Source organism: Hermetia illucens, chromosome 1, assembly GCF_905115235.1.
Source record: "Hermetia illucens chromosome 1, iHerIll2.2.curated.20191125, whole genome shotgun sequence".
NCBI lineage: Eukaryota > Metazoa > Arthropoda > Insecta > Diptera > Stratiomyidae > Hermetia > Hermetia illucens.
Window position 1 is genome coordinate 137,489,365 of NC_051849.1, and position 216,210 is coordinate 137,705,574.

At 40.6% G+C, this 216,210-nt stretch overlaps 4 protein-coding genes across 14 annotated transcripts; 2 read left to right on the plus strand and 2 right to left on the minus strand.

The window, feature by feature from the left end:
• Window positions 1-8,274: 8,274 nt before the first annotated feature.
• LOC119647086 (SUN domain-containing ossification factor) lies at window positions 8,275-167,721 on the minus strand. 9 transcript variants are annotated; one of them, XM_038047851.1, is made up of 5 exons: window positions 167,497-167,721; window positions 166,812-167,288; window positions 24,555-26,880; window positions 9,944-11,192; window positions 8,275-8,812 (listed from the first exon to the last, which is right to left on the minus strand). In XM_038047851.1, exons 1-5 carry the CDS (start codon window positions 167,589-167,591, stop codon window positions 8,796-8,798), a joined length of 4,164 nt encoding a protein of 1,387 aa, XP_037903779.1. In that variant the 5' UTR covers window positions 167,592-167,721; the 3' UTR covers window positions 8,275-8,795. The 9 variants fall into 9 exon arrangements, with proteins under 9 accessions (XP_037903779.1, XP_037903778.1, XP_037903784.1 ...); XM_038047850.1 differs by having other exon boundaries at window positions 8,275-11,192; XM_038047856.1 differs by lacking the exons at window positions 166,812-167,288; window positions 167,497-167,721 and adding exons at window positions 46,193-46,516; window positions 100,690-101,028 and having other exon boundaries at window positions 8,275-11,192.
• A 233-nt stretch (window positions 167,722-167,954) lies between these two features.
• On the plus strand, window positions 167,955-168,682 carry LOC119647088 (putative oligosaccharyltransferase complex subunit CG9662). Its single transcript, XM_038047859.1, has 2 exons — window positions 167,955-168,212; window positions 168,269-168,682. Exons 1-2 carry the CDS (start codon window positions 167,957-167,959, stop codon window positions 168,577-168,579), a joined length of 567 nt encoding a protein of 188 aa, XP_037903787.1. The 5' UTR covers window positions 167,955-167,956; the 3' UTR covers window positions 168,580-168,682.
• Window positions 168,683-179,727: 11,045 nt separating this feature from the next.
• Window positions 179,728-180,625, minus strand: LOC119656342 (mitochondrial import inner membrane translocase subunit TIM14). Of its 3 annotated transcripts, none has more exons than XM_038062793.1 (4): window positions 180,497-180,625; window positions 180,297-180,334; window positions 180,004-180,243; window positions 179,728-179,933 (listed from the first exon to the last, which is right to left on the minus strand). In XM_038062793.1, exons 2-4 carry the CDS (start codon window positions 180,297-180,299, stop codon window positions 179,820-179,822), a joined length of 357 nt encoding a protein of 118 aa, XP_037918721.1. In that variant the 5' UTR covers window positions 180,300-180,334; window positions 180,497-180,625; the 3' UTR covers window positions 179,728-179,819. The 3 variants fall into 3 exon arrangements, with proteins under 3 accessions (XP_037918721.1, XP_037918720.1, XP_037918722.1); XM_038062792.1 differs by having other exon boundaries at window positions 180,390-180,603; XM_038062794.1 differs by having other exon boundaries at window positions 180,297-180,442; window positions 180,497-180,586.
• Window positions 180,626-185,423: 4,798 nt separating this feature from the next.
• On the plus strand, window positions 185,424-195,806 carry LOC119646835 (calcium and integrin-binding protein 1-like). The gene is made up of 5 exons (XM_038047452.1): window positions 185,424-185,606; window positions 185,699-185,733; window positions 185,792-186,039; window positions 194,627-194,828; window positions 195,645-195,806. Exons 1-5 carry the CDS (start codon window positions 185,556-185,558, stop codon window positions 195,664-195,666), a joined length of 558 nt encoding a protein of 185 aa, XP_037903380.1. The 5' UTR covers window positions 185,424-185,555; the 3' UTR covers window positions 195,667-195,806.
• The last annotated feature ends 20,404 nt before the right edge of the window (window positions 195,807-216,210 follow it).

The following is a 216,210-nucleotide window of genomic DNA, read 5'->3' on the forward strand; positions in this document are numbered from 1 at the left end:
GGCTCAGTGAATTCTTTAACCGGGTTATTCAAGAAGGAAGAACACCATCTGACTGGCAAGAAAATACCACTGTTCCAATATGGAAAAAGAAAGGTAACCCAGCAGAATGTTCAAATTACCGTCCGATCCGGTTGCTTTCCCATACCATAAAGATTTTTGAACGCATTCTTGACAACCGTATTCGCGAAATCGTTGAAATAACCGTGAATCAAGCCGGATTTGTCAAGAACTGCGGAACTACTGACACAATACACGCTGCGCGGTTACTCATGGAGAAACACCGTGAGAAGCATCGCCCTCTTTACATTGCCTTTCTTAATCTAGAGAAAGCGTTTGACCGTGTACCACACGAACTCATCTGGTATGCTTTACGGCAACACTTTGTGCCAGAAGAACTCGTGCGCCGGGTTCAATTGCTCTACCACGATCCGAAAAGTAAAGTTCGAAGTATGGCGAGTGTATCAAAACCGCTTCGTGTCTCTGTTTGAGTTCATCAAGGAAGTGCCCTCTCACCACTCCTCTTTGTCCTTGTTATGGACACCGTCACACGGGATATCCAACGTCCAGCGCCCTACACACTGCTTTATGCAGATGATGTTTTCCTAGCATCTGATAGCAAAAATGATCTCGAGCAACTTGTTCAAAAATGGAATGATCGCCTCATGCAACACGGTAGCAGATTGAACCTAAAAAACTGAATTTTTGACGACCGATCCCCATGAAACAGGCACAATCACTGTCAGCGGCAGTGATCTGCCCAGAACTGAGCGATTTAAATACCTCGGGTCAACGCTATCAGCGAATGGAGAGCTGCGTTATGAAATTGCTTCACGCATTAACGCAACCTGGATGAAGTGGCGTTCCACAACTGGTGTCCTTTGTGATCGACGTATCTAAAATTTACCGCAATGTCGTCCGTCCAGTCGCTCTCTATGGTTCTGAGTGTTGGCCGACCATAAAAGACAATGAACGGCGTCTTGCGGTAATGGAGACGAAAATGCTACGTTGGACTAGTGGCGTCACACGTTTAGATCACATCCGAAATGAGGATATCCGCGATCGTTATGGGGTTGCACCGATCGTGGAAAAGTTGCGAGAGAGGCGTCTTCGATGGTATGGTCACGCAATTCGTGCAAACGAGAATTCACTTACAAAGATTGGTCTGAACATCGAAGTCGATGGTAAACGACCAAAAGGCAGACCTAAGCAACGGTGGCTTGATACGCTGGATGGGGATTTGAAAGCCTCGAGATTGCACCCGCATCAGGCATTCGATAGAGCCAAATGGCGAAGCCGATCACGACGAGCCGACCCCGCTTGTGAACGGGACAAAGGCTGAAGAAAAAGAAAAAAGAAGAAGAAAATAATGTCAGTTTAATGGAAATTTATCATGTACCCTCTATTTTCATTGACTCTTCTGCCTTTACCTAGGGTTCGATTCTAGGTTCGGGAATTGATTTTTGTCTAAATCTGAGTTCTTCTCCGCCACTTTGCACAACCCGTGATTTGCGCGATATTATAGCGAAAGGGCATCGTATTCTCCTCCACTCATCGTGGCAACCAGGGTTTCTTACACTTTTTCGGTTCGCAACCATGTTCACATTCAGCCAAATGTTGTAGCCGTCCACGCGGACACGCTGCAGAATATTTGACGGCGGTCCGGCGCCCATTAATATTTTTCAACGAGCTGTTCAAAATGTCTGAGGTGTGTTAAGAACCATAATTTTCATACTCTCACAGCCGGATCACGAAACCAGACCGTGTTGAACATGGGGGATCGAGGCATTTCGCCGCTGTAAGTAGATGCGAACACAATATGTAACAGAAAGCAACCAATCAACAAGTGATGATCTTCCCTGAAACCGATATCAGCTCCTCCCTTGCTATGCTCATCCAGCAAATGGCGTCCAAATCTGCTGCTGACCGAGATCTGAGATGAAATACGTTGCCGGTCAATTCACCGTAAGGCAGATCCTGTGTCCGAACGATGTACCACAAATAACGGGTCAGTATAAGCTGTAAAATGCCACAAACCTGTCAAAATTGTTACTAGGGTAAATCATCAATTACAATTATAACGTCAGTTTTAGGAAGCCTCTCCTAGACCGCATGGAGTTGTCCATAGAAAGCCTTTTCCTCTGTATCGGAAGTCTCCATTGGTGCATAACGCTGTGTTATTGGATATCCGTCATTCTGGATCGAAACCTCGCAGCCAATATTTTGTCTGATACCGGTTCCCAGGACATGAGCGCGCCTTATCGGTGCGATAAGCATTGATCCAACACCAGACTCACCTTTAGTTTTGAAAGACCAGAGTGTAATAATGCAGTACCGCAGTCGGGGAAGAGTGCACCTAGACTAACAACATTTTACCTCGCCTAACTACAGAATATCCTGCCATCATTGAAAAAAGCTTGATGAACAAAAAGTTGTAGCCAAACAATTAGTGCGTTTCTAAGACATGGACTGCTCTTTGGAAATATAATACGCTGTGGATAGGGGATTTGAGCAATTTCTGGGTGTTGTTGCACCCTCTCGTCGCTGAAGAGTTACTCCATGACTGCATTCGAACTCACTTAAAATCATGCTTCTCTAAATCTCCGCGCTGGAAAAACTGAAAGTGCTAGATTTTCTTATGTTTTATCAGCTTTTGTTCTTTGACTCACATTACTATATTTCAGGCAGGGTCGACTTTCACCTCGGGCTAGACCTCACGGAGCCGCAACGCTACCACTACCTACCTAATAGCTTAAATTGGTCGTTTTAATTCTGAAGGCTGCAGACTGCGAAGCAGTTCAACCTTTTCTTCCATTTCTCTAGTCTTTGTCCGGTTCATAAGCGGGGTGAGCTCGTTGTGGTCGGTGCGCCATTATGTTCTATTAAAGACCTGATCTGAATGCAGTCGTCAGGCCTTAAAATCCCCATTCAGGGTATCAAGCCGCCATTGTTTCGGCCGACCTTTTGCTCGCTTACTATTGACTTCAATGTTCAGGCCAGTCTTGGCAACTGAATTGTCGTTAGTGTGAATTACATGACCATACCATCGAAGACACGTCTCTCGCAATTTTTCCACGATCGCTGCAACTCCACATCGGTCGCAGACATCCCCATTTCGGATGTGATTAAGATGTGTCACGTCACTAGTCCAACGCAACATCGTCTGCATTACCACAAGACTTTTCATGAGGATCGGTCATACAATTTTTTTTCAGATTCAATCTGAGACCGTGTTGCATGAGGCAATCATTTCATTTTTGGACAAGTTATTCGAGACAGTACGAATCAAGACTGAAGCCCACTAGGCCAGACTGTTACTCGACAGGGCTCTTCGGAGTATAGTACAGATTGCAAGGACAGCCTCTTTTTGCATCTTTATGTATAGCCCGGCTCTTAGATCGAGCGTTTCGAGCGCTTTATGTAAATTTTCCGGGACTAATTCTGACGCTTAAATTACCACTGGAACTATTTCGATGTTTTGTAGTCTCCAAGTCTTCTTCATATCGTCCGCCCATGAGCTGATACCGGATTTTTTCTAACTGTTTTTCAACAGTATTCCGGTCTAACGGCACTGCTTCATCGCTCGTCCTTCCTTGAGAAGTAGAACTAGATGAAGATGAACACTGTGGTCAGTGGCAATAGTGTGATCCCACACTAGTTTGGCCTGAACATTTCCCAAGATTCTCTGCGGAGTATACTAATAGTAAGGTTGGTTGGTTGACACTAAGCTATACTTCAATGCAAGGTCTTGCAGAAGGAGTTATGACGACTGATGCTGCTCAATATTTTGCACCCAGGTGTTATGTGCTGGATGGTCTCCTCTTCACAGTTGCATAACCTACAACTGGAGTTGGTGGTTGAGGAGTCATGAAGAATGTATCATTTATAATTTTTTATTTGGAGCGGAGCATCCTCAATTGAAGTTAGGAAAGCTTCGGTCTAAAGTTGGTCAACCATTTGTTGGAGGCTTCGATGTCGATACCTAGCAACAACAATTTTTTATATGACCTTCATGAATGGGTTTCTCTTTCCCCATGTGGATCCTCTGTTGAACGGAAGTAACATTCGACATGGGATCCCTTTCTCTGCTTCTCAAGTTCAAAGGAGATAATTTATTATTATTATTATGACGGTAGCCTGATGTATTTGGCTACAGGATTGTTTCTTTATTGTGCATGTTGTTTGCAAGAACTACCCGTACCCGTCTATTGCCTGATTATAAATCCACATTACACAGAAAGTATATGGAAGGATGGGAATGGCGAATGTATTGCTACAATTTTATTTTTCCCGAACAGCTCGGTTTTCAGGACAAGATCCAGACACCGTTTGAATTCTCCCAGAAAATTAGATTTCATTATTGGCACAGCAGGTGTTGTTGCTTGCAATATGCCGAGGTATTTGTAGACGTCGTCTACCCTGCCCTCAATTTGGATGTTATTATTGGCTGTATCCTTCATTGTCGGTGTATTTTCCCCGGACAATTGTTTTTATGCGACATTTTTCCAAACCCAACTGCATGCCAATATCTCTGCTGAACTGGATGGTGACGCCTAGCAAGGAGCGAAGTTGGTCCTCATCTTTGGCATGCAAATTAATGTCATCAATGTACAATAAATGATTTAATGCACATTTCGACAATATGCCATGTTTGACTTGTATTTGCTTTCATGCAAAAGATGGTATAGCGGATTCAGAACCACAGTGGGTTTAGAGAGTCGCCTTGGAAGATGCCACACCTGATTGGGATCCCTCCTGATGTTTGTGAGGATACCGATAGTTTCGTGCTCCAATTCTCCATCACTGTTCTCAGGAGAAGGGCCACATTCGGGTTGATGGGTTGATTTTGTACAAGCGTAATACTTGTAGTAATCTCGAATGTAATATCGAGTCAAAGGCTGATGTATAATCGATGCGAGCTATTGAGATATTTCGTTTTTGATAGACAGCCTGCTTCAAAGCTACCTTATTCATTATAAGATGTTCTTTACAGCCTCAGGAGCATTTTGCGCATCCTTTTTGGTCCTCAGCTATCAATGTATGAACATCAAGATGTACAAGTAATTGGTGGACATCTCGAAGGGCAAGAAGCACCCTGTTCCTTGGGGATGAGAAAAGTTATCCCCTTGATGAAAAATTGTGGAACTAATTTCTGATCGACAATCATCTGATTAAAATGATTTGCCAATACCCTGTGCTTTGAACTGTTTCAGCCAGAAGTTGTGCTTGGAGTGGAAGGCTGCTTCTATGTCGACTTCAGTTACGCCACACATGGTCATTTCGGGGAGGACCTCACATGAACGCATAAGATGTGCGAATCACGCTGCTTCTAAATTCTAACGGCCAGGTTGGTTGCAAACACTTCTAAAAAAGTCTTCTACCTGATCCAGATCGAGGTTACTTTTACGACCTAAATTAGTGAGGTTTTTATAAATTCCCCGTGGTGTTTTAAGAACAAGGTGTTATCTGTCCTTCGCTGAACAATTTTTTGATACCTACAGATGCGATTGGAGCATACCGCAAGCTTCTATTTTAGCACCTCGAGGATCTCTTCGATTGGTATATCATTGGATAGATGATCGTTTCCAATGATGTTAGCAACGCATTTGTGCACTCTTGGTGATGGATTTCCAAGAACTATTTGGGTGACACGGCCAATCTCTTTTTCTCAACTTTTAGACTCTTTTGTTGAGCCGAAATATCCAGAACAGCAAGGTTCTCCTGCGCATTCCTCTGTTATTCACTCCAAGATATTGATTGTGGAGACGAATAACCGTGGCAGCTGCAACGTAGACCAGGCTATGAATCTCTGTCGGCCAAAATTCTGTCAACGGCAGCAATGATGCTCGTAGTTGCCGAAGTAAACTTTAGTTTTGGGATCTTTGGCCTAGCGTCTAGGAGAATTTCAGCATATTCTGTGAATGAAACCTGGAATACGGTAAAAGCCTCATCAAAAATTGGGGCGACATCCCCAGTTACTAAGCTTCTCCTGACTACTGGGCTCATGGAATAAATTACAGATGAAGTTGCTCCTTTGACTAGTCCAGTAAGTTGATGACTGATTGATTGTTGCCTAGTTGGTAGGGCAACTCGGTAGTTATTCACTATTACCCGGTACTGGTTGACAACATTCTCTTCTGGAACATGACTTAGTTCGGGAAAGCGGGTTATGAACGCGTCATGTAGTCGGTGTCTGTACCCTGATGGATTCGATTCCAAATCCGTGACACGGCAATAGCTGCGGACGATAAATTCATTGAGTTGGAGTACTGTCTTCGTGTCCCTGGGGTCCCATTAAGAACATTTAAAATATCCCTAATTTTCTTCCCACTAGTATTGGGGAAGCTGTTAACCCTGCAACAGAGCCCCAATGTTGCAATGCCCCATGGTTACCTCCAAAGGTAGGGGGAGCCACTGAAATATAGTGAAACGTCACTGCAATTCATTCGATTGGCGCGTCGATTCCTTCACCCCGGATTATGGATTTTTTAACGACGCTTACTCCCCCACAAGGAGGGAAAGGGTCTAGGAGAACGTACACAAATGGAAATATTCTCCCTGTCCGTGACTATTTATTTACAAGATTAACTTGCGATATTCATACCTGACCCGGTGGGCTATGTCATTATTCGCATGCAGCTCTGCGTTTGCCACTCAGGTGTGTATTAACCTGGTACGCCAGGTATATGTATATATATCATCAACGGCGTAACAACTGGTATCAGGTATAGGCCTGCCTTAGTAAGGAACTCCAGACACCCCGGTTTCGCGCCGAGGTCCACCAACTCGATATCCCTAAAAGTTGTCATACGTCCTGACCTACACCATCATTCCATCTCATCGTCTTCTTTTTCTACCATAGATGTTGCCCTTATAGACTTTCCGGGCTGGATCATCCTCATCCATACGTATTAGGTGATCAGCCCACCGCAAACTGTTGAGCCGGATTTTATCCACAATCAGACGGTCGTGATATCGTTCATAGATTTCTTCATTCATGCTACGGAATCATCCATCCTCACGTAGGGGATCAACAATTCTTCTAAGGATTTTTCTCTCGAACGGGGCAAAGAGTTCGCAATTTTCCTTCTGTGGCTTCGTAACTTATATAACATATATATATATGTATATGGTTGACATAAATCCTTCGAATGACGCAGGAATAAGGTAGTGAAAACTTGAGTGAGAACTGTTGGCATCCTTGTAAATTTCCGAACGACCATCGTTTTATCGTCGAAAACCTGGCTTAATGACCCACGATTCTCCCACATTCGTAATGGTTGGTAATCGCGTAAATGCGATCATTTCTTCTTTCTTGTCATGAAATCGCCACGCTGTAATGCCCGGCGGGCCAGTGCATTCCTCACACTGTTTTATCTGTGGCTTGATGACAAGATAGCAATCAACGGCCGATGCAATGGTCTCATAAATAATGGCCTTGCAGTCAATGGCATCGGTAAAATGTCGGCGTCTTATGAGAATATGGTCGATACGCGTTTTACTATTCCCACTATTAAATGTAGGAAAATGAGATGATCGTTTTATGAACCATGTGTTCACAAGTACAAGGTCATGAGTGTCTACAAAATCGACTGTACGCTCACCTCCCTCATTGCGTGCTCCAAACCCCTTTTCCCCATGGCACGTGTTACCCTCTGCCTTTTCACCCACATAACCATTAAGGACGCCGGCAGTGATGATATAGTAATCGGCAGGCACGTTACAGGTCTTTGCAAGAGAAGTTGCCAGAAGCATCTTTCTCGGCTTCTGTTCGACCTGTCGGTGGTGCGTGCGATCAGCTGATACAATGGTGAGTTCCATCAGCGCGTCATCAAATCGGTTCACTGGCAGTTCCAACACCATATTGAGTGTATGGGCTACCAAAATAGAGGTGTTTATAAACATGGGCCTTTTCCGAACGTCTCTTACGATTTCCACGGTCAGCGAGGATGGCTAGACGCGTATTGTATTGCGCGGAGGGATTTACTTACGTCCTGACGCCGTCCATGCATTAAGAACACTTGCCCCTTTCTCCACAGGGCGTTCATTTTGTTTTTAACGACATTAGATGCATTTTCTTGGTCGAGCTGTCCCGGGATTTATCACCAAGAGAGATCAGATAAAATTTAGCATTGTGGAGTACCCACGACTATATTTATCTCTTTCTCTGATTTCAGCATTTTATTTTACATTTACTTACTCTTCCAACAGTAAAATCCACTTTCGCTGCACCAAAACCATAATCTGTATCATCACATAAGTAGTAATATACACATTTGAATTTCAATATCAATTTTTGGCTCTCTTTATTTCGAGTGTTTTCTATAAACTCATTTCGAAACTTGCTAGCTTATATATATTTTTACAAAATCTCTAGCAACTAAACTATTGTTAAAGAATAAAATGTATTTTATATACACAAAGTCGGCGTATCGTAAACATTTGCTTTTATTTTTAAATGAATATATTTTATGCTACTTCGAATATTGTTTGCGATTTATAACGATTTCTTAAGATTAAACGCACATATCTATGCGGTTCAAAGACCTAGCTCGGGGCTTGTATTTAATTAATATTCTCATAAGCAAGAGTTTCATGTGACCTCAACACTTGATTTTATTTCTATTGTTTCTAAGATTGCTGCTGAGGTCGTTCGAATAATAAATTGGGTACATAGTAATTTACAAATTCGCTCGAATACGCCCTATATATGTACATCTAAAAAAATATGCTATCTTTCCGTAAGCTCTGTCTTATGATTCTTGCTGCGAAAAATTCATAACTTTCCATGATAAATATCATGTTCGTGAACTATCTATAATTAGAATCGAAATGAGAATGATTAAAATACAAAGGAGAATATGATAAATAATAGTTTCATAATAAATAATGCATAATAAAACGAACAGAATATTCTAATAGGTACGTCTAATAATATTGATGGGCAAACGTATTTCTAAGCACTGGTATGTCATCGTGTAATACCACAACAAACAGTCTCGCACTTGAAAACTTTCAAATTTAGGTCGACTCAACGAATGCGGGAGACGTTGCGATCGACAGAAGGGAATTTGACCAAACAACGGCAACAAAACGTATACTAAATACATACAGAACATGCATTCTTTGATTCTTAGCTACTCTTAAAACTGAACAAAATTCACATTCAACCAAATATTTTAATCCTATCGACAAAGTTAATCAGCCTTGTACGTTCCTTCCAATTTTGTCCATTTAAAATGGTTATGTTTGGTTTGTTTCTTTTTCTCTCCTAAATTAAAGTAAAGGAATCTTTTTAGCGTTTTGCATACATCAAAATAAAACTTCCGCTGTCATCATTTATCGGCCAAAACCTTACAAATACGATATTTAAAAGGCGACATTATTAGCGGGAGAGCAAAGAGTAGAAAGCAAAGGAAATATTGTTGCATTTGGGGAATGCGTATCTAAAGATATTTTATACTAAATTACATATTCCGACCGCATGTGATGATTTGGTAATCAGAAAGAAGTATTTTGAATTGCTGAGAAATCTGACAAATGAAACCGATAGATGTGTCTAAATGCTTTTCAAAATTATTATTAAGAGACGCAAGAACGAGTGTGATGCCACGCGAAAAACCTTCACTTTCTTTCTTCTCTCAACTTTCCAATGTTTCTCACAGTAGTAGCCATCCATTGATGGTAAAATAACTTTAGATTTGTCTAATAAAAGTTGCAATTTATTGCGAAATCATGATCACAGAATTTCAACTATTCCAGTTAAAGGCATCGGCGATTGTGAGACGGAATTCACAATCTGTTTGCGGTTCAACAAGCATTCCTACCATTTTGATGTATGTTGCCTAGTTCTAACACATAATCGACTGAATATCCTTCTAAAAGACTTTTTTCAATATTCGCCTAAAACTACCGTGTTTTTTCGTACTGGAACTATGACGATTACCATTGCTTAATATTGACCCTGCCGTTGTTAATGACGTTTCCGATGTCCGTATCGAATCATCGCTACCATTATGGTTACTGCTAGCAGCCATCACATCTGTTGATATCGATGAATTCGGTGTCGATGAACCGTTTCCGAATCCATTCAGTTTTATTGAAAGCTCGGGACTTTCGGATCTCGATTTCTTCGATGGTTTGCCATTAACATCGTTAGCCTGTTGACTAGAAGGCGACGCATTGGTCCTATTTGTATCGCCCGCAGCAGATGGAGCCGTGGATTTCGGTTCAGACTTTCGCAATCGATACCATTCCCATCCAGTTGGACTATGAGCTGATTTCTTCGCACTTCCACTTCGACTGAATGTTGACTTCAAGAAGCTGGGTGAGGAAAGTCTTCGAACTTTGCTTGTTTTCTTGCTGGACGTCTTAGTACCATTCTGCACTTTTCCATTCATTTGGCTTCCCGAGGGACCTTCTGGCATAAACTCATTATAGGCTAAATCCGTTCCTGGAACATACGTTTCATAGTCATCCTCTAAAATCATTCCGTCATCTTCTTGACTCCCTACCGAGGGAGATACATTGGGACGGACAAAGTCTCCAGGAGCGGATTCCTGACGGCCGAAAAGTAAAGCCTTTGGCTCTAAGGAACCATTTCTCCGCGCCGAAGATATTTTTCTATTCCGCGGTTTTGCCGTTTTTACGCCCATTTCGCCGAAGGTGTCTTTCGCCTCGTCCATTCCACCAATATTTTGAACTTCGTCATCTATAAGTAAATTTTTATAACTGCCCGAAATACGATCTGCCTCCTCGCTAGGCCGACGCGACTTATGTGTTGGACTTGGATGTCCAGATACACCCTCAACTGATTTTTGCCTTAACAACTTCTTCCTCGGAGTAGATCGTCTCCTTTGCGATAAGGAGCTCTCCTCGAAATGCTTAAGTATTCGCCTGTTTTCTCGATGACTGCGTAGCCACAAGACGAATGTTTGAAACATAAGAAATACAAAAAAACAAATGCCGAAAACTATCCAATTGTTTAGACGAGTAGATATTTCATTTAACTGCTCGTTGAGATTCCTGTTTTGCGTGATGAGGATCTGCTCCTTCTCTAAGGCACGGCGATTTTGCTCGTCGATTGTTGCCAATGTTTTCGCGAACGAATGCTGGAGCTCTTCAACTTGTTTCTTGTACCGTCGACTTAGTTCCTCTAAGTACTGGCCAGATAACGACATGTTGCGTTCAAGCGCCTGAAATTACAAAAGAAGATAATGTAAATACAAAACAAAAAAATGGAAATTTTTCTATTACCTTGACAATTAGTATTAATTAGTTTTCTTAAGTTAAAAATTAATAAAACGCAAACTTGGAATAGATCTGGGCATGAGGTGATGATGGGGTAGGTACCAGTGGCCGCTCCGAGGAGCCCAATTAGCGTTTTGGTGCGCCGTTTTGATGCCACAAACTCTTTAAGACCGTGGCTGTTGTTATGGGAGCAGGGAGGCAGAGTCCAGCGTGCGCGGACCTTCAGAGCCAGCCCGTAGCATTCACGAAAGAAAGCGGCTCTCCCACTCTGCAGCCAGAAATCTCTCTGAGGTCCCCAAAGAATGGTTTACCCAGTGTCCCCAGCCTGACTCTAGCCAGACCTGGGCAATCGCAGAGAAAGTACATGAGGGTTTCCCTTCTCTGCAGCTTCGACAATGCGAATTGTAGAGTATGCCGAGCTTGGCGGCATGGTCCCCTATGGGCCAGTGCCCCGTGCAGACCACCGTAATCTTGGAATGCATTTGCACGCGTCTGACACAGGAGCTCTCGTGATCGGGCTATGTTATTAGCGGGCCAAATTCTCCTTGACTTAGCACAGCTCGTAAGCCTTCGCCATCTTAGGTCCGCGGCTGCTAGATAGCGCGAGTAGACTCGGCCCCCGACAGCCACCAGCGGAACACCGACTGTATTCACCGAAGGACTGCCAGGACCAGAGCCTCGCCTGGCCAATCCATCAGCCCGTTCATTCCCTTCTATCATATCTTCCTATGCCCGGGAACCCAGAGGAGAGTAACCTTGAGCGTGCCGCCCAGACGTGCCCCACCCGCCTGGAAGATGTCGTCTCTGAGCACAAAGCCTTGATGGCCGCTTGACTGTCGGTTAAAGTGGCTGTGTTACGCTTAGGGCTCGAATCTCGCTCCAGCCATCGACAGACTTCCAATATCGCTAGTACTTCCGAGAAAACCCCCGCGCCGACTCCACAGGCCATCTTTGATCCGTCCGTAAAGAATACTGTATCATAACCTTGCAACAGGCCGCCGGTCTTCCATTTTGCCCTGGTTGGAAAATCCACAGCAAAGTTTCTCGTGAAGTTCAGCTTGCGTGTGGCATAGTCCATGGGGAATGCCCAGACTTCCCGAGGTACTTCGTCTAGGATGTTGCTGTGGCCGTAGGACTTCGCTGCCCAGCATTCAGACTCACGGAGTCTGACGGCACTGCATGCTGGAACGTGTTTAATGTGGAAGTCTAGGGGGAGGAAATGCAGGAGAACATTGAGAGCATCTGCCGGGCAGGACTGCAGAGTCCCAGTAGCACCTGCACACGCGGTTCTTTGAATCCATGATGAGGTGATGATAGAAAATGTTCTAGAGCCACTTCACACCATTGAGAGTTGCTGAACAACATCATATTGGCTTTTCACTACTGGACGTTTTGCCTGTGATGGGATCAACTACAAGGAACATAAGATCTAGGCACAGTTAGGTTTGTACAAATTACAAAAGTCAGATTTAGTGCGGAATCCCGAAGATTGGGAGCACGCTGAGTCATTGACCGACCCGCGACCCTTGAGTTTTGGTTGGGTTGGTGTCTCGGTGCATCGATAGCGCCTAGATGGTTTTCTTGCGTGGGTTTCCTCATCCAATATGACAAGCCATAAACACATGTGAAATGCCACATCACATACACAGCATTAACACCAGACCTAATGCGCACAATTTTTCTCGCGCATTTACCGTAGATGGCCAAACATATGCAATGATTTTTCGCCATCATATAATTTTGAACAATGCGCTAGGAGATGAACCTCCTGTCTTTAATTTTCTTGCCCGGAGAGTACAGACATCGACATCATTTATAATCCATATCCTGGAATTAAGTCATGTTGTGGAACAGAATGTCGTCAACCAGTACAGAGTGATAGAGAAAAATAACAGAGCCGCCCTGACAACTAGGCAAAAGATTTTCTATGAACTTTCAGATTAACTAAAGAAGAAACTCGAATTCTCCATCTGTAAATCACACAGAGATTACTGTGGCAATTTTTTCCTTGATATTTCGAATTGAAAAAGTCGGGAAGGAAATTTATCGCATCACACAAGTGCATCTTAAAAATCTATACTGTGTGATGTGCCGCTGTGACCATTGGGAACTACCATTAATGCAGTACTATGCCAATCACCAAAATCCACGGCATGCCAGAACAGAAATTTAAGGTATGTTTTGACGGTATCTGTTGTTATGAAAGCTGCCAGTGAAGGGCAGACAACAACTTGTTCTTTCAAAATAAAAGAGGATTTTATAAGAATCTCACTAATTCAGAGGAAAAAGCAACCTCGATCTGGGTCAGGCAGCGGACATCTGGAGAAATGTTTCGAACCAACCGTCGTTGTATTATAATTTAAAAGCAACATGGCTTCCATGACTGTTTATGAGTTCATGCCCCCTACTTCCTTAATATAATTGAAGCTAACATTGTAATAGCTCTTGAAAAGAAGGTAATTGGAAGGCGGTAGAGATTGATAATATTCACAACTTCCGCTCGAATACACTCGCATATTAGCAAATCATTGTAATCAGATGATTGCTAATCCAAATTTAGTTACACTATTCTTCATCAAGGAGGTAACTTATCTCATCCGCGAGGAACTGGGTGCCTCCTGTCGTCCCACCATCTGCCTCAGTTCTTTGCGAGAACTTTTCAAAAATCTTGATGTTCTTAAATTATTGGCTGAGGAATAAAACGATTGCGTAAAATACTCCAGAGGCTGTAAAAGAACAAGCTATAATCGATGCAGTAGCTGTAGACCTGGCTGTCCACCAAAAACGAAATATATGAACATGTAAAGTACATTTGTATAAAATCAACCCGAATGTAGCACTTCTCCTGAGAACAGTGGTGGAGAGAGCACAAAGCTATCGATATCCTCACAAACAACCGAATAGACCCCAATCAGAGGTGGAACCTGCCAAGTCCATTCTCTAAACTCGCTGGGGTTTTTTTGACCTTGAATGTATTCACAACATGTACTTAATAATAGTAACATTTCTACCATACTTTCCAATACAGTAACTTTCAAAACATGGCAATGCGCTACTTATTATCAACTCCATTAAACAGGTTTCGGAATGGGATTTTAGATTTAGATATCCCATAAGGACATCATCATGATTTTCAGTTGGATTATTTCTGAAAAAGATTTTGGTTTGGTTTAAGTGTAGAATTCTCTGTCTTCCCTGGAATTACATATTTGAATAAAAAAGATTGTATACCTCTTCTTTGTACTTAACGGGAGAAAAACCTCTCCTCCGTTAAACCAAACGGAAAATGAACATATTCACTGCAGGTATATGGTGGTGAAACAGTTTTGAAATAAATTATGTGTGACAAAGACAGACAAGTGTGGCCAGATCACCAGTTACGAGGCCAGGTGATGGATAGGAGTATATCTACTGACGTGTAAATATCTGATCATGTATTTTTATCAGATTTTTCATGGTGTATCAACAAAAATAGCTATGGAAAGGATACGCAGAATACAATACTAAAACAAGAGTTTAGAAAAGGAGAAAAATTTATGATGGAGAAGCTCAGAACCCCAGTACTGGCGACTTTTGAGATTGAGTAAGTGGGGTTTCCATAGCTAATACCTCTTGGCCGCAGTGCCTCGGTAATGAATATTTGGCCGCAGGTGGCATCTACTGCTGCAAGTTAGTTAGGGAAAAAGATATCCAAACGAAGTACAGCCTTACTAAGAATATCCGCAGATTGCTGGACAACGAAAGTGACTACGATATCAAGTGCATTAGTTTAAGAAGGGCGACAGCAAGTGTACCTATTCAGCAGAGGCAATTTTCAGATCTTCTAGGATGTCACAGGCGTTAAAAGAAAGATTAGTATAAGTTTGAATTTTTCGAGTTTATCAAGGACATGTAGAGCGTGCAACAAACATTTAAAAAAACATGGTGAGTAATTTGCCGAAAGCAAAGATACTGGGGAAGGTAAAGGCTGATCCCGACTTAATCTACCTAGCCGGAAAGTTCAATAGAATCCATAACAAGTCGGGAAACCGGAAGCTGGACGCTTCAGGTACGATAGGTTTTGTGTATTTCTTAGTACGTAGCACGTAATATATCCATATATTATGTGAGAGTATCCACTTTCGGGTGATATTGACATTCATAGTCTTCAATTTTCAAAGAAGAAACAAATTTAAGGTATTATAACTTTGTTAGTAATAGTGCGATTTCCACCAAACTTGGTAAGATCATGCTCTATATTATAGCCTATATCACTGCAAAATTGCATGGTACTAGGATAAACTTAAGGGGGGTTTCTAACCAATTACACAAAAATGGAGTAATATACTATTATTAACTTTATTTAAACAGATATCGGCATGGAAGGTATTTCGGAGCCCAGGCACCATATAGTGGCCGCCTCCTGATTTTTTTGAGATTTTTCGGTTTGGTAGTTTCTGAGAATGGCCCGCTTAAAGAAGTGATCACTTTCAATCCCCCGTGTTCCCCACCCTTCCAACGAATGTCAAAACTAAGACCGGCTTTGAAAAGTACTAATCGAGACCTTTAATTTGATACCCCACATGATTATATTTGGTGAAAAAAATTGTACACCCCCCTTTTGCATGTATGGGGACCCCCCCCCTTAAATTCGACGTAAAAGGATGTAATTCACTGTATGCGTGAACGTTCACAGTTCCCACCTTTTTACCAAATTTGGTGTCAATCGCTATAACCGTCTCCGAGAAAAATGCGTGTGACGGACAGACAGACAGTAAACCGAGTTTACACAAAACCTTAAAAAGTATTTTATGTTAGAGCTGAAAATATCCAGCGTGGATAATGCTGATGAACTTCCCAATAAGATTAAAAACTCATTTTTGGAGAATGTCGCAATACGTGATGAAAAACATGAGATCTGTATTCAGTGCGATGATCTCAGAGATTTCATATTTTTCATAGTTGTATCATGTATGATATTAAAATTACCGGAATGTAGCTACCAGTGAGGCATTGAATTGGCTGCTGTCTGTCGTCTAAGAAGGTACACCTCACCAAAGAGATGCTACAAATCCCTAAGTATGGACCTTTCGCGAAGTATTAATGCAGCCAATTCTAAATATGAGAGGCATTTTGTTACAAGAACCCGAAAAACATACATTATGAAGGAAAAATGGATGGGGTAATACGTATATTGCCGAAAGTGGTGAATGCTAGGAAGATATTCGTGCGCCATCCCAAATAAATGAACATTCCCATACAAAACAAATCAGAATACCGAAAGCTGGACGATTCGCGTATAAAAGTTCTATGTTCATCTTGTGTGAGAAATTTCCTATGCACGTATTCCCATTCGTACATACATACCTAAAAATTCAAAACATTCTTCCTTGATATATATTTCCAAACTATAATTCCACCGTTCATAGGAGTTCACTCTATATGACGATGTCGTCATACATATCTTAAAGTGTGATAAATTCACATGAAATATGACATTTTGACCCTCTGTAACTCGAATGGGATGTACTTTGAGGCCTAGATTTCGTGTAAATTTTTTCAAATTTTTCGGCTCATTCCCCTAGATTTCACCCAATATCAAAAATAGAAATGTCGAAAAGTACTAATCGAGCCTTTCCATTTGATACCCCACAACACTACATTCTTTGAAAAAAAAAGAGCACTCCCTTTCGCATGTATGGGGAGCCTCCACCCCTTAAACCCAGTGCAATATTTTGCCACCCGTTGTATGTAAAGGGATTCATAAACCAGACGCTCTCACCAAATTTTGTGACAATTAGTTGAGCCGCTTTCGAATGAATCGGGTATGGTGGACAGATCAAGCAATTGAATCGATTCTAATAAGGTTGTTTCAAACAAAACCTTAAAAGCAACTACCAGTGAGATAGTAAAGAGATTACCCTTCGATCGACTTGTCTCTAAATTGGACCAGCGGCTCAGAAGACGGATCTCAAGCTCCAGCGAAGCGGTCAAGAATGCTTGAATGAAATCTGATCAGAGACGAATTTACCAACTACCACAAAATTTCAAAGAATTCAAACATGACAATGTTATTTAAAAACGAAACGAAAAAACAAGACCGCCTCCAACAGGAAAATAGCTTAATTAAAAGCACTGCGGAACAGCAAATTTACAGCATCATCTCTAAAATAAGCAACACACTAGGACTGGAAGGCCTTGCTCAACTGTTTTGTCAGAAGCATCGCGAGGCCATAAATGTCAACTTCAGTGGAGAAGCATGCGCCTTCCCGTGATGGATTGTTTACCCGTTTGGAGATTAAGTAAGAAATTGTTGCGATTCAAATCCCAGGGTTGAACGAGTTGCTGACAACGACAGGAAAATAATATTACCCTACATCTAAGAACACAATCTCAAAATGGACGTAACAAACGAAAACGGATTTTCAACATCGAAAAATGAACTATTCTTTCGGACCGTGAATATACGAAGGTTACATTGCGCAGATGGCATGTGGCAATAACCACTGCTTTAGAAAACCCTATATCAAGCCAGTTACGATTCGCGTCGGAAATGAAAAGCAGTGCCAAATAATAAAAGTTGGTCACATAAAACGAAACAAAACCCTGAAGCTGTATAAACTCCATGCCAACAGCTAGAAGGTTGCGTGTATTACGCATAATGATGAATACCCTCTGGCTAAGCCAGGATCGGGAATCGGGTATACCTAGAAAGATACTGACACCAGCCGCTGATGTGCTAGGACACCAACTTTTTGATATGGCACTGACTGAGGATAATATTCTGGTAGTGACGGAAATAGTTCGATGTAGTATAGATCTCGGTGTGAAAAGACTTTTGAAGTGGTAGTCCTCCCCCAGACCCAAATCAATCTGGATGCCACTGATGATGATGAGCGATGGCCAGTTAAAATTGAACCGTTTCACCATGCATCAAATTTTAACTGGTTTATTTCAAAATGCTCAGGACAATCATAAAAACGAGAGCGTTGACCTTCTTGACAGAATTACTAATAGCAACAATTTCTTAAGTTGTTTGATCACAAGTGATGAATCTTGGATTTTTAATATGCCAAATTCAGGAATGACACTTTAGTAATAAAAATTTTAAATGTCCACATATTTATGACTAGATATAATATCAAATCAATGAAATAACACTTCCAATTCAGTCTCTGTACATTCAGTCTTAATATCAAAAAACGGTATAAGAAAATAACGAACAACTTTAGTAATAGTCTTTTTCCGCACTTGTAGGAGATTGACCGATGGAGCCTTTTTTGATTATAATATTTTTTTAATGAGCGCGCTGAAGTGTTCCGTGTCGCGGTTGGGAACAGAAGAGACCGACTTATTTCCATGCGGTCCTTACTGTCCCAACCAACGGCACTTTTTTACCGCTGGCTCTCCACTTCCCCGGTGCGTTCTGAAAACGCGTGAGTGGAGGGTTTCCACGTTCAGCGCCATCTACTCGTCCGCATCCGCAACATCCGAAATAAATTTCGAATGCTGCAGATCCTGCCGCGCCACATCACTCCGCCCCCAGACGAAACCTAGGGGGTTTCGGCGACGGATCCCCGAACTTCGTTCGCCGTTAATCCACAAAGCGGACACGACGTTGCTTCGGGGCGCACACGGGTTTCAGCCTGGCCAAAGAGACCGCCTTTTTGTGACCACCGATCTCGAGCTGGAAGAAATGTTCTCCCCTCTCGAGAACGCGGTACGGGCCCTCATATGGAGGCTGCAGCGGCTTCCGGACGGCATCCGTCCTGATCAGCACGTGCGTGCATGTGTCCAGTTCCTTGGGCGAACAAGCAGGTATGGACGAGTGTCGAGTGGGCGGTGGCGCTTTGATGCGTCGGAGATTGTCCCTCAGCAGACGCACCAACCCCGACTCCGTGAGACCCGATCTCTTGTCGAAGACCGGATCGCTTGGGAGTCTTGGGTTCTCCCCGTAAACCAGCTCCGCGGGGCTGGCAGCAAATTCCTCTCGGCAGGTTGTTCGAAGGCCGAGTAGGACGAGAGGCAAGACTTGAGTCCAGGACGGGTCGTCGCGTGCCATAATGGCGGCTTTCAGCGTCCGGTGCCAACGTTCTAGCATCCCATTGGACTGCGGGTGGTATGCAGTAGTCCGCTGGCGTTTAAAACCCAGGAGTTTGCCTAACTCGGAGAAAAGGGTGGACTCAAATTGCATTCCCTGGTCAGTGATGATCACTGCAGGGACGCCAAAGCGAGGTATCCACTCTCGGCAGAGGGCTTCGGCACAAGATTGTGCCGTAATGTCTTTCAGAGGTATTGCCTCAGGCCACCGCGTGAACCTGTCGATGATTGTGAGGCAATACTTGTAACCGTGCGAGTCTCGCAAAGGCCCTATTATGTCGAGGTGTATTGTGTGGAAACGCTTGGTAGTGCGGGGGAATGAGCCCACTTCTTTCCTTACATGCCTGGAGACTTTACACTTCTGGCATGCGATGCACTCTCTGGCCCAGGAATTGATATCCTTGTTCATGGAGGGCCAGAAGTATTTTCCGGTGACTAACCGGTTTGTTGTCCTGATGCCGGGATGCGCCAAGTCGTGAACTGCGTGGAACACTTCCTTGCGAAATGTGGCCGGAATGTATGGCCGAGGTCCCTTTTCCGAGTCTTCGCAGCAGAGCGAGAGGTTTGAGCCGAAGATGGGCAACTCCCGAAATTTGTATTTGGGGTTGGACTTGAGGCTCTGAAGTGCTGCGTCATCCTCTTGCGCCTTGGCAATAGCCGAGAAATCGAGTGAGGCGGGGATGTTGACTTCGGAGACACGAGACAAAGCGTCAGCAACAATGTTGTCCTTCCCGGACACGTGCTGGATGTCTGACGTGAACTGGCTTATGAAGCTCAGGTGTCGAAGCTGACGAGGGGACGCTTTGTCGGGCTTCTGTTTCAAAGTGAACGTGAGAGGCTTATGGTCCGTGAACACTGTGAACGGCCTGCCTTCTAGGGAGAAACGGAAGTATTTAATGGACAGGTATGCGGCGAGCAGTTCGCGATCGTAGGTGCTGTAGTTCCGTTGAGCGGAATTCAACTGCTTCGAGAAGAAGCTCAACGGCTGCCAAACTTGGTCCACCTTTTGGTGAAGGGCAGCACCTACTGCGATGTCAGAGGCATCAACAAAAACGGCTAGGGGTGCATCTTGATGAGGAAATGCCAAAAGTGTAGCATCAGCCAGTTGCTGTCTGGATTTATTGAACGCGCAGACAGCCTCTTCAGACCACACAATCTCTCGTGTGTCTTTTGTTTTGGGGCCAGACAAGTACGCGTTCAAAACGGACTGGTGATGGGCGGCCTTGGGCAGGAAACGACGATAAAAGTTTAGCATGCCCAAGAACCTCCTCAACTCCCTCACTGTTTTTGGACGCGGGAAGCTTGTAATTGCTTGCACCTTGTCTGGGTCGGGCTGTATTCCTTCAGAGGAAATGGAGTGGCCGAGGAATCTCACCTGTTTTTGAAGGAATTTGCACTTCTCAACGTTTAAGACTAAACCGGCCTCAAGGAGACGTTGAAAAATGCACTCGAGATGGGCTAAGTGCTCAGACTCAGTAGAAGAAGCGACCAAAACATCATCCAAATAGACGAAACAGAAATCGAGGTTTCGCAGGACTGAGTGAATGAACCTTTGAAAGGTTTGCGCCGCATTGCACAATCCGAAAGTCATTCGGGTGAACTCGAAGAGTCCAAAGGGTGTGCATATTGCCGTCTTTGGAATGTCTTCAGGAGCTACTGGGATTTGGTGGTATGCCTTGGCTAAGTCCAAGGTCGAAAAGATGCGGCAATTCGCGAGGTGATGCGCAAAGTCGTGGATGAGTGGAATCGGATATCGGTCAGGAACAGTCTGTGCGTTTAGCCTTCTGTAATCCCCACAGGGACGCCATTCGCCATTTGGCTTAGGGACCATATGTAAAGGGGAAGACCAACAGCTGTTTGAGGGCCTGCAGATACCCTGTTGAACAAGTTGTTCAAATTCTTTCCGCGCGATAGCCAGTTTCTGGGGTGGTAGAGGACGCACCTTTGAGAAAATCGGGGAACCAGTAGTATTTATGTGGTGCTGCACATTGTGCTTTACTGGTTTCGAGAGACTACATTCGGTAGTTATCTGGCTGAACTTTTGGAGGAGTGTCCGAACACGAGAGTCGGAGATGTCTTCCAAAAGAACGGAAAGGTTATTGTCAGCGTGAGATACCATTTGGCCCGACGAATTTAGTTTGGTTGTGGGGTCTATAAGGGACTTATGTTGCAAGTCCACCAGCAACCCATAGTGACACAAGAAGTCTGCGCCTAATATGGGGAAGCTGACATCCGCCAGGATGAAACGCCACGGAAACGTCCTACGCAAGCCAAGACTCACGTCCACTTGCCTGTACCCGTATGTATTGATGCGGGATGAATTTGCTGCCGCCAGTTTGAGGGGTTGTGGATATAGTCGATGATGCTGGGGTACGGGAAGAACCGAAACCTCCGCACCCGTGTCGACGAGGTAGTTGCGCCTGCTGAGGGGGTCGAAAATAGTTAGGCGACGTGGCGCTGCGCTCTGGGTGGCCGTCGCCAAGACCCCCCGCGGACCTAGTTTTTTGTGGTAGGCGCGAATTTGCAAGGTAGCGTACATCTTGTCGCTTTATCTCCGAAGTTACGATGATACCAGCAAATACCCTGGTCCGCAGGCTGTCTTGACGACCTGCTACCCGAACGCCCTTTTCGTGTGGCAGACCGTGAGCGAGCTCGCGGCCTGGCACTCGAACGCTGAGCGTCCAACGTCGCCCGCATCTCGGCCACGCTGGCAGTTAAGGCCGCGATCTCGCGCCGTAAGTCGCCGACCTCATCCGACGGTGGTTGAACGGCCGCTATGGTTGGGCGAACGTACACCTCCTGTACTTGATCGGCCGTTGCTGCCAGTTCCTCCAAGGAACCGGAGACGCAGGCTAGGATCGCCTGGGTGCCCTCCGGGAGCCGACGCAGCCAGAGCGACTTGATCAGGTCGTCGCCGATCTTGCTCCCACCCAATTGCCTCATTTCACGAAGCAATTGGCTGGGAGTTCGATCGCCCAACGTTAAACCCGCCAGCAAGTGGTCTAATTTTGCCGACTCGCTTGCCGACAGGCGCCTGATCAACTCGCTCTTGAGCTGAGCATACGATGCCGACTTCACTACGTCGGACACCAGAAGTATGGACTCTTCGTCCAGACCGACCACCGCGTAGTTGAAACGGGTCGCGTCCGATGTGATACCGGACATTTGGAACTGTGCTTCCAAATGCACGAACCACAGCTCGGGGTTCCGACGCCAAAACGGAGGAACGCGTACGGCGAGGGCGGTCACTTGTGGGCCCGATGGGCCTGCCGCGTCTTTATTGTCAAACGACATTTTCCTACCGAGAAGTACGAGATTGTGATGCAGACGCGGTGAGTTTATACTAAAACGCGGTGAAATTTACACCGACACGGCAGGCCGTACCCACAAATGCACGCACGAAACGAGAAAAAAAAGAAAACGACGACCGAAGCGGACGCTCTCCAGCGCAGACCAAAAACACCGGGAAAACAGAGAACTTGCGACTTGAAACACCTCAACGCCGTCTCTTGCAGCGGCTTTAATTTTATTGATTTCCGTTTTTTTTTATTATTTACAATATTTAACTTAATTTGTTGTAATAATTTATGCACGAAATCACTTAATTTTGCAAATAGTAGTAAATGTAGTATAGTAGTAAATTGTAATTTAGTAAATGACCTAATTGTCCGCTGTGGTAGCGGTGGCTACGGCGTCTGCAGCGGCTACGACGTCTGCGGTGGCAACGATGGTGGCTATGTCTGAAGAGACGAGGACGACGAGGACGACGATGATGATGATGATGAAAGTGTTGGCGGTCAGGTTGTTAGAGATGTCGATGCTGATGATGTCGCAGTCTGCTGCTCTAGATACTTCGGCGGCTTCCAACAGTGTAGTTCCTTGGGACGTCCGTTTGCTGCACAATGACGACGGCAATGACGCGGCCACTGACGGCGAGGAGACCGGGCGGTTGTTCAACTTATCCTTTCCGAACGCTGCAGCGCCCAATTGCTCTGAACCTGATCGCGGGCTGGGCACGGACTCGGAACAGCTGCGAGCGACACAGCCACAATTCAAAGCGATAAGCAAAAATGTCTGGCGTTTACAGGAATTCAATGTGGAGATCTCGTCGACACTTTCTTTTTGTTGACGAACGTCGTCAGATTTTTACGCCCTTAATCCGCACACACACATTGGGAACACTTCTGAAGCGCGGATAGTATTTCCTGCAAAGATTGTCGGAATCTCGTGGCAATGATGGCTGGTCCGGTGTGTGAAAGGCGTTTGAAAGTTCTATTTCTGCCGTGTTGCTCGGACGAATTTTGTCGTCAATAGAACTTCACCAATGGCGGCGATGGCGGATAATTCGTTACTTGTTCTTTGTTGGGGTCACCACTTTTGTAATGTAAATTTTAAATGTCCACATATTTATGACTAGATATAATATCAAATCAATGAAATAACACTTCCAATTCAGTCTCTGTACATTCAGTCTTAATATCAAAAAACGGTATAAGAAAATAACGAACAACTTTAGTAATAGTCTTTTTCCGCACTTGTAGGAGATTGACCGATGGAGCCTTTTTTGATTATAATATTTTTTTAATGAGCGCGCTGAAGTGTTCCGTGTCGCGGTTGGGAACAGAAGAGACCGACTTATTTCCATGCGGTCCTTACTGTCCCAACCAACGGCACTTTTTTACCGCTGGCTCTCCACTTCCCCGGTGCGTTCTGAAAACGCGTGAGTGGAGGGTTTCCACGTTCAGCGCCATCTACCCGTCCGCATCCGCAACATCCGAAATAAATTTCGAATGCTGCAGATCCTGCCGCGCCACAACACAATGAGATATTTCCTCGTCTTTAAAAGGAATTTTCATCGATAAAGTGTAAACCAATTTTCTTATGGGCCGGTGCCTCCTTTGAATGAGATAATATTGTTTTTCGAAATATCTCAAATGATTGGTTAGTGCCAAATTTGTTTCATTATTTTTCTATTACATTAGGTTAGGTATTCGCTTGCAGTTCAGTGTTTTCAGGGTAATAATACAACTTTTAACCCAATTAAACTTATGAATAAACCACCACTAACGGCGAACAGTAAAATAAGTAATAACGAAAATGAACCGACTATAAATCTAAAACAAAAATAGGCATATTATTGTGCCTCATATTTGCAAATGAGTTACAAATGAAAATGAAAATTGTAGAAGAGAAAAAAATGTATCCTTTTTTAATCAATTTTGACTTACCTTAATTCTATTTGAGAGCCTTAAAAACACACTTTCTGAGTGAACACGCTGCGGTGCTTGCTGTGTGAACGATGAGCCTCCCTCCGAAGTTTCCGCTGTGTCACTGGTCCCCTGCTCGTTAAGCATATGATCAATATTATCCCACGTAGTAGGTTCGATATCCAGTGCCGATCCACCTGCACCCGTGGAATCTTGAATATTATTTACTTCTTCACTTTTATTCTGCGACGAAGCTAGTTCGTTGCTGTCTCCAACATTTTCATCAGCCGCAGATTTACCCTCTGTGGACTCATCCACAGATTCCCCTCCCGTTTCTGGAACATCGTCAACCAGATTAAAAATGTTGACATCTGGTACCAAAATTGGTTTGGACTCTTCACTGTGGCTAATATCTATGTCTTTTTGAATCGTAACTGAGTCAGTGCCACTATTTGCAGTAGTGGAACTTCGTTCAGAATCCCTAGTCTTGGGATCTTTTTCATTTTCAGTCTTCGTATTACCTTCCGACTGCGATGGTGTATGTTCATCATCACGACCCTTACTTAGATCAATTTTTTTACTAGGGTTCACCACAACTGTACCACCCGTGCTGTCTTTTGTGGGCAATTTGGGCAACTTGCTTTTGGGGACTGGCTTAGCATGACGACTACGATTTTCGATATTAACAAACTGCCCAGTTCCAGGTTTCTGATCAATTGTAAGATTCATGGCTGAATCACTCCCAGGCCCAGTAGATCCGTATCGAGAATGACGTTTAGAATTTATATCTGTAACAAGAATATGACAGATCGCAGCTAGATACTCGAGCGGAAAAGCATTCAATATGAAGCTATTTTGTTCATCCAAATACGGACTTGAATGACTGGTGCATGCTAGGCTATCATATGCTAGTGTGTCTAAATTAAATCGTTTGGCACAAATCTGTGATGTCAGCAAATGAGCGCGTAATATTTCTATACCTAAAAGACTAATTAATTGATTATATCGACAAGAAAGTAAGTCGTTGGTCCGATTCACGATCGATTCCTCGCACTTTTCGCAGATGAAGGCATGCCGCAGAGTGGAGCACTGTTGTTCGAACTGTAATTTCGAACTCGTTTTATTCGACGCCAATGCATCGGCTTCGGTTTTATTTGAATTTGTTTTGACTAGAACTTCGGCCGCTTTCTTCACAATCGATAAAACTGCGTCACTGGCTGACTTAAACAAATTATTTTCATTTTTATTAAGATTATTTCCACTAACTTCAGCGGCATCTTCGTCGTCAAAGTCATCTAAGTCGTCGGCCGGTAGACGATTTTCCGTTTCAAAGGCTTCGAATTCCGATGTTCCATAGACTCGAAACAACGAAATCGGACAAAAATGCTCCGAGTTGTAATGCGAATGAATATCAACACGGACGAACTTGCCAAATAAATGTGGATGCAATGCAAAGCTTTGAATGTTACGTTGATCGTCAGCTACAAACCGCCCCACATTTGACCATTCTCTGGTGGGAAATCTGTTGCTTACAGCCACAGAAAAGTTTTTAGGTGACGAAGAAAATAATTCGAAGTTTGCCAAATCAACCTTCTCGGCTTGAATCGCTTCGCATAGCTCAACAACGAACCATATTCGATTGGTACATGGACTTAACATATATTCATCTTTCGTCGAAGTCAGTAGTGCCCCCGTGTTTTGAGCATCCGCATTGGAAGCGATAATTTTCGCACCGCAATCTGGTGATGCATAGTTCTTCGTGCGTAACTTTAATGGCTGCTGTTTATTACCGGTAACTGTGTTCTTCTTCATTGCTGACGAATTAACGACCTCCTTTTCAAGTTTCTTTTCTGCTTCCTCCATCCGCTTCTGAGCCCATTCGGAGAACACTGGCATGGGATTTTCCTCAACCGTGAGATTCACTTCAGGTGGTGGAGATGGGGAGGAGCTAGTGTCTTCACCTGATGATACTGGAATGTCTAAAATAGCCGCAGCGTCCTGTGGCGCAGAGATGTGACTATCTTTAACATCTTGAATGTTTTTGCTCGCATCTTGATGACGACTCACTGTTCTGCCACCAGAATCATCTACTTGAGGAGGGGGTTCATCTGGCGGCACTTCTTGTGGCAAGACGACTTCTTTCTTTGAAGACTTTGGCTCCGACATAATTACAATACCATCTTGAGTGAAGGATTTTGATGTAGGTTGTTCTTGATTATCTTCGGTGTTGTTCGTTGATGCATCGATTGTTTCAGCGTCGTCACCATTTAGAGGATCATCTAAAATGAGCTCGGGTGCTTTGTCTCCTAAAGTTATCACAGCAGGATTTGCTGGTATATCCGGTAACCTAAAATAGGTAGAAAGGAAACATCAATAGGATGGATTTGAAATTGACAAAATCTGAAGTATGGGGGAATTAAGCCTTATGCAAATGCAAGTTTTAATTCATTTCTATGACTTCTCATATACATACAGTCAACCAATTAAAAAGTTAAACAGTTCCTGCAGTACAATTTGAAGTCAAATATCTCGAAAACCATATGATATTTTTAAATGAGTTATGAAGGAAAAAACAATAACTCTTTATGGGTATTTTCTACCGTTATTATTATTTTATTAGTTCTGTGCTAGACAGAAATATTACAGAAAAATAAAAAGGTGAGCGAGGACTTGGACACTTTCATCTAACGCATGTAACACAATTGCTGCTCAAAAGGAGTTGCCGTTATATTTCATGTCGTATTTAGAACTTCTAGGCTCCCTGGCGATGTCCATTAAATCGTTGCAAGTGTCGTACATTAAAGGACCGAAAATGAACAATGAGCAGCTGTCTTGCAACTCTGAGCTTATAATGAAATATTATAAAAGCAATCAGAAAAGAGCTCAAAAACAAGAAAGTCAAAGATTACTGTTCATTACGCAATAAAATACTGACGAAAGTGACTATTTCTCGCATAACAGGTGGTAGTTGAACCGTGAAAATCTAGTCGGAGCAAGCAAAATGACAGATTTTACGAAATATAAGGAACAACTCCAAACCAACTGCAGTATCCACTGCAAAGAATGGTGGCAGAAAGGTATAGTAACAAATTGTCCTAAAACGCAATTTTCTTTACAGAGCGGGATTAAGGGCGTATACTCCAAAGAACAAGCCGTTAATTTTCCAAAGAAATATTGAAACCACAAGTTAAATACGCTCTAGAGTTTGGTAATAAAACAGAAGAGCTTTGGGCAACCGTTATTTTTTGCGGCAAGTCTAAATTCAACATTTTTGGTTCTGAGGCATGCAATTGGTGCGGGGAAGAGTGACCACTGCCTTAGAAGATCGTAATATCGAACCAACAGTTAAACACGGCGCTGTGGCAGCAGCATGATTAAGGGTGTTATGGCGTCCAAGACCAGAATTACTGCATATAATCTAAGCAAACGTCACTTAAATAGGTTAACTTGACATACCAAACCAACACATACCAGCTACGGCTGCCATATTAGGCTTGCCATCTGATATAATGTTAGATTATTACAATAATCCAAAACACACAGTAAAGGTAGTTAAGGAATGGGTCCCCTTTACTGTCAAAAGGACTCTTGCTCAGCCAACTCGGTACCCTAATTTAAATCTGATGCGAGCATACGTCGAATAGGAGCTATGCAAAAGAGAGGTAAAAGGCAAAAAGGACTTAAAGAAGCACATAAAGGATATCTGGAGGTTTATTCCTGCATAAATTACCGAAAAACTCATAGGATTATTGAAAAAAAAACCTCTCGCAATTTGAAAACCTAATGGTCACCACACTAAATAATAATTTAATCAATTGTAATCATAAATTTGTTCTCTTTGTACTAAATTTGAAGTGTTCAAGTTTTGTGTTGGTTTCGTGAAACGCTCATTTATGTAGGCTACGGAATCATTCACCCTCATGTAAGGGGCCAAAAATTCTTCGGAGGATTCTCCTCTCGAACGCGGCCAAGAGTTCGCAATTCTTCTTGCTAAGAACCCAAGTCTCCGAGGAATACATGAGGACTGGTAAGATCATTGTCTTGTACAGTACGAGTTTTGACTCTATGGTGAGACGTTTCGAGCGGAACAGTTTTTGTAAGCTGAAATAGGCTCTGTTGGCTGCCAACAGCCGTGCGCGAATTTCATCAAACACAAAAATAAAATGCTGAGATCAAGCAAAGGAAGAAATAAATTATAGTAGAGTTACCCCACGCATTCATTCAAGCCGAACCGACCCCGCCTCTGAACGGGTCAAACGCTAAACAAGAAGAACAAACTCTACTGGAGTCTACGCTAAGCATGCTTTATTATTTAGAACATATCACCATATGAAAACAGTGTTAGGCATAATTGTATTCATAAATAGGAATACGAATAAATTCGTACGACGATTTTCTCTGAATACGAATACGAATGCATTCGTATTCGAAAAAGTGAATATTTTGGTATTTACACAAGTGAATACGATCACAGTTGTATTCTCTCGTCCGAAAGAGAATAGAAACGTATCCGTATTTACGAGTGCGAATACGAATTCTGTTGGATTAATATTTCTAAGCGCAAATATGATTTTTTTCTATTGAAGCGTTAGCATTTGCCTGGATAACGATCATAAATGTCTGTTTCTGATAAATGTCTGGTTCAGGTAATGTCTGCTTCTGTATCAGACATATAAATAATTGCGACTTACGAAATACGCATATATAAATATTTAAGTTTCTAAATGGAGAATAGTCCAGCTTACAGTAGGCCCTTATATTTGTACGCATCGACGAACTAAGGCTTGCAACCGACTTACGAATTTATTCGTTTTCTGTTTTACGAATACAAATATGACCAACATTGTTTGAAAAGTGGCCTAGACACCTCAAGAGTGATAACATATTAGAAAAGATTCAAAAACAAGGAAAATAGATATAATGTCATTCAACCAAAAAGACAAATTAAAAGCCGAAAAACCACTCTATGAAATAACTGAGAATTCCGGAAGCTGGACGTTTCGGGTAAAAAAGTTTTGTGTTCATCTTGGGCAACTTTCCTTGCGCGTTTTTCAATTCGTACATAGCAAAAGGCCGCCATTCACATTCAGTTCGGGCCGTCAGTTACTTAGGAAGAGCCCGCAGCGTACCCTGTCACCAATCAAATTGAAAGCACTATCCACGAACCGGCAAGCCAACCGGCATCATTATGAGTAGTTCAACTCTGAATGTGGAAGGCGTTGAGACGATGTGTGAACATTTATCAATAACGAGTCAGAAACCGGAAGCTCGGTATTTCAGGTATAAAAGGTTTTATTTGTTTGTTCACTAAATATATTTAAGTGCAGAACTATCCCATTTGTACGTAGCCCGTAATGTCAAACTACTCATTTTAGTGTGATATTTGATCACTGGCCGCCTGAACAGTCCAAACTGATAAGTCAGCCGCACCCCAACCACATTCCGGCCGCTGATCAATTGACAAACCGAACTGATCGTGGATGGCGCTCTTTAAGGTGTTATATGTATTACCTATGCCGTACACCTATACAATTGATCAAAAGCATCTCAGTACTTCCTCTTTAAGATCACCATCCACGATCACAGACAGACAGACGTTGAATTGATTTTAACAAGGTTTTGTCTCACACAAAACCTTAAAAATTCTGGCACAAATCGTTACACAAAAAAAACATGGATTGATCCAAGTAAACCATCCATATGTACATCAATTTTAATACCAAATTTTTTCGGGACGAAAACCATGATCTATTTGGTGGTATGAGAGGGTTATAGTATATATCATGAATGGTTAAAACTGGTGAACCTGTTACTGCTATTCATGATGGACAATTCTAATCATGCATTGATTGGAAAACGACCGGAATAGGCCAGTAGCAATAGAAAGAAAAAATGTCGTGCTAAACATGTAATTTTATGACGACAAAATGATGAAGATAAAAAGGCAGAGGAATCAAACTATTTTTCACCATTTCGAAAACAACTAAACAATTGATGGTTTTTCTGGAATGAAAAAATACTTTCAATGAAAGACAATTTTACCGAACAATTTGTCTAATAACCAGTAAAATACTTAAAAGCCAACCAACGTGGAAAAATCGTCCAAAGAAAAGTTTTCACGAAGTAAGTGATGACCTGGATTGAGATCAGCAGACGAAAGGACTGCGCTTTCATTGAAACTGGACGGAGGGCCATCGCAAAGAGCCAGAAAGTCCCGAACACAATTTGTGACAATTTATTGTATTTGATCACAATCAACATCAGTAACAGGCTCATTGACTTCCAAACCCCGCAGACCTCTACTCTCAACTAACTTTATTAGAGAATTATCAGAATATTGAACCAACAAAAGGGATAAAATTTAAAGAAAGATGAGAAGCCATGCCTGCATAGCACAAATTGCCACGGTGCAAGAATGTTACAAGGAATTCTAATGACTATGATAGTCCAGATTGGGAAAATCGTCCGCGAAGATCCACTAGCAATTAAGTGCAACCTCACTGAGGTGTTCTACCGGCACGCTATTCCTTCCCCCGGAAAAGCGAGTAGCGTGATCCGAGAGGGAAAATCCATCACGGGGTAGGCGACCCAGAAGTAACAACTTCGCGGTGATACAAATTACTTGCTGGGAAATCTATAGCACTTGGTAGACGTAAAATACAACACCAGACGGCCCGCTTTGTACAGTTAAAACAGTTCACCGAAAGCGGAAGAAGAACTTCATACTCAAAAGTAAAGTCGACAAAGCCATCAAATAATTTACACGCTTTCCCGAAGAATGACAAAACGAGTCGGGAAACCGGAAGCTCGGCGCACTCGGTATGGAAGGTTTCGTTGGTTTCTTCTGTGAGTATATTTAAGTGTAGAACTATCCCGTCACATTACTCACTTTAATGTGATATTGATATTTAATACTTTGCGTTACAGTAAATTTGCACGGTAAAGTCAACTTTGAGCTACTGTAACTTTGTTAGTAATAGTATGCTGCTGACCAAACTTGGAGAAAATATGCTTCATACTAGAGTTTATGTTGCTACACATTTATTTTATAGCTCTAGGATAAACTTAAGGGGTGTTTTTACTCAATTTCCATAAAAATATAGTAATATACTATTATTAAATTAATTTGAGCAGAGAGGCTAAGACTAGCATCGAAAAGTACTAATCAAGATTTGATATCCAACATTACTATATTCGGTGAAAACAAATTTACACCCCCCTTTTGCATGTATGAGGACCCCCTCTTAATCTCACTCACTGCATGTCTAGGCGTTCACAGTTCCCACCTTCTCACCAAATTTCGTATCAATCGGTGTAGCCGTTCCTGAGAAAAGTGCGTGTGGCAGACAGCCAGATGGAGAGGCAGACAGACAGACTGACACACGGACAGACAGACATTGAACCGATTTTCATAAGATTTTATTTTGTAACCAAAACCTTAAAAAAGTCCACACACATGCCTCATAGCTCACTATTTTTATTGGGTTGAACTGACAAGGCTGGTAATCAATATCGATTTCACAAGATGTAATCAACAGTTGGTACCAAAACCACATTAATTATGTTACCACTGCGCATTACAAGTGACAAAGGCATATAGTATAAGTTAACCCGAACGGAAATGCTGCACGCGCAAACACACCTGTGTCAGCACCACATCCAAAAGCGACGTCTGCAACTATTGGGGTCATCGGTGCAATCAATGAAATCGCATGATTGCACATTAGGCAAAATCATATTTCTTTTATATTTCAAAAATTGTAGTTAGTTGTAATTAGAATGCCAAACAGGCATGAAGCAATAAATTGTTTTCTTTTTTAATTAAACCCGATATTTTTATTAACTGGCGCCCGAGCAGGGACCGCTTCGCACGTGTGATTTTTTGATAAGTCTTATCCTTAGAATCTCTAGTAACTTCGTTACATTATCGCAAAGTTTCCGCGAATTTTAAAACGATACGCGATAACCAAGTAATCGTTTTCGTGTAAACGCGAATGAAAAGTTTTCGGAGTGGAAAAGATAAAACCGGAATTAACCAAAATTTCGAAGCACGCGTGTTTTTCCTGATTTAGCCCCAAGTAGCCTTTGAATAACCAAAGGAGGCAAAAAGGACAATCGCTGATTAAGGATCCGAAGCAGTTCACCATAAAATTCGAACAAAACAAAATTTCATCCGATATGAAAGCAAGAGCGTTCTTAATGTAAGTAATTACAAATTATTATTGTAAAATTACGCCAAATTGATTTCTCTAAAAAAGCTAACCAGATTCAATTAGAATAAATTCAAAGTTTTAAAGGTTCAATTAAGAATTGTATGTTTTGTTTTACCTTATATTCATTTATTAAAGCTATTGCATTATTGTCACTAAATTGTCTTTTATATACAAAAATATTTAATTCATTTTAATTCAAAAGAAAAATACTCGAAAAGCGAATCGTTTGAATTGACATAATCAAAAGTGAAATAATTAAAAGTGATTGAATTCAGGAAGTGAATAGTGAATATCTGCAATCTTTTTGAATTTATCGGGAAAGGTGATCTTTTAGTTATTCAAAAATGTCGAATCCTCATAATTTGATTCAACCACCGCGATTAAATCTCGATGGCCTTGCTGATGCTTTGCCCACTTTAGAACCACCGGTTAATGGCAATCATAATGAGTCTAATAATGCTCCGAACTACGAACTGCTCCAAACTATTTCCCGAGTAGTTGAGGAAACTCTCCGTACTCAAGGGAGACAAATGTTTAGTGCATTATTGAATCCCGCATCTGACATTGGAGATGAAGTAGACGTACCAGTTAATATCAGTAATAATGAGAATCTGTCCGAAATGGATAGAATCCCTGACGTCGTTAAGAGCTTGAGGACATTTTCTGGGGAACCAGGTGAATTCAGCTCATGGCGAAAGAGCGTTGATAGAATCCTTCATATTTATGACCATCTAAGAGGCACGCCGAAATATTACGGTATACTATCGGTTATAAGAAACAAAATTGTAGGTAACGCAGATATAGCATTAGAATCGTACAATACCCCTCTGAATTGGACTAAAATCTCCAAATGTTTAAATCTGCATTACGCGGATAAAAGAGATCTTGGTACCTTAGAATACCAGATGACAACCTTAGTCCAAGGCGCGAATATCGTTTCCCAATTCTATCAAGAAGTGTATAATCACCTATCTCTTATACTTAACAAATTAGGGTCGATTGAAATGAGTCAGGACGCGATGAATATCATGACTCAATCGTACCGCGAAAAAGCACTTGATACGTTTATCAGAGGACTAAAAGGTGATTTGCCACGGTTGCTTAGCATTCGCGAACCGGCAGACCTACCGCAGGCCTTACATTTGTGTTTCAAACTTCAAAACATGGATTATCGTGCCCAATACGCGAATAATTCCAGCACCAATCCACGGAAGGTTCTCCATAATACTCCACCTCTTGTTCCACCACGTAGAATGATGTCTATTCCTTCTAGACAGGCACCAATACCAGCCCCTAGGCGCGATTTTCATCCACAATTGGTCCATAATCCTCAAGTGTCACAGAGACCACGATTCTACTCACAAGGTTACCAACAACCCCAACATGAGGCTCCCCAAAATAAGTTACCTCCTCCTCGACCACCACGAGGACCAGTACCTATGGATGTTGATCAATCCATCAGGTCTCACGCCATAAATTATGCCAATAGACCCCAAAACCAATGTTGGCTACCAAAACGTCCCCAACAAGCCTCCCAGAGGCATCACCCTCCACCTAAGATACAAAGAGTGTACTACACAGAACCTGATGAAACCAATGATGTTACAGAGGAACAATACGAACAAGACATGAACCAAGAGGACCTTAATTATGACCAGACCCTAACTGACTATGTGGACACTAGTGACGAACCAAGTATCGACCAATCCGAACAGCTGGACGATATCTATTTTTTAGATTAACACGCTCTTCACTCCCATATTTCGAGCATGTACTACGAAGTGGAGAGCGTCTCAGATTTCTTGTGGACACAGGGTCTAACAAAAATTATATACAGCCTAGACACATCCGAAACCATATACCAAACAACAGAGCTTTCTACGCTAACTCCGTAGGAGGTAGCATCGAAATTACGCATCATGCATTTGTAAACTTATTTGGCCCTGATGCAACGAAAATTCAATTTTTTATCCTTCCAAGTTTGATTTCATTCGATGGTATAATTGGTAACGACACCCTTAAACAAATGAAAGCTATCATTCACACAGACGAAAACTATATGACACTTCACCCTAACTTACACATTCCTTTGAAACAGCATATCTCAGAGACTGTTAACAGCATTAACATCAGAACAACACATCTAAGCCAGGAGCAATCGAGTAGGTTAAAGTTAATCCTTAAGAATTGCTCGAAACTACTCACAGAACCCGACGAAAAGTTAACGTATACTAGCACAGTAAAGGGAGAGATACGTACGAAGACCGACGACCCTGTATACTCCAGGTCATATCCCTACCCAATGGCCTTGAAAGGAGAAGTTGAGAAAGAAGTAAACAAGCTTCTCAAAGATGGAATAATAAGACCCTCCAAATCCGCTTATAATTCACCAGTTTGGATCGTTCCTAAAAAGCAAGACGCATCCGGTGAGAAAAAGTATCGAATGGTAATAGATTATCGCAAGCTCAACACGGTTACTATCCCAGAGAGATACCCCATTCCCGAAATAAGTGAAATTTTAGCGAATTTGGGCAAAAACAAATTTTTCTCTATAATCGACCTGAAGAGTGGATTCCACCAAATCCCACTCAAGGAGCGCGACATACCAAAAACGGCTTTTTCCATTAACAACGGTAAATTCGAGTTTACCCGTCTTCCGTTTGGGTTGAAGAATGCTCCGTCCATTTTTCAGAGAACCCTCGATGATATTCTCCGGGAGCACATAGGGGTGTGCTGTTACGTTTACATTGATGATATTATCATCTTTGGAAGAAACGAGGAAGAACACTTTAGTAATCTTGAAAAAGTGTTGAAAACCTTAGAAGCCTCCAACATGAAAATCCAGTTGGATAAATGCGAATTTATGAAAACGGACATAGAATTCTTAGGATTCGTAGTAAGTAAGGATGGTATCAAAACTAACCCTCAAAAGGTCCAGGCAATTGCGAATATGGCAGTACCTAAAACATTGAAAGATTTTCGATCATTTTTAGGAATGTCAGGATATTATCGACGTTTTATTCAGGATTATGCAAAAATTGCAAAACCCCTAACGTCTCTTTTAAGAGGGGTAGACGGACGAGTGTCCAAAAATCAATCCAAAAACAAAATCGTTCACCTCGACTCGAAAGCCTTAAATGCTTTTAATAATCTAAAAAATTGTCTTGTGTCTAAAGAAGTAGTACTGACTCATCCGAATTTTGAAAAGGAATTTCATTTAACAACAGACGCTTCTGACTACGCCATTGGTGCAGTACTCTCTCAGGATAAAAAACCCATCGTCTTCCTTTCCAGAACATTAACAAACACCGAAGAAAACTATGCTACCAATGAGAAAGAGATGCTTGCCATTATATGGGCACTGACCTCATTGCGAAGCTACCTTTATGGTTCTCGAAAGATTAAAATATACACTGACCATCAACCACTTACCTATGCTCTTAGCAATAAGAACACTAACAGTAAGATGAAAAGATGGAAAGCCATCCTAGAGGAATACAACTACGAGCTAGAGTACAAGCCGGGTAGAGCTAACGTTGTCGCAGACTCGCTTTCGCGGCCTCCTAAATCAACCCTAATCAATTCCCTTACCCCTACAGAACATAGTGATGAGAGCTCGTCACACAACCTCATCCCTACTGTCGAGTCACCCATTAATGCATTCAGGAATCAAATTATTTTAAAATTCGGCAATGAAGACAGCTACCAGCTACAAAACCCTTTTCCAAATTATTCGAGACACATATTTATCAAGGCGCAATATTCAAATAATGAATTAATAAGTATCTTCAAGCGTTACCTCAATCCTAACACCATAAATGGTCTTCTAACTGCCGAAGAGAATATGGGCCGCATCCAAGAAATTTACCCTGAACATTTCAGTAGCTACCGAATACGCTATACGCAGAAATTTGTCGAGGACGTCTCTAACGAGGCCGAGCAAGAAGAGAGAATACTACAGGTACATAAACGAGCGCACCGCAATGCCGAGGAAAATCGGTTACAGCTATTAGAGCATTTCTATTTTCCGAGAATGTCGGCAAAAATAAAAAGCATAGTAAAACGATGTTGTACTTGTAAAGTAAATAAATACGACCGACACCCTAATAAACCCTTACTAAACGCTACTCCTATCCCCGCATACGCAGGTCATACAATTCATATCGATCTCTTTAGCACTGAGGGACATAGAGTTCTAACTGCCGTCGATAAATTTTCTAAATTTGCCCAGGCTAAAATAATTGCTTCAAAATCCATCGAGGATATTAAACAACCCCTTACAGACTTACTTTTCTTTTACTGTGTGCCAGAAATCGTTGTCATCGACAATGAAGGAGCGCTTAGGTCCGCCTCCATAACCTCCTTATTAGAAGATGACCTTAAAATCCGAATCTATAAGACTCCCCCTTATAAAAGTGAAATAAATGGCCAAGTTGAACGCTGGCACAGTACGCTTACTGAGATTATGCGATGCCTAAAGGAAGAAGGACCACCTAGATCCTTCGAAAATCTCTTGCAGCGTGCTGTTTACGAATACAACCTTACTATTCACTCCACTACGGGAAAAAAACCAGTTGAGCTACATTTCGGCCGAACTCCAAGAATAGACCCAGACGAATTAGAACGAATTCGGCTTTCAAATATTGAGAAATTAAGACAGAAACAACAGACGGACATAAAAAACCACAATAAGACGAGACAGCCCACTAAGCAATACGAAACTGGAGAAACTATCTACGTAAAACAAAACAAAAGAAAAGGATCAAAATTGACAGCACGATACAAACAAGAAATTGTTAAAGAAAACAATAATACAACCGTTTTAACTGAATCTGGAAAAATCATACATAAAAGCCACATACGTAACTAGTCTTCCCTTTTCAGGATCTTACCCTACTTGGTAAACGCCAAAATTGAGATTTTGGACTTCTCGAACTCCCAAATCGTCTTGTTTCACACAGGAAGAGCAAAAATACAAGACGGAAATTTTAAATTGATCCACACTATCAACATCGATCAATACGAGCGCTTCGTAACAGATATTGAACCTGTTCTTAATCTCCCAGAAGTCAGGCACTATTCTTTCTCATCTCATTTATCTTACGAGCTCAAGCAAATTCAGGAATTTATTCGAAATTTAAAACCACGAAAAATTAAAAGGTCACTTGATTTTATCGGCAGTACTTGGAAATGGATTGCAGGTAATCCAGATCACGAGGACTTTGTCACTATAAAAGCAAAAATTAACAATATGTTAGAAAATAATAATAGACAGGTTCTAATCAATCAAATGTACACTGAAAGAATCAATAATATTACACAAATTGCAAACGAAATTCAGAAATTATTTAAGGAAAGCAACAAAAGAAATTATGATATGATATTAGATGTTAAATTCAGATTGTCAATAATTAAAGAAGAATTGAAAAATATAAACCTAGCAATTCATTGGGCAAAATTAGGCGTCGTTAACTCAATTATTTTATCAAAAATAGAAATGAAATTAGCTACTGACATTTTAGATAAAGAATTTGTACCGTACTCCACAATAGAAGAAGCTTTAGATTTCGCGGAAGTAAAAATAATAACAAATTTGTCATGTTTACTGTACATTATAAATATTCCTCTGACGACTAAGCCTATCTATGAAACATTATTAATTAAAGCTGTAAAGAAAAAACATATTATCAATTTCATCGAATTTAGTAAAATTTTGAAAAATGATGAACAAGTATTTGGCGTAATTGAAAACTGTAAAAATGTAAATTCCCTAACCATTTGTAAATCGGATGAAATTTTGGATATCTCAAACACCTCTTGCATACCAAACCTGATGAAAAGCCTTACAGCCACATGCAAGACAACCAGCAATGCGCACATACCAACCATTGAAGAGATTGCATCCGGTACCATTTTGCTGAACCAATTTACTGGTACAATCGAAGCTGAGCAGATAGCCCATAAACTAAACGGTACCTATTTAGTCAAAATCCATAACACGAGCTTAATGGTAAATGGAAGGACCTTTGTCAATCGCGATATAACAACGATGAATGTGCTACCTGCCATATTACAACCATCTCCAGAAGTTAACACTTACCAGGAAGTACTCTCACTACAAATGATGAAGAATCTCCACATAAACAACACCAGCGAGATTCAACTTATGCGTACCGAAACTAGCATCCATCGAATAACAACATACTCAACACTTACCATAATTGGCGTTTTTATCGCTTTCATCATTTCCTTCCAGTTATGCTTAAAATTCAAAACTAAGAATATCGTTTCAGAAATAAAGGTTAAGCAATCGACGGAACTACCATCACCGGTTCCGACATCATCGTCGTCTTCGAAATCCGATCCAGAACCGCCAACATCAATTCCAACATCAGATCCACGATCAGCAACTACCAAGGTCAGGTTCAACGACATACGATTCTTTTAGCGATTGGGGACTATCGCATTTAAAGCCGGGCGAGTTAACCCGAACGGAAATGCTGCACGCGCAAACACACCTGTGTCAGCACCACATCCAAAAGCGACGTCTGCAACTATTGGGGTCATCGGTGCAATCAATGAAATCGCATGATTGCACATTAGGCAAAATCATATTTCTTTTATATTTCAAAAATTGTAGTTAGTTGTAATTAGAATGCCAAACAGGCATGAAGCAATAAATTGTTTTCTTTTTTAATTAAACCCGATATTTTTATTAACTTATATGCCTCAAATATTTCGCCTTGCAAACAATAAGTTGCTTGTTTAGAGATCAGAGAAAAACATTGGCTAACTTATGGGTGAAGTGTCGAAAGACGTGCTGAAATTCTTCACACTGGTAATGGAAAAGAGTTCCTTACGACGCGATGCACATCAACTTGATTATATAAATAATAGCAAAAAAAAGGTTATCTTTCTGTATTTTGCCTTTTATTTAATTTGACAACAGGGGACAGGGTTTCCGGGAGTGTTACCGTGGAATAGATGAATGAATAAATAAATGCGTTTTCATCCCAACAACGGATTGTCAAGGAAACTTTCAAAAAAATTTAAAACGGGATTGTTTTTAGTAAGTTAAATATATAAATTATTAAACATCAGTTGAAGATGTACATACCTAGGTAAGTGAATTTGAAAAATTAGGCGTTAATTATCAAAAGGTCCTTTTATAAAGAATACAACCAACCAGTTAATAACCGTAGAAGTTGAAAAGAAATTCGAGTACTCGAAAAACTACATTCTCGATAGTGTACATATCTTTCACGGAAAACGTCGTGCCGCTTATATAAACAATAGAAATCTCATTGATTTAAATAAACTATCTTTCATCATTTAAAGACAGAAGGGTCAGTGGTGTCAGACAACATGAAATACTATATCCACTAATGCGAATATGAATCTTTCATATCCACACAGTACGAAAGTCGTCCAGCGACGTATTGTGTATCTGTTACATTATATAGTATTGATTTTTATCCATTACACAATGCGGCTATGTAATGTTCGAGTATTTGCAGTATGAACATTTTCGCGTATGAAGGTTTTTCATAGACTGGAGATTAAGACAAACGTAATGGAGGATAAAAAATTTGTCCCAGATGTCTACCTGCCGCTAACATGCAGCTGACTTTGCATATTATGAAAGACAAGAATCTGAAAGGTGAGTTGAGGCCGTTGACCTTAATATGTTCAGGAAGAAAGGAGATTGAATTGATTCGTACTTATTATCTAAGATTTGAACATATGGTACATCTGGCCTTGATTATGCCTCTCTCAAGAGGTCTTTTCGCAAATCTGTTAGCGAAAGTTTCAGAGCTAAACATGATGACTTCTAAAAAGTACGTGTCTACTGTACGGTGTGTACCGCTCATAATATAAAATATTTAATTGCCTTGCTCCTTTAAAAATCATCGTTATGATGAGTCCAACAGAGCCCCAGAAATTTTCCAATTTTTATAATTATCGCCACTGCCCCGAAGCAAAAAAAAATTACACCCCTCTTTTAGATATATGGGGTTCACCCTTCAAATCTTTCTACCAAATTTCGTGTAAATAGGTATAACTATTTCTGAGAAAAGTGCGTGTGATAGACAAACAGATAGTGAATCGATTTCAATAAGGCTTTATTTTCAACGAAACCTACAAATTTCGAACCTAGGGACTAACTTACCGGCTACAATGAAAGCCTGGTGATTACACCTAGAAAGACTGCAACTAACAAAAAGCAAGGACAAGCGGAAGCACATCTGAGATCAGTATATCAGACGCCAGGAAGAAGACAGGCCTCAGTGCACAGGGACTACATGCTACCTGCGTTATCTGAAAGAAGTTCTGGAACCAGAAGAGGTTCTTAAGAAAGCACAGGATAGAGCTAAGCCATCAATATCGGAGCCTAGAAAGCGGGGAGCAGCTGAGATTAGCGCACAAGACGAACATGCTCCCAAAAAACCCAAATCCCAAATCCGATCAAGGGAATTCGACTGGCTATACTGCCGAAATCATTTCCGGAGTAAATACTCGCTCGTGAGGGGCAGGAAACTATCGAATACCTTGTCGTCAGGCAGATGTGCAAGAGATGAAGTGTTCATCGGCATATGCTTCCGAACTGCAGTGATTACAAGAGCAAGTTTTAAGAACAAAATTGGAATACTGCCGGCACAAGAACCCTGGGTGTACCGGGGCAGTTATGTGGTCTGCAAGGATGAAGTATGAAGGTAATTTGAGATTCTTGAGAAAAACCAAAAGCTTGCATCATTCTTCAACGTAATTTAAAATATGTGTCTTTCGGAGATCCATGGCTGTCCAAGTCTCTCCGGAAGCCAGGGGGAAAACTCAAAAGGCAGTCATGGCAAAGGGCTACTTCCCAGCCGACGGCATCCGGATTCGACCGTAGCTAGACTCGAGACTGGTAAAGTTCTACGCTTCCACTTCTCTAGGGATGGGATGCCAACTCCCATCACGAAGTCTGGCCAAACAGCGACAGTAATCGAAGAAAGGAATACCTTCTTGAATTTATTTTTACTAATAATTTATAAATACTCGTCTATAATATAGGGAACACCTCAATATTCGTGACCAGCACCAGACAAGAGATACTAAACATAAATCTAGTTAATATTCTGATGAACGGACTGGTCTAGCATTGGAGGGTAACAGATAAGCCGTCTATTTCAGATCACAGAATAATCCGATTTGACATTTAAGGCAACTCCGAAATAAGAAAATAATGAGGAATCCTACGAGAACGGATTGGGACTCCTATACAACGCATCTGAACAACAACATTTTGGCGGTGATACCAGGAGCAAACTGGAGCTGCAGACAGTGGTCGAAGGCCTCAACAAAGTCGTCATTGACGCATATGAGGCCAACTGCCCGACTAAGGCAGTTAAGCCATCAAGGGATGTACCCTTGTAGAAAAAAAATCTAACCAAAATGAGAACAGAGGTTTCAAACATTTCAATCGAGCAAAACAAACTGGAGACTGACCGAGGTGCAAAAAATCACTGAATGTGTATATCAATGCGATCAGGGAAGCAAGATGGAATTCTGTGAAGCGATAGAACACAGCCAAAGACAGGGCAATATCTTATGTCTGACGAAGGAAAATGGGACATTTACCGAGAATGAAGAGGACAGAATACATCTGCTTCTCAGAACTTATTTCCCGAGGTCCTACCCCACGATAAAAAGTGCCAACACCCTGCTTGATACTCCAATAAGAAACGAAATGGGAACAAGTCGGGAAACCGAAAGCTAGATGCTTTTATAAAGACATTTGAGCGTGCATTTGTGTCATTAATACGTAGCACGTATTATATGCATATATTATGTGATAATATCCACTAAGGGGGCTCTGCAGTCAATTACTGAAAATTGTAGTTATATACTATTATTAAATTTATTTGAAGAGATATCGGTATGGAGGGAATTTCGGAGCCTAGGCACCATAGGGTCGCAGCCTACTTGAAGAGCAAGTAGATCCAAAGAAAGGTACAAAACTTCCTGAGATTGCAATAATCTTACATGACTTATATATTCAACGCAATCCTGTGTCTTTGAAGATTTTAGAGATTACAATAATTCCTAAATATGGGATCAATTGCCTAGCAAGTCTTCGAAAAGCTTCTGATTTAGAAAAGCACTCTAACCTAATGAAAAACAAAATAACTCAAACTCGAGCGTCGACATTTGCTAGTGATACTGCCATTTTAAATACATAAAAAATCTATAAATTTAATCTGGACGAATCTGCTTACAAAGTAGACAGTTCACGTGTATAAAACTAAGTGTTGCCAAACAACTTTCATCCTGAAGTTATAAAATTGCATCAAGCTCCGAGTAAAGAGTGATCTGCTAATAGAATGGGGTATCTTGGTATGTACCTGACATGGAGAAGCAGACAAAAGCAAGGTACATATCCAATATCGAGTTGTGGTAGAGAGTCCAATCCAGAATACCATGAATAATCACCGATGCCTCTTGGTATATGAAAATTTTTAACATAAAATAAGTCGGGAAACCGGAAGCTGGACGCTTCGGGTATGAAAGGTTTTATGTATTGTTTTCATAAAGACATTTTATTGTGAATTTGTCTCATTACTACGTAACAAGTAATATACGCATATATTATGTGAGAATATTATAATAACTTTTTTTATTATAACTTTGTTGGTGATAGTGCGATTTCCACCAAACTTGGTAGGATCAATTTCTATAGTATAGCCTACATTTCGTGGTACTGGGATGGATTTAAGGGGGGGTTCTGTAGCCAATTACTGACAATTATAGTAATATACTATTATCAACTTTATTTCAAAGGATATAGTGGCAGTCTCTTGATTTTTTTCAGATTTTTCAGTGGGGCAGTTTCTAAGAATGGCTCCGTTAAATTCTCCTTTCATTTGATACCCCACTTGACTGTTCAAAAAAATTTACATTTAAGTTTTTAAAAAGTGCTAATGAATCCCTTTCATTTTCTACCCCATGAGATCATATGCTGATCAAAAAGACTGAGTAAATTGGGTATGACGATTTTGTTTTATACACACGTTTCGTCTGGATGGAGCCGAGAGATTCTTAAATCACGATCTAGCTTATCGAGCATAATGCAAATATTTCACTGAGAATAAATACGTCTTCTTTTCACTTCTTTGTGGAATATGGGGCACTCACCTAGTTATATAAATCGAATCAAGTTGTTCATAACATCAAAAAGAACAATTAATACATTGATAGACAATGGCTAGCTTCCTCCAAACTACATTTTTAAGCTATAAATGTAAATATACATTTCGGGAGCGGCCTACCTAAGTAGCTTTGTACTGATGAAGGGGGTAAGTCGCTCCCTATATTTACATTTATAACTAAAAATTGTAGTTTGGAGGAAGCTACCCCTTCTCTATCAATTTTAGACTAGACTACAAGCAGCAGACAAAAATCTAATCTCTTAATTAATACATGGAAAGAGCTTTTCATACTTTTCTCAAATTTCTGATCAAAAGTTTACATATTTTATTTATTTTTAAAACCCAATCAGAGTCTACAACTGACTGAAACAAAACCACCTTTTATCTAAATAGAAAGCACAATTGACCTCTTACTCAGCGGCAAAACCAATGTAGGAGGTATTTCAGTCTTATGTGCACTTAATTCACCTCATCTTCCTGTTCTCATTTCAATTGGAGCAAGTGCAACCAATCCCATTACTCCCATCTCTGAAGCTTTTGTTTTAAAAACACAAACTGGAGTGTACCCAGGAACTACCTAAACGAAAACACTGAATTCAATTGCTTAAAATCCGATAGAGTCAATTAACCTCACGTAATCGATACTATGTTATCAACGCTTGCTACTAACATTTTGAATACAATAAAATTCAGTACCCCACTAGGGACTAAAACATCGGATTATTCATTACTAACCCTGGATAATGAAACGCGAAAAATTATTCGACAAAGAACTTCGATAAGACGAAAATGGCAGCGTTGCGCTGTTCTTGCGTTCGTCTGAAACTGAACCATCACAGTGCACTGATCCAGCGTAAACTATTCTTATTGCGGAATTCGAGATGGAAAAAAATCTTTCCAAGAAAAGCAATTGGCCTTCTGTCCTTCATTTTTAAATCCTGTCTAAAGCTTTCATACTTTCCAACAGCTTTGAAAACGGCAATCATCACTCCGATAGTCAAAGGGGCGAAGAACGAAACTGATCCGATAAACTATCGTCCAATAAGTCTGCTTCCCATAATGAGTCAACTATTCGAAAAAATTCGCGCCTCGAAACTACAGCAACACCCAGAAATCAACAAAATTATCCCGTATTTTCAGTTCGAGTTCCGACCTAGATTTTCTACCACCCGCCAGCTTTTCAGAGTATCTAGTGATATCCCACAAGCTCTTCAAGAAGAAAAATCAATAGAGATTGTCACTTTCGATATTGAGGAAGCACTCGATTCAGTGTGGCATGAGCGGCTCATATGCAAAATGATTAGGTTTAAGTTATCAATATATCGTACTTTAATCATCAAATTCTTCCTTGCGAATCGTACGTTTAACGTGAAGGTGTGCTACAAGGCTCCTGCTTAAGTCCGATTCTGTTCAACATATTTACAACAGACATCCCCGATATTAGAAAGTTGGGAAACATTTTTGCATAAACTTTATCAATATTTCTTCCGATGACATATTAAGATCAATGCTTCTAGAACCAGATCAATTTTTGTCACTAGAAAAATCAAAAAATAACCTTACCAGGAAAGAGTCTGAATTTCATTGATGCAAGCATTTCCTGGAGTTCCTCCATCGACTATTTAGGCTTAACCCTTGAGAAGAAGGTTACACACAAAAATCATTTAGAAAATATATGACTGAAAGTCTCAAAGCTTACATTTGTTATATCCACTTATCCGCAGGAAATCTCATTTTCCGCAATCGAACAAATTGTTATTATATAGAACTACTATCCTACCAATTGTCACTTACGCTGCCCCAGCATGGCATCAATGTGCAAAGAGTCATATTGCAAAGCTTCGAATCGCTCAAAACAAATTGTCCAGATTAATTTTGAACACACCTTGGGATTATTCCACCAACCATCTTCATCTTATTGCTAACATTGCCAAAATTCAAGATACTTTAGCGAAATTAACACCAGCTTTCATCTATTCAAAACTCTTCTTCAAAACGACTTCTCTGTAGTTTAGATCTAAGTTAGTGACAAGATTGACAAACACAGTTTTTGCTCGGACTTTTCCTTGTAGCATGTACAATATAGAATAAAGCCTTTAGTCAGCAATAAGCTAAAATATAGGCTCGAAATCCTGATCTTTGAAATTATTATCTACCATTGTATACCTGGATTGTATTGAATAAATATATTGAATAATAATAATAATAAATAGAAAGTACAATACAATCATCATTTAAATATCATTCACACACTTACCCACCAAACATTGTTGAAATGGCAAATATCTGCGAGAACCAAAGTATCCAACAAAACGATAGGAACAGCGTGACATTTTTCATTTTCTTCGAATTACAAACTTGTTTCACTAGACATCGCATTTATATTTCGTTTAATGATCACGTTATTTACACAGAAATATCAGAACTCTTGCGATTACAGTTCGACTCTATTATCTTTGTAGTCACTCGTTACAGGAAGTTTGATAAAAATTTGCATGCTATGTTTAAGCCACACGATTCTAAGGGTTACAGGCTAGTGTACACTTTTCATATGTTATAGGTATGTGATAAGTTCACTTCACTAGGGACAAGAAATATAATATTCAACTTTACATTGGCCCCCGGCTGTACACCACATACTTGGGCTTCATTGACGTGTACTCCAGTTTTTAGCAAATATTTAAATTTGTAAGTGATCCATGTATATGTCATATATGGAGCAATAAACCACTAATAGCTGAAAGGAATAACGATTGTTGCGCTATAACCATTTATATGATTATCAATGGAAGTTCACAACTAGGACGTTTAATACAGTTATGTGTGTTGAAAACGAGGTTAAGAGTGTTCAGGAGGACATAAACCCTGTAATTCAGACTTAAACGGATTATAGGCTGCGGGTTTACGACTATCTGTACTAGAACATGCCGACTCGATAGCAAACCATAAATGCGCTTCGTCTCCCACACTCAACATCGTATGTAAGATTCTTGTATACGTCCACACGTTGCAGGCTCCGCACAAAATGCAAAAGATACATTGCTGCAAATAGGACCAATTCACATTTAACTAGATATCATCGATGTCTTCGTAATTAAAACAACACAAATTCTTCTATACACGATTAGGAAATTAATGGACCGAACTAAGTATTGCCAAAATATCTTCATACACTTGAAAACTGCGAAAAACAATGAATGGAAGGTTGCAGAATATATTTCGTGGCAGATAACAATTAGAGCAAAACGTTCGCACACGTAAGCGCATGAAAACTGATAAACTAAAATCTAGGCACTCGTGGTAGAAATTTATTGGCCACTGAGTGAGAAAAGCTTGTATTGCTTCACATATTGCAAACGCTATAAAATGAACGAATGAACGAATATCCGTCCCTCAAATTAAATTATATGGTAATAATTTTCTCTATAGTAGAAGTAGCTTACATTGTTGAGCCATAAACCATCTTATCGCATGAAATTTAAAATTTCGTTCACCTTACACTCGAAATTTTTAGATACGAGCGTTTCCAAGTTTATGCGATTTTTCAACCGGAAGTTGACAAGCAATGGTACTATAAAAGTAATTTTATCTGATTGCTACCGTAAAGGCTGCGTAAAATCTGTTCCGATTTGAATTTCATTATGCATTTCTAACATCTTTTAGGCCAAAAGAATTGGATGTTTTCCCATTAATCCATACTGCCTAGTAATTCAGCAAGGAATTTTCGAGTAAACATAATTAATCACTGATCTTTTTTATGAGATAAATCGTAAAGTAACAGATGTATAAATAAATTATAAGGAAACTTTTTAATTATATTTTTTTGTCGAATTTAGCAGATTCATCATCATATTCTTTGTTCGTAACAAGCATTTTCAAGTGAATCAGCATATTAAGAGAGTAAAGCTCGATAAATACCAAAGCATGCTACGGACGAAATCATCTTCACATGATGAGATATGAGGTCACCCTATCAAGGAGTGTTCCAAGCCCAATTAGAAAAGGATCGCGAAGAGCTACTATAATGTCTATGATCATCAGACCGACAGCTAAAATATATGGATACATATAGATGGTATTTCACTTAGTCCAGCTTAAAAATTTATGCTATTTTTCAGTATCAGATATGCCTGTTGTCAAATGTAATTAGAAAATTAGAAATTATACTCGCATGTGAAATCTTCTTGACGAGAACCTTGGATTATTAGGATTGGGGAAAAAGTAATGTCGTATTTTGTCAATAGATGGCGACACCTAAACATATCTTGTGTTGTACTTATCGCATCGGGTCATACGGCGATTTGAAGACGACAATGGGATACAGGTGTCTGTCAGTTTTATGATCGTACGTTTCAGTCTCAAGTTATAGCGCGTCAAAGATGGAGTCCACCAAGCAAGAAATTCGTCATATTTTACATTTTCACTACCTGAGAGGTAAAAATGCAACGAAGGCGGCCGAAAAAATTTGTGAAGTTTATGGGCCCGATGCTGTAACGATTCGCATAGCACAGCGTTGGATCGATCGATTTCGTTCTGGTGTAGTGGATGTTGAAGATACACCAGGTACTGGTAGGCCAATCGTCGTAGGAACCGATAAAATCGTCGAAATCATCCAAGTAGACCGGCATAAAACCGTTTGGAACCATTTGTAGAAGATTGGATTCCAAAAAAAAGCTGGATGTTTGGGTGCCACACGAGTTGACGGAAAAAAAATCCCCTGGACCCAATCAACGCCTGCGATGCACTGCTGAAACGGAACGAATTCGACCCATTTTTGAAGCGGATGGTGACTGGTGATGAAAAGTGGTTTTATAAGGAGGAGATAATGGAGTTGCCTTCTAAATGGTAACAAGTTTGCGAACAAAACGGCGCATATTTGACTTAAATCGAATAATTCTAAGTATGTTAAATAAAGCGTTAAAATTTGATCACAAATACATTACTTTTCTCCAACCCAATAAGAGATAAGGTTGGCTAAAATCCTCAGAATGCTTCGCTTCGTAGTAACGGTAGTGATTGTCTATCCCCCGGAAGTGACGGCAGGTACAATATTAAATAATGTTGGCAACGTCTGCAAGATCGTTACATATGTCTTGGAAAGCGGCTTTTGTCGAAATTAGAAAGCATTCCAATAAAATAATATGCCTCAATAAGACGTATATAGTTAGTATTTCAAAAGAGACATCAGAGGTGTTTTGTTAACAATAAAGAGAGAAAGAGAGAGGCATCAAACAACGTTACCTTGACCCAAGGCAAGTATAGGAAAACAAAATCTAAGGGAACGAGCTATAACAATTGTGACTTAGCTTTGGAACCGGAAAATAGAAATCGATTTCGAACAACGCCAAGGGTACCCAGTACGTAATATTAGTAGAGGCGGAGCAGCCGCCTGTGAGCTTGGTAGAGAATTTAAAAAGGGTACCCATATCAAGCAAGGTTTTCGATGTTGCAGATAAATAAGAGTGAAACAGGTTGAGTATTCGGGAAACCAGAATCTGGACGCTTCAGATATGGAAGGTTTTGTATATTCCTTAAATAAACACATTTCGGGTGTAACACACAAACAGACATCGAATCGATTCTAATAAGGTTTTGTTCCACACAAAACCTTAAACAAGCCGGGAAACCGGAAGCTGGGCGCTTCAGGTATGAAAGGTTTTGTTTGCTTCTTCTGTGAGTATATTTAAGTGTAGAACTATCCCATTTGTACGTAGCCCGTTTTGTATATGCATTTAGCATGTCTGACTACCCACTTCAGTGTAATATTGATATTCAGTTGGAGTAAATTTACACAGTAAAGTCAACTTTGATGCTAATAGTATTATGATTTTGATCAAACTTGGGGATAATATGCTTCATATTATATTTTATACTACTACCAACTTTTATAACTCTGGGATACATTTGATACCCCACATGACCATATTCGGTGAAAAAAAATGTTGCACCCCCCTTTTACATGTATGGGGACCGCGCCTAAATCTCAACATAGAAGGATATCACTCACTGCATATCTGGGGGGTCCACAGTTCCCACCTTCTCACCAAACTTCGTATCAATCGGTATAGTCGTTTCTGAGAAAAGTGCCTGTGACAGACAGACAGACAGACGGACAGACAGACCCATAACAGATTAATTCGAATTATCGAAAAGGTTAGCGGTCTCTCCGAAAATCAGTTCGGTTTTCGAAAGGGGATGTCTACAACGGATGCACTTGTCCTAGTAGCTAACACAGCTAAGACCGCACTTGACGAGGGCAAATGTTGTGCAGTGATTACACTTGATGTGAAGAATACCTTCAATTCCGCTAGATGGAGCAAGATCCTTGAGTCCTTAATCAACTTAGGCGTGGCGAAGTATCTGGTGCGTATCGTTGCCTAATCGATAGGATTCTGTGCTGCGTATCAGATCAAGAAATGAAATCATACCAAACGACATGCGAAGTTCCGCAAGGGTCTGTCCTAGGGCCACTCTTGTAGATTACTATGTATAACGGGGTACTGACGTTAGACCTTTATACTGGTGTGGCCTCTATTGGTTTCGCAGACGATATTCGTGTGACGGTTATCGCACGCCATCTCGAAGAAGTCGACCTTTATGGGTGCAGCAATTAAGGTATATAACATCGGAGCGCTGCGAGAATGCTACTAAATATAGGTGGCCCAAGGCCGAGCCGTCAACTCCTTATTTCGAAGGTGGTCAGTTCGATCCTACTGTATGCAGCCCCAGTAAGGGCAGTATGCACTGGAAAATATAGTAAATAAGAGAAAGATTGGTGCTGCGTATCGCATAATTGTACTCCGAACATGTTGCGCTTACAGAACAATATCCAATGAAGCAGCTTGCGTGATAGCAGGAATGGTCCCGGTTGAAATCCTGGTGAAAGAAATACAACGACTTTACGATCGAGAATCTCCTGCCCGTCGTCGACAGTTCGCACGAGCTGAAACTGTCGCGGAATGGCAAGAGAAGTGGGATGAGTCAGACAAAGGCCGTTGGAGTCACAAAATTATATGGGATATCCGGAAATGGATCGAGCGACCTCACGGCGAAGTAGGTTTCGACCTAACTCAATTCTTGAGCGGACACGGAGGCTATCGAGCATATCTATATCGATTGGGGCGTGATGATTCGCCATATTGCCCAAATATTCCAGAGGACGCAGAACACGTCTTTTTTCACTGCCCTAGATTCGAAGCCCAAAGGGCTACATTAGAAGCTACAGCCGGGGAACATTTTAGACCCGAAAATATCATGGAACTTATGGTGAAAGCCAAGGGGATATCGACCGAAGTCGAAAAAGTGATTGCAGCCATCGGAAAGAAGTTTAGGCAGGAAGAAGTCATCCAAAAGAATGAACGCGAGAGGAACAGGAATATTAACATGAGCGCAGGATAAATTCTGATGCAGCCCCGCGACGTAATACCAAATGGGAGTCCCGCGGGAAGAGTGGAAGGAGAAGGAGGTGGTTTTAGTGGGTAAGAGTCCCACATAACCGTGTGTTTTGCAAACAAAACCTTAATAAAAAAGCTAGGCAGCAGTGTTGTGCAAAATGGTTACAAATGAATGACGGTTTCGTAAGAAAGTGATGTAGATTTTTAGGTATTTATTACGAAATGTACCAGTAAACCAGATGTCTACCGAATATACACACATTGTGCTAAGTTAGTACACGCACACACACACCTGATTTTCATATTCGGTTTGAAGTTGATTGCATAATAATGAAAACGATATTATAATTATGTAAAAAAATACCTAGCAATTTCAATTGCGTAATTTTTGCGATTAGTATTAATTTGCTCGCCATTTATGTCGAAAAATACATTTTTTAATTGTCAAGTTCGTATATAGACACTTCATTGACTATTACAATATTGCAATCTCAGCGCGTGTTTAGTAAGTACCGTATATTGATTCTGACAATGCCGTAACTTTTTTGATTTGTCATACGAAGAACAAGCTGAAAACGATGGATTTCCTACTGCAAACAGGGAGTACGGTTGGATTGCAAGCGAACCTTAATTTTGCCTTGCTACAAGCAAGGATGCATATTGAAAATGAAAAACTGTGACTAAATACCAAAATAAATACAGCCTAAAAGTCTACCAAGGAAGTGAATACGAGGTGATTTGCGTCAAATTGCCAACTTAGGGACGAACAGTACCATCAAATGAGAATTTTAATGTAACGGGGACAGTTGCCCACCTCCTCCTTATTTTATTTCCGTTTATTTAAACGGATTATTTTAGTGCTGAATTATAATAATGGTGAAGCCCACAAACAGCTCATTAATATCCTTGTTTTTGACTGGTGTTCTTGAATGACTTGAATCCGACCGAGAACATGGGGGTGAACGTGGTTCAGATAAGCAAATGAAGTCGCTTGATGAGTTGGGAGAATGATTTAAAATGCTTTGGAAAGGATTCAAGACCACGTAAATTCTATGGTGAACGTATTCCTTCATATTTTTCCAAACTACAAGACATACGAACATATTACAGCCATGGATATCATCCTCACCCTAAACAAAAAACTGCCTACTTCCGAATACTGTACATATCCATGCACGTATATAAATTGATCGTACTCATATTTCCGATTTACTTCGTGTACAAGTCCATACATATGTATATATATAGTATGTATATTAAATACGTTTAATTTAATCTACAAATAAATCTACCTGAATGAGACACTACTCGCAAAAGTCATTAGCCCGCATATACTATATACCTATATACACACATGTCTGTTTGGAGTAATTGATATTCCTATACAAATGACTAAAAAACTAAAAGAAAATAATTCTTTGCGGTACCATTCATATAAACTCACTTCGTTGTGGTATTGACGAATTGATATATGATAATGACGTCATACACGTTGTAGAACGCAGGAAACTCACAAAAAAATTAAATTTTCATCCGCTATAACTTCGTTAATAATAGCTGGATTTTCTTCAAACTTGACCAAATTGTGCCTTATGTTATCCCTTACACCCATGTACTTCTGGGATGGACATAAGGGAAGTTGCCGGACAAATGTCTAAAATGTGGAAATATACTATTATTAACTCTATTTGTGCAAATATCGGAACCGGATCTACTTTGAGGCCTAGATTTCGTAGAGATGCACCACTGTGCTTTTTTTCAGATTTTTCCGTTGGAAAGGTTCTGAGAACGAAACCTATTACCCTTTTTGATGGTCACTCACTCATTCACTCCCCTACCCGATATCAGTTTCGAAAAGTAATAATTGAGCCCTTTCATACTGCGCAAAAAAATTTTGCACCCTCCATTCACATGTATGGGGAGCCCCCCTTAAACTCAATATAACACGCGCCATATGTAAAGGGACTGACCATACGCTCTCGCCAGTTTTCGTGACAATCGGTCTAGCCATTTCCGAATAAATCGGGTGTGACAGACAGACATCGACTCGACTCTAATAGGGTTGTGTTTCACACAAAACCTTAAAAAAACAAGTCTATAGGCGTTATATGCAAAGTCAAAAGCCAAAAAATTAATCTGTGGCTAATTTCCTCGATTAGCAAAGAAATTTTGTAGATAAACTGTAGCGACATTAGTTGAGAGCAATACTTCCTAACCCCCCTTGTTCGACGTAATCATTACAAGGCTAACAGTAGAAGCATCAGTGAATGAACTGGTTTCCACCTTTTTACTAATATAGGCGAGGTGGACAGGTGGACCACCTCAAATAAATAAAATACCTGCACTTAATTGGATAACTGCTGATGAATCTCTCATCTGTTTGCAAATGGCGTACGGTATAACGCCCGCAACGACAACCTGCAACGACTCTTGTAAAACTTTGAAAACTGAAGTTTGCGATGCCCGCACAATGCATGAGCGAACACAGAACCCCTAGACGTATAGTAAACGATAGAGTTCGAGAATCAAACTATCCTTAAGGCTGATTTGGTATGTCGGGCCATTATATAAGAAGATGTAAATGGATAATTAGTAAAGTAGAAACATAATTGATGAAGTCCTAGAAAAGAAAATTTGACGACAAATATGTATATGTAAATGGATAATTAGTAAAGTAGAAACATAATTGATGAAGTCCTAGAAAAGAAAATTTGACGACAAATATGTATTGACACAAACACACTCAAGTTGTCATTGCGAACCTGTTAATTTAAAAAAAAATCGACGAAAATAAACTTAGAATATCAAGTTGGCTATAAGTCTAAAAAAGTTCGAATTAATTATAAACACATCTTTTTCTATTAATGTTCAGGAAATCTCAAATGCCCTCTCTATTTTAATCAGAATAAGATTTGTTGTCGGTTTTACAACCAAGCATTCAAGATGCGAAGCAGACTTGCCAACATGTTTAGCCATCTAAAGATACACATTGTCTTCATTAATTCACTGAATATAAACATTAAAAGCCGCAACTAGTATAAAAACTCCATTAAAATTTACGACCTTGAACGAGGCAGATTTATACCAAATGAACACTGCACCATTTAAAAATCGAAAGTTAAACGATTTATCTGAACTGTCTCACTCTATTTTGAACTTTTTTAAGCGTGTTGATTAAATGTTCGTCAAATGTAGGCACATTCCTCCTTGCTTTGTTCAGAATCAATATTTGAAATTTAAGAACAAGTTCCATCGAAATGAATACTGATTTGTAGCCGGATTCGATCAAGTTTTTTTTAACAATTTCTGCTATTTAGTAAATATAGAATCTTAGACTGAAAATATTCGTTTTTTTTATTGAACTGAATATTTGTGCTTTATTTGGAAACTTTGATATGAACCTAAGCATAATCCCACGTAGTACACTATTTAAAGCGGGGACGATTTGGTTGCTATATCCATAAAATCGTTTTCTCGTAAGCTAAAATACAATGAATTGAACTAAATAAAGTTTATTCACTTTTTACGGCATTTTTGTTAAATATTATTGAATATATAAAAAGTGAGTATATTAACCTCTCTCAATGAAAATCCAAACCGAAAACTCCGCCATGCTATTAGCATAGTATGCTGATCCCAAGCCCAGGTAAAGGAGGAGGGTTTGAGGCAACGTATTCTGTACTATCCTCACTAAAACAAAAATAAAATGCTGAGATCAGGGAAAGAGATAAATAGAGTATAGTTGGAGTTATTCTACTATGCTAAATCCTACCTGATCTCTCCTGGTGACAGGCCCCGCGGCAGGTCGACCAAGAAAATGCATACAATGTCGTTACAAACATGATGATCGGATTGAGTCACAAGCCTCGGAGAAATGCTAGGGCGTCCACCTCAGTCGACGCGGCAGGACGAGCCCCGGTCCTGTCGAGAAATGGGCAAGGGTCCTCGACGCATGGATGGCGTCAGGACGTAAGCAAGTTAGTCCGCACACAACGAACAAAACAAATACGTGTCTGCACGCTAAATGTTGGTACCCTAACTGGAAAGACCGAGGAACTCACAAGAGCCCTTCGGAAAAGGCGCATTGATGTCTGCGCTCTGCAAGAAACCCGATGATCTGGTGCCAAAAGCTGCGACATTGAACGCGAACGCGGTAAAAATGGCTACAAACTTCTTTATTTTGGTAACCCACACACTCAATATTGTGTTGGCATTGCCATCTCAGAGGGTTTCCGTGATGACATTAAAGAAGTCGAACGATTTGATGATCGGCTGATGAAGCTCACCATTATATCAGCTGATCGCACTATTCACTTCTTCACCGCGTATGCACCACAGACAGGTCGACCTGATGCCGAGAAAGATGCCTTCTGGTAACTTCTCGATGAAAAGACTTGTCACGTGCCTGCTGACGATTATATAATCATTGCCGGCGACCTTAATGGTCATGTGGGTGAAAAGGCAGACGGTAACAGATGCCATGGGGGAAAGGGGTTCGGAGCGCGCAATGAGGGTGGCGAGCGTATAATCGATTTTGCGGACACCCATGACCTTGTACTTATGAATACATAGTTCATCAAACGATTCTCTCATCTTCCTACATTCTATAGTGGGAACAGTAAAACGCAAATCGACTATATTCTCATAAGACGCCAACATTTTACCATTGTCACTGATTGCAAAGTCGTTTCCTATGAGACCATCGCACCTCAACATCGGCCGTTGATTGTCGCCCTGCGAATTAAGCCACTGATAAAACAGCGCGAGGAACGCACTGGCCCGCCGCGCATTAAATGGTGGCGATTTGGTGAGAAGAAAGAAGAAACGATCTCACTCATACGATTGCCGACCATTACGAATGTGGAAGAATCATGGAACCAAATGAAAGACATGATACAAAAAGCAGCCTCTGCAACCCTCGAGGTCACCAAGCCGGGTAAGCGGTACATCAACCGAGATACTTGGCTTTGGAATGATGATGTTGAAATGAAGGTCCGTGAAAAGAAACGCCTCTACCACAAATTTCTCGACGATAAAACGCCTGCTAATTGGTAAATTTCTAAGAATGCCAACACTGAAGCAAAGAAAGCGGTCGCTGTCACCCGAGCGAACCATTTCAAAAATCTTTACGATAAACTGAACACTCGGGATGGCGAGAGAGATCTGTATCGACTTGCTAAAAGCCGTTATGAACGCACACAGGATATCGAATACCTCTGTTGCATTAATGACAAGAACGGTACTTTGCTTACTGATCGTCGAGCCGCAACGGATAGATGGTGAGAATACTTCGAGCAGATTTCAACTGAAGAATTTGCTCATCCTCCACTTCCACAATCATTGCCGACAATTGGAGCAGTTCCACCAGTCAGCGCAACTGAAGTCGAGGCGGCAATAAAACAAATGAAATCGGGGAAAGCAACAGGACCTGACGACATCGCATCTGAGCTCTGGAAAGCGAAGAGCTGGGACCCAACACTGTGGCTCATTGACCGGGTTATTCAGGAAGGAAGAACACCATTTGACTGGCAAGAAAGTACCACTGTTCCAATATGGAAAAAGAAAGGTAGTCCAGCAGAATGTTCAAATTACCGTGCGATCCGGTTACTTTCCCATACCATGACGATTTTTGAACGCATTCTTGACAACCGTATTCGCGAAATCGTTGAAATAACCGTGAATCAAGCCGGATTTGTCAAGAACTGCGGACCTACTGACGCAATACACGATGCGCGGTTACTCATGGAGAAACACCATAATCTAGAGAAAGCGTTTGACCGTGTACCACACGAACTCATCTGGTATGCTTTACGACAACACTTCGTGCCAGAAGAACTCGTGCGCTGGGTTCAATTGCTCTACCATGATCCGAAAAGTAAAGTTCGAAGTATGACGGGTATATCAAAACCGCTTCGTGTCTCTGTTGATATTCATCAAGGAACCGCCCTCTCACCACTCCTCTTTGTTCTTGCTATGGACACCGTCATACGGGATATCCAAAGTCCAGCGCCCTACACACTACTTTATGCAGATGATGTTTTCTTAGCATCTGATAGCAAAAATGATCTCGAGCAACTTGTTCAAAAATGGAATGATCGCCTCATGCAACACGGTCTCAGATTGAATTTAAACAAAACTGAATTTTTGACGACCGGTCCCCATGAAACAGGCACAATCACTGTCAGCGGCAGTGATCTGCCCAGAACTGAGCGATTTAAATACCTCGGGTCAACGCTATCAGCCAATGGAGAACTGCGTTATGAAATCGCTTCACGCATTAACGCAACCTGGATGAAATGGCGTTCCACAACTGGTGTTCTTTGTGAGCGACGTATCAACGAACGTCTCAAATCTAAAATTTACCACAATATCGTCCGTCTAGTCGCTCTCTATGGTTCTGAGTGTTGGCCGACTATAAAAGACAATGAACGGCGACTTGCGGTGATGGAGACGAAGATGCTACGTTGGACTAGTGGCGTCACACGTTTAGATCACATCCGAAATGAGGATATCCACGATCGTTATGGGGCTGCACCGTTCGTGGAAAAGTTGCGAGAGAGGCGTCTTCGATGGTATGGTCACGCAATTCGCGCAAACGAGAATTCACTTGCCAAGATTGGTCTGAACATCGAAGTTGATGGTAAACGAACAAAAGGCAGACCTAATCAACGGTGGCTTGATACGCTAGATGGGGATTTGAAAGCCTCGAGATTACACCCAGATCAGGCATTCGATAGAGCCAAATGGCGGAGCCGATCACGACGAGCTGATCCCGCTTGTAAACGGGACAAAGGCTGAAGAAAAAGAAAGAAAGAAGAAAGAATGAAAATCCAAACCGAAAATTTCCAAAACGGAAAAACATGTTAGGAAGACGGCACAAATTCAAGTGTTTGGCCCTTTTAGCTTAGCAAGATGAGGTAGAATCATATACACTGAAGTATAATTTCGTATGGCCCCTCTCGATATTCATACTACTGAAATGGATCAAAAAACCTCTATTGTTGAGCGTACTGCTGATTTTGATTGAGACGGAAGACTATGCTGAAGATTGACTTAATGAAATGTTTCCTTTCGTCCAAACTTATCTACATATGGTAAACGCTTGAACATCTGGATGAATTCAAATTCAAAAAATTTGCATCGATAAATAACCAGACGATAACTACATGACAAAACTATTCTTAAACTAGACTAGGAATTCACGGTACGTATTCATGCGGACTTCAGCAGAATCATCATATGCCTTAATATAAGTTTAACGAGGCATCGACACAGACTTACCAATGGGTACCATACGCCAAAACGCAAAACAAAACTTTATTAAAATCGGTTTACTGTCTGTCTGTCTATCTACCTGCCATGCGCACTTCTCTCAGAAACTGTTATACCGATTATCTCCGAAATCGGTGGGAACTATGAACGCCTCCGCATACAATGAGTTAAATCATTCTACGTGGAATTTAAGGGGGGTCTCTATACATGCAAAAGGCGGATGTTGAATTTTTTTTCTCACCGACTATAGTCATGTATAGTCTGTACGATGCCTAGGCTCCGAGATAAACCCGAATCCCGAATCCCCCGAATGTTCATCCTAGTATCATGAAATTTTGCAGTAATATAGGGAATTTTGCAGTAATGAGACAAATGACCACTCAAATCTTTTTATATAAGCGAAATTCAAAACTTTTGAAGTGTTCAGCTTCTGATTTCTTAAATTGTTTGTTTTTATGCCGGCAACTTGACGACTAAGATGGTGAGCACATCATCATAAAATAATGCATGAACCAGCCGTGCTAAGATTGCAGTTAGGTGTTTGATGTAAGTATTCCACTATCATCACTTTTCTATCTATTTATTATTTGCTGGCATATTTAAAAACGACGATACAAATAACATATCCGAAAAAATCCCTTATAAAGTCGTCCCAACACCGCGTTTCTTGAAAGGTACCAGTCATATTCCAACTTCTTAATGGCATTCCCCGTAACAGACAGTTTTTCCGACAAATAATATAGAGTAGTATTCTAAACCGGTCATCACTCCCACCCCCAATATATTCCACTATCTTAGCAAAGTGGATCAAGTCACTTTTCAACCCTAATCCTCACTCTAATTTTCATCCTTTGCATCCACTCTTTTTCATTCCATGCAGCTGTTAACATAAGATAATGATAACGAATGATGTTTTTCTTAAGTTTCCTCCAAATATTGCTATTGATGTCTTCGTCGGATCCTCATATTATTTTAAGTTAATTATTTTAACCCTTAAATTAAGTGCCATATTAAGATTTCTGTTTGACTAAATATCTTTTTAAATATGATGTTTAATATTGATGAATAACATTTTTCTAAATCAAAAATTGTTAATTTTGAACCTAAAATCAGAATTCCCTACATATAGGAGAATGCTCGGTAATTGATCTCAGGAGATTAGATAATTTGAATCGTCGACTATATTAGGGGGACATAAATTTGTGCGTTTCAATAAAAGATTGTTTCGATATGAAACGCAAGATAATAGCATTACGTTCTGATAAAATCTCGTCAAATTCAGTAAATTTCGATGCGATTCTCGAAGTCGTTCTCATTTCTAGTCAATTCTTTCTCTACTTTCTCATTGCACGAATTAAATCCGCTGAATAAGTTAAGTGTAAATGTAAGCAAAACATTTTTTTGATAAAAGGCAAAGCCTGAAATCAACGGGTTAATGTTGCCGCTAACCACAAGAGCTTCCTCTCTGCCATTCTAGGATAATTCTTAATGGTCATTTTTCAGCTGAGGATAATCTTGGTTGCCTCTGCTTATTTTTTCAGAACCCCCTAGATGATTAAGGATACTCAATTATCTAAACTAAACTGATGAAAAGGCGTAATCCATAAAAAAAGACAAAAATGCGGATCCCCCACAGGAAGAATCCAGGCCACATTTATGATGTAAAAGTCGATTAAGCAAGGCAAGGCACTAACAGTTGATGAAAATATTTTGAATCTTCGTTAACTGCATGTAGGCTGTGATAGATCTCTGAAACGAATGGGAACAGCTCCCATAATGCCATACACTCCTTCTGTTCACTCCTTTGTACAGTTTAGACCACCAACAGAGCCCCAGTCTTAAATGAGACTGTGTTTTAGTTTCGTTATTATCACAATTAATGCTGTTACCCTTTTCGGACCTCCATACTCCTGCCCTTCGCAACCAATGTTAACACTAATATCTGTACTAATCGGGACCTTTTATCTAGTGGTCCCACATGGTCATATTCGGTGAAAAACCAATGTAATTTACAGCATGTCTGGGGGTTCACAGTTCCCCCCTTCTCACCAAATTTCGTGTCAGTCGATTTAATCCACACACACACAACTCCAATGTAGTAAAAAACGCAACATGAAACTTTCAAATAAACTAGAGACTAGAAGCACATTATAATAATGTTTCAAGCTATTCCGTCTACCAAACCCATGTGTACTGGCTCATTGTTTTTAAGGTATGCATTGTTTTCAGGGAGATGCGAACGATTGCTAATAGGACGAAACCTAGTGAAAGCAAAGAAAACAGAATTCTAACCACATTTATTGAACTACATAAAATGGTAATAACAATACCCTACGAAGAACCGTCGATTTCACAAATATAATTCATTTATTCCAAGAAAATATATAAGAAGGTAAATTTCCGTAAAAAAAAAAATTTAAATTAGCAGAAACGTTAATTGTCCTTCTATGGTTTCCTTTATTTGAAAGATGACAAATTTCATTTGTTATACACTTTGTTTACTATATAGCCGTATTAGCGAAAAACGATTGGAACACATCATGAAAAGATTACATATATTAAATGCAAACATAATATTATTCTTCCATTATCATCGATCTTCGCAATAAAATATTAATTTGAATGATTGGAATTACCAAACCACGCGTTCACTCGAAAGGTTAAATTTAGATTACCACAATGACAAACCTCGGGAAATTTGTTGCAGGGAGCCGAGAATTCAAGAGAGTCACTTAGATCGAAATAAAGTGGGAAACTTCGGAATCCTTCTCAATTTAAATTGTTTACCAAATATTCTGCGCCTTGATAATACTATTGTCGAAAACAGATCCAGTCAACGACAGATCAACCTCTCTTGCTAGCGGGTGCCAGATAATTACAAAGGATGGTTGAAAATTCTAAATATGTTCAACAATAGTAAGCATTTGTTTACATTCAAAACAATGATAATTTTCGTTCCCTCAAAATGATTAATTTTGCTTCATTCAAGTTCTTTGTCACAGTAAAAAAGACTGAAACAGTCTCTTCAACGCATATTCATTTCTCAGAAAACAAACCAAAACATTCATGACATTTGGCACGTGTTCACTTGGGAAGGCTGCCAAATCACTTGATATGTTTTCGTGATGAAAAATATTTGAGGATACCTCACATAACTACGCATGTACATACATGTGTGCACACCTATAAATAATCCGATGCATCAAGGAATAATCACTGCTTTACGTTAATCGCGGGCCAATTCTACTGAAAGCGAGAAGAATTCATGTCAACGAGTGCACCAGAAAGAACATTGGTAGTAGTGAATTCATTTCAAAACGCCCATGACTCCTACTGCACATCAGCTGTACGAAACAAAATCCGAGAGTCGAGAAATAATACACAACAGTTTGTTACTGGAATGAAGAGACCCAACTAACAGAAAATCCGAAAATAGCCGAGATTCAGACTGCCAAGCGCTACTGTGTTTAAACCATCATTGTCAAACCTCTACTGTCAAACACCAGAACCAACCATCCAAAAACGCATTGGTATAGAACCTGATGAAACTCAAAAAAAAGTACTGGACCAAGAAAAACCAAGCAGTCCAGATTGTATTTTGAGTGATCTGTTTACCTATCACTTTCTTCGCGGCAAAGGTTAATCACCCTCCTTTCCTGAGCAACTTGTATTGCTGAACTTCCTGAGAAACTGGAATATTTGGGTTTTGTATAAGTTCGAAAATTTACCAGAAAAGTACTAGATCGAAATATCAACGACACAACAATCCGGTCTAGATCTGCCTTAATAAGGAACTCCGGGCATCTCGCTTTTGCGTAGAGGTCCACCAACTCGGTATCCCTAAAAGCTGTCTGGCGTCCTGACCTATGCCATCGCTCCATTTCAGGCAGGGTCTGCCTCGTCTTCCTTCCCTACCATAGCTATTGCCCTTATAGACTTTCCGGACTGGATCATCCTCATCCATACGGATTAAGTGACCCGCCCACCGTAACTTATTGAGCCGGATTTTACCCACAACCAGACGGTCATGGTATCGCTCATAGATTTCGTCGCTACGTCTCCTACGGAATCGTCTATCCTCATGTAGGGAGCCAAAAATCCTTCGGAGGATTCTTCTCTCGAACGCGGCCAAGAGTTCGCAATTTTTCTAGCCAAGAACCCAAGTCTTCGAAGAATACATAAAGACTGGCAAGATCATAATCTTGTACAGTAAGAGCTTTGACCCTATGATGAGACGTTTCGAGCGGAACAGTTTTTGTAAGATTAAATACGCTTTGTTGGCTACCAACATCCCTGCGCGGATTTCATCGTCATAGCTGTTATCGGTTGTGATTTTCGATCCTAGATAGGAAAAATTATCAACAGTCTCATAATTGATGTATTCTATCTTTATTCTTCCCATTTAAGCAGTGCGGGTTGATGTTGTTGGTTGGTTGATTTTTGGTGCTGACGTTGCCACCATATATTTTGTCTTGCCTTCATTGATCTAGAGCCCAAGATCACGCGCTGCCTGCTCAATCTGGATGAAGGCAGTTTGTACGTCTCAGGTCGTTCTTCTCATGATGTCGATATCGTCAGCATAGGCCAGTAGCTGGGTGTCCTTAAAGAGGATCGTGCTTCTCACATTTACCTCAGCATCATGGATCACTTTTTCTAGAGCCAGGTTAGAACCCCTTGTCCCCTTGTCCTAGACCGTTGTTGATGTCGAATTGTTTCGAGAGTGACCCTTCTTCTTTTATCTGGTCTCGCACATTGGTCAGGGTCAATCTAAGTTTTATCAATTTCGTCGGGATACCCGTGCTATGCTATCACCAAAACTACATGGACGACCGGCAACCTATATAATGACCAGCGCAAATTCTAAGTCCAAGGTCAGCAGTTTTCATTCGGACTTTAAGGAGCTATCCTGAAGTAAAAATTGTTGTTCTTAAATTTTTTTTTTTCGATAGCTTAAACCATGTAGAATGCAGTGTTAAAATTTCGAGGCCGAACTCCGAATAGTTTTGAAGTGGTAGGTTTAGAGAACATAGCATCTCGCGCCCGAAAAAGGCTTTGGTGGGAGAATTGCTTATATGACAAGAGCTCGATGATGGCAGAAATTTTAATGGTGGATTGAGGAAAATTATCATTATTATTATTAATGTTCACTCTTTTTTTACCCTTATGATGATTTCCCACTCCCTCAATCATTTATTCCCAGATTTGATACCATTTTCGGAAACTATATAAAATTTCTTATAAACGGATATTTTTTCAACTAACTTAATATTATATTTTAAAAAAATTTCAAAATCGATCTTTTATCTACATTTGAATATGCATTATTATAACGGTACTTTAAACCTACAAACCTGCAAGGTTGACAAAATCTGTCTCATTATGTTAGCTTTCAAATGGCATGTAAAAATGATGATGATGCTTTTAATTATGGAAAATTTAGTCTTGATATCGAGCAAATTGACAGCCACTTCCAACTAAATCGAGGGTGACAGCAAGGCAGACAAACGGACAGGCAGACATTGAATCGATTTCAATAAGGTTTGCTTCACAATCTCCGAAAAAGTGCATAAATTTTTAACTTTTACACTAGGATATCCCCTTAAGCAATATTTACTCAAAGAACCCTAATTGGAGTTTCGGTATTTATCTGATGGATAATTACAGTATAGCCCCCAGCATAGAATAGGGACCACAATAAAGAATATGCATTAGGAATTAGAATTGAATTGAATAGAAAGGTAGAGTCCAGAGGTCATTGTGAAGGTGTCGGAGTATAAGAACGATATCTGTAAATTCGGAGAAACAAAACTGAAAGGATCATCTTATCTGTTGGTTATTTCTACTACATTGTTAGTCGATAGTCTCAGACCCCCTATGCACCACATTTTACCAAGCTTATTTTACAATATGGGGAATTTATGTACAAGGAACAAGCAAGTAATAGATAAAAGGCCTGGAACTAATCACATTATAATAAATAACAAGTGTTAAGCAAAGAATGAAACTTTCTCGGCATCACTTGCCGTCTGACAATCGGATTGGTGTTTCGTACAGGATTAGCATATTGAACTTTTTAACCGCTATCCAAAGGAAATAGTTCGTGAATGCAAAAGACTTTATAAGTAATAGCACAATATGAATATTTAGGACATACATATAGAATAAATATTATTGGGTGCAGGCATAATATATTTGATATTGCCTGTACCATAGTTGTAGTTTTCCACTGACATATTCTTATCTTAAGATAATAACAGGACCTTGTTCAAAGAACGCATCTTGTTTTGTAACATGTGTGAACGGGCCTGATAATAAAAATGGTACAAGCATAATGTTATTTATATTGCTTGTACCCTATTTCGTAAGAAATGTGTGGTCGTTAATGAAGACACTTTGACCTGCGCATTACAAAATGCAATATGGACATGTGCGCGACACATGATAAAGATAAAGATAGGATAATGTTTACAAGATAGGTTACTTCGTAAGAAATATTGTAAGTAGTCGCTAGTCAAAATTTGGAATTAAAATAAAACGGTCGTACGATCCTTCCCAAACGGACCCAAATTGAATTTTATTTTAATTTATATTTTCAAGGATCTGCTTTAGATTCTTATGTTCAACTAGACGCAATGCTAAATGCAGACAACTTAGCGCCTGCTAACAGAACCTCATTCGAAAATTTCAATAAAGTGTGCCTCCCATTCCCCAAGGCTACTAAGAGTATGTAGTACAAGAGCAGTGAAGATAAAACAGCGTACTTAAAGTAAAAACCACTAAATATTAAAACAAAGTAAGTTTAAACTGCCAGAAATTATGGTGGACATTATACTTTAGTTAAAAAGATCCATGGTATACTAACGCAAAGACGGAGAGAAGGGCTGCGCACAAGGAGATGTGCTGTCACCACTTTTGTTGAGTATGCCAATCCATTGGTATATGAACTGCATGAAATGCAGAATAAAAATATTCCTACGTGAGAGCCCCGCCTATAGAAGCATCAGATGTTAGAGTTTTGGTGATGATGTACATACTTAAATTGGGACGGGTAGCATCACATCCACCCTACCTACGGTAAAGAGCGAGAAGATTTTTCGCTGGAGAAAAACCTTTCCGGACTATCTTCATCTAAGTTCTTCGTATGCCGTGCAGCTAAATATGAATCTCTCCTCCTGTTCCTCATATTGGTTACATATAACCAAGACCGAGACAGTGGAGCCTAACGCCAAATCCTAGCTGTGGTCCAACCATTATGGAGCCAGGCTGGCTGTCTCCTCAGTGTCAGGGAAGCTCGAGAGCCCTAACGCCCACATTATTTTAACTGAATTCTTCCGCTGCGATTAAAAAACATATGATTCTACTTCGTCGTTCCAAAAACATTCATCTTCCATGACTGACCCATCACCGATGATTATTAGGTCTGTGATCCCAAAAGTCTGGAGACTATTTGTCAACCGTTTTTTTTCTTCTGGACATTATCATAGAGTATGTCTTCTCCATGGATATATGACCATACGCTTCGTCGCCTTTCGCACGCGCCAATAGTAGCGAGCCTATACGCATCGTTAGCTATGGACGGCGTAGTTCTCATCACTCCACTACTTAGATACATCTGTTCCAGCAGCTTCCTGTTGTTAGCAAAATACGGTCTCGGCCACCGGACGATGCATACATATGTCAAAATAGGCTTTATTACGGATGTGTACATCCAGTGAATCTATTGTAAAGGAAGCCCCAAGTCTTACCTATCGCAGTCCGACAGCACACCAAGTAATCTGCAGGATTGATATTGTTTGTGAATATAACCTAACGTTTCTTTTACCAAGTATTCGCTACAATTTAAAGCGACTTCGAGCGAGTTAGGCTCTTCGCAAAAGCATCTTCATGATGATCGTTTAGGTGACAGCTGAATCAGACTTCAGAGCTCGGGGGAGGAATGCCGTTGTCGTTCTCCTCCCTGGCTAAATTCGAGTTCTACCATTTGAATCTTTTTTCGTACGCTGAATGGACAGCACTGTTTGAAAACTTCTCCCATACTACTAGTTCTGATAATTTCATTCGTTTTCTCAATGTCGGCAATGGAAATGCGCCTCCCATGCAACGTAATTCGGGTGCTCAGTACTATGTTACCCAATCTATCTTCCGCGTATTTCAGGATGGAGCGGTTTGATGTTGACCATCCTCATTATGAAATCAATGCCCCTGTGATCTAAGACTATGATATCGTTCGATACCCATCGTTCTCCGACAAGAGTTGCCATCTTAAGGGATACCACAGTAATGTTGATGGTTTTTAACGAAAAATCATTGATAATAGCAACTTAGAGCTAATGGTCAGTGCCAGTACCGTAGAGAAGACCTTCTCATTTGCGAACATTTTACTTTTGCCTATCCTGGCTCTTCCCCGTTAAGTCTTGCTTCTTTTGAGATGTCATGTCATGTGTGTAACCAGCAACGAGCGCAATGTTGACCATGTTGTCGCTAATGTACCGTTACAGTCTTGAATGCAGCGCTCTAACACGTTCCAAGGTCAAGATCCATTTATATTGTTGCGCCAACGATTATTAATACTATTATTCTACTGTTGGATCCGCAAAACGTGTGGACAGAATATTTGGCTTGACTTATGTAGGTTTCCAAGTGCCACCGATCGGACCGAGTGTCAGTTTTTTGAATAAAGAAATCACCAGCACACTTGCAAATGTGTGGATGGTAGTGTTTGGTCCGCCCAACTTTTGTGAAGGAGGCTGTAGAAAATACCAAACGTGTGGAGCCGGCATCAAAACCAAACATTACCAATTTCTGTAGGGATGAAAAGGCGACGCCAAATTATAATAAACATAGAACTGTGTCTCTATTTGCGTCAAAACTTATTTGAAACTTATACCCTCGAATATGACATACTGACATATAACATTTTTCCCTTCGGCTAAATTAATTTACATAAATATTTACCATTAAAAAAAACTTGTACCAAATCGAATAATATTCAACAAAAATAAAAAGTGCTTTGTTTTATAAGAAAATTACACAATACTTGCATGTTATGTATGTGGCATTTAAAACTTTAGGAACTAAGCCCCAAACTCATACGAGAAATAATATACTTTGTCAACAACTAAACCATAAAACGCGGGTGTAATTATAGTCACATTTTCCGATACTCATTTGAACATAATTTTCAAGTTATTTTGAAATATTTAAATCGATATTGAAGCAATGACGTCGTGATTCACAATCTCCGCCGCTGCGGGTGGTTGTGTTCTACTGATATACACATTTTTGAAATAATACTTAATTACACAAGCACTTGAATACTTATTCGTATATGATGCCCTTGTATCGTGAAACCGCATATATCGCGTTTTTACTAGCGAAAAAAAATGTCGAAAATAGCACAGGTGCGGGTAGACTTTTATTTACGTGCAAGTCGAGTACACTTATTTCTGGCCTTATGTTGATGGTTTCATATTTAGAAAGCTAAAATTAAAAGAAGAATGATCACATCATAATCAAAAATGAACTCGATGGAATTTTCGCTTACTTAACAAATTCAATAGAAATACAATAAGTTACTGATAAATTCTTTATATTCTGTTTAATTCCCCCAAAAAATTTGAATCAAAGAGTTTTTGTGAATAGAAAGTGACAAGCACTTTATGTGGTTTTCGAAATCATAGGGAAGAATTAGAATGTATGCGTTGTAAGTGTAGAACATTTTTTCGCGAATACAAGTTATAAAATATAGACGATGGTTAAAAACGACCGCTTATCAGTTATTAGGGGTTGGTGAATCTAGTTTGAAAAAGTAAATTAGTAAAACATATACCAAGGAATTTTAAGGGGCAAGGTGTGCTTGAAACCACACAGTCCCCGATGGAGTAAATCGAATTCCCACGTGGCGAGTGAAATTATCAAAATCGATGAAGTTTAAACGTTTGGCCAGGCATTATTGGAGACCAACTTATAGGTTGCTATATTCCCCCAAACCGTTTGACAAGTGAAAGGTACAAATCATTTTTGTATGGTATGTCATCTGATTTCTTTGAAAATATGGAGGGGGCACATCTCCTTTTATCAAAGAATATCATTGATGCTGAATACATAGTCGTGGTTCGGACCAGAACTGCAGATGTGTAGAATAATATCCAAGAATTTCAGTTCAGGTATTTTAGTTGTTCGTCCCACCAGTTGAAAAAATATAGTGTTAGAGTTAGAACACTTCATTCAAGATCGTAACGGACTAGAGTATACTTTAGGAGACAATGTGGTCAGCATTGCGCGCGTCCCTGAGTAGTATCCTGATTTGACTCAGGTACTCATTCACAGCTGAGTCGGTTGGTGTTCGACGTGAACGTGACGAAGTCACGATACAAATTCCTCTGCCATAAATGAGATTTGAACCGCATCCTTCCGCTACGACAGCCAAGCGCTCTAACTACTGAGTCACAGTTAGATACTAAACAGCTACCACACTCTCCCTTGCCCCTCAAGGAGGGAAATCAGTGCGAGTACACACGATTTCAAATTGTTTTACCCTTGAGCATGAGCGAGATGTAACGAAAATCCGATCAGCTGTGTTTGACATACCGCCCGGACTTGCCAATGTATTGGTGAGATCGGCAAGTTTTTGCTTATCCATAAATGAATACGTGAAACAACTTTTTGCTGTATGGGTGAGCACGCCGTAGTACCAGAATAGCAAAAGCTCACCGATCTCTCTCTTACCAATACGATTTGACGAAGATTATGCCTTTTCCTTGTTTAGCGTCTCTGATGTGTACAGTTAAGCTTCTACAAGCCATTCGTAAGTGGTGTCATTTTTGTAAGGGTACTGCCTATAGTAGATCTACTGTGTACTGAGCCATCTGTACACCGGTATATGGTTTCGAGAAAAATGCGTTTAATATTTTCGTTTTGTAGGCACGACTTCTCGAAACTTCCACATGAAAAACCCCTTTAATCTACTAGACTACTTCCTGTAGTTGTTGAACGAAAACATTCGGAATACATAAATATATAAATTTCCACATCCGTTAAGCAAATTCGCCATATTCTTTACATTTGCAGGTGTTTACCTGCCACTAATTGAGTAATTAAGATTAAATGACATGAACATGATTTTATTGCAGTAAAAGAAAGAGTCATTATATGCAAGAAAATTAGTGGTATGTTGAAATTCGAAAGAACATAGTAGCAAAATTTTGGAGCAGGAAACAAAATTTGTTTTTAAATAGCTTTTATTTTTACACGAATTACTTTATTATTAGAAGTTTCATATTTTAGGGTGGAGTTTTAACTACAATTAACTGTTCATTTCAATGTCCCAGCTAACGCAGTTTTTGAGTTATTTTGATTTTAATATTTTAGAGGCGGTGTTTTTTAATGTTTGTGTAAAACAAAACCTCATTAAAATCGGTTTATTGTCTGCCTGTCTATCACACGCGTTTTTCTCGTTAACGGTTATAGCGATTGACTCCATATTTGCTGGAAAGATTGGAACTGTGATCGCTACAATGAGTCATATCATTCTACGTCGAATTTAAGAGGAGTCCCCATACATGCAAAAGGGGATGTACACTTTTTTTCACCAAATATAGTCGTGTGGATTATCAAATGAAAGGTCTCGGTGAGTACTTTCTGAAGCCGGTATTAATTTTGACATTTGTTAGAAAGGTGGGGAGTGTGGGATTCTTTCACGGACCCATTCTCAGAAACTACCCAAACGAAAAATCTGAAAAATCAAGATGTTGCCACTATATGGTGCCTAGGCTGGGAAATACCCACCATGTCGGCATCTGTTCAAATAAAGTTAATAATAGTATGTTACTATAATTTTTAGTAATTGACTGCTAACCCCCCCCCCCCCCCTTACGTTCGTCACGTAGCAATGTAGAACATAGAGCATGATCCTACCAAGTTTAGCGGAAATCGTATTATTACTAACAATTTTGTCACTTCTGTGCGAATTCAAGACTTTGAAGGTCAGTATCACACGAAAGTGGTTACGATTATATAATATATGCATATATTACGTGTTAGGTACTAATGGGACAAATGTATTCAAATCTTTTTATAAAAGCAATACACAAAACCTCTCATACCTGAAGTGTCCAACTTCCGGTTTCCCCGACTTGTTTAGAAATTAAAAAGCCTGGAGCAGCTAAGGACATCGGAAAAAATAATCAATATCTTCTACTTAGGATTTCAGCAAAACCGCTTAGCACACAACTGGTTTGTTGTTTGGAACACACTGTATACGGGGTGTCGCGGTAATATCCGTACAAATTGTATATAACAATATTTATTAAACTATAAAAGCACATTTAGCCGATATACACCTCGTTTGCTTAACACGGGTACCACTCTCGATCTCAAGCACCGGCAGACCAGCTTTTTTATCACCGTACTCAGTATATTTATCAAACATATCTACAAGCATAATGAAGAAGTGATTTCATAGCTTACATCAAAATACAAATGATAATTGACCACGTGCTGATTGAACGCCCCCACATCTCAGCCTTGATGAATGACAGGACATATAGGGGGGCCAATATAGATTCGGATAGTTATCTCGTTGGCATAGTGCTCCAAGCTCGAATTACGACACCATCTACAATCCCCTCTGACAATCAGGTGAGAGTGAATACTGAAGCCATTCACAACACAGCCCTCTGTAACACCTATAAGGGCGAAATGGATGCCGCAGCGTCAACAAATGATCTTCAAAACCACCTGAAGAACATTATCATTGATACCGCCACAAAAATACTTGGCCCCAGCCGCAAGAAAAGTCGGAACGGCTGGTTTGACGATGAAGGTAAGCTATCAACGAAAACGAAGAATGCCGCATTCACAGACGGAAAAGGAAGCCTGGGAGAACCAACAAGTCTGTGAACTAGAAAAGTAGAAGAAGCTAGCGCACCAGGCACGCACGTTTTACCAACAAGTCAGCAGTGCCGAGACAAAGAGGGAAATCTGATTTCCGACAGAATGGGTATATTGGAGCGATGGGTTGAGTACTTTGATGAACAACCAGAACATCGGCGAGATGGAGGTCCCGCCAACTGAAGACGACGGGCAAATACTGCCACCAGAGAAATGGTCCGTGCAATTCATCGACTAAAAAATCATAAATCGCCAGGAGCCGATGGAATTACAGCCGAATTGATTAAATATGGAGGCGACTAATTAAACCAAGTGGTTTATCAACTTGTGTGGCATGGGACAGTGAATTAATGCGTGACGACTGGCAAAGAGGCATTATCTGTCCCATACATAAAAAGGGAGATATCACATAGTGCAGCAATTATAGAGGTACCACGTTGCTGAGTACCATCTATAAGATATTCTCCGCTGTCTTGCTAGGCCGGATAGTCCCATACGCCCAGAACATCATTGGCCCATACTAAAGAGGCTTCACTCCAGGCAAATCAGCGACAGATCAGATTTTCTCTCTGCGGCAGGCGATGGAAAAACTGTTGGAATATGGACAACAGTTGCACCATCTGTTCATCGACTTTAAAGCCGCCTATGATAGCATAGCCAGGGTAAAACTGTACACGGCCATGAGAGAATTCGGTATCCCGACGAAATTAATAAGACTGACTAGGCTGACCCTGACCAATGTGCGAGGCCAGATAAAAGCAGCAGGATCACTCTCAAGACCATTCGACATCAACAACGGTCTAAAAGAAGGGGATGCCCTATCACGCGTCCCCTTTGACCTGGCCCTGGAAAAAGTGATCTGTAATCCTTAGATAAATACGACAGGTATGATCCTCTTTAAGTCTACTCAACTACTGGCCTACCTCACGATATCGACATCAAGAGAAGAACGACCTGAGACGGTGCGAGATCTTGGGCTGCACATCAATGAAGGCAAGACAAAATATATGGTGGCAACGTCAGCACCGAAAACCAACCAATCATCAACATCGAACCGCACTGGTCAAACGGGAAGAATAAAGATAGGAGAATACAACTTTGAGACCGTGGATAATTTCTCCTATCTAGGTTCGAAAATCACAACCGATAACAGCTATGACGATGAAATCCGCGCACAGTTGTTGGCAGCCAACAGAGCCTATTTCAACTTACAAGAATTGTTTCCTTCGAAACGTCTCAACATAGGTTCTAAGCTCTTACTGTACAAGACAATGATCTTGCCAATCTTTATTTATTCTTCGAAGACTTGGGTGCTTGGCAAGAAGACTTGCGAACTCTTGGCCGCGTTCGAGAGAAGAATACTCCGAAGAATTGTTGGTCCCTTACATGAGGATGGACGATTCCGTAAGAGACATAACGACGAAATCTATGAGCGATACCATGACCGTCTGGTTGTGGATAAAATCCGGTTCAATAGGTTACGGTGGGTGGGTCACTTAATACGTATGGATGAGGATGATCCAGCCGGAAAGTCTATAAGGGCAATATCTATGGTAGGAAAGGAAGACGAGGCAGACCCTGCCTGAGATGGAACTATGGCGTAGGTCAGGACGCCGGACAGCTTTTAGGGATATCGAATTGGTGGACCTCGCCGCAAAACCGGGATGTCTGGAGTTCCTTATTAAGGCAGGCCTAGACCGGATACCGGTTGTTGCGCCGTCGATGATGATGATTTCAGGAAGTCTCCTAAGCCGCAAGATGAGAAGAGAGATCTAGAAGAGCACAAACTAAGCTACGTCAGACTTTAAAAATGAATAACTTCAAAGCAATTAGAAAATCAAACGGAATTTTAGTTATTGCTGAAAAGCTCTGAGGAAAATCGTAACAGTAGGTGCCCAACAAATGAAACTGCTGTGCGGCAAAAATCTTCCACACAACTCAGCAGAAAATGACAGCGATGAAAGATCATTTGTTAAAGGTTGAATTTTCAGCGTCATCCCCGGTTCATGGAAGGAGAAGGAGAGGTGCCTCTTTTTCAAACCCAATGAAAACTTGTTGAGAAGGCACTCCCTTTAAAAAGTTACGGCTGCGCAAAGTGAGGTCTTTTACAGCATCATGATAAAGTGTGAATGTTTAACCCCACACCGTGAGTAGCAAATGCTGGAAGGTTATGTAGAAGAAAGAGCAACCTTTCCCTTTCTAATTCCGTTAAGGGGGTCATCCCGTGTGAAGACCGTTTTTTTTTGCCTTTTTTTGAAAAATTATTTTGGAGGACTGGATAAAGATAGAAACGTGATTTTTTCACCATATGTTTATTGATATCTCTAGTATATGTGATAAATTTTTTAGCTTGATATCGTAACTAGTTTTTGCAATACGTGTCAATTTATGCACCCATCTCCAAAAAAAGGTGTTTTTCTGCTGCCACGCAGGAGGGCGCTGTGTTCATCTGAAGAAAAAAAACTAAACGGCATTTTAATGTGGACAATATTCTACGGTCCGCAAACTAGGATAATTAGAAAATATTAAAAGGTAAATTTTTGGTGGTCTTTTAAACTTAATTTTTTAGTTTTTGGTGTTTTTTTACGGCTTTTTCTATGAATAAAAAAAAACCGGCTTGTCCGATTGCAATTATCCTAGTTTGCAGACCGTAGAAATATGTATTAAAGAAGTCGTGAAACTTTCAAAGAATTTGGTTGGATAGATTTTGAGCTACGGTGGCAGCCGATTTTCAAGATGCAGTTTCGAGAAAAACGCATTTGAAAATTTAAATGTCATTATCAAGAGTAAAATTTTAACTCAGCATTAATCTGCTATACCTGGTCCATAGAGAGTACCCTCCGTCTTTTCAAAAAAGTCTTGTAAGGCCGATTGTTGCTCTCTGGTTTCAATTCTGGCTCTTTTAGTGAGGTCAGTCGATCGTCGTTCGGACCGCCAAATTGGCGCTTCATTTAGGCGGTCGGCATAGGATTTTGAGAATGCCATTGAGTCCTTCATTGAAAATAATTACAGCCAGAAAAGTGGCTATTTCTACATCCTTGGCCCCAGAATGAGGGTGTTTAGGAGCGAAAGTCCAGATCAATGCATTTAACGACTCATTGATATTCTGGGGCTCTGCTCCTAAACATTTGTTCAAGAGATCATCTCGTGAGAAACCTCCGTACATTGGTTTGATGACTGTTTGAACTTCTTCAGTCAAAGGTGCCTTCTCGTGGTGGAAACTATCCAGTTCTCCTTTAGCTTTGCGCCATTTGCACCAACTTTCCTCGCCTGCTGGACAATTTTGATGCTGAGGATTTTCGCCTGTAGAACATTTATGGAAGAAAGTTGCCCAAATTTATTGCTTCATTCCTTCTATCGAATTTGCGTGGCGACGAATAGCTAGTCCAAAAAATGTAATGAGGTCGTTAATAACCTTATCAGTAAGTTTTCCAGCCCCTTTCCACCAATGCCTTTGTGATTCTTCTTTGCATTTCTAAGCCGCGTTCCCATTCTTTTCTCGACATGTCCTACGCATTCCTTTTTTACTACCACGTATATTTTATTATTTGCAGAAATTTGCAGAATTACCGGAGAAAACTCCAGCAAAATTCAATATACAATATGCAAAACTTGTCGCAATTCGAACATCCATGTTCATGCTTGCTAAAAGTTACTTTGCTGATGTTGATGCAAAGTCCTTTTTCTTCTCTGATAAGTATCGATAGCCATGAAATACTCGTTTTTTAGTGCGAGCATGACGTTGAACGTTAAAGCCCCTCCCTTCGTACGATCCATTTAAAAAAATCACTGAACACACAATACTTAATAATAATAATCGTTGGCACAACAATCCATATTGGATCAGGACCTTGAAGTGTGTTAGAGCACTTCATTCAAGACCGTAACGGTACACTAGGAGGCAATGTGGTCAGCATTGCGCTCGCCCGAGATTATTACCCTGATTTGACTCAGGTACTCATTCACAGCTGAGTCGACTGGTATCCGACGTCAAATCACGATACAAATCCCACTGTCGCCAGCGAGATTTGAACCGCGACCTTCCGTACGACAGCCTTGTGCTCTAACCACTCAGCTACCCGGACACTACTTACAACAAAATATAACTGAGTATAGCTTGGATGCCTTTCAGTGCTCACTCTAGACTGGATTATCCTTTTTATTCCAAACAGCAAATAAGTTTAGACAATTGATTGGTTTTCCATCTTTTTATATTTATACCCGTGTTCGAATTTATAAGACTCAGGTAAAAAACTACCAGGTAAAAAAAGATTCGATGCTCTTTCTCATCGAGTACTCTAGCCGCGGCTGCAAACTCCTTGCCTGTTTAACACTGTAATTTCTGAACGACTCGGAATATCGGAAAATCCCTTTGCCCACATATTCTCCACTATATATAGATACAATTCATGCAAACAAAAAAAAATCGATTTTTCCAACCCGACACACGGGATGACCCCCTTAAAGACCCCACAAGCTATAGTGCTTCAAAATGGAGCGATTTTCGTGTCATAATGGTGGTTTAATTTTGAAACTCCGCAGAGGTAAAAGAGTGTGTGAGGGAGAAGCCGTTACGTCTTTTAAGAGGTTTTCAGAAATTTACTTTTCTTCCATATATATTTTGAAAACAGTATATGTTAGGTGTGTCAGGTAATATTTACGAAGTTATAACAAATAGAAGAGCAGGCGTCATGTTGACATGCATACAAAATTAAAACGATAAACGCGTTTTTCTCAAAACCACATTTTTTGAACTGTTGCGAAGCACAACTAAAACTCCGTTCAATCGATCAGACTCAACTTTCTACACAATATTCTACACATTAACAGTTCTGATCCGAAAAACGGTTATGTATTTTCGTTAATAATTTCTTATTTTTATTCTGGATTTTCAATGCAAAAGTCACCCGATTTTTGAAGATGTTTCTTTATAATATTTTAACATTTAGTAAGGTAGGGGAGACCATTTGAATTTTTGATTTCTGATTACTACAAATGGAGGTATGCTTCCCGCCAGCACCACAACTTTTTTTAGAAGAACCTATTAACACCGTAGAAAACGATTACATTTATTTTAATTGCCATAAAATTGATATCGAAATTTTTTCAATTTTTATCCTTTTGTTTCTTCCTCCTGTCCTATGTGGATTACATTTTTCGATTATGGCAATATCCTGGTGGTTCCTCAAAATAACCAAGCTTCCATGAAGAAATCCAAATAACATTTTAGCATGTATGACATCTTACACTTACACCTTCACTTTTTCTAACATTTTTCTTCCGAAATTTTTCATATACTCCATTTAGCAATTCCCGTACAAGTCGGTGCTTTGAATTTAAAGGATTGCCAAAACCTTTATCCTTCACAATTTGCCTGATCTGTGTTCCCAAAAAATATTCCTCCTTTTACTGTCACCTCACTGAATTTCCGGAACCGTTCTGAGGTAGTGGAATACGACAGTACTTATATCGACTGATTTCACACAATATTCTAACAATAGGTTGTCAAATCTCCCTTCCATTTGACTTTCCCACGCTTTCATTTCTCCCTATAATACTTGGCAAAGGTCACTACTGAAAAATCGTTTTGTCACCTCTATGTTGATAAGATCATGTGGCACCATATTGCAGGATAAAATAACTAAATTCTGGTCTTGCATAAACGTATCCAATTATTTTAGAAACAAAAAATAATTTAGAACACCAGAAGCGACGCTCGAAGTATAAACAGTTTTCTGGGTGTACGACAGTTTCATTTGTACGTAGTTCCTAGCATATTCATATATGCCTTTAAACTCATGTCGCAAAATTTCATGTGTAATAGCCTTTCCTGAACTCACTTTTATTGGAACAAATATGGTATGGATGAAAAAAAGTTCGATTTCGACGAGCCCCCCGATTTCAGTTATCGTTTCTAAAGGTTTAAAACCCCTCATGAAACATTTCGAACAAGGGAGCTGCTACAGAATAAAACGGACAGATTCGGGTTTCAGCTTGAAAATAAACAGCTCCCAATATCAGGAAATGTTTCATGAGGAGTTTGGTTAGTTTAGTCTGGTGAAATTCACATTCACACACACATTCACAGGTTGTTAAGCGGTACTTTCAATAGAAATAAATTGAAGTCGATTTCGCAGCAAGGGTTCCGAAACCAAATATTATAGAAAATTGTTAGGGTTATCTAACCGGAATCGTTTACGTTAAATCCAAACAATTTCAGGATGCACAGGAATTAGAAACAACTACTACTTCTGCACTGGGCCAGATTTCGAGAAAATATTATTAAAAAATTGTATAAAAGTTTGTCGAAAAAAAGCTATTATTAAAAAGAAAGGATGCTCAATAAAATATTAAAATATCAAAAGGTTCGATTGTTTAAATTTGATTCTATAATGGCAGAAATATAAATTAGCTTATCTTTTTTACCCACCTAGAATTTATTATTCCATGTCTTACACTGAAAAACGTCAGGTAACTACTTAAGAAAATGTAGTGGAATGCCGTTACTCCAGATACACATATAGCTTCGAGGGATCTTTTTATCATTTCGTTAGAAACAGGATATCAGGACATCATTTTTACCGTGTGTAACTACTATATAGAACATGACCTAACGTTAACACAACCATCCTTTAATCCAAGCCTTGTACATAACTTGATGCAAATAGGAAACTTGCCAGACCTTCAAATAATTTCTGTGCAAACATAGCAACAACCTAGGATTTTACTCATAAAAATGATATATGCGTCGTTATCCGAAATATTTTCATTAGCCACTCACTTTTAAAGCTTTCTGTGAAAGAAAACCGATTTTAGTTCAATTTGTGTCTGTCTGTCTGTCACACCTGATTTATTCGGAAACGACTGAACGGATTGTCATGAAATTTGGTGAGAATATGTTGTCTGTGTGTCACTTTACATGCAGTGAGTATTGAGTTTAAATCACAGAATATGGTCATGTGGGTTTTCTAATGAAATAGCTACTACTTTTCGAAACTCATCTTATTTCTGATATTAGGTGAAACATAGGGGAAATGGAGCTCAAAATGTGAGCTCCAAAAAGTGAAACATATCTCGTTCTCAGAACCTATGAATGAAATCTAGGCCTCAAAATACATCCCATTCAGATATCTGCATAAATAAAGTTAATAATAATATATATTTTAATGTTTTACAAATTTATCCGAAAACTCCCCTTAAGTTCATCCTAGAATTACAAAATTTGACATCATAGGCGACAATATACGAGACAATTCTGCAAAGTTTGAACTCGTTCTAATTATTATTAACAAAGCTATAGAAGGTCAAATTTTCGCATTTCAGGTAAGTTTACTGTACCCTAAGATGTGTACAACGTCATCATCAACGGCGGGGTCCATTCGGTTATTTTCATTTTCCTTTTTTTGGCTTTGTATAGTTATTTGCTAATAACACTTGCGGATAGTAACCAATATAATAGACATCTGTGTACTTGGTTGCCAGCGGTTTTTAATTTACGTACGTAACATATACAGGTATGATTTTGTACACGAAGTAAATACGTGAAGATGCGTTAAATCAATTTAATCGTGCATAGAGAGTTTTTGACATAAGATGAACACAATACCCGAAACACCCAGCTTCTGGTATCCCGACTTGTTTAAATGAAAAAGCATCTGAGCAATTTCCCAACTACTTCAGTTTAATTGTTATTGACTTTTATCTTTTGCAAGCAAATGATATTAAGAACTTGGCATGAAATATCTGGCATATCATTTTAATCTGTAATGACTTTCAAAAGTAGGCAGCAATAAAATTATATCTTTCACGTCATGAAATTCACAATGTAAAGATAAGATAATTTCATGTTGTCATTATCAAGAGAGTAACGACTTGACTGGTTTCTGCACGCTATTACGGAATTATTTCTTTTATTAACAATCAATTGAAACCACAAAAATATAAATACCAATGCATTATTCAAATAGAACAAGAACGCAAGTTCATTTATTCTTAGCAATTGTTTAGAGTCCACAACGGCAGCAAAAAACACAGAAAAAATATATTTACTTACACAAGCATTGTGATTTCGAGATAATTTAATTTGCACAAAGTCCAAACCTTTCCAGCTTAGAGGTCATGCTTAACAATGCATTGTATTTACATAATAATTAGCAAATCGTAACAAAAAGTGAACTTAAATACATGAATACGTAAACCGGTCAAAGAACCAACGCAGGCAGCAAATGAAAGCTTAGTCAAAATTATATCATAAATTTACATAGTCAAATGATTATAATTGGCGTCAACAAATAGGCCAATATATAATATTTACCAGAAAGACCAATTATTATTTATGAAACTATCATATATACCTGCACATGATTCATGTTCTGCCATTCCATTAGTGACGATGGAAAATTCAAGTTTCATGAACTCTTGAAAGCCGACGCAATTTTATAACGATGTCAAATCAATCTAAATATAAATATCTGAATTCATAGAATGCCACATCTATTTTAAAATATACGCCGTCTATTCTGAGGCGCCACAAGAGTTTTTATGAATTTAGCACGTGGTAGCTATGACAGTTGCTCAATGAATTTGTGGCTTTTATTTAAGAGACTTCCTATCACTACTAGTTCGATGATAAATTGCATTTTAAGGTTTCAAGCTGTTATAGCTATAAAAAATATGAAGCACCACCAAGCAATAAATAACGTAATTTGTAATTTGTTGCGACATTTAAAGGAAGTTTGTGGTATAAAAGAATGATATCTCCAAATGTGTAAGGGAAAATTATGCTGGTCCTCATTTCATTTATTATCCCACATTCCAAAAATCAACTAACTTATCCTTTTATGTTCTAGGAGGCTAACATCCTTCACAAGCATAGAGCAGAATGTAGGGGAAAAAATTTGGTAAACCAAACCTTTGTACACCCAGTATTTGTAAGCATTTGTCTCCTGATAGTCTTTACTTAGGTTTCCAGAATTCAGATAAAGCGGAACTCTGACAATGGCAATATGGCATGCTTAGTGGCAATCGAGGTTTTTTAACGTTCCCATAGATCACTAAAATAACCATGCACCATCGATAGTGGTTAAAATAAAAAGCCATTCAACCATTCAGGATTTTTGGAAAAATTTGTATTCTACGTGTTTCTGGGGCGACCCCGATCTTAAGATAGTAAATTCCATTGCATGACATAGCCAACAATGAAGTTGCCGCGCTTTGGAAAAGCCTGACATATTCACTGCCATTTCTGCCTACTCATCAATACCTGTATGAGTACCTGACCAATGCTCTGCCTATTAATGTAGATAAGAAAAGAGTGTTGAGCCGTTTGGCTAAGAAATTGGGTTTTGTTGATATCCATCTTCTGCCAGATCATCTTCGGTAAGAGAGCAAGCAGGTGTTATCAAAGAAATAATATCGGCGACGCAATGCCAACCTTTTAGGTTGCGCTTTCAACTTCCAATTCCGCTGTGGTGTTACCTCGATGGTGCACGTGACATTATGTGCTATCATATGCCGCTCTAGAAATAACTATTAGTTTCTCCGTAATGCCAATCCTGCACAGAGCACTCCAGATTCACTCCCTTTTAACGCTATCGAAAGTTTTCTTGTAGCCGTTGAGAGAGCAGGTAAAGTGGAAACCTCCTGGCCCCATGCAGGAGAATCCAAAGAGAAAATCAGCCTGCTTCTGGTTGATCCACCTCCCGAGCGTTCTATAATTCGCTTCGATACGTCCGATCAACGCATCAATGCGAATTACAAAACTATTGTTACTCATATTTGGAGGGTTCCTTGTCAAAACAATGATAAAAACCAAAACAAACAACCATCGATTTACAATGGATAGGAACAAAATCGAAGTGATGACGGAGTGCTCGGAAAACGGGAAAATGAGGGAAGCAAAAGAAAGAGTCGGATTACTTAGTATTTAGAGCACTAAGCTAGAAATAAGAGGAGCTACGAGAGGTTGTTTTCAAATTTCACTGATGGCAGGGGGTTTTGTATCGTTATTGGATATCGGATACCAGCCGAAACAACTGTAAATGAGTAACTGAGTCAAATCAAGGTAATAATTACGAGCGAGCGCAATGCTGACGACCTTGCCTGCAGTGTACTGCAGCTTTGTTATATACCACTACGGTCTTGAACGAAGGACTTCACGCTTCAATGGGATTGCTGCACTAGCGATTATTATATCGGTGAAATAGCTGCATAAGGATGTAAGTGGAATTTATGATGCTATAATATCGCTACGGCAAATATCGAGAGAGAAACTAAATCACAGAAAGCTGGAGGGAGAATATCGGAATCGCTGAAATAGCCACAAACCTTAACATTAATATCGGCCCCTATAGTTGTAGCGAACAAGATATGTGAGAAAAAAACCTATCAAGTGACATAATCTGTTTCCGAATAAATCGGGTGTGGCCAACAGACAGACAGACGGACAGACAGACACCGACTCGATTCTAATATGGTTTTGTTTCACACAAATCCTTAAAAACCAATGCTGTTAATGTCATGTGGTGATCATGAGGTCCTTTCGAAATTGATAATTAGATAGCTAGGCTTAATCATCAATATTAAATTTAGACTATGCGCGAGGTAACAAAGGCTGGTTCAGTTCTAGTAAGAATGATGTCTAATCTCTCCTGGCAACTACGCCAAAGCAAGTTCAGCAGATAGGCCAACTCTATTGAGAGTGTGTATAGTATGTATGTGTAGGTATAGAAAAGAATTGAAGGAGTATGTGGTTACCCGTCCTTGGACTTGTTGAGCAATGAAAATATTCATTGGAGGAAAGGAAAAATCAATATGAAAATTTCCAGGTTATTTCTCTGATATCAATAATGGAGAATGTTTCCGACACCATATGTCCCTTCCTCCTCAATTCGAAAGTTCCATTTAAATGGAATATATATCACTAGCGTCCATTGCAATTCAAATCAATCATTACCATGTTATCATTCCCATGTGCTTGACTTCATTAAATTCGGCCTTCACAGAATGTCGTACTCTTATTTGTATTGTATTATTTTTTATTTTGTAGTGCTTGTGCTCAACAAGGCCAAACTTCGAGTTGCTTACATGTTGATGATCAACTTAATCGACGCTAATGCTTCAAAAATGGTTATGGTGCCTTTAAGAGAATGTGGAGATTTGAATTATGATTAGTTTATTCGTTTCTAAGTGCGTTGAATGTAGCTGCTGGTCATTAATTTTAATGTTCAGAATGAGAGTTACAATAAAGCATTTCAGCGAAATGTGGAATAAATATCTCAAAATTCTCGAAGGGTCGCATGAGCTCATGGAGACGTGCAATGTGTAGCTCGCTCTGGAGTCAGGAATATGAGATTCACTTGACGATATACACAGTTCTATTTGCATATTCCCTTCATACCTAAAACGAACTTTGCACTAACCGGATAGTTTCTTCATTAATTATTCAAATCTTCGAATGACTTTGCTTTGACCTATCTAAACTTATGATTGATTTCATATAACGCATCACATTAGATATATGGAAGTGTATTAAGACCTGTCAAACACAGCACTGACATTCGTTGGAATCGCAAACAATCCTATGAAAATGATAAATTTATTTCAAAAAAGAAACGCTTGCAGCATCCGATTAATAATTAGATTTTAAATTCGCCCGACACCCATCGTTTACTGTTTACCGTATTGATAAGGGTTACGCTACTTCTATTAAGCACATTGTGATCTCAAAGCATTAAAAATGTGATTTTGAATCGGACGAGGAGGGTCACGAAAAGGCAGAAAAAAAATGAAGATGTGTAACTATAATAATCACTCAATGAAATGCGAACCGAACTGACAAGAAATAGCCAAATGAGATCAATGCTGATCTACCATTGATAAGTGTTTAGATAGAATGGGGGACATCCAAAGGTTAAAAATTGGTCAGCAAAACGAAAGAGAGATTACGATAGTATAAAAGTGTAATTATCGTATATATATTCTCCTCGAAGAATATGGACTCCATTCGGGAAGCGAAGACGAAGGAGAAGTGCGCATAGTGTGAAAATCGTGTAGAAGCTTTATCAGACACCAGCGAATACAAAGAAGACAACCTGCGAAGATCCCAGGAGAAATAACTCTACTATGCAATCAACTACAATGGGAAAACCTACACCGAAAAAAGAAGGAATGAACCTCTGCCTTATCAAACCGAACAATGAGGAGATAAGATTGAGATCCCTTAAGATAGGAAGTTAAATCTATCAGTTCTTTCCAGTCTAAAAGCCACATACACCCTGAAAACAAGGCAAAGGGAGGACTAACGGTAAAACGAGATTTCCTAAATGTAACCAAACCTCAAGAAAGGAATCGCATGGGTCATTTTTAGAGAATAATAACTGGTCACTGTCAGCACCCCCAGGAAAACAGCAAATCCACTTTTTCAGTTAAAGCAAATAAAGATCGAGTAGACCATCTGGGGTGCACAGAAAAGCGGTTCTGACCCGTTATTTCATCTCAAATCTTGTCACGGCATCTTCCATATATACTGGCAATAAATGAAATTGTTAATTTACGTATGAACTGCTTCCGACTTCTGCATATTGCACAGAGTACAAGAGGTTAAGACGAATTAATTCTTAGACTCGCAGAGTATAAAGCCACGACTAAACAACTTTGCTACGAAATCAACATCCAAAAGCAGTTTGCTGATAGGAGTTAGTAGGAAATATTAACAGGAGCCATGGGGCTTCAGGTATAAGTTCCATGGAAAAAGCTAGGACAGAGGAAATTCTGCTCAGGTATAGCATTAATGCCGGAGCATCACACGACTCAATGCTAGAGTTATAATCGATAAACATTATTTATGCATGTATGTAGCATCGTGGAGCGATATGTGTACGAGATACTGATTGTGATATCCGAAAAACACAGGAGAACAGAAGAAGTTGGTTCCATATTGAACAATGTTTAGGGAAGAATATCTATTTTAAATGAAAATTATTTTTACTAGCAATTCCACAAAGTTCCTATATTTAGGAAGATCTACTTCGCTGATTCCCCTTACCATTAAGTGGAAAGTAAAACTCTAAGGGCTAATCGTCGTCATATGGTTTGTGAAAAGTTACTTCATAAGGAAAATGGAAGTGGATGCTCGATGAAAAAAAAGATGTCCCTGGATCTTGCAAATCTTTTCTCTTCATAGATCTCAGTTAACCCAAATGAAACACTTCTTTTTGTTGGTTGTTAGGTAAGAGGTAAGGCATCTGATAAGCTGCCACTACCTTCAACAAGCCCGTAGTTCAAATTAAAAAAACGGATGCATTTTGCCTAATAAAGAATGTACTAAAAAATTGAGGGTGGGGCAGATATGACTGACTCTGCTTAGGTCAGTTTAGGCAGTTTCATTGGTTATACTTACACATTACATTGCTCTGCGGCATGCATATCGGTAAAGTCATCAAGTATTAAAGCGCCCACAAACGACGAACCAAGTTGGTGACCAAGTTACCGGTTTGTTTACCACACACGCAGCAACCGACCCTGCAACTTCATTTCGTTGCGAGATTTCGAGGAGTGCACATCGTCGCGCCGTAAGGGTCATTACGATGCGAGATGTTGAAGAGTGTACGTCGTTGCATCGTGAGCTTCGCTATGTTGCTCTCTACGTGATTGAGAACAACCGGATTTTAACCAAAACAATAATCTTTATGTTCAGCTTGAAAGCCATTAATTGACTAGTTAGTTTCAATTGCAACGAAAAAGTAACAAATCTAATGTGAGCTGAGTCTAATATTATGTAGGCAGGCTATCAAAAAGATCCTTGTTTGTTGTTTTTTAGTTCCGATAAGCCATGCATTCTTATTGGAATTTGGCATTAGTTTATTGGAACTGATATGTTACATTATTTATGCATTCCAACATCTTATTTACTAAATCTTATTGAATGTTTGTGTTGGTTTGGCGTCGTGAGCATGTAAATGTCAATAATGAAAATAAACTTAATATTAAATACTCGTACTTCCTATTTGCAAGTTAATTTCACTTTTCAATATCTTGCGTTAGGCTACATTTTTACAAATTACCGCACTTTGTGTATTTTCTAGCTTAAGTGTAAATATGCCTCCGGTTTTTAAGGTTTCCTGTAAAACAAAACCTTATTTCTAATTGCCAACATACCTCGGGCTATCATTAGCAATTGTTGCACCGTGGTTTTTGATACCAAATGCTTGTAATGCATTAAAAAGATCTTTATGAAAGAGTTCATGCGGCTTAGGAAGGTGATAATGCTGATATAGGAAGTGTAGATATAAATATATCTGTGTCATCTTTCACCAATAGGTTAGTTAGGATTTGGTTTATCAACTTCTTATTTTTATGTGTCCATAATTTAATTTAATACAATTTTAAGAAAGACAAAGGAATTAGCGGCCTATGATCCACTTGTTAATTATCCTATCTTAAATGATGTTTGATTTCGTGTTGCATCTTAATTAACTTCTTAATTTCAAAGAATGAACCAAGTTGGTAACGAGGTTACGGTTCGTTTGCCACACAGGCAGCAATTGGTCCTTCAACTTTATTTCCATGCGAGGTCTCAAGGAGTGCACATTCGCGCATCGTGAAAGTAATTACGTTTACATTGTCGTGAACTGGAAGTGAGTGGTTGAGTTGGACGTATTTGTAGTGGATCTTATAAATTGTGCAGTTGATAAAATAAAGATGTGTGAATTTGAAAAGGGCCTTGTTATATGTCATAATAGACGGACTATGTAATGATCACATACAAGAACCAACCCCATTAAAGAGGAGAAGGGTTTGGTCGAACAGTTGGTATTTAAATCGGCCTGAATTATCGCATTCGAACTTGTTGAAAGAGTCGGAAGTTAGTGCACCCAGTGACTTCAAGAACTTTTTAGGAATGGACAGTCAAACGTATAATGAGCTATTGCGAAAAGTGAGTCCATTATTTAAGAAACGGGAACAAAATACAGAACAACATTATTAATTACGAGGCATGTGCTGCACCGGAATTCCACCTACACAGACATGCGTCGTCTACTTGCTATTAAAGAACCTAATAAAATTATTAAGGTAAACCAGAGGGATCAGTGTTCTTTCAAGTAAAATTACTTTATAATTAAGGAAGCATAAACGTAAACGTGTATTCACGTAAACATCCTTTCTTTAAGAGTTAATATAAACATATACAAATAATTAACGGTGGGAATCAGCCGTACGAAAGAACAACTCCCTCTTTTTTATAAGAAAGTACATCCAGTATAAATCGGCTATTGTTGCTCAACTCATAGAATCTAATTCTGGAACAAATAAACAAATAGTCACATACTTCTCCAAAATCGAAAATAAACGCTTTAAAATGTCCTTCTAAGCTTTGGATAAACGATAAGGGATCCTAATGAGATACTAGTAATTCTCATATCTTAATTCAAATACATGTAGTTATGTCGCCACATACCAATGTAGGCTTCACTACCCTAAACACTTGTTCAAACGAAAATTATGAACCATTCAATTGAACGATAAGAAATTCAAAGTGCATTCGAAGCGTCATAAACCAATAATAAAATGTATGAAATATCAAATGCACATCTGTTTGGATATTCAAGGATAAGGAACATCATAAGATATCACAGAACATGTCTTTATATTCCAAACAAGGCAAACGCATTTGAAGGAAAGAATATGAGCGAACAAGTAAGAAGAAAACTAAGACATTATCGTAATGAACTTGTAGCGACCGGGTCATTTAAAGTTTTCCACTTTAATTTTAAATAGTTATAATCATATATCAACAGTCCTCCATTTCCAATCCTACCCCCCAAACACCCAAACAACACCGCATACAATATACGACGATGCCACAACAATGGCTTCCTAGATAATGATAATGATAGCAATAAGAACTGGCAGAATCATTGAGAATGTAATTAAGAAATAATCGAACGCATATCAAATCATATCATCATTCATCATATGATGTGAACGTCTCAAGCGTTCGCAGCACATTAAAATCGCTCGGAAGCTCTTCAAATGATCAAGCACACACCGAACCGATTCGTAACCGATTCACATTTGGAGACCATGCCCACAAAATATCAAAACACTTTGAAGTTTCTACCTAACCTGAGTTTGTATGGAGAATTTCTCCGCAGACGTGCAACCGCACTGTAACCGGAAACTTGGTTCGTCGTTTGTGGGCGCTTTTATGAACACGACCACTTCTATTTTTAGATAAACTACCACCCAGTAATTTGTCCCAGAACCCGGTATCCATTACGGGCGAATATTCTTGCACAATGTAGTTATTGTCATACGATTTTTTAAGGTTCATTAAAATCGGTTCGGTGTCCGCCTATCTGCCTGTTTGTCACACCCGATTTACTCGGAAACGGCTGAACCGATTGTCACGAACTGTGTTGAAAACACGTAAAGATGCGTCAGATCAATTTAGATGCGCACATATATATTGTGTGCATCGTCATGCGGCACTAGACACTGTTTGTTTATTTAGGATGAATACAGTATTTATGTTGTTAATATGTATGTACATATGTCTATCTTGGCGTTTGGCAAAATATGACGGAATATTTTGTATTCCTAGTTATCTACGACTGGAAAATCGTGCATGGAGAGTTTCTCATATGAGAGGAATACAAACCCTTTATACCCGAAGCACCCAGCTTACGGTATCCCGACTTGTTTTTAATTTGAAATCCATTTCACAGACTTCGATAGATGCAGGATATAAGAAATTTTATTGTATTCACCGAACCAAAGCAACTAAAGACTGGTATGCAAGTGCCAAATATCCGCATGGATTATATTTCCACCAAGAGAGGGGATAAAACTGCATTTAAACAAATTACAAAAGAACATACGGAATTGAGAGAAATACTTTTAGTCTACCTCATGCAAAAGTAAACAAAATAAAGTATAGGTAAGTTCAGTTGTAATCAGCTTCCATCATCCAAGTTTGTTGTCATTAATTCTATCGTAAGTTTCACACATGAATAAATTTCATTCTCACATTTCACCGCACCTGTCCTCATCCGATACTATTTCAGTTATTTCCAAAGTGCCAACGGCGCCAACAATGTCTCTTCCTACTCACGTCCAACCTAACAATCGACTGTTATTAATCACATCATGCAAAAAACAGCCACATGCCTTGCTTTACTTGCGTTAAATCGTATTTAAGAGGTTTGCAATCGATTCTGTATTATTTTTCAACACGAACTTGAAAAAGATGGGAGACAATACGATTAATCCCAACAGTCTATTGGAAAGCGTTTCATGTCCCGTGATTTTCTAGCAGTTTCAAAATATTCAACGCAAAATCCAAGGGGGTTGATTTCGCTTCTTTACTCAATCATGGGAAATAAACACCAAGTAAATGGCCATGTATGTTGTTCTTTATGATTGCGGACTTCATGTGGTTCCTCTGTTCGTGGTCTTCTGCAAGTGATACCTTGGATTTCTCACGCGACTCCATGGAGAAAGTTCTGATTGCATTAATCAACGACCATCCCAAATAAGGAAAACCGGAAAAGCTCTGGGACAAGTACTCTTCTTTGTGTGGAACGAGAGTACGACTAGTATAGCTGGCAAATCACCTTAAAACTCCATATTTCAGTTACTAAAATATTGAAAAATAACATCCACAGACACTCTCAGATTATGGGAATGCACAGGAGGTGATACTTTGTGCATAAACTTTCATAGAAATTAATCGCTTATCAATGAACACACACCGGCTAGATTTAACACTAAAATTTCTATTTTCTTGAAACCCAGACATGATAAATATGCATGTTTCATACAGTCCATTTTATATGCGAAAACTTATTACAATTAAGATAAAATGAAGTGGAAGTCATGAGGCCCAATCGCACGTTCTCTTTCGACTTGGTGTCCATATGCATACTTGAAGTTACTTAGACTTAAACGGCACTGGATTCTATCTAAAATGCATTGACTAAACCAGCCAACAGGTTTAAAGATTTATTGGTGCGCCGATTCGAAAAACTTTATGTAGAAATCTGACTTACAGCAATGCGGCGGCCGGCATATTCTCGGTACGAGTCAGCCAACCAACCGTTCAACCTCCAGCCAGGTGAACATAACTACGTATGTACGAACGAGTCAGTAGGTAAATCAGAAAGTCCTACTCAAATTCCATAACCGGAAAAGGTATCTGCACCAGATTTGGCGATGCAAGAGTACATAGAGTGACACAACATGTATTGTACATTATCCAGGGGTCCATTAAGGCCACATAAAAATTCCTTCCTGGCCTATTGTTCATTTAAGTAAGATTAATTTGTTGCTATTTGTACTCTTCAATGCTATTAGCTGCTACTTGTATCTCGCTTGATTTCACCAATTCAGTGCAAATTGAAAGTAAATACGCACATTTTCAGTCGAATTCAAAGTTTTTATATAAATTTGTTCGGCCATAAACGTTTAGACGGTATTTTACTTGAGGCAGGAACGGCGGGGAAGCATTTTGAAAGGATTGAATGTATTTAAAGAATCTGTCGACCGACAACTTAAAAAAGTGATAATGTCTTTGAAGTTTGAAAATAAAAGTGACAACAGACAGCAATATCGAGGATAGCAAGCTAATCACTAATGAAAGAAGCAATTCCACCTACCATCATTTTCTTAATAATAGTGACATTTCCGCCAAAACTCCGCCATGCTATTAACATAGTATGCTGGTCCCAAGCCCAGGTAAAGGAGGAGGGTTTGAGGCAACGTACTCTGTACTATCCTCAGTAAAACAAAAATAAAATGCTGAGATCAGGGAAAGATATAAATAGAGTATAGTTGAAGTTATTCTACTATGCTAAATCCTACCTGATCTCTCTTGGTGAAAGGCCCCGCGACAGGTCGACCAAGAAAATGCATACAATGTCGCTACAAACATGATGATCGGATTAAGTCAGAGGCCTCGGAGAAATGCTAGGGCGTCCACCTCAGTCGACGCGGCAGGACGCGCCCCGGTCCTGTAAAGAAATGGGCAAGGGTTCTTGACGCATGGACGGCGTCAGGACGTAAGCAAGTTAGTCCGCACACAACGAACAAAACAAATACGTGTCTGCACGCTAAATGTTGGTACCCTAACTGGAAAGACCGAGGAACTCGCAAGAGCCCTTCGGAAAAGGTGCATTGACATCTGCGCTCTGCAAGAAACCCGATGGTCTGGTGCCAAAAGCTGCGACATTGAACGCGAACGCGGTAAAAATGACTACAAACTTCTCTATTTTGGTAACCCACACACTCAATATGGTGTTGGCATTGCCATCTCAGAGGGTTTCCGTGATGCCATTAAAGAAGTCGAACGATTTGATGATCGGCTGATGAAGCTCACCATTATATCAGCTGATCGCACTATTCACTTCTTCACCGCGTATGCACCACAGACAGGTCGACTTGATGCCGAGAAAGATGCCTTCTGGCAACTTCTCGATGAAAAGACTTGTCACGTGCCTGCTGATGATTACATAATCATTGCCGGCGACCTTAATGGTCATGTGGGTCAAAAGGCAGACGGTAACAGGTGCCATGGGGGAAAGGGGTTCGGAGCGCGCAATGAAGGTGGCGAGCGTATAATCGATTTTGCGGACACCCATGACCTTGTACTTATGAATACATGGTTCATCAAACGATTGTCTCATGTTCCCACATTTTATAGTGGGAACAATAAAACGCAAATCGACTATATTCTCATAAGACGCCAACATTTTACCACTGTCACTGATTGCAAAGTCGTTCCCTATGAGACCATCGCACCTCAACATCGGCCGTTGATTGCTGTCCTGCGAATTAAGCCACCGATAAAACGGCGTGAGGAACGCACTGGCCCGCCACGCATTAAATGGTGGCGATTTGATGAGAAGAAAGAAGAAACGATCTCACTCATACGATTGCCAACCATTACGAATGTGGAAGAATCATGGAACCAAATGAAAGACACGATCCACAAAGCGGCCTCTGCAACCCTCGGGGTCACCAAGCCGGGTAAGCGGTACATCAACCGAGATACTTGGCTTTGGAATGATGATGTTGAAATGAAGGTCCGTGAAAAGAAACGCCTCTACCACAAATTTCTCGACGATAAAACGCCTGCTAATTGGCAAATTTATAAGAATGCCAACCGGGATGCAAAGAAAGCGGTCGCTGTCACCCGAGCGAACCATTTCAAAAATCTTTACGATAAACTGGACACTCGGGATGGCGAGAGAGATCTGTATCGACTTGCTAAAAGCCGTGATGAACGCACACAGGATATCGAACACTTCTGTTGTGTAAATGACAAGAACGGTACTTTGCTTACCGACCGTCGAGCCGCAACGGATAGATGGCGAGAATACTTCGAGCAGATTTCAACTGAAGAATTTGCTCATCCTCCACTTCCACAATCATTGCCGACATTTGGAGCAGTTCCACCAGTCAGCGCAACTGAAGTCGAGGAGGCAATAAAACAAATGAAATCGGGGAAAGCAACAGGACCTGACGACATCGCATCTGAGCTCTGGAAAGCAAAGAGCTGGGACCCAACACCGTGGCTGAGTGAATTCTTTAACCGGGTTATTCAGGAAGGAAGAACACCATTTGACTGGCAAGAAAGTACCACTGTTCCAATATGGAAAAAGAAAGGTAGTCCAGCAGAATGTTTAAATTACCGTCCGATCCGGTTACTTTCCCATACCATGAAGATTTTTGAACGCATTCTTGACAACCGTATTCGCGAAATCGTTGAAATAACCGTGAATCAAGCCGGATTTGTCAAGAACTGTGGAACTACTGACGCAATACACGCTGCGCGGTTACTCATGGAGAAACACCGTGAGAAGCATCGCCCTCTTTACATTGCCTTTCTTAATCTAGAGAAAGCGTTTGACACGAACTCATCTGGTATGCTTTACGACAACACTTCGTGCCAGAAGAACTCGTGCGCTGGGTTCAATTGCTCTACCATGATCCGAAAAGTAAAGTTCGAAGTATGATGGGTATATCAAAACCGCTTCGTGTCTCTGTTGATATTCATCAAGGAACCGCCCTCTCACCACTCCTCTTTGTTCTTGTTATGGACACCGTCACACGGGATATCCAACGTCCAGCGCCCTACACACTGCTTTATGCAGATGATGTTTTCCTAGCATCTGATACCAAAAATGATCTCGAGCAACTTGTTCAAAAATGGAATGATCGCCTCATGCAACACGGTCTCAGATTGAATTTAAACAAAACTGAATTTTTGACGACCGATCCCCATGAAACAGGCACAATCACTGTCAGCGGCAGTGATCTGCCCAGAACTGAGCGATTTAAATACCTCGGGTCAACGCTATCAGCCAATGGAGAACTGCGTTATGAAATTGCTTCACGCATTAACGCAACCTGGATGAAGTGGCGTTCCACAACTGGTGTCCTTTGTGATCGACGTATCAACGAACGTCTCAAATCTAAAATTTACCGCAATGTCGTCCGTCCAGTCGCTCTCTATGGTTCTGAGTGTTGGCCGACTATAAAAGACAATGAACGGCGTCTTGCGGTAATGGAGACGAAGATGCTACGTTGGACTAGTGGCGTCACATGTTTAGATCACATTCGAAATGAGGATATCCGCGATCGTTATGGGGTTGCACCGATCGTGGAAAAGTTGCGAGAGAGGCGTCTTCGATGGTATGGTCACGCAATTCGTGCAAACGAGAATTCACTTGCAAAGATTGGTCTGAACATCGAAGTCGATGGTAAACGACCAAAAGGCAGACCTAAGCAACGATGGCTTGATACGCTGGACGGGGACTTGAAAGCCTCGAGATTGCACCCAGATCAGGCATTCGATAGAGCCAAATGGCGAAGCCGATCACGACGAGCCGACCCCGCTTGTGAACGGGACAAAGGCTGAAGAAAAAGAAGAAGTGACATTTCCGCCAAATTTTTCAGCATGTTGTCTTGTACTATGACCTATATTGTTACCTTTACTTCTGGGCAAAACTTAAAAGAAGGAGGCGTTCCCATCAATTTTAAATATATAGTAACATACATAACCATGCAATTTCAGGAACTCTTCTTCCCTATCCTATGCAATTGACTTTAGAAATAGAACGTTCTTCCAACTTTTCATTTGGTACTAGATACTAGACATATTTAGGAGAATAATTATTCTTAATAATAAGCTCAACGCCAAGTGACATTATTTGCTCATTCACTGAATAGTTCTAATATTTAGACCAGCAAATTCAGCCTACAGAACTCATGGGCATATTAACTCCTAGCTACACTAGAACATTCTCTGACACTTGGATCCTTCAAATTACTGTGTTTTCAATAAAAATATCACGTTTTTGGATCAAATCCAGTTCCTAGAGTCCGATTGTTTTCCTCCACTTTAGTGAACGTGTCCTATATTTCTTATTCAATGCTAGCCATCGCACTTAACGTTTTAGGTGGGAATAAACTGTGGAAACGAACTGGAAAAAAGAACTGGTACATACGCTCCTATAGTGACAATACATTCATTACAGCGCTTAAATACGCGGTTTCAAATGCCAAATGTATATACATTCACTTTGAGGAACTTCGTTTAGTGATGTGGCTGGGTGAATTACTATATCGTGCAAGGTCGCTGGATCACAATATTCAGATAGATGCCACCAGGTCCTTAAAACTTCAAAACAATATGTGAGGGTTATTGGTTGGCAAGTTAGAACTATTTTTTGTAGATCTTTTTTCACTTTTGATGAAATTTTTCGACTTCCAGTTTGGACTTTATCGTTTAGCTTTTAGATGATATTAAAAATGCTAAGTTCTATAATTCATAGCAGCTAATTCTAGAAAATCTGGATCTTTTCTGGTGGCTAGAGCAAATTTGCAATGATTGGCGCGCATTGATTTTGTCGTATTTTAACAAAAAGTTATTTTGGAAGAATAATCGTAATTGTGACCTTTGCTGAATCATTGACAGGAAGTTGGTATCATTGCAAAGAGGAATGTAACAAGTCTTAAACATCGATCTGACATTGATGACGCTGCTTTGAATTTGGGAACATATTTGCCGGACTGTATGTAAAGCACGTGGCTTCCTAAAGAACAAAAATGATAGAGTAGTTAAATTGGGATGGAGGCAGTCAAAAAACCTACCACAAATCGATCGAAGATTTTAGCTCTGCTTAGCTTCAAGATGTGTTAATATTGACAAAATAAACTCATCAACATGATGGCAATGTCTGTCTTGAAAAATTACATTATATATGATTTCTGTGCTATTTTGTAAACACTTCCAGATAATACCTCATCATAAAATAGTTTACATCGGATGGTAACACAATCAACGTTTGTACATTTTTAAAGAGAGTGTCCAGATGGCTGAGTGATTAGAGCACAATGCTGTCGTACGGAGCACAGGTAGGTAATAGACAGCTACCACACTAGAACGGGTACGCACGATTTCAAATTATTTTGCCCTTGAGCATGAGCAAGATATAACGAAAATCCGATCAGCTGTGTTTGACATACCGCCCGGATTTGCCAATGTATTGGTGAGATCGGCAAGAGTTTGCCTATGGATAAGCGAATACGTGAAACTACTTTTTGTTATATGGGTGAGCATGGCAGCAGTACCAGAATAGCAAAAGCTCACTGATTTTTCTCTTACCAATACGATTTGTCGAAGATTATGCCTTGTCCTTGTTTAGCGCCTCTGATGTGCACAGATAAGCTTGTGCAAAACATTCGCAAGACGGGGCATTTTAGTGTGGGTACTGCCTATTAGATACACTGTGGTACGGAAGGTGGCGGTTCAAATCTCATTGGTGACAGTGGAATTTGTATCGTGATTTGACGTCAGATACCAGTCGCCTCAGCTGTAAATGAGTACCTGAGTCAAATCAGGGTAATAAATCTCGAGCGAGCGCAATGCTGACAACATTGCCTCCTACAGGGTACCATAATCCTGTAGTGTACCACTACGGTCTTGAATGAAGTGCTCTAAAACACTTCAAGGCCCTGATCCAGTTGGATTGTTGCGCCAACAATTATAATATTATTATTAGTAGTTAGTATGCCTATTGTAAAATTGTTTTATCTCCTTAGACAAGCATAAACACGCCGTGAACCGAAAGCGCGGCGGTTCAGATATGATAGGTTTAGCGGACTTTCTATTATATTTACCTATTAATTATTGGTAATAGTACACACATACACATTAATAATAGTACACAACACACAACTTTATAAAATGGTGCTCTATATTGTAGCCTATATTAATGCGATTCTATGACTCGAGGAAGAACTTAAACGGGGGTTTGCAGCAAAATATAGTAACATACTCTCTTTAACTTTATTTAAGGAAGTACCAGGGTGGAAAATACCATTTTGTTTTAGATTTTTCGAATGGGTAGTCTTTGAGGATGGTTCCTTGAAATAAGTGACCACTTTCTAACCCCCAACTTCCTCCCTTTTGAACTGATGTCAAAGTCAACACCTGCTTCACATAGAACTAATGGGCATTGAATTACACGCATATTAAAAGCTAAATATTTGACTTTATACGATTACCAAAGCATACTCGAAAAGTCCATCTTTAAACTCTGACCAAGACCCCATTTGTCAATAAATTAATTATCAATTCAAGAGGACTTGCAAGCATGGAATGCTGTGAGTGAACTCTGAACCGGCTTCTTGCAGACATAGGTACATTTAAGTTAATAGAGATTATCAACTATCAATTGCGTCCAAACTCCTACAATTATTTTGATTTCAATATTCCACTTTAAAAGAATTTAGTTTGCTAGATTCACAATGTTCACAGCATTACAAAATTTTCCAAAACGAATAATTTAAAACAATCCTTTCATTTACATGTATGCATGCATGAGAACCACCGTTGCATGAGAGGAACCGTTAGCTCAACCTACAACACTGTCATCAAGGGAAGGGAGGCTTCAAACTTCAACCTTTCACCCATATTTCGTGCGAATGGATATAATCGTTTCTGAGAACGGTGCATATGACAGGCAGACATTGTTTTCCACCAAACAATAAAAGATATGATAAGAGATATGTATGTACATACTTGATTACTCTTCATTCCTCATTTGAATCGAAAAGTTTTTAAGTTTCCTGTAGGGGTATTTACACCAATACAAAATTAGTGCTCAAAAACTCGTCAGATGCTAAGAAACACTGCACAAATGCTAGAAAGGTCCTATATCAAGGGCTAGTAATTAGGAGATTATTATCAAAGCTAGTGAAATCAATCAGATCATCATAAACAGAGACGTTCGCAATCCAACTTGCATTACGGGGGTCGACCGTGGCTTCGCTTGCAAGAGAAGTTCAAAGTGAAATATTTTCTTCTTCTATAAAGCTATAAAATAGAAAGGACTTGAACCTATTGCGAACATATAGCCCCGGGGACAGCAATATGGAATACATGCTGCTTCTCGACAAATCTTCACCTTCACAAACGTTGCAGACGTTTAGAAGGATTCATCGTATATGTTATACTTCAGAAAGAAATCGGAATAGTTGTTTCAGATTGATTCATAGACAAGTGTTAATTTGACAGAAAAATAACAGTTGTCCAATGCCCTGCATTTCCACTTCACAGGTTGTTACAGAAATGTAGCAAATGCTGTTCAAATTTCTTTTATGATTTTTCTGTTGTAGGTCGAGAAAACAAATTAAAGCGAATTTTTCCATCAAATATCCAAAAGGACTGAATTGAAAACATAAAAGTTGGAAAGTATCTTAGCGGGTCAAGGTCTTGTCAACAGGTGAGCTGTAATATTAACGGCAGGAGAAGACGAAGGTGACTTCTACAAAACGTTAGGGGAAATTGATCATGAAATTAGAAGGAAATGTCTATGATGTAAAAAGGATGGAAGATTCTAACAAGGCTCCGCAACAAATCCTGGAAAAATCCACGTTTGTGGATGCGTTTCGGTGCAAATGTCTTGGCTATTTGATTTGACTTATTAAAATCTTCACACAACTGCGGACTAGATTACATATTAGATAGTAGGTCAGATAGGTTTCAGGTAGGTTTTATGCTTTCTTATACAAAAACATTTGAGTGGACATTTATCCCAGTAGTACCCAGCAGGTGATGTATATGCATATACTCGTATTATGACAGAATATTCACATTCGCGTGATGACATTCAAAGTCTTAGAATTTCCACTGAAGCGACAACGATAGGTTCTGGGGATGGGTCAGTGAAAAAAACTACTACTTTTCAGCCGCCCCTCTCCCATCTTATGTTATAAATATCAAAAAGTAAAATAAAGAAAAGTTCTAATCGAGACCTTTCCTTTGTTACCCCTCATGATCCCATATTCGGTGAAAACAATTTTAAAATTTTCCCCTTTTGCATGCATGGAGACCCCTCCCCCTTAAATTCCACATAGAACGATGTAACTTACTGTATGCGTGAGCGTTCACAGTTTCCATCCTCCCACTAAATTTGGTGTCAATCGGTATAACATTTCTGAGGCAAACAGACAATCAGTAAACCGATTTTAATAAAGTTTTGTTTTACGCAATACCAATTCTGGCTGGCACAAAAGGGAAATTGTTTTTGTTTTTAAATCTGTTTATTTGGTTAATATTCAGAATACAGATATTCCTTTGAGTAATAGTCCTCGGTTTTCTTAGTGATTACGGTCTGTTTCAATTTCTTCACAAGCTGTCCCAGAATTTTAGGAATTGTTATAGTTCTCAAAAGCTCTCCACTTTGTGCATGCAATGCCGTTGTTGTTTGTGTACGATATTCGATGCCTTTTTAGTCAAGAGTCGAAATTAAACCGTCAATGCCAGTTTGAGAAGTTGCGAGGTCACAAAAAATCTCGGCTCCATTCTGCCTGTTTTAGGCAGATTTGGCGCTTGCGTTTGATCAAGTGTTATATGTGAAATTAAGTTAAATTTATATAAAATGGAGTGGAGGTATTAAACAATGCAAACCATTCTGACTGATCCAACCCAGTTCATGGACAGTTTTTATATATAAACTTGGCTTCTTGAGACTGTTTGTAGTCCGACGAGATACTAAAGGATACTGACGAGAATTGGGAGGAATTGTAATCGGTGATCACTTTCAAGTTTTAAGAAACTGTATGTCGTACAATTCGGAACCAAAGAGCAAGAGTAACATCATAAAACAATCATTTTTGGATGAAAAAATGACAAAAAAAAGTATTTATTTTCGATGAGGAATGACTAGACCGGTTGAAGCAGTTATCGAATAATTCATCGAAAAACTCCATAAAATCATTTCTGTTGACCGCCGAACGAATGTCGAAAATCACCATCTTACAGTTTATTACGTAGTATGCAATAATAAAATAATTCCGATGGGTATCACGGTGACTGACAACTTGGATACAGTGTTTGAACCTTAGAACCTAGATAAACCTTAGATAACACTCGCAGGAATGCTTCATCAAGCCGTCACGTTTGATCATCTTTCTATTTCATACTGCAAGTTGATTAAAAATTGTCCATTACGTACATTATTTGCCGCTTTGGGGTTTTCTCCCCATAAATATGGAAAGCGGATCGCGGAAAAGAAATAATCAAAGCAAATAGGTCATCGCCCATACTGAGGTGTAATTTGAATGGCAAATGGTGGAAGACAAAATAACAGGAACGCTGCGAAAAGTGCTTCGCCTTAAAGGGAGAATACGTACAAAATTTATAGAAAATTAGTGACCTTTTGATCCTCCTCGTACAATATATATGCAATGCAATGCAATATATTAACGCCGGAAGTTTATGGTGATAATTTCCCGTGAAATTTTGATTATAGTGAATTTTCGGAGTCAATGATATCATCCAAGCTACTCGAAATGATTACAGAAAATAGCGACTATGAGGACTAGCCCTCTGCCTTCGTCCTCCCCTCTGACAATATCACTGGACGGTACCTAATTAATATATAAAAGTTGATGTATATGTGTGTGTAAATTCCTGCTCAAAGCTAACTAAAACCAATAATTTGCGCAGAATATAATGAAAATAAATGCAGGTGTGTCCAGAAGAACCAGATGCACCAACGAGAAAACCTGATGGAGTCTTGAAGTGGGAAGGTGTTAAGAACCAATGAATCCGCGGACAACTGTTGATGAATCTCAAACGTGCTCCAACTGAAAAACGAGACAATCAAATCATCCCGAAAATCAATACATCCCATTCGACCTAAGTAAATCTTAAGTGAATATTTCTTCCGATTCATGGGGACAAAAATTCTTCCGATTCATTGAATTCAAAATTCTGAAATGCGATTCAGCTCTTTTGAAAGAGTCCTATATTTCTCCAATTAATTCAACTTAAACAATCAGATTTCTACTAATTGAAATTAGTTTACTTTTATGGAAAATTCTGAATGGGGGAGTTTAGAATTAAGTACACACAGTTAATATACAAATATTTGCGAGCTGTTGACTAACTAGCGAGTAAACAAAAATCGCAGAAAAATATTTATCAAGTATAGCTGTGCCCTCAACTTTCTGATCACCATCCACTAGTGAAACTCATTTAATATCTCCATATTTTGCGTTACAACTATCGTTGTTTTCTCATTTCCCTGGAAGTTCCAAACAGGCACTAACTAATGGTTGTCCTAAAAATACACCTATAGTAGATATTCCATAATGTATGCGTATTCGTTTCGTCACACTATCCGATAATTTTGACAAATTGTTCAAAATAATCTGAATTCTCTGCAAAATGAAATCGGCTCGCATATAAAAATCTGAAATTCACTGGAGCAATGATTTTTAATTCTAAAATTAATTCCGGAAATTAGCAACACATCACCAAACTGATAAATAGCACTGGCTCTTGCGCGCGGTAACAATATTTGCTAAAAACTGGCACGATTGCATAAAACGATTGTGGTCGCTCTTATAAGACCATCGCTAAGATCACACATGCAGATTAATTCATTATGGGGCGTCACAACATATGTTGCTTATGTTTACAATCTATCTGAGCGGTTCGAGGTTATACAACTCACAACGGCAACTTTTTCATTTGAACTCGAACAAAAATTCTATTGACGCACAGAACGAGGAAGTTAGCGCAACTGAATTCCCGCCGCCATAGCATAGGAACCACTGGGGTGTACAAAAAGCACTATCGCACTATCTACCAAGTCTGCTTTCATCCGATGGAAGATCTGACCTTTTGGGATGGTAGGCCCGTTCGATTATCTAAATCTTCAAGCGATCTGTAGAACTTCACAGGCAAGTCGCCGAACTGCAGAGGAAAAAAGTGAACGCGCCACGAACCAAATCTTGCTAGCGACTATAGCAAATGATGTTTGCTTGCTTATTTAGAATATGTTGCCGCAAACGTACGCGACTTGTACTCAGAAAATGCTCCAAGTGAATTGACGTCGAACGTAAGGCGCTTCCAACTTTACGCGACAACCCCCCTTCCATGTAAGCAATGTGTGTTGGCGGTACCGCTCGGATAGTGAGAGGGTTTTCCTCTAGATGTTGCAGTCAACGCTGCATTGATATGGATGATCTGCACTATATTAAATGGATTTGCACTATGAATGGTCTACTCCTATTCATAAAATGCACGTAGCAGTGGGAGAGTTCAGTTCGGAAAAAATTTACCATTTCTATTTCAGCAAATAAAGTTTTATAAATAGAACGACCATATGTGAATATTTAGAACTGCATCATAAAAGAATGACAACGCAATTATGAGTAGATAGGGCGCATGGAAACCACAAATCTAACGTAGTATCATATTATAGTTATTTTTCCAATTGTATATTAGATTCTTCTTCTTCTTCTCGTGCAACACAACTTTAAGATGCAATATTATTTTTTAAACTGATTGCATCCAGATGAAGATACTCGAAAGGTTCCCTTTTCTGATACTGAGATGTGTTTTACAGTTTCTGAAAATTTCTGAAATCGTCTTTTTGTACACAACTTCCTCTTAGTTCCTATATTTCGGCCAGAGCAAAAGAATACTGAAACGGAAAAGTAATTCATCATTCGAAATGTTGTTTTGTCTTGCTGTAATTTTTTTAATAATAACAGCATTTGCACCAAATTTCAAATTATTATAGTCGTCGAATTTACAAGAGGTACCAATTTGTTATTATTTATTTTCTAATATATATGATATATATGAGCAATTCGATTTAATGATCCCCTTTAACCCAGCATGTGTCAAAACCGGACTTTCGCTCCTGTGCCGGTGACTTAAGAGTGGGATGAATACCACAGGAATACACGGAATAATGAATGAATGAATGAAATCTGTGTTCAATCCAGCTCCCAATTTCAAAAATTATAAATTTGATAATACAATTCTGAAAACTTCAAACCTGAAACAAACTGAAGGAAATTAGTATTTGCTCCTAAACTCTTTTGCATTACAGTGTCACACGAAATGGTCGCTTGAAGTATATAGTTAGGATATAAAGAGACCCACACACAACAAATAGACCAAGTGTATGTTATATCAAACTTAGCCACCTCTCAGTCTTTATGAATGTCAAAACATATAAGAGGACCAATAAAGGCTAAGATCACCATCTCCTTTTCATGACGTTCCGACCAATCAAATAGGAACAAAACTTAAGGTAATCCAAAATAAAGTTTTTCGTAACGCCTACAAAGAACTTTAAAAAATTAAATTGAAAAGTCACAAAGGAGCAGGTACGCCAGGTCGTGGAGAACGAGATAAAGATTCAAAATGAACTGAAGAGATTCTAAGAACTGAAGGAAATCGGAAAGTTTTCAGTGGGGCGAATTTCATATGTTGGACCGATCGTTCGAGGTAGACGTGTTTTTCGATTCTGTGCAGTAATAGAAAAACTGCATTCCAGTAAAAATGGTAATTGTTTTCCAGCACAGAGAGAACATTGGCTTTTTCAAAGCCTCAGCCTGATGTTGGGATCGTCGAGCATCGATCGGCAGTAAGTTTAGATTCGCCATAAGCATAAACACAGCTTCCTGGGTATAGGAACTTTTAATGCAAATAGAAGAATGTAATGACCAGTCAGAACGAGGACCTTCACGGATGTCATCAATAGCAAGAAGAATGTCGATGAGAAAATGCATTGCCAGCGAATATCGCTTTGGGCTTCAAATTCCTCTGAGATTTTACCTCAATGCAACAGGTGACATTTTAATAATAATAATAATCGTTGGCACAACAATCCATATTGGATCAGGGCCTTGAAGTGTGTTAGAGCACTTCATTCAAGACCGTAACGGTACACTACAGAGCACTGTAGGAGGCAATGTGGTCAGCATTACGCTCGCCCGAGATTATTACCCCGATTTGACTCAGGTACTCATTCACAGCTGAGTCGACTGGTATCCGACGTCAAATCACGATACAAATCCCACTGCCGCCAGCGAGATTTGAACCGCGACCTTCCGTACGACAGCCTTATGCTCTAACCACTCAGCTATCCGGACAGGTGACAGGTGACATTTTGCGCCGTATATTTGTGTTAATAGAGCTTCCTAGAATGCCTTTCGAAAATCATTTGTTTGAGGAGATATTCAACTAGCTTAATGTTTACTGATTGGAGGCATATAAAGTCGGCGTGGGACATTATACAATAATCATCCTTGTGCCGAGAGGGAAGTGTACTTGTGATTGTTGTCCTGTTGGAAGACAAAGGGTGGTTCTATCTGTAAGGTGGCGTTTTGTAACAGATTAAAACACAGTATGTTAGAGTATACTTCATTTTCATGTTCTAATCAATAAATACTAATCTATTCACTTTGGCTGGATCGGAGCCCCAATTTAACTCATTCCCGCCAACAAATGAAGATATGAAACTTCGCCACCGACAACACTTCAAATACACTCTAAAAGTGATCTCACCGCCAGTGGATGTTGCCACATCTTCCAATTTTGTGACGTATTTCAACGGGCCGTTCCGAAACAATGCAATTCACGCTGCATTCCTTCAGAACTGCCATGATGCGGGGAACTGTATTCACCGAAACCACTAGTTTGTTTTTGCGATTTTACTGAAATTTTAACCCATTTCACGAAGGGACGGCAGGCATGATGATGATATAGCCAAATATTAATTCTGTTTCGGTTTTTGATGAAAAATACTGAAATCTACCTATTTAAATAAAAATGTACTAAAAGATTAGATGAAGTAACTTCAAAAGGTACTAAATTTAGTAGCTTTGGTACCCAAAAAACAACACTACATATCATATTCAAAAGGTGGAACTTCACCGGATGTTATACGATTCAGCATCGTGTTGAAGTGTATCTTCCACCTTTTGAGCTATTCAAATGATAAACCTTCACAGCACTACAGAAAGCTTTACCACCGCCTGCAAACTCTCGGTTTACTGTATCCTGTATCGAGATGGGAACTTCATCAATGTAATAGTGAAACCCCTGTTGTCACAGCGTACACTACAGTAACGGAGCTCCAGCACGGCGCCCTCATCCCAGCTTCTTAAGTTCATCAATCCACCATTTTTACAATCATCATCATCAACGGCGCAACAACCGGTATCCGGTCTAGGCCTGCCTTAATAACGAACTCCAGACATTCCGGTTTTGCGCCGAGGTCCACCAATTCGAGATTTTACAATCAAGCAAGTCTAATGACATCCCTTTGGGACGTGGCCGACAATTTCACCCGCGCCAAAAATGAAGGCAATTTTGATTGTGATCCTCATTAATATAGTCAGGTGGCCTGTTTGAAATTTGTGTCGTTTGTGAAGACAACTTGTGCTGAATTTGGGAGGTAGATGCTTTGTTTTGCAGCGAACATATAAAATAGCGAATCACAAACGAAGGTAAGTGTAAGTTTTATAAAAGTAGTTCTTTGTTTTCTATAGTCCTTTTAAGTGAAGCTATTGAAAGGAAAAGTTTCCAGTTTAACTATAGATTTATTGTGTTTTTTTTTAGATTTGTAGACACGTGTTTCGGATACATGTGTCCTTCTTCCAGCAGACGAAAAGGACACATATCTGCAATTCTTAAAAAAAAACACAACACAACTATAGTTAAAGAAGATAAGTGACTACTAGATAATGGTCCCTTTCGAAGCCGATGTTAGATCTCTTTTTGATGCCCATTGAGACGACAACTCCTAAATCTACCAAAGATCGCGATGGACCCATTTGATTAGATATTTGTTATCGATGAGTTCAAACTCAGTTGGTCTTGTAGTGGTCGCTATGCTCGAACAGTTCGCTATTGATGACGATCAATATTACGAAAATCCACGAACCTTTAATCATTATTGTTACAGTCATCAAAATCAAGCGCTAAGACCACAGTACCCCAAGAACGAGGGGAGGTATCCTCCATCTTGCCTCGCCAAGGGTCAGAATGTGCAGTCGATATCCCCAGAATTCTTGCACAACTTGGAGAAAGCGAGCATTCTGAGGGATTTTGTTGAGGAGCGTACACACATTCCAGACACCAACTAGAAGCCGTTCTCGATAGCCAAGGTTCGGAGTCGTAAGGTCAATTCAGATTGAGTTGATATTAAGGTCTCAGTAACAAGAAGTTTGGAAATTTTCAGGAAATCTACTTCTCGTTTAATCGGCTTTTACGACAAGAAGGTGATATTTTGAATGTATTCTCAAACCCCAGCTCAACGGAATAATGAATCGGAAATCGAGATGCTGTTAACATTAAAATGAAGTAGCAATCAAAATAATACGAATTGGAAACCAGGATCTATCCTCAAACTCCAATGGCTTTCTACATGTTAATGTGTAAGGGTGAGACCACATGACCTAATATTTTAGATTCCACTAGAACACTACATATAAAGTAGCCTTTTATAGTATAATAATATTACACAATGCACCCAGTTCATCAGTTGCCTTCCTTGTGGAATATTGGGTCGATATAAACAATCACAACCAGGCTTGACTTTGTATTTCAAGCAGCTAATAAATTGTGGTGTGTCGCCCACCCTAGCGGTAATTGAAGTGATCAGCGTCTTTTTGTATTTTGATCCGATTAGAGCTCATCCCACTCAATACACATGTGAACTTTCGTGGGCAGAGCGGGCATCGGGAATTATTTCCCTACAGTACAGTACAATTATTTACTACCTCATCAGCACAGTCCTTATTAAACAAAAAAGCTAAAAAAAGTGTTATAACCATGTCGTGATATAAATTGCCCTAACTGCTAATGCATATGAGTGAGTAGCTTTGCTATTCAATTTCCACAACGTAAATGGTACAATGCAAATGTTGGAAGAGATTAGAAATTCAAACCGAACAATGAACTTATTCTGCGTTTTGCAAAAGCAAAATCATAGACATACTATCCATACGTGCAACGTAAGGTCGTGTGTATGCTAGCAAGCTGTAAGCTGGGAGCTTATTTAATTGCAAGTGAGTACCCCAACGATTCATAGTTGACTTTTAATGCTCACACGTGGACATAAAATGAGTCGCTAACGTGGAGATTGTCTCGGAGAAGACTGAAGAATTGATTTATAATTGTTTCATCTTAATATTTGTCAACAAAGCTAAAGAGATAAAGTATCTGAAATAAGATGATTGCTGAATTTGCTTCTGTAAAACAGTCTCTAATTAAAATCGTTGTTACTTCCACTTTAGTTTAATGCATCGAAAGAGAGTTTACCACGGTAACATATGATAGCAAAAATTTAAGTGTGAAATGAAATCTAAATAAACATTGGGTAAAATAATTCGTGTGAAGGCTGCCCCACTGCAATCTGTGACTAGCTAATTTAATTGACATCCAAAAATCTTACTTCCAAGTTAGTTGATATGGCATCGACCATCAGACCATCGTCAACGGTAATCAAATTCATAAACTGGCGCCAACCCGTCTCCCAAAACCACCATTAAATTTAACCACACTCATGTTGTGAACCTGTTGCCAACTTGCAGGTTTCGTACGATATAAGAAGTAAGAGAAATTCGATTCGGTCTTAATGCGAACTATATATACACTGGCCACTCATGTTTAAAACCCAATTAGACGAATTCGATCAAAACATATTTTTAGAGGTATTTGCTACGAAAATCAATTGTCAAAAATCCCCTTAAGTTTCAGTTGTACCTAGTTGAGAATAATTTTATTTTCAAATTTTAGAAAAAAAAACCGTCATCAACCCATATTGAAGTCGAACTTTTGATCACAAAGTGAATTGGTTGTTGTGGGCAAATGCATTGAATCACCCTCAGATTAGAGTTTTCATAAAGTTTAACAACCAAAAACACCCCTGATAAATCTAAAAGTCTATCACGTAGTTAGTTTTTGAAAAAATGTCCCCGCTTTTCACTGAAGTACGGTTTTAAACAAGTAGTTGATAGGCAGACGGACAGACGAGTAAAGGACTGCCGTGTCCGTAGTAAAGGACTGCCACCTACAACAAAAATGTTTAGTCGTAAGAAACTTGCACACTTTTTCCACTGCTCTGCATTACGTAGCTCTAGGACGCCCCGAGATATGGCAAGGACATCTGGCAAGTACGTCAGCGAAGTTCTTCTCGTTTATTATTGTTTCTTCGATATTCTACTCTTTAATGCAAATAGAATCCTGTAACGACCAGTCAGAGCGAGGAAATTCCCGGATGTCATCGATAGCAAGAGGAAAAAGTGTCAGTGGACAAAATGCATCGCCAGCAAACATCGCTTTGGGCTTCAAATTCCTCTGAGATTTTACCTCAATACAACAGGTGACATTTTACGCCAAAATATATCGCTTTATCAATACCGACTGTTATTAGTTTCTCCAGAATGAGCCCTCACTGTATAGAGTAGTTCAAATACACACCCTGTACACGCTGCCAAAAACCGGGTAGAGTAGAAATCTCAATTTGGCGCAAATGGTACTTTTATATGAGCGTACTTATTTAGGTTAAAAAAAACGGAAAGATTTCCACCTCTGCTATCAATATTGTTGGTACATTGCAAACATTTCTTCTAGGGGAAAGGAAGTTGAATAGCGCACATCTAAACAATACAATGAAAAGGCAAAAACATTTATTCCCACGCAATACAGATAACCCAAGAAAGGCAGAAAAATAAACATAACCGAGTGCAACGAAAGTATTGGCACAAGAAGAAAAATGAACCGATTCGAATGAGATCAAACCAAATTCGAACTTCCATTTCAATTTTTATGTTTTGTATGTCATTACGACTGCAGGAGCAAGACAATGATGCATCAAATCGGAAAATTAATAACTCACATCGGGGACATTTCGTTCCCAGCTTCCTAGAATGCCTTTCGAAAATCATTTTTTTGAGGAGAGATTCAACCAGCTTAAGGTTTACTGATTGCAGAGTGGGCCGCCGTGGGACATTATACAATAATCATTCTTATGCCGAGAGGGAAGTGTACTTATAATTGTTGTCCTGTTGGAGGACAAAGGGTGGTTCTATGTGTATGTAAGGTGGCGTTTTGTAACCAATTGAAACCAGCATATCAGAGTTTACTTCCTTTTCATGTTCTAGTCAATAAATGCTAATCTATTTACTTTGGTCGGTTCGGAGCTCCAATTTAACTCATCCCCGCCAATAAATGAAGATATGTAATTTCGCCACTCAGAACACTTTAAGTACACTCGACAAGTGAACCTCACCGCCAGTGGATGTTACTTGATCTTCTTCCAATTTTGTGGCGTCTTTCGCAACACGCTGCATTCCTTCAGAACTACCAGTTTCCGTAGTGGGTCATTCCACTTTATATCTAACTTAGTAGGTTATTTACATCTTTTATGATGTGGCGAACCGCACTCACCGAAACCGCTACTTTGTTTTTGCGATTTTACGGAAATTTTTTTATGTTTTTATGAAGGAACGCAGACATGATGGTGATGATATGACCAAATATTAATTCCGTTGCGGTTTTCGTTGACAAACACAGAAGTCTACCTATTTAAATACTGAAAATGAGGTAAAGTTACTTCAAAAGTTACTAACTTTGGTACCAAAAATACGTAGCTCTAGTGTGCCCCACTTTTAGGTGGACGTGGTTTCAGGCAAGAGTACCACAATGAAATGACACAGGCAAGAGTTAAGGAAAGTTTGGAACTTTCGCGTGAAAGTAACATAATGTTAATGCGATAAGGTCGGTCTCTGAACCGGCCGTGATGGTGATGGCGGGAGTTATCCCCGTTGCCCTTCTTGCTAGGGAGCGTCAGGCCATATACAAGCGCAAGGGAGGTGGTTGCTCGCGAAGAACGGCAACACACTCTAGACGAGTGGCAGCTCTCTTGGCAAAATGAAACTAGAGGCAGATGGACTGCGCGGCTCATGGGCAACTTAGGTGCGTGGCTGAATCGGAAGCATGGTGAGACTGACTATTTCCTTACCCAATTTTTAAGTGGGCATGGAAGTTTTCAGTCTTACCTGCACAAGATTGGAAAGGCGCGTTCTCCAGATTGTGTGTTTTGCATTGGAATTGTGGACGATGCCCACCACACTTTTTTCTTGTGGAACGTGTTTGTTTTGTGTGTCAGTTTTTGATTATTAGAAAATAAAATCAATTAAACTGTTGAGCAATTGGCGATGAGCATGATTCTCGAGTGACAGTAAAACGAATAGTGATAGATATAATTTTCTGAGGAGTCTACGAGCTCAAAGCACAGATAGTCTCGGACAACTCGTCGAATGACAACAATGAAGAATGTGCGCAATCTGTCGTTGCTCGACGCGAATCGTTCGTTTAATCCGCGGCGCAATGCCCTTTTCTTTCTGAGCAATGGTCGTGGCAGTCACTTGGAAAAATTGAGAATCTTACAACGAACAGTAACAACGTGTCCCTTTCTCTGACTTTTGCGATAATTCAATGCGAAAAGAGCTAATTCGAGAAGGTTGTCATGTTGTGTGAATGATATGATATCATAGGCAAATATTATATTCGCTAATATGACGACAAATCCCCAAAGCTGAAAAAATATGTTCCTTCAGGAGAGGATTAGAGGACTAGAATAGAAATGCCCTATGGTGACAACTCTCAAAGCCTTCTTTCAGTTTACGAAATTCCAATATGGCGTGGCGTCGGTCCCTAGGCGCTTTTTAATAATAATAATCCATGCTGGATCAGGGCCTTGAAGTGTGTTAGAGCACTTCATTCAAGACCGTAACGGTACACTAGGAGGCAATGTGGTCAGCATTGCGCTCGCCCGAGATTATTACCCTGATTTGACTCAGGTGCTCATTCACAGCTGAGCCGACTGGTATCCGACGTCAAATCACGATACAAATTCCACTGCCACCAGTGAGATTTTAACCGCGACCTTCCGTATGACAGCCTTGCGCTCTAACCACTCAGCTATCCGGACACACCGAGTGTAAGCTCAGCATTAATATCGGTGGATGCGGGGTTTACCTAAAGCCTCTACCCCAACTAATTGGTACGGCACCCGAATCGTACAACGCAATCTCATGCTTGAGCCCACAAGCAGAGTCTCCATTAAATTCCCACAAGGAGCCAATCGCGCTTTTTAAGGTAAATGGAAAGCGAAATGAGTGAAATTCGTAGAGTGGTTATCTACTTGGATGACATACTTGCAACGGTCCCAAATTACAAAAGGCAGCTGTCAAGAGTTTGCGAAACTCAGGAACTCATTCACAGCTGAGTCGACTAGTATCCGACATTCATGACAACAATTCGCTCTGCCATCAGTGAGGTTTAAACCGCGACCTTCCGCTGCAACATTTCATATTACCGCTTACTGATATCCATATACTCGTATATATACATACGCACATACCTATCTAAATTGATAACACGCATCTGAATATTTCCACTTTACTGCCTACTTTAACTGCCTGCCTATAAAGCCTACATATATACATATATAAGTACATTGAATACCGCTGGTACTAACGTAAATATATATGCATCTGAATGAAATACTGGTCGGAAATTTTTTTGTGGCTGGTCGGTTTCGATTGCAGGGTGGAGGCGATCTCATCAGACACTTCCTCGCGTCGCCACCTGAGAAGTAGCGTGACCGAAACCCGGCACAATTGCTCATGACTTGACGATCAATAATTTTTGTGTAATATACCATCTATGCTGGTTTGGAAGCGGTTCTTGCGGCCGTCCGTCAAATTGTCAAGACTAAACTTTTCGAACGTTCGAAACTATATATCGGCAATTCTCCGAGCTAAATCGAAGCATAATTTGACAACGTTGCCCAGCCGCCCTATAGTGACACTAGTGGACTTTTTCCTCTTTCCCAGAATTAAGATGGTGCTGCGAGAAATTCTTCGATACACTGAGAACGCCCAAATCGCCATGACGAAGTCTCTACCAAACTTTACCTTTGACGTACTCGAGGATGCTTACTATGCGCTTTTGGAATAAACGTGTGGAAGACCGAGGGAAATTACTTCGAAGAATATTAACAATTGTGAAGATATCCCTATAAACACACATAATCATTGGGGCAACAATCCATTTGGATCAGGGTCTTGAAATGTGTTAGAGCACTTCATTCAAGACCGTAACGGCACACTACAGGATTACAGCTCCCTATAAGAGGCAATGCGGTCAGCATTGCGTTCGCCCGAGATAGTCAATACTCATTCACAGTTGAGTCGACTGGTATCCGTTGTCAAATCACGATACAAATTTCACTGCCACCACTGAGATTTGAGCCACGACCTCCCGTACGACAGCCTTGTGCTCTAAACACTCAGCTATCGGGGCACATGTTGAAAATGGGATTGAAACAAAAACCCTTGATTATGGTTATGGACCTATTTAGCTGGCACATTGATATCAGTCAAGAATGTGATAACTCAGAATAATGAGGTAATAGTTATACTTGTAAATAATATCTCTTAGCGAATTTTGTTCGATATACTCAATATTGTTTGTCCAGAAAACTTACTATCTTTGCGGTAACAGGACATCATATAAACTTACCTGAAAAGAAAAAAAAAGAAAGATTATATATAAACATAAATTGATAGGAAGAACTAATATTTCCCCAACCTATGTGCTGTCACAGAAACTGCTAATAGGATATCGCAAATAAAACCGGAAAATATTTGAGTTGAAACTCAATTATAATTCAATTATTTTTCATTTTTAGGAAGACGGCTGCAATAAATTATAGTTGGCGATTCCTCGTTTTCCAATATTCTTGACAGCAATGTACATATTACGACAAGAAACCCGGACAACCTCAGACGGACCACGCATTCATAAAACAGGAAAGCCAAAATCAAATAAATTATGAATATGTACTACTGATTTGACCAAAGTGAAAGCCTCCAGGAGTAGAGTACAATGCATGTATCCTCTGTCAAAATTGCATTAACAAATAGTTCCTAGGCAAGTCGAGAAGTAAATCTACTTTCTTAATTTCAAATGCAATCAATCTAAAAACCAACATCAAAGCGGTCTTCCACAAAACAATCTTGCGTTGTATTAAGTCTTCCTAAGTAGGCTATTAATGCAATTTAAAATCTTTGCGCTTTTTCTATCAATTCGTATTAGTTTTGTGTAGAAACTCTATCCGCTACGAGTGGTAACTACCACTTCTGCTGCTGCAAATTCCACAACGGAAATGATTATCGTTATATTGTACATTAACGTGACACCTGACCATATGCACTAGGAAAAATTGATTTATTAAGAGAAATTTCCTGCGCGCACATATTTTTCAATAAGTACAAGTATTATTTTGATAGCCTTAAACCGAAACGGTCATTTTTATTGATAAGAAAAATAGAGACAGATATCGCCCCGAGAGAGGAGAAATTGAAAAAGATATTCATCATACAATTAGAGACCGCGGCGACGGTAGATATTCCCATATATGGAACTATCAACTTTGCTAATGATAATAGAGAAATGAAATAACATTACAGAATAAATTCATAGTGTCTTGGAGAAAGATTTCTAACATATGAGCATACATTTATTTCCTTTGCCATGCCGCTCACACGCCAATAATGTGAAACACACCCTTCAGCAACAATGCATGCTTTCATGTCTGCATTGTGCGCCATATGCACCTTGCTACCAAGCAGCCACGGCCATTCAGAGTAAGTAATTAGTGAAATTGTAAATTCTCCGTTGGATGGCTGTAATTCCATCTGAAAAATCTGATCAATGTCTCACACTTGAGCCATTTCACCGTCCGGTCATAGTCCAGACAGACAGACCGACCGGCGGACGGACAATCGAACGGAAAATCTTTTAGACCATTTGGACGGTGTTCAAGATGCACAGCGTGGTAAGTACTAGTTCACATCATTGTCTAGTCTAGTTAGTTGCAGTCAATAGATACTGGTTATTGTATGAGATGCAGATACAGTTTGATTCGAATAAGTTTGTCCAAAGGTAGGTTTCACCAATAAAGTCATGAATAGCACTTAAAAGACCAAAATGCTTAAATTGAAACACCTTTAACACTTAAACTTCAATGTAAGTAAAAATTATCTATATCTTTTCCATTACCATCCATCAGCCACACTTACCTAAATCCCTTCCTTTCGTTTTCTGAGTAGCTTTCAAGTATAGTATAATAATGACTAGAAATTAAATAATGATACCTTACAAGTATATTTGTTTTTCAAATGCAATTTAGTAAGAAAACAGGAAATAAAAATCGTCTATTAAATAATTTAATATGGAATGGAACATCGGCTTTGCTTATGTTGATTCCTTGCTCAATACCAACAGTAAGGTGCTGTATATTATTTTGGTCGGTAGAATAGCAAACAATTTCTCTTCTGCATTGATTTGAGTTCTTGTATAAAAAAATGAAGACTGCACCCAAGCAGGATGTATAAACTCCAAAAGTGTCAACATGGCATTAGCAGAGAATTAAACAAGGAAGGAAAGGAACAAAGGAACAAACCTGCCCTTCCTTAGTCCACCCTACCAATAACTACCAAAGCCTAAATTCCGATAATCATTGGATACAAGTTACATGTACCTTCACTTCTGGCAACTTTTAAGAGAAAAGCCTTCAAACGATTTCAAACAAGTCGGGAAACCGGAAGCTGGACCCTTCAGGTATGAAAGATTTTGTTTGCTTCTTCTGTGAGTATATTTGAGTATAGAACTATCCCATTTGTACGTAGCCCGTTAAGAATATGCATTTGGCATGTCAGATTGATTACTTCGGGGTGTAAATTTACAGGGTAAGGACAACTTTGAGGTACTGTAACTTTGTTACTAATAGTATGATTTCGAACTTAGAGATAATATTCTTCATATTATATTTTATACTACTACCAAATTTTATAACTCTGCGATATACTTAAGGGGGATTTTACTCAATTTTCCCAAAAATACTATTATTAACTTAATTTGAACAGATATCGATATGGAAAGTATTTTGAAGCCTGGACACCGTATAGAGGCAGCTTCATGATTTTTTTTCAGATTTTTCGGGTGGGTAGTTTCTGAGAATGGGTCCGTTAAAAAAATCATCACTTTCGACCCCTCCCACTCTCCACCTTTCTAACAAATCTCACAATTAAGACTGGCTTCGAAAAGTACTAATCAAGACCTTTCATTTGATACCCCACATGATTATATTTGGTGAAAAAAATTTTTACACCCCCCTTTTACATGTATGGAGACTCCCCTCCCTAAATCCCAACGTAGGAGGATATCACTCACTGCATGTCTGGGGGTCCACTAAGTCTGGTATTCTATTGAAGGCCACACCATGTTCCCAGCCAATATTCTTACTTATCAGAAAGGAGGGAACGGCTCAACAGGCACCCCACCAATACTAACTACTCATCCCTGATTTACCCTAAGGATATCCTTGACTGACCCTAAGGATATTTCTGCGCATCTTACCATAGAACGTCGAAATTGAAATTATTTTTTGTAAATCGTTTTTTTTTTTGTTTTTTATTGTTTTTGTGAACAAGCGAAGTGGCAATAGAGTGAATTGATTTCATTGAGACAAGTTTCTGCATATTACCAACAACTGTTTGATCGTACACACGAAAACTTGCTCACTGATTCCGCTGGTGCGGGAATGGTTAAAGTCATTCATAATAGACAGATTTTGATAGTTTTCGACTACATAAAATATAGCCCTAAATGAGCAATTGGGCCATGACTCGAAAGTATTAGGAAAGCTTCAGTTAAGATCCAAGAAAATTATTTTCGGTGGCGACTATGCGCCGATATGATATTTAACTAACGAGGAGAAATCCGAGGATTCACCACCTTTACACCCCAACCGGCCGCGATAGATAGTCTTACTGAATTGGGGCAATCCACCATTTACTACTTCCCGATATTTGATGAAACCAGACAAAGCTTCCAAGTTAAATCATACAGTACGCTACCAGGCATGCTCGAACACTTTGCGATTGAACTAAACTTTCTCAGCTACAAAAGCGAGTAATACTTACAATAAGATTTCTGCGAAATCCTTGAGGCGGCCACTCAACCCACCTCTTCCCCAAAAATACCGGCAACAACTTCAATTATGGAATCAACAGGTGAAAATGTCAAAACTCACAGCGAAAACACAATTCCAACAGATCAAAACCTAACTTCGTAATTAAGTTCCAGGTTTTTAATAAATGGATATTTTGCCTCCTCCAGAAAGATTGTCAAAATAATCGCCATTAGGGAAAAAAGAAAATCAGAAAAGTTTTGATTAAGATACGCAGTTAAAAATTGGAGTATATTCTCCAATTTTTAACTGCTGATAGACTTTAACCCTCTTTATTAAAAAGAAGCCAACACCGAGCAATACTTATACTAATAAAATCGAGGGCCTTAAGGTAAATGGAACTGTATTTCCGAGTTTTCGCATCGATAACTTTGATATATGTATTTTAGGATGATCGAAAAGTGATGAGACTAACAGGACAACGAGGGATCTGGCCCCACTGTTTTCTTCTTAACTAGTATACTAGTAAATTCTTTCAAGATGAGCACGGTTACCACCTTATTTTTAGAGTACTACAGTGCGCGCAATTTCTATATACGCACCCCATATATTGCTCGTTGTGACTATATAGAAGCCTTGACAAATATCAAGTTTACATGATAGTAAATGTATCTTTATTTAAGTCTAGAATAACAAAAAAAATTAACAAAATAAATCTTCATTTTTTTTTAATTGACAAAAATTACATTTTTTATTGCGCAATTTCTATATACGCACTTGCGCTTATAAGCTCATTGAAGTAAATAAACGCATAATGACTGGTTACTAATATTTTGTTTTGCCCTCATTGGACCTTATAACTTCGAAAATTCGATTTAGCGTTGAGACTATTAAATTTTTTAAGTATTTTCTTCGATTTGGTCCCAGCATTCTAAAATGTTTGTCTTTAACTCAAGTACGGAATTAAATTGGCGTTCATTCGCATTGACTTTCCTTGCAAGTATCCCCCATAATTTTCTATGGGGTTAAGATCAGGACTCCGATGGGACCAGTCCGAAATTTTTATTTGTTTGTCATTTAAAAATGATTTCGTGTATGCAGAAGCGTGTACCGCGGCGTTGTCATGTTGGAAATTCCAGTCAATGTTATTACTCCCATGTAAATGCGGCATCAACATGGCTTCCAGTAGCTCAGTATAAATTACTGAGTTCATTTTGGTTGGTACGACTCCCTGCCAAAAGTTACCGGGAAAAGAAAATGCCCCCCAAATCATAACACTGCCGCTTCCACAGTTGCGACTCATTCGAAGAGCTTCTTTTTTTTTAGATCGTGCCAAAATGCCCTAAATCCAGCTGAGCCGTAAAGCTTGAATTTCTTCTCATCCGAAAAAATTACTCCCTTCCTTTCCCTTCCTTCTCCTTATTATTTGTCGCTGTTAAATGAGGCGCTTCAGCAGGTTTTTCATATTTAATGCTGTTACCAGGATGGAAAATCTGTTGCATACGTTGCTTTTTAATGAGAAGTAGTAATTTCGGTATGATGTGTAACGAACCAAAGTTTATTTCTAGTAGCTTCCTCCTTAATAAGGGAGATTTCTCTTTTCCCGATTTTTCTATTTCCACGCGGATACTTTTTTGTACGGTGTTTTCCCTTTAATCTAAAGAAATTCCGCAAAACTCCGTCGGATCTACTAATTTCCCTCAACATCGCTCTCATTGCGCAGCCCGAATCTTTCATTCTGGCAAGTTGGGCTTTTTTTCTTCGGTTAACACTTTTCCACGAGGCATCGCTATAATCTAAGCTAAAAAAGCTAAAGTTGGGCACTGTCTTACGTAGAACACTACAAAATTTCACGTCACACCTTTTAATTACAAAAAAAACTGTTCAAAAGTAATTTTATAGAAAGTTTAGCTACCTGCGTTTATAGAAATTGCGCACTCGCAAATGATAACTTTCGGCAAGAAACAAAATATCCATACAACATTTTTCAGTTGAACTAACTGCCGCTGTCATAACGAATTCTCAGGAAACCAAGGAATTTATATTCAATTGTTTCACACAATCTTCGCATTCTATATCTAAGAAAAAGAGGAAAAATGTGATTGCGCTCACTGTATCATGGTGGTTTGCTGTCTAGAACACCAGAATCTGATACAACGTTATGCAGTTAAGTTTTGTGTTAAATTTTGAATGGCACAAATAATTTTGGGATAGCTGAAAACGCTCACGAAGGTCTTAAAAATAAACAAGTCGGAATACCGGAAGCTCGCGCTTCGGGTATAAAGGTTTTGTGTTCATCTTATGTAAGAAATTTCAACGTACATTTCTCTATCCGTATATAGCTACAAATCCAACATAATCCTTTATATTTTTCCAAACTACGAGATATACGTACATAGTACAGCCATAGATATTGCGCTCATCCTAAATAAACAAACTGCCTATTTCCGAATACTGTACACATACAGAGGCTAGCATCCGTATTCGTACACCGTGAGTATTGAGGGAAAAAATTAAGTAATCATGAAAAAATAAAGAATTTTAAACATTATTTTTACATTGCGTAAATTTTATTTAAATACAATATCTAAATCCAATTAAATTTACAAAATAATATTCAAATTCAATTACTCAACAATAAAATAAAATCCAAAAATTAAGTATTCAGTTAAACTGTCGTATAACTAAACGACGCATTCGTATTCTTACGTTATGAATTTCGAGAAAAAACAAGGAGAAAATTAACCATTTAGTATTTAGTCGGGTAGCCTTTGTTTTTAATAACATGTTTTAATCGATTTGGCATCGACCTCACCAATTTTTCTGTAAATAGAGGGGATATTGCACTCCATTCTTTTCCGATTGCATCTTTCAAGTCTGCCGCGTTTTTTATATTATATTTTTTTAACCCTCTTTTAATTTCCAACCACAAATGTTCTATCGGATTAATGTCCGGTGATTGGGGGGGTGTCTGTAATACTTTAGGGCAATTATAAAGTAACCATAAACGCGAATTGAGAGCCGTGTGTTTCGGATCGTTATCTTGATAAAAAATAAAGTTATCTTGTATTCGTAATTTTTCCGCGCTTGGGTTTAAATTACATTTTAAGATATTCACATATTTGGCAGCATCCATTATTCCATCAATGAAATGCAAATTGCCCGTTCCTGCTGCAGAAAAACACCCCCACACCATAACAGATCCTCCGCCATGCTTTACGGTGGGTATTAGGTTCTTCGGATGCAAGCTTGAATTCTTCTCTCGCCAAATTTTTCCAATTCCGTTCGAGGTGATGATATTAAATTTACTTTCGTCTGTAAATATTACCTGTTTCCAGAAGTCGTAATCCTTGTGAATATATCTTTTCGCGAAATCTAACCGTTTAATTCTATTTACTTTATTGATATACGGTTTCTTTCTTGGTACAGAGTTAAAGAGACCATACCTTTTAAGTGTCCTTCGGACGGTATCAACAGAAACTATTTTATTAAAATGTTGGTGGAGTCTTGCGGTTATCGTTGTAGCACATTCCTTAGGATTTTTTTTTATTTGCCTTAAAATAAAACGTTCGTCTCGCGGTGTCAACTTTTTTCGTCCTAAATTTCTCGGCTTATTTCCCAGCATATTCTCCGACTTGTACTTTTGAATTATATACTGAATCGTTGATTTAGCTCGACCAACGATATTACTTATCTCGCTTAACGATTTTCCCTGATTATGTAGGGATACAACGATTTCACGGGTCTCTATTGAAGTTTCCTTGCCTTTTCTGCCCATCCTGCACTTTTTATCACTCCGGACACTTGTTTCGAACTACAATGACGTTTTTGAGTGCTAGAAAAATTCTAGAACAGAAATCATTTCTAAGAATATACCCAAAAATTCAACAGCTGAAATATAACGGGACATTTTTTGCTCGTACGAATACGAATGCGTCGTCGAGTATCGATCATGATTTTTGTTAATTGCTGTTCTTTCGTCAAGTACAGTTTGTGGTGAATTTAGGAAAAAAAAAAATTCACAGCATAAGTGATCTTCTGTATATAACTAAGACATAAATGAATTTAGGTGTGCATTTTCAGTTATAACTGTCGCGAAGAACAATTTTTATTTTATAGTGTCTCAAAAGAAATATTTCATACGAATACGATTGCTGCCGACTGTATATGCACGTATATCAATTGATCGTACCCATATTTCCGATTTACTTCTTATATCTATCTGAATTAGGCACTACCCGCAAAGTCCATTAGCACGCATATACTATACCTACATACACACATGTCTCGTTGGAATAATTGATATTCATATACAAATGATTAAAAAACTAAAAATAATTCTTTTCCACCCAATTGATACGAACTTACTTCGTTGTGGTATTGATGAATTGATATGTGATGATGACGTCATGCAGGTTGTAGAGTGCACGAAATTCACAAAAAATTGTAAAGTTTCACCCCCTATAACTTTGTTAATAATAGTTTGATTTTCTTCAAACTTCACCAAATTGTGCATTATGTTCTCCGTTATACGCATGTCAAATTTTGTACTTCTGCGATGAACATAAGGGGGGTGCCGGGTAAATTTCTAAAATGTGGAAATATACTATTATTAACTTTATCTGTACAGATATCGGAACCGGATATATTTTGAGGCCTAGATTTCGTAGAGTTGCACTACTGTGAATTTTTTCAGATTTTTCGGTTGGATAGGTTCTGAGAACGAGACCTGTTACACTTTTTGATGGTCATATTTGGAGCCCTCACTCCCCTATATTTCACCCAATATCAAATATTGAACCAGTTTCGAAAAGTACTACCTTTCATTTGATACCCCACATGGCTACATTCTGTGAAAAAAAATTTTGCAGCCTCCTTTCACATGTATGGGGAGCCCCCCCTTAAACTTAACACAAAATGGCGTCAGTTGTTGCATGTAAAGGGAACGGAAGATTACATACTCCTACCAATTTTTGTGACAATCGATTCAGCCGTTTCCGAATAAATCGGGTGTGACAGACAGACAGACAGACAGACAGACGGACAGACAGACATCGAATCGATTCTAATAAGGTTTTGTTTCACACAAAACCTTAAAAAATAAGACCATGAGGGCTCTTGCAAGGTCAAACGATAGTCCAACAATAACGATGGTAAGTAACCACTTAAAACTGTATAATTTCACGGTGTATCAAATTCTAACTAGAGATTTGCGGATATGAAAATGCTGGTGTATAATAGTGTTAAAAATATCGAGAACAGTGGCAATCGAACAAATTTGTCCCTTGATCTTTTTGACAAAATCGCAAAACCAGCATAATTTTATAGTCTTATGATAAATTTAAGACAAATTTGTTGGGACGGAAAGACATTGGATCATTTCGGAAAAAGTCCGCTTGCTATAAGTAGCACCAAGAAACGTTACCTGGACATTTGGCTAATATATACATATTAAGGGTATTTGAACTGTAATCCGAATATGTTTTATGTTTAGACAGAGGGGTACCCAGAAAACCAGCATCTTTTTTAAGGTTTTGTTTGTAAAACAAAACCTTATTAAAATCGGTTTACTGTCTGTCTGTCTGTCTGTCCGTCACACGCATTTTTCTCGGACACGGTTACAGCGATTGACACCAAATTTGGTAGAAAGGTGGGAACTGTGAACGCTCACGCATATAGTGAGCTACATCCTTTTACGATGAATTTAAGGGGGGCTCCCCATACATGCAAAAGGGGGTGTAAATTTTTTTTTCATCAAATATAGTCATGTGGGGTATCAAATTAAAGATCTCGGTTAGTACTTTTCGAAGCCGGTCTTAGTTTTGACTTTTGTTGAAAAGGTGGGGAGTACAGGGGGTTGAAAGCGGTCATTTTTTAAACGAACCCATTCTCAGGAACTACTCAACCGAAAAATTGAGTACACACTACGCCTTCATCTTAGCCATAAGGCTGAGAGACCGGCCTCGAAAGAGATCATCATCTAATGGTCACTTACGTTTGCTTACAACAAATCCAAGGTTCTCAGTCTAGCGGGTCGTCTAATCTGCATTGAAGGACAGAGCATCCAAGACATCGATCAATTTGCATATTTAGGGAGCCTGGATGTTGCCCGGCGCATTAGCAGAGCAAGATCCACTTTCGCTGCACTGTCTGAAAACTGGAACTGCAGCTATCTCGACATCAACATCAAGTTGAGACTGTTCTGTACTAGTGTTCTTTCTGTGGTAGTATATGGGGATAATACATGGTAAGTGGACTCCACTGTTCTTCGTCAACACCTGTCTCCGTCGTATCATCGGAGTACGGCTTGACAATATCCCAAACGAAGAATTTGGTCGACGCACAGGCCTGACACTCACACATAATGTGATCAGAAGTTGGAAATGGCAGTGGATAGGTCACCCATTAAGGAGGGGCGCATCGCCATGCAGTGAAGTCTATTCTCCCAAGATGACCGACGGGTGGATCGCCCCAAGGACTTTTAACGCAGAACAGTAGAGTTTACATGTATGGGTCTCGGGAAGTCGTCAGGGAAGCTGAAGAGTATTTCAGGTAACCGGGAACGATGGTGGGCAGGTGCGGATGACGCGCTGTACCCCACCAAGGGGTGAAAGGCAACCATATATATATTACAGAAAGAAAAGCGAAAAAGCATGGATTGACATTTCGGCGATTCTAATCAGGAATTACAAATAATATGAAAATTGTACACAACTCTGCTGGGTTTTTCCAAAAGTAAGCTCGTTTCAAGTGGAATTACAGAAAATTTTCTTATTCTTATTATTCTTATTCTCCATTTTGGTGTAGCACAATTCTACGATCCTCAAACTTCTAATTTTTGTGCGGAAAAAATTTTTTAAATTTGACGTTCGGTTTTAAAGAAAGGGTTTTCCTGTTTACAATGTTGTTCGATTCTAAGTATGTATGTATATAGCGACCCAAATTGGTAGTAATCCAGAAGTGCCAGTTCCGGACTCCCCTCGGACAGCAAACTGTCTGTGGGGTGGGGTAGTCTGTAGGAGTCACTACTACATTAAGCGTATCTAAACCACATCAAGATGGAAACAAAAGACTTTAACTCTCCAAGCGGTAAAAAGTCTCAGACTTCGAATCAACTGGAGCCGAGGAAAGAATATTGGAGACCTTACCACATTCATGTTCCTACCCGGAAAAATCTGCGGAAGCCAATGTCTATGATGTCAGCCAGAAAGAAAAGTACACCAACTCCCATATGAGAGAAGTTGGAAACCTGACTACGGCCAGTCTGTCCAGTTCTTCCAGAAAACAGCGAAGCAAGACTCGGCAGAAGAAAATTTCCGCCGCAAAGGAGAGGGTACTACAGACTAAATCTTGCCTGACAGAAGTACTACTCTTCCGCCTGCTTCTATCAGAAAAAGCGGACGAAAAGAAAGCTGGGAATATGAACACAATTGGTCTAATACTGATATGTGAATCCATACACCCCGGACACCGTGAACATAGAAAGTCTCCCAGCCGACAACGGGTATTCCGAAAGAAGACGATGCTTCTTAGGAATGAGGACATGGGCGTTGCTACACCATCTAGTGTTGCAATATCGAGAGAAATCAGACGCAAGGAAGCGGAACCGTCAGCGAAAAATGAGGGCAAACTGGGGACCCTGGTCAAACTCACACTAGACGCAGCAGACTCTTCAGTTAATAGCGGTTTTCACTTTAGACTACACTTATATCCACAAACGTAGAGATCAGTCAAATTAACTTGTAACATGCCAAAGTCTCTCTCTAGTTACTGGTAGCAAGGCTGACAAATGTGCAGAACTGCTCCTATATATGTTTGGTACAAGAGCCATGGGTACGGTTTGACAATATCTATGGTACTGAATCAGTAAAAGGAGACTAAGATCTACTTCGATGAGAGATCCGCAAGACCGAAAGCCTGCATCCCGATGTCAAAATTGTTATGGGCAGTTGCCTTTGCTCATCATAGGGTATGATTCTTTGTGCTCTCTGGGAATTGTTCTAGATAAGAAGCTTATTTGAAACAAACCTGTGGAGGTAATGATAAAATGAGCTCTCAAATATTATTAGCTGCGCAGGCGAATCTGGGGCTCCATACGAGGAGTTAGGCCTTATGTAGTAATGTGTATATAGGCTGATATTATTGTGTCGATGTTCCATCCGTAGTGTGGTGGATTAAGGTGAAATAAAAGATTTGCAGCCCTGGGATTTATATATTCAGAGCACTGCAGAGAGTGTAGCTAACCTAAACTAATACTGAATTCAGTTTTTGCATTTCAGACGTAGAAAAAAACTGCGACGAGCCGACGAGGTTCACCTTTTTTACTCCACGATCTCTTCTAATTAACGATCCATTTTTCTTCCCCCTCACTTCAAAAGTGGGAAATTCTATTCATAAAAACTTCTTCCTGTAGGAACATGTGGAACCTTTATGTTAAGTTTTCAAATTAAACCAACGTATTTGAATTCAATTTCGATAAATTTCATTTATCAGCAAACTCGCAAGTTTTTGTTCGACGATTTGATGATTGGTTTTGCCCTCATCAGTTTGAACTGAGTCTCCCAGAATGTGATACATCCACAAACTCAAAATTAGGGAAAGAAATTTTACAAACTAGTTTTAGCATTAATGGTGTTCATGCACATCGATTATAGTTTAAGGTTTTGTTTATAAGTGCTGTTTATTTTTGAATAGTCTTATATAAACTTGAGTAGTTTCAAACAAACTGAAATACAAAGGGTGTATGAGAAAGGTAACCATGCAGACAAAAGTTTTCTTTCGAGATATCACAAGGAGATATGATATTGCTATTCGAACGGCGATGTGAACGAATAAAACATCAAAAGCGCAGGCGAACTAACACTAGACGGAGGATTTGTGATCAAAGTAAAACTAAGTTTGCATGATGAACAGGAATAGAAATATTACCAATAACCCAACGGGGGAAACAAACCCCTTTTTCGGACAGAATATTTACTGGCGAATGAATATGGATTTTCAAATATGATCCCGAAGTTGGATTTCCCATCACAACGATGCGGTACTATATCACCCTGTGTTAGAGTTTCTCGCCACGAATGGCACAACAATGTTGACGCAACTGGCGACCGATCCAGACTTCTTTCTGTTTCCAAGAATAACAAGCCGAACACTGAAAGTTCAATACTTCAGGTATAGAGGAATATTTGAGTGGACATTTGCCCCATTTGTACCTAGCTAACTAATATACTAAAATTTACCCTTTTTAAGCAGATATCGGTATCAAGGATATTTCAGGCCTTAGGCATTGTATAGTAGCAATTTTGTGATTTTTTTCAGATTTTTCGATTGGGTAGTTTCTTAAAATGGATTCGTGAAAGAAGCACTTTCTAGTCGCCAAACTCCCCTCTTTTCCATCGAATGTCAGCTTTTGGAAAGCACCAATTGATGCCCCATATGATTATATGAGGTGGAAAAAAAGGCACCCCACTTTTGCATGTATAACCCCTTAAGCTCAACGAGGCGTGGAGGTTCACATTTCCCACCTTAAAGCGGAAAAGTCGCCACCATACAACGTTTAAGGCAAGTATAGTCTTGAAAAAATTCCCGCCAACGCCTTACTAGAGGATAGATGAAGCGCTGGCAACGTCGTCTCGATGGAGGAGCACACAATTTGGAAGAATTTCAAATTTTTTTACTTCAAAATGGAAAAAAGTTCTTTTTATGAATTTGTCTCTGCCCCACTATCGCAATTTTATCCGGATGATAATTAAGAAACAGTGCTCAGTTCGAAACACTACTATTGTTTTCATGGCTTCCTTGGCGAGATATTCTAAATATTTTCCGACTTCACCATTATGGAGCCAGATACCCTGCCATATAATCTGTCAGTTTTGCATTACCAATAATTATCGATTACCCTAGCACATCAGGAGCATTTTGTTCAGTCAACCGAGTCTAAGTTCCATCTGATGGTATGCTACTAGAATTTAGTACTGAAAACGTCTAGTTTTCTAAAGAAATTCGAATGACACGAACATACCAGTTTCACTGCAGACATTTTTCTACTACTAAAACAATAATAATAATAATCGTTGGTGCGACAATCCAATTGGATCAACGTGTTAGAGTACTCCATTCAAGACCGTAATGGTACACTACAGTACACTGTAGGAGGCAATGTGCTCAGCATTGCTCTCGCCCGAGGTTATTACCCTGATTTTACTCTGGTACTCATTCATAGCTAAATCGACAGGTATCCGACAAAACTGAACCAGGACTTTCCGTATGACAGTCTAGCGCTCTAACCACTGAATGGTCTGCCCTCTTAAAAGATTAAGACGTGAGCGTTACATTCTAAGAAACAGGATAGAATAATTGGAGTGAAACTACAAACGTTCTAAGCAGCAGTAAAAGAAGGATTTTAATTGTTTTTTAGAAAATCCACAGAAGGAGCCTCAGACAGGATGGACTTTACAACGACAAACCCGACAACGACAACGGAGTAACGATTTGCGCATTTTCTTATGGAACGTACACTCCCTGTACAGAGATGGAGCTGCCAAACAGCTAGCCGATATCCTGTCCCAATATAGGGCAGATGTAACAGCGTTGCAGGAAATGTGTTGGACAAGGACCGGTTTCCTGGAGAAGAGCCACTACACCATATATTATAGCGGCCACCCAGTAAACCATATGCTCGGAGTAGGTTTCTTAGTCAGCCAAAAAATTAAGCCTGTTGTTATCGGCTTTGAAAATGTAAGTGAAAGGCTATGCATTCTGCGTTTGCAAGGCAAATTTAGAAATATAAACCTAATAAATGTTCACGCCCCTACAGAGGAGACTGCAGAGTCGGAGAAGGATATCTTCTACGAAGCAGTTGAGCGGGCCCTCGAAGCCCGTCCCAAGTATGATATCAAAATTATACTTGGAGATTTCAACAGTCAAGTAGGGACGGAGTCCACATTCAGACGAAACGTCGGCCACCATATGTTCCATAGGGATACCAATGATAACGAATGAAGCCATTCACAACACAGCCCTCCGTAACATCTATAAAAGGGGAATGGATGCCGCAATAACCACAGTTAACAGATGTCCTGGAGATGAAGCATCAACAAATGATCTTCACAACCACCTGAAGAACGTTATCATTGATACGGCCACAGACATACTAGGCCCCAGCCGGTAGAAAAGTCGGAACGCCTGATTTGACGATGAATGTAAGCTAGCAACGGAACGGAAGAATACTGCATACCGAGTAATGTTGCATTCTCAAAGAACCCGGGCATGCGCAGAGACTTATCACGAACTTCGTCGAGGGAAGAAGCGACTTCACAGACAGAAGAAGGAAGCCTGGGAGAACCAACAGGTCTGTGAACTTGAAAAGTACAGGGAGCTACCGCACCAGTCGCGGAAATTTTACCAACAAGTCAGCAAGCCTTATACACCTCGATGCTCATCCTGCCGAGACAAAGAGGGAAATCTGATTTCCCACAGACGATGGGTTTAGTATTTTGATGAACCGCTTGACAACGAAAATATCGGCGAGTTGGAGGCCCGCCAACTGAAAATGAAGGACAATTGTTGCCAAAACCAAGCATAGAAAAAACAGTTTATCCAATCCACCGGCTTAAAAACCATAAGTCGCCAGGAGCCGATGGAATTACAACCGAATCGGCCAAATATGTAGGCAGCTAACTACACTACAGTGGTTGGTCGACTGATGCTCAAGATGTGGGAAAGCGAGTCAATGCCTGACGACTAGCAACGAGGCATTATCTGTCTCATACATAAAAAGGGAGATATCACACAGTGCAGCAATTATAGAGGTATCACCATCTATAAGATATTCTCAACTATCTCGCTAGGCCGCAGAGCCTCATACGTCCAGAACATCATTGGCCCATACCAGAGAGTCTTTACTCCAGGTAAGCAACAACAGATCAGATTTTCTCTCGCCGGTAAGCGATGGAAAAACTGTTTGATCCGATTTTAAAGCCGCCTATGATAAAACTATACACCGCCACAAGGAAATTCGATATCCCGACGAAATTAATAAGACTGACTAGGCTGGCCCGGATCAATGTGCGAGGCCAGATAAAAGCAGCATGATCAGTCTCGAGATCATTCAACATCAACGACGGTCTAAGAAAAGGGGATGCACTATCATGCGTCCTCTTTAATCTGACCCTGGAGAAAGTGATTCGCGATGCAGGTGTAAATGCGAGAGGCCCTGTCGTCTTCAATTCCACCCAACTACTGGCCTATGCTGACGATATTGACATTATGGGAAGAACAACATGTACAGTATACCTTCATCCAGATCGAGCAGGCAACGCGAGATCTTGGGCTGCACTTTAATGAAGGCAAGACGAAGTACATGGTGGCAAAGTCAGCGCCAAAACCAAAAGAACGAACAACATCGAATCGCACTATTCAAACGAAAACAATAAAGATAGGAGACTATAACTTTGAGACCGCTGAAAATGAATGAATGAATGAATGAATTTCTCCTATCAAGGTTCAAAAATCACAACCGATAACAGCTATGACGATGAAATCCTCGCACGGGTATTAGCAGCCAACAGAGCCTATTTCAGCTTACCAAATTGTTTTGCTCGACACGTCTCACCATATGGTCAAAGCTCTTACTGTACGAGACTATGATCTTGCCAGTCCTTACGTATTGCTCGGAAGCCTGGGTTCTTAGCAAAAAAAATGCGAACTCTTAGTCGCATTCCAGAGAAGAAACCTCCGAAAAATGTTTGGCCTGGCCATGAAGATGGACGATTCCGTAACCTACATAACGACGAAATCTACAAGCGATACCACGACCGTCTGATTGTGGATAAAATCTGGCTCAACAAGTTGCGGTAGCCAGGTCACCTAATCCGTAAGTGGCCCGAAAAATCTATAAAGACAATATCTATGGTAGAAAAAGAAGAGGAGGCAGACCCTGCCCGTGATGGAGCGATGGCGTGGGTCCGGACCCCATACAGCTTTTAGGGGTATTGAATTTGTGGACCTCGGCGCAAAACCAGGGTGTCTGGAGTTCCTTATTAAGGCAGGCCTAGACCGGATACCAGTTCTTGCGCCGTTGATGATGATGACTTCTTTTTTCCATTTTCCTTTTCCTGCACTAGGTGTAGAATTTTTAAAAAAGTTCTAGCGGTTGAAAAACTAGCAGTACCTTAACATGAAAGCCGGATAAATTTGTAGAGTCATAATCTCGGTAAACTTTAGAAGAATTTCCTGAACGTTAACATAATTTTTCAAATAAATTTCGGCCTTTTGATGGACGCTTATGTACTCATAGAACTTCGACCAATTGGAGAATATTATTGTCAGCGATGATTTACGATGTTTTACAAATTCCCAGTCAAAGCAGTACCGCATGGTTCTATTGATATTATTTTTTTCATATTTTTGGTGAAGCCAAACGATAAGCGAGAGATTTTTCTTTTCAGCAGATCTAAGGTAGATCTCAGGTTGAGGTCAACCATAAATCCTTCCCACATTCAATCAATCTGGCTATTTAGTCCACGCCTTTATCAACTAAAAGAGATTTATTCCATTAATAATATTATGTTGGGCGAACATCCAATTTTCGTCCCTAGGGCGATCTATGAGTAGAAATATGATACCCTTGGTAGAAATCATCACCACTCAGAAAAAACATGAAACGTTATTGTATACAACTACTTACTATAATCACTAGGAGGGAAATTACATCTCTCTCTGCTTAGTTCTGTTCCTCTTTAGCATTCTAACACGCGATATAAACTTCCGGGTCAAAATAATGATTCAAAAGATTCTGAATAACAGATTAGTTCCCTAGGCATTTTACTGGGCCTTCACTAACCAATTTTCAAGTACAAGCAAGAAGTAGAAGGGAATCTTCAGGACCAAAGGTTCGTTGAAACTCTGCACTGTATGCGTCGATCTCCAACTTCAACTAGGCAGGAGTTTACAGACAGGCATGTTATCGGTTTTAATGAGGATTCATTTTACACAAAACCTAACAAGGATAGTAGTTCGTTTTCGTTCAGAATCTGCAGCGTTTCCAATAGATTTTAGGAATTTTATCTTCACCTTAATAGTTTAGGTGCATTGAAGTGGAATTCAACTTCTAAATTGCACAGCATATATCCTGAACTTATGTTTACCAAAGCCCAACATACAATGTTTTAAAACATTTTCTCTGTCAAATCTTATTTTCAATAGTGCCGCATCATCTTTGATCAGGCAAATTATTCCGCAGCCATAGTGTACGTAGGACGTATGCCATGCAGAATGTGTCGGTCACTAAGATATTCCGATGAAACGAAAGGAAAATCACGATCTCGAACACATTGTGCTACGTTGCGATGGTCTGTAATTGTGCACAGGAAGTTTATGAGATGCTTTTGAGCGTCTTATGTGAGAAAAACGAGTAACAAAATGAAAGACTGAACACCGTCTAATATGTCAGGGCACAATAATGCATCTTTCTACCAGTCAACTTCAACTGGGTGCATGTGGAGCACCACTTATATATTATAGTTTTGAAATACATTTTCAAGATCGTGAAGATCAAGCAATTGCAATGTGTGCACTACGTCACTTTAACTTTCTTGTTGGGACGACAACGATCAATGATCTTACATCCACATGTAAATATACTCGTATGAAAAACTAGACACATTGCCTGCACTGTTCATACGAAACGGAGCGTGAAGTCGCATTTGGAAGTGATAGAACCAGCAAATGGAGGCCTAGCACTTAGTAGCCTCCCTCTCTCCTTACAACAACTTTTCAACAGCCCACAGGCAAACTAGCTCCAAACAGTATTATCCTTCGCAGTGCAAACGAAATCAACACAACCAATATTACTTTTTATGATAAACCATTTTATACCCTTCGAAAAGCTTGGATTATAGCCTTGTGATATTCTTAACGAGAAGCAGTCCAAACGTTAAATGTAATAATTTCGCAGAGAATACTCAAAGTGCGAAAATTAATGAACTCGCAATAATAGATCTCTTGAAATGTACAAAATTTGGCTATCGTGGTGTTGCTCATTAGAAGGTCGTAATATGGTTTGATATGTATAACATTAATCGCCAAGGATCCATTGGATGGATTTCAACTTAGTGGGCCCACCATCTTATGAGAAAAGCCTTCTATGCATGTTTTTAAGGCTCTGCAAGTCCAAATATAGTCATGTGGGGTATGAAATGAAAGGTCTCGACTGGTGCTTTGCAGTCCTGACATTTAGTGCAAAAGGAGGTAGGGCGGAGCTGGAAAGTGGTAATTTCTTTCACGAACCCATTGTCTGAAACTACTCAACTGGAAAGTCAGAAAAAATTACGAAGCTGCCACTATACGGTGCCTAAGGTCCTAACCTCCCTCCCTATCCTCCATACCGACATCTATTCAAATATTACTATAATTTTTAGTAATTGATTGTGAACTTAGGTTCATCCTAGAACCATGACATTTTGCAGTAATATAGCTCATGTGAAGCATAATCCGACCAAGTTTGGTAGAAATCATACTATTACTTACAAAGTTCTAGTAGGTCAAAGTTGTCACTTCTGTGCAAATTCTAGATTTTAAATGTCAGTATCGCGCGAGAATCAATATTCTGACATAATATATGCATTTACACTCGTAGCCAGGTAAATGTTACAGAGCAGCTTATACTATTTAATTGATATTTTTTGGTGTTTTTTCTGTCTATGAGCTGAATAACTGTTTCTTTACAAAAATGTATTTGTATTAAATTTATGCGAACTTTATGTTTTTCTTTTTTTTAATCTTTTATTAAAACATTTTTTTCGAATTTTACCCAACCTTATACAACTTAAAAACTAACTAATATAAAAAATTAATGCGATGAATGTAAAAAAACATATTTCAAGTTATTCGTTTTGAGAATGATGGGGTCCTAAGTCCGCGTCAACTTAATGCTGGACCGGACCAAATGGGGAGCAACTTACTCCCTCTTTCCTGGTCCACGGACCCCTCGCTTAGGGCTTGCACCCAAACTTTTCAAAAAAGTCAAGCGATGACGGCTTTACGGTTTCTTACCAGGGCAGAGGCAAATCGTCAGCCGCTGCCTCACCTCTGCCCTGGGAGCAGCGTGACCGTAGTGTCTTTGACGTGTATGCCCTCCCCCCCTAGTTTCGATCAATGGTGCAAGAGCCGGTATCCGGTCTAGACCTGACTTAATAAGGAACTCCAGACATCTCGGGTTTTGCGCCGAGGTCCACCAATTCGATATCCCTAAACGCTGTCGGGCGTCGTGGTCTACGTAATCACGCCATCTGAGGCAGGGTCTGCCTCGTCTCATTTTTCTACCATAGATGTTGCCCTTATTGACTTTCCAGACTGCATCATCCTGATCCGCCCACCTGTTGAACTGAATTTTATCCACAACGGGACGCTCATGATATCACCCATAGATTTCATCATTATATAGGCGATAACGTCTTTACTGTTTCTTACCAGGGCAGAGGCAAATCGTCAGACGCTGCCTCACCTCTGCCCTGGGAGCAGCGTCTGATCCGACATTAAGTTGATGCGAACTTAGGACCCCACAATTCTCAAAAAAAATATTTTCAGCTCTGGCCAAGCTCTGGTCAACAAGACGGATTTGCGCTCAATATAATTTGTAGTCATGTTGTGCTCTGCGAATTATATAAAGGAGCACTTAACATCTGCGGGCCGCTTCGGTCACGCTGCTCCCAGAGCAGAGGTGAGGTAGCGTCTGACGATTTGCCTCTGCCCTGGTTAGAAACCGTAAAGCCGTCATCGCTTGATATTTCAGATTGCTTATAAATATTGCATTGATTCTATCTGGTGTTAATTCAATCAATTTTCTATAGTAATTGAGTTAAATATCGTTCCTCGAGGTTTCTCTTATCTCTGAGATTAAATCAGATTTTGTTTTGCGGTTTTGCGATTCACATATTTCAGCAGTTCTCAACTGTTTTTAATCTGGACTATTTTTGGGCCAATTTAAAGTCGGAAGCTGCATTCGTTGCAAATCTACCTCTACTTACTAAAGAAGGCAGGTAGTAAATGTAATATTAGTGTGTAATTTACCTGCGATAATAATCATCACCATAAAAAATGCAATGGTACCCTCTTTGCCTTGCGGCGTGGCGCAGAGTCATCTCCGAAAATTGGATTAATCGCGAGGCGAATCAGCTTGCCGATAGCTGGTTCGAAATAATTTCTTATTATGCTTATATAGCCATCTTCATTGAGTGAACCTGATGGCAAATGACTATAACCATAGTATGACATTCGCTTCAGACCATATAACTTTCAGGGAACTTGTTTCTGAAGAAGTTAGAAGTTTATTTTTGATTCATCCGTAAATTTTAGTCTCCTTCAATCTATCTGAGTCCAAAATTAATATTATTTCGCAAATTCTGAGCGTACAGTATGGATTTTAACAGTTAGCGCAGGATTTTTCTGTAGTCGCCTTCTTTGAAGACCTATTTCTTGTAATTGTACACTTCTCGACCTGATATCTATTTGGTGACACTGCGAAAGTTCACTGCTTATTTGATTGGAAGTTAGAAATCGGTTTTTTAAGAAAATTTCGTTTGAAACACGATCATTCCACGCCGTCGCTATTCTATTCCCTTTGCCAGTTCCAGAAGCTCTCTCTAAAGATTTACTGTTTTTATATCTGCGCAAAAATCTCAAAACAGTCATATGGCTACCTCCTACTTCCTTCCCAATCACGGTCATTGACAGATTCGTATTTTCACTGTTTAACACTCCAGTCCTTACTGAAAATCACTCCACTAATTTTGCAAACTTTGTTCTATAAATAAAGGGACTTCTAAACACACCCAACTTCACAGTAGTGATTTTAAAACTATACTGGAAAAAATAAAGCTGCAATGTTCGAGTGTTTTGAAATCGAATTTGCTACAGGGCTCTATTATAGCATTTATTTATTTATTTATCCACCATGGTACACCATACCTGCTAGGTACAACTGAAACAAATGTCCCCTCCAAAAATATAAGAAATACACAAAACCTTTCAAACCTGAAACGTCCAATTTCCGGTTTACCCCATTGTCTATTACTACATTCTGAAGCATACTCTTCATTTCCAATATACTCCATGCTGAAAAGCGTATGTATACTGTAGGTGTGTTTCCTGTTCACTCCTTACTGGAGTATAGGGCACCCGCTCAATTAGACTGTGCTTCAGTTTCGCTATCATCACACTTAATGCTGCACAAGTGATAAGCACAGAGCAGCGAGACAAACACCAGACGTATACAAACACCCATAACGATTGGGATTCAAACCCACAACAGCGACATTGAGAGGCAGACACTCTACCCCCTCAACCATCGCCAGGCAGCAAAGAACCTCGTTGAAAATAACACTCCAGGGCCGGAAGGAATCCCGAATAATACCTTGAAAGTGGCAGTCGGAATAGCACCAAGTATATTTTTACGGCATACCCCAAAGAAGGAAGATTCCCCGAGCAATGGAAGCTACAAAAGCTGATACCCATTTCGAAGTCAGGTAAACCATTGAGTAACCCCTCCTCATATAGACCGATATATCCGAGTATAAGAAGGAAAATGCTGTGCAGTGGTAATGCTATATATGGAGAATGGATTCAACTCTGCAAAGTGGACAAAAATCATCGAGGCACTAGTCACATTGTACGCACTGTTGTCGAATTTCTCCAGGGGAGAAAACTGTATTGGATGGATTGGACGAACCATGCCTACATTAATTTGGGCATGACGGTTGCCCAAGAGGCGTTTGATTTCTCCTGGTTTACTGCATATCGGACAAGATCGGCACTTACCGCCTGGAACTATTGTAGAGTTTATGCTGAGGTCAACGTGGGCTTGGAAACAAGTCGAAAAAGTGTTAGAAACTGAGCAGCTTAGGTAGGAAAAATTCCGAAGAAAAAAAGATTGTCACAACGAGCCGCAGTTAAGAACTGATCCAGCCCCGAGAGTGGAAGGAAAACATAACTGCAAAACACGAGCCAGCAAAAGGTTTCGAACTTTTCCACATTCCAACGATGAGAAAAAATACAAACAGATGGACAGATAGACATTAAGTCGATTTTAATAAGGCTTTGTTTCACCCAGTTCCTTAAAAATGAAAATACGAACCACTCGCAAGTGTTCACAGAATTAAATTTAAAAAAAATGTTTGAGAGAAAGTACAATTAGAATTACAAATGTTTTTTGTTTTATTTATCTGGAAAAGAATAAAATAATTGTTTACGTTAAAAGTAATAAGTCCACTGTCCTCATTTGACAACGGCCAAAATATCAAAAGTATTAAATTTCGTAAACAATTTTGCGTGTCCTGTATTAAATGCTGTATTTATCGCTGCCTGTAACGTGATCACTTCACGTTCTTCTTGCATGGTAAGTCCTTTATGAGATACTCTGGTTCTACACATTTTTTTCATCTTTTCGGTGTAACTAGTGCGTTTTATCGGACAGTATCCGAAGTAACACAAATACTGTTCTCTTTATCAGTGTGTACTTTTGATTGCATTTAGGGTGAATAGTGGATTAAAATTATTTAGCGTGTAAGCTTTAGTAAGTACACCGAAGAATTCTTTAATGGGTTAATGAATACTATGGAAAATAACCGCGCAATGTTACGAACAGCACGATCTGTTTAAGTTTTATAAAAGTAGTTCCTTTGTTTCGCCCAAAAAGGCTGACGGCAACAGGTGCCATGGAGGTAAAGGTTTTGGAACATACAATGAGGATGGTGAGCGTATCGTCGACTCTGACGACCTTGTACCTTGTGGTTCAATAAAAGGTTTTCTCACCTTTCCATATTTTATACGTGGGGCAGTAAAACGCAACAACCGGTATCCGGTCTAGGCCTGCCTTAATAAGGAACTTCAGACATCCCGGTTTTACGCCGAGGTCCACCAATTCGATATCCCTAAAAGCTGTCTGGCGTCCTGACCTACGCCTCCGTTCCATCTCAGGCAGGATCTGCCTCGTCTTCTCTTTCTACCATAGATATTGTAACACGCAATTACTCTCATAAATCGGCGGCATTTTCTCACCATCACTGACAGCAAAGCAGCTTCCTAGAGAAATTTCGTCCCCTTTTATTACGAAAGTATAGAAAACAAGTCGGGAAACCGGAAGCTGGGCGCTTCAGGTATGAAAGGTTTTGTTTGCTTCTTCTGTGAGTATATTTGAGTGTAGAACTATCCCATTTGTATGAAGCCCGTTAAGAATATGCATTTAGCATATCAGATTTAGTACTTCGGGTTGTAAATTTACACGGTAATGCAACTTTGAGCTACTGTAACTTTGTTACTAATAGTATGATTTTGATCAAACTTGGAGACAATATGCTTCATGTTATATTTTATACTACTACCAACTTTTATAACTCTGACATAAACTTAAGGGGGGTTTTACTCAATTTTCCCAGAAATACGGTAATATACCATTATTAACTTAATTTGAACAGATAATAATATGGAGAGTATTTTGAGGCCTGGGTACCGTATAGGGGCAGCTTCATGATTTTTTTCAGATTTTTCGGTTGGGTAGTTTCTGAGAATGGCTCCATTAAAGAAATCATCACTTTGCACCCCTCCCACCCCCCACCTTTTTAACAAATCTCAAAACTAAGACCTGCTTCGAAAAGTACTAATCGAAACCTTTCATTGGATACCATATGACTATATTTGGTGGAAAAAAATGTTTACATCCCCTTTTTACATGTATGGGGACCCCCCCTAATCTCAACGTAGGAGGATATCACTCACTGCATGTCTAGGGGTCCACAGGTCCCACCTTCTCACCAAATTTCGTGTCAATCAGTATAGCCATTTCTGAGAAAAGTGTCTGTGACAGACAGACAGATAGACAGACGCACAAACAGACAGGCAGACATTGAACCGATTTGAATAAGGCTTTGTTTGTAAAACAAAACAAACATAAAACAAAAATGCAATTCACAAGATGGATCTATGAAAAAGGTAATGTCTAAAAACGGCACCCAAAATAGTATTTCTCTTTGGCTGTGGTGCCAGTTTTTGCTTCATGTAGTCCAGAATGTCATCAGGGCAAGGCTTTTCATATAAGCTTCGTGACATATACGTAAGTCCAGTAGAAGCAAAGGCCTACAACTCGTTACATAAAAGTAGCACATCAGATGGAGCGGAAAATGCGCAAGTTCGGCTAACACGAGGGATGAGTTACTGACACAAAGTAGGCAGAAATAAAGTCTAATACCATTAACAGCGTATTCGTGAACTATCCTTCAGAACATCAGTGTCAACCTTTAATTACACTAAAAAATCAACCAAAACGAATCGCAGCCCGACTTCAGCCGCTCTCGCAAAACCAATCCAATGTATATAACATCTGGTATAGAATGCTTCTCCATCTTTCACCGCATCAAGTCGCCAAGTCTTGTCTTATCAAAAACTTGACTTTGAACGAATAGCACCTTAAAGTTGAGATATTTTATATTTCAAATGGGAAAGGTAGCCACACAGCAAGTCATGTAAAAAACTCAATGCAACTATAATGCTACACTTATTTACGACACTTTGCGGCTCCTCACACACGTAGGTACTTAGTAATAATCGGTCTGTTGTGCAGATAGATGTCTGCAGCAAATGCAAGAGTTACGACGGACCGGCACCCGAGCATCGGCACATATATGGAAATTTAGACTTTTCATTAGGCATTTTCTTGAAGACAACCTGTTTTCCAGTTTACCTAACAATCAGTAAAGAAGTCGATAAATTTTCCAATTAAAACAGTGAAAGTCCTATAAAGTGGATGCGAATCGAGTGACTCCGTTGTTTACCACACACTTGTAATAATTATTACAATCCGCAACAATTAGAGCCCTTCTAAAATCCTTTCTCCATAAAACACAACATGAGCGTAATTGTAATTAACGACAACACGACGGTACACAACCATTAGCCACACTCGTATATCGCATATTTGTGATATGTGAGAAACTATGGAGCCAGCGATTGATAAACTGAAAGAAAGTCGTCGTAGTTGTAGAATTCTTTATCGTTCAGGATAGAAATTTAATTGCAATATACAATAGAGTGTGGGTACTTGGGCGCAAGTGGGAGGTTTTACTTCAACAACAACATGCAGATTGTGAGTGAAGTAATTTATCAAGTAGTAGATTTTGACGGCGGATCAAATGCCATTTTTGCATACGCGCAACTCTTATTGAAACCATAGCGGAGCAGCGTAACCATTTTAGGATAAAATCCCTAGAGGTGAAGAGAAACTGCGATCCAAGTTAATTATGAGAATTCCTTTTGGACAATCTGGACAATTATTTAATGAAGTAATATTCTATTAATCTAAAATAACTTTGAATTGAATGCCACCAAGTCCCATTCACGATGTAAGCGCTCTGGGAAAAATGAGCATAAACATGAATGTTACAATCCTCTTTAATGTGCTGATAGATCTGATCAAATTTGTCCTTCACTTTTCAATCCAATTATTATTGAGAAAATTCAAGGTTGGCTTGATGGGAGTCGACGTGGTGAAACTAGAAGTCAATCATGCCGTAATTGGAAGTCATTAGAGGGCATCACAAAAGCGGTCAAATAAAAAAACATAGATAACTTGATGCACCTAGACTACAACTGACGAAAAATTAAAACGAAACAGACAAAATCAATCAACGAATCCAGCTCGCAAATAAGATCTTCTCGGCCCTGCGATTTTAAAAGTTAGCTACATATACAATAAGTACTCGTATAAAAAACAATAATAAGCCCTGTTGCATGATGGGGTTGTAAAATAGAAGAACGGATGGACGAAGACCAATAGAAAAACCCAGAAAGGACTACGGAGACTCTGCCATCACAACTCGGATCATTGCTCGGATTTAGGGATTGGATGCCACAAACGAAGGATTAAGGCAATTGGATGAGTAGCATCTTAAAGTTCAAGACTCAAGACTTCAAGAATGAGAGACTCTTAGCATATAGAAGGAGCTCTTTAGTCATTTTGCTCATAATCAGTTCGTGGCCGGCGGCTTCCTAGGAGCGAGATCAATGCTTCCCGCCATTTAAGATACTGGGTACTAGGTTGAAATATGTCCTTTAAGTACTGAGCAAACCTGGGCCCACTTCAAATTCCCCGTAGACTGCTTTGGTCTCTGTCTCTATCGGACATATTTGTAAATCGAAGGAGGGACCGGATTTTCTAAAAAAAACATTTAAAATCCTTCTTTTTAGAGCGTTTTCTTGTTCCACTCCAGTTACTCTACCCTGTTTTTCAGAAACGGTGATCTGCACCGCTCATGTTTTAGTTTTTAAGGGGAAAGACCCTCCAGTGTCCGGATGGCTCAGTGGTTGAAACGCTGGGCTGCCGTAGCGAAAAGTCGCGGTTCAAACCCCTTGATGGCAGAGGGATTTGTAGTGACTGGATGTGGGATACTAGTCGACTCAGCTGTGAATGAGTACCTGTGTCAAATCATGCTGATAATCTCGGACGAGCGCAATATTGACCACATTGCGGGATTGTCGCACCTATGCCTTTTAATTTCTTACCCAAATAAGTTTTGCACTTTTTAGAAGGAGAATGCAGTCATAATGAAACATTTTTTCAAGTCCAAGTTCTGTGATCAAATTTCCATTTTTTTCACTAAACTCGGAACATAATATTAATCGTTGGCGCGACAATCCAATTTGGCTCTGAACCAAGATACATATGATACAAAGGAGTTTTACAAAAAATTGTCGAAAACCCTGTTGTCTTGAGGCTGTTCCCCCTTAAACAACAAATTGATTGCCGGTTACCTGAGCTATACTCAGACCTTGAGATGAGGGAACTGATTTAAAGACGTTATTGCCGTTGATTAGAAGGGATGATGTCGAGCTCACTATATTTTGTTGCCACGTGGTACATGAAAGCGTGCTACATATCTAAGGAATGTAAAAATGATCTGAAATGCATATTCTGCAAGTAGGAGCAGAATACTGACATAGACAGGACTTGCAGTGAACAGGCCATACAGAAAATAATTACACATTCAACAGAAGAATTCGTGAAAGAAAAAATAATCATCTACAGTTGCTACTTCCGCGCAACAATTATAGAGACATAGTGCTGGCCATCGTCTGGAGCACACTTACTCTCCGGGAAATTCGGTCGTTGATACAACAAATGGTACGTACAAAAAACTAGCGTATATGTTAGCAAGCCAATGACAGCGAGCACTAGGCAGACGAGCATACTCCAGCGGGAAGCCAAATTATTGATGGAGTGTCGAAATCGCTAGATCACGATTTACGTTTTGCCCGAGGTAAATTTACACATGCAATAAAGCGAAGTAGGAGAGAATGCTTCAAACAACTATGTGCAGGAGCATACAATCCTTGGAAAAGCCGGAGAGGACGGGTCCTCACAAATATTTCTCTAAAAAAAAAGTTATTGAGCGCTGGTGTGCCCACGAAGTAACATCAACCGATGTTTTCGTGATAGCCGCGGTTACGAAATAAGAGCTAAAAATCTGTAAAGGGGTTGACGACAACAGGGCGTTGGGCTTCGAAGGCATTTCCAACAGTGACCTTAAGGTAGTTGTTAAAACCACAACAGAAGTATTAATCCGATAGACGCGGTTGAAAAAATATTTTCCATATTTTATATTGCCCAATATGTCTACAATGCGGAAAACCCTAGAGAAACCAATCTACACGATGCGGAAAAATCTAGAGGAACCAATCAACAAAAATCTCCCATATCGAAAATGCAGATGGATTTGCAGTCAATGCGTTATGTAAGATGTGGGGATTAGCAAAAGAAGTGATACTCCGAAGCGAATGTTATCGGTGATGACACTAGACGTCAAGAATACCTTCAATTCAGCGAGATGGAAACAGAGTAAAGTGGGTGAGATTGAGGTCCGTAGTCGGAACATATTGTTTGGAGATTTTATATCCGAAAGGTTATCGTTCCGAGATTTATTTAATTATTTGTTTATTGACTGCTTGGCTCACTGTTAGTTTGAATACTCTAAATACAGGCACACATTAACAGCAAACCCAAATCAAATAATTGATGGAGATTTGAATGAAATAAGGAATCGAAAAATACAATCATTAACTATACTCTCGACCGATTCTGGATCATCATTGAGCCTTTAAATCTAAAACCCTTATCAAGTACCCCTATAAAGAAAATTTTTGAACATCATATACTAAACATGCCCCAACACGGTGTTGATTGAAAACGGTACAAATCCGTATCCATCAATAAATTTGGATTGAAATTCCACACCGTGCAGATCTACTTTCGCAACATTTCTCAATGCATGAGTGCAAAAATTTAATTTAATTTGACATATTCCCAAGAAGTTATCTATAAAATGTTTCCTATCGACACTTGAAAGATACAACTCCAGCGTCAAACACAAAATTACTTAATCCTGAAAGTCTCCATAACTTGTAGCTGATCATATCAAGTGCTATCGATTAAGTAATATTCTCTTTTCACACTGAATGCGATGAGAAAAACCTCAAGTGTACGTACGTAAATCAGTAAATCGAAGGTAACATAAATCCAAAGTTACAAAATGTATGTCGTGTAAAGAAAAAATAGTATCACTGAAGGGTGCACGAAGAAATCATATCAGATTTTCATGTTGTCTTTGGGATTTCCAATTTCCACCTTAGGTATACCGGCAGCAGCTGTGGTAAAAATCTTTAAACGTGATATAGGCGAAAAACGATGGTACTGCAGCCTTTGAGCGAACTTCGTTAAAACTGTGGAATAGAAATATTATGATAATATTCTATGAGTATATGACCTTTCTGGAACCCTGGAGAATTCAGAGAAAATTAATAAAATCATTTCAGATCTCTGAAGGCAGCCGCAGCGTGAGGATTAATTTCTTCGTCATTTGTAGATTCTTTTATGAGATGAGAGATACACTTCCTAGGGTAATTAAATTTTAATAAGAATGGATACGATTTATATTCGTACATTAAATCGAGCAAATCGAATGGTATGGAAGAACAAATATAAACTTCATAGGATATATGCCTCTGACTTCTATAACACTCTAGTGAACTGGATCCTTGTAGGAACCTGGGAAACGTGTGGATGTATATATACTGCAATTACAAGTTTGCCGGCAGACAAACGATAGCGTAGATGGAGTATAAAACTGAGAAACTCTTGCTGACAGCACCAACAGCGCTACAACAAAACCCTATCCCCACTTCTAGGTGGTGATTGCTGGGAGTTCTTTCTTGAAGAAAGGACGGGACAAATTGTGTCAGCTGAGTAAGACTGACAACCCTACATGGAAAACAATTGGTACGAAGCTATAAAAGGAGCCCCGGACTGGATGGATCTTACAACAATGGACCCGATGACGAAAGCGGACAAACGATTTGTGCATTTTCTCATGGAACGTGGAGGGTAATATACACTCAGACCAATATCTCATTAGCATGGTGCTGGGGGCTCAAAGGAGAACACCACCTCGAATCCTAAAAACCAGGTGATAGTGAACTCTGAAGCCATCTACAACAAAGCTCTCCGTAAATCATGAGGATGAAATGAATACCGCAATAACCACAGCTAACAGAGGTCCTGGAAATAGAGCATTGCCAAATTATCTTCACAACCACCTGAAGAATTTAAAACTAGTCCAGGCAGATATGTATATGCCAATGGAGTTCCGGGTAATGCCCAAAACAAATAAATGTATGAACAAGCAGTAGTGGTAATAAAACGCGGGGGGAATTTTTTCGCGAATAGGTGGTTCTGAACTGTGTTCCGATAATGCACGTTATCCAAAAGATCTTCTTAAATTTGTTTTTGGTTTATTGGCATTAAAGGGCAAGTTGGAAACTTATGCTTATAAAAAGGACGAATATAAATGAATGAATTATCGGTAACCACACTTTAATCAAATTATTTGAAAACAGAGATTTTAGTGCACCAGCTTGATAGTAGATTTTCAAGGGAGACAAGTGAGCGTTAGGATAGGGATCTGAATATCTCTGCGCAATCATCTTACCGCAGAGACTTATCACGAACTCCGTCGAGCGGAGAAGCGACTTCACAGACCGAAAAAGGAAGCCTGGGAGAACCAACAAGTCTGTGAACTAGAAAAGTACAGGGAGCAACCGCACCACGCGCAAGTTTTACCAACAAGTCAGCAGGATGAAGCCTTATACGCCTCGTTGCTCATCCTGCCGAGACAAAGAGGGAAATCTGATTTCCGACAGAATGGGCATATTAGAGCGATGGGTTGAGTACTTTGATGAGCTACTGAACAAGCAGAACATCGGCGAGTTGGAGGTCCCGCCAACTGAAGACGACGGACAAATACTGCCACCACCAAGTTTAGGAGAAACAGTCCGTGCAATTCATCGGCTAAAAAATCATAAGTCGCCAGGAGCCGGTGGAATTACGGCCGAATTGGTTAAATATGGAGGCGACCAGTTACACCAAGTGGTTCATCAATTTGTGCTCAAGACAGCGAATCAATGCTTGACGATTGGCAACGAGGCATTATCTGTCTCATAAATAAAAAGGGAGATATCACACAGTGCAGCAATTATACGTTGCTGGGTACCATCTATAAGATATTCTCCACTATCTTGCTAGGCCGGATAGCCCCATACACCCAGAACATCATTGGCCCATACCAAAGAGGCTTCACTCCAGGCAAATCAACAACAGATCAGATTTTCTCTCTGCGGCAAGCGATGGAAAACCTCTTGGACATCAGTTGCACCATCTATTCATTGACTTTAAAGCCCCCTATGATAGCATAGCCAGGGTAAAACTGTACACGCCCATGAAAGAATTCGGTATCCCGACGAAATTAATAAGACTGACTAGGCTGACCCTGACCAATATGCGAGACCAGATAAAAGCAGCAGGATCACTCTCAAGACCATTCGACATCAACAACGGTCTACGACAAGCGGATGCCCTATCATGCGTCCTCTTTAACCTGGCCCTCGAGAAAGTAATCCGGAATGCTGAGGTAAATGCAAGAGGTACGATCCTCTTCAAGTCCACCCAACTACTGGCCTATGCTGACGATATTGACATCATGGGAAGAACCACCCGAGACGTGCAAACTGCCTTCAACCAGATCGAGCAGGCGGCGCGAGATCTTGGGCTGCACATCAATCGGAGCAAGACAAAATATATGGTGGCAACGTCAGCACCGAAGACGAATCAACTAACAACATCAAACCGCACTGGTCAAACAGGAAGAATAAGGATAGGAGAATACAACTTTGAGGCCGTTGACAATTTTTCCTATCTAGGGTCGAAAATCACAACTGATAACAGCTACGATGATGAATTCCGCGCACGGTTGTTGTCAGCCAACAGAGCCTATTTCAGCTTACAAAGACTGTTCCGCTCGAAACGTCTCAACATAGGGTCAAAGCTGTTACTGTACAAGACTATGATCTTACCAGTCCTCATGTATTCCTCGGAAACTTGGGTTCTTAGCAAGAAAAATTGCGAACTCTTGGCCGCGTTCGAGAGAAGAATCCTCCGAAGAATTTTTGGCCCCCTACATGAGGATGGACGATTCCGTAGCCTACACAATGAGAAAATCTATGAGGGATACCATGACCGTCTGGTTGTGGATAAAATCCGGGTCAATAGGTTACGGTGGGCGGGTCACTTAATCCGTATGGATGAGGATAATCCCACCCGGAAAGTCTATAAGGGCAATATCTATGGTAGAAAAAAAAGACGAGGCAGACCCTGCCTAACATGGAGCGATGGCGTAGAAGAACGCCAGACAGCTTTTAGGGATATCGAATTGGTGGACCTCGGCGCAAAACCGGGATGTCTGGAGTTTCTTATTAAGGCAGGCCTCGACCGGATACCGGTTGTTGCGCCATTGATGATGATGAATCATCTTACAGCTATCATATTCTGTCGAAAGTGCAGCATATTAAATGAATTTAATGATTTTTCTCAAATTTAAAATTTTTTGAATTTCTAACGGTGTATATTTCGCTTTATGACGGCCAAATCTTCTCAATGGGGTTGATCTCAGGGCAGTTTGCAGGTTAAGATAGGGACTTAGCCCGGAAATATCTTAATACTCTGTAAAGAAAAAAAGTTAATTCGTCAGAATTTGTTTGTAGAAAATGCAACAAAGGATGCATATAAAAAAGTGCCCACGCTGTGCTCGCCAATTGCGACCAATGGCACGGCGAAGAATCATTCTGAAAATCCACTTTTAATATGTGCTGAATTAAAGCCTTGACTGATGGCAAAACGCTCTTTTCATAGTTTCTACATAAGCTGTGCTATTCACAGTGCTTTCCAGCAATGTTGTGCAATGTTTCCATTACCACAGCTTCTAATTGTTTGTGGGTGTGGAGAATGTTTTAAGGTACTGTGAACTCATTCATCACTGTATCGTCGTCCATTGTTTATTCGTCGCACTATGACTACCAAATCTGGACTAATTAAGGTTATTTATTTGCCAGAAGAAATTATATCAGCCTTATCATCTTCTGACCAATTTTTACCGTTTTTGTATCAATGTAGTCGATCGGAACACATTTTTGCCGTAAGAAGGGTCTTCTTCTAAGCTCGTCTGACATCGAAACTAGTTTGTTAACCGCCGTTTTACAGTTTTAATCAACACGATGGGCAGCCTTGACCTACACAAGCCATGTCATGTGTTTTCTTTTTCTACCATGGATATTGTTCTCATAGATATACGGTTACGTTATTCGCCCACCGCAACCAATTGAGCCGAATTTTATCATATAAAATATAACATATTTAATGTAATTTTTTGTAATTTTCGACCCTAGATACGAGAAATTATCAACGGTTTCAAAGTTGTATTCTCTTTATCGTTTTCAGTTGAACAATGGCTTTTAATGTTGTTGGTTCTTTGGTTTTTGGTGCTGACGTTGCCACCATTTATTTTTTCTTGCCTCAGATCTCGTATCAATCTCCTGCTCGGTCATCCAAACCGAGGTAGACTGTACACTTCGGGTTGTTCCTTTCATAACGTCGATATCATAAGCATAGGCCAATAGTTGGTTTGTATATTAAATCAACATCGCGGATCAATTTTTCCAGGACTAGATTAAAAAGGATGCAGGATAGGCAATCCCCTTGTCTTATCCGTTGTGGATGTTGAAGTCGCTGAACAGATAATGCTTCCTTGCCAGTGATCAGGCATCGATTACAACATCTTGAGCATAAGTTGATGAAGCGGCTTAGATTAGTTGTTCGCCTCCATATTTAACCAGTTGGGCTGTAATTTCATGGGGGCCTAGCGACTTAAGATCAGGATTGTTGGTAGCAGCATTTGCCGTCGTAAGCAGTTGGTGGAATCTCGAACATGCCGATTTTCCGGTTGTTGAGCAGTTTATCCAAATACTGAACCCATCCTATCAATATATTCATGTGGTCGGAAATCAGATTTCTCTCTTTTTGGCTTAGTAGAATGTGGATCAAGGGGTATATGGCTTCACTCTGCTGACTTGTTGGTAAAACTTGCGCTCCTGGTGCGGTTGCATCCTGTCCTGTTCGAGTTCATAGACTTTTTGGTTCTCCGAAGTTTTTTCTTTTAAGGTTGAAAACAAAACCTTATTAAAATCGGTCCAACTATCTGTCACACATGCCCTTCCCAGAAACCGTTATCTGCCTACTGACACGAAATTCGGTGGAAAGGTTGGAATTGTGAACCTTCAGAGATGCGGTGGATTACAGTGCTGCACGTTGAATTTTTCTGGGGGAGGGGTTCCCCGTATATGTAAAAGATGGGTATAAAATTTTCTTCCGCCGAAGACAGCTATGCGGGGCATCAAATGAAAGGTCTCTATTAGTACTTCCCAAAGCAGTAACAGATAAAATACGGCATGCTCGTGTTCCGTTCCTAGTTAACATCCATCGTCGAACTAACCGTTTCGATTTTTTTGCAACTGGAGCCAAAGATGTTTGTGGCCGTCTCATTGAAAGCGTTCTTCAGGTGGTTGTGAAGATAATTTGGCAATGCTCTATTTCCAGGACCTCTGTTAGCTGCGGTTATTGCGGTATCCATTTCCCCCTCAATGGTTTACGGAGAGCTTTGTTGTAGATGGCCTCAGAGTTCACTCTCACCTAGTTTTAAGACGGGATTCGAGGTGGTGTTCTCCTATGAGCCCGCAGCACCTTGCTAATGAAAAATTTACACTCCCCCCTTAAATTCGACGTAAAATGATGTAACTCACTATATGCGGGAGCGTTCACAGTTCCCACCTTTCTACCAAATTTGGTGTCAATCACTACAACCGTTCTCGAGGAAAATGCGTGTGACGGACAGACAGATAGACATACTGTAAACCGATTTTAATAAGGTGTTGTGCTTACAAAAAAAATGCTATCTGGTATGCAGATGAGCCCACTTTATATGAAGATAACGTTTTAGAATGCAACCAATTCATATAAAATACACACACACACACTTTATTAATAATAGTTGAATTTTTCTCAAACTTTCCATTGTGCCTTGTCTAACACAAAATCCTTAATAAACAAGTTGAGAAACCGGGAGCTGGACGCTTCCGATATGAAAGGTTTTGTGTATTTCTTTTATGAAAACATTTGGGTGCACATTTGTCCCATTAGTACCTTGCACATAATATATACATATATTATGTAAGAATATCCACTTTCGCGCGACACTGACATTCACAGTCTTGAATTTGCACAGAAGCGACCACTTTGACCTACTATATCTTTGTTAGTAATAGTGGCAACCTCTTGATTCTCTGATTTCTGAGAATGGGTCCGTAAAACAAATTATCACTTTCGACCCCCTTCTCTCCCCGTCTTTCCGACAAATGTCAAGGAGCCATACACTCATAAGAAGGACCAGACCATTTCTCACGATATTAAAAACGGTGCTTAAGGCCGTTATCCATATTCAGTTCGACTTGTGAGTTGCACCACCAGAGCCCGCAGTGCATCTGGCTGCTAGTTGGACTGAAGGCAACATCCACATGCCCATAAATCTCTCGCTCACAGCCTAAACGAACTTGAAATTCTCGCTCACTGCCTAAACAGCCTGTGTACGACAGGGCGCAGGCCGGTTGGCCGAACCGTTTATTATCGATCATCAGCCACCTGGATAGCCCATCCACGTTTCGATCGGTCAACTACGGATTGTTCCGACTGATAGGCCGAACTGAACGCTGATGGTGGCCTTAGGTTCGCGGATATCGCACCAAAGTGACAAAACCATTTTTGAGTGGAAGCCACAATGCAAAATATTTGCAATTAATAACAGAGAATATCGATCGTGATTTTTCAAACGTAATTTTTAATGTCGAATTATCTTTTTTGGTCCCCAAGAGTGAAGGTAGTCGAACCACACATTCATTGCACCATTAAACATTCAATTAAGATCTACGTTTGGGAATGTTTCAGAAACCAGGGGTCCGTATCCGTTACATATATACATATTTACTGACGATCTCAACGCAGAAATGATGAAGCAAATTTATCCGAAATATTTACTGAAGTCTACCTGAAAATAGTTTGGATTCTCTAAGAGGATAGGGTTGTTTTTACAGTCACCAGTCCGATTGTATGTAAATGTGCGACCTGCCGTGAAGTTTAAACGAAAAAAAAAAAACGTGAACAAATTTTAAGCAGCTATTTAAGCTTTAAGCAGCTTATTTAAAAATGCCTTCCAATGACACCGGCTGAATATTGTGTCCACAGTATGCACAAAATATGCACAAACGGGGTCTAGCCTTGCAGGAAAACAGGTACAATTGGATTTGCTATTAGTATAGTCCGGATAGCTCAGTGGTTAGAGCACTAGGCTGTCATACGGAAGGTCACGGTTCAAATCTCACTGGTGGCAGTGGAATTTGCATCGTGATTTGACGTCGGATACCAGTCGACTCAGCTGTGAATGAGTACCTGAGTCAAATCAGGGTAATAATCTCGGGCGAGCGCAATGCTGACCACATTGCCTCCTAGTGTACCGTTACGGTCTTGAATGAAGTGCTCTAACACACTTCAAGGCCCTGATCCAATATGGATTGTTGCGCCAATGATTATTATTATTATTATTAGTATAACGCGTATTAGCTTTGCTGTCAACTCCACCATGCCATTAACATAGTGTACTGTTCCCAAGCCCAGGTGGTAAAGGAGGAGGATTTGAGGCAAAGTATTTTGTACTCTCCTCAGTAAAAATCAAAAATAAAATGTTGATATCAGGAAAAGGAGATAAATAAAGAATAGTTGGAGTTATTCCACTATGCTAAATCCAAGAAAATACATCCAATGTCATTAGAAACACGATGATCGTATCGAGTAATAAGCCTCGGAAAAATACCAGTCGACGCGGCAGGACGGGCTCCGGTACTGTCGAGAAATAGGTAAGAGTTCTTGACGCGTGAACGGCGTCAGGACGTAAGTAAGTTAGTCCGAACAAAACAAATACGTGTTTGCACGCTAGATGTTGGCACCCTAACTGGAAGTGTTGGCCAACTAGAAAACGGCGTCTTGTGGCAGTGGAGCCGAAGATGTTGCGTTGGACTAGTGGCGTGACACATCGAAATGGGGATATCCGCGATCGTGGAAAAATGGTGACAGAGGCGTCTTCGATGGTATGGTCACGTAATTCGCGCTAACGAGAATTCACTTGTCAAGATTGGTCTGAATATCGAAGTCGGTGGTAAACGACCAAAAGGCCGGCCGAAACAACGGTGCTTGATACGCTAGATGGGGATTTAAAAACATCCAGATTTCATCCAGATCAAGCATTTGATAGAGCCAAATAGCGAAACCGATCACGACGAGCCGACCCCGCTTGTGAACGGGAGCAAGGGCGAAGAAAAGAAGTATTAGCCTTGCTGTCGAAGAATTTAATAAAATATAAATCTATGTGTTACAATTGTTTGTTTTTCTTTCCCAGCACTCATGCACTTTCCATCTTTGTTCCACAAGAGTGCAATATCATCAAAATAATTCTGACGGGGATATTATACAAATTAAAAACGCAGAGACATAATGTCTCCTGGGAGTCGCCTTAGGGTAAGCCGGAATGTTATCAAGGAAACCGGTACTTTCAAATTTTGTTTATTTAGAAAACCATATGTAGTACTGTTAAGTTATGAAATTATATAGAGCAGAAATGATTACAACTTCCAGCAAAAATTATATTTAAGACAAAATATCACTTTCAACCAAGGAAGAAAATGATTATCGAAGGCGGCCATCAACACGTCGAAGGAAAACGTCTAAAGCCACCGGATTAAGGTCTCGCTGTGGTCTTCAGATCGATGAAAGTCCAGCTCCAAGTGACAACCAACCGCAGAATCCATTATTTCAATTAAAGTCGTACTAAAGCAACGCACTTTGTATGTTGAATTCCACTAATATAACATATGGTTGAATGTGATTCACATTATAACAGGCCTTTCATCAACCTTTCAGCTTCTCTGTACAACGGACATACTGAAAACGCCAACCGTGGATTGCCTGCTATTCGTATAAATGTTGCAAATTGATTGAAATTTTCTGAATGAAAGTAAAACGTATTTGTGAATCGATTACAGATTAAATTGTAACGTCATTGTCTTCAGAGAAATTGAAAAGAGATAATAGTGCTTATGAACGAAACAGATCGATGAGAAATACAGATTGATATGTTGAAGATGGCAGAAGAGCGATACTCTGTAAACGGCAGCAAACAATTGATATTCATTTATGTATCTTTTTGCATCAAATCCGAAGAAGGAAATTGGAAATCGATAAATGAGCACTTCTTCAATAAATTGGGAAGGAGCTCAGCAAAGGCAATAAATCATATGACATCGTGGTCAATCTTGGACATCTCTTACACCAAAGTGTGATACAAACGTTCAAACTGTGAAACATTAAATCCCAAGATTAGCTAAATGATGAGGGGTTGAAAATACTTTAGTTTTTTATATCAACGATGAGAATTTCCAGATAGAAACTGGATATTAAGTTTAAATGATTTGCGCGCTCTATAAATTGAAACTGAGTTGCATCTTGGAAAACGAGACAGCAGAAGGGCAAATGATAGAGAAAGTCCAATTAAATTATAAATATATTAACACCAAATCAGGCGCATCAAAAAGGCGTTGGTTGAAGGAATAAGATAGAAATGTAATGTTGTACAAGTTGTCGTAATTGGCGACAAATTATAGCAAACATTTTTCACTTACTGTCACGTTTCAATGCCTTATCTGTCGTCAAATACTACGCACATCATTCATTGTCTACGTATCAAACAAATAATCTTCCCTATCAATTTTCTGAGTCTACTTATGAAAAAAGCCGTAAGCAAACAATATGTTATGATTTTATTTAGAGATTAAGGTGGAGGGGGTGCAAGATTCGTAAATACCTTGATTATCTTGGAAACACTTGATAGAGTTTTATAATGAAATAAGAGGGAATTTGTGGATATTTGGAAGAATCTCAGGTAACATTAAGATTCGCTTCATTGGAATATGAAAAACAGTTGCACACAATAAAAAAAAACAAATACATAGTAATTTCAAACTAGAAGAAATTCAATAGATTCAGATAAAGTGAAATGGCTTCAAACCAATCAGCAGAAGCTTCAAATCAGTGGGAATCGGTTGATTTCTTTGAATTCTCAAATTTTAAAATTTTATAGTCTCTTAAGAATCCACAAGCAAAGGACACCACCAACTGTAAGCATCAGTTGAAAGAACTCAGTGCCTCCAAAAAATCGGCGACTGAATTCGGCTTCCATAATATACAACGAAATTGTATTGCTCTACTTATTGCAGCTACTTTGCCGTTGCCTAAGCCAACCACATAAATAAGTTCAGGTAGGCAGCGGATCAAAAGAGCAGAGGAAAGGAACCCCTTTATCATCCGATACAACTTCCTTACCAGCCACTTCCTCCTTGTTGCACGCACACGTTACTGTGTAACGAGTATCAGACCAGCCGACCATCGCTTTATTACTCACGGCAACATAATTCCGGCCGATATGGCTGGCTTGTATGATCTGATGTTATCGTTAAAGCGAGTGACTAGCAGGCAGCAGAGACAGAAGCTTCAGAAAGTACTAATCGAAACCTTTCATTTATAACCGAAGTGCACGACAAGCTGTCATGACATCGGGCTACTTCCCAGGAGACAACACTCAGATAAGACCGTAATTAGTCCTTAAACTTGCGAAGTTCTGCGAGAGGAAGGCACTTCTCTTCTGCTGCGATGCCAACGTCCGCCATGAGATTTGGTGAAGCGACAGCGATACCGATCGAATGGAATTCATCGAATCGACTTTATCCTTAACAGTAAACTACAAATATATGGTAAAGGAAACACGCCAATATTCGTGACCAGCACCAGATAAGAGGTATTAGACATAACTCTATGAAACACTTTGATGAATGGGCTAGTCAAGAATTGGAGGCTGTCGGATGAACCCTCTATATTGGATCACAGAATAGTCAGACTAGACATTGAGGACAACTACTGAAGTAGAAGAATAGTAAAGAATCACAAGAGAGCAGATTGGAGCTTATCTACAGATGGAGGAGCGAGAGCTGGAAACAGTGGTGAAAAATCTCAACATTATTGACGCATATTAGGCCAGCTACCCGGGTAAGACACTCAACTTATCAAAGGATGTACCCTGGTGAAACAGGGATCTATCCAAAATGATCCTACCCACGGCGGAAGACAATAACATTCTGCTTGACTCCCAACAACTGACGGAAGAGGGAAGAAGAAAAATTGGAAATTAGCAGAAGAGGTACAGAAACGGTTAGAAACCAAAATTCATCTCTTCTAAAGGGGCAGCATAGCCTTGGAACATATACCAAGGACATGGAGAAACACTGGAGAAGCATCGCCCTCTTTACATTGCATTTCTGGATCCAGAGAAAGCGTTTGACCGTGTGCCACACGAACTCATCTGGTATGCTCTCATGTTCCACGACAACATTTAGTGCCAGAAGAACTCGTGCGCTGGGTTCAATTGCCCTACCGCGACCCGAAAAGTAAAGTTCGAAGTGTTGTGGGTGTATCAAAACCGCTTCGTGTCTCTGTTGGTGTTCATCAAGGAAGCGTCTTCTCATCACTCCTCTTTGTTCTTGTTATGGACACCGTCACACGTCCAGCGCCCTATACACTGCTTTATGCAGATGATGTTTTCCTAGCATCTAATAGTAAAAATGATCGCGAGCAACTTATCCAAAAATGGAATGATCGCCTCATGCAACACAGTCTGACTTTGATGCCCCATAAAACAGGCACAATCGCTGTCAGCGGCAATGACCTGTTCAGAACTGAACGATTTCAATACCTCGGATCAACGCTATTAGCCAATGGAGAACTGCGCTTTAAAATTGCTTCACGCATTAACGCAACTTGCATGAAATTTGAAATGGTGTTCTTTCTGATCGACGTATCAACGAGCGTCTCAAATCTAAAATTTACCGCAATGGCGTCCGTCCTGTCACTCCCTATGGTTCTGAGTGTTGACCGAATGGCGTGACAAGTTTTGATCACATCCGAAATGAAGGCTGAAGAAAAAAGATGGAGACAGGCAAAAGTGGTCAAAAAGAATCCTTTTCACTTTAAACGTTTCAGGCCAATTTGCCTGACATCGTTTGTTCTTAAAATAGTGGAGAAGGTCATATACAACCATATTAGAGCTAACTTGCTAACGCGTAATTTTGCACATCCATGTCAACACGCTTACCACTGTATCAGCTGACGGATTTACTGCGGAATACCATGGAAACTAAAGTAATAACACTGTGCGTTTAACATCGACATATAAAGAACATTCGCCAACACACCGCACACAGAGATATGAGATGCCCTGATTGCCAAGAACAGAAGAGAAACAGAAATAAAATGTTTGGGAAACAGAGTAGATAAAAAACTACTGTGTAGGACACATGCTGGGAACATATGTCGGAAAGCTACAAGGCTCTGACAACTTGCAGGTCTATAACAGAAAAAAATGGGGTACACTCCGAAAATATTACGTTGGATATACACTGCAATAGTAAAGCCAATGATTTCTATCGCACGGTAATATGGGCAGACAGGACTGAACTCAACACAAAAGACAGGGAATTACACAAACTTCAAAGAGAGCCAGAGAGTTCCATAAACTTCAAAGACTGGCTTGCATGTGTATCCTGGGGTAACGAGAACATGCCCAACGGCAGCCCTTGAGCTCCTTCTGCGATTGACTTCTCTCCATCTGCACATATAGATGCAGGCTGCCTGAATTGAAGGAGCTTTGATATTCTTTCTAGGCGGCGCATTCCGAATTATTGATACCAAAGGATAACATAACAACGAGGTTCCACTGTGATAAGAAGTTTGAAACACGTTTGAGCAATAAAGAAAGCTGCGGTTCAAACTAGTAACTGATTACCTAGTACACTCACGGATCCCTTACGGTGGAGACAGCAAGCGGCGGGATAATTGTTCCAAGGAAAACGTACCTTGGAGCAATGGTTAAGCATACCAACTTATTCCTCTTTCAAGGGGCAGAAAATTGCTAAGCGGCTATTAAGGTATTTAAGTCCTGCCAGGTGAATTCCAAATCGATATGGGAATGACTTAAGATACTCTGGGTTCCAGGCCACATTGGATGCTGGGCGAAGCTACCAGGACTGACACCGTCCGGGACGCTCAAGGGGAATTCGAATCCAAGTGCTCGAAAGATTGTTTGAACCTTAGCAAGGACACCTAGAAGAATACTTAATACTAGACGCCAGATGAACACTTGCAAGTGGGGAACATAATAAAGTGCCCGCCAGTTATAGGTTTGAACCACATACTATAATTACGCAGTGCGACTTCCATTGACATTATTATTGTTATTATTTTTACCTCATCCAAGAAGAGTGTGACTACCGCAAATTTAGATACTGTTCCGTCTTTATAGAGGATGATCATTGTTTGACATGTTTCTTGGTTAAAATTGATAGACAAGTAGCTTTCTCCAAACTACAATTTTTTTTAGTTTTCAATGTAGATATATATTTCGGTACCAACTTACCCCCTGCATCAGCTACTTGTTTCTTGGACATCGAAAGCTTTTACTAGGTAGCATACACCACCTCTCAGTGAACAGTACAAATAAGGGGGCCTTGAGAGCTACCAACTGATGGAGGAGATTTTTTCACCTATTTGAAACAAGATGTACCCCTACATGCTCGAGAGTAAGTGGGGTTATAAGCCAAATCTCTGGTGTCGGCAGCAAAGCTTACGTATCGCCGGAAAAAAGGTATTTCTTGATCAATTTATTAATTCGCCATCATACAGTATTTTTAAGCAATATTCTATAAAGGGATTGGTCAAGGTTAACAGCTAGATTCAACTACACGATAAGAAAGAAAACTCGTAGCAATACATACCTGAAATTTCATGACTTATAACTACAACAATTGCAAGTTATCTACTTTGTTAAATAACTAGCATATTTAATTGTATTGAAGAAGAATGTTTATCATCGCTAATTTCTGTTAAAAGATGCATTTATGTTTAGGATAAACAATTTTTCAGAACTCAAAGAGCGAATTAAAATTACTCGCAATTGACATGCTAGCAACTGCACAAACATTTATAGCTTGTGTTCCTAGCACTGCATCAATAGAAACATCTTGGCTCGGCGTCATAACATCGAGAGTGAAAACAAGCACAAAACAAACTCAGGTCATACCTCACGCTCGAAAGGAGTGTACTTACTATCAACAAAAGCTAGACATGTGCAGTGCCTATGCCTAGTAAATTCAAAATAAGGCGATAATTCATAACCAATGACTAGGTTTCACTATTCAGCATAAAAGCACTAAATATCATACTTGCCTCTAAGAAATAACTATAAACATTTTATAGCCGTACTTCGCCGATACAGCAACAACATTCCGATAAACGTCACGTACAAAAGGTACAAACATATATTGAATTGCAACATCATTCTTAAAATATTCACCCATTAACATTGCGCCTTCCATTCATCTGTTTGAGAGTGGCCTGGCCGAGGAGTCCGAGTTCAAATCTGAATCTACCTGAAAACTTTCACTAGGAAGTAGATATTTCACTCTACTGGAATGAGAAACACTTGTTAAAGATCGCTCGCAATCAAATGTTAGCCTACAGGGAAACTCATAATGTCCATCATTGGAAAGCGAGGGTGTTTTACATACTTGCAATTGCAAAAGTATTATCTCAATAAGGGACCGCTGTTTCAAAGAGTTTCCGATATTCATGCTTGAAATCCTTTAGCGTGGTTTAGAGTGGACGATAGAAATTCAGCTGGTTCAGTTGGTTTTTTTATAGTGCATAACCCACTAATTAAGCAAATAAATAAATCTCCTTTAATTCCTTCATACGGTACTGGTTTCACGCTTGTTTCAAGTATCGCTTCTGATGTTCAAGTAAGATATAAGAATTTCTAACGTATTTCGTGCCAATTCCCTTACATGCGATTGACGATTTGAAAGCCATGGGTACTGGACACAGCAATACGCGATACTTCTCCAATGTCAATATGCACAAATCACACCAATGGCCTCAGAAGCAACCCTACAGTAACGACCAAATGGACAAAATCTATTTAAACGTGGCAAAATGATCGTGCAAATCGGTCATTATTCGTTAAATTATAATCAATAGACCACACTCTCGCGGCAGAACGACGATGCCTTGAGTCACAATTCAAAACTCTAAAGCCAACACGATGCACGAATCTAAAAATGAAGTGTTCACCTCGCAACGACAGAACAGGTCGGATATTATGCAATGGCTAACGATTTGATTGCACTTAACACTGCCCAAACTCCATTTTTTCTCCGCTTGTGGCCTATACGGTTGTAAAATAAGTTCACGAAGTGATAGCAGGAAATCAAATTATGGAAATGTGCCCATCCCACGCTGAAATTCTGTGCTCGCGAAAAGAGGACTCGTAAATCAGTAAGTGTATTTCGTTGTTATAGAACTTATCATTCCAATGAAGTAAACCCGCAATCTAGAAAAGCTGGCTGTAAAAATTAAGGCGAGACTAGTCAACTTGACCGTGATGACTTAGACAGAGCTTCTGATGTGCCAGAATACTTACAACCATAACATTACGGATCTAAGTGACACATTTGAATTTCATGCTGGGTAAATAGATCTCGAATTTAAACCACCTTCTTATAGGTCTAACTCAATTCTGAAGATCTGGGAGCCGAGGGCCGATTTAGTCTGTCGAGCCATTGAAAAATAAGGTACAATAAAGCTATGAATTTGCTCGTAAGATCTTTTAGATGTTTAGATGCAACTGAAAAAAGGGATATACCATATAAGTGCCAAAAAGATAGTCGCATTATGTCCTTGCCAAATCTGGTAGCGTTATGGAAATAGTCTATTTCCAAATACTTAGCGTCAGTCCCTTGTACGAGTGCATTTGTATTTGTTGTAACTGTATTTTGTTCGTAATTAAGAGTGATAAATGTCTTCATATTCGGAAGGGATTCGTAATTTCAGAAGAGTACGTGAAAAAAGGTTTTCTAATGTGGTTTCCCCTTTAAATAAAATAAAGAAGGAGGTTGTTTGGTTTCCGGTTAAGAAGATTGAATCTTACCATAATACAACATAAGTGAGTAATATTCATGAAGAAACGATGATGCGATCGATGGCTCAGACGTAATGGCTGGGTCTGATAAGAGGCATTGCAGAAACCATTGGTAAAATGAAGACTGTTTTCATTCATAACAATGATTCCATTTACATAATGGAATACTTTTAATTTTATTTTTTTTTTACCTTTTCAACCATTTTGAGCATCTCCGAAATAATTGGATAGCCTAGGGTCTAAGAATGACTTCAACTTCAATTGGTACCTGGGCAGAATCATTGAATCTTCTAACCAATCAGAAACACAATAGGTAATGAGATTACCTAGCAGTCCCCAAGAGACAAAAGAGTTCAACTTCCCAGAAATATAGCTAAGGGCGGATAAAATTTGTAATGTTAAGAGTGGAAATAGGAGATCAGGTCGATCATCCTGAGTGACCGATAACGACCTAGAGGGCAGAGCTATCCCAAAAATCTAAACAAATTGGCTAAATTGACCGTGAAGGTCCGCCCAAAAAGATTGAAGCTCCATCAAAGTGCTCGGTCGACACGTTCTTGCACGCCTCTGTGCTAGCCAGGCTCAGGAATGTGGGGGGGGAGTCCTTTGAGCGCTTTGATCCCTCAAAAAAAAATAAAAATAAAAATAAACAATATGTAAAATTCAAAGAAATAAAATAGTAAAAAAAAAGAAAATAAAAACAATGACTCACCGAGGTCGTCACTCCGAGCTCGGATTGATGCTGGTTTACTTTGTTCAAAGTTGCTTACTCTCTATTTTTAAGTAATTGCTTAAATACAAGAATTAGAAATTAATGATCAATTTCTGCCTCTTCTTCATTTGCTTCTGTATTAAAAAAAAACCAAGTCTCTTCTCTCTTGGATATAAAACAATTATAATATATATGCATATATTAATAACACCAAGTGCAATTTATGCAGGTAGCAGCTTTCGCCGTTGCGCATGCTCTGTGTTCTTTGATGTTACCAGTGATAATATACACGAAACATTGAATGCATAAAAATCTGATCGCTATTCATGTCACAGGACATCATCAATATCTATATTAATTGTTACCCTCTCTAAACATAGCTATGAACATTCTCAATTCAATATAAGAACTACCAATGTGCTTGTTTAATTTTAGATTTATTCTAATTCACATTTCAAATATTTCCGGTTAGAGCATTAACGAAAAAGCAAAATTCACATAAATATTATTTCCACCAGTTCTCCTCTTCCACTCCAATGTAATTTCAAATCAAGTATAAACCTATGTTCTTTTCCACTTATTTTCTCCTTTCTTTTTAAGTTTTTTTGTTCTCCTCAGTATTTTGTATCAGCACGTTTCTTAGCCAAAACAAAGCACTCTCCTTTTCTTCTGCAAAACTTCACTTCCTTTGTCTGTCGCTGGGCTCCTCCACTCCCTAAGAAAAGACTGCCTTCCTTCCTCTTTTCTTTCGCACGGCTCATCCACTCCCCAAGAAAAGACTCTCTTCCTTCCTCCTTTCCTTCGCACGGCTCCTCCACTCCCTAAGAAAAGACTCTCTTCCTTCCTCCTTTCCTCCGCATGGCTCCTCCACTCCCAAAAGCAAAACCAAAACCCCCGTTCTTTTTTCGCGCACCGCTTCACTTCCTCACTCGCTAGGCAATGTTGCGGCAACATGCACATGCGGATGCGGCAAATCATTCGCCTCTTGTCAAGATCAATTCGCCCGAATGCATTCAATAATGTGCAATCTACGGCGAACATTAAGGCAATTGCACACTATTAAATGCATTGTTAAAGCAAATTAATTAAGAAAGAGCCGAATGAGATTCCGCTCCCGTCGCGCAGCCGCGGTCACTACAAATTGATGGCTAAACCCACAGGCTTAGAAAAGGATTCGATCTAATCCGACTTCAGAAATGAACGATAAAAATACTGCGAAAAGCCCACGAGACACATACCGCTATACATAAACTGGATTATGTGTCAGCTAAGTGAGAAAGTAACATTACAAGTGCCTTTAGATTGATTAGCCGACTCAAATTACGCGCTATGCATAGGAAAGGAGGGGTGGACAATTGACCTACTGCGGTCAGAAAAGCCCTTAACGCAAATCGGTGATAAAGATGATATAAATCAATCTCAACTTTTTCCAGGCTATGCAGCACTCACGTTCGCGAAAAAGCCATCGGTGTAGCCATAATGACTGACTTTGGGCCAAAGAACAAACAAGTCGAGCAGCACTATGGGATCAGGAGGATGTAATGAAATATTCAAAAGCTGATTCATAACGGTGAAAATGAAGGAGATAATAAACAGAGGTTATGTTCCTCCTAGCGCCACATATTCTAATTATAAGCAAATGTTGAGCACTCTAATTGGATGGGACAATTTGCGCCCCAGAAATCATAGGTTGTTTTAGCCTTAGATAAAAATCATATATATTGATCAATTTTAAAAATAATTGACTCTGGGGATGAGACTTATATAATGGCAATGAAAAACCTCCGAGGACAAATTTAAACGCAAATTACCTTTTTTGTTGAGGATGCTGGGAGTCCGAATCACCTGGGGAGCAGCTTACTCCCTCTTTTGCAGTTCTCGGACTCCTCCTACGAAACCATCTGTCAACTTTTTGTCTTTTTTTTGCAAATTACCTATTTCCCCCTTTTCAAAGAAATCTAGACTCGACCTATTCACTTTCCAGAGGCACCTAATAGAACGAATATTACCTGTACAGTCGACCACTACGAGCTTTCATCGGGTTTGGAATGGGAGGATCTCCCCTTCCCTCTCCGTAAAATTTTCACCGCCTTTGAAAATGGTATTAAAAATTCGACCTTTACTCATTTTTGTTGCGATTCAAGGAAGGAAGTATCATCAAGTGGCCGAATTCCGCAAGGTGACAGCTTTTCCAAGGTGGTGTGGCCCTTTGCCTGGGACTCGCTTCCACGATGGCCTTCAACGCATCGTTGTCCATTTCAATCTCAGGTCGGAAACGTAGCTAATGAAGTTATGCTCTACCAAAATCCACGTTTTGAACAATTATTCATTTCATAGGGAACCAAACCAATAATAGTGTATTCCCACCTGTTGTTGGTGTAATAGTGTCATCTGCCAGCACTTGTCAACTTTGCTCAATGCTGGAGGAATAACGAAAAAGGATCAAAAAGGATGCATTTAGTTATTTTTTTCGAATGGGCACTCACCGCATTTATAACACAATTGAGCGAAAGAGCTTGCAGGAGAAATCCATTAACCACCTCAACTTAGATTGATTTTGAAACTTAATTCCATTGACATTCAATGTAGGGAATTCTGAAGGGGTGACTATGGTGACTACCTCTGGAAAACACAAATCAAACCTCAATTTCAATGCTCTCAGTACAAAAAGGGACATTCTTACTGCAGGCAAATTACAAAATTGAGATTTTCCGCAGAGATCAACTCATTTGCTGCACGCCCTACTCAGTTTAATGTAAAATAATTACACAGTTCACCGACTCTACCCACAACAGAATCACCCCAGCACACTAAGAATAAAAATATCTCTTCGCGCTAATATGATTTATTATCAAAGTTTGTAATGCATGAGACACAAAAAGGTTTCCTACAGCAGCAACCACCATATAAAATCATATGAAATGCGTTGAGTTGAGGTTTAACGTTTTAATGGAATGCCATTTTGATAGGCAATTGAGTTTAAAACCACATTTTCATTCATGATCCAAGATTCCAAGTGGTGCGTTGAATTTTCTCTCCGCCCGCGCTATAAAATTGCTAGAGTTATTTATGTGCTGACAACAAGACATAGCATTGTCGTTTATGGAGTGGTAGTAAGCGTAAGGCAGTAAATTATTTCGTAGAAAGCGTTCGAAAGGGTTCCAATTTACTTCAAGGTGCGAACAAATGATAAATTAAAGGGAAGTAGCAATGATTACAGCACAAGCAAAAAGAGGGAAGATTTCTCTCCTAGGATTTTTCTTTCTTATAGCTAAACTATCGTCCGAGTAGATAATTCTATAGGTTATTTCGAGTAAGAAGCGATGGTTTTGTGGGTGTTGACTTGTCATTTTACTAGTCTACCAGATGACAATCGAACACAAGACATATTATTGGTAGAGATTCTACTCGTTAACAACACTTTGGAGTCCGCTAAAAATACGAGTATGATGAGATAAGCTTCCGCCTTTTGCATAAAAGTTTCCAAAATTTATCTTATTTTTATCAATTCATCTTTTCTATTTTTTAGAGTTATAAGGATTCTCTCTCAGGACACCTCAATAATTAAGAGAATATAGGCCGAACTCTGTGATATGAATTAAGATACCAACCAAACATTAAATGTCAAAGAAATCGATCGATTTCAATTTTCTGCAAGTCATCTGTACTCGCAATTTCCTACAGATGATTTGAACTTAGACTAATTGTTTGAGTGTTTTTTTATTTGCCACTGAGGTTTCGTCGAACGCCTTGGCACATTGAGGGAGAAGAGTCTAGATACTTATATAGGATTACATTAATTTTGGACCTGTTTCCATTAAAAAACTGCAGTTCACATTAGAGCTTGAATACAACTTTTGAGTATTGTATTTGAACACAGTGTTCATACGGGACTACAGAATTAAATAAAATAGAATCCACATAGAATTGGACAGATTGTGAGTTGCGGCTTAAGAATGCACTTAAATTGTTCCCTGCTTATCGTAAAAGATGACTAAAAGGGATATAAGTTTGTGAGCTAGCATTCCGCAAATTTTCAAACTTTATTGCTACCAAAACGTGAAAAACGCTTCGGATAAAAACTAACCTCATACCGAAGACCGTTTGGTTACCGAAAGCGGCCTACGATTGGTATCTGGAAGGTGGCGGTAGCAAATCTGATGTCAAGTTCTCCCAGGTCAAGGAGCATCACAATTGTACATTCCTATACACCAGCGGAGATTTCCGATATAGTGAAGAAGGATGCTTTCTACCAGCAATTAAATGCAGTTGAGGAGGCGCTTCCCCAAGATAAAATTGTGATCGCGATGGGTGATCTGAATACCAAGGTGGGCTTTTTGTGAATTTCTGCAGCCTCCATAGCCTCGTCATTCACGGCACATTGTTCGAGAACAGAACCTGCCATAAGGTTGAGTTTCAACTGACCGACATACATACATACAAGCAATTAGATTGGCCATTTTGCGATCTGCAGTGGATTTATTGGTTGTCTCCCGGATGTGCATGACAAGAGAGACGGTGACATCGGCCTCGAAGCGGATCACTATATTATGGTCGCTTACCTACGCTTGCATGTTGCATCCGCCACATCTCGCAGGGTTGAAGAACTACGACCCCTAAGTTCAACATCGATCGCTTGTATGATCCAACTGTCGCTCGACAGTGGGGCAGATATCTTGCCGATCGGAAAGCAGATACATTGAGTAATCCGCCTGAGGGTTTCGATGAGCATTGAGCCGTCATCAAAAATGTTTTTATCGGGTGCTACTCAGGTGCTGAAAAGGCGCCATCGTAGCACCAACCAGTAACCAAATTCAAACAGATTGAAAACGAGCGAAGAAATTTCAGTAGCCCGCAACTGGTAATTACTCATAAAAATATAAAACTGTCAATATTAATTTCCCGCGTGAAATGCTAATGAGTACGGTGAAATATTGTTCCGTGCCTCGTTGCACAAATAACTCCTTAAAAACCCCGCAGAAAGCTTTTTTGGCTATTCCGAAAGGAGATTTTCGGAAGAAGTGGATCGTTCGACGGAATCCAGTTTCTTTGGAGTTGGGTTTAAATTGTGAGGATCATTTCAATGTGAAGTAACATTTTTTAAACCTTAACTCCAATCTTAACTAATAATACACTACTGCCGAAACGTAAAGTAACTTGAAAGATTGTCCATTCACGTATCAATTTCCCACTTTCCTCTGGAAAACCGATTAATTGAAAAGTAATAAATAGCAAACACTAAACCGGATGCCTTCACGTAGATAAGATTCAAATTGCTCGCTCGATAACATCACCGGGAATTGGTTTTTTTAACGGATATGGTAATTTGACAAGTAAAACTATTATTTCGGCATAAAAAAACATATAGTCATTTTCTAACGCGGGGAGTCTATTATAGAAGTATCGGTTTGCTCCCTGCAGTCGCAAAAATAATAGCTAAAATAATCCTGAAACCCATCAGAGAACTACTCTAAAGTTTAATCGACAGAAAGCAGGCTGATTTGCGCTCTGGAGCCTCCTGCATTGACCATATCAATCACCTACGGATCATTTTGCAACAGTGTACGAAGTTTAGATCTCCGCTTCACCTGCTTTTCATGGATTTCGAGAAAGCTTTCGACAGTGTGAACAGTCAATATATCTGAAAATGGCTATTGTAAGAGTGACATATGATGGCGCCAAATGTCAAGTGCACCACCGCGGTAAAATGTAAGGAATTTGAGGTCCAAAGCGAGTCCACCAGGGTTAAATCTTGTTATGCATACTATTTCTTCTTGTTACCGCTGATGTTCTTCATACTGTCTTGTCCAGAGGACGTGGGGGAGTTAATGGTCTGTAACATCTCGCATGCTCTCTCACCGGGTCAAAGATCTTCGCCCACACTGGAGTTGGAAAGAGAAGCAAGTGGAATTAGACTGTAGATATCTAGGCAGTGTGGTTTCCGCCGACAATGGTACCGAACTGGATGTTGCCCGACGTATTAACAGCGCTAGATCCGCTTTCGCTTCAACACCAAAGCCAAGTTCAAACTGTTCTGTGATGGTGTTCTTTCTGTGTTGCTATATGGGAGTAGCACTTGGAAAGTGACTATCACTGTCACCCGAAATCTTGAGAAGAAATGCGAGAATCTCGCAACGAAATGCATTTCAGCACATGGCGCGAAAGTGTCGTTGATGCGCTATACCCCACCAAGGAATAAATGCCAACCATATATATTCCAACTTAAACATCGATTTTTTCAGCAAAGTCCGTGGCTGAATTGTCATCAGACGAATTATTCATTTCTGGCCTCTAAACGTTTTTAATTTTTATTTTATTTGACTTTCAAGAATATTGTTAGAAAATTTGAGATGAATCGGAGCAAGATGAAGATGCAGATCTGAGCAAAGATGCCTTCCTGGAGCGATGTGCCGCAGGTTTTACGCAGACCAACAATAAGAGTTCAAACCAACTTATTTGGAAAATCTCATCAAACCACTTAAATGGAACCTCTGTCTCTGTTTATACATCATGGATGATAGCAACATCTTTTATGGACCTAGCATCATGTGAGCTAAGCTGATAAAACTCGCTTATGAATGTTTTATTCCAATCTTTTTTAGTGTTCAAAACTTCAAAGCGTTTTTCCTACAAATTACTCAAAACACCAAAATTACCGCAATGATCCTTTTGAAATGTTTAACATTATTTCAGTGAATAATTTACGAGGTAACGCTGGAGAGTTTTTTTTCAAACCTGTTAATATTTTTTATTTTACAATAATAAATTAGCCCATTCCAAAAAATGGAAAATTGAAATTTCCAAAAACTCTCCCGGCATTACCTGGGGAAAAAACGATTACCTAATGAAAGAACTTGATTTCAAATGATCTAACACCGAGTTATGGGGGGCACCACAATTACTCTTTTTTCGGAGACACTTTCGAATAATTGCTGCCGCCTTATTTTTTAATATTTCTTCATGAGAATTTTACACAAAATTCTTCGAATTTTATACCTTAAGGCGGTTTTCCACCGTCGTGATCTCAACAAATCCATTGCTTTTCGCATATTTTGACACTAGATGACGTTAAGAATACGCCATAAAAAGGATTTCGTGAAAAACACGTCCGCTCAACAAGTGGCGTCAGGCTGAAATCCAAGGGACTTTCAAAAATTGATCTGTCTTCTGATAATTTACTAGAAAGATGCTTAGATGCACACACTCAAAACAGCATCGAATTTTTCAAAAGCTATATTTGAATATGTCCGGATAGCTGAATGGTTAGAGCACAAAGCTGTCGTACGGAAGGTTTCGGTTCAAATATCGCTGGCGGCAGTGGGATTTGTATCGTGATTTGACGTCGGATACCAGGCGACTCAGCTGTGAATGAGTACCTGAATCAAATCAGGGTAATAATCTCGGGCGAGTGTAATGCTGACCACATTGTTTCCTACGGTGTTCTGTAGTGTACCGTTACAGTCTTGAATGAAGTGCTCTAACACACTTCAAGGCCCTGATCCAATATGGATTGTTGTGCCATTTTGGCTCGAAAACATTTGCATTCGGGCAAACGGGGAGTTTAAATAGCAACCCGCTTAGCAGTAATAATCCTCAACGAAGGTTTTTTGTTTATTTTGCAAGTAATGGACGTATTGGAGATTACTTTGGGAAACGAGAAATTGATCGACCATTCCGAGCGTGGCGTCAGTGACGCTGCAAAAGGGGCCCGGATTCAACAGAGAGATAAAAGTGCAGCCAACCGAGAATATGTTCTTATTGAAGAAAAGGACTCTACGGCCCTGGTATTGCAGATTGAATCGTAAGTGTTTGCAATCATGTTTTATGCTATACTTTGTCGTAAACGCGCTTTCTCGAAAGTTTACTTACTACCAGAAATATTTATCGAATTCAATCAATTTTTCAGTTTTTCAGTGAACATCTCACTATGACTTTCCGAGCTAGATTTTGAAAATTTTGTTTTTTTTTCCATTTCTACAGCCTCTAAAGAGTTAAAATAAAAATTCTAAAGAGTTAAAAATTAAAATTCGCTCGGAAAAACAGCCAACGAAATATTGCATTTCTGGTGAGATAAGGGAAAAGTCAAAACATGTACAAATTAATTAAAAAATTCGTTATATTGTCTTTAGTGGTTGCGTTGCAAATAATTCCCAAAAAGAAGTAGAAGTCCGCCTTAATGTACCATTGGCTTTAATAAATGGATTCTGTGTCGTCAAAAAATCACAAAATTGTGGCTCCAAGCAGATATTACCCCCTAACATCGAGTTTAAATTAACTAGCATTGCCAGAACACTCTATCCTTCGCTATATAAGCGCAGACTAGGAGGTGACAGCCACTGCTCTTCGAAAGCTAGGCTTGTCGAAGAAAAACTGTGTATACTTATACACCAGATAGATATCTGAATATGTAATGATTAAAAGACCAAAGTGACTATAGAAATGTCAAGAGAGTGAGTTCTCCCGAGAACTCTGGAAATAAGAGCATTCGCAGACATCTACCATACAGGCTCTGTACTTAAGGTAAATTTACAATTAAGAAAATCAAGGTTTTTGACTTCAAACAATAGTATAAAGGTTGAATGGAATGATTACTGACAGAAGAGGACCAGAACTGATGAAGAAAAAGCTGTCAATTATAAACGTATTACTACCGAAGCAAATGATAAACACATTCGTTATTACCGTTACTTTTTTTGAAATGCCTAGCAATACTGAAATTCTGGAAAGTGTTCAATGTCAGGCGCAAAATCTTAATTATCTCAAAATTCTTATACAACTATCTCGTATTTAACGACATATAATTCCTCAGAGTAAAAGTATAGTTGTTTGACCACTTCAACTAGAAACATTTTTTTCTATTTTCTCATTGCGAATGATTAGTTTATGAGTTGCGCAACGGATTTCACTGATTATCTCTTTTTCTGTTAAACTGCTACATAATATATTAAAATTGTGGATAAGCTAGTCCGGTTAATTTGAGGCGACGCTTCTGACAATCAAAATTCATAAGTATCACATGAAATCACATTATTTGCTAAACGAACAATATTCAATGCAAAGTACTATGAGTAACATCTATGTGTAATTGATGCCGTTGCAAATTCCAATTCCAAAGTAGAATAGATCATGTATTACTGGCCGAAATGGAGGAATATTGTCGTAAATTAACTGGGCGATAAGAACTTGGACAAGTTTGTCCAATGTCCAAGAATAATTTTATCTCGTGTCGACTATAACGTGATGCGTGATACACTTTCGTTGGCTTAAAATCGGAAATCAATAATAATTTCATAATTCCATATTTCGCATCATCATAGTCTGAACGATTGTTCCATCATTTTTGAGATCAACCACCAAGGATGTATTATTTAACTACATATTCAGTGCCGGCTTGAATCGAGGACAATATAGGAAGCTCTAAACCAAAAGATCACTGACCGCACCTAAGTAAATTATTTTGTGGCTGCTAACCAGCAGCTCGAGCCATTTCAAACGACTACCAGCGCAATGAACGCAGTTACATCATTCCGCTTGTGGATCAGAAACGGCAACCGCCTGAGCAAATAAAGAAAGCGAAACGCTCCAGCGGCTCAATACCCACATTGCAAACTTTTATAATGCACAGACTTACGTTTCTTCCGCAACATCTTTAGCGATATCACCAGCGTCCGGAGCTGTGGCTGCCGACTCTGCAGTTGCAGGCCCCCCATTCCGCTCTGCGTCGATTGGTGCCGGTTGCGGCGGCTCAGTATGCTCCACTGCTTGCACATTCTGTTGGTTGGTATTCTCCACAGCGTTTGGCACATTTCCAAACTGCTTGTTCTTATCACCACCAGAACTCTCACTTTTGCCACTCAATGCACTTCCTTCACTATAGACTTCACTTCTGGGCACGTAACTTGAATCAGACTTTTGACGCGACACTGAGTCACTAGCGGGTGGCGGAACACCCGCGACTACCCCTTCATGCGCTCCCACCAGGGAATCCTTTACACATCCGTCATTGACACTATCATCTGCAAGTACAATATGCGGTGATTCCGCTTCACGGCTTCCATCATTTGTCGGCTTTGTAGCTTCCGAGGCAACAATAAGAAAAAGTAGGCAGCTGTAACAGAAAAGAAACAGTAAAAACTCATCAATACCTCGGCCAACTTTGAATGCAAAAATTCTACATTTACGTAATAACGGTAGACCAAATTGGCATGTAAACATTACCGAAAGGCAGTGCTACATGTTCCAATCAGTTGGCCTTCATGGAACAAGTCCGCAGATGCTTTTTCTCAATTTAAGATTTTTAAATTTCAAGTACTCACCTAGAAATGAGGGATATGAGAAGTAGGCTCATGTACGCGATACTTAACCGATGACGCATTTTGATCGATTCGTCCACCGTACAACCGAAAATCATAAGGGGCGGCCCAATTATGATTTTTTGGGGGAATGGAAAACGATTTCCTCACATTAGAGCAAGAATAACAAATGTTTTCGAATTATAGACTGACGTGTACTAAAATTTGATAAAATGTCAGTTTGACGGCCGTGTTATTATTGAACCGAATTGGCATTAATGACAGTTGGCTATGTTCGGTAGGCGGATCCGTTACTATCGAGCAAATAATCAAGTTTTCCTAAAGAATATATTTTCTTTGAGATGGAAAGAAAGAAAAGAAGATATATTAACTTCCTTAGTCTTTCATTATATACTTTCCCATTAAACTAATCAACTATAATAATATAGTTTTGAAAAGAGAATTGTCATTGTGAATTGAGTAAATGACTGTCACTTGTCAAAGCCCGATAAGAAAACATACCGGTGTCACGTCATATAGGGACATTGCCGCTGGAGATATTCTTTGGAACACAAGTTCATTATTGCCTTTTGCAAAAATGTTAGAATCTCTGTACAGTATTCCTTTCGCAATCTTAGAAGTGCCGAATCTAAGAGTTAGAGTGCCCTCATGGTTTCGTCAGCCTTCTGCTATGACGATGTTCTCGATGGTGCTCCTCTCCTACTTCCTTGTGACCGGAGGTTTGAATATTTTATTTATTCAATGGGCAATTTTCGATATAAAACTTTCTCTAAAGGAATCATCTATGACGTGATTGTGGAACCCCCAAGTGTTGGTTCGACGACAGACGAACACGGTCACTCGCGGCCGGTCGCCTTCATGCCATATCGTGTCAATGGACAGTACATCATGGAAGGCTTAGCGAGTAGTTTTCTGTTCACCCTTGGCGGGCTGGGCTTTATAATAATGGACCAAACGCACGCTCCGGGCAAAGCGAAATTAAACCGCATTCTTGTGACTGCTATGGGATTCATTTTCATTTTAGTATCTTTCTTCACAACGTGGATATTCATGCGAATGAAGCTGCCAGGATACCTACAACCGTAGGAGAAATACAGCGGAAAATGTTTAACACTCCGACAATTTTCTATCAACCATTTGTATCTAACTGTCTCTAATAATAAGCTATAATCTCAAATTAACGAGCAAACTTGTTGTTTTTCTATGGTTCCTCGTTGCTTACGCGGTGTTACCGACAGCAAGTCTGAATTAATTCACGTGCACGGCTTTCTTAGACCCAGCAGCAACGGAATATATTTACTGTAAGTATCCACTCTTGCGGGTACCCAATTTTTTTCACCATCCTTACATGTTCCACAATAGCCGAAAAATCTTACAAAAAGGAGAAATGTAAGTGTTTTCGAACATCATCCATTTTATGCTAATTGGCAGCAACATATTTGGGCGAAACCTGTCTGTATCCTTTGAACGAAAGCCATCTATCTGTTATGTATGCAAGGAAACCCCGTATATAGTAGCTGCAATGTGTGGTGACATTTTAGAGACTACTCGGCCTCCGACACTATAGGAAGTAGATTACCCCTTTTACTGCCAAACTCTGGGAAAGTATATGGTTACCGTAAACCCCTACATGAGATATGACGCGACAACCACACCTGCGTGCAGGGTATTTTACTTTGCATCTCAAGAATATTTTGTCAGATTTTCAAATTGATTGGAGTAAAATTGACCAAGTTATGAGTATTTTAACGCCCGTTGCTCCAGGCCCGGCTCTCCAGGATGCAAAACTTTAAATAACTTCTTTGAAATTTGCAGCGAAATAGGTCAATTACTTCAATGACCCGTTCTCAGAATCTAGCAAACCGAAAAATCTAAAATAGTATTTCAAAGTTGACTCTTTCGTGTATATATTTCAGATCGCCATTATTTACCGAGACGCTTGCACTTTTCCTCCCCTGTTCTGCACCTTGTGTTTCTGGGGCGACCCCGCAAAATTCCGAGTGAGTTCTCAATCCGCAACCCACAGAGAAGTCACTATCAGTGGAGTATTTGGAAAATTGACTATGACTGCAATTAACACGTAAAATTTTTTAGACCTCCTACTTTGGACTCTTGCATGTCTCTCGGCTCTTCAAACTAAAATGACGCTCCTCTCCTTAAAGAGGCAAGACTAGAAATTTCAACTTTTTAAAGTCATGCTGAAAACCTTATTAAAATTGGTTTCGTCTGTCTGCCTGCCACACGAACTTTTCTCAAAAATCATCAACGGCGCAACAACCGGTATCCGGTCTAGGCTTGCCTTAGTAAGGAACTCCAGACATCCCAGTTTTGCGCCGAGGTCCACCAATTCGATATTCCTAAAAGCTGTCTGGCGTCCTAACCTACACCATCGCTCCATCTCAGGCAGGGTCTGCCTCGTCTTTTTCTACCATAGATATTGCCCTTATAGACTTTCCGGGCTGGATCATCCTCATCCATACGGATTAAGTGACCCATCCACCGTAACCTATTGAGCCGGGTTTTATCCACAACCAGATGGTCATGGTATCGCTCATAGATTTCGTCGTTATGTAGGCTACAGAATCGTCCATCCTCATGTAGGGGGCCAAAAATTCTTCGGTGGATTCTTCTCTCGAACGCGGCTAAGAGTTCACAATTCTTCTTGCTAAGAACCCAGGTTTCCGAGGAATACCTGAGGACTGGCAAGATCATAGTCTTGTACAGTAGTTGGGTGGATTTAAAAAGGATCGTACCTCTTGCATTTACCTCAGCATCACGCATCACTTTCTCCAGGGCCAGGTTAAAGAGGTCGGGCATCCCCTTGTCGTAGACCGTTGTTGATGTCGAATGGTCTTGAGAGTGATCCTGCTGCTTTTATCTGGCCTCGCCCATTGGTCAGGGTCAGCCTAGTCAGTTTTGTCAATTTCGTCGGGATACCGAATTCACTCATGGCCGTGTATAGTTTTACCCTGGCTACGCTATCATAGGCGGTTTTCAAGTCGATGAATAGATGGTGCAACTGTTGTCCATATTCCAACAGTCTTTTCTTCGCTTGGCGCAGAGAGAAAATCTGATCTGTTGCTGATTTGCCTGGAGTGAAGCCTCTTTGGTATACGTCAATGCTGACTTGTTGGTAAAACTTCCGCGCCTGGTGCGAATGTTCCCTGTAATTTTCTAGTTCATAGACTTGTTGGTTCTCCTAGGCTTCCTTTTTCCGTCTGTGAAGTCGCTTCTCCGCTCGACGGAGTTCGTGATAAGTCTCTGCGCGGGTCCGCGTTCTTTGAGAATGCAACATTACTCGGTATGCGACATTCTTCCGTTCCGTTGCTAGCTTACATTCATCGTCAAACCAGCCGTTCCGACTTCTTTTGCGGCTGGGACCAAGTATGTTTGTGGTCGTATCAATGATAACGTGCCTCAGGTGGTTGTGAAGATCATTTGTTTTTCGTTCAAACACAACTTAAAATTTATTGTTAACATTTTTTTTAAAAAACTAACAAAATATTAAGAAAAGAGAACGCCGCAAGAGATGGCGCAACATAATTTTTCTTTCTCCGCTGTTTTCTGCACTAGTTTGATATCTTGGGGGATGTTCGCCCACGATGTCGACCGGAATAGAGGTGAGTCCCTCGGTAACTGCCGTGTCGTACGGGTGCCGCCGTTTTCGCGTAGGAGCCTGGCAGCGTGGTTCCTTCAGCTCGAGGCCCAATTCGTTTTGGCCGGCGTCACAATGAAAGCCATTCGCTTCAAACAGGCGCTGGACGGGCCACATGAGCTTGTCTCCGACGTTCTCGAGGACTGCTCTTATGAAAAACTAAAAGAACAGTTCATAAAGCGTCTGTCAGTAAGTGAGGCGGCTAAACTCTACCACTTACTGACAGAGCTAACGTTATTACTATTATTAAAATTATTATAATACTATAATTAATTAATTTTATTCTTTTTTTTTAAATTCCGTCGCACGAAAATCACAACTCTCTTATAGCATTCTATATAAGATATAAATTTAAATTTATTCGCTGATTGGTGATTTGTTTAATTATTTATACATTTACTTTGTACGGACACAGACTGAACTGTCCGGTTCCTACGTTGGCCCGTGACTGTCAACCTGCTACCAACAGGTGGTCGAGCTACTCAAGTGGGTGAGTTTCAAGTCGTGGTGATTTGCACTACTTTGGTGTGGAGCTCAGGTGAATCCTCCCTAAGCGGTTCCACACTACAGCATCTCCATAGCGCTAGGTAACCGTGCGCCAAGTCAACTGCTGCGCTTAACGAAGCAGTTGGGTGGGACAAATTCACTCTTTGTTGTTGCAGAAACTCCCGGAGAGCACACAGACCATCTGACATGTGCGGAGCCTCTTGACACGTTAGCGGTCACCGCGTACGTACGTACGGTGAGGTGCCTCGCAGAAACTTAAGCCAGGTGGCTCAGCCGCAGCAAATGGTGACAGCATTAACAGCTACCGTTTCTGAGTTGGCAGAGGCCGTCAGTGCTTTGCGTTCGGAAAGTAGGACTAGATCCAGGTCTGGACCCGCCTCCCGAAATGGGCGATCGGATATTAGGTCGTCGGACCTTCGGCAAGAGTCGGAGCATGCTAGTACCATCGTAAATTCGCCGAAGATACTTGGAAATATATCAACCCCTGCAATTTCTCACCCCAAAAACCAGACTTGCCAGAAGTTCTGGCGACTGCTACCCGAAATCCAGCACTACATCGCCTCACAATCTACGACTTCTTGAGCCGGCGTAAATACCTGGTCGATACAGGCGTTGAAGTCTCGGTTCTTCCCATACTCCGGCATAATAATTAATACCGCAATCGTTGAAACTTGCGGCAGCAATTTCTTCGTCGATCCGCACGTATGACTGCAGGCAGATAGACTTGAGTTTAGGACTTCAACGAGCGCTTTCTTGACGCTTCATTACCGCGGGCATCAGCATTCCCATCTTAGGCGCCGATTCCCTGTGCCACTATAGATTGCCAGTAGATCTGCATAACAGGTCTCAGACATTTCCGACCCACTTACACACTTGTTCAAAAATTCCGCAGCGTCACTACCGAGCGTAGTCTCTCTGAGCCCGATAAGCATCATGTTCAACACCACATCAATACTACCGGCTCCCCGATTTTTTCGAAGATGCGTCCATTACCACCGCAAAAGCTCGCAGTTGTGCGGAAAGAATTTGAAGAACTTCTTAAGCAGAGTATTTGCAGACCTTCAGACAGTTGTTGGTCTTCGCAACTTCACATGGTCACTAAACCCAATGGCGTATGACACTGTCACAAACTGCCGTACATTCTCAACTTTGAACTTGGAAGGCATCCCATCAACTCCCTTAAGCTCCAGCTTTCGGACTCTTTGAGTTCATTATGATGGCTTAAATAATTCCGGTTTTCCCTTGAAGGCAGGCCGTTCATATTGTTCACTAACCATAAGCCACTTTTGCTTTGAAACAAAAGCCCGATAAAGCGTCCCCTCACCAACTTCGGTACTTGAACTTTGTCAACCAATTCACTTCTGACATTCAACACGTGTGTCGAAAAGATAACGTAATTCCCAACGTTTTATAACATGTTGCAGAGGTCAAAATCCCCGCTAATGTCGATTTCCCGGATCGTAGCGGCAGAAGCAAGACGCAGTTCTTCAAAGCTTGAGGACCAACTCCAAATACGCATTTAGGAAGTTTTCTATCTTCGAACATCCAGTATATACTGCGAGACTTAAGATAAAGGACCAAGGCGATATACCAGGTTGTTCCATAAGTTTTGCGGTTCGATAAGAAAAATACAATTTTATGGTTTGAAATACACTTTATTATTAGTATAGTCTCTGTGAACATCAATACACTTGTTCCAATGAGATTCCAATTCATGAATTCCATCCCTGAAGTGAGAATCTGAAATATGCTTCCACAGCCGTTATGACCTCATCATTTAATGAAAAACGCATTTCACGCAAGCATTTTTTAAGTCTGGAAACAGATGAAAGTCGCTAGGGACCAAATCTGGTGAATACGGTGGATGCTCCAACAATTCGAACTTGACTTCATGGATTTTGGCCATTGTCAAAATGCTCTGGTGACACGGTGCACTGTCCTAATGAAAAGGAATTTTTTTCTTCTGCGAACCTAGTCTTTTTTCATGAATTTTTTCCTTCAGCTATTCTAAAAGGTTGCAATAATATTCAGAATTTGTTTTACCAGTTTGCAAGTAATCCACAAACAAAATTCCCAAAAAACTGATGCTAACACCTTTTGCCCGATTTCTGGACACGAACTCGTTTCGGAGCCGAAGAGCCAGGTTCAATCCACTCTCTAGCCTCTTGTTTTGATTCAGAATTTTGGTGACAAACCCAAGTATCATCCATAGTGATGAATCGACCCACAAAATCCACTTTATCATTTCGAAAACGCTCTAAATGTTGCTGAGAAAGTCGCATTCGAATGTGTGTTTGTTCCATTGTTAGCAAATGCGGTACCCATTGTGGGCACAGCTTTCTGAAACCCAACACTTCAGCCAAAATATTGCTTACACAGCCAAATGAGATGTCTAGGACTTCTACTCACAAAAAAAAATTTGGCTAGTGACAACACCCTCTTTTATCGAACCGCAAAACTTATTGAACAATCTAGTATTCCAGTCGATTTCTGAAAGGAAGTATTTCACATCGTTCACGATCTGACGCACTTAGGCATTCGGACAACAAACCGCAAAGCATTTCTGACCGTCCATGAACTAGGAATCAATTCTTGGGCCAGACAGTGCATCGCGTGCCAGCAGTGCAAAGCATGTGAGAAAAAAGGTAGGAGTTTTCCCTCGGTCCATCAAGCGTTTCCACACAATCCACCTTGTGAGACTGACACGATTTCAGGTATTGCCTCACAATCGAGACGAACGCCTCTCGGAAGCAGCTGCAGCCACCTTACAAGGACCCTCCAAAGTCCTCGGGCGAGGCCCACAAAATTATAGCCTCAACGTCGGGGGCATGGTTTTCTTGGCTCGACTAGAGCACTTTGCCTTGCGGCAGGTGAATTGAGGGAGACGTGCATCTGGTTCCTCGTTGAAACCCTCTTTGGTTTCAGCTGGGGTGGAGTGTTGTAGCGGAGCAAGCAGCTTGCATGTCGGACGCCATGACATCAAAAAACAATTTTTGAGAGCGAAAATGCAGGATGAAATCAAGAGAGGAAGTTTTCTCTCAGGAAAAACTGCAGCGTCAAAGAAACATAAATAATTAAAATAAAATAAATTATTTCATTCTAAAACTAAAAAATTGAATTGTTTTACCAAAGAACTATTTCGACCTTTTGTAGTGCCCAAGTCTGCTTCATATTGTCCGCCAAGAGAGTATAGTTCCGGATTTTTTCTGGCTGTTTGTCAACAATATTGCAGTCAAACGGTACGTCTACATTGATTATGAAGCACACTCGTTCTTCCTTGAGAAACAGAACTAGAACGAGTCAATTATAATTAACACTTTGGTCGATAGTGTGTAGCAGTTTGACCCGATAATTTCCCAAGATTCTCTGCAGAGTATACATATTACAAAGATGGTAGTTCACCACTCAGATCCAAACCTTGCCACAGATTTGGAATGGAAACCAGCATGGTACAGACATCGACTCCATGACGCATTTATAACCCGTTTCCAGGAACTAATATAAGTTCCGGAACAGAACGTCATCAACCACTACCGGCTGATAATAAATAATCGAATTGCCTTACTAACCAGGCAACAAATTTTTCAAAAATTTTCACTTGAGCTCAGTGTGGAGTGGTCAATTTACCGGACTAATCAAAGGAGCAACTTAAATGCTCACCCTATAAAGCATTTCATGAAGCCAGTAGTCAGAAGAACCTTAGTAACTAGGGATATTGACCGCATTTCAGGTCCCATCCGAAGAATATGAGATATGAGATTCCCCCAAACGCTAGGCCGGGAGCCCAAAAGGTGCTCTTCTCGTAAGAAGAATGTTGAAGAATTCGAACACAAAGTTCTAAAGCTATCCATAGAAACATCAGGAGAGATACCAATCAGGCGTGGAGTCTTCCAAGGCTATTTTCTAAACCCGGTGGCTTTGAGTAGGTTATGCCATCTTTTGCATGAAAACAAATACGAGTTCCTAGTCAAACATAGCATACTGTCGAAATGTACATTGACCCATTTAATGTATATTGGCAACATCAAATTGTATGCCAAAGACGAAAACCCACTTCGCTCCTTCTTGGACATCACCATCCAGTTCAATAGGGCTGTCCGCATGCAGTTCAGAGAAAACACACTGACAGTGAAGGATACAAACAAAATGCCATCTAAATTGAGGGTACGGATTGGGACAACATCTATGATACAAATACCTCGGCATATTGCAAACAACAACACCTGCTATAGCAATGGTTAAACTTAAATTGCTGGGGGAATTTGAATGGCTTCTCGGTCTTGTCCTGAAAACAACCTTGCCTTGAAGTATAACTTAGTGGCCAACTACAATCGTTATTCTAAGTATACTCCACAGAAAATCTTGAAAAATGATCGGATCAAACTACTTTAGGATCACGCTATTGCCACCGACCACAGTGTTAACCACAATAGGCCCGATCTAGTTCTGCTTCTCAAGGAAGAACAAGCGTGCTTCATAATTGGCAGGCGATATGAAGCTGACTTAGAGACTACAAATGATCGTAGTTAGTAGTTTCAACGACGGGATAAGTCCCGCAAAATTTTCATAACGAGCTGAAAGGCCGGGCTATACATAATATTAATAATCATTGGCACCACAATCCAATTGGATCAGAACAACACTTCATTCAGGACCGTAACAGGACATTGCAGGACTTCCGTACCCTGTAAGAGGCAATGTAGTCAGCATTGCGTTCGTCTGGGATTATTGCGCTGATTGGACTCACTTACTCATTCTAACCACTGACTGAGCCATCCGGACATCATTATCATCATCAACGGTCTAGCCCTGCCTTAGTAAGGAACTCCAGACATTTCGGCCCAGGTCCACCAAGTTGATATCTCAAAAAGCTGTCTCCTTTTTCTATGATAGATATTGCCCTTATAGACCCTCCGGGCTGGATCATCCTCATTCATACGCCCACCGTAACCTATTCAGCCGGACCTTATCCACATCCAAATGATCGTGGTATCGCTCATAAATTTCGTTGTTATATAGGCTACGGAATTGTCTAACCTCATGGGGGGGTCGAACATTCTTTGAAGAATTCTTTTCCCGAATGCCGCCAGGAAATTGCAATTTTTCTTCGAGAAACGCATGAGGGCTGGCAAGATTATTGTCTTGTACAGTAAGAGCTTTTGACTCTATGATGAGATGTTTCGACCGAAACAGTTTCTATAGACTGAAATAGGCTCTGTTGGCAGTCAACAACCGTGCGCGGAGTTCATCGTCGTAGCTGTTATCAGTTGTGATATATCTGTAAGGGCAATATCTATGGTAGAAAAAGAAGACGAGGCAGACCCTGCCTTAGATGGAACGATGGCGTAGGTCAGGACAGCTTTTAGGGATATCGAATTGGTGGACCTGGGCGCAAATGCAAACAACCGCAGGGGGTCTAGAGTTCCTTACTAAGGCAAGCCTAGATCGGATACCGGTTGTTGCGCCGTTGATGATGATCAATGACTCCCATGTTCTTGGTTGAATTTTACTCATCATATTCTTGTCCTAACCGATCAGCTAAGTTGTAAAATTATTGCCTATCATCCATGAGCACCTGTTTGCTATATAATTGAGGATTTGTTGAAAACAATCAGTTTTTAATCCTCCTTATTATTAAAGACAGCCAACGTGACAAAAAAGGTTATAAGCTTTTCTACATTTGTGGCTCGCGCTTCCAGTTGGGGTTGTCTTTGCCATCTCTCAGGGTTTCCGCGATTCCAATAAAAAAATTATGCGTCCTGAAGTCAAGAAAGGTCTATTAAACGATTTTCACATCTACCTATATTTTGTAGTGGTTTGGAAAACTACCAGGTGCAAATGGTGATTGATCGCAGAAATGCAATGAAAGCCGTGTTTATATATTTAGATGCAACATCTGACTTGCTTCTCATTGTAATTCACAAAGTGAGTAGACAGTAACCTCTACTGAGTAGAGCAGTTCTACTTAATCCTTTAGCAATTAGCTAACTTTTAGGGAAAAAAGATAATTAAAAATTCAAATTCCAGGCAAGGGCTTGGAAGTAATAAGCCCCGTCACAGTGGCACCAATCAGACGCAGATCGACTATATTTTTATGAAATGCCGCTATTTTCTTGCCGCAAACATGAAGCAAAGCAAGCGGACAAAGTTGGAATTCTAGCGCTGAGAGAGACAGCAACTAGTTCTCAAAATATACATAATAATAATCGTTGGCGCAACAATCCAATTGGATCGGGGAATTGAATTGTGTTAGAGCACTCCATTCAAGACCGTAACGGTACCCTACAGTACATTGTTGGAGGCAATGTGTTCAGCAATGCGCGAAATATACATATTTACAGAAAAAAGAAGCTTAATAAAAGTAAAAATGTTAAATGCATTCAATGTTTAAAACGTCTGTTGTTACTTGAGCAGCTCACTACAAACAGCTTTTTGATTGATTGGATATTTGTGACGGCGCGAAAGATATATATCATCTTGCCAAAAGTCAATATCAGTACACCTAGAATATCAAATACTTCTGCTGTTAACAACGGAGACAATACCTTGCGTATTGACCGACGAGCCGCAACAGACAGACTGCGAAAATACTTCGAGAATAGTTGAAGAGATAATGAAATAAATGAAATCAAACGCACGCACAACGATCGAACGACAGCAACGGGATCAGGGAACATTGCAGGTAAAGTCTAAACTGGGTTTTTCAAGTTCGTTTTGGGGGACTATAGTATATCGACAATATCTAAGAACTTATTCTCTTTCGCCATCTATGGTTGCGAGAATAGGCTCTCCGCCTTATATTCACTAATGACAGAAATCACTTCTATAGTGGATTGCACTGTAAAACTCCCAAATACCGTTTTCGAAAAAAAACTGTGTATTTGAAATTATCAGTATTTATATCAGTAAAGAGAATGAATGTCGGCTAGCGCATATGAAAATTATTATTTCTTGACCAGTGCCAGTCAGTGAATGCAGCCTGGTTGGTTTTTCCTCCCTTCCAAAGAAAAGGTATTGTTTTCGGTTTTCAAAACACAAAATGTCGGGTTTCTTTCAACGACTAACAAACTGCCTACATTGATTAATGAACTGTCCTTTTCTTTGAAAACAGACGATCGCTTTCAATATTGCTGTTCCGTGAGCGCATTCCCTTTGTGCAGAAAACAGACTTAACTCGCTATGATTACGTTCGAAATGAGGAAATTCGAGATCGATATTGTACTGCACTTATCATGGAGAAGCGGGAAAAGCCTTTGACGATACTAGATAGTGACTTGAGAATCTCCCGATTCTATCCGTCTCAAGCTTACTGCCGAGAAAAGAGGCGAACCAGAACCAAGTTGACCCCCGACTATCGGAATAAGGGCTAAACAAGTCGGAATACCGAAAGCTGGACCCTTTGGGTATAAAGACTCTAATTTAATCTTGTGTGAGAAGTTTGCTATGCACGGATTCCCATTCGTACATGCCTAAAAATTGAAAACATTCCTTATGTATTTCCAACTCCGCCGTTCATATGAGTTCACTTTATATGATGATTACGAGTCTTAGAGTGCGATAAATCCACGTGAACTACACAAATTTTACCTTCTATAACTTTATTAATAATAGTTGGGTTTTTTCGAACTCCAAAATTGTGCACTAAATTATTACTTATAACCCTACCAAATTTTGTACTTCTAAGATGAAGTTAGATTTTTCAGTTGAATAATTTCTTAAAACGAAACCTACACTTTTTGGGGCATTTTTGAGCTCTCTCCTCTATGTTTCACCCAGCATTAAAAATATGATCAGTTTCACAAAACTATGACTATATTCTGTAAAAGTACATGGAGCCCCCTTAAAACCAGTGCAAAATGATGCCAGACAGAAACACGGACAGACATACATTGAATCAATTCTAATAACGATTAGAGGAAAGAGGAAGATTCACTTTGTTTACCGTTTGAAGTGAAATCTGCATTCCAAATTGAAAGTGGTGCTGCTAGTTTTGATGATAGAGGAAATATTCCTCAATGTAACCCGGTATTTGACCTCCCATAGATGTGAATATGTAAGCAAAACCAAGCAAATTTCAAACTTGATAATATATTAAAGCAACTAACTTTTGTACAAGGCAATTTGGGCTCTACCAAACTCTCAGAGCTACCGCTAGGCCATATTCCTACTTCGAATTATCTAAAAGATCCTTGGCTTCGTTGATTTTGGCTGCAAGATATGGTGACCCGCCACGATCTGGATGATTTAACAACATTATTCGTTTGTGGGCATCTTTCACCTGTAATTAGGGGAATCGAAGCACTATTCCTTATCGTCGTTCTACTTATTCAATAGTATTTACGCATTACCTTATTTTTCGACGCCGTAGGACTGACACCGAGGATAAGCGATGCTTCTCGTTTGTTCATTTTCGGTTCGAATCCTCCTTTATAGTATTTCGAATTGGCTAGCGATTCAGCATCGAATTTGGGCAAGGTCTTTATTGCCTCCGTCAACTTCTCGCTCATCGCAGGCATTCGGCGCATGAGGTGTTTCCCAAGAAAACCGACTGCCGCAAGGCCGAGACCGGCTAGAACAGCTGTGCTCGCCTAATAGGTTCGAATTTCATCAGAGGCTACTTTTCGAGAATAAATACACTTACCATTCTTGATTTATTGTTTTGGATGGATATCTTTATAGCTGGAAGACCGAAGAATAGACGATAAACGATTTAAAAATACTTTTGCGTAATTATTTAAAAATAAACATGTATCGCCGATCGGATTACAAGAAAAATCAATGGTGGATCTACTTGAGAGCATTCAACACAATATTTAGAATATTGATAAACATAACATTTACCCTAAAAATGTAAATTTGCCTTCGAGTAATCTGAGAGTGGATTCCAGAAATCAAACTACGCTAAACCAATGTGTGCTCGATCCGTCAAGCAATCAGCTGTGTTCTGCATTTGAATTTTTAAAATATGTCAAAATGACATTTAGTTTGAGTCAGTATTTTGGGAAGCGTATTCTAATATAACAGCTGCGAGGCTCGCGAATCCCACGGCGCGGAGTGCAGTGAATGTCATTTCCGTTTAAATGTCAAAACGGAACTTTGAGGAGGTAATTATTTAAGAAATACTATATGTAATTATATTTGTATGCAATGCTATTAAATAGTATGCTGGTCCCGAGTCCAGGTAAAGGAGGATGGTTTGAGGCAACGTACTTTGGACTATCCTCAGTAAAACAAAAATAAAATGCTGAAATCAAGGAAAGAGATAAATAAAGTATAGTTGGAGTTATTCCACTGTGCTAAATCACACCTGATGTCTCTTGGTGACAGGTCGACCAAGAAAATGCATCCAATGTCGTTAGAAAGGAGACAATCGGAGCGAGTAACAAACCTCGGAAAAATGTTAGGGCGTCCACCTCAGTTGACGCGGTAGGACGGTCCCCGGTTCTGTCGGAAAATGGGCAAGGACGCATGGACAGCGTCAGGACGTTAGTAAATTAATATGAACAAAACAGATGTGTATCTACACGTTAAATGCTGGCACCCCAACTGGAAAGACCGAGGAACTCGCGAGAGCCCTTCGGAAAAGGCCCCCATCCTGACCTAGGGCATCGCTCCAGGTCTGCCTCGTCTTCTTTTTCTACCATAGATAATGTCCTTATAAACTTTCTGGGCTGGATCATCCTCATCCATACGGATTAAGTAACCCGCCCACCGTTACCTACTAAGCCGGATTTTATCCACAACCAGACAGTCATGGTATCGCTCATAGATTTCGTCGTTATGTAGGCTACGGAATCGTCCAAAATCGGGCCAAAAATTCTTCGGAGGATTCTTCTCTCGAACGCGGCCTAGAGTTCGCAATTCTTCTTGCTAAGAACCCAAGTCTCCGACGAATACATGACGACTGGCAGGATCATTGTCTTGTACAGTAAGAGCTTTGACCCTATGGTGAGACGTTTCGAGCGGAACAGTTTTTGTAAACTGAAATAGGCTCTGTTGACTGCCAACAACCGTGCGCGGATTTCATCACCGTAGCTGTTATCGGTTGTGATTTTCGACCCTAGATAGGAGAAATTATCAACGGTCTCAAAGTTGTAGTCTCCTATCTTTATTCTTCCCGTTTGACCAGTGCGATTTGATGTTGTTGGTTGGTTGGTTTTCGGTGTTAACGTTTCCACCATACATTTTGTTTTGCCTTCATTGATGTGCAGCCCGAGATCTCGCGCCAATCGCCTCCTGCTCGATCTGGATGAAGGCAGTTTGTACGTCTCGGATGGTTCTTCCCATGATGTCGATATCGTCAGCATAGGCCAGTAGTTGGGTGGACTTAAAGAGGATTGTACCTCTTGCATTTACCTCAGCATCACGGAGCACTTTCTCGAAGGCCAGGTTAAAGAGGACGCATGATAGCGCATCCCCTTGTCGTAGACCGTTGTTGATGTCGATGTGATCCTGCTGCTTTTATCTGGCCTCGCACATTGGTCAGGGTCAGTCTTATCAATTTCTTCGGGATACCGAATTCTCTCATGGCCGTGCATAGTTTTACCATGGCTATGCTATCATAGGCGGCTTTAAAGTCGATGAATAGATGGTGCAACTGTTGTCCATATTCTAATAGTTTTTCCATCGCTTGCCGCAGAGAGAAAATTTGATCTGTTGCTGATTTGCCTGGAGTGAAGCCTCTTTGGTATATGCCAATGATGTTCTGGGCGTATTGGACTATCCGGCCTAGCAAGATAGAGGAGAATATCTTATAGATGGTACTCAGCAACGTGATACCACTATAATTGCTGCACTGTTTGATATCTCCTTTTTATGTATGAGACAGATAACGCCTCGTTGCCAATCGTCAGACTGATTCGTTGTCCCATACCTTGAGTACGAGTTGATGAACCACTTGGTGTAACTGTGACATTGAATGCGAACGCGATAAAAATGACTATAAACTTCTCTATTTTGGTAGTCCACACACTCAACACGGCGTTGGCATTGCCATCTCAGAGGGCTTCCGTGATGCCATTAAAGAAGTCAAACGATTTGATGATCGGCTGATGAAGCCCACCATTATATCAGCCGATCGCACTATTCACTTCTTCACCGCGAACGCACCACAGACAGGTCGACCTGATACTGAGAAAGATGCCTTCTGGTAACTTTTCGATGAAAAGACCTGCAAGATGTACACTGACGACTATATCATCATTGCCGGCGACCTTAATGGTCATGTGGGTGAATAGGCAGATGGTATCAGGTGCCATGGAGGAAAGAGGTTTAGAGCGCGCAATGAGGGTGGAGAGCGCATAATCGATTTTGCGGACTCCCATGACCTTGTACATATGAATACATGGTTCATTAAACGATTATGTCATCTTCCTACATTTTATAGTGGGACCAGTAAAACGCAAATCGACTATATTCTCATAAGACGCCGACATTTTACCACTGTCACTGATTGCAAAGCCGTTCCCTATGAGACCATCGCACCTCAACCTGATTACCGTCCTGCGAATTAAGTCACTGAACGCACTGGTCCGCCGCATATTAAATGGTGACGATTTCGTGAGAAGAAAGAAAAAATGATCTCACTTACGCGATTACCAACCATTACGAATGTGGAAGAATCGTGGAACCAAATGAAAGACATGATCCACAAAACGGCCTCTGCAACCCTCAGGGTCACCAAGCCGGGTAAGCGGTACATCAACCGAGATACTTGGCTTTGGAATGATGATGTTGAAATGAAGGTCCGTGAAAAGAAACACCTCTACCACAAATTTCTCGACGATAAAACGCCTGCTAATTGGCAAATTTATAAGAATGCCAACCGGGAAGCAAAGAAAGCGGTCGGTGTCACCCGAGCGAACCATTTGAAAAATCTTTACGATAAACTAGACACTCGGGATGGCGAGAGAGATCTGTATCGACTTGCTAAAAGCCGCAATGAACGCACACATGATATCGAACACTTCTGTTGCGTTAATGACAAGAACGGTATTTTGCTTACCAACCGTCGAGCCGCAACGGATAGATGGCGAGAATACTTCGAACAGATTTTAACTGCAGAATTTGCTCATCCTCCACTATCACAATCATTGCCGACATTTGGAGCAGTTCCACCAGTCAGCGCAACTGAAGTTGAGGAGGCAATAAAACAAATGAAGTCGGGGAAAGCAACAGGACCTGACGACATCGCATCTGAGCTCTTGAAAGCGAAGAGCTGGGACCCAACACTGTGGCTCAGTGAATACTTTAATCGAGTTATTCAGGAAGGTAGAACATTATCTGACTGGCAAAGAAGTACAACAGTTCCAATATGGAAAAAGAAAAGTAGTCCAGCAGAATGTTCTAATTACCATCCGATCTGGTTACTTTCCCATACCATGAAGTTTTTTGAACGTATTCTTGACAACCGTATTCGCGACATCGTTGAAATAACCGTGAATCAAGCCGGATTTGTTAAAAACTGCGGAACTAATGACGCAATACTCGCTGCCCAGTTACTCATGGAGAAACACCGTGAGAAGCATCGCCCTCTTTACATTGCATTTCTGGATCTAAAGAAAGCATTTTACCGTGTACCACACGAACACATCTGGTATGCCCTACGACAACACTTAGTGCCAGAAGAACTCGTGCACTGGGTTCAATTGCTTTACCACAATCCGAAAAGTAAAGTTCGAAGTATGGCGGGTGTATCAAAACCGTTTCCTGTTTCTGCTGGTGTTCATGTTGTTGTTTTGTCCAAAAATAGAATGATCGCCTCATGTAACAAGGTCTCAGATTGAATCTGAATAAAACTGAATTTTTGACGACCGGTCCCAATGAAACAGGTACAATCACTGTCAGAAGCAGTGACCTGCCCAGAACTGAGCGATTGAAATACCTCGGGTCAACGCTATCAACCAATGGAGAACTACGCTATGAAATTGCTTCACACAATAACACAACCTAGATGAAGTGGCGTATCAACGAACATCTCAAATAAAAAATTTACGGCAATGTCGTCAGTTGTGTCGCTCTCTACGGTTCTGAGTGTTGCCCGATTATAGAACACAATGAACGGCGTCTTGCCGTAATGGAGACGAAGATGTTGCGTTGGACTAGTGGCGTGACACGTTTTGACCACATCCGAAATGAGGATATCCGCGATCGATATGGGGTTGCACCGAACATGGAAGAAATGCGAGAGAGGCGTCTTCGATGGTATTATCACGTAATTCGTGCTAACGAGAATTCACTTGCCATCAAACTCGATGGTAAACGACCAAAAGGCAGGCGAAAACAACGGTGGCTTGATACGCTGGATGGGGGTTTAAAACCCTCGAGATTGCACCCAGATCAGGCATTCGATAGAGCTAAATGGCGAAACCGATCACGACAGGCCGACCACGCTTGTGAACGGGACAAAAGCTGAAAAAAAGCCATTTAATGGAATATTCTATTTGGCCTCTGCTGATTTGACGTCGCGCTTAGGCACAAACCTCAAACGAAACACTTCAAACGAGCGCAGCTAAAGTCTTCGACCGATGAGAGGCCTCCATTGCTTTCCATATAATGTAAAAGGTTTGAGCGGTAACATAAACCACTATAACACGCGATTTCATCTAAACGACGTTTAATCCAAGATTATCCAAGACACATACAAATTCATTCCAGTATAGAAGGCCCACATCCAAGGCGGAACCCAAGTATATACGTGGAACTTGTTTTGAAGACTCCTCGGTAGAGGACAGTATTTGAGCTGGAAAATGTTAAGTGAACATTCCCTTCACCCTCCCTTGAGAAATGTCAAAAGTTAGTTTCTTTTTCCAAACTTCAAACACCATACAGTTATGAATTAGAAGTGGGCGAGGAGTCGGATGTTATTGAAGAATCTCATTATAGTAAGTGCTAGATAATAATGGGCCAAACAAAAAGTCAATTCAGCGAAGAGGAGTTGCAGGATTACGAGGTATACACATAGCAAGAGCTCGCTATTTCCGCTCTAGTTTTCGCTAATTCAACAAAACAAAGTCACCTGACACTTTATTTTCCTTTTTCTAGGATCTAACATTCTTCACTAAAAAGGAAATATTATTGTAATTTATTCTTGCCATACGCGATAAAAATTTATCTAAAAATATGACTCTGTTGCAGTGCACACAAAAAATTCAAACAATTGGCACCGGAGAAGGTGGGACACAATAAAAATGCTAAATTGTCAATGAATAAAATTTTGCAATATCCGGAGTTGAGGGTGAATCCTTTCGGCGATCGGATATGTAAAGTGTTTAGCTCCAGCAACGATGGCGACTGTACATTTGAGGACTTCCTTGACATGATGTCTGTATTCAGTGATGCCTGTCCCAAGGCTGTTAAGGCCGAACATGCATTCAGGATTTTTGGTGAGTACTTTCGTTGGCTTCCCAATTCTTACGCTGATCCTTCAGGTCTTAAAGTGGATTCTCGGCACCCGATTTTCAATCTGCATTCCACAGATTATGTTAAATTAAATGAGGATGGACCTCGTTAATAATAATTCATTCCGCGGCAGTGCATTAACCCCACTAAAATATTTCCAATTTTATCATACAGCATAAATCGAATTCTCATTTGCCATAAAAATGATCGATTTACAGAGATTTTGACTTGAAAAATTAAAAATTTCAACCTCATGCATGTACTTTCCGTCTTCTGAGTTGAAGCTTATGAAGAAGAAGAAAAGACGATTAAGAGTGATAGAAATGTGTGGGCGAGTCACCTACAAACTTCGAAGCTTTACTTCTACTGAAAAGTCAACAACGTCTCAGAATGGGACTGGCCTGGAATGTGCACAAGCTCATCGCTTCCCCCAACTCAAGCGAACATTCCAACGATATAAGTTAGACATTCTGCGCCTAAACGAAACAAGCTGGGGGCTACCGCACGACGCGCTCTCTTAATCTGGGATCCGGTTTCTGACAGGATACTGACCGCAAGATTCCGGTCCAGGTTAGGAGCATTACAGCTGCACAGTGATATGCACCTACGGTGATTTCTGATGTACATAGTAGAGGTGGAGTATTCCGTGCGAAATCCCGGGTAGTTCAAGGTAGTGTGCGCCGTGACAAAAGAGAATTTGTTATTGCGCTGTTCAGAGAAGCAGAAAATGTCGCAGAGCACAGTGATTTCAAAAGTGCATAACGCATCACGACATAACTTTCGATGGTCCTGTGAAGCACGTTAACAGTCGACTCCTCATCGACGATGACGAGCTCTTCAGCTGATGAAGCAACAGAAGGAAGCAACACTTCGTCACGATTCTTAACCATATGACATCCGATGAGGTTCTTTCTCGCCGATTATTCTTCCAAGCAGAAGAGAAACAGACGCAGGGATAAATGCATCTATAATTTATGCAGATTTGCTACTTCTTACGTACGTAAATCCTATTAATCCGAAAGTTTTCCCAGAGAGCGGAAGAAGAGAATGATCGTTAAAATTCCAAAGAAGCGCACCCGCCTTGAGTGCGGAATTGAAGGGCTATCTACCTGTTCCTTGCCGCTTTAATGAACGCATCAAGCAACAAGTCGGAAGCTTGATCGATAGAGTGCAAGCTAATTTCTACTCTGGATGCTCTTGCATTAAACGGATCTTCGCGTCACCTGCTCTTCATCGATTTCGAGAAAGCTTTCGATGGTGTGGACAAAGATTGTATCTAGCGTGCTCTTCGGAGGAGGGGCATTACAGCGAACAGCTATTATCAAAGCGACATATAATAATATCGTTGGCGCAACGATCCATATTGGATCAGGTCTTTGAAATGGGTTAGAACACTCCATTCATGGCTGTAACGGTAAGCTACAGTACACTGTAGAAGACAATGTTATCAGTATTGCGCTCGTCCGTGATTATTATCGTGATTTTACTCACACACTCATTCACAGTCGAGTCGAGTGGTATCCGACAGATTCCTCTACCACCAGTGAGATTTGAACCGCGACCTTCCACACAACGCACAACGCGACATATGATGGCACAAAATATCACGTGCTGCACCGTAACATCTCAGATGATTTTGAGTTCCAAAACAAAGTCCGCCAGGACTGCATCTTGTCATCAATATTATTTCTTCTTATTATCGGCGACGTTCTAAATGCTGCCTTACCTCAAGGACATGAAGGAATTCAATGGACTATGGCATCTTTCCTCAAACATCCCGGCAACGCTCATGACATCTGTTTGCTTTCTCGCCGGGTCATTCGCTAAATGGCCTGGATTTGGAAAACCAATGTTCTCAGTCTGATGGATCATTGCACTCTTTCTCAGTCTTTGATCAATTTGTATATTTAGGAAGTATGGTTTCTTTCGACGGTTGCATTGAACTGGATCTCATCCGACACATTGACATCGCTAGGTCCGCTTTCACTGCCTTGTCTAAAATCTGGATCAAGTTGAGGCTGTTCTGTGCTAATGTTCTTTCAGTATGTTGTATAAGAGGATGGATCATGGAAAGTGATCACCGCTGTTACTCAAAAGCCCTAACTCTTCGTGCTGGCATGATACTATGATATTTCACACAAAGAAGTTGGTCAGCACATAGGCCAGTTATCCGGAAGTAATGTGATTGAGTACAAATACTTAATACAAAAGAGTCATTCACGACAAAGCGTTCATAAATGACAAAAGCTTTCAATTACCTTAAATTTTTTTTCAGGAATTGCCTGAATTGACAACGCATTTATCTCGATTTTTTTCAACTATCACAGTCTACATACAGTTAACGAAGATTCAAAATATGTTCATCAACTATTAGTGCTTTGCCTTGCTTAATCGATTTTTTCATCATAAATGTGGCCTGGATTCTTCCTGTCATTTTTGTCTTTTTTTATGGGTTAGGCCTTTTCATCAGTTTAGTTTAGATAATCGAGTATCCTTTTAATCTAGGGGGTTCTAAAAAATTGTGCAGAGGCAACCAAGATTATCCTCTTCTGAAAAATGACCATTAAGAATTATCCTAGAATGGCAGAGAAGAAGCTCTTGTGGTTAGCGGCAACAGTAACCCGTTGATTTTAGACTGCCTTTTACCAAAAAAATGATGAATTATATGTTTTACTTACATTTACACGTAACTTATTCAGCGGATTCAGTTCGTGCAATGAGAAAGTAGAGAAAGAAGTGACTAGAAATGAGAACGACTTCAAGAATCGCATCGAAATTTACTGAATTTGAAGGGATTTTTTCAAAACGTAATGCTATAGTATCATATCGATCATATTCATATCGAAACAATCTTTTATTGAAACGCGCAAATTTATGTGCCCCTAATATAGTGGACGATTCAAATTATCTAATCTCCAGATATCAATTACCAAGCATTCTCCTATATGTAGGGAATTCTGATTATAGGTTCAAATAATATTTCATCATCATCAACGGCGCAACAACCGGTATCCGGTCTAGACCTGCCTTAATAAGGAACTCCAGACATCCCGGTTTTGCATCGAGGTCCACCAATTCGATATCCCTAAAAGCTGTCTGGCGTCCTGACCTACGCCATCGCTCCATCTTAGGTGGGGTCTGCCTCGTCTTCTTTTTCTACCATAGATATTGTCTTCATAAACTTTCCGGGTGAGATCATCCTTATCCATACGGATTAAGTGACTCGCCCACCGTAACCTATTGAGCCGGATTTTATCCACAACCAGACGGTCATGGTATCGCTCATAGATTTCGTCGTTATGTATCCTACGAAATCGTCCATCCTCCTGTAGGGGGCAAAAATTCTTCGGAGGATTCTTCTCTCGAACGCGGCCAAGAGTTCGCAATTCTTCTTGCTAAGAACCCAAGTCTCCGAGGAATACATGAGGACTGGCAAGATCATTGTCTTGTACAGTAAGAGCTTTGACCCTGTGGTGAGACGTTTCGAGCGGAACAGTTTTTGTAAACTGAAATAGGCTCTGTTGGCTGACAACAACCGTGCGCGGATTTCATCATCGTAGCTGTTATCGGTTGTGATTTTCGACCCTAGATAGGAGAAATTGTCAACGGTATCAAAGTTGTATTCTCCTATCCTTATTCTTCCTGTTTGACCAGTGCGGTTTGATGTTGTTGGTTGGTTGGTTTTCGGTGCTGACGTTGCCACCATATACTTTGTCTTGCCTTCATTGATGTGCAGCCCAAGATCTCGCGCCAATCTCCGCCTGCTCGATCTGGATGAAGGCAGTTTCTACGTCTCGGGTGGTTCTTCCCATAATGTCAATATCGTCAGCATAGGCCAGTAGTTGGGTGGGCTCAAAGAGGATTGTACCTCTTGCATTTACCTCAGCATCACGCATCACTTTCTCGAGGGCCAGGTTAAAGAGGAAACATGATAGGACATCCTCTTGTCGTAGAACGTTGTTGATGTCGAATGGTCTTGAGAGTGATCCTGCTGCTTTTATCTAGCCTCGCACATTGGTCAGGGTCAGCCTAGTCAGTCTAATCAAATTCGTCGGGATACCGAATTCTCTCATGGCCGTGTACAGTTTTACCATGGCTATGCTATCATAGGCGGCTTTAAAGTCAATGAATAGATGGTGCAACTGTTGTCCATATTCCAACAGCTTTTCCATCGCTTGCCGCAGGGAGAAAATCTGATCTGTTGCTGATTTGCCTGGAGTGAAGCCTCTTTGGTATGGGGCAATGATGTACTGAACGTATAGGGCTATCCGGCCTAGCAAGATAGAGGAAAATATCTTATAGATGGTACTCAGCAACGTGATACCTCTATAATTGCTGCACTGTGTGATATCTCCCTTTTTATGTATGAGACAGATAATGCCTCGTTGCCAATCGCCAGGCATTGATTCGCTGTCCCATACCTTGAGCACAAGTTGATGAACCATTTGGTGTAACTGTTCGCCTCCATATTTAACCAATTCGGCCGTAATTCCACAGGCTTCTGGCGACTTATGATCCTTAAGCCGATGAATTGCACGGACTGTTTCTCCTATACTTGGTGGTGGCAGTATTTGTCCGTTGTCTTCAGTTGACGGGACCTCCAACTCGCCAATGTTCTGGTTATTCAGTAGCTCATCAAAGTACTCAACGCTCATCGCTCCAATATGCCCATTCTGTCGGAAATCAGATTTCCCTCTTTGTCTCGGCAGGATGAGCATCGTGGTGTATAAGACTTCATCCTGCTGACTCGTTGGTAAAACTTCCGCGTCTGATGCAGTTGCTCCCTGTACTTTTCTAGTTCACAGACTTGTTGGTTCTCCCAGGCTTCCTTTTTCCGTCTGTGAAGTCGCTTCTCCGCTCGACGGAGTTCGTGATAAGTCTCTGCGCGGGTCCGCGTTCTTTGAGAATGCAACATTACTCGGTATGCGGCATTCTTCCGTTCCGTTGCTAGCTTACATTCATCGTCAAACCAACCGTTCCGACTTTTTTTGCGGCTGGGGCCAAGTATCTTTGTGGCCGTATCAATGATAATGTTCTTCAGGTGGTTGTGAAGATCATTTGTTGATGCTTCATCTCCAGGACCTCCGTTGACTACAGTTATTGAGGCATCCATTTCCCTCTTATAGGTGTTGCGGAGGGCTGTGTTGTGGATGGCTTCAGTATTCACTCTCACCTGATTGTCAGAGGGAATTGTAGGTGGTGTCGTAATTCGAGCTCTGAGCACCAAATAATATTTGATTTGGGAAAATGTTATTCATCAATATTAAACATCATATTTAAAAAGGAGGATTCGACGAAGATTCGAAAAACATCAATCGTTACCATTATCTTATGTTAACAGCTGCATGGAATGAAAAAGAGTGGATGCAAAGGATGAAAACTAGAGTGAGGATTAGGGTTGAAAAGTGACTTGATCCACTTTGCTAAGATAGTGGAATATATTGGGATGGGAGTGAAGACCGGTTTAGAATACTACTCTACATTATTTGTCGAAAAACTGTCTATTTTGGGGATGCCATTAAGAAGTTGGAATATGACTGGTACCTTTCACGAAACGCGGTGTTTGGACGACTTTATAAGGGATTTCGTCGGATATGTTATTTGTATCGTCGTTTTTAAATATGCCAGCAAATAATAAATAGATAGAAAAGTGATGAGAGTGGAATACTTACTATACTATACTATACTATACTTACTTGGTATCAAAGGTTTTAAATTTCGCTTATATAAAAAGATTTGAGTGGACATTTGTCGTTAATTATATCACCTATAGCATTCATTTGGTTCAAATTCTCCTTTTTTGAACCGTTCAGAACTGATAGGAACTATAAGAAAATTTTAGTTGTTTCTGGTCGTTTATATGGCCGAAGAGTTTGCAATTATGCCTTTAATACACATCAGTAAACTTTTGTAAAACAAGGAGAAGAAAAGGTGCGAAGTAAGTAAATGAAAACAATCGGAAAAAGCAGAAAACTTCCAATTCCGCATCAAATGCAACTAAGGAGTGCCGCAGACTCCGCAGTTAATTAATACAAATTTCGCGGATTATCATCAGGCATCGAGACATGAATGGAATAAGGTAAAACAAGTTCCAATGAGATCCTTTATATTTTCATTTTGAAGGTCTTGGGTGCAACAAAACCTTGTTAAAATCGATTCAATGTCTGTCTGTCCATCTGTCTGTCACACCCGATTTACTCGGAAACGACTGAACAGATTGCTCCGAGCTCGAATTACATCTGACAATCAGGTGAGAATGAATACTAAAGCTATTCACAACACAGCCCTCCACAACACCTATAAGAGCGAAATGGATGCCGCAATAACCGCAGTCAACAGAGATCCTGAAGATGAAGCATCACAAAAATACTTGGCCCCAGCCGCAAGAAAAGTCGGAACGGTTGGTTTGACGATGAATGTAAGCTAGCAACGGAACGGAAGAATGCCGCATACCGAGTAATGTTGCATTCTCAAAGAACGCGGACCCGCGCAGAGACTCATCACGAACTCCGTCGAGCGGAGAAGCGACTTCACAGACGGAAAAAGGAAGCCTGCTAGAACCAACAAGTCTGTGAACTAGAAAAGTACAAGAAGCAACCGCACCAGGCGCGCAAAGTTTACAAAAAAGTGAGTAGGATGAACCCTTATACACTTCGGTGCTCATCCTGCCGAGACAAAGAGGAAAACCTGATTTCCGACAGAATGGGCATATTGGAGCGATGGGTTGAGTATTTTGATGATCTGCTCAACAATCAAAATATTGGGGGGTTGGAGGTCCCGCCAACTGAAGACCACGGACAAATACTGTCACCACCAAGTATAGAAGAAACAGTCCGTGCAATTCATCGGCTTAAAAACCATAAGTCGCCAGGAGCCGATGGAATTACAGCTGAATTGCTTAACTACGGAGGCGGCCAATTACACCAAATGGTTCATCAATTGATGCTCAAAGTATGGGACAGCGAGCCAATGCCTGACGACTAGCAACGACTAGCAACAAACTTGTGATTTCTTTTGTTTTGTTTCAATAAAATCATTTTGAAAATAACATATGAATTGTTAACTTTAGTTGTAAAAGAACGGGGCATTATCTGCCCCATACATAAAAAGGGGGATATCACGTAGTGCAGCAATTATAGAGGTATCATGTTGCTGAGTACCATCTATAAGATATTCTCCGCTATCTTGCTAGGCCGAATAGAGGTTTCACTCGAGGCAAATCAGCAACAGATCAGGTTTTCTTTCTGCGGCAAGCGATAGAAAAATTGTTGCAATATGGACATCAGGCGTATCATCTAGTCATCGATTTTAAAGCCGCCTATGATAGCATAGCCAGGGTAAAACGGTACACGGCCATGAAAGAATTCGGTATCGGTATAAATTGATAAGACTGACTAGACTGACCCTGACCAATGTGGGAGGCCCTATAAAAACAGCAGGATCACTCTCAAAACTATTCGATATCAACAACGGTCTACGACAATGGGAGGCCGTATCATACGTCCTCTTTAACCTGGCCCTGGAGAAAGTGATCCGTGATGCTGAGGTAAATGTGAGGGGTTCGATCCTCTTTAAGTCCACCCAACTGCTGACCTATGTTAACGATTTTCACATCATGGGAAGAACCACCCGAAACGTAGAATCTTGGGCTGTACATCATGAAGGCAAGACAAAACATATGGTGGAAACGTGAGCACCGAAAACCAAAACCAACCAAACAACATCAAATTGCACTAGTCAAACGGGAAGAATAAAGATAAGAGACTACAACTTTGAGATCGTTGATAATTTCTCCTATCTAGGGTCGAAAATCACAACCGATAACAGCTACGACCATGAAATCCACGCAACAGAGCCTATTTCAGCTTGCAAAAACGGTTTCGCTTGAATCGTCTCACCATAGGGTCAAAGTTCTTACTGTACAAGACTATGATTCCTCGGAAACCGGGATCCTTAGTAAGAAAAATTGCGAACTCTTGGCCGCGTTCGAGAGAAGAATCCTCCGAAGAATTTTTGACGATACCATGACCGTAAGGTTGTGGATAAAATCCGGCTCAATAGGTTACGGTGGGTGGGTCACTTAATCCATATGGATGAGGAAGATCCCACCCGAAACGTCTATAAGGGACGTTTATATCGCCCAGGGCCATTCTCCTGCGAGCGAAATGCGAACGAAAAGAGGTGATATTAAAGTAATGCTTTTGCGCAAATCGAAAACTGACTGCCAAATATTATCGAATGAAACGCATAGTTAAAGCCCACACAAAGTAATGAAGTTATAGCTCTAAGAAACTATGGCAAAAAAATGCAATTTTCCAAAAACGAAAACTTGTTTTCCGAAGGGAAATTATATCTTCTTTCCACAAATAGTACACATTTTATTATGTAAAAATAATATAACTTTCATATTTCATATTTTGTTTTTATTATGGACATTTTGCAACAATTCTCTCGAAATAAAGTTTCGAAATGACGAACAAGTTTGAAATACCGAACAGGCTCTGCTTTATTTTGTTCGCTATTCTGAGAGGCTACTATATAATTTTCTAACCGTTCGGTTTATATTTACAGATTTCGATGGTGATGATATGTTGGGTATAAACGACCTGAAGCAAGTTATCGAACGTTTAGTGGGTCCCGACAATTGTGTGAGCGACAATGATATTAAGCAGTTAATCCAAAATATACTGGCCGAAGCTGATCTAGATGATGATGGTGCTTTGTCGTTTCCAGAATTCGAACACATCATTGATAAATCCTCCGATTTTAATAAGTACGTGCTTCTCACCTTTATTTAAGGGGACATGATGGGTTCAAATTTTTTTTTTCCTTTTTCCACTCGGTTGTTTTCTGGGAAAAAAGACAGATGTTAATGTTAAAAAAAATTATTTATGAAATTTTCTAGGCGGCTTTTTGTTTGCTAAAAAAAATCAAATATTGACGGGGTTACTCTGAAAAAAAAACAAAATCAAAAACGGGGTTTAATCAGCATTAAGCTCTCTATAGAATGAACTACAACCAAAAAATAATAAAATGGCGTCGATTTTTGAAATTTTGCGGTTTTTGGGTCCAAAAAACCTAACGTCAAACAAAAAATATATAGCACCTATCTCCGTCTCCGAGGTTCATTCTATTACTTTGAATGTGTACAATGACATACTAAAATTTCAAAACGAATGGTCAAGTGGTTTTTTTTTTAATTTCTCACGCCTAGAGAAAAACGAGTTTAAAAAATTTATTACAGTATTGCCAGTAGTGACTTTTCATACAAAAACCGAATCTTAACCGGTAAAACCAGTTTCCAATGTGTTCCCATTCACTTATACAACATGCTAACAAAACGAGGATTTGTAACATACATAAATGAAGCATACGACTTGAAGAGAAAAGCACAAGAAGTAAGAGACTCAAAATGCGGCTTTGATCCGCCGCACTAGTAACACTGGCTACTCATTTTTAAGATCAAATATGATTTTCATCTTCTCACTACATATTTTCAGATGCATTTTCAACGAAAATTGAACCCGTTCCGTCCCCTTAATCACATAAAAATAATAAAATCTAATAAATGTTGCGAACTTCCTTTCAGCTCGTTTCGTATAAGACTGTAAAGGGAAAGGACTCTTCCGATTTCGAATAAAATGATTCTCTTTTACCATGCTTTTTGCACTTCTTAGCTGTAGATACACAGAATATAACAAACTTGTGATTTCTTTTGTTTTGTTTCAATAAAATCATTTTGAAAATAACACGTGAATTGTTAACTTTAGTTGTAAAAGAACTCAATTTGTACGTTAACATAGAGTAAGTAATGAATTGACGGACCAAGAAGGAAACCCATGTCAAAACCATTTGCAGCTTAGCTTCTGTCCGGTTGCTAAAGTAACCCTCTAAATTGGATGACGACAAATTTTGTTACACGCCTAAAGATCTAAGAAACACAAAAATACTTAGAAAGACTAAATTTTCCGTTAATACCGAAAAAAAGTTGTTTCGATATTTTCACTAAAATTCACAGAGGAAAAGGCAACGGATTTTCAAAATATCGATATACATATATGATAAATAAAAAAAATCGGCTCTTAAGGAAAATTTAGTCTTTTTGGTAGTAGAACAAGAAATGCTCCCTCGTACGACTATGTTCTCAGACAGTTAACAATCATTAGAGTAGTTCTAAAAACGCGACTTTCATAGCCTGCACTACGAAGGAATCTGTGAGCTATATTGCAGCAGTGAAGGAAGCAGGCTTATCGGTCTATAGGACGTGATAAGTGTAGGATCTTTACCTTCCTTTGGGGTCAGCATTACTTCCGACAATTTTCAGCATTACGGAAAGTAACCAAGGCGTAAGACACTGTTAAATATGTATGTCAGTTAAGTGATCGCAGATCCTGGCAGTTCTTGGATCATTTTGCCCGTTACAAGGTTGCCACAAGGAGCCTTTTTGGGATCAGTGTGGTTTTACAAGAATCTTAAGGGTAGGTAGGTAGGTATCAGTGGCCGCTCCGAGGAGCCCAATTAGCGCTTTGGTGCGCCATTTTGATGCCACAAACTCCTAAGACCGTGACTTGTTATAGGGACAGGGAAGCGGAGTCCAGCTGGCTCGGATCTTCAGAGCCAGCCCGTAGCATTCACGAAGGAAAGCAGCTCTCCGACCCTGTAACTAGAAATCTCACTGAGGTCCCCAAAGGATGGTTTACCCAGTGTCCGCAGCCTGACTCGAGCCAGAGCCGGGCAATCGCAGAGAAAGTGCATGAGGGTTTCCCTTCCTTCTCCGCAGCTTCGGCAATGCGAGTTGTAGGGTAAGCCGAGCCTAGCGGCATGGTCCCCTATAGGCCAGTGCCCCGTGCAGACCGCCGTAATCTTGAATGCATTTGCGCGCGTCTGGCACAGGAGCTCTCGTGATCGGGCTATGTTATTAGCGGGCCAAATTCTCCTTGATTTGGCTCACCTTGTAAGCCTTCGCCATCTCAGGCCCGCGGCTGCTAGGTAGTGCGAGTAGACTCGGCCCCCGACAGCCGCCAGCGGAACACCGACTGTGTTCCCCGAGGGACTGCCAAGAGCAGAGCCTTGCCTGGCCAATCCGTCAGCCCGCTCATTCCCTTCTATGTTCCTATGCCCGGTAACCCAGAGGAGAGTGATCTTGAGCGTGCCGCCCAGATGGTTGAGCGTGTCTCTGCACTGCCCCACCAACCGGGAAGATGTCGTCGTTGAGTACAAGGCCTTGATGGCCGCTTGGCTGTCGGTCAGAATGGCTATGTTACGCTTGGGGCTCGAATCCCGCTCCAGCCATCGACAGACTTCCAATATCGCCAGTACTTCCGCCTGGAATACAATGGTGAAACCTGGGAGACCATACGACTTGGATACACGGTGTGTATTCGAGAAAACCCCCGCGCTGACTCCATAGGCCATCTTTGATCCGTCCGTAAAGAATACCGTGTCATAGTCTTGCAACACGCCGCCGGTCTTCCACTTTGCCCTGGTTGGAAGGTCCACAGCAAAGTTTCTCGTGAAGTTCAGCTTGCGTATGACATAGTCCGTGGGGGATGTCCAGATTTCTCGAGGTATTTCATCTAGAATGTTGCTGTGGCCGTAGGACTTCGCTGCCCAGCATCCGGACTCACGTAGTCTGACGGCACTGCACGCTGCAACATATTTGATGTGGAGGTCAAGGGGGAGGAGATGCAGGAGTACATTGAGAGCATCTGCCGGGCAAGACTGCAGAGCCCCCGTAGCACCTGCACACGCGGTTCTTTGAATCCTATTAAGCTTCGTTCTATTGTATTTCTTCTTCAAAGCCTGCCACCATACAATAGATCCGTACGTCAGGATCGGACGCACTACAGCGGTGTACATCCAGAGAACCATCCTCGGCCGGAGACCCCATTTCTTGGCAAAGGTTCTCTTACAGGCATAGAAGGCTATACAGGCCTTCTTAACCCTCAGTTCTATGTTCAACCTCTAATTTAGCTTAGGATCCAGGATTACACCCAGATACTTCACATTAGAGGAAAGAACCAGTCTTTGTTCATTCAGCCGTGGTAGATGGAATTCAGGTATCCTTGTCTTGGTGGTGAATAGCATCAGTTGCGTTTTGGTTGGGTTTATGCTGAGTCCGCACCTTGCGGCCCACAGGCACACCTTTCGCAACGCTCCTTCCATGATGTCGCTCATAATGGACAGAAACATCCCAGATACTAGTATCACCAAGTCATCGGCATACGCCACCACCTTCACCCCGCTGCTGTCTAATGTACGTAAAATTTTGTCCATTACTATTAACCAGAGCACCGGTGAGATAGCACCACCCTGGGGCGTGCCTCTGTTCACAGCTCTGGTCAAGTGGTTGCCTCCCAGATCGGATTGGATTATCCTGGTACTCAGCATGGATATAATCCAATGCGTGAGATACCCCTCCAACCCAATACCGGTCAAGGCTTCCTTGATGGCGTTGGTACTGACGTTGTTGAAGGCTCCTTCTATATCCAAGAAGGCAGCAAGGGTATACTGCTTGTACTGCAGCGACCGCTCAACCGTGCCAATTACCTCGTGGAGGGCGGTTTCTGTGGATTTTCCTTTGAGGTAGGCATGCTAGGACTTAGAGAAAGGCGTTCTCCCCATAATCGTCCTTAAGTGAATGTCCAGGACGCGCTCTAGGGTCTTCAGCACGAAAGAGGTCAGGCTGATTGGCCGAAAGTCCTTCGCGGACTCATGACCGCGCCTGCCCGCTTTCGGTATGAAAACCACCCGTGCGCGCCTCCAGGACTGCGGTACGTATCCTAAAGTGGTGCAGCTCCGGTAAATCTCAACAAGCCACGGCACAACCCTTTCCTGCTGCTTCTGTAGCATGACTGGCATTATGCCGTCTGGGCCTGGAGATTTGTATGCGGAGAAGCTGTTTATAGCCCAACCGATCCTTTCCCCGGTAATTACCGATTTGATAGTCTCGCACAGCTGGGGTTGCCGCAAACCCTCCAAGCGAGGTTCTGATTCACAGTCCTCCTCGCTGGAGGGAAAGTGCGTTTGCACCAGCAGCTCCAAGGTTTCACTAGAAGGTTCCGTCCAGGAGCCTTCTGACTTTTTAAGGAAGGATGGACTCTTATGTTCCTTGGACAGAATCTTATTGAGCCTCGCGGATTCACTAGTGCTTTCAATGTTCTGACAATAGTCTAGCCAAGACCGCCTCTTGGCGGTCCTGATAGCCGACTTGTACTTCTTTAGGCAGTCCTTGTATGGCTGCCAGTATTTTTGCCTGTAGCAGATGTTGAAGATTTCTCTGGTCAACTTCCTGAGACTAGAGAGATCTTCGTTCCACCACGGTGGCAGGGTCTTTTTGCTGTACTTAGCAGGGCACGAGACTTTGAAGGCGGTATCAAAAGCCTTCTCCAGAGCCCCGACCTTTGACTCCAGTTCGTCTGTCGTGCCAATCCTACCAATTTGCGCACCAGAGAGTTTGTTCTTAATTACCTGACCAAACCTTCTCCAGTCGATCCTCCTGGGGTCTCTAAAGGGCTTGGAGACCTCTGCGGCGAGATCTAGACTGAAGAGTATCCAACTGTGGTCAGAGAAGGATCTCTGGTCAGACACTCTCCAGTCCTCCACCCTAAGAATCCCGTTGTCGGTTATTAGGGTGATATCAAGGACCTCCTCCCAACCGTCACAGTTCTCCGAGCAGGGGAAATGAAAGGTTGGTGTACTGCCCCTGTTACACACCGATAGATTTGAAGTTATAATAAAATCAAAGAATGACTCACCTCTTTCGTTGATTTCGGAGCTGCCCCAAAGCGTATGCCTTGCATTTGCGTCGCAGCCTATCAGCAGGTTGGCTTTCTTTGCTGTTATGGTGTTCGTCAGATGTTGTAGTTCTTGTGGCGGAGCTGATCGGTCGTAAGCCATGTACGCCGAGGAAATATACACGTTCTCTGCCCCCACCTGCTCCAGCTTGACCACAACTAGGTCACTGGAACTCAGGTCCGGGCACAGAAAAGCGTGCAGACTCTTCCTCGCAAGAATACATGCTCTAGGTTTAGCCTGATCAGCGTCTCCTGTGCTGTGGAATAAATTAAAATATTTGCTTTGGAGCCCTTTGATGGTTCGGTCGCTTCCGACCCAGGGCTCCTGTATTAATGCGATGTCGATGTCTTCCTCTAAGAGGAAGACGAGCAGATTAGCCGAGGCACACTTCGAGTGCTGCAGATTTATCTGCGTTACTCTCAGCATGATCTGCTTGCGTGGGGGGTTCGTCAGTCCCCGTCGGACCGTCGATCGTCATCTCCTCTAACAGCTCGTTGGCGGCGTCGATTGGGTCAAGGTCGTCGTCCGGTTTTGCAGAGCGGAACACTTTTACTTTGGCATTCCTGACTCCGAACCACACTTTGTAATCGGCCTTTTTCAGTGCCTCCAGGCACTCCTCGTTTATGCGGAGTAGTACGGTCTGGCTGTTTATCTGAGGTTCCTCCTCCTTTATAACAACCCAGTCGTCCATGGGAATCCCGGGGTTGTGAAGGCGCAGGAAATGGACCAGCTTGTCCTTCTCCATGCGGATCTTCGGCAACCAAATGCGAGCGACCGGTCTCCTGGGAATCTCGTCGTAAGGGATAGTCTTGAGCTTAACGCCCTCCCAAGCGTCGCTGATCTTAGCGACGCACGAGCCGAGAAAGTCCTTAGAGAACTGGTCCATGCAAGCTATTACGTGGAACCCACGGACCACATGAGATGAATCAAAGTGGGAAGTGAGTCCCGGGTGTTTGCCTCCGGTTTCCACGAGATGTTCATAGACCATGCCCGACAGCCTAGCCTCAACACTGGTCCACACCTCCAGCGTTAGTTTGCCGCTAGCAGAATTGCCATCCGCCAGCGCCACCCATAAGTGACTCCTGGCCACATCGCTGAAGGTGTTCGCAGTACGTGGCCCGCCGGCTGACGGTTGCTGTACAATTTCCTTCGTATGTTGCTTGGCGTCTGCGCTCTTGCCCACTCTACTCCGCTTTTTATCTTGTTCGACCTCGTCTTGAGATCGGTTGCGTTTTAGAGCGATGGGCTTCGCCTTCTGCTCGTCAGCCCGGCGTTTGCTGTTGTATTCATCAACAATCGCCTGGTATTTAGCGAGGTCTTTTTCATCCCGCTCGTCAACAGTACCGGCCTCCTTATTCTTGGCAATCTTGCCGAGAATATGCATGGCCTTCTGGTACTGACTCTTGAGCAGGACACCCGTGGACCTTCACTTCTTAGCCGGTTTCCGGCGATTCTTGTCGGTTTTCGCTTTCGAGGGATCCCCCGACGCTGAGGGCTTCGGGTCAGGAGTACTATGTCTGGTACTCGCTACACCCAGCCTGACGGCAGTGGGTTCCAGGCTAGAAGCCACTAGTCCGTCTGACGCCTCGCTCCGGGAGGTCCCTGCGGTTGGTTTCAGCATAACGGTGCTACGGCTGGCACCGAGTGTACTGCTCTCGACGGCCACTGTCTCCTGGCTGGAGGACAGCAGCTCGTCCTCCGATGATGCGCCCGGCATCATCGCCTCCTCTTCTATCGTCGTTTTGGTTTTTTTATTAATTGAGTCCATGTCTTGGTCCCACGAGTAGTCCGGGAAGAATGTCCACCCTGGCTGGCCCGGCCACCAGGGTAAGGGTCTTATTTGAAACTGAAGGTGCCCAAGGTATTTAGAGTTCGCATACTAAAGACCAAGCTCCCCATTGGCCACGCAGCCCTCGGCGTATGCTGTTCCACCTTGGCTTGGGGTCCTATTAGCACCTTCTCCGGTGCAGGGAGGACGATCCCCGGGCTGTTGCTTCAGTCCATCCCCCCGCCAGATCTACTTGCCCCTAACACATGACCAGCAGACAAGCAGATCCTCGTCAGTTGGATGAGCCTACTCCCAGCCCAGCCCTACACACTCTTGGCCCGCTCGAAGACGGTTTCCAGCGGCCACCACGCGGAGGTCGTGTGAGGACTTGCCTAATTATGCAACTTTAACCTGAAGCATAATCAGACCAGGCCGCCATCTTAAGACTTCGAAAACTTTGAATTGAATCGGTTGGTGTGTGAATCTAAAGTGATAATTCTTCCTCTCCTTATTCATTGAGGGCCAGAAATTTTTAATAGTGAACAGCCGATTTCTTGTCCGAATGCCTGGGTGCGTAAGATCATGTACTGCATGGCAGACTTCCTTGCGAGAATCGGCCGGAATATATGGCCTAGGTCCCTTGTTAGAGGTCTCACACAAGATTGCGGAAGTTGAACCGAAAAGAGGAAACTCACGAAATTTATATTTGCAGTCGTTCCTGAGGCTCTGAAACACTGCGTCATCCTTCCGTGCCTCGACAATTGCCGAAAAATCGACCGTGGCAGGGAACATGTGAAACGCGCGACAAAGCGTCAAACACGTGCTGGATGTCCAAAGTAAACTGGCTTATGAAATTTAAGTGCCGAAGCTGGCGAGCGGACCCTTTGTCAGGCTTCTGCTCAAAAGGGGATTGTGGTCTGTGAACACTGCCTTCTAGGGAGTATCGGAAGTGTTTTATTGCTGTGTACGCCGCTAATAATTCACGATCGTAAGTGCTGTAGTTCTGTTGAGCTGAATTCAATATCTTGGAAAAGAAGCTCAACGGCTGCCAGATTTGGTTCATATTTTCGTGAAGGGCACCTACTTACTGCGATGTCCGAAGCGTCGATGAATACGATTGCATCTGATTGAGGGAATACCAGGGTTGTAGCGTCCGTCAGCTGTCGTTTGGTTAACTCAAATGCCTGAACGGCCTCTGTAGAGCACGCAATTACATGTGGACAGGCCAGACTTTGAAGATCGCTTGATGTCGTGCGGCTTTGGGCAAGAAATGGCGATAAAAGTTTAACATGCCCAAAAACCTTCGAGATCTTTGACTCTTTTCGTTTGTGGCAAGTCTGTGATGGTCTGAACCTTTTCTACAACCGGGTTGATTCCCTCAGGGGAAATCATGTGGCCTATGGGAATCCGTGTGAACTCCGAAAGGTGAGTATATTGTCGAATATCTGCTGGAACTACAGGGATTTGATGGTACGCCTTGGTTAAGTTCAAGGTCGTGAAAACAGCAGTTCCGCAAAATTGTGGATTAGTGGTATTGGATAGCGGTTTGGAATGATCTGTATCTTTATCCGCCACATGGACTCCATTCGCAGTGGGTCTTTGGGACCATGTGTAGTGGAGAAGAGCAGCAGCTTTTTGATGGTCTGCAAATTCCTGCATTTTTGGCAGAGGGATCTTCCTTACTTAATGGGCATTTAGCTGGTCGCCGCATATGACGCATACACTTGCAAGTGCACAGTCTGATTTGGTGGGTCCAAGCTCTTGTCAATTAAAACATTGTATAGGCTCTTTTTGTTTCATCGGTTCCTCAACTTTTATCCTTGGATGTAAAAGGAATCACAAGTTATAAATGAAATGCGTTTCCCCCTTGTGAGTTTTTTTAGGTTCCGACTCCAGCTCCACCTTATATAGAGGTGGTACTTTGAATTATTGTTTTTGTTCTTCTTTAAATGCCGAATAGAATTTTTTTATTACCCATATACCGGTATTTCGAAGACCAGTTGTCCACTTCCTCAGTGAATTTTTAGTTTGAACTGCTTACAGAGAAACACATTTTTATTCAATTAAAAAAGACTTAACGTAAAGTTACTTAACCTAGGAATGATTGAACCTTAACAGTCTAAAACTTAATCTTAGGTTCAACTTAACGAACTATTTATTAACAATAAGTTTATCGATAGTCTGAAAAGTTAAAAAAGGTTAAATGGAGAAAATTTCAAAAAACCTCCAACACGTTGAGGAATTCGCTATTAAGGAGGGAGAGGAAGGAGAGAGGAACGGAGAAGGGTGGAAAGTGGGACAGAAATGAGTTTAGGATGTCAAGGGTGAATGGCCTTGGGTGGTGGCAGGAGCTGATCGTTGGAGAAGGGACCCGAGTAAAGGGTTACCTTTTCAGCCTCGTCGAAGAATTTACATCGGATGGACGGGTGCATGGGGGCTTGAGAGCACTGGTGCCTACGGAGATAATTCTCAATACTGCAGTTAATGCTCATGCACTCCCTAATCAGCAGATTAGGGCGTGTTTGAGAGAGTCTCGCTAATTATTCCTTACCTTTGAGAGAGTCTTGCTAATTATTCCTTAATTTTATATCAATAAATTTATTTAAGCTGTGATTTCTAAGTTACTTTAAAATGTCAAGGCTCCGAATCGAAAGCAGTTTCTAGCGATATTCATATCCAATATCTGAAGAATCTAGAACAATCTGGTCGTATTAAGACCAAAAGCTGTCTTCCCAAAAGATGAACCCGAAGTTGAGGAGGGGCCGAAAGAGTTGCTTATAGCAGAATAGTTTAACTTTCTGCGCGACAGGTCTATTGTATTGGTTGATCGGTAGAAGTGAACGGAAGGCGTTGCTTACACGAGGCCAATGTGGGGAATATTTGAGAGCGAAGTGCTCATAGAGACCCCGAGGTATGTCACTTGCTCTACTTTTGGAATTGGGACGGAGTTAATGTGTAGGGAGATCTCTCCGATGTTACCTTTAATGGCATATGTCAGTTTAGTGTTGTCCTGGAACACTATTGTTTGACATTTGGTTGGGTTGAAGGACAGTTTCCACCTAGAAAAGTAGTGGTTGAGGTCGAGAGTACCGATCCCTGCGGAGTAACCTCGGGCCAAGTGTATGTTTTGGATAGATGACCTTGAACGGAAACCTGGGCTTTCATATCATGAAGAAAGCTGAGGAGGAGTTTGCAGAGCTGTGGGTGGAAATGGAATAACCTTGGAAGTTTAGCAATGAGTTCCTGTTGCCCGACAGAATCAAAGGCTTTTTCAGGTCAAGAAAGCAGGCGATAGTTGGTGTTTTGAGTTGACGATGATACGGATGAAGGCAAGACAATTCCGGGAGTTAGCCGAATGGTCGGGACCGCCGCAGTTAATGCAGTATTGCTTTTCTTCTATAGTTTTGCTGCACTCTCCAGATCTATGGGTCTTATCACATTTGACTCAGCGATATCCGAGGTGGCAGTTGGGTGCTGCATGACCAACGCATTGGCAGTTTTTGCATTGCAAAATCTGCTTTGCTTTAATATGTTCGATGGTTGACGGCTTTCACTTTGGTGAGTTGATTTTCGTCAAAGGTTGCGTCAAAAGTGATTAGCCAGAGGCTGCTCTGGCGATTTTCGGTTTTGGCCCTTGTTGTCACTAAGAAGAACTAGAGAAAGATACAAATACGAATTTTTCGCCATCTATTTATTGATATCTTGAGTATGCGTAGTAATTTTTCCAGCCCAAGAGCATAATTCATTACTGAAATAAAAAGCAACTTATTCACCCATCTCCAAAAAAGGTGCTTTTCTCCCGCCAAGCTAGAGGACGCTGTGATCACATTAAAGAAAAACAAGTCGGGAAACCGGAAGCTGGACGCTTCAGGTACGAAAGGTTTTGTGTATTTCTTAGTACGTAACACGCAATATATCCATATATTATGTGAGAGTATCCACTTTCGGGTGATATTGACATTCATAGTCTTCAATTTTCAAAGAAGCAACAAATTTGTGGTATTATAACTTTGTTAGTAATAGTGCGATTTCCACCAAACTTGGTAAGATTATGCTCTATACTATAGCCTATATCACTGCAAAATTTCATGTTACTAGGATGAACTTAAGGGGGGTTTTTAACCAATTACAAAAAATTGTAGTAATATACTATTATTAACTTTATTTAAACAGATATCGGCATGGAAGGTATTTCGGAGTCCAGGCACCATATAGTGGCAGCCTCCTGATTTTTTTCAGATTTTTCGGTTTAGTAGTTTCTGAGAATGGCCCCCTTAAAGAAGTGATCACTTTCAACCCTCCACGCTCCCTACCCTTCCAACGAATGTCAAAACTAAGATCGGCTTTGAAAAGTACTAATCGAGACCTTTAATTTGATACCCCACATGACTATATTTGATGGACAAAAATTTTACACCCCCCTTTTGCATGTATGGGGACCCCCCCCCCTTAAATTCGACGTAAAAGGATGTAATTCACTGTATGCGTGAGCGTTCACAGTTCCCACCTTTCTACCAAATTTGGTGTCAATCACTATAACCGTCTCCGAGAAAAATGCGTGTGACGGACAGACAGACAGACAGTAAACCGATTTTAATAAGATTTTGTGTTTACACAAAACCTTAAAAAGTAAACGGCATTTTAACGTGCGGACTTAACACACAGTCTGTAGACTAGGATTATTAAAAAAAAGTTTTTAAATACTAGTTTTAGTGGGCATGAAAATACTCTTCTTTTGCCTTTGTCCCGTTCACAAACGGGGTCGGCTCATCGTGATCGGTTGTCATTGGCCGATTTTCAGCTTGAATGGCGGGAATATTTAGTGAGAGGCGGCAATCGCCCCATAGGCGAAAAAATATTGAAGGAAAAAGCCTTGGAATTCGCGAAAAGCTCCAATAGCCACCCATTTTACTAATGACGGAAATCACGTCTGGAGTGCCATCTAACAAAGCACAAATAACTCCACAAAATACCACCTGAAAGTTCCTTTAGCTATACCGAAAGGAGATATTCAGAGGAAGTGGACGAAATCCGATTTCTTTGCTGTCAGCTTTATATTGTTGTGAATTTCAATATAAGTTTAAATTTAATAGGCAATCTTAACCAATAATATATGACCGAATTTTAGAATTAGAATTTGATGTCATTATAATTCATTTTTCCGCCGGCTTCCAATTGAGCTCGTGGCAGGTTGTGCTCGGTATCGTTCCGCCGTAGAAACTCATGGATTACTTCGAAAATAACAAACACTAAACCGTACGTTTTACGTAAATAATATTCAATTTCCTCGCTCCGTGACGTCACATGAAGTTTCAGCCACTCACCGCGTTTTCTTTTCCGTCTATATGTCCTGCTTTCAGTCTGCGATAGTTGGCTACAGCGATTCAAAAATAGACATGCGATTTATGAAAAACATATATCTCGAGAAAGTGCGCGGTAAATGACTGCCTATTGTCATATAATTATACTGCTGAAAATATATGGCAAACAAGTGGTCATGGATGACAGGATATTTTTAACATAGTTTTCGTTCCGATGCTTGTAGTTCTTCTAAATAAAAATAAAACTAGGTAGCTTGCTCCTACTACAATATATTTTAATAGTTAGTAAATACGTATTTCGAAAGCTACTTACTCTCTTCCTCAGTACTTAAGCTACCTTAGCTAGCTTAAATATATTGTAGTAGCGGCAAGCTACCTAGTTTTATTTTTATATTTTTAAAAGTTGGTTAAAGGGTGAGGACGAAAATATGATGGGTAAAATTCAATCAGAATCATTCATCATCATCAGCAATGGCGCAACAACGCGTATCCGATCTAGGCCTACCTTAATAAGGAATTCCAGACATCCCGGTTTTGCGCCGAGGTCCACCAATTCGATCTCCCTAAAAGCTGTCTGGCGTCCTGACCTACGCCATCGCTCCATCTTAGGCAAGGTTTGCCTCGTCTTCTTTTTCTACCATAGATATTGCCCTTATAGACTTTCCGGACTGAATCATGCTCATTCATACGGATTAAGTGACCTGCCCACCGTAACCTATTGAGCCGGATATTATCCACAACCTGACGGTCATGGTATCGCTTATAGATTTCGTCGAAATGTAGGCTACGGAATCGTCCATCCTCATGTAGCGGGCCGAAAATTCTTCGGCGGATTCTTCTCTCGAACGCGGTCAAGAGTTCTTGCCTTCGTTGATTTACAGCTCAAGATCTCGCGCCGCCTACTCGATCTGGATGGAGGCAGTTTGTACGTCTCGGGTCGTTCTTCCCATGGTGTCGATATCGTCAGCATAGGTCAGTAGTTTGGTGGACTTAAAGGGGATCATACCACTCGCATTTACCTCAGCATCGCACACTTTCTCCAGGGCCAGGTTAAAGACGACGCGTGATAGAGCATCCCTTTGTTGATGTCGAATGGTCTTGAGAGTGATCCTGCTGCTTTTATTTGGCCTCGCACATTGGTCAGGGTCAGCCTAGTCTTATCAATTTCGTCTTCGTTCTTTCATGTCCGTTTACAGTTTCAACCTAGCTACGCTATCATAGACGGTTTTAAAGACGATGAAAAGATGGTGCAACTGATGTCCATATTCCAATAGTTTTCCCATCGCTTGCTGCATAGAGAAAATCTGATCTGTTGCTGATTTGCCTAGAGTGAAGCCTCTTTGGTATGGATGTTCTGGGGCGTATAGGGCTATCCGACCTTGCAAGATAGCGGAGAATATCTTATCTTATAGATGGTACTCAGCAACGTGATACCTCTATAATAGCTGCACTGCGTGATATCTCCCTTCTTATGTATGAGACAGATAATACCTCTTTGCCAGTAGTCAGGCATTGATTTGCTGCCCCATACCTTGAGCACAAAACTAATGACTCCCTCGACGATTACCTACCTTGGCGTGGTGAGGGAGCTCAGTAAGGAAGATCCTCCAGGAAATGGTAGGGCTGAATGGTCACAGGGGTTAAGATGTGGCCGTAAACGGTGAACTCTGCGTACCAGGCGACCCCCAGTTTCAACTAGCCTTGTCTCGGCAAAAAGGGGCTCTGCCGAGATCGACTTACTTTCCCCGGAAAAATTGAGGCCATGGCAGCCACCTATGAAAAAACAAAAAAACAAAAACATAAACCTACTAAGCAAACACAATTAAACTTCGATCGTGACGATCCAACCCCGAGTGAAGGGGCAACCCTGAGCTCATCGATGGAGAACCTGAGTCTAGACTCAGATTCCCCACTTATTCAAGTGGGAACCAATTCAATTGGTACCCAGTCATTAACGGACGAGCCGAAGCCGAAGTTAGTACTCCTGACCTCAGGCTCCAATCGGCGCCTCCTGCTGAGGCTAAAGTCTTGCCCATGGGTAAGCACCTGTCCACGGACAGCAAACTGCCTTCGGGCAAACCGCCTTCGGGCAAACCGCCTACGGGCAAACCGCCTTCGGGCAAACCGCATCCGGGCAAACCGCCTTCGGGCAAACGGCCTCCGGGCAACGCACAACCAAAGAGCTGTGCCAAGGTTGAGGGGAATGGCACAAAAGGCGGCAAAGAGGGCTAGGCCGGCAACGGCTAGGCCTTCATTTGCAGTCAAGGCTATCAAAGCCTATGGATGGGTCCTGTATGACGACTCTAATCCATCCGGCTACGATACTGAGCAGTGCGAACAGCTTAGGAGGAAACTCCTCCTAGCTGTAAGGGCTGCGTCCGCGCAAGGCACTAAGCTTTGCTTTGAGTCGGTAGGTGTATACCGTAAAATGTTACGGCTGAACTTTGCCGACGAAGACACGAACGAGTGGCTCAGGGAGTACTGCGCCTCCCTTAACGATGTGTGGGAGGGTGCGCGACTAACCTTGAAAAGGGTGTCTGAGCTTCCATCGATCAAAAAGTGCTTTCTCTGGCTTCCAGAAGAAGAGCGAAATGGTGTCGTGGTTCTGGAACAACTTGGTGTACAGAACAACCTTAACACTTCCACCTGGTTGCTGCTAGGCAGCAAAACAGGAGAGAGAACCGATAGGCCGGGAACTTTCCTCACTATCGGCGTTCCCGAACCTGATGTTAAGAAGGTTCGGGAAAAATCGGGTTGCCGGCTCTACTATGGGCTGGGGACCGTCACGTTACAAGTGTCGGCTCCTAAAACCATTGAAGGGGACATGCAGCCCCCGCCATCTTCATCTGAGACGTAAATGAGGTGCCACATTTCCCAAGTAAATTTGCAGCATTGTAAAGCGGCGACTGCACTTATCAGTCGTCGGATCAATAGCTGCAAGACATTTATATACCTCATACAAGAACCGTGGGTTGTTGGTAGGGCAGTCAGGGGCCTAAACTTCCAACATGCTGACCTATTGTATGCCAATGGAAGCGATCGACCCCGCACCTGCATGGTAGTCTCCAAAGACTTCCAGGCTAACCTGGTTAACGACCTATGTGATGGCGACACCACATCGGCTAAGCTAACCATAAAAAGTCAACAGGGATATAAAGAGATACTATGGTGCTCTGCATATTTCCCTACGAAGCAGAAGACGTTCCCAGTGGAACATTCATCAGAGCTATCCAATATGCCAAAAGTAGAGGCATGGGGGTAATAGCAGGATTTGATGTCAACGCTCACCATATATGCTGGGGAAGTTCGAACATCAATGCAAGAGGATCGAGACTACTGGAGTATCTAGTAGGAACCGATTTGCAGATCCTAAATGTGGGTAATGAACCCACTTTCTTCAACGTGGTCAGGCGAGAGGTCATCGACATCACGGTGGCATCTCCTGACATCGCGGCTCTGATCGGAGAGTGGAGAGTATCAAACGATATCGCACTCTCGGATCATAGACGCATTGATTTCGTTATGGGCATGGATCTACCTCCACCCACTCCATTTCGGAATCCGAGGAAGACAGATTGGGTAATGTATCAAACAGAATTGAGCGCCCGAGTCACGATCCCTGGGAAGAACATCAAATCCATTGCTGGAATTGAGAAGACAACCCAGATGATCACAACTAGCATGAGAGAAGCTTTCGAAGAAAGCTGTCCACTCAAGATGCCAAAGAAGGGTAAAACACCATGGTGGAACTCGGATTTGGCAAAACAGAGGAGAACGACAAGGATGCTCCTTAATCGTGCTCTGAAGGGTGAATCAAGCAATAGCTGGAATCGCTATAAAGAGGCACAGAAGGCTCTAAAGAAGAGCATAAGATCGGCTAAACGATCATCTTGGAGACGCTTTTGCGAAGAGACTAACTCTCTTGAGGCAACCTCAAAGCTGAAGGGGATCCTGGTCAAAAAACGTAGCCAGAAATTGAGTTATTTACGTTTACAGAATGGGAAGTACACAGAAAGCGATGAAGAAACGGCAAATCATTTACTTGAAGTATAATACATAATCTAATCTCGGGGCCAACAGGTGCATACAGCCCTCAACCGAGAGACTGGAATCTGGCATGCAAAGTAGTATCACTGGAGCGAGTTAAATGGGCATTTAACTCGTTCCATAGATACAAGTCTGCAGGTCCGGTCCATCGTCCCTGCGCTAGTAATAGAAGGAATGTATGCCCTGGGTCTACACATTCGGAATATATATCGTGCATGCCTAGCACACGCTTATATTCCAATTAAATGGCGGGATGTGAAGGTGTTGTTCATTCCCAAACCAGGAAAACCCACCTACACAGACGCAAAAAGCTTTCGACCGATCAGCCTAACGTCCTTTCTGCTAAAAGGACTAGAAAGCTTAGTAGATCGGTTCATAAGGGATACACACATTCCTAAATGGCCACTTCACCATAGGCAACACGCCTACCAGAAAGGCAAATCCACGGAGACAGCACTCCATGAACTTACGGCAAAAATTGAAAAGGCGATGTCCGATAAAGAATACGCCTTAGGCGCATTCATGGACATCGAAGGTGCCTTCAATTATGCCTCATTTGCGGAAATTTGTGATGCGGCGGGACAGCATGGAATCGAACCGCTGCTAATCAGTTGGATCCTTCACATGCTAGAGTGGAGAAAAATCCACATATCGGTCGGCCAGAAGTCTATTGAAGCAGGATGTCTCAGGGGCTGCCCACAGGGAGGGGTTCTCTCTCCACTGTTATGGCTGTTGGTGATGGATACCCTGCTGTGGTTCCTGGAGGACAAAAAAGTCTTCGCGCAAGCATTTGCGGACGACCTAGCCGTAATAATTACCGGCAAGTTTGCGGACACAGTATGTGATCGCTTGAATGCAACTCTGCATGTAATCCACAGCTGGTGCCTCCGCAATGGACTCACGGTGAACGCTAGGAAGACTGGACTAGTTATGTTCACTAGGAACGTCAGGTGGGGCAGCTATACGCTACCCACCTTAGCAGGGGCGGAAATCCAGCTGGCACAAACAGTCAAGTACTTAGGAGTACATTTCGACTCCAAGGTAACGTGGAAGCATCATCAGGAACAATATCAGAAATCCTGCAGATTGCTCTGGTGATGTAGGAATGCGATAGGTAAGACCTGGGGACTTTCACCTAAACGGATATATTGGATGTATACATCCATAATAAAACCCATTTTGATGTATGCATGCATCGTCTGGTGGCCAAAACTGAACTTTGCTAACAGCAGAAAGCTGCTAACGCTGATTCAGAGACTTGGCTACCTAAGTATTACTGGAGGAATGAGTATTATGCCGACTGTGGCACTTGAAGCTATTCTAAATTTATCCCCCATTCACTTGGAGGTGAAACGGAAAGCAGCCAACGACGCATATAGGCTCGATACCATTGGGGCGTGGAAAAGCGGCCATTCCAACGGGCATGCGTCTATCTGGAAATTCCTTGAAAAACATCCGGTAGCCCTGATGCCGACCGATCATATGGTTTCCAGATTCGTCTTTGAAAAGACATACACTGTCGTAATCACCGAAAGGGGAAGAATGGTCGACAAGTGGTCATGAATCTTTTCAGATTACAGACCTAATAATCTTCACCGACGGGTCAGTCACGAAGGATGGATCGGGTGCAGGTGTGTTCTTGGAGAATCCGATTATAGAACTGGTCCGACCCCTCGGAAAAATGACGACCATATTCGGCGGAGATATATGCCATTTCATTGGCGGCAGAAGAATGTCCGCGACAAAAATGGAGGGGTCGCACCATTCGAATCTGTTCCGACAGTCGGGCGGCATTATCAGCAATAAATGGCAACAACATATCAAGCCAGTTGGTGTGGAGTTGTCATCAGGTGCTGCTAAAACTTGGCCGACTGAACGAAACATTCCTGATGTGGGTGCCGGGGCACTCTAACATCGCCGGTAATGAAGGGACTGATATGGCTCGCCAAGGGTCTGGATCCACAATGGTGGGGCCAGAACCAGCTCTTGGAATCCAACCATCTACTGTCAAGTCTACTCTGAAGGGTGAAATTGCAAGGATTCACGCAACCGAGTGGAGAAATTTGGACTCTTGCCGGCAAGCGAAAATCCTTATGAAGGAGCCTAGGGCCACTAGAGCGGCATTTTTGTTGTCCCTTAAGACGAGGGACATGAAAACCCTAGTAGGGCTTTTGACGGGACACTGCCCTTTAAACCATATGGAAAAGATTGGGGTAGTGGTTTCGGCTGTGTGTAGCCAATGTGAGGAGGAGGAGGAGACAGCCTTGCACTTTTTATGCAGCTGCCCGGCATCCTCAGATCTCACACGAAGACACCTTGGCAAGGTTTTCTTCAATGAAGAATCTGCACACTCTCTGCTTCTTGAGAATGTTCTCAGATTCGCTAAAGCCTGCGAACACCGTAGGCGGGAAGCCATTGAATAGGCAACTTACGGGGATAGTACAATGGGCCTAATAATGGCCTGAGTGCTCCCCCCAGTTAACTAAACTAAACTAACTAAAAGAACAATGAGAATAAAGCAGGAAAAATTTGGCAATCTAGTAGAACCTGTGTAGATATAAAGTCAATTGTTCCCAACTACTGGAGTATGTCCATATTGATGAAAATGCCCAGATAGCTAATACTTTTGAGCCTCGAATTCTGGAAAACGTTTGCCAGATCGCGAAAAGTGATGAAGAATGATAATGACGCTACAATAAAAACATATGATAGAGAAGAAATCATTTTGTCATTTTTTTACATCGAAAAGAAAATTTGTTCAAGAAAGGACACAGACACCTTAAAAATTTAGAGATTATACATACATATATATGAAGTAGCCACATGTTGTGATTCTTAATTTCTTAAGGTGTTATTCTCGTAAAACAGGGTGTCATTTTTACAATGTTATAAAAAGAAATTATAAAAGCTGCAGACCTAAAATTTTACAGGCTTCTCTTCAATGAAAATTTCATGGTTATAAAAAAGAAAAAAAAGTTCTGATGAAAATCTACTGCACATGCAAACATTTGGTCATACATACATAGCGAAATTGATTAAGTATTCCCAAATTTCTTAAATTTAATGTATTTGGCTGCATTAGTTAATTTTGCCATAAGTATATAAAATAAGTAGGGAAACCGGAAGCTGGGCGCTTCAGATATGAAAGGTTTTGTTTGCTTTTTCTGTGAGTATATTTAAGTGTAGAACTATTCCATTTGTACGTAGCCCGTTATGTATTTGCATTAAGCATGTCTGACTACCCACTTCAATGTGATATTGATTTAGTTGCAGTAAATTTACAGGGGAGAGTCAACTTTGAGGTACTGTAACTTTGTTAGTAAAAAAAATTTTACACCCCCCTTTTACATGTATGGGACCCCCCCCCCCCAAATTCAACCTAGAAGGATATCACTCACTGAATGTCTGGGGGTCCACAGTTCCCACCTTCTCACCAAATTTCGTGTCAATCGGTATAGCCGTTTCTGAGGAAAGTGCTTGTGACAGACAGACAGACACTGAAAAAAATGGATTAAATGGGCTCATTATAGCTGTCTTTGTGTTACCCTGCGCATCAGAAAAGCATGTTCTAAGAAAAAGTGTTTGTTATAATTTCTACTGAATGAAAACCTTTCGACGTACGCTATTTTACAGTTATTCTTGAGTGTATTATCTATCAAAATATGATACAAGAAGTTCAAGGAAACATTTTGTAACACCAGAACAACCCCTTAAATCGAAATCTCTATAACTCGAACAATTTTTCCTGGCAAATGAGAATTCGACTTAGGGAGGTTTTACTGTACATTAGTGTTTCCTGTTTACTCTTTGGAGTATAGGGCATCCACACAGTCAGATCGCGCTTCAGTTTCACTGTCATCACACTTAACACTGTGCAAGTTATAAGGTCGCAGCAGCGAGGAAAACACAAAACGAACACCGCCACCCACTATGACTGTACTTCGCCTCGAATATATTGGTACATGAATATGATATGATATGCATATGAATAAGAATATATTCGTATTCGAATAAGTGGATATTTTCTTATTCACACAAGTGAATATGAATACGGTTGTATTCCTACTACTTCCAAGCGTTTATATAAATGTATTCATATTTTCAAATGCGAGTACGAATTTTATTGTGTTCATGTTTTCAAGTGTGAATTCGAATTCTTTCGTATTCAAATATTAGTTTTCGCCTGAATAGCGATTATTAGCGTCTTGATGATCTGATCATGTTCTACATATGCATGGACGAGTCGAACTTAACATAAAACAAAAAAAAATCAATTTCTATGTGTTATCTGTACATCATCCCAAAACTAAAAGTACACAAGAGATAACTAGTGCGAGCAGACGGGTATTTGGAGGGATCAAAGCACTGGTCTCGCTACTGATATCGAGAAAGCGTAGCGCGGAACATCCGGAAATATCCCAGTATGAATTCTATTGTATTCCTATATATGTATATATGTAACTATGAAAATTCAAATTGATACCTTCTATATTTCGACTAGCAGTTCATGTTCGTTTGCGGGTTATCAATTTTTCTATTTCCATGTTGAAGATCGCTGGAAACTCCTCTTCCTATTTATAGATCATATTTTAGAATAAATATTCTTGATTGATTGACTAGACTCATCCCTTTTATTACCAGCCTAATAGTTATAATCGTGCAATCGCGAGAATATCCCCACCTTCCGATTATCATCACTTCCTGATTGGAATGGTAATCATAAAGGTAAACATGTAGAGGTAAAGATGAAGCAAGCTCTCACAAGCTATGGGCAATGCAAAGCTTTAATATTGATGTTCCAGTCGCAGCGGGTAGCATCACATTTACCAACGGAAATCCTCCGATGCGTGAACCTATTTGGGATATTCCGTTAGACAGAGGAGTCGAGTGTTTGATGAGTCTGTGCCTCTGCCCCGCCTCAAGCACACACACAATCTACTTTCCACTTGGAAATGGGTAACACTCTTAGTTTAAGCCAAGATCCGAGATTAGGCGAAATTCAATTGAAAGTAATTATCTATTATACTCCATATTACGGTCTGGTCAACCAACCGGAGCAGGACTGCAGACTAGTATCGTGGAAAATCATGAAGTAAACACAATTATTGCAATTTTTATCTTCGATTTTTATTTACTTTTTTATCTTTATTTACTGTTTACAGAGATAAAATTAAAAAATAAAAAAAGAATATTTTATGTATAATAAGAATATATTAAAAACG

Bases quoted from the DNA above. Each gene is read 5' to 3' on its own strand.
- LOC119647086 (XM_038047850.1), bottom strand. From the start codon at position 167,591: ATGATTTTCGGTTGTACGGTGGACGAATCGATCAAAATGCGTCATCGG. The intron at 167,289-167,496 runs GTGAGTACTTGA...TTTCTGTTACAG, and splicing joins CTCATATCCCTCATTTCTAG to CTGCCTACTTTTTCTTATTG. The intron at 26,881-166,811 runs GTAAGTCTGTGC...TACCTATTTTAG, and splicing joins AAAGATGTTGCGGAAGAAAC to GTTACCGGATATACCAGCAA.
- LOC119646835 (XM_038047452.1), top strand. From the start codon at position 185,556: ATGGGCCAAACAAAAAGTCAATTCAGCGAAGAGGAGTTGCAGGATTAC. The intron at 185,607-185,698 runs GTATACACATAG...TCCTTTTTCTAG, and splicing joins AGGAGTTGCAGGATTACGAG to GATCTAACATTCTTCACTAA. The intron at 194,829-195,644 runs GTACGTGCTTCT...ACTTCCTTTCAG, and splicing joins AAATCCTCCGATTTTAATAA to CTCGTTTCGTATAAGACTGT.
- LOC119656342 (XM_038062792.1), bottom strand. From the start codon at position 180,456: ATGCTCTCAAGTAGATCCACCATTGATTTTTCTTGTAATCCGATCGGC. The intron at 180,335-180,389 runs ATAATTACGCAA...TCGGTCTTCCAG, and splicing joins CGATACATGTTTATTTTTAA to CTATAAAGATATCCATCCAA. The intron at 180,244-180,296 runs GTAAGTGTATTT...CGAACCTATTAG, and splicing joins AAAACAATAAATCAAGAATG to GCGAGCACAGCTGTTCTAGC.
- LOC119647088 (XM_038047859.1), top strand. From the start codon at position 167,957: ATGACTGTCACTTGTCAAAGCCCGATAAGAAAACATACCGGTGTCACG. The intron at 168,213-168,268 runs GTTTGAATATTT...CTTTCTCTAAAG, and splicing joins CTACTTCCTTGTGACCGGAG to GAATCATCTATGACGTGATT.